The 203,053-nt window shown below is 33.3% G+C and overlaps 7 protein-coding genes and 1 pseudogene across 8 annotated transcripts; 7 read left to right on the forward strand and 1 right to left on the reverse strand.

Annotated features, from left to right (window-relative positions):
- The first annotated feature begins 4,881 nt into the window (after window positions 1–4,881).
- On the forward strand, window positions 4,882–6,522 carry LOC145332488 (uncharacterized). Its single transcript, XM_080177489.1, has 4 exons — window positions 4,882–5,291; window positions 5,517–5,645; window positions 5,845–6,038; window positions 6,320–6,522. Exons 1-4 carry the CDS (start codon window positions 4,895–4,897, stop codon window positions 6,509–6,511), a joined length of 912 nt encoding a protein of 303 aa, XP_080033615.1. The 5' UTR covers window positions 4,882–4,894; the 3' UTR covers window positions 6,512–6,522.
- Window positions 6,523–8,219: 1,697 nt separating this feature from the next.
- On the forward strand, window positions 8,220–11,889 carry LOC145331139 (uncharacterized). Its single transcript, XM_080175766.1, has 4 exons — window positions 8,220–10,313; window positions 10,599–10,765; window positions 11,148–11,318; window positions 11,682–11,889. The coding sequence occupies exons 1-4, from the start codon at window positions 9,771–9,773 to the stop codon at window positions 11,887–11,889; spliced, it is 1,089 nt and encodes a 362-aa protein (XP_080031892.1). The 5' UTR covers window positions 8,220–9,770.
- A 12,070-nt stretch (window positions 11,890–23,959) lies between these two features.
- Window positions 23,960–148,483, forward strand: LOC145332482 (kinesin-like protein KIF13A). Its single transcript, XM_080177484.1, has 46 exons — window positions 23,960–24,186; window positions 56,284–56,432; window positions 57,035–57,097; window positions 84,649–84,719; window positions 99,433–99,516; window positions 108,164–108,227; window positions 109,359–109,425; window positions 111,532–111,578; window positions 112,089–112,176; window positions 113,349–113,440; window positions 113,912–114,004; window positions 114,429–114,493; window positions 123,625–123,725; window positions 124,116–124,245; window positions 124,877–124,960; window positions 125,709–125,768; window positions 126,209–126,289; window positions 128,915–128,972; window positions 129,290–129,361; window positions 129,739–129,832; window positions 130,131–130,278; window positions 130,425–130,503; window positions 130,756–130,820; window positions 131,427–131,488; window positions 134,800–134,845; window positions 135,313–135,410; window positions 135,699–135,740; window positions 136,136–136,217; window positions 136,590–136,644; window positions 137,214–137,353; window positions 137,842–137,979; window positions 138,319–138,382; window positions 139,118–139,208; window positions 139,462–139,541; window positions 140,065–140,121; window positions 140,581–140,720; window positions 141,237–141,341; window positions 141,614–141,902; window positions 142,245–142,327; window positions 143,288–143,409; window positions 143,834–143,939; window positions 144,375–144,533; window positions 144,837–145,012; window positions 145,641–145,732; window positions 145,933–146,573; window positions 147,000–148,483. Exons 1-46 carry the CDS (start codon window positions 24,110–24,112, stop codon window positions 147,051–147,053), a joined length of 4,854 nt encoding a protein of 1,617 aa, XP_080033610.1. The 5' UTR covers window positions 23,960–24,109; the 3' UTR covers window positions 147,054–148,483.
- LOC145332988 (small nucleolar RNA U3) lies at window positions 99,269–99,340 on the forward strand (annotated as a pseudogene).
- A 2,026-nt stretch (window positions 148,484–150,509) lies between the features above and the next one.
- On the forward strand, window positions 150,510–154,488 carry LOC145331140 (uncharacterized). Its single transcript, XM_080175767.1, has 6 exons — window positions 150,510–151,387; window positions 151,947–152,229; window positions 152,873–153,137; window positions 153,267–153,415; window positions 153,914–154,169; window positions 154,435–154,488. Exons 1-6 carry the CDS (start codon window positions 150,526–150,528, stop codon window positions 154,486–154,488), a joined length of 1,869 nt encoding a protein of 622 aa, XP_080031893.1. The 5' UTR covers window positions 150,510–150,525.
- A 7,921-nt stretch (window positions 154,489–162,409) lies between these two features.
- On the forward strand, window positions 162,410–167,262 carry LOC145332353 (uncharacterized). The gene is made up of 8 exons (XM_080177354.1): window positions 162,410–162,461; window positions 162,926–162,989; window positions 164,022–164,060; window positions 165,400–165,491; window positions 165,710–165,782; window positions 166,149–166,213; window positions 166,767–166,815; window positions 167,118–167,262. Exons 1-8 carry the CDS (start codon window positions 162,433–162,435, stop codon window positions 167,205–167,207), a joined length of 501 nt encoding a protein of 166 aa, XP_080033480.1. The 5' UTR covers window positions 162,410–162,432; the 3' UTR covers window positions 167,208–167,262.
- A 195-nt stretch (window positions 167,263–167,457) lies between these two features.
- Window positions 167,458–171,534, forward strand: LOC145331390 (uncharacterized). The gene is made up of 6 exons (XM_080176018.1): window positions 167,458–167,578; window positions 168,018–168,069; window positions 168,624–168,673; window positions 169,022–169,093; window positions 169,568–169,662; window positions 170,484–171,534. Exons 1-6 carry the CDS (start codon window positions 167,525–167,527, stop codon window positions 170,602–170,604), a joined length of 444 nt encoding a protein of 147 aa, XP_080032144.1. The 5' UTR covers window positions 167,458–167,524; the 3' UTR covers window positions 170,605–171,534.
- LOC145331389 (uncharacterized) lies at window positions 171,346–195,750 on the reverse strand. Of its 2 annotated transcripts, XM_080176017.1 has the most exons (13): window positions 195,703–195,750; window positions 194,963–195,063; window positions 194,359–194,479; window positions 193,887–193,981; window positions 185,612–185,733; window positions 184,722–184,785; window positions 177,698–177,826; window positions 177,500–177,542; window positions 176,982–177,058; window positions 176,215–176,299; window positions 175,520–175,546; window positions 175,212–175,249; window positions 171,346–174,656 (listed from the first exon to the last, which is right to left on the reverse strand). In XM_080176017.1, exons 1-13 carry the CDS (start codon window positions 195,736–195,738, stop codon window positions 174,578–174,580), a joined length of 1,017 nt encoding a protein of 338 aa, XP_080032143.1. In that variant the 5' UTR covers window positions 195,739–195,750; the 3' UTR covers window positions 171,346–174,577. The 2 variants fall into 2 exon arrangements, with proteins under 2 accessions (XP_080032143.1, XP_080032141.1); XM_080176015.1 differs by lacking the exon at window positions 175,212–175,249 and having other exon boundaries at window positions 175,482–175,546.
- Between the last annotated feature and the right edge of the window lie 7,303 nt (window positions 195,751–203,053).

Genomic DNA, 203,053 nt, shown 5'->3' on the forward strand with positions numbered 1-203,053 from the left:
TACAGGATAATGTTTATGGACATACTTACATTTTCAGGACTTGATTATAGAGTTGCTTTGCTTATAACATTATACTTTGTTGTCCCAGGAATTAATATACCAAAAATCAGATCAATCGGATGAATAGATCACATGAAAATTTGTTGTTAAAAATGTAGAAAAATCCACATGTTTAAAATGGACGTACGGAGATTCTTGTAATGATAATAGAGTTGCTACGCTTTCTTAATCGTACTTGACTACTAAAGGAATCACCGTGCAAAGTTTGAAATCGATAGGACAATTCTAACATGCCTAAATTAACGAAAAAAGCTATCCGTTACGGACGGACCGACCCTAATTATAGAAAAGCTTCGCTTTTAAAAACAGTATGAAGCTCTTCTTTTATAATTACCTGTGGCTGCGCCCCTAGCACCTAGATAAATATTATTAGATAATTGTAAAAGAAGAGATTTTGAGTCACCTACTCAACTAGAAAATATTATGTATCCAAAAATATACAAGCTAATCCATTTTTCTAATCATATTTATATTATGATAATATTTTTATAAAATGAAACTATTTAAGTTAAACTATTTATTAAAAGAAATATTTTATTTTTATGTAGTATTAATAGAAATGATAATTTCTGAAATTTTGTTCAATTGTATATTAAAACTGTGTAAAATGTCGGATTATTGAAAGGAAACGAAGTAGCGGGTTTCGTCGTATTTGAACTGTAACTTTTCTCCTATTTCTAGTCACTGCGTGGGGCTCTAACCCTGCGGGGCAATCATAACTTTAAATAACTTATCGAAAGCTACTGTAAAAAAAACTACGAAACCCGCTACTTCGTTTTCTTTCCATGATCCAAAATGTGTGTTAGCTTTGTGTTGTAGTTTTTATGTTTATTTATTCTTTTGCAAAATGTCGGATCAGTTGCAGTTCATGGTAAAATGATCCTGGGACCTTTTATTTTCAGAAATGTATGTATAAGCTTTAAAAAGCTGCTACCAGCCAAACGCGCAAAATTTTAACAAATAACCTGGAAAAGCCATTATTCAATATTCACAGTAGAAAAAAGTGTTTTCCTCAGAAAAACCTTCCCTTAACTTTATTTTATATAAGGTATTATTCAAAAGCCTTCTTATGCTGCTTACAGCTGACTGGGAGCATAACATGCACGTTTTTGTAGTTAATCGTTCCTAGGTTTATTTTGCAGTGAACTGTAACGGATCCTAAATGTCAATAGTTAGTGAGAAAAAAAATTGGGGTTATAAAATTAATTTCTATTTTTATATAATAGGTATCATTTTTTGCATTTTTAAATCTTACTAAGATTTTCGGGTATAGTCCCTTTCGTGGCAACGCACCTTAAGGGGCGATTCTTCGGGTTTTTTTTACAGTAGCTTTTTTAATAGTTCTAGCCCCTGCGGGGCTAATTGCCTTACCCTGTGGGGCAATCACCTAACCCGATAAAACCTAACCCGATAAAACCTAACCTAACCTTTATAACCCATCAAAAGCTATTTTTAAAATACGACGAATCGCCCATTAAGGGTCGTTGCCACGAAAGGGACTATTCTCAGATTTTCATATTTTTAAGCTTTTGTAACTTTTTACTTAAATAAAAGCTAGTGGCAACACCCCCAGAGGACTCAAGGGGCATTTGAGGGATTTACGCCCTCCAATTTAAATTTGAACTCTAAAATATAATTTGTAGGATAATTTAGTATTTTGGCAACGAAACTATTCTACAAGCATATTACCGTACGTCTGTCGGTTGTACAAATCTTATCTTTCCCCAACCAGTCATTGCACACAAAATACTTTATTTTTGTAGTATTTTTATCTTTAAATTAGCTAATTTGCATTTTTTTTAAACAATAAAACAACAATATAAAACTTGGTAAATAATTTTATAAAAAATTTACTTTCTTTTTAAAAATGTATATTTAGTATATTGTGATTTTGATGTTATTTGTATGTTAAATATAAACAAATAAATGTTATTTTCTCATAAATGTTTTCATAATATTATTTAATAATCTCTTATTGGAGAACACTTTATTTTACCCTTCTTATGAAAAAAATAAGATAGGGGAGGGGAGGGGGGGGGGTAAAGTTTTCCTTAGCTTGTATACTTTAGGTTAAGTTATATTTAGTAGTGGATAGTCCCTCAGGGCACATATCATTTTCGGAAAGTAAATACTTTCCGGAAGCCAATCTTTATGAGGAAGGTATTTTTAGAAAGGGGAAAATGTGTAGAAAACACCCATGTAAATTAGAAAATCCGCAGAAATCATTTTTAAAAGTTATTGGCAAACATTTGCAATGTTAATTTGCAAAATTAATTTTATGCCCTAAATGACATATTCTGAAATAAATCTTTTATGAAAGTTTATTATCTTTGAGTTTAGGACATGCTTAAGACGTAAAAAATATTTTCAGTGTTACTTTTTTCGCCCTACATGTGAAAAAAGGCATTTCTCACATTTTATTATAGAAAATTGCATATAAACAAAATAATTATTTTTTTCTACAGTCAACACAAAAATTGGCATAAAATCTTTCATTTTAAATGTAAAAGCCAGATAAAGAATCCTTTTTAGAGCAAATATAGTGCAAAAAGTAACCAAGACGTTTTAGCAAAGTATGAATATCTAATGAAATAGATGCTTTTAAATTTTGATATACATATCAGATAAAAATATATAAAAAAAAGAGATCAAAAACTATAAAACAAGGTATATATTTTTTTCACTCTGTCACTGAATAAAGAGCACTTTTAGGTTTGATTTTAACCAATGCAGCACGTAAACACTCATTTTTCAAGGCAAATAAACAAAATAAATGCAATTATACAATTAAGTCAGTTTAATAATACAGTAAGCCTTTTTGTAGCAATTTTTTTTGTTGAAATTATTCTTTATTTCTATAATAAATTGTATTAAAATCTAATGATTTGAAAATAATTAAGAACTTCATTTTTGACATATAAATTACAAAGAAAAAGATTAAATCCTTTAAGTTTGAATAATACTTTATATATTTACATAATAAAAACATTAAAATTGTTAAAGATTAAAAAAAAAGATAAAAATAAGTAATTTTTAAAATCATTTTGTGTCGTCTTCATAAACTATTTCCACTTTTATATTTTAGTCTGGTAGAATTCATAACTATAAATAACCTTTCTTGAGCATATATATGTTTTATTGAAATTAATTATAAGAATGTAAAACATTTTTTGATTGATTTAATATTAACAATTCACCTAACATTTTGTTATTTTACTTTTTTTTGAAACTCTTTTATTCTTATTAATAATTCTATTTAACACAAAAAGCTCATAGGGAGTTGATAACCTTTATTTCTTGCTTTGTATTCTAATCAGGTATTTTGGCCATTTTTTGTTGAATTAAGAGGAATATTGATATTATTTTATTGATCGATTGCTGAAATACATCACGGAGCATTCTCGAAAATTGCGCGTCACACGTTTTTATAGCCTGCCGGCACACGAGTTGAAATCTCCTAAAACTTACTTTAAAACAAAACGTTTTTTATATTCTCATTCGTTTTCATTCCACCGATAGAGATAGTACTCTCTCTTACATCGCTTTTTAATACGTTTTCAACAGTAAGTTTTAGTTTTTTAGTGTATTATATATGTTTTTTCAACGTATTATTTCATTTACTATTTTCAGTTGGGGATTTTATTTGCATTTGGGGATTATTCAGGAGAATTTCAATAGTAAATGGAGATTGGTTCCTAAATACTTATCGAATTCTTCGAATTTTCCCAATATTTAAACTCTTTTAGCTTATTTTCGACGGATTCTTTAGTGATTTATGGAATATCGATCGATAAAAAATATTAATTGTAGCATAAGGAAACGAAATAAGACGTTTTTAATGGAATAACATGAAGTTACAAAATGGCCATTTTTTGTTGAATTAAGAGGAATATTGATATTATTTTATTGATCGATTGCTGAAATACATCACGGAGCATTCTCGAAAATTGCGCGTCACACGTTTTTATAGCCTGCCGGCACACGAGTTGAAATCTCCTAAAACTTACTTTAAAACAAAACGTTTTTTATATTCTCATTCGTTTTCATTCCACCGATAGAGATAGTACTCTCTCTTACATCGCTTTTTAATACGTTTTCACCCACCCTCCCTAACCCTTTATTTTATTATTAGAAATTTTCTATTTTTTTGCTTTTCTAATTCCTGTATTTTTATATTGATATTGTTCTTTCTAATTTGACATACTTAACTATTCATGTCTCTACATTTTTTTCAGATCAACGTTTTTTAAATCCTCTGTGATCATGACACCTTTCGAGTACTATAAACTCAGGAATGTTAAGTCATTCCATGCTCACAATATCGTTGCCTATAAGCAGATTTTAGGTTTAAACCTGCATTATTTTGTCGTTTATCAAAGTAAAACTGATAAACATTTAGTAGTCAGAGAGCTGATTAATCGTGCATCTCGTTTTAAAGATCAATTAGAACAAATTAATCATACTTTAGATGACAGTTTTTTATCCGCCAAATCTGTTTATGATAATTTTGGCCAGTCTTTCAAAGATTTTGAAGCAGAATGTCGCAACACCTTGTCACTTCTTGATTGATTTAACTTACTAAATTTTTTCTTTTTCTTTCTTATCCAAAAAAATTCTTATTTTTCTTCATTTAATGTTCAGACACTATTTTTCTTGAATTAATTTCAATTTTTTCCTCTTTAGATTTTCTTCTTAAAAAAATACTGATTGTTTAATTACAGCATGTCTTATTTTGTTAATATTTTTGCATGAATTTTTTCGTGAATGTTTTTAATTTTACATTTTGTTTGTTAAATTTTTCTTTTAAATTTGAATTTCCTCTTCAGACCTAAAAATGCCTGTTCCTACAGGACATTCGCACAACTCCTCAGATGAGGATAATTCCCCCCCCCCCGCATCTTCCACAGTGGTTCCTACCACAAATTTGTCTAGATCCTATTCGGCTCCAGTCAATACCTCAGCTCCCTCGTCGGTTGTAGCTCCAGGTCCGTCATCGGTCGCACAAACGATTATTCCCCAGGATCCTAAAGATCCATTGGGGTTAAATAACCTTCCCCCAGCCGGCTCATATTTGCCGGGGATAGGTTTTGTGCCACAAATTAATCAGCCGCCGAAAATGACAGCGCGACTTCAAGAGTCTGCAGCTCCAGCGCGACCACCAGTGTCAGCAGCTCCCCACATTGAATCTGAGAAAGTTAAGATGCCTGTCAGACATGCTTCAGTGTCTTCAGGTAAAATTCATACTTAGTACTCATGATTTTGATTCAATGATTTAGAAATTGAAGTTCATATGAATTTTGTCTTCTTGGCAGTTTTTTACCCTTACAAAAATTTTTCTCCTTTCTCAACTTTAAATTTTTTCCCCCCCTTTTTTATTCTTTCCTTTTTTACAGCTATAAACCTTTTTTACGCTTTATTTTCTTTTAAATCTTTTCTATTTTTTTTTTTTTTTTTAGACGATTTTTCCCCTAAACGCAAGAAGTCAAAAAAGAAGAAACGCTACTCTAGTAGTTCCTCTTCTTCCAGTTCTTTCTCTTCATCTTCGAGTTCTACGGAATCAGATGAACCTAAAAGGAAAAGAAAAGGTACTTTTTTAAATACTTAGACAAAAAATCCTTTCTTTCTCCCATTTATGAACTTTTTTAAAAAATTTCTACGATATTTATTACAGAAATTTATTTTGGTTCAATTATTTGAAATATAAATTTCTTGTTTCTATGAACACCGACTGAATATTTGACGTTATTCTTCGGATTATCATGTCTTCATACATTCTTTCTTTAGGAAAGAAGAAGAAAAAGAAGAAGAGCAAGAAGCACTCTTCCGATTCTGACAGTAGCAGCCAACTAGTAGGCGGCCGAAAAGCTAGACGTCGCCTCCGGCGAACAGCTGAAATACTGTCAGACCCACCTGCTTGGATAGGTATGACGTCAGCAGACATACATGCCGAACGGGAACGCCTCTTCGAACATCTAAACGTAAGAAAAACATTTTAACAAAAATTTTTTGATCAAACATATATTTTTTAATATATGTAGGGGTTATTTAGTCTATTTAAATAAAAAAGGGCAGTTATTTTGGGTCAAGGGCATTTTCTTTTTCTAAATTCCTTAAAATTTTTTCTCTTTTCAACATTTTGAATATTTTTGTTATTTCAACTATTAATTTTTTTTTTTTGTTCATTTCTTTATCCATGTTTATCTTTTTTCAAATTTGAATTTCTTTTCTTGGAAATCTCACAATAGTTTTTTCTATTAAGTCTTTGGATGAAAAGAATGACGTCTCTCTCACATTTTTAAAATGCGTCTTAAGAGACACCTGCCGTTCGAAGAATTATGTTGAGGATGCTGCGAAGCGTCTTGTGGCGTTGAAGGCCCCCAAGAACTTGTTATATGACCTACAGCAGTCGTTGCAAGCCTGCTATCAAGCAATAAAGGCAAGAAATTCATAAATTTTTTCTTCTTTTTCGTAACTAAACCTATGCCATTTTTTAGTTTTCTTATTTTACGTGCAAATTCGATCAATAGAAACCGTTTCTTGTCTATGAAATCTATTTAGTTTTTTCAAATTTGTTTTTTAAAGAAGACGTGCAAATATTTGATTAACACCAGTTTTATTAGCTCCCGCACCACAGAAAAGATTTTTATAATATTATTCCGTGACATTTACATTATTTTTCATTTCATTTAAGTTTCATTATTTGTCATGTAAAGGAAAGATAATTCCTACGATACTTTTCTTTTCATAGAGCTAGACATCAACATATTTTATTCAAAATTATCAAAATTTTCATTTTATCTAGATAGCTGAAAGCTCCATCGGGTACATCGAATTGGCTTTTTCGAAAAACATCGGCCACGCCAACCGGGTGGCTCTAGCAGGTAACAGACGCTACCTTACCACCCAGCAGCAGCGTATCTCGGATTCCCTGCCTGACTTTCGAGGGGACTATAGCAGAGGAGCACGCGGCGGCTTCTCTAACGGCCGGTTTAACTCAAATGGAGGCTCAAACCCTAGGGGCAGAGGATCCCGAGGACGAGGTCGAGGATCTCTTCGCTGTCACGGATGTAACGGCGAAGGACATAAAGTCGACGACTGTCCTTCCGCCAACCCTAAATAATAATTCTACCCCGCTTTACGCTATTCAAGATTTAAACCTACCGATACCTACCTCAGATATTCCAAATTTTCATATCGCTTCTCTAAAAAATTTTTGTTTCACAGAAGATTATGAACATTATAAACGTTTATATGATATCCAATCGGACTTTTTATCTAGTTATTCTCCAGCTTATTCTATTCATTCACTTACAGCAATTAATTTCTATAAAAATATTCTTAATGCACCATCTTTTGTTTTGCAAACCCTTACTTTTGGATATCAACCAGGTAGATTATTGAGAATAATTTTTTCCACATTTTATTTATTATATGATTTTTGTTCCACAAAAATTTTTTTTTTTACATATTATTCTCCATAATCTATCTTTTTTAAGTTTTTACATCTCCAGTGTTACCGTATTTCGAGAAGAACAACAATAGCGCTGTCCGCAATCCAGAATTTGTTCGTCAAGAAATTCAATCTTTGCTAGACAAAGGTATTATCGCTCAAATCGATCATCAGCCTTATTGTTGTTCACCTCTTACGGTAGCTAGTAGAACTTGTAGTTTAACTAACACAACTAAACTCAGGAAATTTTTCGACACATAAACATTATTCCAAATTCTTCCTTCAATTCTTTTTTTGATTCCCCTCTTTTTTCTACCTTTTTTATATAATATTCTTTTCTTTTTTCAATTCTTTTCACTACCTCTCAAATATTTTTGTTTGAATTCATTTTTCAAAAAATTTTTTCATATTTACCCCCCCTTTTAAATTTTTTCGAAATATTTCCTGCTTTTAGATTGTGCATCGACTTATCCCGCCACATTAATCTACTTCTCCAGCCGGAGAACGTCTCTTTAAATGACATTAAGACAGTGCTGCCTCCCATTTCTCAGGATGTATTTTTTACGTCCTGGGATTTGCGGGGCATGTACCATCAAGTACATCTACATCCTGCCGTTACTGAACTTTTTGGTTTTTGTTATAAAAATGCTGATAATTCCTACTCTTTTTACAAATATTTAAGGCTTCCCTTCAGGGGTTGCCTCAGCCGTATTTCTAGTTGATGCCTTGATACGCCCAGTTAAACATTTTTGTCACCGTCACAATATAGACGTGAGTGTCTATATTGATGACGGCCTGACTGTCGAATTAAATTATTTTAAATGTCTTCTTAGTACTCACTTTGTCCTATCAGTTTTACTATGTGCAGGTTGGCATTTTCAACTTTCTAAATGTCAACTAGAACCTGTTCGTCGTATACAATATTTAGGTTTTATTCTTGATAGTAGTAAAATGATAATTTCCCTGCCCATAGTTAAAATTCAGAAAGTTTTATTTCTTCTTGACAAAATTTTAGCTGCTTTTGATTCTAATGATCCTGTAGATGTTACTATGTTAGCCTCCTTTTTAGGCAAACTATGTCATGCATATTTTAGTCATGGAGATTTTATTCGTGTTGTGGCTAGAAACTCTAATCATGCTCTTGGTGTTTACACCTCACAGTATGGTTGGAAAGGAGCTTTGTTTGTCAATGCAGATATGTTTCAAGAGTTGTCCCTCTGTAAAGAACATTTTGTTTCTTTAAACGGACAACCCATTCGTACTGAATCCAAAACAATAGAAGTTTTTTCCCCCCATCAAACATCTTTTTTAATTGACAACATTGATCCTAATGATTTAAACAAACATTGTAATATTTTTGTGTCAGACGCCTCTGACCACTCAGCCTTTTCATTCAAAGCTGGAGACTGTAAGATTATTTCTGATTATTTATTTACTCCACAAGAGGCTGAATTATCTTCAGGCCATAGAGAACTTTTAAGTATTGTTAAAGCTTTTGAACATTATAGCAATTATTTCGCCACCCTTAAAGGACAGTTGGTTATTTGGATAACAGATAGCATGTGCCTTTACTCTTTTTTGCGTATTGGAAGCCGTAATTTAGTTATTCAAAAATTATTAATTCAATTAAAAATCCTAGAGTTCCAATACGCAATCCGTATTATACCTAAATGGATGCCCCGAGACAGCTCACTCATCACTTTAGCAGATTTAGGTTCTAAGCTTTTTAAATCCTCTAATGAATTTGGGATTAGTTCTAACGATTTTCAATTTCTTCAAAGTTATTTTTCTATCAAATTTTCACTTGACTGTTTCGCAACATCTAAAAATTGTAAAGTAGAGAAATTTATTTCCCCTTTCCCCCAACTAAATTGTTTCGATATTGATTTTTTCACAGTTTCCCTGACCAGTTCAGAATGCTACTACATCCACCCCCCAATTTCTCTCCTTTCTCGTGTTTTTAATAAATTAAAATTATATGAGGATATAACAGCAGTGGTAGTTTTGCCCTTATGGCCGACATACCCTTTCTGGAATTGTATTGTTAAAGGATCTTATTTTAATTCTTTTGTAAAAAATTTTCTGCTCTGGGATCCTTACTACATTGCTTCTACACCAAATAATTTTTTCAACGGTCATAAGACGTTTAAAACTCTCGCCTTATTGATTCATACCGGTAAAGACTATGCAATTCCTTTACCACAATTTTAATCAATATGTTTTTTAATGAATTGTACAAAATTTTTTCAGCATCCTTACAATGAGAACGTCTTTCAAACATTCAACTGTAAATTATCATAAGTTTAATGCTCAGTTACAAACTTTTAAAGACAATAGACCTCTAGAAAAGAGAGGCCCTCTTTATTTTCCGTCAGTTTTAGAGAAATACAACCTTACAGAAAAAAGGAAACGCCATATAAAATTGACAGCGTCTTCAAGAACTAAGTCCACGCAACTACTCCACAACCGTACTTTACGCCGTTTTGAAATTTTTTGCGAAAACAGAAATAAAACTCTGTTAAATTTTTCAAAAAAGGATTTAGCCGCCTACATAGAATACTTAGAGGACTCCGCAGCTAAAAAATCCGCCGTAGTCGGTTTGGCAGGCGCGATAGATTTTCTCGCCAGTGCTTTAGATATGAAATCCCCCTGGACCCCCCAAATTGAAAGAATGTATCAGGGTATCACGAGAAGAGCCTCTGCAGAACAGCCTTTGACCAAGAAAGCGCCTAAACTGCCCATAAAATACCTGACTTTGGCCATCGATAAGCACGTGACACCTTTTCTAAAGAATCCAGATCAGGTAATCTTGTTTCATATGAATCATAAATCCTTTTTTTCGAATAAATTTTGATTAATACTTATTACTTAACTATGTTTAAGTTTTTCGGACCAAACTACATTAATATACGGAGTTTTTTACATTTTCTTTCTTTTGTCTAGCATTCATATTGATCTCTAATAGAAATCTTATTTCTTAAAAATTCAAATTTAGTTTTTCGGACCTACTATTTTAAGATATGGAGTTTTCTACACTTTTGTAATTTCCATTAATATTGTTTTCTAATAGAAACCTTGTTTTCTTAAGATTCCAATTGTGACCCTCCGAGCAATCGTGGCTCAGCACCTTCAGTACAGCTTGTGCGCGCGCATATCTGACCTGTTAAGATTGAGAGCTTGTGATCTAGCGGTTACCACACTAGGAGACACGCCAGCAATGAGCATAACCTTCAGATCTTCTAAGACTGACCCTAGGTACTTATTTTAACAAGAAAATCTTTCTTAAATTCTTCTTTTCTCAAAAATTTTTTTCCTGAAGTTTTCAAATATCATACGACATTCTTTTCTACCTATTTTTTACTTTCTATTAAATTGGAAATTACAGTATAATTGCAAAATAATTTCTAATTATCTTAAAACAAAGTTTTTCAAAGTTTTTTAATGTCTTAATTTGAAATGTTTATAATTACAAACGATTTCTTAACTATTACCTATTTTCCTCTACCGTAAAATTGTTAAAGAAAATTCCAGAAAAATCTTTTTTCAAAATTCCAAATTTTTTATACATTCTTCAACTCTGTATTTCATTTAGAATATCATTGTTTTTTACACAAAAACATAAACATTATTTTTCTAGATTCGAGGGCTCCACCAGTTACGTGATCTTCAATGGATCAGAGTATTGTCTTTATTCACTGCTGGTCCTGTATTACAATAGGCTCCGGTTATATTCATCAGATACTTCCTGTTTGGATACGAGTTATTTGCTGCCCCGTACAGGGAATGGTACCACTTCGAAATCTTCTAGGCGAGTTTTTAAGCATAATACATTCATACATTTCTTATTCCTTTTTTAAGTTTTCACAAATTTTATTGGTAATTATATTTTTTAGAATCCTAGTCGCAGATGGACGTTACGCCATTTCAGCTTCCACCTTAATGAAGGATGTAAACTTAATTTATAGTAACTTAGGACTTAAGCATAAAATTACATCTAAATCTGCTAAAAGCTTAGGAGTGTCATCTGCCTTTAGATTAGGTATGAGCGATGATCATATCCGAGTCTTAGGCAGATGGCGCTCCATAGCTACAGCTCAACATTATCGAGCTATTGATGATACAACGCTCATTGAAATTTTTTCCAAGATTATGCTAAAATCCTCGAGCACAGCAGTCCCCAGGTCTTTAGCAGCCCTTACAGACCAAGCCTCCAATTCCATCGCTTCACGGACGACTCCCTCTTGGTCCTCAGCCCATTCAGCGCCTCTGAACCGCGCTCTTATCTTCCAGATTTTGTTAGCTTCGGGCTATCTAGACCCCCAAGGATGCCCTCTCAACACCGAAGGTTATCCCCTCCCTCAAGACGTTCCGGAGGTTAGAGCCAACGGCGAGGAACTCCTAGCCATCGAGTCTTCTCAAACCTTCATAGTAACTCTGCCGAACTAAGTTATTATACACTTTGTATTATTTTTATTTATGCTTTTCATTTTAAAAATGCTTAAATAAAACAGAAATTTTTTAAATTGCATATTAGTTCTTTTCTCAGTATTTTTTCAGATTACTTACAATGTTTCTTTTTTAAGAAAAAAGAATTTTTTAATAACTACCTACCATAAAATTTTTTCGATTTCGAACTGGTTTTATTTATCCGATTATTCTCGCGAATTTCTTCGTTTTCATTTCGATTGGTTCCTAAATACTTATCGAATTCTTCGAATTTTCCCAATATTTAAACTCTTTTAGCTTATTTTCGACGGATTCTTTAGTGATTTATGGAATATCGATCGATAAAAAATATTAATTGTAGCATAAGGAAACGAAATAAGACGTTTTTAATGGAATAACATGAAGTTACAAAATATTTGACTAATTTTTTAAAAACTATACAGCATGCATGTTTGTGTCAATAATGAAGACATTACGGGTTTTTATGTACAAAAAGTTGTTTTAAAGCAAGAAAAAAATATAATCTTTCTAGTAACTAATATACAATTTCGTAGTTTTATATATATCTGTATTTTGGTTTCTAAAAAAAGTACTATACCAACAAACATGCATGCCTGAAAATTAGTTTCAATATTCGTATTAAACAGGAAAAAGAAACTAAGTCGTCGTTATAATTATTGTTTGTCATTTTTGGTGTAAGGTTTTTTTTAATGAAACTTTTTTGGATCTCGTGAATTCGATTTCTGCGGATTTTCTGGTTGCCAGAAATGAAATCTACGCATCTTTTTTAGCAAGATTGCATTTGTCTGGTTAAGATTGGATAAAAAATTCTTTGGTTGGTTAAATTTAATAAGTGTGAGGGCTAGTGCCCGCATGGGTTAGAAATAGGATACGACACACGTTTTATTACATACAACAAGTGAAGCTCTAAGCCTCAGAAAATCGACTTTTAACAATTTTAAAAATCAGCCAGAAGTTTAATTCCCTGTTTTAAAGGATTTAAATTTGAGGCTGCCAAGCCCTGGTTTCAATCCAAGAATTATAATGTTTAATATTTCCTTCACGTAGAATCATGATGCTTTTTTTACTGCAATTTAGGAAATTACATTTCTAAACAAGCAAATTTACGTTAATGATTAGCGGAGCTTTCGTATTTTTCCTATAATTTTTCCTTTTAATGTCCCCGGAAAGCTGTCTATAATAAAAACCAAAAAAATAACGATACAAACTAATAATCACGAAACCTTATCTATTTTCTAGATTTAGTAATTTATTATCAGATTTTATAATTGATATGGTTTTAGGCTATTATTCTGCCTTTTCAAATACCTTCTATTAAAGAGCATATCCTTGATGTTAGGCCCCTAGCTGCTAGTTTCAATGATATTTGAATAAGTCAATATTATGAATTTGTTTAATTTTGAATGAAACAAGCCTCCTTTTCAATATTTTGATATTAAATAAAATATCACAAAATCAAAATCAAAACTTAGACCCTAGTGATACTGCTATTTCAGTAATCTTAAGGGATAAGACACTAGGCGATAAATCCATGTACATTCATACAATAAAGATGATCTCTATGTAAATCACCTATTAATTACCTCATACAGGCTAGGATGGTGTCCATGACATTCTAACGTCATGTTTAACAGCCCAGAGCTGGATCTTTAAATCATTTTAGTGGTGAGCCAGATCGGGGTGAGCCAACTTTCCACCAATGCAATGAGAGCACAGCATTTTATAAAATGTCGCGCTGTGATTGGCTTAAATTCGGCGCACCCCGATCTGGCTCACCACTAAAATGATTTATCATTTAAAGATCCAGCTCAAGATAACTAAGGGGAGACAAATCTCTTCTTTTTCTGTCCAAACACTCGGGTTAAACACCATTCAGACAACCAACTCTTTAATTGCAGGACTCTAGTCTGAAAGTTCTAACTGTGCATGATAAAATGTTGCGCCTGTTTTATGCTAAGACATTACCCCTACTCCAACTATCAATGTCGCGCACCTGACATAGCAGCAGTAAGAACAATGTTTTACGTCTTAAGTTATGACTTTTTTTTATTATCTTTAGCAGGAACACATTTACTTGTAGATGATAAAAAACGTACCCCTTCTGTAAATTAAAATATAACTTTTTTGACCAAACAATCATAGTTCAATAAAAGTACCAATAGTTTTGTAACAAAGTTGTTACATAACTTTGGGTACCAGTGTAATAAACAATCCAATGTCCCTCCCGCTAATAAGGAAGTTGGACCATGCAGCCAGACAGACGGGTGGGATGACCCCATATTTAAAGGTGTGCAATCAATTCCGTATTTTATCACGTCTGCACAGTGTTGTTTTAAACCCGCAAAATACAACCAATACTTTTAAAGCATGATCTTTGTCAATTAGTTCTAGCTGTGCATTCTAATGAGTTGTGCATTTTATTTTTTATGACGTGGTTGATTTGTGCTGACATAACCCATAACCTTCCCCCCCCCCCCCCCAATCTGCGAGCTACGTGTTACGCTACAGTCGCGGGTCCTTTTAATCGTAAAACTTTAAAATACAAAATAAGAAGGAGATGCTTTTGATTATCATAGAGGTTATTAAGCTAAAGGGAATAATAAGGGGTGCGGTAATAATATGTAGTTCTGACGATTTGATAGTATGTTTTACATATGTATGTGAATGGATATACGTGGATATATTGACAGGGAATTTTTTTTGTAAATTTAGCTTGCTTATATAGACCCCATTTATTGGTTAATTCGCTCATCTAGTGGAGTGGAGTGGATAGTATGTGGTAAAGGGGGTATATGGGTGATTTCATTATTCTGCAAGCTGCAGGCATCAATTTATCAGAGTAAATGAAAATCTGGTGCAACATCCAAGTAATAATATATCGATGCATATGTGTGGAAATGGATGAACACAAATGGCCTAAGTGAAGAATCAAGGTTTTACGGATAGTTCTATTGAAGATAAATTATCCCCCCCCCCCAATATTATGTATGACATTCTACTTTATCTAAATTGGGAGAAGAAATGTATATCCTATTATGAAAAATTAGTAATTAAGGTTTTTTCGGTCTGAAGCCAATGATCTTTAAAAATTTTGGTTGGAATAGGTTGTACTTTTCAGGGAAGACTCATATATATACTGGGTTGGTTTTAGGCTATTTTTACTTTCCTGTCATTACCTAGAGGCTAGGGAAGAAGCAACTAGTAAAAACATAATCATTTTGCAGTTGTTCCCTCCCTCCCTGAAAAAGGACAGTACATTTTACATCACTCAAAATTATATTTTCACGAACCAGTGAAACTTTATTCAGCAAAATTATAATTACTTCTTTCTATTGCCAAGATGGGGAGAGGGGGATCATTATTTTAACCAGCTAAAAATTCCAATTTATTATAGTACATGATAATCTGGGTTAAATTCCAAGTAATAATAAATCTATTGTTATTATTAATCAATCATAAAAGTAAACTATCTTTTTTTTTACTTTTTATTACTCATTTAAGCAAAAATCGTCTAAATTTTTACAAAATCTTCAAAAAATATACTTAAGCAAAATTATTCATTTGATGTTTGATGGAAACGTCCTAGAGAACTGAAACACGAAGATTGAAGGATAACTCAACCTAAATGCCACTGAGTTTAACCAAAAAATGATGTTTCAAGCGTTTATGCTAATTTATAAATAGCAAAAAATAATAAATTTCAAGAATTATTCTACGAGAATTTAATAGCTTATACACCAATGTAGCAGTTTGTCCGTCCAATAAGATCTTACAATTTTACTGGTTGATTACGAACCATATAAATGTTACTGCTTGTCTAGTCAGGTTTCAGGCTATTTTTTAGGGTGGGAGCTATATAAAACACCAGTAAAAATATCTTTATATTTTCAATTGCAGCCTTAATATAATAAAAAAAAATCTGTTTTTTTTTAATCTTGATTTATTAAATTAAATTTACTCCAATCCAATAAAATACTAAACATTTTTCTGTTAATGCTAGACAAAGCCCATTTAAAATTCTTCTGTTTTCCCTAAAAATTTTTGTGACCTTTACGTATTTTATTTGCGGTTATAATGACCTCAGAGGCCTCTAGGGGAACGAGGGGAAAAAAGTAAATAAAAACAATGTTTTAGAGACTGTCTTTTTTTTCCAGGAGCGATTTCTTTTGGGATGGTAGAAACTAGTTATAAACCGTCCAAGGACCTATGAGAAGCTACACTGTAAAGGGGAACCTTATCGGTCCAGCGATTAGTCAGATGCTTAGGTACACAAAGTTATTCTTATACAAGGGTCATTTAATAAGAAAGCATAAACAAATAAATACAAAAAATTGCGAAAATATTTTCTTAGTCATAGTTATGAAGGAACATATTTCCTAGAAGTCATGGTCAAATTTAAATTTGGGGAGGGTGAGAGGGAGGGGAGGATAGCGCGTAATAGGAAAGGGTGAAGAAAGAAAGAAAGAAAGGAGGGTACATTTAAAAATTTTCTTCCCTATTCTCATAAACTGTTGTTTCTACGCGCAGCTATCTCTCTTTCTCACTTTCCCTTTTTCTCTCTCTTTCTCTCTCTCTTTCTCTCTCTCTCTCTTTCTCTCTCTCTCTCTCTTTCTCTCTCTCTATCTTTCTATCTCTATCTTTCCCTCTCTCTCTCGCTCGCTCTCATATGTGTCTAAGGATAAATTCGGGTATGAGTTACCAACAAATCGCTTATTGACGCGCGCAAGAAATTATGGGAAAATTAATTATCCATTCAGGTTGCTAATATCGACCTCATTTACTGGTTAGTTCGATCATCCAGTAGGAGGGTAGGGGATGGGTAGAGGGGGTGGATGGGGGGTATCTTTATGTAAGCCAGCTGCGAGCATCAAATTATCAGAGTAAATGAAAATCTAGTGCAAGATCCACGTAATGATATATCAAACTTTTAATGGACGCCTGCATGAAATACCACGCTTAAACTGCTGAAAGACTGCCACAAGTAGACCCAATACCCCAAATTTAAAACCTTCAGCTTTAATAAAAAAAAGTTCTAGGCATTTCAAAAAAGCATTTTATATACAATGGAAATTTTGAAAGATTTCTGATGCTCATAAAAGAAAAAAACAATATTAAATTACGTCCCTAGACACAAAATTATAACCTTATCTTTGTCAGAAATTTAGATTGCCGGTAACTTATTACATTTTTACAATAAAAACACCACATTTCTTTGTCAAAATCTATGAAAAAAATTCAATTTAAATTGCATTTTAAACAAAAATCATAGCGGAAACAAAGGGGCAAACTTCTGCAAGCTCAGCTGTGATTGGTTGCTAAGCTGATTCATTCTTCTGATTGGCTACAGTACACTCGGTACAACACAAGTTAAACTTAATTTTTTTTAATGATTTTGACTATAAAAATGGGTATTTTTATTGTAAATATATAATTAGTTACTGGCAATCTAAATTTTCATTGTACATAAAATGTCATTTTAAAATGCCTAGAACTTTTTGTTATAGAAGCTAAAGGCTTCAAATTTTGGGTATTGGGTCCTTTAAGGAGAGAGCCATTACACCCCCAAGATTGGAAATTTTTTTATGATTGAAGTAAAATCTTTTTTTTGAAATGGAGGGGGGGGATACTATCTATGTAACATAAAAGTTCCTAGCAAACTTTTAGTTCTCATATTTCTCATGTTATCTATTATTTTTTTATCATTTCTTCTTATCTGCAAAGGCTACTTGATATTACCTCGAGAGAGATTATTTAGTCCTTTGACACAAATTTTGAATGTGAATAATATTATCTTTATTATTAGACTGTTAGTAACCATGATCAATTTTATTGTTTGTTTGTGATTATTCCATGTTATGTATATATATTTTTTTGTATGTGTCATAAAATAAATATTTCATTTCATTTCATTTCTCATTTTCTTATAACTATAATATGTCTCATGAACATTTTAACTAATAATTTGTAAAATAAATCTTAAGGAAACCAAAATATAGAAATAACTTTAAAAAGCTTTAATTTGTTTATCATATGTTTACTCTTAATAGAAAAATATACACATACAAACACACACACACAACTACGTACACACCCACACACATATAAATACGTAGACTCAGCGTAAGCCAACTACGGCTGACTCATCATCTCTACGTTGTTCTAAGAGCGATGCAAGAGCAGGGGGGATAAAGGGGGTGAAATCAAAGAGAAGTGGGGTAAAAAAAAAGTAGTAGTGGGAGATTAAATGAAAGGGAATGGAGAGAGGGGAAAGGGAAGGTAGAGAATAATCGGGGTAGCACCAAAAGGGAAGAAATTTTTTCTGAATCAGTCGAATTTTAACAAGAGCCGTGGTGTATGATAAGTAGTTACTACATTAACAAATATATTTATAATATATTTACCTTATTTCTCTCCAGTGGCGTGCGAACCGAAGGGGGCATTTGGGGCAATCGCCCCCCCCTAGCGACCAAAACGCCCCACCCTGCCCCCCCCTAGCAACCGCCCCCCCTGCCCCCCCCTAAATGTTAAAAAATGCCCCATTTTGCCCCCCCCTGGTCAACAAAAATGCCCCTTTTTGCCCCCTACCCTACAAAAAGCAAAACTATCCCAGTTTCCAAAAAAAAAGATCAAGAAATACTCCAAAAAAAATTTTTGGCGCTTCGCGCCAAACAGACAGTTGTTATTCATTTAACCTTACCAAATTTTTTAATTAGTGTAGAAATTAGGTTATAATCTTTTTTCACTGAACATAACAAACCAGGTTATAGGAAGTATTTTATTTTGTATAATATAAACTTTTTACCAAAGAAATTTTGTACATCCCCAATGATGATACACAAAATTACCTTATATAGATTACAATTAGTGGATGAAATGTATGGAAATTCGACTTAATTAACCAACCAATCAAAATTCCATTAAAGTCCCCAAAGTAGTTGAGCCAATGAATAAGAAAATTTCATATGAAATATTGGGGACTAGTGTAATAAATAGCCCAAAAACCCCTCCCTCCCTGCATATTTGAAGAAAAAAATTTGCGCTTCGCTCCCTTCCAAATGGTTTCTGCTATGAAATATTGGGGACTAGTGTAATAAATAGCCCAAAAACCCCTCCCTCCCTGCATATTTGAAGAAAAAAATTTGTGCTTCGCGCCCTTCCAAATGGTTTCTGCTATGAAATATTGGGGACTAGTGTAATAAATAGCCCAAAAACCCCTCCCCCCCTGCATATTTGAAGAAAAAAATTTGCGCTTCGCGCCCTTCCAAATGGTTTCTGCTATGAAATATAGGGGACTTGGTAATAAATAGCCCAAAAACCCCTCCCTCCCTGCATATTTGAAGAAAAAAATTTGCGCTTCACGCCCTTCCAAATTGATTCTGCTTTTTATCACAATGAAAGGACAAGTAATTTTTTTAAATTTTTTACACAGTTCATTATATCTTTGGTTTTTATGGTACAATAGATTTTTTTGTGGATTATAATATTAAAAAAATAAAATTTCTCGCTGTTTCGAGCATCCAGTATGTAATTTACTTTGACTGTCATCACACAACATACAGGAAAAAGGATTTGTGACTTTTTCTACCTAAAATATATATTTATTTCAACAGATGCTATTTAAATCTACTTGTCTGTATTCTTATTAATGATTTTTTGTGCTTTGCTACTTAAAGATGTTGTCATCCTTGTTGTCAAACAATAAAGAAATATTTAATATCATTTTCTCATATTAGGTTAATTTTTGGTAAATTATTTCCAAAATGAGTGTTTTTATCTCCCCCCCCCCCAATTTTTTTTAATGGGGTTATTCACCCTTCCTGTTATTTAGATTTTATAACATCCCCTTCCACCCATTAAAAATGTTTTGTGGTAGAGGGGGGGGGGGGGAAGGTTAATTTATCTTTTGTACTATTTTTTCAAAGATGCTTTCTAGCTCCCTTTCCTTCGGTCATTGCAGGGTGGGGAGAAGGGATGGGGGAGAAGAGATGGGTGGGGGGGGGGGAAGAGATGAGGGGAGGAAGAGATGGGAGGGGGGAAGAGGTGGGGGATATAAATGGGAAATAGGGATGGGGGAAGGGATGGGGAAGAAGGGATAAGGACTAGGAAACCCATAATCAAATAATCCCACCCCTTAAAACGCCTTTATTTAAAATTAGTATATATAATCAAAATGCCCCCCCCTAAAGCAAAGTGCCCCCCCGGGGCACTTTGTTTTAGGGGGGGGCAAAATTTTACAAAATCTTCAAAATGCCCCCCCCTAGACAAAGTGCTTCGCACGCCACTGTTTCTCTCTCTCCCTATGTATATTTTACACAAATATAACAATTTATATAGCATATACTCCCCTCTTTATGTGTTTTTATTTAAAGTAAATATTATAATATGTGACAAACGCTAAAATAAACTATGTTATCAATATAATAACTAACATATGAAGTGACTAAGAAAATAGTGAATAATTGAATCATTTTAGTGAACACATTTTTTAAAGTGATTATATTATTTAATTAGAGTGATGATAATAAAAAAATCTTATATTTATTTTAACACGGATGAAAACATCTTTAACCAGCGAAGTTTATTATTATAAAAATAGCCAAACAGATGTATAAACTTATCCAAGTAGATGAATTATAGTTAAGAGAATCTTTAGACATCTATCTTTAAAATCAGCTGTGAAAATCATATTTTTCGCATCACAAGAAATATCTTTTATATCCTTAAGCCGAGAAAATGACTTTTTCCATGTAATATAACTGACGGATGGACAGACGGTCGGACAAATGGACTAAAAGAGTAGCTTCACAGCTAAGCAAGAAAGAAAAAAAAACAATAAGTAGCGAAGCACAAAAGGCATGGAAGGTGTATGTATGTAGAATCTTCGCTAAAAATCAGTCACCTATCCTCAACAACGACTAAGAAAATTACTATCCTATTTGACATGACATATCAGACGAAAGGACATACGACGGACTTGTGGAATAGCTTTACACCTAAAAAAAATATGAAGTAAATAAATAAATCTAAAGAAAGCTGAAAGAATTGTTAAGCAAATGTGTTAGCATGTCCATGTGAATTTTTATGGCTCATAACATTAAATTTAATCCCTATGTACACAGGGAGGGAGGGGACATTGGACTGTAAATTATACTAGTGTCCAAAGTTTATTAACTAAGTTATCCCATATTGGTTGGCTTGGAAACTTTTAAAACTTTTTAACTAATAAGTTTAATCTTCAGAAGGGGTAATTTTGTTTATTATCATTATGGGTGTACAAGAATATCAATTTATCGTCCATTGTCTTATCCCTTAATATCCCTGATAGTTTTAATCTTTACAAACAAGGAGTTTTCTTTCTTTAACTTTGTAAACAAGTTTATGCAGGGATCTTAAGGGATAAGACAATGGACGTATAATTGATGTACATTCCCAATGATGATAAACAAAATTATCGATTCTGTAGATTAAAATTATTGGTTGGAAAATATTAAAACACTATTAGTTTGGAACCTACCAATGAAAATTCTACAAAAGTACCCCTCTTTTCCTGATTTCATGCTATGGGTGTTTTATAAAAAAAAACTTTTTGGAACAAAAATGAAAGTATTTCCTTTTTATTATTAAATTATTGCACAGGGTGTCTCAAGAATTTAAGAAAAAGATATGAAGACATATTAAATTGAATTTCAAATTCCACCATTTTCATAGGTGAAATAAAATACTACTTTATTTTAAAGCAAACATCATTTTATTAATTCTTGAATTTATTATTTCTAAATTCAAAAAATAAAATATTTTAAAATACACAGAAACCTAAGCCTTTGGTGTATACCCTAAGGTTTAAGGCTATTTTTAAGTACAGTATGAGCAACTACAAAGTGTTTTCAATTGTCATAATAGTAAATCATAGTATATATTTTTTAATTTTTAAAGATTTTATTTCGAAATATTTTGAGTCCTTAAGCATTGATCTTTTAATTCATTTTAAAATTTATACGAGTTTTAGTTTTAAATTGTCTGAAATATTTTTTTGGATCATACGGTAGTATTTTCTTATTAAATTTGGTGACACCCGTTAAGCAGTTTTAGAGAATGTCTTGGGGTGGGGTAAAAATTTGTCCAAGCATGAAAGCTAAAATAAACTCAGAGGAAATAGATAAATAGTAAAATAGATAGATAAGAAGATAAATAGATAGATAGAGGGAATATTTGAAATAAAAGTGTGACAATCTACTTAATGTATACATTTCACTTTCTTGACGGACAGAAATTGTTATTTAATCTAGTGCAGAAAAACTATACATTGATAGAAAGGTTCTATAAATCAAATGATTGTTGATATGACTTATTTCTATTATTATTCTTCACTTGCGGCTACGCCCCTAGAGACCTCTAGGGGCACTTGAAGGAAGGGGGGGGGGGGGAAGAACTTACACTTTTTATTTTAAAGAACAAAATTTCTTAATGTCGATTTTTTCTTGGGTGGGTCGAGGTGCTCTCCTTCCTTGGACCTAGGAGAAGCTTCCCTTTAAGGGAGAACCATATCGGTTCATTGTGTAGCAAGATTCTTTAGTAGGTACACAAAGACAATCTGTACTTCTGGTAAGGATTTTTTTTTGTATATCCAAAGTTCATCAAAAATTACTGCTATAATCTTATAAGCTAAGTAAATAGCAACAAAAAGTAAATAAATCCTTTTTTAGAGAGATTTACATTTTTATTTGATTATTAAAAACAGATAAAAATCTACATGATTCATAAAAAATAACTTTAAGCAGTTAAAGCACTTTTATTAAAGAGAACAGTAAATTTAGTAACAGTTATTTAAATGGCATTTAAATAACATAATAAATCCATCTTTTGTTTTGTTTTGTCACACAAGGGTTTTGATTTGAGGCTCATACGCGGCTAAGGTGCGGCTGCCGAGCCTTGGTTAAATTTAGGTTTTTCAGAGAAAAATAAGATATCAAATAGAAACTTTTGATTTGTGCAGCTTTCCATTTGACATAAACATAACATAACAATATCATAGAATGGAATAAATATTCTGAAAAATAGAAAAAAGTATGTAACATATTGTATTACAAGAAAACTGTTCTTAAAATTCAGTTCTATAGGACAGTTGCATAAATAGTAACAGCAAATTTCTTTTAAGAATTTTTTTTATTTTATAAAAATTGCAGACAGATTAATTTCTCCTTGGATGAGCTATTTTTCCAGTAATATTCCATTTTTAAATTGACTCATTTTGTTCTCAATTTAAAAGAACTGCCATTATCTTTATTTTCATTTTAGCTATCCCTATCACTAAAAAACACTAGGTGTGCCATTGGATCTATTTTTACTTGGATGTTACAACAGATTTTTGTGTTCTCTAATAAAGTGAAACTCGCAGCGGGCTAAAATAACGATACCCAGTATCCACTCCTTTACCCCATCCACTCCCCTCCTACTGGATGAACAAACCAACCAATAAATAAGTATATATTAGCAACTTAAATTTACGACAACTTTTTCCGCTGTCATAATATCCACCTGTATTATATATCCAATTGTGTGCTTATGTTATCCTTTATTATGTCAAAGGTGAATTTTTCATTTGTCAACAATATGAATTTCACATCTGTAACAATTCTACCTACAGGTTGTAGAAAAAAATAATTAAAATAATTGATAAAAAAAATGTTCCAATGTTTTCTACCTATTTAGAAAATCGTCCAACATCTTACGTTTTCATGGATTTTTTATTGGATTAGTAGTAGTAAAGCTAATCAATACTTCGAAATGTCCGTCTGTAAGAATCGGTTAGGGGAAAACGGCTGCTAATCAATATAGACGACTGATTTTTAAAAAAGATTCCTTATCCAGTATTTAATTTACTTGGTCCGTCGGTCTATCGACAAAAAATATCAATTTACAATTTTTTGTGCTTCACTACTTATGTATTATGTTATCCTTGTTTTATTGTTAAAATAAAATTTCAGGTTAAAGAGAAGCAATAAAAAATGGAGTGATTTAAACAAAAATTGAAAAACAGTGATTTCTAGTTATAAAAAAAAGTCAATAAAAAAGTGGTGATTTTGACCAACAAGTGATTAAGTGACAACTAGTCAACAAAAAAGAGCGGTCACCATGACCGTTGACAAGATCAAAGTGGCCGTCAGGGTCAGGCCTTTCAATCGGCGCGAGATAGAACTCAAGACTCAAAGGTTCATTGAGAAATATTAAAACAAAAATACATATATATATACAATTATTTTTAGAGAATTGTGATTTACTCAGCCCCTGTTTAAGGTAGACGGCTGAAATTTTAAGTATGATTTCCTTTATCAATGAATATTTGGTACACATCTTATTTGGTCCGTTGGTTTGTCGGTTGTGTGTTTTCAGAGATTTTTTTTGTCAAATTTGCTGACCAAATGGCGTCTACTCATATTTTTATTTTGGCTGTATGTTTGTTGATAACGCTTTCATTTTAGTAAATTTATTAGCTTTTTCTACTTATGGATGTTGTCATCCTTGTTTATGATTTTTAAAGTGAAATGATAAGGAAAACATACATGTGCTTGAAAGTGCAATTGAAAATACAATTTATATTACATAATTTTGACACTAGTTCATAATAAATGAAAAATTACTTCATTCATACTGAATTTAGAAAGTAAGAAAAATATACATTTAAGTGTTGCTATATTCAGTAAATATACATTTTAAATATATATTCCCACCCACCTCCAATATTTTTTTTATTAAAAAGAAATTTTAACTGCGGTTTTTGGCGTTTTCGCCGCAGTTTCTCTAACGTTCCTAGTTGTACTTCATCAAAGCAACTGCATATCAAAATCTCATCTTATATAAGCTATTATATAGCTATTAAAAGTCTTTTTTAGTTCGTTACAAGACGTTTTCATTATTTTTTCTTGTTCAGTTATTAAGTTAAAAAGTAATGAACTCGGAATTTTAATTATGAGTTACAAGCATAGTTTTCAATTAGCATATAGGGAATCTTTTTCTCATCTCTACAGGGAGTGGACATTGGATGATAAATTAATTTTAGCATTTAGAATATTTTTCTCAGCCTTAGGAGAAAGAATGTTTACAATTATTTTAATATTCGTGGAAAATTGTCTGTAACACGATGCTTTACATGGTGTTTTAGTTTGGCTGAAAATCGGTTCTGATCCAGCGGATATTAATCGGGTTGGAAGCCTTACTGGAAAGAATATTATACTACAGCAGTGCTTATTGGAGAGAAATTGAAATTTATAATTTTTGACAAAAAGACATTGTTGACCAAGAAAATAAAAAAAAAAATTAATAAATTTAGAATTAAAGATATATATTATTTTTTTCAAAGTGGAAAATGGAATAAAGAAATATTGAAATGTTAAATCTTCAGATATCATGTTTTCTGAGAGGTTGGTAGAGAAATATCTTTCCATCTTACAAACCATTCAGACGATATAGTTCAATTTTTTTTTTACAGGTTTTAATCTATTTTGGAAGAGGGAAAGATTCTCAGAGTTAAAAAATAAACGCAACTGTACGGACAATTATACTTATTTCTTATACCTCTATAATGTGGCAACTTGGGGGGGGGGGGGGTAGAAATTCTCCTCCAATCCATTTTTTGGTGTTTCCCAACATTCCTGATTTCATGTGAAATATTGAATAATTCATCTTAATCATAGAAAAATTTAATTACGCCAGCTGAAAAATTATTCTATAATTAAGTTACCACTACATGGTGATATAAAGTTATTTATTGACATTGCTTATCAAGATCTGAAATAACTTCTCTTTTGTATACCCAATCGTTCTCTGGAATATTAAAAAAGCTGCCCGACATTTTTTCTACAGTGTTATTCTATGTTATTCCCTGACCTTCAACTTAAGGATAAGGTCAATATTGAGTTGTTAGAATATTTATGATATTATAATAGATATAGGACATCTAGATGGTTAAACTGAACAGATAATCCGTCGAAACTAAATAAAAATTATAGCAGACAAACCACTTTATTTTGTGACTAGCGGCTACGCCTCTAGAGGCCTCTACGGACACGTAAAATTGTTTCTTTTTAATCTATTTTAAATACCTAAAGCTATTTCCCAAATATTTTTTTTCGCCGATAGATGGTGTTAGTTATGTTTTTAGCTAGTTGCAAAAATGTCCGCAGGGCGGCGTTTTTTTATTTAATCTATTTTTGTCGATTTCTCTGGTACCCTCCCCAAAATAGTTGTAAACCTTCCCGGGACCTATGAGAAGCTACCCTGTCAAGGAGACCCCGATTAATTCAGCGTTTAGCGAGATCCTTCGGTACAAACAGACAAAATCCAGTTTCTATATTATAAGGATTCATTTAAATAATAAGAGCAGCGATTTTTTGAAATAAATCTAACTTTATCTGAAGAAATTTAACTATTCATTGCTGAATTGTTATTTAAGTTTTTTTCATATGCTTTAAATAATGCGAGGGAAGAAATTTTACACTATACAATTTACCCATAAAAAGCTTAACCATAACGAGCACGATTATTTATAGCTGATGCATTATGCAAACAAAATGAAAATTGCTCTTTCGTTACAAAATTTGTACACTGTCTTTGTTATGATATGGCCGGAATGTTTTTCAATTTGTTGATTCAAAGATTATGTATCTGGTTTATATCTATTGATATTATGTATGCACATTTTTGAATAATTTTTCAGTTACAATATTTTTGAGTAAAATTGGCTAGACTTACCATTATATTGTAAGGACTTTTGATCCTTTATAAAATAGGTACTATTTCTAGATACTCTATATTCGAAGATTGACAAATAGCCTAAAACCATACCAAGACTTCCCCCAAAAAATAATAGATTATGTCTAACTCTACATCAATATACTCTTGACCCTAAGTGCACTCTAATAGCAGTATACAACTTTTCTGTTAGAAGGATTGAGGGAGTGAGTCTGTCAGGCAGTGAGGGAAGCGAATACTTATGGAGATTCTACGCAATAAAAAATATATCTTACGTACTTGACTATACAATGAGAAGTGGTACTTGAACATTGAGTAAGATTGGGGACAGTAATTTTTTTTGTAAAAGTAAAGTAGAAAAGGACAGTCTGGTATCTTAAGGGATAAGACAAAGGACGATAAATTGATGTTAAACAAAATTAACTCAAAATTATTTGTTGAAAAGATTGGTTATTATCAGTATATAATCAACCAATCAAAATTCAATAAAAGTACCCACTCAACGTGTTTGAGCATCTAATAAGCAAACAGGGCCAATTTACTTCCCTTACTGCTAAACAAAGTAAACTAGAATAGGACGGACAAAGAGTTCAGAAAGGAATTGGTTGAAATAAATTCAGGGAAGATACAAGTAACAAACATGCGTTGTAAATTATCAAGGAGGAAGGCAGGGATCTTAAGGCTTAATGCAATGAACAATAAATTTGTTTACTTATTAAAGAAGGGTAAACAAAAACTTCTATAACTAAATGTTATTAGGTCAATCAAGATTTTTTTTATAAAGTTATAAGCTCTTATGTAAACACTTTTTTTTAAATTTTTTAATAGCTTTATCTGTCCCTCCATACCCCCCCCCCCCCCCCTCCTACCATTATAAACACCATAAACTTGAGACATTATTCAGACAGATAAACTGTATGAGGGTTTGGGCATACACAATTAACAAGAATGTCTATTTGCCTAGCTGGGGCGTTTCCACTAAGAATTTTTCTGAGGATATTAACTTTAGGGAATGAGGGGTAATTGGACTGAAAATTACACTGGTACCAAAAGTTTTATAACCCCATTTGCTAAAAAAAAACGTTGGGTACGTTGATTGCATTGTCATTGGTTGGTCAAAGTTTTCTAGCAATAATTTTATTTCACAGAGTTATCAACCAAACAATTTGAAACAACCAAACAAAGTTCAATAAAATTTATTTGAGCTATCGAATAAGTAAACGTGGTTATAAAACTTTGGGTACAGATGTGATTTACAGTCAACTAGTTTTATCAAGTACCTTTAATTGAAATACATCGTGTACTATGTTACTTATTTTTATCAATTTTGTCATAATTCAACTATAAGAAATTTTAATGTTTTATTGCGGTTTATAAACGTAATCATTTATAATTGTTTTTTTGGTTAAAATATAATATTTGTCAATTGTATAATAAAACAAGGATGACAACATCCATAAAGCGAAGCTGTAGCTCACGTTGTCCGTTTGTCTGTCAGTCGTAACAATTTCGTCGGCTATTGTCAGAGATAGACTTCCAATTTTTATGAGAGAAATATCTATATCTCGGTTGATATTAAAGACAAACGGCTGATAATTATGGAGATCTTTGATTTTCTATCTGCTATTAAAGATAAATGAACAACCAAGCTTTTACTCATTATCTGACTATGTCTTTTTTATCCTTTTAGTGAATTATTGTATTTATGAGTTGCATTACTAATGATGTTGTCATCCTTGTTCTTATTCTTGTGAGCTATGTAAGATAATAAATGATAAATGTGACTATTATGTATTATATGTTAATGAAGAAAAAGCTATGTAAATGTTGCTAGAGTTGGGTGGCTGATATACTTCCTTCTTAAGAAGATGATTTTTATTATAACATCATATAAAGATTAAAATTCTTGAAAAGACATACCTACGAACAAGCTTAGTTTTATAGTAGATTTTCATGTGCTAGGGAATCTTCAAACAATAAAAAAGCAGCCCATCCCCAATGATAAAACACAAAATTACTCTTTTTGTAGATTTCAATTTGTGATTGATAAGTTTTGACACTCTAATTAATGAACCAGCCAATTAAAATTCAATGAAAGTCCTCAAAGTTGTAAAGCCAATTAAATAATAAGAAAACGTTTTTTATAAAACTTTTGGGAATAGTGTAATGAACAGCCAAATGTCTCCATCCTTCCTGGGAAATCCCAGTATATCATTGTATGCGGATTTTTGAGGATCCGCCCTAACTAAGAATATAATGCAGATGCGCGCTAATAATTGATGGGAAATACATATAAATAGTGTGCTATTACATCCCCTAAATGTATAATTCATTAGATCATCAGAATTGCTAATTATGCTGTCATCAAACACCTAATATATAAAGTAGTAGTATTTTTTTGTCTAATGCTTAAAATTTCAATAACTACTATACCTTTTGATTTCTCCTTTGCAGGAAAGCTTCACATAAGTCCCAGGAAAGTTTATGGCTATTTTGTTTTCAGATTGAAGTCTAAGGATGTTTTTTGGCTATTTTCTGACCTATTAGTATCCTTTAGAAAACAAAGTCCCAAGATGCTAGAAGCGCGACCGCTAGTTTATAAATGAAGGGACTTTTAAGATCTTTCTATTTAAGAATACGAATATGAAACAATTTATAATTGTCAATATACGGAAGTTATTTCACACCCAAACAAATAATACATGTAGAAGAAATTGAGGGATATTTTATAATATTTCTATAAGCAAGACCTACATTGCAGGGATCTAAAGGGATAAGACAATGACCTATAAATTGATGTGCATCCCCAATGATGATATTAAAAATTCTCCCCTCTGTGGATTAAAATCAGTGGCTGAAACGTTTAGACCCTCATCTTTCTAAAAACAACCAATCAAAGTCCCCAAAGTTGTTGAGCTAATTAATAACAAAGCGTTATTATAAAACTGTGAGGACTAGTGTAATAAACAGCCCATATTCCCCTCTCTGCTTAAATTGTCATCACTCTGAAGGATTTATTACAGAGATCTTAATAGGCGATAAATTGGAATACATTCCCAATGATGATAATCAAAATTTCCCCTATATTCTTTAGATTTGAATTTTTGGTTTGAAAGGTTTAAATATTATCAGTTTTCATTTTTTTGATAAAAGTGCTATCCTGATTTATATTATTTAGCAATAATAAGATTATTGATTTTCATGAAGGCGATATGTCAAACATTCTTTCTTCAACAATGAGAATAATCTATTATTGATTTGTATTTGTTGACTTACTATTGGATATTTGTTTCCTTGTTTCTTAATTAGTTATTATGATACTAGAGAATACGCCCCTAGAGGCACCTATCCAATCCCTTTTTCTCATTTGCTGGCTTAAAACTTTCGGTATTTTAACTAATTTTGATTGATTGGTCAAACCAGGGTCTGTGATTCAGTCAATTAATTCCATCTGAAATTGCCGAAAATTAGATATTTTGTTGCCGTTGAACTTGTTTTTTACGTGGCTGGTTTTCTTCCTTTTTCTCATGCCATAAATACATTCAACAATGGCAAAAATACATCCAATATTTTGATAAATATGTCAAAAATACATCTGACACTGGCATTTACACATCCATACTTTTTCAATTATATGTCATAAATACATCCAACACTGGCAAGTATACATACACGAATAATTTACATCAATTCTAAACAAATACAAAACTTCAATCTTGATAATTGGTAAGGAGATTATTTTATCCGATAGTGTCCTTTCCCTGGTAATATTGCCAATTAACTTGTAACAAAGGTGTGACCTGCTAATAACTGAATTGCACGATTTCGGCCAGAATTCATTAAAATAAAATTAAGAGAAGCAACCACTAGGCGTTTAATCTTTATTTATAGGCCAATGGAAGATAAATAGTAATTAAATTTATCCCTTCTGTAAGAGAAACAGTTGGGGTATTTCTATTTTGGACCAAACAATTAAGGATTATTTAAAGTATACAAACTTTTTAAGCTAATGAAAGAAAGAACTTGGTTGTAAAACTTTTGTTACCAGGAATGTTTAAATGTACTCTCCCTCCCTAACTTTGAACAAGGATGACCACATTTGTAAAAGTATTAATGTTTTTTTTTTTAAATTTGCTTTAATGTTTTGCTTGTAATATAGTGGTTGATTAAAAAGGAAAATTCTAAAAAATGGTAGAAAATTATTTTCTATTCCATTTCAAAAATAAAGTTATTAAAGAAAAAGCTACTAAAATTGTATTTTATTCTTTAACTCATTGCTTCAAACAATAGATTTGGGAATCTTAGAAATTTTAAAGATGATATTAAAGGCAGAAAGATGAAACATTAAACTTAAAATATTAGGTAGTCTTAGGGTCATAGTTTTTCACGTTTTGTGTCAAATCTGTCGTTTAATATATGCAAAATTTATTTACAGAGAAGCTTTGCTCTGAATAAACATGCACAAATATGTAGTATGTAACCAATAACTCAATTAAACTGCGAACCAAAAAAATAGGCAAATCTGAATTTGCATAATAGCAGCTTTAATATTCATTTAGGATGATTTTACTGTAAATATAAAATGTAGATGCATCTTTTGGTTACAAGTTTCAACCGTTCATTTTTTATTAGTCAGCACCAATGAAGCACAAGATCTCAAATACAGCATTTTGGGTAAAAACTGGTGAACCAAAAAGATATGCAAATCTAAAACAAATCAATGGAAAAACGATTTTTTTGCACTTTTCTTCTGTTTCAAAAATTGATTCTGATAAATTAACAATTTTTTAAGGGATTTATGCATTAGCTATTATGAAATGTAGTATAAGATAGAAATTAATGATTTTTTAAAACAAGAAATATTAGAAAAAAAGAAATTCGACCACTATCACTTTAGAGGACAGTTCTTAACCTCCAGTCTTATGGATGAAGCTAAATACATATTAAAAATAATAATTTCTCCCAAAAGTATACAAAAATGATTTTTAATGTGTTAAAAAATCAATTTTAAAATCTTGATTTTGAGGATGATGGCCTTTAAGATGCTCCTATAGGTAGTGATGGTGAGCCAAATGTTATCAAAGTGCATGACCATGATGACAACTTATATATTGAACTTATGGTCCAATTTTTGTATTCATAGCAGCCTCCAGCCAAGCAGTATTAAAAAAACAAAAAAATGTAATTTTAATTACTTCAATGCATAAGGTAAATACTGTCGTATTTAGAAGATGTTTATATTTCTTGTCTTGAGGCTCCATTGGAGATTGCTATGACTACAAAAAATGGTACATAGGTTGATTGACAAGTTGTTGTAATTGGCATGTACTTAGATAACATTTGGCTCACCATCATAACCAATAGGAGCATCTGAAGGACATCATCCTCAAAATCAAGATTTTAAAATGATTTTTTTTTACACATTAAAAAGCATTTTTGTAAACTTTTCAGGGTAATTTCTATCTTTATAATGTATTAGGCTACATACATTAAACTGGAGGTCAGCCGCTGACCTCTAAAGTGATAGGGGTTGAGTTTCTTTTTTTCTAATATTTCTTATTTTAAAAATCAATAATTTCTACCTTATACTACATTTCATTATAATTAATGCATAAATCCCTTAAAAAATTGTTAATTTATCAGAATCAATCTTTAAAACAGAAGAAAAGTGCAAAAAAATCGATTTTCCATTGATTTGTTTTGGATTTGCATATCTTTTTGGTTCACCAGTTTTTACCCAAAATGCTGTTTTTAAGATCTTGTGCTTCATTGGTGATGATTAATAAAAAATCAACGGTAGAAACTTGTAACAAAAAGATACATCTACATATCATATTTACAGTAAATTCGTCTAAATGAATAATGAAGCTGCCATTCTGAAAATTCGGATTTGCCTATTTTTTTGGTTCGCAGTTTATTAGTTGTTGCCTGTATATGGGTGCAACAATTTCATACTATTTAAACTCTCAGATGTACAGGAAGGAAGGGGACAATGGGATGTTTATTACACTAGTCCCTAAAGTTTTTCTTTCCCGTTGCCTTAAAAACTTTGAGGACTTAATTTAATTAGTTTATTTATTAAGATGAGTGTCTAAACGTTTCAACAAATAATTGTAATCTATAGAAGAGGGAATTTTGTGTATTAACACTGGAGTTTTATATGAATTTATCGGCCATTGAAATATATATATATATAGTTTGTATATTTACAATAACTGCTCATGGCTTTGTATTTTAGAAAAATAGCCTTAAACCATCTCCTGTCATAAATGAAGATTTCATTAAAAGCCCAGTTTATGAGATATTTTGATTCTAACAAAAAACCTCACCTTTGTACCAAAAAGAATGTTATTGATAAGTCGACTGTATTTTAGTAATTTTGCAACTTATTCTTTATATTTATTTTATTTATGCTTCTTTTAGTATTAATGTTCGTTTGTCCGACTGTCAGATTTGTTGAGCTTCCCTTGTATGCATGGTGTCATCCTTGTTTTACAGCTTTTAACCTAAAATTATCTCCCGTCGTGTTCAGATATGTGTTAGACCAAATGTCATTTTATTGATCCAATTTTTATGTATTCTCTTTTACTTTAAATTCCCCGGATCATGTCAGGAAGACAGCTGTGTCCCAACAACTGATAATTTTTTATAAAAAAAAAAACTAGTTGCTCAACCCCTAGACTTCAGGTAAGAGTGGTGGATTTCAGAAAAATAGCCTAACACAACCCCAAGATATTCACAAATCTCCCCTGAAAAGTATAACCAATTCATAAGAGTATTTTCTGATATCTAAAGCCACAAACATAAAATACTCTTTATATAATGAGATAGGATATTAGTAAAGGAGTCATAATTATAGCTGGTTTTTTTCGGAGGGGGGAGAGTCTATTTAGTATTGGCGACCTCTTTTTCTAACTCTAAAATTCATTTTAATTTTTTACATAAGCAGATATCAAAATTATTACACGGATGGAGCTTCCAGCGCACGTAAATGAAAGAAAAACGCCGTTTTAGACAACTTTTCTCCTAATGCGCGTAAACGATGTGTTCATAGAATTTACATTATGATGTACGAAAGTAGCCGTAATGTGTTCATCCATTAGGCTAGCAGCCTTTAAATTCGTTGTAAAATAACTTTATTCGTATATCTTACTTGATCCAACTTCCCCTCCCTCTAAAACCTATTTATTAATCCCCCCCCCCCCCTGCTACCTAACAATACCCCCATTCCCCATGTCCAAATGTAAAAGCCCATAAAAGTACAATTATTTCCCCATTCTTCTTATAGTTTCCCTTTTTCTCTTCCAAACCCTCTGTTAATGTATATTTCTCTTTATAATAATACAGCTAATCTTTAACTATAGAAATTCGTAAGTTCTTTCAGTATGGCTTCGAAATCAACTATTAGCCGCTGGATTAGAACCGGTTCTAAGCCATAGTGAAAAATCATGTATAACATTGTATTACAGACAATTTTTCATTTTAATACTCGCGGAAAGCTGCCTATTGTACAAAGGGATAAACAATCATCTTCTACTTTCATACTTGCGTTTATTATCAATATTGCAGAAAAAAAGTATTTTATTAAAATGAATAACACAGTCTAATTTATACAAAATAATGTTTCTGTTGCTGCTTTGCTACTTATGAATGTTTCATCCTTGTTTTTTTCTCTGATTTTTGTCTTCCTTGCTCTCTCGGTATTTATTACATAGGTATTTAATCATTGATGGGGATTTTATTTATGATTCTAATCTGCCCCAAATTTTGTGAATTTAAATTTGTGCCTTTGGTAATTTTTTTCTTAATTATGGGTAGTAAATGATATTAATTAAGTTAATTTTATTCATTTTTTCGGTGCCAAGCTTATCCTATCATGTTAAGTATTAAGGGCTTTTGCCTTAAGCTTAAGATTTAAAAAACTAATAAACTGATTGAGTTTTCTTTTTAAGAAGCTTCACATAGGTCCTTGGATTGTTGGAGGCTATTTCATTTTTAGAGTTCAGCCTTGTCTTGGTTTTTTGCTATTTTTTCTGTCCATTTCTTACTTCTTTAAATGCAAAGCTCTTTCCCTAGTCTTTAATAAAAATATTACTTTTTTACTAATTATATTTAAGAATATTTGGCCCTATTTCCAACTACATAATTAATGAAAAACAGATGAGATATGTATTTATTTACTCCTATAAGTTACTCTTAGCCTATATGTTTATAAATATCTATTCAAGAGAGGGAGAGTACAATGGACTATAAATTACAATTTTACTTAAAGTTTTATAACACGTATCTTATTCGTTTCCTCAAAAACTTTAATTAATGGATGGGAACCGGTTCTCATCCATACGAAAAAACTATGTCTAGCATCGTATTATATCCAGCTTTCTACGAATATAGAAATGTACAATCATAAGATTAAAACCAGTTTTTTTAGCCGTTTTTAGCAGTTTTTAATTTTATAATTGTACATTCTATATCCGCGGAAAGCTGTTTATAATACAATGCGAGAAATAACTATTCTCGTATTCATTCGAATCCGGTGGATAGGAACCGGTTCTCATCCATACGAAAAACTATGTCTAGCACCGAATTATATCCAGCTTTCTACGAATATAAAATTGTACAATCATAAGATTAAAACCAGTTTTTTTAGCCGGTGCCTTCGGCTTTTTAGTAACGATTATTTGGTTGATACGCTTCCTAAATCATACTTTATTGTTATAGGAATCATCTTGCAAAGCTTGAAATCGATATGACAATTCTCACATGTTTAAATTAACAAAATAGCTAACTGTTCCGGTAGGACGGACGGACGGACCGACCCTCATTATAGAAAAGATTGGCCCTTAAAATGGGATAAAAATAGTCCATCTAAAATTGAAATGAAAATGCTTACTTTTTCTCCATGTAAATAAATAAATAAACAAAATTTTCCAGCAATAGATTTAAGTGAAAACACAAACGCAAATAAACCATAAAAATACTATCTGTACATTTCATTCATTTTTTAAGGGCTCGGCAGCCGCCCGTCAGCCGCGATACTTTAAAAATGATAAAATATTAAAAGAAACCAGCCTAAAAATATGTATGTAAAAAAAATCTCAAGGTATGCAGTCAGTTTTCTAGAAATTAATCATTGTTACAGACCAACAGACAAACATAAACACTTGTAGAACAGCTTCGCTACTAAAAAAACACAAGCATTTTTCAAAACTTTGTTTGTATAGCAGTTTAAAATTCTAATGATTTTTAAAAGGAAATTAAAAAGAATACGATGACATCCTTTATTATTATTATTATGAGATTTCTTTGTTTTAAAAGAGCACTGCTTTTCTATATCATGGGTATGTTTGTCTGTTTAGTAAAAGCGTGATAACGGTTAGTTTTATCATGTATATCAATCATTTAAATAAATCGGTTATTTTTCTCGAATATTTTTGTGATTTTTTGGATGGTATGTTTTACTACGTAGCATTAGTTTATTATCTTTAATTTGTCACTTATCCCATAGAATTATTCTGGATGGGTTTCGCTCTTATGGGTTTTGCCATCCTTGTTTGAAAGATAAATGATGAATTTTATTGTTTGATTTTGGAAGACTTTTTAACAGTTATTTAAGCTGTAAGAAAAGGTTATTAAGGGTAAGTAGGTATTTAAAATGATGATATTTTAGGTATCTCACATTCTTTTTAAAAACGAAGATTTTTTATAATCATAGTCGGTCCGTACATCCGTCCGTAACTGTTGGATTTTTTAGTTTATTTACGATTTTGAAAGCACAGCAACTTTCAGTATTTGATTCCTAGGACAACATGGTACAATATTACAACCGAAGCATCTCCATAATCAATTCCTAAAAATGTTAGCATGTCCTCAAACAGTATCCTGTTATTAAATATTAATATTCTTCTTATTTAGCTTGACACTCTACAAGTGTTTATGTTCATTTATCATAGCGACTAATTTTATAGCTTCGCTCTTACGAATATTTTCATCCTTATCATGTGTAAATGGTATAAAATTACGAAACAAGTGCACTACTGTTAGTATTTTATACTTAAGTTGCAATTTAGAAAAATCTAATAAATGAAAAAAATACTTCACAATGTATTGTGTTAAAAAATCCTATTTTATTTTAATCATAAAAGAAATTATTAAACAAAGATGTTATTGTTTTATTCATTTCTTTAATGAAGGTGTAATAAATGTCGAAATTTCCAGTCGTTTAAAGAAAACAACTATGACGGTCAGACTGCCTTTAAGCAGGTTTTAGGCTATTTTTGTATTTTTTACATTTTTCTCCATATCTTTGGTGTTTATGGTCCGATTTTCAAAATATTTTTAGTAATAGATATCAAAATTAAATTTCCTGTCCTTTAAAGAAAACAACTATGACGGTCAGACTGCCTTTCAGCAGGTTTTAGGCTATTTTTGTATTTTTCTCCATATCTTTGGTGTTTATGGTACGATTTCCAAAATTTTTTCAGTTATACATATCAAAATTAGATTTTCCCTTGTTTAAAGAAAACAACCATGACGTTCAGACTTCCTTTTTGCAGGTTTTTGGCTATTTTTATATTTTTTACATTTCCCCCCATATCTTTGGTGTTTTTGGTCCAATATTAAAACTTTTTGGGATATCAGTATAAAAATAATTTTTCCCATTGTTATGAGCATCTTTTATGTAATTTATTTTGACCGTCATCATTATACAAAATATTTTCTCAAATATATCAATTAATAAATACACTTTAAATTTACTTCTACGTATTAACATCCATGAATTTTTTTTGTGCTTCGCTACTTATGGATGTTGTCATCCTTGTTTTGATTATCAATAATAATGTATAAACAGTTTAACTTTTAAATACCAATTTTTTGTCAATATTATGGATATAGTAAATGATAGCTAATAGCAATTTAAAATTTTTTTATCTTTACAAGACCTAAACTTATAAACAAAAACTATTTATTATCATAATTATGTATAAACAGTTACTTCTTTAAAAATCTTTGGAGTACTCTAATAGATATAGTAAATGATAGCTCACTCCCATATAAAATTTTTTTCAAAATAACCTTCTAAAAATTGTTTTTTAACCATCAATAATAATGTATAAACAACTTGACCTCTAAATACTAATTTTATTCTACAGTATCTATGCAGCATAACCTAATTCTAAATACTTTATCAATAAAAGTAAACTTTAATTTTGAATGATAATTTAATAAAAAAGAAAAGAGTTTTTTTCATATAAAAATGTTAAATAATAAAATTTATGTATATTAATGTATTTTTTAAACACCCCCCCCCCCCTGCTGATTATTTTCTCCTGCTAAAAAAATTCCTTTCAGTTTACTTTTAACATCCAACTAAACTCAAGGTTGATCATATTATTTTCTTCTTTTTTTAGCAACATTTTCTGCCTTTATATTTCTACAAATTTCTTTATTTTTACCTATCTTTTAATATGTAAATTAAATTAATATGATTTATGTCATTTAGACTGAAGAGGGTGCAATGTCCACCGAAATATATTTCAATAAATAGCTGGGAAGTATCAAAGACTTTTTCACTCAGTGAATTTATCATATATTTTTTCTATAGCTAAAATCATATGTTATTAAAAGCGAAGCTTTTCTATAATTAGGGTCGGTCCGTCCGTACGTCCGTCCGTCCGTAACGGATAGCTTTTTTCGTTAATTTAGGCATGTTAGAATTGTCCTATCGATTTCAAACTTTGCTTGGTGTTTTTTTAAGTAGTTAGGTACGATTTAGAAAGCGTAGCAACTCTATAATCATTACTATTTAGAATGTCCGTACGTCCATTTTAAACATGTCGATTTTTTTTACTTTTTTAACAACAAATTTTCATGTTATCTAATCATCCGATTGATCTGATTTTTGGTAAATTAGTTCCGGACAACAAAGTATAATGTTTTAAGCGAAGCAACTCTATAATCAAGGCCAAAAAAATGTAGGTAAATTCATAAACATTATCCTGTATACAGCAGTTTTTCAACAAATTTACTTAAAATTTTGGTTCGACTCTTATACATTTATATTTTGTTTTTTCAGTTCTGACACTATACAAATGTTAATGTCCGTTTGTCATACCGTTTCAGTGCTTCGCTTTTATGGATGTTGTCATCCTTGTTTACTTAACATATTGTAAACAAACATACTGAGAAAGAGTTTTTTTTCAATTTTATACTTATTTTGAGTTATTTAGTCGCTTGATAATATTAGTTTCTTAATTCCTTCAAGTGCTTAAATGCTTCAATTAATAATATATAATCATTTTAAAACAAATTTATTGCTATTGTGTCCGTTTGTCATACCGTTTCAGCGCTTCGCTTTTATGGATGTTGTCATCCTTGTTCAACATATGATTAACATCATACAAGGATAAAAATGTAATTAATAGTATAGCAATAAATAATCTATAATTATTAGTTATTATAGGTCAAAATCTATTTTTTTTTTTTTGGGGGGGGGGGGGATGGTTGCGGGGAGTTAAAAGCTTGTCAAAAAATCACCTCAGGGGTTAAATTGACTTGGGGGAGGGGGGGGGGGGGGGGCGGTAATTTCTTCTTTTTATTAATGAAAAGGAAAACTGACATAAAATCAAAAATTTGTCAGTACCACTGACGAGCATTAAGATTTATGAAGTAGCTACGTTGCTGAAAAAAGGCAACATTTTTACAATAAAATGCAAACAATAGGTAATAAATCAAAACCAAAAGTTTCAAGTATTTTTAAAAACAAATCTTTTCTATAATTAAGTGTATGTATGTCTGTACTACAATGTAATATTATAAAAAGGTGTGTTTTATGTTAAGTACCTACTGTATTTTTTCATCAAAAAATGCTTTGAAGAACCTCCAAGAACGGTGTGTCTTTAAAGGTTCTTTAATTAGAGAGGGAGGAGACATTTGACTTTTGACTACACTAGTACCCAAAGTTTTATAACCACTTTGTCTAATTCATTGGCTCAGAAACTTTGGGTACTTTACAGAATTTTGATTGGTTAGTTCAAAATTAGCAATGTTTAAACATTTAAACCATTAATTCTATATTTCAGAAGGGAAAATTTTGTTTATTATCATTTAGGATGTATATCAATTTACTGATCATTGTCTTATCCCTTTAGATCCCTGTACTTAAATCCATATTTAATCATTATGAAAAATCATATTCTTTAGTGTGTTAGAACTTCGCTGCTATGAATGTTGCGATGCTTGTAATAGTATTGCATTAATGTGTGTATGATACTTAGTAGACGTGTGTGAAGGCCAAAAACGGTATAAATAACATTTTTAACAAATAAAGATAATGATTTTTAATAATAAGGAAAAATAAGAAAATTTTGCCTTCTCAGATTTTTACTTTTTTTTATCGCATTTTATTACTGACAATTTTCAGCGAATATTAAAGTAAGATTATAAGATTAATATTAGTTTTGTTAGCCCAGGCCTTCGGCCTTTCGGGAATTACAAAACTGGTTTTAATTTTAAAATTTTTCCTATTAATATCCGTAGAAAGCTGTCTATAATACGAGGATATAAATAAGAAATTAGTTATCATTACAAATATGATTGGCGACTATAACCATTCCGGGACTTATTCGAATTTTCCCTATAATCGAGAACTCCTAAGGGGTTAGCGAGATTTTAACGTACAAACCAAATATTCTTTATTTTACTTAATAGGATGATAAGTTTATATTCAAATAAATTTATTTTTTAGACCAAAAAATATTTATAAACTTTTTGTATTGAAAAACTTCACTTACGTAAGGATTACATAACTTTATAATAATGATACCACATTTTTAAAAGAACATCATAAAATGGTTTAACAGCAGCCTTACTAAAAATTAATATAAAAAAATCAAGATGTTTCTCTGTACTTTTGTATTGCGAACTTCTGTCTAATTGTCTGTGTTTTGTGGAAAAAGATCGCAGCTATTTCTGAACCTAATATATTATACTCATCTTATGATTATATCCAAGTAGTTGAACAGCCCTATCTCTTAAAAAAAAAAAAAACAATATTAGAAAACGATCTTAAGGAAGTAGGGGGGAGCAGGGGGGGATTCACAATTTTATTATGAGAGGTTGAATTCGAGTTAACACTAGGGTTGGGTCGGATATCCGGTGTGGCCGGATATCCGGCTATTTTCAATATCCGGCCTGAAAATGCAGCTTGTCACCTAACTTTGGAGGACAATAAAAAAAGGTGCCTAAAACGGGTGCCGAGCCTTAATAAAATTAACATCAATGTAACCCCACTAAGAAATACTAGCTAATCATACTTAATCTTAATATACAACAATTTTTTACACACTTTTTGCAAAGGACATTTGAACAATATGATAATACAGATTAATTTTACAAGGATGAAAACATCCACTATAAGAAAAAAGCTGAAGTTAATCCTCTAAAATGTTTATGCTATTTTTATATCAACCCATAAGGAGAAGGCCTGATGTCATTATCGGAATAGTATTATATGATCGACATTTTTCAATAAAAGTATGCATAATATGTCAACGTAATTGTAACGCCAAATTACTTTTATACTTTTTATATTATAATTTGTATTCAACAATAAATATATAAGTATAATTGAATAACCCAGACAACTAGGTACCTGGTTTCAGTAGTGGAGACTATTTTTGTCTGCTAGTAAATTGCTTACTGCTCTATTGTGGCGACTTGGCTGTGTTAAATGTGTTCCGACGCCAATGGCTGATATTCAAAGACTCAATTGAAAGTCGGCACAGGGTCCACACCCCGTTACATACAATTATTTAACCCTTGCTTCCTCTATACTTTTACTTTTATATCAACCATATTTCGCGACAAAGGTGGGTTTAAATAAAATAGAATGTGATATTTGTCAGACAGGCAAATACAATAAATAATTGTAGAGCAGTCTCGCAACTAAAGTGCATAATCTGAAAGGAAGTGTTTAATCTAGAAATAAAATGAAAATACAAGTATCTAAACGTATAGCATATAAAATTATCAAAGTTTAATTAACAAACTCTCAAATTCGCTAGCCTAAAAAGTTTGTGGATTTTAATTGATAGTTTTGAATAAAATCAATAATTTCAATTAACACAGGGAGTAATTTTTAATCATATTTCAGGGTTTAGTATTTTTGTATTGTATTGTCTTATCCCTTAAGATCCAAGTTTAGACTGCAGATTATTAAAACAGCTCTAACTGTTCTATAAATGCGGAAGTAAAGGCACACTATTTAAAAAATTCCTATATATCCATGGAGGTAGTAGACATTGGTTTGTAAACAATACTGGTACCCAAAGAATATACACACGTTTTCTCATTTGTTGGCAGATTAACTATCAGGGTTTATTTCATATCTTGATTAAGTTGTACAGACCAGTTATTGTCCATTGTATTATCCTTTGAAATCCCTTTATATATATCCCAAATGCAATATAGGCATAGTTTTAATGAAAAGCTAGATTCCCAATTTTAAACGCTAGATTCTTCGAAAGAAATTGACATACACTTTAGAATATATGAAATGAAATAAGATATTGATGATTTACAAAAGTGAAAACTTTATAGCTAGGATAGGTCCGTCCGTCCGTCTAAACGTACGTCTGTAACAGATAAATATAGGCAGGTTAGAATTGTCCTTTCGATTTTGAATTTTGAATGATTATTCCTGTAGCAGTAAGGTATGATAAAACTCTATAAAGAAAGTCCGTACCTATCAATTTATAACAAATTTGTTTAGACTTATAAATTAATATTCAGCTTATTATGTTCTATCACTATACAAGATTTAATGTTCGTTTGTCCTACCATCTGAATTTACAATTTCGCTTTTATGGATGTTGTCATCCTTGTTTAATTATAAAAATTATTATTTTGGCCTATGGTATTACATACTATTGTTTAAGGAAACATATTAAAAGCAAAATGATTTATTAAAAATTTATCTCATTTATGCAAAAAAGGACATAAAAACATTACAATCATAGCTACAGGTATGGTTTTGTGGTTGATACTATTCTAGTTAAAATATGTCTAAAATATATAACAATACTTATACAAAAGACAAATGCCAAAAAGTATTTTTAAAAATCAGCTAATAACATTTTAATTGTTTATTTAGTATTCCAATTGTTAAAAAATGTTTAATTGACTAAATATAACATACTCATTGTAAAGCTAATTGAAGTTTAACCATATTTAAAAATATACTAGGTAATATAGATAAGAACCGCAGTTACCTTCTAGAGCGGAGTGACGTATAAACAGACAATATTTATATTATAGCTGCACTGTTAAAAATTAGCAGTATCGAAAGAACATCTCAAATCCTAGACTATATGTATTAAATAGATATAATATACGTGGATATATTATCTGAGGAAAATTTGTTGTTAATTTAGGTGCTAATTTGCACCTTATTCATGGGTCAGTTCGTTCATTTAGGAAGGGGATGTGGTTTAGGGTGTGGATGGAGGCTATTACTGTTTTAGCCAGCTGAGAGTATCACTTTATAAGAGTACATGAAATTCTGGTGCAACATCCAAGTAATAATATATCGATTATGTCTTAGGAAGGCTCCAATTTACTAAAATAACCGTATTTACTATTAAATATCATATTTTTTTTAACAATGAGACCAATTTTTTAAGCGTAGCTTCTCTATAACTTGGGTAAGTCCGTCATATTATTTTATAATACAAAATCAATCTATACAATTTTAATATTTCTATGATAATCCTTACATAAGAGTAATAGGATGTCTAAGTGTAACTACTTAACTGATATGGTTCTCCTTTAGTTACTCATAGGTCCTGGGAAGGTCTACCACTTTTTTTTTTTGGGGGGGGGGGGGGATACCGCTACTTCCCAAGGGAACATTAGAAAAAAGGATCCCTACCCCAATTATTTTAATAACTAAAATTGAATATGGGCTGAAGGTCGAATTCCCCCCTCAAAGTGTCCCTAGAGGCCTCTAGAACGTACCCGCTAGTTTGACATAAAGCCATGACGTAGCAACTTAGTTTTTTGTTGACCGATTTTTTAATTCGTTTTTATGAATGTTGTCATCCTTGTAAGATAAACAATGAGAGTAATTTTAACAGTAATTTGACTGCATTTTAGTCAGGGATCTTAAGGGATAAGACAATTGGTTGAAAAGTTTAGACATTACTAGTTTTAAACAACAAATTTCAGTAAAAGTACCCAAAGTTATAGAGTCAACGAATAGGAAAACGTGATTATAAAACTTTGGGCACCAGTGTGATTCCCAGTCCAATGTCCCCTACCTCCCAGATTTTAGTAATATTTTAAACAATTTAGATTTAACCCAACCCTACTCTGTCTGTGGTTTAATGATTACTGATTACAAAAAGGAAGAAAGTCTGGAAATGTTTGTACCATTAGATCTCTCTGACCACTAAGAATAATAGAATTGTTCATTAGGTTAAAACTTATGTGCGAAGATTTATTTAAGAAATTAATATGAAATTAAGTATTTTTTCTATATGCATATTTATAATTCAAACGCAGTAAAAGACGTCCAGGGGGGTGTTAAAAGGTCCCCCCCCCCCCAAAAAAAAAAAAAATTATTTTTCCCCCAGAAATATCTAAAGTTTAACCCTTCCCCCCCATAAAAAAACGCACCACAAAAGTTTTGAGGGTGGTGTTAACTAGGGTTGGGCCGGATATTTTTTTGGCCGGATACCGGATATCTGGCTGATTTCAAATGCCGGATATCCGGTATCCGGCCGGATAACCGGCAAAATTATTACATATTAAAGTATCAAAAAAGGATATAGTCCCTTTCATGGCAACGCACCTTAAGGGGCGATTCGTTGTATTTTAAAAATTGCTTTTAATAGGTTATTTTAGGTTAGGTTATGTTTGGTTAGGTGATTGCCCCGCAGGGTTAGGCAATTGGCCCCGCAAGGAGTCCCCCACGAGGGGCTAGAAATAGGAGGAAAGCTACTGTGAAAATACGAATAATCGCTCCTTTAGGGGCGTTGCCACAAAAGGGAATATACCCACAAAAAAAAATTTCTTCAAAAACTGGTGTTTTATATTATACTAGCAGCTGCGTACCTAGTATCTAGGGATATTAAAAGGGACATGAAAGTGCAGAAAAAATAACTTAAAACCTTACAACGGCTTTTTTTTATAAAATTAAACAGCCTAAAACCACCCTGGGACCTACAAAAAGCTTCACTCTAAAGGAGAACCATATCGGTTAAGCGGTTGCGAGATCCTTCACTACAGACAAGAAAAGCTTACTAAGCAAATTAACTAATTAACTATCACTACCCTCAATATCAATTCCTAACGGTTGGAGGATGGGCCGGGAGGTGGCGTTAAATGCCTGCCCCCCCCCCCCCCCTTTGTTTTTTTCTATCCTATTTTCTGTGTATAAAAGGTAGAGGGCTATAACTGAGTGACTTTCGAAATATGGGTATGACACATAACTGAGAATTGAAATTTTTTAATACCTCCATCCTGGCGGGCACAGGATGCCAGCAAATCTGGTAAGGTCATTCAGGTAAAAAGTAAAAGTATTTTTTTACTTAAACAAAGCATTTCATGTTATCTAATACTAAAATATCCTATAGTCGTACACCCTCATATGCTATATAGGTGTTCAAGTCGATTTTAGGTTCCAGGTATAATCCTGCAAGTCTTCAACCTCCAGGTCTCCAGAAATCTTTAAATGGTTCCTGTGACCGCAAATTTTTACTTGAAGATTTCAAATTTAAACTTAGGCTTTTTTATATATCTTCATGAAATATTACAATTTCATAAATCTTTTGCCGTTTACCTGCCAACCGTTGGTTTGCGGCTGGCAGCTGCCAAGTATTGCTGCCACCGCCAAAATTTATGTTTTAAGATTAAAAAAACAGAGATTTTTGTTGTAAAATATAAAAGATTATATTGCCGGATATCCGGCCGGATATTGAAACTATCCGGCCGGATATCCGGCAATATAATCTTTTATATTTTACAACAAAAATCTCTGTTTTTTTAATCTTAAAACATAAATTTTGGCGGTGGCAGCAATACTTGGCAGCTGCCAGCCGCAAACCAACGGTTGGCAGGTAAACGGCAAAAGATTTATGAAATTGTAATATTTCATGAAGATATATAAAAAAGCCTAAGTTTAAATTTGAAATCTTCAAGTAAAAATTTGCGGTCACAGGAACCATTTAAAGATTTCTGGAGACCTGGAGGTTGAAGACTTGCAGGATTATACCTGGAACCTAAAATCGACTTGAACACCTATATAGCATATGAGGGTGTACGACTATAGGATATTTTAGTATTAGATAACATGAAATGCTTTGTTTAAGTAAAAAAATACTTTTACTTTTTACCTGAATGACCTTACCAGATTTGCTGGCATCCTGTGCCCGCCAGGATGGAGGTATTAAAAAATTTCAATTCTCAGTTATGTGTCATACCCATATTTCGAAAGTCACTCAGTTATAGCCCTCTACCTTTTATACACAGAAAATAGGATAGAAAAAAACAAAGGGGGGGGGGGGGCAGGCATTTAACGCCACCTCCCGGCCCATCCTCCAACCGTTAGGAATTGATATTGAGGGTAGTGATAGTTAATTAGTTAATTTGCTTAGTAAGCTTTTCTTGTCTGTAGTGAAGGATCTCGCAACCGCTTAACCGATATGGTTCTCCTTTAGAGTGAAGCTTTTTGTAGGTCCCAGGGTGGTTTTAGGCTGTTTAATTTTATAAAAAAAAGCCGTTGTAAGGTTTTAAGTTATTTTTTCTGCACTTTCATGTCCCTTTTAATATCCCTAGATACTAGGTACGCAGCTGCTAGTATAATATAAAACACCAGTTTTTGAAGAAATTTTTTTTTGTGGGTATATTCCCTTTTGTGGCAACGCCCCTAAAGGAGCGATTATTCGTATTTTCACAGTAGCTTTCCTCCTATTTCTAGCCCCTCGTGGGGGACTCCTTGCGGGGCCAATTGCCTAACCCTGCGGGGCAATCACCTAACCAAACATAACCTAACCTAAAATAACCTATTAAAAGCAATTTTTAAAATACAACGAATCGCCCCTTAAGGTGCGTTGCCATGAAAGGGACTATATCCTTTTTTGATACTTTAATATGTAATAATTTTGCCGGTTATCCGGCCGGATACCGGATATCCGGCATTTGAAATCAGCCGGATATCCGGTATCCGGTATCCGGCCAAAAAAATATCCGGCCCAACCCTAGTTAACACCACCCTCAAAACTTTTGTGGTGCGTTTTTTTATGGGGGGGAAGGGTTAAACTTTAGATATTTCTGGGGGAAAAATAATTTTTTTTTTTTTGGGGGGGGGGGACCTTTTAACACCCCCCTGGACGTCTTTTACTGCGTTTGAATTATAAATATGCATATAGAAAAAATACTTAATTTCATATTAATTTCTTAAATAAATCTTCGCACATAAGTTTTAACCTAATGAACAATTCTATTATTCTTAGTGGTCAGAGAGATCTAATGGTACAAACATTTCCAGACTTTCTTCCTTTTTGTAATCAGTAATCATTAAACCACAGACAGAGTAGGGTTGGGTTAAATCTAAATTGTTTAAAATATTACTAAAATCTGGGAGGTAGGGGACATTGGACTGGGAATCACACTGGTGCCCAAAGTTTTATAATCACGTTTTCCTATTCGTTGACTCTATAACTTTGGGTACTTTTACTGAAATTTGTTGTTTAAAACTAGTAATGTCTAAACTTTTCAACCAATTGTCTTATCCCTTAAGATCCCTGACTAAAATGCAGTCAAATTACTGTTAAAATTACTCTCATTGTTTATCTTACAAGGATGACAACATTCATAAAAACGAATTAAAAAATCGGTCAACAAAAAACTAAGTTGCTACGTCATGGCTTTATGTCAAACTAGCGGGTACGTTCTAGAGGCCTCTAGGGACACTTTGAGGGGGGAATTCGACCTTCAGCCCATATTCAATTTTAGTTATTAAAATAATTGGGGTAGGGATCCTTTTTTCTAATGTTCCCTTGGGAAGTAGCGGTATCCCCCCCCCCCAAAAAAAAAAAAGTGGTAGACCTTCCCAGGACCTATGAGTAACTAAAGGAGAACCATATCAGTTAAGTAGTTACACTTAGACATCCTATTACTCTTATGTAAGGATTATCATAGAAATATTAAAATTGTATAGATTGATTTTGTATTATAAAATAATATGACGGACTTACCCAAGTTATAGAGAAGCTACGCTTAAAAAATTGGTCTCATTGTTAAAAAAAATATGATATTTAATAGTAAATACGGTTATTTTAGTAAATTGGAGCCTTCCTAAGACATAATCGATATATTATTACTTGGATGTTGCACCAGAATTTCATGTACTCTTATAAAGTGATACTCTCAGCTGGCTAAAACAGTAATAGCCTCCATCCACACCCTAAACCACATCCCCTTCCTAAATGAACGAACTGACCCATGAATAAGGTGCAAATTAGCACCTAAATTAACAACAAATTTTCCTCAGATAATATATCCACGTATATTATATCTATTTAATACATATAGTCTAGGATTTGAGATGTTCTTTCGATACTGCTAATTTTTAACAGTGCAGCTATAATATAAATATTGTCTGTTTATACGTCACTCCGCTCTAGAAGGTAACTGCGGTTCTTATCTATATTACCTAGTATATTTTTAAATATGGTTAAACTTCAATTAGCTTTACAATGAGTATGTTATATTTAGTCAATTAAACATTTTTTAACAATTGGAATACTAAATAAACAATTAAAATGTTATTAGCTGATTTTTAAAAATACTTTTTGGCATTTGTCTTTTGTATAAGTATTGTTATATATTTTAGACATATTTTAACTAGAATAGTATCAACCACAAAACCATACCTGTAGCTATGATTGTAATGTTTTTATGTCCTTTTTTGCATAAATGAGATAAATTTTTAATAAATCATTTTGCTTTTAATATGTTTCCTTAAACAATAGTATGTAATACCATAGGCCAAAATAATAATTTTTATAATTAAACAAGGATGACAACATCCATAAAAGCGAAATTGTAAATTCAGATGGTAGGACAAACGAACATTAAATCTTGTATAGTGATAGAACATAATAAGCTGAATATTAATTTATAAGTCTAAACAAATTTGTTATAAATTGATAGGTACGGACTTTCTTTATAGAATTAGTCCGCTTTTTTATTATACCTTACTGCTACAGGAATAATCATGCAAAGTTCGAAATCGATAGGACTATTTAAGCCCAATTAAATCTATCTATTCTGTTAGAATGCACGGACGGATTGACCCCAATTATAAAAATCTATAAAAATCATCGACTTCAATTTCATATATTTAAAATGTCTATCAATTTTTTTCGAAGAATCTAGCGTATAAAATTGGGAATCTAGCTTTTCATTAAAACTATGCCTATATTGCATTAGGGATACATATACATGGATTTTAAGGGATAAGACAATGGACTATAAATTTACACTGTCTCTACAACCTAATAAAGATATGAAATAAACCCTGATAGTTAATTAGCTAACAAATGAGAGAACGTGTCTATATTCGGGTACCAGCTGTAGTATAATTTACACTCCAAGATCTCCTCACTTACTAGATATGTAGGAATTATATTTAATGGTGTGCATTAACTTCCGCGTATTAGAGACAGTTTGAGCTGTTTTAATAATCTGCTTTTTTAACAGGGATCTGAAGGGATAAGACAATACAATAGAAATATATGTTCATCCATCAAAAATGATAATCAAATTATTGATTTGTTCAGCAAAATCATGAATTAAAGTTCAAAAAACTTTTTAAGCCAACGAATTTGAGAGTGTGTTAATTAAACTTTGATAATTTTATATGCTATACGTTTAGATACTTTGATATGTATTTTCATTTTATTTCTAGATTAAACACTTCCTTTCAGATTATGCACTTTAGTTGCGAGGCTGCCTGTCTGACAAATATCACAATCTATTTTTTTTTAAAACCCACCTTTGTCGCGAAATATGGTTAATATAAAAGTAAAAGAATAGAGGAAGCAGGGGTTAAATAATTGTATGTTCACGGGGTGTGGACCCTGTGCCGACTTTTAATTGAGTCTTTGAATATCAGCCATTGGCGTCGGAACACATTTAACACAGCCAAGTTGCTACAATAGAGCAGAAAGCAATTTACTAGCAGACGTTGACATATTATGCATACTTTTATTGAAAACTGTCGATCATATAATACTATTCCGATAATGACATCAGGCCTTCTCCTTATGGGTTGATATAAAAATAGCATAAACATTTTAAAGGATTAACTTCAGCTTTTTTCTTATTGTGGATGTTTTCATCCTTGTAAAAATTAATCTGTATTATCATATTGTTCAAATGTCCTTTGCAAAAGTGTGTAAAAAATTGTTGTATATTAAGATTAAGTATGATTATCTTGTATTTCTTAGTGGGGTTACATTGATGTTAATTTTTTCAAGGCTCGGCAGCCGTTTTAGGCACCTTTTTTTGTTGTCCTCCAAAGTTAGCTGCATTTTTCAGTAAAAAAATGCAGAGGCAGACGCCTGAAGAGGTGCTTTCAAGATCACAGAACCGGTCCCTATTATTATTTAGGAACTAAAAAAATTACAATCTAATTCAAAATAGGGAGGGGGTTCTGTGGTCCCTTAAAAATTTGAGGTAAACCAACCAGAAATAACTTAGGCTATCCAGTGCAAAGTTAGCTACCTTATCCTTTATTTATAGTTAATGATACTCGTATATCACACAAACAGATAAATGAAGTCAGAATGCTAAAATTAACTTTGCCCTAAGGCCTTTCCTTATTACAAATTTTATACAAAATACTTGAAAAATATATATACCAATTATGTTTTTTGTTTAATTTATCATGCGTGTATTTTTAAAGGCAAAGTTTTTCTATGATTAGGGTTGTTCCGTCCGTACATACGTCCGTCCGAAACGGATAGCTCGTTGACTAATGCATGTTAGAATTTTCCTTTCGATTTCAAACTTTGCATGATGATTACTATAATGAAAGTTTGTCCTTATGCAGTATCATTATTTCCGCAAATTCATGTACAATGTTTGCTTCAAAACTTTTGAAACTTTTAAATTAAATCTTAAACTTGCGTAAATTGGTTTAAATGTTTAAGTCAATACTGTTAATTTTGTTTATCATCATTGGGAATTTCACTAACTTATCTTCTATTGTCTTATCCCCCAAAATCTGTGATTGAACCGTGTTATTAATCTGTTTACAATTAGATAATAAGTTATTTTAAAACAATAGATTGTATTTTAGTAGGAAAATACATAATACATGCATTTACTTGTATCTTAGGGCTAAATTAATAACAATTTGTTCCATTATATGTAAAAGGCATAGATATTATTTAAGTTTTTAAGTCACAAAATGAATTAAACAAATGGGTAAATTGATTTACACTCTAAATTATAATAAACAAAATTGCCCCTTTTATAAATAAAATTAGGTTTGGACACTGATTACTTGTGCCAACATATGAGGGAACGTTTTGATAAACCTTTGTGTAACAGTATAATTTACATTCCAATGTCCCCTTCCTTCCTGCTAACAATTACTTTATTTTACTGGATAATACTTTACTGTTTATTCACCAACAAAGATATATACATATTATTTCTAATTATTGCAGGGATCTGAAGGGATAAGACAATGGCCGATAAATTTATGTACAATTACAACCCCAATGATGATACACTAAATTTCTCCTTCTTTAGATTACTAATAGTGGTTAAAACGTTTTACTTTCAACATAATGAACCAACCCATCAAAATTCAATAAATGTCTCCAAAAATTGTTAAGCCAACGAATAAAAACGTTATAATAAAACTTTGGGTACTAGTGTAATAAACAGTCCAATGTCCCCTTCCACATTGTAATTATTTCCATAGTTGAATATTTGAAACTAAAATTTAGGTATAAAAATATTTGACAATGTAAAAACACATTTCCTCTTAATCCCTAAACATCAGGGAGGGAGGGGACAATTTTATTAAAATAAACTGATACTCAAAGTTCATAGCTGTATTATATTATCCTTTAGCATAAAAACTTTGGCACTTGAAGTTAATTATTGATATTTAATTGGTAGTTTACAAATAGTTTACAAACTAGAACCGTTTCAACCAATAATTTTAATCCATAAAAGGGGTGATTTTGTTTGAGAATGTATATCAATTTATCACCCATTGTCTTATCCCTTAAGATCCCTGCTAAACATAGCCTTGAAATTTGCATTGAATGGAAGTATATAAAAAGTATAAAAGCCTATTCATAAAATCATAAAATTCAAAATTGTGCTACTATTTCTTAGTATTATATTCTATTAGTTGGGAAGCTACTCTTATGATTAACAGTTTCTGTCCGCCTGTCTGTATATCTGTAATGCGAAATTATCCTTATGTTTCCTTTCCTTTCTCTCACTCACCCCTCTCTCTCTCTCTCGTTTTTCTCACTTTCTCTTCATCTCTCTCTCGCTCTTGCTCTATCTTTCTCCCCCTTCTTTCTATCACTTTCTCTCTTGCCCTTATAGCCTATATTCTAAAAAAGCTTTGCTTCTATTGGATATATTAATCCTATTTCTTTTTAAAAGAGAGGAGGAAATTGGTTGATCTTTGAAAAACTAAAATATTTCATTCAAAAACCCTTTATTAGTTTATTGGTACTTCGCTACTTCCCTTCAGTTATTTTATTGAAAAGAAACTTTACATTATTTTTTAATTTTGGGGTAATTTTTTCCAGGGCACATTTCTTGGGAGGGTTAAGGTACCCATCCCCAAAAATAGAAATAAACCTTCCCAGGACCTATGAGAAGCTCCGCTGTGAAAAAGAGCTATATTGGCCCAGTGGTTTGCGATCCTACTTGTACATAAGTATTTGTTGTTGTATATAGTAGCTCTGCATCTAAAAAATACATTAAATCAATGCAAATGGACAAGAACTATTTAAGGCAAGCATTTGCACAAATTGCAGGGATAGGACATCCTTGTAAAAATCAATTTCAATCCAAAATTTTTCGGTGCAAAAAATCGCAAAAAAAATCTTTGAACCAAAAATCATGACTCACTCATGATCTTTATGATGTTTGAATGGTCTGCATATACTCGTTATAATGATGTTGTTTTTTTGTCAAAGTTTAGTTTAAAAGACAATTAATAGCATTATTTAATAAATAGACAAAAATATTATAATTATAAAATTATATTTTTGTTGATGCAAAATTCCTAAAGCCATGAAGAATTCTACTAATCCGCTTTTTCAGCTTGCACTAAATTCTTTCTAAATTTCCATTTTAAGTTTTTACTTTTTCACTTTTTACCGGGCAAAATGATCAAGCCTTGCTAAAATGTCTTTTTAACGTACATACGGACGTACGTCGTACATGCATACCTAATGATAGAAAAGATTCGCTTACATAAACGCGGTAAATGATATTTTAAAAATATAATTTTGACAATTAAAATATTGCTAACTGTTTTAAAACAAGGATGACAACATCCATAAAAGCGAAGCACTGAAACGGTAGGACAAACGGACATTACACTTGTATAGTGTCAGAACTAAATAATCAGAATATAAATGTATATGAGTCTATATTAATTGTAAGTAAATTTGTTGAAAAATTGCTTGATGCAGGATAATGATTAAGGACATACTTACATTTTTAGGACTTGATTTTGAAGTTGCTTCGCTTATAATATTGTACTTTGTTGTCCATGGAATCAGTATACCAAAAATCAGATCAATCGGAAAATTAGATCACATAAAAATTTGTTGATAAAAAAAGTAAAAAATCAACATGTTGAAAATGGACGAACGGACATTCTGGTAACGATTATAGAGTTGTTACGCTTTCTAAATTGTGCCTAACTACTACAGGGATCACCATAAAAAATTTGAAATCGATACTACAATTCTAACATGCCTAAATTAACGAAAAAAGCTATCCGTTACGGACGTACGGACGGACCGACCCTAATTATAGAAAAAAGTCTCTGTGGATCAGCTGAAATAAATTTCCTATTCGAGCCCTAGTTTCCTAAAGATAGCCTGATATCTAGTTGCCGAATGTGTACGCAGTTTCCTGAGTGTTTCCTCATCCTAGCTCAATATTTACTACTAGCTAAAAAAGCTTCAAACTTCAAAAAAAAAAAAATCAAAATTTAAAAAATTCAAATTTATAATGTATATTGTATAAATCGTTTACACATTCAAATTTTGATTTTTTTAAGGGAAGTTTGAAGATTTGTAGCTAGTAGTAAATATTGAGCGAGGATGAGGAAACACCCAGGAAACTGCGTACACATTCGGCAACTAGATATCAGGCTATCTTCCTAAAGTGTACAGCAGATAACCCAATTATTGCAGACCCTATTTTCAGCGACTCCGGTCAAATGGAAAAGCGATTTAATGTATAAACGATTTATACATTATACATTCAAAAATTTTAATTTGTCAAATTTTGATTTTTTTTGAAGTTTGAAGCTTTTTTAGCTTGTAGCAAATATTGAGATAGGACGCGGAAGCTACGCACACTTTCGGAAACTAAATTTAGTTCATCTATCTGTGCACAAAGTACCAGGGATCTTAAGGGATAAGACAATGACCGATAAATTGATTAAAATCCCAAATTATAATTAACAAAATCACCCACTGCACTGATAGGAATCAATGTCATAATAGAAGAGTTTAAACACTACTAATTTTGACCAACTAATCAAGATTCAAGTACCCAATTTTTAAGAGGTTTTAAAAATTTTGGGTACTAGTACCCTTCGTCCTTGACAAATACTAGCAATTACTTTTATGGCCATGTTTTATCAAATATTTGAAAACAAGGATAATTATGTTCTTGGCATGGAGAGAGGGGACATTGGATTGGAAATAAATCTCGTACCCAAAGTTTTAATATACCAAAGTTTTCTCATAATTGATGAACAATAATTTATCATTCATTGTCTTATCCCTTAAGATCCCTAATTACAACTCTTTTCTAACCATAAACAATAGTCATATGTTGATAGAATAACTGCACAGCTAAATTATTCGAACAAAAAAGCACAAATAATTGGACGTTTGTATTTTACATTTATGATTAAAGAGTTGTTACGGCTCTTGAAAAGCATCTAGAGTCCTAAAATGCAATTTTGTATTTAGAATTTGTTATAGTCGAAGGTATTCTACGATCACAGCCGCCCCGTCCGTCCAAACGTTCATACGTTCGTAAAATATAGCTCTGATCGTTGATTTAGACATATAAGAATCATCTTATCGACTTGAAAATCAGTGAAGAATCTCAATAAATCTAATAAGTTGGTAAAAATGTCATGTATTTTTAAACATATAAAAAACAAATATAGTTATCATCCTTGTTTCAAGTTAAGCCAGAAAGAGGGAGGTAGGTTGTGCTAAAATTTCGTAAAGGTGTTAGTTTTAAGGCTTAAAAACAGTAGTAGAACGATAACATTTATGTTAACTTTAATAAAAAACATTGTCTATACTTCTTTTTAATAAGGAATGCACGTAGGTATACAGTGAATATTATCGTTCTACTACTGTTTTTAAGTCTTAAAACTCACACATTTACTGGATTTTAGCACATCCTACCTCCCTCTTTATAAATTGTAGGTCGACAAAGATAAGTTTATTAGAAGCAAAGCTATTCTGTAAGTCTATGTCTGTCCGTTTGTCTGTAAGCTACTAGGGATCTAAAGGGATAAGACAATGACTGATAAATTGATGTGCATTCCAAATAATAATACACAAAATTACCTTTCAGGAGATTAAAATTAGTGGTTCAAATGTTTGAACACTCAAATTAATGATCCAACCAATCAAAATTCACTAACAAAAAGTCCCCAAACGCCAACGAATAAGAAATCGTTATTATAAAACTTTGGGGACTAGTTCAATAAACAGCCCATTGACCCCTCACTTCCTGGTAAGCTACGTTAATGTACTCAGTTTGTTTGTCTATTCTTAATATTTTTAAAGTGGTCGTTTTATTCATATACTCGCTAAAAATGGATGTTGTTACTTGAAAATTTTTATCTATTTTATTTGTTTATGAATTTGATTTAATAATTTATTGATACAATGCAAATATAATTAACAAAATAGTAATTTATAATTTTGACTACCTAAATATTTTAATTTTCAAATCGTCCAACCGACTTTTAAACCTTTAACGAGAATGCAGCTTTTATCTGCGTAGCAACTCTATATTTGTTACCAGAAAGTCAATACATCCTTCTTTTATATATGGATTTTTAAATTTCTACATGTAATAAGAGTTTTATCTAATAAAAATTGAAAATGGCGATAGAGAATAATATTATGACGGGTTAGCATTACATGATAGTTATTATTGCATCATATAAACGGTTTGGAAGCCATACTGGGAATAATATTCTGTTTCACTTTCCATATATCTCAATGTGTCCTTCTCAGTGTGATAGAAATGGAGCAGAACTCAACCATCCTGCGGACACCTCCGCAGGGGAACAACCAACCAACCGACCAGACAGACAACGCCAGAGGAAAATCCGCGAAAAGTTTCAGCTTTGACCACTGCTTTGATTCTATGGATAAGGCCACAGGTATGAGTTAACCCGCTATTTTGGCACATCCGCTCGTTGTCGGGAAGGTGATAGGTTCGAATCTTGAACAAATATTGCGGCATAACTAAAGATAATGTTGCTTTGTCGGATGCACGACATTAATAGTTAGAATAGGGGGAATACCTCGAACCAATAACAGGCGCGATTCTGTACCATACACAGTTAAGACCCAGGGACATTATGAATTTGTGATTTTTTTATTGGAATTTGTTTATTTTGGTTGCTAATTTCTAAATTTTCTGCTAACCTCCATTCTCTTTAATACAGCTTAAAACCACCCGAGAACCTATGAGAAGCTTTTCTAAAATGGAGAACTTAATTGGTTGAATAATTATCGATATCTTAAGCTACAAACAAAATAATCTTACTACTTAATATTACAAGCGGCTACGCCCCTAGAACCTCTAGGGGCAATTATTGTGAGATATCATCTCCCTAAATAGTTAAAAACCTTCAATGGACCCATAAGAAGCTTCATTGTAAAGGATAACCATATCGGTTGAATGTTTATCGATATCTTAAGCTACAAACAAACAAAAAAACCTTACTGCTTTATATCATAGGATGTATTTCTGTTTTAGGTGCTTCCCAGGAGCAAGTGTTTGATTCTCTTGGCGCTGATATTCTTGACTATGCTTTCAAAGGTTACAAATAACATCATTATCAGAATATGGTTAATTTATTGGTTCGATCAAATTCAAAACATTATTAAGGACAGCGCATCAATAAATTTTTTTTAAGATTTAAAAAAGAAATTGAGGATTAAATTTTCCCCATAACCTTTATGCTCTAATCCTGCGGGGCTATACAGTGCCCAATACAACCTAACCTGATCTATTGTTATAAACAAAAAATACCTTTCCTCCTCTCCTTATATTTTTTTTTACAAAAATAAGGGGGTTGGGGCATCGTTGTTCAACAGGGTACTTTGTTTAAAAGCGCAAAATAATCTTTCCTTTTTTCATTTGAAATCTTAAAATTTGATATTTAAAAGCAGGAAATACTTATTATTTACTTAAATATCATTATTTACGGGTAAATTTTTTCCACTATAAGATATTTAAGTATTTAATATATAATTATTATATAGTTTATACTTGAAAACAGACAAAATAAATATAAATTGAAATATTCCAATAATAAATTGGTGTTTTCTGAATAAAAAACTATGAATTATTCTTCAAGTACCATATCCCTTATATGGTTAGCTTCGCTTGCAATCTCTGAGACATTTATGATGAATTATCATAATCTATGTACAATGGATATGATATACGTGGATTTTAAGACAGGGGAAAATTTGTGGACCTCATTTATTGATCAGTTCTTTCATACAGTAGTAGGGGATAGGGTAAATGGGGTGGTTGTGGGGTATTGTTATTTTAGCCAGCTACAAGCATTACTTTACCAGAGTACATAAAAAACTGGTGCAACATCCAAGTAATAATATATCTATTATCATTACATTGGTCATGGGAGTAACGGATGAAGAGACATAGATTTTTTTACGATTTTTAAATTTTTCATATATTAAATTTCTGCAGTAAAAAAACTGACCCGAAGATAGTTAATAACCATATTGTATATCTTGGATTCGTGATTTGAAAGAAATTGTCCTTAGAAACGTAAATAAAAATTCTTAGCAGAGGAACAAGAAAGGACATTATCTTGTTTTATTTCAATAAACTAATCCATCGACCATTGCCTACAAAATTATTCTATAAAGTAGTAAGGTTTTTTATCTGTAATTAAGGTTTGATAACTTCTGAACCGATTAAGCTCTTCATACTAGGGAAGCTTTAAATAGGTCAGTGGGATGCTTTAAAGCTTCTTTATTGTCCACTTTGAAAACATATCTCCACTAGATGCTAGGGGCGCAGCTGCTAGAACATGTATAAACATGTAGTTTTTTTCTTTAAGTGACCGATCCCTTTTACCTAAGTATGGGAACATTTTTGATATTATTTATGTTTAATCAGTCATGAACCATAAGTTAAAATGCTAAAAAATATATATTTTTATATAAAATAGTGAGTTTTTTTTGGCTGAGCTAAAGATTTCAATTAGCACTGAACTTAGATCACCTTTTTTAGGGAAGCTTCATATAGGTCTTGTGATTGTTTTAGCCTATTTTAATTAAAGATCTTAACCTTAAAATAGAGATCCCCTGATACTTGGGACGCGGCCGCTATTCACAAAGTAGTAAGAAAACAATTTTTATGAGGGAAATATTTTTTTGTAAAATCAATGGAATAAAGAAATATTAGTTTCGTATTACTCCCTCCCCCATTCCTCTTGTTTTAATTTAAGGACGGGGTTGCTTGGTCCAGTATAGTTTAGAAGGAAAGTCCCTTATTAACTTTGTTTTAATAAGCAAGAGTTTAATTACAAAACAATCATCTTGGATTTCATTATTTAATAAATTTGCTCTAAATATAAAATGTGAAACAATATCTAACGATTTTTAACTAAACAGCTACTCTATAACTCGACCATTATTAAGATCAAAATATTTAAGATTTAAAAAGATAAAGAGATGGGGACCACTTTTATTTGAGAAAGCCCAATCTTTCCCGCTTTTGTATTACTTTTGAGGAGTACGATTCCAGTTACGTCATATACGTTTCGGAAAAGAAAAAGGGAAGGGGGGAAGAAAATCTCTTCAAAAGAGATGGGAAAAAAGGGAAGAGATTTTCTTACCCCCTTCCCTTTTTATATGACGTCACAGGAATCGTACTCCTCAAAAATTATACAAAAACGGGAAAGATTGGGCTTTCTCTTTTATTTTATGTTGACATTATGCTACCTATTTTGCTTACTTCTCTATTGGCTGTGTATTCTATGAATATACATATATGTTTGTAATGTAATGCTATTAGGCAAATGTGATTTTCTCGGCTGTTATTGAAGATAGAAAGCTGAAATTTTCAGTAAAGATTCCTATGACATGCCCTCTCTTTTCCTTATTATGACAACTGAACATATGCTCACATTATTGTTTGTTGTATGTTGTAGCCATGATTCTCTGAAGTTAGGACTCAATTGCACACAGAGACTGGAAGCTGTTTGTATTCTATGTATGTTACATTACAAGCTGACCCGCAATTCTCGTGGAAGCTTCTCCATTATTACATCACCCTGGCCTAGAGTTTTGGCAGGGGTTTTATATTAAGCCACCCTAATTAATGACACTCTCATACGAGGAGCATGGATTAGGGAAAGCATGGTTAGAGCTGCTTGATTTGTAGAATCCTAACTTCCTACAAATCTCCCCCCTTACAACCCTAGGGCATCTTTGAGAAGGTTGCGTGATCATAGTCTGACAAATTGCGACAACATTTGTCAACCAAGTACAAAGTCTATGTGGGGACTTGAACTCGGTTTCTCCCAACCACAGCATAGTGCGCTAACCACTACACTATGGGACACCCTATGCTCACATTATCCGCCTGTTCATCGCATGATTAGTATCTGCTTCGCTAGTTAAAAATGCTATCACCCTTGTTTTATTGACATAAAATAAAAAATTTTAAGTATCTTTAAAATCCAATTATCTCTAATTTTACAACCAGAAATTATCAGGTAGGAAGGGAACAATGGAATGTAATTCATGCTGTTACCCAACGTTCCAGCATTAGTTGACTTCAAAACTATTATAAAATCTTTAAGAATTGTTCATAATTTTCAACCAATAATTTTAATCTAAAGAATTGGTATATTTGTTTATCGTCATTGGGAATGTATACCAATTTTTCTTCCATTGTCCATTCCTTAAAATCCTTGGAAATTATTGAGGATAAGGGATAATGCATCTCAAAACAATTATACTTAACTCTATCTAAACTGGTCATACAGTAATATGCAATTGACCTATCTCCAATAATTTTTGTATAAACTTGTTGCTTCGCCCTTGCCTCTAGGAGCGGGCGGGCGAGGTCATGGAAATAGACTCTAACCTTTTCAAAATGTTTAAAAATCACCCCTGAAATAAAATATTTAAACCAACAATGTAAATTTTATATTGCTTGCCTATGCTATATCTTTATTTATTTTATTTTAATATGCGTCAGTAAAATGTTTTTTACTGCTGCTATGTCTGGAGAGTGTCATCAATAAAAAAAAGTAGTGAAGAGATGAAGCCTAATGATATTACTTAAAAATTTAGAAAGTTTAAATTTGTTGGAAAGGTCAAAAATGGTTTCTTTGCTTCCAAATTTATATTGCCCTCAAATAAAACAGCTTATAAATAAAAAGGAAATTTTTGATAATCTTTACCTTATTCAAATACTTTTAGGAAGAGGTGTTATCCTCCCCCCTACCCCTACATTATATTATAACTGAGAAAGTCCTATTTCTTAACCCCTCCATTGCTGGCCCGGGACTAATACTAAACTTGCTTTACAACTCTCATTGGTTGAACTGAAGACTTTTTAAATCTTGATTGGGTTGAACATAAATTCAGTGTTCACACTTTTCCACTTATAATCTTAATTAACAGAAGGGGAAATTTCGGTGATCTATAATACAAAGTAGAACGATGTCTGTCTGTCTGTCCGTCCGTCTGTCCCTTAAGATCTCGGTAATCACAGAACCGATTGGATTCACACTCTTCAGTGAATATACCTACTGGTCGTGTGGCGGTTTTAAGCTATTTTTTCTTGGGGGTGGGACACCCCCCCCCCCATTTTCGAAATGGAAGCGGGCACATCAAATTTTTTATATTTTTTTAAAATTGACTAATGGGCCCCTTGAGTCTAGGGCAAAGCCGCTAGCTAGAGATATAAAATAAGTTTAACTTTGAATTAAATTATCTTCATTTTTCTTTGCTGGTTTTCAAGGCTCATTTTTTTGCAGTTTCTGAGAAACTTGAAATTTTGCAAATGGTTTTCTTTAGAATGTAAAGAGTAGTTGTGCAAAATATTGATATCTTCAAATGCAAAACCACGTATCGATAAATAAAACAAGAATTGTTTGGGAGCAAAGAAGTGTAGCTAGCAATATACTTTAAACAAGAATAGCAAATGTATGTGATAGGAAACATAAAGAAAATATGTTAATTAGATCTATTATTGATAACCGTACGGGCAGGCAGATATTTTAAATTATAAGTCAGCTGAAATGTTAACTTAAAGTTAGGACATACTAACAGAAATCTAAATAAGTTCTGTAGAGTAGCTTAACAACTTTAAAAGTATAAAGCCTAACTATTTTTGTTAAAAAATATTTCATGATGCTTTTTCTTATATCTTTGTAAGGTTTAGTTTTAAAGATGTTTCATAAGACTTCCAAAAAAGAAGAATTCTAGCAGCCTTTTTTTATGGTCACATATGCTACAATTCCATAAAGACCTTTAACAAAAAATAAATAGATAAGAGTTCATTTGGGAAAGTACAAAAGAGTTATAAGCAAGATATTGCAGAAAAGCTATCTGGACTTTTATGTTAAGTTGTACAATAAGCAAAGTAACAATTTTTCTATAATCGAGTCTTCTATACATATGGATTTATGATAAATGGATAATGATATTGTGAGAGATTCTTGCATACACTGATAAAATGTTTCTCACAGCTGGCTAATATAACAATATACCCTACCCCTCCCTAACCATAGAGGAGCGTATTGATTGATAAATATCTGGTGATTATATTAGCAACATAAATTAACGAAAATAAATACCATGTAACATTATCCACGAATTCTATAACCATTACTACACACGTATTGGTCAAGTTACTAAGCATGGTGTTCCCACAAACCAACAGAGGCAATTTTAGATAGGTACTTCAAACTTGTTGTATTTTCTTTATGAAGCTTAGGTTATTTAATTTTTCTTTCATTTATAGTATAAAATGAAAATTTAGGCTCTTTTGGGTTAGATAGGGTTAGGGGGAAGGTCCTAACAGGCTAGAGCTTAAGAAATAACTGTCTTTTCGTATCAAGTTTGTACATTTACTAACCAATAAAATAGCCGGATTCTTCATTCAATGTTTTTATATTTTATTGATTTACTGAGTATGAATCTATTCATTCCAAACTAACGATTTTTACTTTATTTTACTTAACACAAGCACAAATCCATCTGCAACAAATCTCAATTAACCGGTTTTATTATCGGGATCAAGGGGACACCAATAACCGCGTATATATTGTTATCTCATCCTATGCTGCGGTCAAAAGGTTTTCTAAAAGCAATCAGGTGTTTGCAAAATATGTACTATTGGCCGTTAGCGGATTTTTGTGTGCAAAAAAATTAGAAGATTTTTTTGGACCTAAGTTTAAAATAGCAGATTTTAGCAACTTTTTAGGTATTCTGAATTTTCAAAGTTATAAAAGTTTTTTCAATAATTAATGGTATAAAGTAGTAAGAGATTTGTTCTCTAAATAAAGTAAGCGTCACACAGGTCCTGTGATGGTTTTAGGCTAATCTATTTTCAGAATTAATCTTTGGGATGGTTTTCAGCTACTTTTCTAGCCCCTCTGCTTCATCGAATACAGAGCCTCTAGTTATAAAATGTAATAATCTATATAACAATATTTTTTTCCTAAAGTAGTGCGGCAATAAATATTTTCATACAATATTCATTGAGATTTTTTAGACAAAATGTAAAAGTAAACAGTAACAAAAAACTTTGTAAAGAAAATCATAATTATTCAGTTTACACTTGAATTTCGTAGAGTTTTTGATAGAGTTTTTGATAGCTTAATTTTTGTCCATTTTAAATCAGTGTGGCCCTGGGAAAGTATTGGAAGAAAACAGTTAACTTTTTCTTTTGATGCAATTCATTTTATACAAGAGTTACAGAGGGGATACGACAATGGATGGTAAATTATTCATCTTTTCCCTATCCATTCTTTTTGTGTATTAAATAATTGCTTTGCTAAGAGTTGATTTAATCCTAAGTAGCAAAGCCATGAATCAGAAAAGCAAAAAGTATAAAGTTTTTACCCATTTCAATAATTAAATTTTTATTGCTTACTCGTCATTTATTTGGCTTAAGGATCTCTAAAATAATAGTCTCCATATTTAAAAGCAACATTAATAAAAATTTTAATTACAAAATACAAAGTAGAACGATGTCTGTCTGTCTGACCGTCAGAAACGATGGGGTTTCTCTGTTCAGGGAATAAATCTGCTAGTCCTGAGGAGGTTTTAATCTATTTTCTTTGGGGGTGCGACAACTACATCTTTCAAAAAAAATTATACTCCCCAGTGGCGAAACCACTAAGACTCGTGGCAAAGCGTAGTTTTATATAGTAGCAACGATAGAAAAAAAAAGATATTAATAATGTATTAAGTGACATCTGTGGTAATCATTATTTGATAATTTCTTTTAATTTCTAAAATTTTTAAAGCTAGCCAAATGATATAAATTTATAAAAGGGCCAGAATGTCTGTTTGTGTGTCTTGCTGTCTGTATAGAAAGATCTCGATAACCGTTGGACTGATAAGATTCTCCTTTACACGGTTAGGGGTTTATCTATTTAAGGGGAACGTCCATATTGAAAGAGAAGTTTTTATAATTCAGGTTATATAAATATTGCATTTAAAATACATTAAACAAAACGGCAATATCCCTTTTTATCGATTTGTGGACCAATTAGACCTCCCCCCCCCCTCATCACTCATCCCACTTTTAAAATAAATTATTGAAGTAGTTGAAATAAAATTGCGGGAAGGGGCAGTGATCTTAAGGGATAATACAATGAATGATGAATTGATATACATCCCATGATAATCATAATTATTTCTTTTTTTGTTTAAAGTAATTGGTTGAAAAGTCTGCACACTACTAGCCAACGAATAAGCTAACGTGTTTATTATACTTTAGGGTACCCGTGTAATTTATTGTTCAATGTCCCCTCTCTCCCTGAGGAAAGGGGGGGGATTTCAGTTTAACTAACAATAAGGGGGTATTGCCAACAAATCAAAAACTTACGCACTACAAAGATAAGAAAATTTCACATAAAGTAAATCTTCAACTCTTTGTCTTCTAGTTTATTTTCATAAGGTCAAAAAATAATTAAGAATACAAGATACCGAGCACAGCAAGGGTACTTTTGTACCAGGAAATCTCAGGAAGGGATGGGACCTTAGACCGTAAATTATACTCGTACCCAAAGTTCTTTAAGCACGTTTTCACATTCAATAATTTTGCTACTTTAATTAAAACTTGGTTGGTTGGTTGAAACTAGTTGTAATCTATAATTTTAACCCTGGCTGACCCTGCCAGGTTTGCTGGCATCTTGTGCCTGCCAGGAAAGAGATTTTCAAAAAATTCTAACTCTCAATTATGTGTCATACCCATACTTAAAAAGTCAATCAGTTTGGGCTCTTTATCTTTCACACACAGAAAATGAGATAGAAAAAAACGGAGGGGGGGGGGGGGGGGCGATGAACGCCCCCCCCCCTCACTACCGTTAAGGGTTAATGATTTTGTTTATCATCGTTAGTGATGTATATTAATGTAATAAGTAGTAAGTCTTTTCCCAAACCTTACTTACATTTTCCATGTGGTTTTGTGCAAAAAAAAGTTTAAAAGCCTTTTTTCTTTATCTCGAACTTTCAAACTCGCAATCAATCACTCCTATGTTTATGCAACGATTCACAAGTACGATAAGGTACAATTGTAAAAATATTTCTCTTGCGTTTTAAAAGCAAAGCTTTTCTTTGATAGGGTTGGTCCCGAACGTTCTTATGTCTGTCTGTAACGGTCAGTAAAAAATGGAAAATTTTTATTCTGGATGTTGTCATCCTTGTTTTCTTTAGAAATTAGTTTGCCTCTTGTGTTGTATGATTGTTTCAGCCGTTTGTGAGATTGTACATCTGACTTCTTTATGAAATAAAATTTTACAATACTATCTGTCCTCTTCTTTAAAACCTATCTTCGTTATTTAACCTTTTGTGCAAAGAAATATACTTGTTAAAAGTCTAAAATAATTTTGTAAGTGTATAGCTACTAATTTTATAAACAATAGCTCTGTAATAATAATTTATTTCAATGAGAAATAGTTTATTGCTCTGTTAATAGCGTAGCTACTCTGCTTCACGTTTTTTGTCTGTTTGTCTAATCTTTAGTTATGCTAGAACGTTTTGAGATTAGTCTTGTTATATCAAAACTATTGAAGGAATTTTTTTTAAAATCTACTGTTAGATTTTCAATATTTCTCATAGCTGCGCTATTTTTTATCAATATTGTCCCAGCTACTTGAAATTTATTGTTACAATTTAGTTAAAGAACCATATTGAGAAAAAAAATAATGCCGCTCGTCAGCCGCACATAAGCAGCTAATTCAAACTTTTTTTGGTAATTAAATTTTATTGATAGATTTTTGCATGCAAATAATTTCAAGTTCTAAAACTTCGTTTTTTACTGCAATTTACAGGTGACTTTGCGCGGCTGCCGAGCCCGGGAAAAATGAAAATAATTAATTGTAATGATTAAATTGGACACATTTTATAATCAATATAATTTTGTAAAGCAAAGGTTTTCTATGTTAAATGTTAGTCTGTTCATTCCGGATAGGTTGGTTGTTAATAGGAACGAATAATCTATTTCTTTACTCAATTGTAAAATAAAGCCCCTAGCCTCTAGGTCCAATTTCAATAATAAATTTACGTGGCTGTGTTAATATTCCCGACACTATTGGTTGATTTTTAAAGACCTAATTAAGAGTCGGCACAAGGTCCTTGGGATTGGGACATACTTTAACCCCTTCAAGCTCTAATGTTTTACTCTGATTCTTCAATAACGAAATGAAATATTTGTAATTTTATTACTGCGCTAGATACTAAAGGAAATAATCCTTGTTTTGATATAATGTTTTTGAATATTTATACATTTTAATTTAGTATATCTAATTTTTTTGTAATTTAATAATGTTTACACCCAAAAAAGTACAACAAATACCTAAAAAAAAACACAAATATAAAAATTATGAAAAGTGTTTTTCTTTTGCAAAACCCCCACATCGAGAATTTTTTTTGCATTTTCACGAGAAAGAGGGAGGTGTAATTTTTTACACGAAGGGACATCAATAGACATATTTTTTTTTTTTTAAGTACTTTGAACCAGCGATTCACTAGGGGGGTGTGAAACCATTAGGAAATAAAGGAAGAGGCAGGCCTTCTGAAAAATCATACATAGCATCGTATTACAGACAATTTTTCACAAATATTAAAATAAAAAATATCAGATCAATACTATTTTTGTTAGTCCGGGCCTTCGACCTCTTGGTGCTATTTGATATATAAGTTTTCCTACAATGAAAAAAAACCCAAAAAATTTTTGTTTTTTGGTTGACTTAGAAGAGTATATTTTTAACACTCTCCGCCTTTTCTTCAAATCCCACCTATTTGTTATTTTCTCTTTTAGTCTCTCTCTCTCCCTCTCTCTCTCTCTCTCTCTTTACTCTCTCTCTTTTAAGTGCACATATTTATCTATGAAGGAAGTAAAAAATTGTAGCAATTAATAGTTGAATTAACACCCAAATACACATACTTCCACTTATTTTCTCTTTTTTATACTTTATCTGCAAGCAAAACTTTTCTATAATACCTACATAATTGTATACTATAACGGCTGCGCTCTGATAGGCTTTTAAGTGGTGATTCAAGTTTAATTAACAGCCTACTCTTTGTCTAAATTTTGTGTAGTAATTAAATCATTTTGTCATGATGTCATTTGATTATCACTAAGTCGATAATATGAATGGATATATTATTACTTGGATCTTAAACCAGATTTTCATTTTCTCTAATATAGTGAAAAACGCAGCGGGCTAAACTAACGAATCCCCCTGTTCACCCCCTTTACCTCCCCTTTACCTCCCCTTTACCCCCAACCATTTCCTTCCTACTGAATAAACGAACTGACTAACAAAGCTAAATTGACGTCAATTTTCCCCTCGTCATAATATCCACGTATATTCGACTATGACGAATTTCATATAATGCTATGTAGTTGACATAAATGTCATATCGATAGATAGTCACTAGTTTATATACGGTACTTAAAGCCTTAAAGAAAGCTGCAAGAAATACACCGCTTTAATTGCTGAAAGACTTCCACAAATAGGCCAATTTTTGTGTGTGTATTTTTGGTGATTTTGCTTGGGAGGGTGGTAGTACCCTCCCCACAAATTGATTCAACGGTTAGCGAAATTCTTCTGAAGAGACAGACACACTCACACACACAAACATCCTGTTTCTTTATTACAAGGATGATAAGACATAAAGTCTGTATTATAGAAAATAATTGCATCCACAGACCTTAATTAACGTCCTACACGATGTCTAATTGTATGTCTTCTAATGAGTTATAATTAATGAGTTTTTTCTCTCGGAACGCAGCTACTCTGTGTGTCTTTATGTTGGTTGGAAGATTTAAACTGTATCACCCAAAAAGAAAATTTTTTTTTTTTGGAAGGGGGAGGGAATGTTTGTCCATAGATTTTAATAGTTCCCAAAGTTTTTTAAAAACGATATCTCTTTGTTTGACTTTAAAACCATAGTGATTAATTAAAGCTTGATTCGGTTTTACAAACCTTTAGTGTTTTATCATTTCAACCATTATTTTCAACCTACAGAAGGGGTAAGTCATGGTCCATATTAAAAGCAAAGCTTTTCTATAATTTCGGTCGGACAGTCCGTCAGTCAGTCCGTCCGGAACGGATAGCTTTTTTCGCTAATTTGCGCATGTTAGAATTGTCCTATCGATTTCAAACTTTGCATGGTGATTCCTGTAGTAGTTAGGTACGATTTAAAAATGTTTATTTGTTTTAATATATAATTTGTTCAATAAAAGCTACACATCTTATTAAAATTATCGCACTTGTTTAGCTTGAGACAACATTTGATGTATTAATTAAAAGGTTTTAGTAGCGAAGCTACTCTACTATTAACTTTATCTGTTCGTCAGTCAATCCGTCAATCTCGGCTGCTATTAAAGATAAACAGCTGATGTTTTCAGTAAAGATTTCTAGGACACATAATATTTTAGGTTCGTCCGTCTGTCGTTCACGCTTCAAAAGATATAAATCTTATTTAATATAGGTATCGTGACTTTCTTTGAGTTTTTGCATATACTCTCTCTTTCTTTTCTTTGTTATTACAACTTAACTTATTATAACTTACGTTGTCCGTATGATCATTCTATGACTTTTGTGCTCCGCTACATATGAATGTTGTCACCCTTGATTTTTTTTATTTTTAGCTCTACCACACCTGGCGAATAAAATAAACAATCTTAAAATAAATATCATATCTAAGTGTACTTAGACAGTTAGGGAGTTGAATCCATTTTTATAGAAGCAGAAATATAATCTATGATTATGGTTTGGACCCTCTAAAACTGTAATCTACCTTTCCACTTTCCCCTCTCTTGGTGAAGATATCTTCAACGGCGATACGATTTTTGAAATGTAAGATTCTACTTTCCCTTCTCTTGGTGAAGATATCTTCAACGCCGATACGATTTTTGAAATGTAAGATTCCACTTTCCCCTCTCTTGGTGAAGATATCTTCAACGCCGATACGATTTTTGAAATTTAAGATTCCACTTTTGCTTCTCTTGGTGAAGATATCTTCAACAAGAGAGACAAAAGTGGAATCTTATATTTCAAAAATCGTATCGGCGTTGAAGATATCTTCACCAAGAGAGGGGAAAGTGGAAGGGTAGATTACAGTTTTAGAGGGTCCAAACCATAATCATAGATTATATTTCTGCTTCTATAAAAATGGATTCAACTCCCTAACTGTTAGAGCATGTACTTAAAATTATTTTGGACAAGAATGTTACTTTTTATTGATGCAAAGCTTTTTAAAATTTCTTATACAGGGTAATGCTCTAATTTAAAAGTTATAATAGTAATTAAGAGCACTTTACAGATGAGGGGGGTGGAGGTTGGAGGACCTACATAAATTTAATTTTAAAAAGATGAATTGAGTTGGGGCATTTTTTAGGGGCGATATATTATCCAAGAAAAATATAGTGTAACCTTCCCAGGACTTAAAACAAACTTCACCTTAAAGAGGAGTTAGAAAATTTTAATTCTTTTAATAACCAGAGTATTACTTTTTAAAATACTAGCGGCTACGCCCCTACAGGCCTTTAGTGACACTTTAAATGTTTGGTGTTTTAAAGAATAATAAGATACCTTGCAATGTTACGTAGGAGTCTCTATTCGAGGGGAAATTTTTTTTTTAAATTTCTCTTAGGAGGGTGGTGGTAACCTCCCCCAAAATAGTCATAAACCTTCCCGGGACCTATGAGAAGCTACCCTGTTAAGTAGAACCTGATCGGTTCAGCGGTTAGCGAAATCCTTCGGTACAGACAAACATCCTGTTACTTTATTATAAGGACTAGCGGCTTCGCCCCTAGCCTCTAGGGGCTTTGCCCAAAGAGGTGATAAAAAAAATTATTGCGAAAATCGTAAAGGACCATGGAAATCTCCTTCAAAAAAAAAAAAAAAAAAAAAAAAAAAAATGGGGGGGGATTTTTTGGTTTTTGGGGGGGTTGGGGGTGTCCCACCCCCCGAGAAAATAGCTTAAAACCACCACAGGACCAATAGGTAGATACCCTGAAGAGTAGAATCCGATCGGTTCAGTGGTTACCGAGATCTTAAGGGACAGACAGACAGACGGACAGACGGTCAGACGGACAGATGGTCAGACGGACAGACGTACAGACAGACATCGTTCTACTTTGTATTATAGATAGTTCTCTTAAATCCAACCTTTCTCTCTGTACTCCTTAAAATGAATGAACATAATTCTCCTTGTTAAATTAAATTAATTTCAAATAATCAAATTATTGGGCCAAGTAGGCCTTGATCTTTAAATATTAGGCAATTAACAAAATTAGGGAAATAGAAAAACTTTCAAAAGAAAAGAAATAATTGAGGAGCTTGCAAGCTACATGCAGCTGTTATAAAATTAGCAGTCGCAGCTAAAATTCATTAATCACTCCAACTCTTAATTGCCAGCCGCAACTGCTTGGAGAAATCGTAAGCTGACAAGTTAAAGTTAAGTTAGAGCGTTAGCTGCTATATTAGAAAACTAGCGGCTACGCCCCTAGAGGCCTCTAGTGGCACTTTAAATGTTTTTGTTTGTTAAAGTTAATTTTTATGTACGATACCACCTTATTTGACGCTGAAGACTCCCAGATTTTCAGAAAATTTTCAATTTTTTGTCATTTCTTTTGGGAGGGTGGTAGTACCCTCCCCCAAAACCTTCCCAGGACATATGAGAATCTACCCTGTTAAGGAGAACCCGATCGGTTCAGTGGTTAGCGAGATCCTTCGGTACAGACACACAGACAGACAGACAAACATCCTGTTACTTTAGTATAAGGATTTGCTGTATCATAAATTTAGAGAAAGACTAAACTACTTAACTTTTGTGTCACTTTTGAGGAAGATGATTCCTGTGACGTCATATGTTTCGGAAAAGAAAAAGGGAAGGGAGGAAAAAATTTCTTCAAAAGAGATGGGAGAAAAGGGAATCGTCTTCCTCAAAAGTGACACAAAAGTTATGTGGTTTAATCTTTCTCATAAATTTAATATTACACATATTTAATGGCTTAGATTGATTAAAATATCTGATTGTCATTCCCTTTCCCTAGCTTCCTGGGGAAATAAATGGATGTAAAATACAAGGATATATTGACAGGGGGAAATTTGTTGTCAATTTAGGTTGCTAATATAATATTGGTCAGTTTCATCATCGAGTTTGAGGGGAGGAGAGGGGTTAAATTGGGTGAATTTAAGTTTTTGTTATTAGCCTGCTGCGAGTATTACTTTATTAGAGTACATGAAAATCTGATGCAACATTCAAGTAATAATATGTCGACTGTTGAATCAAATTTTTCAAGTTAATTTACCCAACCTTCAACATTCAAAAAATCAATTAAAAGAAGAGTTTTGAAGGAAAAATTATAGGGGGGTTTACACAAGGATGCTGACATTCATTGAAAAGACAAAGTATTTAGTGTTTAGTTCAGAGCGTGGAGCGAACAACATCTCTCTCTCTCTAGCCCATGTGTATGTACTAGTCTGTACAGCACACCCCCCGCTCTTTACTGATTCCCCTTTACCCCACGTCCGTGGTCCCTCCGCGTGTTGGTACTGGGAAGATATGGTAGCCATTGGCAAACTCGTATATAGTTTTGGCACCATATTTTACACCGCCGTCTAGGCAAAATCGCCGGTGTAAAACCGTTAATACTATCCTTGTGAAAAATCGCCTAATCAAGTGAAATAAAAATCCGCAATATTTTTATCTATTTCTATTTTTAAAACTTGGCCACATCACACGAGGGCCAAACCAGTGTCGCTCTCTCATTGGCTAGTAAGCAAGTAGCGTCCACAACAAACCACGCTATTAGCTGTTATCAATTTTTCCTCGCTTCCTATTGGCTAGTTGAACTCGAAATCACCGCCATCTTAGCCACACGGCTTCACTCGCTTGAAAATGTTGCCGGAACAATCATCTCCCGCATTTTGGGAAAGAATGGAAGTGATTTTCGACAAAAAATTTGAGGAATACGATAACAAAAAAGCCAAGGTAAGACATGAAGAAGTTTTTAATACTATCTCTAGCCATAAAAAAGAAATAGATGCGGTAAAAAAACAATTCTCCGAACTTAGTGATAAAATCTCTGTTCTTGAACAAATTGACAATTTTAAGGATGCCCAAATATCGGCAGAAACTTTAAAAGCGATAAAGGATAGTATTGCGGTCCTCCAGAGTAAGTTCGAATGTCAAGCAAAAAACGATGACAATTTTAAACGCTATTCGTTTTTTCAGAACTCCTGCCGCGAGCAGCGTAGTAGGGCGTGGTCCCTGAGGGTGACGAATTTCCAGTCGCCCCACAGCCGTGAGAAGATCACCATGCTGATGATATACAACACACTCATTCTGCCCTCACTGAAAATAGCCCACCGTAACGGCCTACTCGATTTCGTCCCCCAGTACTGGGGGGACGTCATCGAGTACGCGCATCACTTGCCGTTCAACCCCAAGAAGAAGGAAGTCCCACAGGCCATCTTCAGGTTTCATTCCCGCGTCCACCTCCAAGCGGTAATGATATCCAAGCGCCCTGTCCTCGAGGAATACACAGCTAAGTTGAACCAGTACAAGGCAGCCAGCCAGAGTGTGTCCCCTGCACCCTATTTTCCAGGTAGAATGATAAAAATGCAATACGATACAACGCGTTTGAATAAAAACGTCCAGACATTTTTGCATTCAACGAAGCTGATCTCCCGTACCAAAATAATGGGGGAAACTGTGGGTTTTCAGATCAAGTCAGGATCCAGATGGCAAAAAGTTCTGAATCCATTTGCCGACACATTAATTGGTATGACAAGACCAATACCTGGCACCGAGAAGCTGTTCAGCACATCAATGGAGCCCCCCCTGATCAAATACAACAGCGTGCCCTATGCAGACAGAGGATCATTCTTCCCCAACTCAAAGTTCTGCAATCCCCTCATCACAGAGGATGATTTTGAGGATAACTTTGAACCTCCTCCCAACGCTGCCAACATGGACGAGTTCCCTCCCTTGGAGTCCGCAACCACCTCTGACACGGCAGCCGCCGATGTCCCTGAGGCCGAGGATGAGAACGCAGCCGAGCCGATGCCAGCTCCAACAACTGCACCCAGCGTAGCAGCAGCTCCAGCCCCTGCCACAACAGCAGCCCGCCCAGCAGCCAGAGAGCCAGAAGCGGAACCACCTAAACTGCAGCTGCTACCACAGCTGAAATCTATGCCTCCAAGAACTGCAAAGAAAACCAACGACAGTAAGATAAAATGATTAGATAGTACTTTCTAGCAGTTAACAAATACTTACTGTCCTTATTATTAATGATTATTGATTAATTACTAAATTAATCCGTTTATTTTTTCTTGTCATATAATGTTATGTCATCGTCTGTCAAAGATTAAAAAAAAACGTAAAGAATTTAACTCTATTTTACCTACCTACCCCCTATGCCAACTTTTAGATAAAAAAATACTGATTAAAAGATTTTTTGTATCTAGCTAATACCACGGTGGGGGGGGGAAAGAGTAAAGAGCGGAGGCACATCACCTCCTAACTAAATGTTTTATCTATCTCACTATTATTACTATTGTAAATATATTCATGTTTTATGTATGCTGATATATATTGTTTTTCAGTCGTTCCCACTGGTTGATATACGTGCTAATCCTCCTGCGATAAACTTAGACTCCACACCAGTACCCTACAAGCCTCCCTAATGGATTAAATGAACAGGTACCTGCTAATTTAAATCTTAACCCTACACTAGACCTCCTAAACCCTATATATGGCCAACATTTTGATGGACTTAACGAAGAATTTGGTATTAATTGTCAATACATGTCAGAAAATGAAGCAATAACAAAATTAAAATCTTTTAGAGAACAACTGATAATTTTATTTTCTTTAAACTGCCAATCGATAAATTCTAAATTTGATGAATTGGTGGCGTGTATAGATAAATTTAATTGCAAAGGAATACGGCCCAGCGTTCTTGCGTGTCAAGAACTCTGGGCAAATTCCAATGCAAATTTTGACGTGTATAATATTGAAGGCTATAACTGGCATGTCAACCTTAGGAAAACACAAAGGGGGGGAGGGGTGGGATTACTCGTGCAAAAACATTATAAAGTAGTAAGAATGTTTGACAATATCTCCTTCAAAGAACGTATATGTGAATCTATCTGTCTCAAATGTTCGTTTAATGGATTTAAATTCTTAGTGTTGAATACCTATAGACCCCCTAATCAAAGTAGTGCTGAACTTGATGAATTTTTTGAAATTTACCTTGAATTATTGGATAGGATTATGTCACTCAACCTACCGTTTTTTATTGTTGGAGACATTAATCTTGACTTGTTCAGGATTAATGAAAACAACAGCCCTAGTATGCGTCTGCTAGAGTCGCTAAATTTCAACGGCATTTTGAATACAATTACCAAGGCCACCAGGATCACAAAAAACACTTCAACACTGATTGACATTTTCGGCGTTGGTAATTTTATTCCAAATCTTATGTTGTCTTGTGTCCTAACATCACAAATAAGTGACCACTTGTTGCTGATAAATGCGTATAGAATTAATGCTAACAAAAAACCAAAAAAACCTGATACATATGAAAAAAGATTGCTAGGCGATGATAACATTAATTCACTAAATGACGCACTTTTCAGTACCGATTGGTCAAATGTACTTAACCAAAATGACGTCAACGTTGCCTATAGTAATTTCATAGCTAAGTTTCTTGAGTTATATAACATCTCATGCCCCATTGTAAAAGTCAAAAAAAATTCTAGGGTCCAACCCCAGCAGCCCTTCATGAACGAGTACCTCTTGAGAATGAGGGAACACAAACATACCCTCCACGACAATTTTCTTAGGGAAAGAACAAGGGAAAGTGAGCTGTTGTATAACTCTTATAGAAACTCTTATAATAGGAATGTACGTCGTGCAAAACTAGAATACTATAGGTCAAGTATAAGAAATTGCGGCAGAGATAGTAAAAAATTATGGCGTTGTTTAAAAGATATGCTAGGATTTGATCAAAAGAGTGCTGAGTGTTCATATTTAGAGGTCGGGGATAGGAAAGTTGAGGGTGACCAAGCTATCGCTAACGAATTCAATTCCTATTTTAGTCAGATTGGAACCTCCCTTAAACCTGAGATCCCAACAACAGAAAAAAACTTTGCAGAATTTTTACCCCCCCCCCATTCAAGACTCAATCTTTTTTGAACCCCTTTACCCTTTCAAAGTAATAAATTTGATTAGGAACATCAGGCCCAAAAGGTCCACAGACATCAATGATGTCAGCATGTTTTTGATTTCCCGTTGTGCGGATGTTATCGCACACCCCCTTTGCCACGTCTATAACCTTTCCCTCCATTCTGGCGTCTTTCCTGACGGTATGAAAGTAAGCAAAATTCTTGTCCTCCACAAATCAGGTTCACTCAATCAAATGGATAACCACCGTGGTATTTCATTAATTGATAACCTAAGCAAGCCCCTGGAAAAGTACGTATGCGATAGCTTGGTAAATTTTTTGGATGAAAAAAACTTTTTTAACTGCAGACAGTTTGGATTTAGGAAAAATATCTCAACTTACCATAATGTCCTTGACCTCTCAAATATGATCACTCAGTGTCTAGGTCGAAACAATTCCTGTATGTCCATATTTTTGGACATACGGAAGTGTTTCGACATGATCCCTAGGAATCTGTTGTTTGAAAAGTTAAGGAATGCAGGGATAAGGGGATTACCATTACAATGGTTCCGTTCTTATTATAGCAATAGACGTCAAAAGGTGTATTTTAAGGGGCTGTTTTCATCTACGTTGGAAGAGATTATCATAGGCGTATTACAGGGGTCAGTCCTTGGCCCAATATTGTTTTTGATTTTCATAAATGACCTTGCAAATTGCAGCCCAGAAGTTTTTATTAATCTTTTTGCTGATGATGCCCTAACCTTCATGGAAAGAAACTCATTAGCAGAATTGATTGAACTCGCAAAACTAACCATCCCCAAACTGACCGCCTGGTATAACGCAAATGAACTCTTAATCCATCCCCTCAAGACCAAAGTTATGGTCTTTACTTCCCCCAGAGAAAATCTTACCCCTGAAGAAATTCAATTAAAAACGGAATTTAATGTCTTCATAGACATGAACAACGTAGGTGAAAGCATCCCTGAAAAGATCACAAAGTTAAACCTTGTAGATGATAATAATGAGGGTTTTGTAAAGCACTTAGGAATCAGCTTGGATACAAAATTAAAGTTTTCTTATCACCTTAAAAAAGTACATGCAAAAATTTCAAAGATTATTTACTCTATGCGCGTCATGCGCCACTTGCTCGATAAGAAACACTTAAAGATTTTATATACAAGCTATATTAAATCTAGTGTGGAATACTGCTGCCTTCTGTTCACAGCCTGTCCAGCCTATCTTTTAGATCCCATTTTGAAGATACAGAAGGCGGCAGTAAGAATTATAGAAAACTTACCTAGCAGAGCACACACAGCAGAATATTTTAAAAGTAATGGGATATTGCCCATTAATTTATTAATTAAATTCAACGTCTGTAAATTTATGTATAGGTACCTACATGGCTTACAGCCAGAAATTTTTAATAATACCTGGGAAATCTCCCGTGATCGCCACAGGTATAATACAAGAAATGTAAATAACTTTGCATATGCAAATGGAGTAAATAGAACTTTTTTACTAAATTCACCCCTTCATTCTTTCCCCACAATTTTTAACAGTCTCCCCAATAATATAAAGCAAATAGTAAATGAAAAAGAATTCAATAGAAAATGTTTTACTCACTTTCTTAACCAAATTGATTTTACATAGGTACCTATAACTAACAAACTAAAAAATGGTAAGTGTTCTAGTAATATTTTATTCATCCATGTCTTATACTCAAAAATCCAAAAATAGGATCTGTAAGATCCGAACTCTCACCCGGGTAGCTAAGGAGGGGGGGGAGGGGGGTATATAGTGCTTCCTACAAAACTTCACCAAATTCTTGCATTCTGACATTCTAACTTCAAATTTAATTATGTTTTCATACTCATTATATTCATCAAACATCATTAAATTCACCAAAAATCTTTTTTCCATTAACCATAATTTCACCAATTCCATTGTCATCCATTCTACAATTTATAGTTTTTTGTTGAGGCCGGAAAGTCTTATATTTGAACGCACGGAAACATCCAATTATAGAGCAGCGTTGGCGTTATTAGGCGTTAGGCGTTATTAAGTTATTAAGTCGTTGAGCATTAAGCTTAGGCGTGTAGTTGGGACACAGCGATACAGGTTACTGACAACTGCAACAACAGTAAGGTTGTTGACATGAAAATTAATCCATTAAATTGGAGAAATTATTTATTTCAACAATTATTACAAACAAATCTAACTCAAGCAATTTTTATTTTTATTTATTTTTATTTTATTTTATATGTTGCTGCAGTTACAGGTTAATAAGCGTTGGAGCTGGGTGGCTCTAGCAGACTCATCTAAATATATAAACGATAGGTTGATACATACTTTTTCACGTATACATTCATCACTACAAAATTAGGCGTCAATATTATAGGGTTCAACCAAAATTAAATCCATCACTCATTCTTATAGTCTTTAGTCTGTAGCCCACTCTTCTCACACTCCTCTCTATCTCTATTCACAATCAGCCATACCGTCGGTCAGTTCCTCCCCAAATCAGATCACTCAGTCATTCAATCCTCATTAGCGTCAACAATCTCTGGCAGGTAAGGTGACCGACGCCGCCCACTAAGAGTCTGAGCGCATCTTTCCGCGCACGCCATGAGCCGTTCCTCGATGATAGGAACGGCGGCTTGTGTGCGCCGCAAAGAGCGCAACCCGGACAGGCAGCCTGCCAAGCTACGGGGTTGTCTGACAAAGATAAATGAGCGCAGCTCATTAATCTCGTCATAAATCCCAAACATTTCGAGGTAAACAGCGTCCTCAATTGAAACCTCCCAGAGGTAGAACTCTGCCAACAAGGAAGCGTTTGTTAAACGCTCAGATAAGTTATTCCAGGGACCGGTCGCCGCGGTCAGTACTCTGGTGCGCAGCCACTCGGTCACCAAACCTGCCATCTCTTCCTTTAATTCTTCTTCCTTTAATTCTTCTTTATCTCTAGTCCAGTCCTTGTCGCCAAATCCTCACCTCAGTCAAAACTTTTTCTCCTTAAGTCTTAACGTCTTAGCGTCTTAACGTCTTAACGTCTTATAAATCTTTACAAAAAGAACCTTCACTTGAAGAACAATGCTAGTAAACTGATGTGTTTCTAAAAATGATTTTTAGCCTTCTTAAATTGAATCTAGCAAAAACAATTTCTTAATATCAAACTTAACAAGATTTTAATTTCAAAGCTGCAAAGCCACTCTACAACTAGCTTAGCCGATATTGAATACACGATCAACTTAGGATACCTAAGTACATCGCCACCTGAAACGCCTGACAAAAATTCAAATAAAATCAGTTTTTCTCTAAAATACTCATAAAATCTTCAAATTTTTATATCTTGTTTAGTTTTATTTTGGTTTTATTTAAGTTTTACTTAACGTACTAGGTACATATGCGCGCCTACCACGCATATGTATTCCTTGTTATTGCAATGTTCAATGTTAAATGTTTAAATGTGGCTAAAATCCATCAAGCCCTCTAGTTTTTACTCAACAAAAAACTCAAATATGTAAATTTATTCTTATTTAATAAACGCCATCAGGGATGTGGGAATGTAGTGATGGGTTAGGAAATAAATTGCAGGTATCAAAGAAGTGTGGGATTGAAATCCCACAGGATTTTAAATTACTCAGTTCTTATAATCTTTTAATCCGGGAACGATAGGGCGGTGGGAGTCGCGGTTTATAACGGGAAAAAAAACATGGCTAACTTCCATGGCACCGATAACATAATTGTATTGGTCTTATTTTTGGAAACCCCGTATGGATTCTAGTGGAATGATTGTTAGATGGTATATTCAGCATACCGTAGTATAGTAGTCTTATATATGTTTTATATATGTCAATATGTAACTAAAACAAATTGTTACAACTATTTTCTAAAAGCTATGAAACGATTTGGTAAGCGCCGCGAAGAACTGCGGTTCAACAACCCCGGCCGGGGTTAAGCCATCCACTCGCTTCACAGCTTGCTCAGTGTTCAGTTATAAAATAATAATTGTATAGTAAAATGTAAAATGTAGGTGAACGGGGAAGGAGAAGTTCACTACAACCCTGAGCTAGGTACATAAATAGTAAATGTACTACAGGATCTTAAAATTGCTAATAAATTACAATTTAATTGATTATTTATTCACTGTAAAATGTAATAATTTATTTATTATCTTACCTGCAATCTCTTTCAGGAAGAAACCTAGTATCTTAATTAACATGCAATCTTTTTCAGGAAGAAACCTATAGTTAAAAAATTGTAAACTTTTATTAGTAACTCGCCCTAATTATATGCACCTTAGAGGAAATAAAATCTTATCTTATCTTATCTTATTTCATATATGCGCAGATTTTATGTTATAAACAGATGAATTGATAGAAGCTCGATTTTAAGGGAACCTTAATATAAGTAGAGGGAATATTTTTTTTTATTTTTTTTAATAAATAGAAAAGATAAAACACCTTCGTTGAACTTTTTAATAGGTAATATTTAATTGTCTTAATTTGGATGGTTATCCCACCCCATCCCAAGAAAAACTGATTTTTTTCTTATGGCTCAAAACCAGAAGTTTACAGAAATTAGATCCTTGGGGTTCAATTGACATGAGGATATCAACCTCTCCTACATTGTTAAAGAGAGGGGGGTGGGGGGATCTAGAATAAACATTTTTTTATGTGAATAATAAAAACATTATCTGATCTATAATTAGGGACATATTTTTTTTTCTTTGGGGGAGGAGGGGTTGGGCAGTTTATTACACATACACTTACTTGGATGTCCCTGCCGTCCGTGCTAGAACTTTTTAATATGAAAACAAGAGTATTAAGTAGCTACGCTCCCCAATGAAAGGAAGTGAGGGAAGAATGAGAGTGAAAAACTGAAGGAATAATTAAAATGTGCTTCCTAAGAAATTTTGCATCATGCTTAGAAAAAAAAGAAGTGACTCTACTCTACAATAAGATATATAAGTTTTCCGGAATTTTAAAGTTAGGGGGAGATTTGAAATCTGCATCAAATTTTGAGGATTTTTTATAAAATTTGTTTTTTCTATAATTCTTTATCTAAAAGCGGAAATGCAATTTAAGTTAATTGATTTTGGCATCTGTGATTGGTGGATTTAAAAAATCTGCGCTCTGATTGGATGGCGTACATCATTCAACTAATTAGAGCGCAGGTAGTTTAAAATCCACCTATCCTATTGGTCAAAATTAATTAACTTAAAATGTATTTCCGCTTTTAAATAAAGAATTATACAAAAAACGAATTTTATAAAAAATCCTTGAAATTTGATGCAGATTTCAAATCTCCCCCTAACATTAAAATTCCGGAAAACTTATATATCTTACTCTACAATCTTGCATTGCTAATAGGTTTCTTATAACATAGACCTCCAAGGTTGTTTGTTTACCCCCCTTAAGCATTTTAACCCCTCATTTTACGTCCTCAAAAGAAAAAAAGCTTGGATGTCCCTGGGTAACCTTTTGATGGCCAAAAGAATGCTTTGTAAAAACAAAAGTCATTCAAACAAAATTTTAAATCTTTACGTTTAATTTATACATTAAGAAGCTAGGATTTTAGTTAATTAAGGAAAGAATACAAGGTTAAGCCAATAAAAGATAGATACATACAAAATTTTATAATTTGTCAAGTCCATCACATACTTACAAAATTATAAAATAGAAGATATTGTTGTTATGTTAGCTTCCTTATTTTGAGTGCCAAATTGTTTAACCTTTTAACGGGGCATGGCAGCCGCGCTTCAGCAAACTTTTAGCCGCAGATGTTTTATAAACTTATTAAGATTTTTATTTTTTGAAACTTCAGATTTCAATAACTAATTAACCTTTTAGGTCCAGGGAAAGTTTATGGCCATTTCGGGGGAGGGTAACACCACACTCTTCCAAATATTTGTCCCTGGAAAAATGCCACCTCACCCAAAAAAAAAAAAAACTATTTACGCGCGGCTAACGATACCTGCTCTTATCTGTATTTCCTTTTACAGATCTTTAAATATTTAATAAGGTTTTTATGATCAGAAATATATAGATTACTAGCGGCTACGCCCCTAGAAGCCTCTAGTGGCACTTAGGTAGGAAGGGGAAAAGTCGACCTCATTTTAAATTTGAGTTTCAAAAGAGTAAAAAAATATTTTTTTGCGGGGGGGGGGGGGGAGGGGTGAAGACATCCTCCCCAAAAATAGTTTAAAACCTTCCCAGGACCTATAAGAAGCTTTGCTGTAAAGGATAACAATATCGGTTCAGCGGTTAGCGAGATCCTTCGGGACAGACAAAAACGCTTACTGCTTTATATAATAGGATAGCTGAAGAAATAAAATACTTTTAGACAGCTATCAAGTATCTTAAGGGATAAGACATTGGACGATAAATTTCTGTACATCCATTCCCCAATTATGATTGGTAGATACAAGCTCGCAGTGTTCAAATTTTTACCAATATATTAGGTGTGTACACTGTGCATGGATGAACGAACTGACTAATAAATGATGTACATATCAGCAACCTGAATCAAAGACAAACTTTTCCCTGTCAATAGATCCACGTATAACCTCTATCCATTATTTATTGGTCCCATAATTTTGACTTGTAAACCAATCAAAATTAGCTACCTAACCATGTCAAACTTTAGACATAGTGATGACACACAATTTCAATAGTTTTTGTCGACTGAATTGTAGTATATCCTAGTCATATTATCAAAATAAAAAATTAATGTCTTTTTAAACTAAATGGATTATAAAATATACGTGAATATTATAACAGGTTAAAAATTGATATAGGTTGCTGTTTCCCCTCTCATTTATTGGTCAGTTCGTTCATCTGGTTGGAGGGGAAGGAATTGGGTAAAGAGAGGATGGGCGGTGGGGAGTACGTTATATTAGCCAGCTACAAGTTTCACTTTATTACAGTATATTATAATCTGGTGTAAGATCAAAGTAATAATAAATCCATTTTCGACTCATTGATTCTAATGAAAAGTGATAATATCTGTCATTATAACGACATGACAAAATCATTGTTGATCTAATACCAACACAAAAGTTTAACAGTGGTGTTTATTTTATTTAGAAGGATTTATAAAATGTAAATATTATAATCTTATTTCAATCATCGTATTAGTCTGTCAGAATCTGGGTTTATGTGCGCTTTTGAAGTGTGTGTGCGTGTTTGTATGTGTGTGCAGGGGGGGAGGGGACATAGAGCAGTTTGTTTTAGTTTAAAGTTTAATCATCAAATTTTCTTATTCGTTGGCTAAATAACTTTGGTGACTTTTATTGAATTTTGGTTGGTTGCTTTATTAGGTTCAGTGTCAAAATGTTTCAGCTTATAATTATGATCTACAGAATGGGGAATTGAGTATGTACATTAATTTATCGGTCATTGCCTTATCCCTAAGATCACTGATGTGTGTGTGTGCGTGAGGGTAAAGGAAGTAAGGGGAAGGTCAGATTTTAAGTGTTTCTATTTACAACCTTAAAAAATTGCGCTGTGATAGTTATTTCTCGCATCGAATTATAAACGGCTTTCCGCGGATATAGAATGTACAAAACTGGTTTTAATCTTATGATTGTACATTTTTATATTCGTAGAAAGCTGGATATAATACGATGCTAGACATAGTGTTTTCGTATGGATGAGAACCGGTATCTATCCACCGGATTCGAATGAATACGAGAATAGTTATTTCTTTCATCGTATTATAAATCACTTTCCGCGGATATAGAATGTTTTTAGCCCCGAGGTGCCGAAGGCACGGGCTAAAAAAATGGTTTTAATCTTATGATTGTACATTTCTATATTCGTAGAAAGCGGTTTATAATACGATGCTAGACATAGTTTTTTCGTATTGATGAGAACCGGTTCCTGTCCACCGGATTCGAATGAATACGAGAATAGTTATTTCTCGCATCGTATTATAGACGGTTTTCCGCGGATATAGAATGTACAATTAAAAGATTAAAACTAGTTTTTTTAGCCCCGAGGTGCCGGAGGCACCGGCTAAAAAAACTGGTTTTAATCTTTTGATTGTACATTTTTATATTCGTAGAAAGTTGTATATAATACGATGATAGACATGGTTTTTTCGTATGGATGAGAACCGGTTCCTATCCACCGGATTCGAATGAATACGAGAAAAGATATTATAATTCACCTTATATGGAAGTAAGTACCCCTAGTGCCCCTAGAAGCCTCTAGAGGGTGTCTCTGCCTCTTGTAAATATAGATTGCACCAATTAGAAACTTCTTTCAACCATATATCCATTAGAAAGCTAGGAAATGGTTAGGTTGGGTTAGTTTAGGTAGGCCCTCCTCTTACGCATTAAATAAAGTATTTGGGTGCCATCCATCCTATTTATTCCAGCGTTGGAATTGGTTCATTTTAGCGGCAAATAAAAAAGAATTAGGAATTAAAAAATTTATCATATTACAGGCCGTTTTGCTAAAATAAATCTATCAAATATTTTGTAAAAACACCCAGACAAGCAAAGATATGGATTATATCAAGATTTAAGATAAAATCAAATTATCAATCATTTATTTTAATATCAACATCAATAAAAAAAAATATACTTAATATACTATCGCATTTTTATCTCTTTTGGCGTAGCTACTATATAATACATGTCTTTTCAGTCAGCTGGTTGTCAACTAAACGTCCGTTGACTGGTAAATTGTAGGGAGAGATGGGGATTGTCTGTTTATTACACTCATCCATCAAGTTTAATTATTTAGGTTGATGTGTCAAAGGGGGGGGGGGGGTGTAGAAGGTGGACACCATGGAGGCTTTGTCCACCAAATATAATGGAGGTTGGTTACAAACCCCTACAGTTACAACCCCACTGGTGTAACAGTTATTTCTTAGAAAGAGAAAGGATACCAAATAAATAAGATATTTTAATGGTTGAAAAAAAATATTGTATTTATTTTACCTAATTAAGTTTTTAATGGTCTTGAAGCTTTGGGGTGTATTGATCCTTGTTATACTCATATATTATTTTAAAAGATAATAATAAATAGATGGGAGATTAGGGAAGGTACTTTTCAATCATTAGGGCAATTCTTTCACGTCTATTCTAACAAAGAAAATTATAAAGTTATTGTTGTAATTGTTGTTATTACCTAAAGTTGTATAACTACGTTATCTTTTTCGTTGGCTCGAGAACTTTAGGTACTTTATAGAATTAGGATTTGTTTGTCCATAATTTTAAACTAACAATTCTAATCTCTAAAAAGGGCCTTCTCTAAAAAAAAACTCAATCACTCCAGTAGTTATTGAAATCTTAAGCTTCAGACAAAAAAAAACTTACTAATTTATTTAAGAATCCAAATTTTTAGGTAATTAATAAATAATTTTCAGTTAAATTTTTAACCAGAAGCGTAATATTTTTTTTGTAATAAAATATGATGATGTTATTTAACTGTACAAACTGTCAGGTTACAACGCATGTATCTTTGCCTACGGACAAACAGGCTCTGGCAAGTCCTACACAATGATGGGTAGTCAGGTAAGATTTTTTTTCCAGTATGACTTTGAAACCGATTAATATCCGCTGGATTAAAACCGGTTCTCAGCCACACTGATATTAAAATAGTTTTGTTAGCCAGTGCCTTCGGCAACTTGGGGCTAACAAAACTAGTTTTAATCTTTAATAATTGTACATTTTTATATCCGCGGAAAGCTGTTTATAGTACGATGCGATAAAGGACTATTTTTATAATTTAAAGTAGCTTCGCCCCTAATGAATTCAAGGGGGGATGTGGACATTATCAGGGTGGGAGGTGACTTCGAGCTGTGTATTACACTAGTCCCCAAAGTTTTATGATAATGTTTTCTCATTCGTTGGCTTAACAACTTTCATTAACTAAGATATTGTTTGTTATATTTCAAGCTTATTAAAAAATGAAGTATCACATAATTATCCCTTTTTTGTTAATCTATAAAAAAAAGTATGTTGATATTACAAAACAATTAAGATTATGTAAAAAGTTTAAAATTAAAATGTATCCCACCCAGTAGTAGCCACTACCCAGTACTAGCCACTACCCGCCCCTTGGCAACTAAAATGACATTTCCTGGGTATATTAAAAAGCTCACGGATTTACTGGATTAAGAATCTTCAGCAATTTTATTATTTTATATAGTAGCGAAACAACTCTTTAATTTACTTTGTCAATCTGTCCATCCGTAAGTTAGTTTGTAATACTATGGGAGAAATCTAATTTTCTTATTGATGTTGTCATCCTCATCAAGCTATGATTGTTAGAAAAATTAAAGAAATCTAGAAGCCTAAAATGGAATTTAATGTAAGGGTAAGGGGGGGGGGGGATTATCAGCACTCCATTTTTCACTTTAGTTTTTTAAAAATATGGGGTTACTTTTAATAGCTATTACTTCTGGCAATAGTTTTAAACCTTTCCTGTACCTATCAGTGGCTCCAGCTTATTTGAGAACCATATTGGATTAGAACGCAGAAAGACATCCTGTTTCTTTTTTTATAAGGATTAATGACAAACACTAAACATCCCTGAACAACAAAACACTATTTTATAATCATGCAATGATAGAAATTGCATTTTTTCAACTTTTGGCCAAAAACACCAAGTTATATATTATACAATGAATATTTCAAATTATTACTGATTTGTGTTAGGTTTGTATTTTAACGATAACAAATATCAGTAATTTAGCCTGGGCGGCGCCCCATACCTTTAAGAGGGATTGGGTTTAGTTTATTATTTAAAAAATGAAAGTAAGGGGAAAATTTCGTGTGGGGATAGGTATTCGTTTAAATGGGCCTATAAGAAACCTCCATGTTAAGTAAAGCCATATGTGTCTTATCAGGCGTTGGTGAGAAATTTGCAAACATATAGGACAAGCTAAAGTAAAATAGCTATAAATACAAAGAAATCTAAAATTGATCATTTTTATAAACTTTGGCTGATAACCGAATTGGACAGTTTAGTAGTAGTTTTGATAATAAAATTTGGGAAAGAACGGAAATACAATATGATTTTAAAATTTGATTTTATACAGAACATTAATTTGTAAGTCTTAAAAAATTGTACATAGATTTGTTGCAAAATTAATAAATAAGGACATACTTTCATTTTTAGGATTTAATTATAGAGCTATCCGAAACCGTTAGAACAATTCCAACATGTTTAAATTAACGAAAAGAACTAACCGCTACGGACGGATGGACGTATGGAACGATCCTAATTATAGAAAAGCTTTGTTTTATTAAGCGTTATCTATAATACAAAGTAGAACGATGTCTGTCTGTCCGTCTGTCCGTCTGTCTGTCTGTCTGTCCCTTAAGATCTCGGTAACCACTGAACCGATCGCATTCTACTCTTCAGGGTATATACCTATTGGTCCTGTGGTGGTTTTAAGCTATTTTCTTGGGGGGTGGGACACCCCCAACCCCCCAAAAACAAAAAATCCCCCCCATTTTTTTTTTTTTTTTTTTTTTTGCTTAAGATTTCCTTGGTCCTTTAACGAATTTTGCCTTAATTTTTTTTATCACCTCTTGGGGCAAAGCCCCTAGAGGCTAGGGGCGAAGCCGCTAGTGTATCTATAATATACAAACCTCATTTTCTTGAAAAACGTATTAAGTATGATGAGTCATTTTTAGCAATTATGTTAACCTTCCTACTCCTTTCCTCTCTTAGCAAAAAGTGTTGGGCTTATTAAACAATTTTCTCTTAGGTTAATTTGGTCCAAGAAAACCCAAAGTAGTAGTGAGTTTTTACAGAGAGGTAGAGGACTTTGGGCTTTTTATTACACCAGTCCCCAAAGTTTTATAATACCGTGTCCTTGTTTGTTGGCACAACAACTTTAGTTACTTTTATTGAATTTTTATTGGTTGGTTCATTAGGCTGAGTGACCAAATGTTTCTACCTTTAATTGAAATATAAAGTAGGGGTAAATTTGTGTATCATCATTTGGGATGTACATCAATTTAAAGGACTTTAAATGGCAAATTCTTAATTTATTTGCTTATGAAAGTAGCGTAGCTGCTCTTTAAATCCGTCATTACTTTGAGATTTAATATCATCCTTTCAAGAATATAATCCAATAAAAAAATGAAGTAGTTTAAACCCTTGCCGTATTTAAGAAATACACTTTTTTTATAATTTCATAGATTTTTATTGCTGTTATAATTAAGTTCATAATTATACTTATCATGAATGTAAAGAAGGGGGTAATATTATGTGTCAAATCAAAATATCTGAGAAAATGTATTCGTTTGAACGCCTTTGTTATTAAGGTATCATATTTCAAGTTAAAGGTTATTCTGAAACACTCTAACACACATTCATAGATAATATTTTCATCACTTCATATTTAACTAGTGGCTACGCCCCTAGATGTCTCTAGGGGCACTTGAGATTAAGGTGGGGGGTCGACCTTCAACTTTAGATCTTGTTATTAAAAATAAGATAAAAAATTATTTTTTTTTGGTTGGGGTATTTTTTTCTAAGGGAGATTTATCTTGAAAGGGTGGTACCCTCCAATAAAATAGCTATTTACCTTTCCAGGACCTATAAGAAGCTAAACTGTAAAGGTGAACCATATCAGTTCAGTGGTAAGCGAGATCCTTCGCTAAAGACAAAAAAGCTCTCTACTTTATTTCATGGGATGAATGATAAACTAAAATTTTTAATAGAATATAGAAGAATAGCATAAATATACACTGTTTTCAATATGTGCTAAAAATTAGCATTTTCTCGTGTACAAACAAATAACAACCCCCCTTTTTTTGCATAAATTACCGAACATGATAGTTCATAGTTACAATGTTTTTTCATAGTTTTTGCTCATATCATATTTGTCTAAATTACTAAGGGCGCGTTTGCCACATAATTTAAGGGTGTCATATCAGACGTTATGACTAACACGTTTATATATATTTTAAATCGTGCATAACTGTTTCAAGAATTATCATGCAAAGCTTGAAATCGATAGGAAAATTATAACCTGCCTAAATTAATTATAAGAGCTATCCATTACGTACGAACGTACGTATGTACAGATGAACTTAACTATAAAAGCTTTGCTTTTTTTATAAAACTGTGTACATATTTTAAAAGGGTGTTTTACAACAAAAAATGAACAATTTTAATTTCTTACTTTTTGCTGATTTTATAAATTTTAGCAAAAATGTTATGATTGAAAGATTTAAAGTGAAAGGTTATTAAAAGACGTGTAAGTAAACAAGGATGACAACATCCATAAGTAGTAAATCACAAAACAAATCATAGAATGACAAACGTACAAAATGAGTTTAGTTGTCATAAAAAAAATTAGAAAGATGGAGAAAATCACAAAACCTTTAAACAATTAGATTAATGTCTTTTTTAACATGACCGAAAGACAAATGGACAAAACAATGTATAAACTATATGCGCCTATGTCATATGAATCTTCACTGAAAACTTTAGCTAATTATCTTCAATAGCAGCCGAGAAGATCACATTTCCCCCATAGCGTTACAGACTGATTGACTGATGGACAGAGAAAGTAAATTACAGAGTAGCTTCGCTTTTAACAAGTGGCAAAAAACTTAACTAAGATTACTTATTGATTGATTGATATAAAGTAAAAGTAAACCTTAATCTTCATTTTTAAAATAATATCCTTATACTAAAGTAACAGGATGTCTGTTTGTCTGTGTGTTTGTACCGAAGGATCTCGCTAACCACTGAACCGATCGGGTTCTCCTTAGCAGGGTAGCTTCTCATAGGTCCCGGGTACCACCACCCTCCCAAGAGAAATCGCCCCTAGAAAAAATCCCCCCCCCACAATTTGTTTTTTACTTTTTCTTATACGACTCTCCTCAAGTGCCCCTAGAGGCTTCTAGGGGCGTAGCCGCTAGTTTTTATGAAAAAAATAATCTTTAGGGATGAGACAATGAATGATAAATTCATGTACATCCCTAATTACAATAAACAAAATTAAAATCTTTAGTGAAAAAGTTAGGACACTCAAGGTTTGTATAAACGAAACAAGATTTTTTATATAATTACCCAAAGTTTTTCTTACCCAACAAGAGAGAAATCGTGTATATGGGACTTTGGGTATCTGTATATTTTACTGTCCAATAACTCGACTCCATCTCTGAATAAAATTATTATAGAGAAATAGTCATTTGACTCTAAATCACACTGGTACCCAAAGTTTTATTTGGGTACTTTTATTGAACATTCATTTGTTTGTTAAATTTGAATTGTCCAATCTTTTCAATCAATGAATTTAATCTTCAGATGAAATAGTCTTGGGTGCCTACTTCGAGTTGTCGTCCATTGTCTTATCCCTTAAGATCCCTAATAATTATTAATTGAATGTAGAATAGAGTAGTTTCGCTACTAAACTGTGAGTAAGTGTTAAAAAATATTTTATGCAAACGCGTTAATTGACTATCAAGTTACATTCAGTAGATTATGAGGCACTATCACACAAAGTAGCCTCTTGAGCACCAATAACAACCCCCCCCCCCCCTACAATTAAAAAAAATGAAAATGAAAGGCGAAGAAAGTTATGAGGCACTATTACACAAAGTAGCCTCTTGAGCACTAATAACACTCCCCCCCCCCCTACAATTAAAAAAAATGAAAATGAGAGGCGAAGAAAGTTATTTGTTTAATGTTTTTAAAAGCGAAGCTTTTCTATAATTAGGGTCGGTCCGTCCGTCCGTCCGTCCGTCCGTCCGTCCGTACGTCCGTCCGTCCGTCCGTCCGAGATAGTTAGCTTTTATTCGTTAATTTAAGCATGTTAGAATTGTCCTATCGATTTCAAACTTTGCATGGTGATTTCTGTAGTAGTTAGGTACGATTTAGAAAGCGTAGCAACTCTATAATCATTACCAAAATGTCCGTACGTCCATTTTAAACATGTTGATTTTTTTACTTTTTTAAATAGCTTTTTTTGTTAATTTAGGCATATTATAATTGTCCTATCGATTTCAAATTTTGCATGGTAATTCCTGTAATAGTTAGGTACGATTTAGAAAGCGTAGCAACTCTATAATCATTACCAGAATGTCCGTACGTCCATTTTAAACATGTTGATTTTTCTACTTTTTTAACAAAAATTTTTTATATGATCTAATTATCCGTTTGATCTGATATTTGGTATATTGATTCCTGGGACAACAAAGAACAATATTTTAAGTGAAGCAACTCTATAATCAAGCCCTAAAGATGTAAGTATGTCCATAAGCATTATCCTGTATCAAGCAGTTTTTCAACAAATTTACTTACATTTTTGCTTCGAATCTTATACTTTTATATTCTGATTATTCAGTTCAGACTATACAAGTATTAATGTCCGTTTGTCCTACCGTTTCAGTGCTTCGCTTTTATGGATGTTGTAATCCTTGTTTACTTTAGATCAAGTTAGGTTAGGCTATATTGGGTATCCTCCCAGAGTTTGTGCCTCCACAGGGCTCAGGCAAAAATTGGAAACTGGGAGGGGGGGAGGGGGGTTCAACTGGCACTTTTTGGGAATCCACAGATTATGAAAAATACAGAATTACTGAGAAGCGTGAATCATAATATGAAAGAGTAGCAAAGTCTTTTTAAAAGTTTTTTGGATGGCGGGTTACCGCTTTTTGGATAAAACTTATAACACTGGACCAAAAAAGCACTAGGATTTGACATAGTCAAATATAGAAAAATTAAGAAACGGTGAAGAAAATCGCAAAAACAATACTTCGTTTTTGAATTTGAAATCAAGCTAGTCTTAAATGACAACCAGAACAACTGAAATAGATTTCATCTGTATATACATTTTAGTAAAAAACTTCAATGAAAATTCAAACCCTGACACATAAAAAATGGTATTAATCTTTAATTTTTTAACTTCATCTAAAGAAATAAAAGTTGGTTTCATGACGTTCAAAGAACTTTAGCTTTCATAGTCTTGGCGTTTTACAGTAACAATTATGTTCAATAGTATTGCAGCATAAATTTATTACCCAGTTAGAGAGAGAGAGAGAGAGAGAGAGAGAGAGAGAGAGAGAGAGAGAGAGAGAGAGAGAGAGAGAGAGAGAGAGAGAGAGAGAGAGAGAGAGAGAGAGAGAGAGAGAGAGAGAGAGAGAGAGAGAGAGAGAGAGGATACAATGGGATGCCTATTACACTAGTCCCCAAAGTTTTATATTTCGTTGGGGGACTTTAGTGAATTTTGATTGGTTGGATAATTGCACAGATTAAAAAAGATTTTCAAGCAGACGAAGATTATTATTTACATTTAGTCAATCACATGATATAAGCAACGAAATTTTTGGAATTTTGTTCCCAAAGAAATTTAACATTTATTTTACATGGATGAAAAATAAGTAAATGCTTTTCCGTGCCAAATGTTTTGGTTGTCCTCTAAAAAATCTCGTAAATCAATGAATACACTCATATTAGAGTCGGTCTCCGGGTGGTTTAAAGCTATTTTTGGGCAGATTTTGGCAAGATGATAGGGATGTAACCGCTAGTAAGATATAAAAATTGATTTTAATTAGAAAAGTTAGAGCTGGAGTAACATCAAGTAAAAAAATAACAAAACACACTAAAAAAACTATAGAGGAGATTCGCTATTTTAAACAGAAAAAATATTGAAATAAATTTGCAATTGATTTCAGTGCAAAAATTGTTTCTATGCAAATTATGAAATTGTTGTGTTGCACCGCTTTCTACACAATTTTTGGAAGCAAAGCAACTCGGAAATTTTTACCCGCCTTTCTACTTAAACCACAGAGAGGGAGGGGACAATGGACTGTTTAATATACTAGTCCCCAAAGTTTTTAATAACGTTTTCTTATTCATTGGCTTAACAATTTTGGAGACTTTTTGTGAATTCAGATTGGTTGGATCAATAAGTTAAGTGTTCAAACGTTTCAACAATTAACTGTAATCTACAGAAGGGGTATTTTTTATGTATTATCATTGGGGATTTACATCAATTTATTGGCCATTGTCTTATCCCTATAGACCTCTGTCAACACTCCTCAGAAATAAGATAATAAAAAGAACTGCCTTTCCTTTTTTGCTATGCACGCCACTGCACAGGTAGAAATTAAAATTAATGCTTTAATTTTGATCATTGTAATGCCTATTTGAATCAAGTCAAATAATCTTAAACTGAAAGCATACACATAAGTAGCAGAATTTTAACGTCTTTAGTATGTTCAAATAGAAGTTCTTAATAGTTTCAAGTAAACTTCCCTTATTAAGAATGTTGTCATCCTTGTCCTTCTTCGTTTGTCAAGTTAATTCTAGTTATTCGATGATTTTTTGCCATATTTTTCCCATTTTTCTGCATAATAGCGAAACAATGAAAGCGGAAAATTCTGATTTTTAAAAAAGATCAAGGATGACAACATCCCTTAAAGCAAAGCTCAAAGGTCTTGATTATAGATATGCGTCGTCTAATATATTGTACCTTATTGTCCTATGAATTATAGTTCAAAAAATCAAATGAATAGTAAACTTATAATCATACAAAAAAGTTCTCAAAAAAAAAAAAAAAACTGACAAGTTTAAGAAGGATATATAGACTTTGATTGTAGAGTTGCATAGCTTTTTTAATCGTACTCAATTGTTACAGGAATCTTCATGCATAGTTTGAATCTATAGAACAATTTTATCATGCCTAAATCAACAAAAAGAGCTAACTATGACGGACGGACGAACAGACCCTAATTATAGAAAGTTTTTAAATATTTAGTTTTATAAGCGATATTGTGTCATTAACCCTGCCAAATAATCCGCAAAAGCAATAGCGTAAAGTGTATCGCATCCGTGCTTTGATTTCATGTCTTTAAATCACCGTCTCGTACAAAAAACGTTCAAATTAAAAATTCTTCAAAAATTGAATATTTGAAGCAAAATCAAAGCTCCTTACATAAATGACTTTAAGATAGGCTAGCAAATGTTTTTTATCTGTAGTTGCGTGCACAGAGTTTTGTAGGAGGATTTAAGCCTTGAGTGTATGAATAAAGGGGAAGGTGGCCCTACAGAATAAAGGGGGTGTTGAGACCCAGGGGCGTCCAAGCTTTTTATTTTGGGGGGGGTAATTTAAATTTTATCAAAAATTTAGTATTAAAAATGCGCACAAAGCGCGCAAAAATTTTTTTTGTTACAGATTTTTTCTATTTTGGGGGGGGTATTTACCCCCCCAAAATTGTTTGGGGGGGGTAAATACCCCCTCCTAAATGGTTGGGGGTGCCTATGGCACCCCAAGGGTAGGGGTAAATTTTAAATGGGGGGTGTAAAATGAAAAAAAATTTGGGGGTGCCTACGGCACCCCCAAATTCGTTTGGAAGGGGGTAATCGCCCCATTACCCCCCCCCCTTGGACGTCTATGTTGAGACCCCCCTACAATCCCTTTCTTTACGCAGACATAATATGGTAAAATATATCTATTTCCTTTAAACTCTTCGCCACTTATGAAAGTAAAAGTCCTTGTTTTTTTTCCACAGATTGAATAACTGATGTGTTTTTCATCATATCAATTTGTGCTTTTATTTATGTTTTCTTTGCTGATAAAATTCATAATAAATCATTTTTTTGATGTTTTTAATTGGGTTTTTTTTATTTTGTGTATCTTTTACTGCGAATCTTTTCTATAATTATGGTGAGGTGAAAAGGACATTTTAATCTTAAGGGATAAGACAATGAATTATTAACTGTTATCTATCACCAATTATGATCAATAAAATTACCGAATCTAAAAAATTAAAATATTAGTTGTAAAATTTTAGTTTCGAACTAATCAATCAAAATTCAGTAAAAGTGCCCAAAGTTTTTAAGCCAACGAATGAGATAATGTCAAAAATTAGCGGTGCATTTTGAGGATTTTAATCGCTTGATAATCATAGTGTTTAAAAGTTACAATTTTAAATATAATAATTTTGAAATTAAATTAATTGATTAATTGACTGTTGCAAGCTTCTTCTAAAGTAGATGCAAAAAAAACAAGGATGACAACATCCAGAAAATCATAGCTCAACAATTCAAACAGCTGGACAAACGGAAAGTAAGATAAAGAGATTGGCTTTGCTTTAAACAATGAAGAAAAATCCCCCAATAGCCTTATATATTAAATTTTTGTTTACCATCTTGGACTGACGGAATGACCGACCCTAGTTATAGAGTAGCTTGCGCTACTAAAAAGTTTAAAACTAATTGATACTCAACGGGTGGAGAGGGCAATTATATTATGCAACAGGGTAAAGATTTTAAAAAAGATCATGGAATGAAATACAGTAAATTGTAACACTGTAATGCATTTATAGACATTTCGGAGGAGCTATAAAGATTTTTAAAAAAAGATCATGGAATGAAAGACAGTAAATTGTAACACAGTTGAAATATCTAAAGAATGGAAAAGCATTTATAGTCATTTCGGGTGAGCTAGCGCACAGATGGATGGACATACTTACTTCGCTGATCATTGTTATAGTGTAGATGCACTGAACTAACTTTTTAAAATCATATTTACTAGTGGCTGCTCCCCTTGCATCTAGGGGCTCTGCATTCAAAGGGCCAAGAAGAGAGTCAGAAAGATAGATAAAAACTATTCTGGGACCTATGTGAAGCCTTCTTATAAAGGAGAACTAAATCAGTTCAGTAGTTAATGTTATCTTAAGCCTCAGACAAAAACAACCTTTCTACTTTATGTAGTAGGACTAGCGGATGCGCCCTTAGAATCTAGGAAATCTGTATTCGAAAGGGCAGAGAAGGGTAGAAAAAAAACCTTACTACTTTATTTGTAGGATACCAAGTTAAAAATCCAGGAATATCTGTTTTAAAAATTTTACACAATGTTTACAAACTTGGTAAAGTGCACAAGTAACACTAAAATTTCAAAAATTTGGTTTCTAAGATTATTTTGATACAATAAAATCACACAAGACTAGCAAACTAAATAAAAGGCTCTGAAAGGATTGTTTTATGAAGTGCATTTGATAAGTTTTCCAGCATGGCTTCAAAACTGATTAATATATGCTGGATTAAGACTGGTTCTCAGCTATACTGAACCTAGCTGTTACAGGGAAACATCGTGCCAAGGTTTGAATCGATAGGACGATTCTAACATACCTTTACGGACTATTTCCCTCTAATGATAGAAAAGCTTCGTGTAACTGTATTTTATTGTAAAATGTTTGTTTTAAGTAACCGCAGAAACCATTGTTAATCTAGAATTATGATCTAACTCTTGTCTTCTGTGAAGTTACCTTTTTACCATGAATTTTAAGGGATAACACAATGATGTACATCCCCTATTATGATATACAAAATTACCCCTGAAGTAGATTAAAGTTATCGATTAAAAGTTTTGAAACTGCTAGTTTGAACCAAACAATCAAGAATTAATTAAAGTACTGAACATTTTTAAGTCATGAGAAGGCATGTTTTGAAACTTTAGGTGCCAGTGTAATTTACAGTTCAATGTCCCCCCTTCCTCCCTGTCATCTACAGTTTCATTTATGATTAAAGTTAAGTCACCAATATCACGCTAACTTAAAGTTCTTATAACCTCTAAACCGATATGGGTCTCCTTTAAAATCTAGCTTCTTATAGGTACAGAAAATTCATAACTTTTTGGGGGAAAGTACCACCACCCTTTAAAAGGGAAATCATCCATAGAAAAAAATAACACCCCCTACAAAAAAAATCTAGTAACTTCAAGGAGGGAGGATACATTGGAAATTAAATTACACTTGGACCAAGAAATTTACAACCACACTTTCTTATTCTTGACTTTAAAACTTTGGGTACCTATATTGAATTATGATTGGCAAGTTCCAAATTTATGGTGTCCAAACTTTTTAACCAATAATTTAGATAAGGGGTAATTTTGTTCATCATTATTGTACATTAATTGACTGTCCATTGTCTTATCCCTCAGTAACTGGAACTAATTCTAATATTTTTGTTATATCAAGTTTGGCCTAACACCTGATTTCTTCATTTTATGCAACAAATGTTTTAGTTTTGATAAGCGGGGTTTTTCTATTGAAGAAATATGTAGGTATATCTGAATTTAAAAAACTCAAGAAACAAGCCATTAGAAAAAAACAACAATTTTTTTGTCTGTCCGTCTGTCTGTATGGCTAAAAGAAAGAATGATTTCTCAGTCTCAGTTCAAGTTCAAGATAAAATTTTTATTTTAGGTTCGTGTCTCTCAGTAAGATATTTTATTGTTACGGGTGATATGTGATTTTACGATTACTTGTAAAGATAGATGACTGATTTTTGTAAAGATTACTTTTGCTATTGAACACAGGGGTAAGGAGGGGACATGGGACTGTCATTTTCTTATTCGTTGGCTTAACAACTTTGGGTGACTGCTATTGAATTTTGATTGGATGGTTAATTATTTGAATGTCCACACTTATAAACACTAACTATATTTTACAGAAGGAGTAATTTTGTGTATTATCATTGGGGATGTACATAAGTTTTTTTGATGGTATTATGGTTATTGTTATATTATGTTAGACATGGTTAATATATTAATTTTAATTAACATGTTTTATTAATTATCTAGTTATAATTATTACACAGTACATTTTGTTAAACAAGAATGACAAATCTTTAAAAGCTAAGTACGAAAATCATACAGTTGGACAAACGTACATTAACGTAGAATATAAATGTAAAAGTATATCCTAAAGTGCATGTAAATTTGTAGTAAGATTGTTTAAATACAGGATGCTGTTTAAGGGCATATGTACTTACTTTTTTAGGACTTGATTATAGAGATGCTTTAATTAGAAAATTGTGGCATGTTGTCCTGGGAATCATTTCTCTAAAAATCAGAATAATAGGATACTTAAATCACACAAAATTTGTTGTCTAGAAAGTAATAATCAACATAAAGTTGCTAAGCTTTCTAAATCTAAATTAACGATGAGAGCTATTCGTAAAAGGACCTGCCCTAATTATAGAAGAGTATCAATTTAAGCAAGGATGATTAAATCCATAGGTGGTGGAGTACATAAATAAGGAACAGTAAAACTACAATCATAGTAAGTTTTACTTATTGACAAAGGGAATATTGACAAAGAAAATCTTAGGCCTGTCTCGTATTTGATGGACGGAAAGATGGACGAACTCTTATAATCAAAGCATAGCTTTATTTCTAAAAAACTAATAATAAATTATGTTTTTACATGAATATTTAATATAAACAAATTATTATCTTAATGTCTATCATATGTTTAATTAAAATTTGATGATTTTATATAAACGTCCTTCCTATTTTTATTTTATCATCATTTTTCCAGTAAAGATTTGAATCCGTTGGATTAGAACCGGTTTTCAAAAGCAATAGTTACCATTTAAAAGATATAATCAGGTATCTAAAGGAATAAGACAATGGCCGATAAATTTGATGTACATCCTCAATAAGGATCACAAAACTACCCCTTCTGCAGATTACTATTAGTAGTTGAAACGTTTGGACGACTTATCAAATCAACTAAACAAAATTTGAATTTGTTAAGGCAACGAGAAAAAACTTTATTACAAAACCTTGGGGACTAGTGTAATAAACATGTCCCCTCCCTCAATAGATCTAATATTGATCAAATCTGAGCTGAAGTATAAAAAAAACTTTAAAATATCAGCTTTTTTTTTAAATTGCCAATGTAGGAACTTTGATCTTTGAAATGCAGTTTTCTAGACGTTCACTGCACATCTTTAAACAAACTAAACGAGTTCAAGTTTTGCCCTATGTAGCGCAGCAAATTGCATTTTTTAATTTGTTAATTGGTTAATTTCAATGAAGGGGAGTAAGAAAGAACAATGGGCTGTTTATCACACTAGTACCCAAACTTCATCATAACGTTTTCGTTTACGTTGGCTGAACAACTTTGGGGACAATTTTGATTCATTCATTAATTAAGTTGAGTGTCCAAACGTTTCAATTAATGATTATAATCCATAAAATTAAATAAATATTTTAAAAATTTTAATTGTCTTATCCCTTTAGATCTCTGGAAAGGACGAAGATCAGACAAAGTTTATATTTTTTTGTAAAAGATGGTTCAGTATGATATCATATAATTTTTAGTTACATTTCATATAAATACACTTTCTATGTGCAAAACAAATCCGAAATAATGGATTGTCTTTTTAGAAACAGGTATAGACATCCAGCTAAATTTTAGAGTCATGAAATGACGATTTTACTGAGACTGGCGAAAAAAGATTATAGAGTAGCCTTTATTTTGACAAATATAAACAATGACAAAATACAGAAATTTTATGCGTCATACAAGTTTTCTACAAATATTGGGTAACATAAAATTTTGACAATTTTTATAAAAAATTTACATGGAAAAGCATTGCATAAAATGTAAGCTTTAAAAGTTGGTTAAAATAACAGTGTCTTAACTTTTTGACTTATTCTACAGAAGGTATAATTTTGTTTATCATCATTAAGGATGTGCACCAATTTAAGAATTAGAGAAAAGCCTTTCTTTTAAAATCGATCTAAAACAGATGATTCTAGTTATAAAGTAGCTGTGCTCTATTAATAATATTTATTTTGACGAAAATATTATAAAATTTGTTTTGACTAACGAAGAAAAATTTATATTTGTAATGGGTTAATTTTTTCCAATAAATCATTCTTTAGATAAATAAACTTAGCTGTAGATATTCATTTGATATTCGATATTTTCACTAAGGTACTCTGACTGAGTTTGAAGGGTGGCGGGGAGAGGGGAGTGTGAATCAGAAAACAGCCTAAAACCAACTCAAGAACTTTTCTGAAGCTTAAATCGTACATTTACTTGTCTTATTTAAAAATTTCTCTTTTTATGGTGGTGGACAAGGTGGTATCTTTCCCCAAAATTGTTATAACCTTTTTAAGACCTATGATAAGCTACATTGTAAAGGCGAACCATATTGGTCCAGTGGTTAGCGAGATTCTTTCACCACACACAGACTTCCTGTTACTTTTATTTGAGGATTAGGCATATGCGCAATATTAGAATGAAAAGCGTTGCGTTGTTACTATTCATTTGTTAATGTTATTACTTTTATTTCTAAGATTATACTTCACAGAATCATTTCTATAGTATACATCCTTTGTTTCTTTTCAAAACTTAACAATAGTAAGTTTATTTCTTTAATCTGTTGAACTTTGTTTTTATGTATGTTGTCATCCTTGTTTTGTGATATCTAGTGAAATTTTATTTTTTTTATTTTTAGGATGAACCTGGGTTGATACCACGCCTGAGTGTTGAATTATTTCAAAGAATAGTCAAGTCAAATGATCAAACTAATGAAACCAAGGTAAGCTTTAATTATATTTTGATATCGTCTACAAAGGGTTAAATCTATTTTTCATTTTTTTAGTTTAAAACTTTACCGCTAGGGAGTCAAATGTCAAGATTATAAACTTTTCATTAACCGTCCTGACATAAAATGAGAATGTAATTGTTTCATTCTATATTAAATTTAATTAATGTTATAATATAAATATTTTTTTAAAAATACTAACATTGTTGTAAAAAATTACCAGAAAGGTAATTTTTACACAATCGCTATAATGATTGCAAATTGTTATTTTTATTTTTATTGTTATCAATAATTTTGTCTACTGCGCTATTGATGGATATTTTCATCCTAGTTAATTGATAAAGCTATATTGTATTATTTCTTATGAAATATATAAAGACATTGCTCTGATTTTTAAAACATTTAAATGTAGGCCAAATAAATTTTTAACAAAGATGAAAAAATTAGATATTTATCGCATCGTAATGTAGACTGCTTTCCGCGGATAAAAAAAAAATGGTGAATTATAAGATTTAAACCAGGTGTTTTTAGACCGGGCTCACAAAACTGGTATTTTTTTAGGTTTTTTTAATACCTATTTGTAAATATGATATTAGAGGGCAGAAAAACTATCAGGGGTCATACATGGAGCTTCCCTAAAATGAAGAACTCAATCGGTACAGTGTTTCATATAAAAGAAAAGCGAGTACGCCCTAGAGGCCTCTGAGAGAAAAGGGGTGGGGATTTTAGTTTTTAAAAGAAATTAACCAAAAATTTGTCGTTACTGCTGGTTGTGAGATCCTTTGTTGAAAAGATGATTTCCCCCCACAAAAAGTGTCCTCTTTTCTAAAGCGCCCCTAGAGGCCTTAACTGCTAGTAATAATATATTTCACATATTTCACTATTTGCCCCCATGCAAAGTAAATTATAGTGTAGCAGTTTCTGTAAAAACTAAATGATACATGTATGACATTAAGCCTTTAATTTGATGCATATGTATATAAATGTAGTATATGTAGAATTTTCGCAAATTATTTAGTGGACGGCTACGTATCTCCAGCTTTCCGCGATTATTAAAATGAAAAATTATAAAATTGAAAGCAGTTCAGCTATCCGAGGTGATTTCTTTTGGGAGTGGGGAAAACCAAAAAAATAGGGGGGGATTTCAGGGTCGACTTGGAGGTACCCTCCCCAGAATAGTTATAAACCAGCCCAGGACCTTCACTGCAAAGGAGAACCATATTGGTTCAGCGGTTAACTAGATCCTAAGCTAAACACATAGACATCCTGTCGTTATCATATTAGGATATAAAGGGGGAGGGGGGGGGGGCTTTTGGATTTAATGTATCACTTTCCATAAAAAGAGGCATTACCATATAAATTGTATATATTTTGCATGTTTTTAACTCAACAATACGTCAAGGAAACTATTCAGCTTAATTTGACTCACGCCAGGCCTAACAAGTTTTTTAAAGCCTTTGTTTCTTCTTTATATAAAAGTAACAGGATATCGGTTTGTCTGTCTGTCCATACTGAAGGATCTGGCTAACCGCTGAACCGATATGGGTCTCCTTTACAGTAAAGCTTCTAATAAGTCCAGGGAAGTTTTAAAGAGAGGGGGGGAGGGTAAAAAGGTGCGCGAAACGCGCCACAAATTTTATTTACCCCCTCCAAAATTTTTACCCCGGGGGTAAAATTTGCTTTGGGGGCGGGGGTAATTCCCCCCCTGAAATCTGTTGGCAGGGGTAAATTTGTGTTACTCCCCCCCCCCCCAAATATACCCCCGGGGTAAAATTTTTGGGTGGGGTAATTTAAATTTTATTAATTATTTAGTATTAAAAATTGTTTGGGTAAATACCCCCTCCTTAATGGTTAGGGGTGCCTATGGCACACCCAGGGTAGGGGTAAATTTTAAATTGGGGGGATTAAATGAAAAATTTTTGGGGGTGCCTACGGTAGTCCCCACTTTACCCCCCCCCCCCCCCTTGGACGTCTATGGTACCGACATCCACACAAGATAAATCGCCCCTGAAAAAAAAACTCTAAAATTTAAATTAGGTCGGATTAAGGCTATTTTTTCGCTCCCTTTCATCCATTAGACTATATTTACCTTAAGAGTAGTGCCAAATCGGTTCAGTGGTTACCGAGATCTTAAGCTTTAATTTGACAGACAGACAGTTCCACTATATATGTAGACGTTATGGCATTAATAAAATGTGGTTATTAGTAAACACTGTATATTAACTGAAAAGTAGATGCGCGTTTAAAGAAATGATATCCACAAACGACTCCTTTATAAAAAGAATATATTAAAGGATTTATTTTTCATGATGACAACCCCTTTCAAAAAAAGAGTTTCTACAAATTATCAAAAAAGTCTATAATCAAATAGTTGATGCAAATAATTTAATGCTTTTTTTGTCCTTATTTTGTTTTTATTAGAAAAGTATTTTTTCTAGTAGGGCTTCGAAACCAAATAATATCCAATGGTTTTGAACCGGTTCTTAGCCATACTGAAAAATGTATTGCAGAAAATTTTTACCGAAAATTAAAATAAAGATCTTAAAATTAATACCAGTTTTCTTAGTCTGGGCCTTTGATCTCTCGGGTCTAACAAAACTGGTTTTGATTTTTCGCTTTTATGTGTGTGTCATAAGTCATGTAAATCTTGCGACAAATGCAAATTGTAGCACCTTTCTGGCAATTTTCAAGACAAAAAGACTAAATAATTATGTATCTAAAGATTAATGTAAAAAATTACAACTATTTTTTACAGAATTACTTGTGTTTTCTTTTTAAAAGCTAAGCTTTTTCTATTATTTAGTTTTATCCGTCCGTAAATTGTGTCGTTAATTTATGCATTTTAGAAAATCCATGTAGTTATGTACGTGCAGTTTATAAAGCGTAGCAACTGTATAATCTTTACATATAAGTTCGTTTGTCCATTTAAAACATAATATTTTTTTGTGGTTTAAAAGCAATATTTTATGTGATATAATCAACCAATGTTATGAGCGAAGCATCTATACAGTTAACTAAAATGTAAGCATGTCCACATCCTGTGTTTTATTTATTAAATTTTCTTTGACTGACCGCTTATATTATTGATCTGTGCTTTAATGGTTATTGTCATCCTTGTTTTTAAAAGGGAAGTCTTCTATATATATTTAATTAGGGCCTTAGACCATGCTTTTATTCTTGACTTGTTTGAGAGAAAAAATATGATATAATTATACTATTCATCTGATTTTTTGTAATAATGATTCCTAAGACAATAAGGTTTAATATTTTAACCAAAGCCTCTCTATAAAATTGTGTTGTCATCCTTGTTATAAACACTGCTACTATCCAAACGACATGAAACAACCCAAATAAGACAAATATGTTTTCGGTCGATCAACATGCAAAAGTCACGAGTTTTTAAAAGGACGTCAACGCTTTTTATTTTAATGGGGGTGTAGATTATCTTAATTTGATGTAATTTATTTTGTCGTTGGGAGTGTCATCTTCCCCTAAAATAATTGGGTTTTTTTTGGGGGGGGAGGGGGGGGTAGGCGGAATTAGAAGGGGAAAAAGTTTTTAAAATTGTTAATTGTATAATATGAATGATAATTATTTATCGCATTGTATCATAGACAGCTTTACGCGGATATTAAGATGAAAAAAATAAAAGATTAAAACAAGTTTTGCTAACCCCGACCAACAAAACTGGTATTAATTTTATGATTTTATTTTAATTTTCGTAGAAAACTGTCAGTAATACGATTAGGTACATTATTTTTCTACATGGCATAGAACCAGTTCTAATCCAGCGGATATTAATCGTTTTCGAAGCCCTAAGGCTACTGGAAAAATTTTTTTAATTCTAAAGATCTTAAAGACAAAATACACATTAAATTGTCATAATAACAAATATGATAAATAATTGCTCCAATTTAACTGTGGGCCTTATTTGTTTTTAGCTGAGAGAGTGCCTAGAAGGTTATAATAACATTTATTCGGATTGGGAAAAATAATAGAAAAAGATTTTCTCAATATAAAAAAGGCTTGAAAATAAGATGGAGCTTTCTTTTCTGTTTTACTGTTTGATTTTAAAATGTCCTTATTGGTGAACCAGTAAGGACTTAAAAGGATAAGTCAATGGATGATGATAATAAATTTAACTCTTTTAAGTTTGGACACTACTAGTTTGGAAACCACCAACCAAAGATTAAAATAAACCCAAAGTTTTTATATAGATTTTTTTGGGAACTTTGGGAACCAGTGTAATTTACAGTCCGCTCCAACCTGTTTTTTTTTAGCTAAATTGTATTAAATGTTAGGGTGGGAGGGGACATTGGGCAGTTTTATAATGACGTTTTATTATTCCTCGAAACTTTGAAAATTTTATTTGAATTTTTATTGGTTGGTTCGTTGAGTTGAGTGTCCAAACGTTTCAGCCACTAATTGTAATCAACAGAAGGGGTAATTTTGTGTATCATAATTGGGAATGTATATCAGTTTATCGGCCATTGTCTTATCCCTTTAGATCCCTGATTAGATTTTTCTGTATTCATCTATATTTTTTTTATAAAGAATAATTATCCCAAACAGTGAAGATAACACTACAATGTTAATCAAATCTCAGTTATTTATTTAACCTAATATCTTTGTCTATTGTTAAGAGCAACGCTTTTCTATGATTTGGTAATTTTATTTTAAATTTAAAGGATTAATTTGTAAATAGTTCTTTATCGTATTATATACATCTTTCCACGAATATTAAATAAAAAAGCTAGTTTTTTATTAAAAGGGAAAATCAATTTAATTATGGCGCTATACATGATTTTTCTGGTTCTAATCCAGTTGATATTATTAGGTTTTGAAGCCATACTAGCGAATGTGTCCCTGGCATCTAGGGGCTCTGTAAACATAAGGGCACAGAAACATAGACTGAAACCTGCACAATTCTTTTTAATGAAATAGTTACTGAGAAAATTTACTACTTTATAAAAAGCATTTGATTTTTTTACTAGCGACTGCCTTCCTAACATCTATGAAAGAGGGTACAGTAAAATAGCCGAAGACCATCCCAGGACCTAAAATAGAGAACTAAATCATTTCATTGGTTATTATAATCACTAAGGACAAACAAAAAACTTACTTCTTATTGTAAAGAGATTTCATATTATTACTAGCGACAGCTCCCCTATAGAAGAAAGGTCAATAAATTGCCTATAATCATTCAGGACCTATGTAAAGATTCCTCAAAATAAAAAAAATCAATCAGTTTATTGATCAGTGAGATCTTAAAGGACAAATAAAAAACCTTTACTACACTCTATTCTATTTAGAAGAGAGGACAGTAAACTAGCTTAAAACACCCAGTTTTTAATCTCCAGAACATACTGTACAAATATTGTTTATAAACACTGCCTACCTAATTTTTATTTCTCTTTGAGTGCATTTAAAAAGACTGACAACTCAAATTTCTTTTTCAGTCACTCAAATATAAAGCCCAGGAATTTTAGGTATTTTTCATCCAAAGATATTATTTTTTTAATAATATAATTAAATATTAAATTTAAAAAAAACAATACAATTCGTTTAAGAATGATCAGTTTGGCAGAAACAAATATTTTTAAAGATACCCCCAATCTCTGATAAAACTTAAAGCTGCTTTATTGTACTTTTGAAAAGGATAGGGGTCAAAAAAAGCTTTAACAATACAAAAATCCGTCAAATAAGTTTTAGAAAATCTTTGAAGTTATTTATAACAAAAAATACTTCCTTCAGAATTAACCATAAAGAGGATTTTATTTTAAAAACAAACATTGCATTACTTTTGGCTATTAGAAACTTTTGTTATTTTGTATCCCTAAACGTATATGTTCTAAAAGGATACTAAGATTTAAAATTTCATCTTAACCCCTAGGGCAAAGAAATTTCATCTTTTTTTCTATTCATAAAAATGTGTATGTATGTATTACGGCTAGGCAGATAAAAGAGCATTAAATAAATTAAAACCATGTTTGTCTACTCCCTTTCACTATTAGAAAAAGAAAAGAAAAACATTTTTTTTTTTTGGGGGGGGCATATTTTTCTAGATATTTTTTTTTTTTTGGGGGGGGGTGATTTATATTTAGAGTTGTACCCACCCCGAAATATCTATAAAACTTTCCAGAACTTATGAGAAGCTACACTGAAAATGAAAACCCCTAGTCTCTAGGAGCATAACTTCAAGAAGTTTGGGGTTTTCTATACGGGTAATCTTTATGGCTATTTTTTGCCAAAAAAAGATAAAAAATTAAACATCCTGACCTGTTAGAAACTTCCCTCAGTGTCTCTATAATTTTAGCTGATAATTTTATATATATATATATAAATATATTCATGTCTTAGAATAGTGTATTTTTTTTAAAATAGGTTGAAAAACATACCAACTTTAAAATAAAAAGATAATTTTAAAACCAAGAATTTTGTCTACCTTAAAATGACTTTTAAGTAAGGCGAATCTTTAAATCTGCCCAACTGCATGACTGCTTTAAAAGGAAGGGTAATTTGACGGACGTTCTGTATTTTTTAAAGCCTAAAGTTTACAAAAATGGTAAACACATGTAGTAAATTCAAAAACAGCGAAACACGTATTATTCTCTAAATGCATCTTGATCCCTATAGGATATATAAATATAGAATGTGTGTGTTTAAGTTCTCTACTAATTGTTCAACCGATATGGTTCTCCTTTAAATTGAAGCTATATACCTATTTTTAGGAAGGATATCTTCAACCTCCAAAGAAAAAGCGGAAAGGTTATTTTTTCTAGGGGCGACAATTTCTCTTGGGAGGGTGTGGTACCCTCCCCAAAATAGATAAAAAGCTACCCAGGAACTATAAAAAGCTACATTGACAAGGAGAAACATATCAGTTCAGCAATCAGCGATATCTTTCGGTACACACAGACATACAGACACAGATCCCATTACTTTTATATAAGAATAGACACCTTTATTACACATCTAAATTAAATTGTTTGACTCAAACTTAAAAATCATTTATGTACACTAAAATGACTAAGTTAAAAACTGAATCATTCAGCTGAGAGATTAATTCATTTACTACATACTGTGACACGTTAGGACTACATTCTTATTTGTTTGGAAATAGTAATCTGGGTTGCCTTATCAAAACTCATCTCATGCGGTATTTTGTGTTTTTTAGGGCGGCAATGAAAGCAAGGATAAATCACATAAAGAATTTTTCTGCCATTTAAAGTTTACAACATTTTCTTTTTATTTAATCTTCAGTTATAGTTTGCAATTATTACTGTCCTTTTACCTTTAAAGAAATAAGAAATAAGTTGTTATTTTATTGCCACGCTACTTATTAACGTGATTGTCCTTATTTTGTAACATTTCAGTAAATATTTCTTTGTGACATGTATGTAATTGAAAAGTCAACATCAATGCAATTTTAGGGTGTCCCCTCACTCCCGCATAATTTATCACATTAACAAATTATCAGAATCAAAACTATTATTAAAGCACAAGCTATATAGGCGGGTTATAGCACAATAACCCAAACCCCCATATTTTGAATTGAAAATAAAAAGGGGGAGGGTTATTTTTTCGTGTATTGGTGTATTTTAGCGCCACCACCTTATCCATTATTTTCAATAAATTTAAAATAAGGACCCTTTGCAAATTACCCTTTACCTTTCTCGTATAGGTTAACAGCCCCTATAATACATTTCAATTGAGCTTCTGATAATGTGAAACATTTTGCGAATCTGACAATATGTAGAAGTGAAGGTTCATAGAATTTAAACAACAACAATTACATAGAATGAAACATTGATTTATAGTGGTTAGGCTACTCTTCAATCAGCCTTTGTTGGTCTGTCAATTAAGTCAATAGTTTCTTAAATGTTTCTTGTCCGTACTGGAAACACATGTATTGTTTCAAATTATAGAATTTAATTGTCTGAGAAAAAGAACCACCCCCCTTAAATTTTTTTGAAAGACCTGCCTTTTGCTTCATTACGCACCGTAATGGTTTCACATTTATCCCCCTAATAAATCGCTGTGCATGCCTATTAGTTATTTTCTTTTTCGCGAAAATCTTTTTATAATATTTGCGATAAATATTCGTTCGCCATACTCGGCGAGGGTGAGGTAATAATGAGTAACTCTAATGAGATAGCGGGTCAAGTCATAATGGGCTTGAACGTGGAGCTTGATAGCCCTAGTGGCTATACAAAAGTGTCTCAGCCTACTCCATGACTACTTGGGTCCAAACCCTAAGAGACTATGGCTAATCAATCAATAAATATTCGTTCTCAAAACCAGGGCTCGGCAGCCGAGTGTATAAACGCAGGGAAATCACCGTTTTATGACTTCGGATATACGGTCACTGCTCAAGAAAATAATAAACTATTTATGACACTTTTTATATCAAAACTAAAAGTCAAAGGGTATTGATTAAAAAAAAAGAGTTACAGCACTGAAATTTTTCATAGCAGCTGCTTTAAAGAGCTTTTTTATTTGTCATCCTTTTTCAATATGTTATCAAAGTGACCAGACCATGACTGACAAATTGACGATCGACATGCTGTTTCAGAGTCCATTTCTGTTGATAATTTTTAAAACTGATCTTGATGTAAATTAATGTTTTTTTTGTTTTCAGGCTGAAGTTAGCTACATGGAAATTTACAATGAAAAAGTTCATGATCTGTTGGACCCTTTATCAGGTACTATTTAGTAGCGAAGCTACTCTTTAATTAACTGTGTCTGTACAATTACATCCGTCATTCAGACAGTCTTTAACTCAAGGGAAAAGTGATTTTCTCAGCTGCTATTGAAGATTGACAGCTGAAATTTATAGTGAATATTCTTATGAAATTTGCTAATTCAATCTATACATTGTTTTGTCCACCTGTCTGTCGGTTATGCTTCAAAAGACATAAACCTTTTTATAAAGGTTTTGTGATTTTCTTTGGATTTGTCATCTTTCGCCTTGTTTAATTCTAACGTTATTAGCTTCAGACATGTAGTGAAGCTTTGCTTTTAGACTAAACATATTGCTTTAAACAAATGTCGAATTTTAATTGCATATTTAATTTAAAAATTAGATTAATCTACAGTTTTTTATTTCATTTTAGTTGGTAATTAGCCAGGGAGGGAGGGGACATTTGGCTGTTCAATCCACTAGTCCCCAAAGTTTTATAATAATGTTTTCTTATTCGGTGGCTGAACAATTGTTGGGAATTTTAATTTAATTGGTTGTTTCATAGGTTTAGTGTTTAAACGTTTCAATCAATAATAATAATCTACAAATGGGGTAACTATGTGTGTCACCATTGCATTGGGGATTTACTTCAATTTAATGGCCATTGTATTATCCCTGATAATTAACTCTCTCCACAAATTCATTTTCATTATATTGCACTATTAAGCAGGGATATTAAGGGATAAGGCAATGCAAGATAAATTGAAGCGAATCCCCAATTACTCCTTCTGAAGTTTAAAATTATTGGTTGAAACATTAAGACACTAAAGATAATGAACCAGCCAATCAAAGTATAATAAAAGCACTTAAAGTTTTTAGTCGGCATAAAAGAAAGCGGTATTATTACAAGTTAAATAAACAGTTCAATGTCTCTTCCCTCCCTGAATATTAAGCAATAATAATTGGTATTATGGTAACAGCGAAGCCTTTCTTGAATGAAAATTGATTTATTGTTTGTCTAAAATTAATCGCGGTCACAATATTAAATGAAAACACTTTACGCTTCTTGGGACGATTAAACTTCAGTAAATGGTGCAACTCTAAAAGCATGATTAAAATAAAACATTTCTTATAATTTGCATATTTTTTTTAGGCAAAAAAGGAGGCCTACGAGTGCGAGAACACAGTGTCCTTGGACCTTATGTGGATGGTCTCTCTCAATTAGGAAATTTTATATCATCAAAATAATTCTAATTAAATATGAATAAATTTACCTAGTTTTAGCTGTATCAATGGAAGTTATGGGGCATACATATTCCTTCCTTTGGTAGCTAAAAAATGTTCGAGAGAAATATTGAAGTAAGGCAATAGACAAGGACAAGGAACCATGAATCTGACAAACAGTTCAAATTTATCTGATTATCATGAAAAAATGATAAACTATAAATGATTTAAAACGGACAAACTAATATTAGAGTTGCTCTAATGCATTTTATTAACAATTAAATGTACTAAATTAGAAAATAAAGTTTAGATTTCAATATTAATCATCCCTTTATCCTGCAAAATATTTATATAAACTTTATTTTTTATGTATACTAATTATGGGAATCTATGTACGTGAGAACTAATTGCTATGTTTTCAGCTAGGGAAAGGGATAGATAAGTTTAAAAAATAATTATATTCTAGTCCTTATAATAAAGTAACAGAATGTGTGTTTATGTGTGTTTGTATGTTTGTACCGAAGGATCTCGCTAACCGCTGAACCGATAGGGTTCTCCTTAACAGGGTAGGTCCCGGGAAGGTTTATAACTATTTTCTTTGGGGTTGGGACACCCCCCCCAAAAAAAAATGAAAAATCCCCCCCTCAAAAAATCTTTTAAATCTAAAATAAGAAATCGAATTATTAAATTCGACTTTCTCTTCCTCAAGTGACCCTAGAGGCCTCTAGGGGCGTAGCCGCTAGTATAATTATAAAGTGGTAAGGTTTTTTTGGTCTGTAGATAAAGATTCCGATAACTACTGAACTGATCATGGACTAGTTTTATGCTATTCTATTTCTAGGTTTAAATATACAGAGCCCCTAGATTAAGTCGAACCTCCACTTTAAATTTTAGGATTTTAAAAGAAAGAGTATAAACTTTTCTTTTGACCAATACGAATCTTCACTGTAAAGAAGAACAATTGGTCCAGCAGTTAGCAATATCCTATGGTACAGACACACAATAACACTTACAGACAAACATCCTGTTACTTATATGAAAGGATTAAAACGAAATGTTTTTATTTTAATATTTGTGAATGCCCGGAAATTTTTAAAGTCAGGCATAATTACGTACGCAATAAACAACTATTTTGCGTACATGAATTATGATCATGTAATAGATAAGCAAAATGGTTTATTTTTGATAATATTTCTTTGGTTATTTTTTACAAAATGCAGTCAAAATTTTTTATTTGACCATGAACTATAGCGCCCTCCAACCCCTTACAGAACCTATCATATTTTTTTAGACTTCCACGGAGAGGGGAGGCGGTTGACTTGCATTATAAGGGACTAGACAATGGACGATAAAACTATGTGTATTGATGATAAACGTAATTTTTATATAGTTTGGACAATTCTAATTTATCAAGATTTAATGAAAGTATCCAATTGTTATAGCCAACGAATGAGATAACGTGATGATAAAACTTTGGATACCAGTGTAAAGTCCCCTTTTTCCCTGATTTTTTTTCACCTTTCCCATGCATAAGTTATCTCATGACAGGAAATGTAAGTCTTGACGCATGCGACCAATTTAAGACATGGATAATTGTTCTAAAAAAACATTTACAAAATCTAGGGGTATTTTTCTTTGTGTTACCCTCCCCCTCAAAAAAGTTAAAACCTTTCCAGGAACTATGAGAACTTACATTGTAAAGATTCACCAGTTAGCGAGATCCTTTGGTACAAACTGACTGACTCACAAACATTGTGTTACTTATATATAACGTTAATTATCATTTCATATCACATGTACAATAATGCACTTCCTATACCTAACTTATACTAGTAGACATGTACTTTTGTTATTCCTAAGGATTTAATTAGAATCAATTTGTCCAAAAGATTGAAAGCAACCAACGACTTTGTGGGAAACATCTCCACTTATGATATACACAATTACCCTTTCTGCAGATTTAAATTGTTTGTGAAAAAGTTTAGACACTCAAGAAATAAAAGTTTTAAAACTTAAACACAGCTATTTTGCCTCAAGATTTTCTGTCAGTCTAAAATGATAATTTCTATATTTCTATGATTTGATGTTATAATATTTCTTTTATTAGTTGTAAGTTCCTACAAGGATATAGAAGCATTGATGGAAGAAGGTAATATTAATTTTTTTTTAAATTTAAATTTGAAGGGTTGATCTTCCTGTAAAGTACTTTAAAGCTAATAATTCATCGGTTTCTCTCAAGTGCCTAGTCGAGCAAAGAACTCCCCCCCCCCCCCACTTTTTTTGAAATAATTTCCCATACCAATTTCAAAATAAATTAAAAATTAAGGGTTGGGTGGGCGGTAATTTTTTTTCTCCATATGACTATCCCATACGGAGGGCTCTTCCTGCGAGGTCTATACTTGCGGTAGACTCAACCCTACGGGGCTACTCATTACCCATTATAACCTAACGTAACATTGCCTTAAGTAATAAACAAGCAAACGCAATACTCCCCCCCCCCCCACCTCTACAATTTATTGTATATTAAGGGAAAAGTGTCTGTGCTCTACATGGAAACTGCCAAACATCGAATGCTTTTATTAAGTTAAAAGAACACAAATATCTTGATGATTCATCGCATAAATCACATGAAAATCAAAATGTAAATATTATATTTTAGGAAATAAATCTCGAACAGTGGCAGCCACGAATATGAACAACGAGTCAAGTAGATCACACGCAGTATTCACCATAATTTTAACATCCAGGTATGCAGATAATTTACAGGCTAGTGGCATCGCAGCTCTTTATGGGCCAAGGCATAAATGCTTAAGTATAGATGTATAGATAGACAACTACCTGGCCCATGTGGTGGGGACCTTTTTTGTCCGCTAGCAAATTGCTTTCTGCTCTTTTGTAGCGAGTAGGCTGTGTGAATATTTTTCCGATGCTATAGGCTAATATGTAAAAACCAAATTAGAATTACATGTAGCTTGTTCAACGTTTGATATTTATTATTGTACCTACTTTAGAGATTATGAATATATTTGAATATATTTAATGCTGCAGTTATGTCTCGAACCCGATAACCCTCTCTTACAGTAAGCCGACACAATGTACATGCATGGTCTTACGTGTTTTTTTTACCTGTGTTCAGATTATAGCCTAGTTACATATGATTTTATTTTTGGTAGCTAAGCTACTCTATAACTCACTCTGTATGTATGTCCGTTAGTGCGTCCATCAATAATTAACGATATCGGGAAAAAATGATTTTCGTGGCTGCTTTTTTAGAGGGTATTCCCTTATCAATAATCCACCAGTGTGTAATTTACTTACTCTGTGTAATTAATCGCATATTCTGTGTATTTTTAAACATATATAACTTAATTTGTCTGTTTGTCCAATCATTTTTTTGCTTCGTTACTTATGATGTAGTCATCCTTGTTTTATATCCTGGTTCAGAATTTTAATAGTTTACTTTTAATTGAAAATTTAAGAAATCAATTAATCTTCATGGAAAAGAAATTTTCTTTCTTAATTTACAATGATTATTGATTATTTTAATTTCTATAGAATATAAGCTACATTACAGTTAACTTCTTCTGTAGATCAGTCATATTGTGTGACCCTTCTCGAATAAATTACTTTTCCGCAACTCTTTTTTTATTCCTTAAAACTTTTAAAAGGTGTCTCTATGCAGGGAGAAGGGGACTATGTATTTAAAATAAAAATCGTGCCGTGCCCCCACCCCCAAACATGTCGTGTCTGTGGGATGCGGACATTAATTTTTATTGTGCTATACAAAGAAATAGTGCCCAAACTTTTCACCAAAAATTGTAATTTTCAAAAGGGGTAAGGTTATTTATCTTAATTGAAGAGGGGAAGGGGATTCATACATCGTCCATTTCCATAATTAAGTACAATTATTTTCTTCCAGGCTGACTGATCTGGCGAGTGGTGTGACCGGTGAACGAGTGTCCAGAATTTCATTGGTCGACCTGGCAGGCTCTGAACGGGCACTTAAAACAGGTACACATATAACATCCAAGGATTCAAGATCATAAAAAAAGAAAAATTTCCTTCTTTTATTAGCAAAATACTTTTCTACTTTTATTGTAAGTCCGACGTTTGACCGACTGGAAGATCAGAAAAATATTTCATTAATATCAAAACAGATATGAAGATTACTATAACAATAAAGTATAATCTAGGAAAGATAACCTTACTTAGTAAATTCCAAAAACTCTAAAACCTTAAAGAATGGTAATGTAAAGACATTTGCTTTGGTCGTATCATTTAAGTTTGAGAATTAATGTTTTTCCAGGGATCTAAAGGGATTAGACGATGGCCGATAAATTGATGTACATCCAAAATAATAATGCACAAAATTCGCCCCTTTGTAACTTACTATTGGTGTTTGAAACGTTTGGACACTCAACATAATATATAAACTATGAAAATATTGTGCAACATCCAAGTAATAATAAATCGAATGTCAAGGTGCTGTTGGTCAACGTCTGAAAGAAGGCTCGAACATCAACAAATCTCTGACAACCCTGGGCTTGGTCATTTCAAAACTTGCAGACAGCGGACAGGAAATTTTACACAATTGATACATCCTATTAAATGAAGTAGTATGGTTTTTTTTTATCTAAATCTTAAGATTTATATAACTACTGAACCAATTGAGTTCTACAATTCAAGGAAGCTTCACATAGGTCCCATAAGGGCTTTATATTGTTTTATTTAAAGATTAAAGTCTTGGGATGGATTTAGGCTCTTTTATTCAATCTTTGAATATAGAGCCCATAGATGCATTAGTTTGTTTTTCGCAACCCAAATGAAACCTAACTTTTGTCCTAATTGTGAAGGGCCACTCTATAAAAAGGAGTGAACCACCAAACACCACCCTCCTTCAAAGGAAGGGTCACCCCCTAGAAAGGAGGAGAGGGGCCACCTAGCGCCACTTTTAGCTTACAATTAATATAAAAAAAAGTGTAAAATTGGTGGGAATTTTAGAGCAACAAGAACAAGGATAAATTTATTCCCTACAGAGACAGCGCACTTACATGGCTTTTAAAGGTAATTAGAATTAGAATTGTACAGTAGTAAAATAGAAATAATCTTTAACAACACTGATAATTAAATGTTTGTGATTTTTTTTCTGTGAGATTAAATCATTAAGCTAACTGCAAAAGAGGAAACTATCTATTCAAAAATATCTATTTAAAACTTGTGTCTACGCCCCTAGGAGCTTCCAAGGACAATTTAGGGGGGCTGTGAGAGGGAATTTACCCTACACTTTCAATTTTTTAAATTTTTCTTTAGACATTTGTTTTTGTAGAGTAGAGGTGCCCTCAACCAAAATAGTTATAAACCCTAGATCATAAGTGAAGCTTCTCTGTAAAGGAGAACCATATCGGTTCAGCGGTCAGCGTGATCCTTCTCTACAGCAGACAGAAAGATATCCTGTTATTTTATTTTAGTTTCGCCCCTAGCCTCTAGGGGCTTTGCCCCAAGAGGTAATTAAAAAATAAAATTGGAGCTGCCCCACTATCAATTTTAAAATTTTCGGGGGAAAAAAATTGGAACTGCCCTGGGGGGGGGGGGGTTGTTTTTGGGAGAAAATAGCTTAAAACCACCACAGGACCAATAGGTATATTCCCTGAAGAGTAGAATCCAATCGGTTTAGTGGGGACCGAGATATTAAGCTTCAGAAGGACGGACGGACAGACAGACGGACAGACATCATTCTACTTTGTATTATAGATAAAATCTGGTAAGCCGAGCGTACTCGGCCCACGGGGTAACGAGTTCGGATTCAACGAGCCCTAGCCTTTAAGTATTCTACCAAACAAACAAGCAGGATTCAATCATACAGAAATTATATATTTAAACTGAATAATATTTACAAGTTATGTTTACTATATATATACAACAAAATATAACAATGGTTAGGTTTGAAGGGGGTGTGGGGCGCTAGGGCTTAGCGCCCGACGGTAGACAGGCTGTGGGGGCAACGGTGGTAAAAGGGGAGGCAGTGCCTCCCGATTATATAAGCGCATGAGGGACTCGTGATCGTTGCATGTTCAAGTCCCCTCCCCACATTTAGGCAGGCTAGTTTGACCGCTGGGTGCGGGGTTAACAGCGGTCATGAGATGGATAGTGATATAATAGGATTAGTGCGGGGGGTTTGTTATCATAAGTCACAGCGAAGCAACTCTGTAAACGGCCTGTCCGTCTGGGCGTCGTATTACCACAACCTCCCCTTCAAGGGTTGCGTGGCTCCTGAGCCACCAGGCCTTGAACCTGGGGATACGACAGCCGGCTCATGCGCCGGACAGGCAGTTCTTGGGGCACAGCTCGATGGAGGACAGCTCGGGCTACACAGGCTCCCCGGGACACTCGTTGCTCGGTCTGACTGTGGTTGGTGATCAGCATTGTCAGCTCCTGGTTGGCTTCTAGGCGTGGGTTGGCAACGGCCAGGCCTCGCCGCTGGAAATTTTGCCTCGTCTGCAGGATCAGTTCTGTCGCGGCTGGTAACTGGACACGGAGGCCTAGGCAGACTCTGGTGGTTCCTAAGGGTGGAATGGTGATGGCAAAGGGCGCATAGAATTCCATGGGGGCGCCTGCTTGATTCAGGTTGCTTGGCCTCCTAGCTCCTACCCGGATGGGGATGGCTGTCATCAGCAGGGGGCACATGGCTTCTTCTTCTTCTTCTGGGGCGGCCTCTTCCATCGCAGTGGCTGGCTCTCCTCCTACAGGCTCGCTGCTGGCTGGCAGGTTCTCCATGTCTGCGTCAGGGTTCCAGATGGCATCTCTGAGTGGCTCTGGAGCGGGCGGCGGCGGCGGTGGTTCGTTGGGCTGCTCCTGCAGGTTTTCCTCCACTGGGTCACGATCTTGGCCGCTAGGCTGTGGGGCGGCTGCGGCTGGCTGGTGCACTGGGAACTCTCCTGGGTTGCTAGCTGCGGGCGCCGCCGCTCCAACTGGCAGCTCGGTGGCATCCTCGTCGCCGTCCACGTCAACTTGGATGTCCTCTGGGATCTGGTGGGCAGTCACATCTCCAGTGTATTTGCGCAGTCGGCCTACATGCGCGGTAACTTCTGAGATCCTGGCTACTGGAGAGGCAGGTTTAATGACATAATGGACTTCTGTAGCTTTCCTCACTACTTTCCAGGGGCCAGTCCATCTCTTGGTAATCTTGGCTGCCTTCCCTGGCACCAGGCGGGGGGCCAGGTACCAGACCAAGTCTCCAACCTCATACTTGGCCGTGCCTTCGTAAGCTGCCGCGCTCCTCCTGATGGCTCCCTCCTCCTTCTGCTGGATGGCATCATAAACTGCATAGTAGCGCTGCAACAGAGCTTGGACGTTGGCTGGCACTGAAGCATATTCGGTCTCTGGCAGCCGTAGCACCATGTCCACCGGAAGTTTGGCCTCTCTCCCAAAGAAGGCCAGGAACGGGGTCACACCAGTGGATCTGCAGGCCTTGGTGTTGTAGGCAAAGGCGATGGCAGGCAGGTGTGGCTCCCAGTTGTTATCGTCTCTGTCTAGGAACAGGCGCATGCCTGTGTTGAGCGTCCTATGAAACCTCTCCACTCGGTTGGACTGCGGGTTGTAGGGTGGTGGATGTGTCAGGCCAATCTCGAGCCGGGAGGCCAGTTCCTGGAATACCTGGCCGGTAAATTCCATTCCATTGTCGGAATGGATCTTCAGGGGGCATCCGAACGTGGCCAGGTGGCGGTGCAACAGGGCTTCAGCCACCGTGAGGGTGCGCTTGTTGGGGATGGCGTAGAGGCTGACAAACCGGCTGAATCCATCTTGGCAGGTGAGGATGTAGCGGTTCCCAGCTGGGGTCTCTGGCAGTGGCCCCACCAGGTCGATGAATAGGACTTGCTGTGGATACCCCTGGCGGGAGGGCACGTGGATCCCCTGCTTCAGCCTCTCCTTGGTAACTTTCTGGACACACTCAGGGCAGGTTTGTACCATCAGACGGACGTCACGGGCCAGGTTGGGCCACCAGAAGTGCATGGCAACGCGGGCGATAGTTGCGTCCATCCCAAAGTGCCCAGCCATGGGGGTCCCATGGGCTAGAAAGAACGCGTCCTGCTGGAGGGCCGAAGGCAGCAGGTATCTTGTCCTCTCTCCTGTCAGAGTCTGGTCAGTGGTGGTGAGGCAGCCGTGCTCGTCAAGCCCCAGGGCTGGGAAGCGGCTGGCGTACTGCTGCTCGTCTCGTTCCTTGCCACGCAGCTCAGCCTTGGTTGGGGCCTTGCCATCAGCCACCCATTGGCGGACACGGAGCAGGAGGGGGTCTTGTGTCTGGGCTTCCAATACTCTAGCTGAATCCAGTCGGGCGGCAGGAGGCCGGCTAGCTGCGGCCTCCCCTAGTTGGCCAAGGTTGTGGATATACTCAGCCTGCTCCGCTAATTCTTCGGCGCTAGCCGTTGGCATGTTGGCATCTTCCCGGCGGCTGAGGGCGTCGGCGTTGGTATTCTGGGTGCCAGGCCTGTGGCAGACGGTAAAGTCTAGGGCCGCTAGCTCCTCCTGCCAGCGGGCCACCATCCCTGTGGATGTGTTCAGTGATTTCATCTGTAGCAGGGCAGAGGAATCAGTGTTGATCTGGAAGCTGCGGTAGGACAAGATGCCGTGGAATTTTCGGATCCCATAGATAATGGCGGCCATCTCTCCCTTCCAGGACGGGTAGCGCGTCTCAGGGTCGGTTGTCTTGCGCCCCACGGCGGCAATCAGCCTCTCCTTGCCCTCCTGGCATTGACTCAGTATGGCAGAGATGGCGCGGCTGCTGAAATCTGTGGTGAGCTGGAACACTGCTGGTAAATCAAACCTGGGCGGCGCTCGGATGGGGGCCTGGCGGAACTTGTCCTTGAGTTGCAGCAGCTGGGCTTCCATCTCAGGCGTCCAGGTTAGGGCCTTGGCCGTTTTCTGCCGATTCATCTCGTAGGTGAGGTCTGCATACTCTGGGATGAACAGGCGGTAGTATCCAAAGAAGCCCAGCAACGCCAGCAAATCCTTGGGGGTGCTAGGGGCTGGCCAGTCCAAGATGCGGTCAATATAGTCCTCTTGCATGGCTATCCCCTCACGGCTGAGGGTGTGGCCCAGATAATCCACCTTGGACCGGAACAACTTGGTCTTGGCTGGCTTGAGGCGGATCCCTCCCCTGCGGTGGGCTTCCAAGACCTCTCGGAGCCTGGCCAGGTGGGCCCAGGTATCCTGATGGAAGGTCAGGACGTCGTCAAGGTATGACTGGAGGTTGGCTGTGCCTAGTGGGTTTAGGACCCCTGCAATAAACCTGGAAAAGACAGACGGTGCCGTAGCTAGGCCAAAGGGCATCCTTTTCCATTGATACAAGCCCCTGGGGGTGGTGAAGGCGGTGCAGGGCCGGCTATCCTCAGACACACGGATGGTGTAGTATGCGGCCACCGCGTCTAAAGCACTGTAGACACGGTGCCCGCCAGCTCGTTCCACCAATTGCTGGATCCTAGGCAGGGGGTAGCTGTCCAGCTCCAGACACTTGTTGAGGGCTCTGTAGTCGACGGCCCAGCGGGTGCTCCCGTCCTTCTTCTTGATGGGCACCAGGGGGCTGCTCCAGGCGGAGTCCGACGGCTCTATAACTCCTTCCTGTAGCCAGGTGTCCAGTTGTTTCTCCAGTTCAGCCTCTTGCCGCGGGTTCAGATCCCTAAATCTCTGGCGGATCGGCTGGGTCCCTGGCTTGAGGCGCAGCTGCAACTCAACCACATCTGTGCAGCCGGGGGTAGAATTGGAGAAGACGTCCCTGTACTCTGACAACGTAGTCCAGACCTCCTTCTTGAGCAAGGGGTCCTTGCGTAGGAACTCATTGTCTTCCATCTCCAGGGCCTCCCACAACTCTTGCATGTCTATAGGCTCAGCAGGTTCTTGGAACGAGTGGAGACGCGGGGGAGGCGTATCAGAGACCTCTAAAATGTCAGGTTTGACCAGCTCCCCTGCCACTGGGAGGCCAGCATCCAGCAAGAGGGGCACCTCCCCCTCATTGACCACCAGTACTCTAAACACAGTGGCAGAGCCAGGCCTGTGGGCATACAGGCCCTCTGGAATAACAAGGTCCTCCCCAAACCTCTGTTCTGGGGCAGCTAGTTGAATGGCATCCTTGGTGCGATGGCCTACTAGCTCAACAGGGACCGCCATAACCCAGCGGCCAGGCAGGACCACCCGCTTGGCTGTGCGGAGCTGGGGTGGTTGCCCGTCAGTTGGAGTGACAGCGCTTAGCCTATACGTGGCTGGTGAGGGGTCAGCCTTGGCTCCGGGACCCACCGGCCGCGACTTGACGGGCTCGGCTTCTGGAGGGGCTGACGTGTCGGAGCCAGGCGTGGCTCCGGGGGCGTCCGGCCACGATTTGACGGGCTCGGCGCTGGGAGAGGCCAAAGTGCTGGATCCAGCTTTGGCTCCGTGGGCGTCCGGCCGCGACTTGACGGGCACGGCGCCGGGAGAGGCTGGGGCCTGAGAGTTGAGTGTGGCTCCGGGTACATCAGACCGCGACTTGACGGGTCTGGACTCGGGCTTGGCTGGTGGACTGGCTGGAGGTCCCAGGTAGAGGGGGCCAGGTGGACACGGCTGGCCGTTGATAAAAATGTCGGCGGAGAAGATTGGTTCTGGAGGGCTGGCAATCTCAGGAAATGTTGTTGGCAGGCTCTCCCTTGGCACCTTGGGCACTGGGGGCAACCCCATGGCTAGCAGGTTAGCTCCCTTGTGTGCGTTGAGCTCAGCGTCCACCCAGTGTGTGCCTTTCTCAACCACACGCGGCTGCTCAGGCAGGGGGCCTGGCAGAGGCCCCTCATAGCTTAGCTCTCTCTCGGCTGTCTCCCGGTCAATGGGGACGCCACGGAGTGGGATAAACTCCCCACGCACCCACAAGCAAGGTGGTTGCATGTCGAAACAGAGCCTAGTTCCGAACTCCTTGAGAAAATACCCTCCTAGGTTCAGAGGGTGTGAGAGATTCCGGACCACAGTCACGTGGTATAGATGGAGTATAAGAGTGTGTGAAACTGCCATATATAACTCTTTTAATTTTCCGATTACCTGGAGGGGCTGGCCTTCCTCATTAGCAGTCAGGATCTGGGTGTTGTCCGGAATCAACATGCGTTGCACGCCCATCGCGTGCATGAGGTGCTCAGAAATTACAGCAGACCCTGGTACACGGTTGCCAGAATCAATCATGGCATCAACCTGTACATGCTGGGCAGGGTCAGGAGTAGGAAACCTCACCCTGACATGGCAGGGGAAGTGGAGGTCCTGCCCTTGAGACAAGGGGGCCTCTCGTTCGGCTGGGGTTGGCAGAAACTTTGGTGGTGGCCGCACCGCAGCTATGGTGGTATCGCTTACCATGGTGGCTTAGACTGTAGCTTCGAATCACTAGAGCTTATTAATTATCACTTGGTCAACAATTTTATATTTATTTTTATCACTTGGTTGACATTTATACACAATGATGTGTTGTTATCACTAGGAGCTCTAGGTGTGATTCTGGAAGCACTGGCAGCAGGGAATGTCCGTCCTGCAAGGTTCAGAGGGGTGACGGCGGTAGGGAATGACCCGTCCTACAGCGCCGCTGGTTCGAATCCCGAAAATGGCGGCAGGGAATGGCCCGTCCTGCAGCGCCTCGGGTTCGAATCCTGGGAGGCAGCGGCAGGGAATGTCCCGTCCTGCCGTGCCTGTGGCTCAAAATCTGCTATCCGTCGCAGTGGTAGGGCTTACTTGTGTGCTGAGGCTTCGCAGCCACACATTGCCTTCTTAGGGAGACCAGCACACAGCTGTCTGTCTCGTAGGTTTGGCCTGGGTGTCCTGGGGCTTGTCCCAGCTACACTTGCCAATTTAGACTCAGTTTTGTAGCCGTCTGAGCTAAATTATCCGATTGCCGTGGCTGCGCACCTAGCGCTACTCCTACACGACACGGAAAAAGCGTCTTAACTGGCGCTTTTAGCAGGCTAAATCTGCTTGCCGTAGGCCAGAGGCCCACATATTGCGTTCAAAATGATGGAAATTCGACCTAAAAAGGCCGTCTCACGGGTCAGTTGGCGGCTGATTGTCCCCTTACTTGCCAAAGGGTCCAATCAGAGGTAGAATAGGCTAGTTTCTGTAAGGCTCGATTGAAACACGCTGACACCAAGTTCTGGTAAGCCGAGCGTACTCGGCCCACGGGGTAACGAGTTCGGATTCAACGAGCCCTAGCCTTTAAGTATTCTACCAAACAAACAAGCAGGATTCAATCATACAGAAATTATATATTTAAACTGAATAATATTTACAAGTTATGTTTACTATATATATACAACAAAATATAACAATGGTTAGGTTTGAAGGGGGTGTGGGGCGCTAGGGCTTAGCGCCCGACGGTAGACAGGCTGTGGGGGCAACGGTGGTAAAAGGGGAGGCAGTGCCTCCCGATTATATAAGCGCATGAGGGACTCGTGATCGTTGCATGTTCAAGTCCCCTCCCCACATTTAGGCAGGCTAGTTTGACCGCTGGGTGCGGGGTTAACAGCGGTCATGAGATGGATAGTGATATAATAGGATTAGTGCGGGGGGTTTGTTATCATAAGTCACAGCGAAGCAACTCTGTAAACGGCCTGTCCGTCTGGGCGTCGTATTACCACAAAAAGATGCATTCTTCCGAACAACATACGAGCTGTTTCTTTAGTTCCTCCAGTGCTTTTTAGTCATTACTAGACATAACCTAATATAAGCATAGAAAGCTAACATGGTACTCATATATTGGTCAATACGTTCCTGTATATTCAGGGAAGATAAAGGGGTAAAGCTATCAGGGGTATGGATGGGAAGTATCATTATATTAGCCAGATGGCAGAAACATTTAATTTGAGTATGCGAGAATCTCTCACAATATCCATGTATTCTATATCCATTGGGCTAATACTACAAAGTACACATATCTTATTTTTTTTTTTAATTTAAAATATGGAGTGTCCGTTTAGACTTTTTCTTTCAAGATTATGATAAAATGTCACACATCTGTTAACATAATTGTTTCAAATCATTCTAATTCATTTTTACAAAGTTTAGTTTTCTTAAAGTTTAAAAGTAAAGGGTATATTTATCTTAAGAATAGAATTTATACTTTTGTTGACTATTGAAAGTGTGTTGGCCCGAAATAATCCCAGCATAGTAATTATAGTAATAATCTTCTTTACGTTTCTGTAGACTATTTCTATTAAACCATGGAGGATTTTGATCCAGTTTATTCCGCAATAAAATAAGTGTGATAAAGCTATTATAAAATTAGCTTAAGTATCTGTTTTTTAATTATTAGATCAATAGTATAGATGTATATACAGATAACTTTCTCCCTCCCTTTTCACTGACCTTTTTCGTCTACGTTTAAATTGTTTTCTGCTACTTGGCTGTGTAAATATTCGCAACACCATTGGTCAATTTTCCATGAACCAATTGAGAGTCGGCACAAGGACACTGTGATGAGGAGATACAGTTATTTAACACTTTCTCCCTCTAGTGTTTTAATCTAATTTTGAATAAAATGAATTGTTATTTCTAAACCTTTATTTATAGAACCTTAATTTTATAGCTTAACAAGTTAACTGTTTTGAAAATTAAATTATAGTTCTCATTTATCACTTTACCCATCTCTCTTTTTATAGATCATTATTTAAAGCAATCCTCATGAAGAAGTAACAGGATCTGTGTGTGTCTGTCTGTTCCGAAGGATCGCTAATCGCTGAATCGATATAGTTATCCTTTACAGTTTCGTTTTTCAAGGTCCTGTGTAGGTTTATAGCCATTATGGTATCACTCTTGCCCCCAGAAAAAAATCCCCCGCCCAATCCTCTAGGGACGAAGGCGTTAGTGTTGTAATAAATTGATATTTATCGATTATTTAAATCGCCGCATTATATTATTTTATCCTGTTATAAAAAGAACTAAGCTTTTTTGTCTGTAGCGAAGGATCTCGCTAACCACTGACCCGATATGGTTCTCCGTTAGAGGGAAGCTTTGTATAGGCCTTGAGATGGTTTTAGGATATTTTATTTTTATGAAAAGTCTTGGTATGGTTTTAGGCTATTCTTATGTCCTTCCATATCCTTTCGAATATATAGCCCCTATTTGATAGCGGCGCAGCCGCTTGTATGTTGTATTATATATATTCTTTGTCATAGAAATATTTTTTAAAACTTTTTTGTGTGTTTTAGGACAGCCTTGGCGGTAACAGCCGGACGGTTATGATAGCCACGGTATCGCCAGCCGCTGATAATTATCAAGAAACATTGTCAACTTTAAGATACGCGGACAGGTAGCTTTTTTATATTTGAATGCTATAATTAATTAAATTATGTACAAAGTTGGTCCTTTAATAAGTAAAAATACGAAGATACGCCCCTTAAGAAGCGTTGCCACGAAAGGGACTATACCCGTAAATTTAACTTTATTACTTTATTACAGGAATTATAAGGGATAAGACAATAGATGATAAATTGATATACATCCACAATGAAGTTAAACAATGTTACCCATTCTGTGTATTTAAGTATTGGTGAAGAATTATAATCACCGGCCCTCTTTAACTCATCCCTTCCCCTCCTACTGGATGAACGAACTGACCAATAAATGATGCATATGTTAACAAACTAATTTTCTCCATGTCATAATATCCATGTATATAATATTCTATATCCATTTTCAGAGCCAAGAGAATAGTAAACAACGCCGTGGTAAACGAAGATCCCAATGCCAAGATTATTAGAGAACTTAGATCGGAGATAGAAGCTTTAAAGGAGATGCTTATCCATTCAGCCGATCCCAGGCTACTTAAGGTAGGAGACAAATTAAGGCATTTTTACTTTTTTATTGCATTCTCTTTAAAATTGTTGATTAGGTAATTGAAAAACTGCTTTAATTTTACGATAATATGCTTAAAATGAATTTTTGTCAGTGTGACTAAAAATAGCAATTGACAAAATTTGGCGTTTTTCAGGTATCGTTAATTATTTTCATAAATATTCTTGTCAATAGTTCTTTTCAATACGGAAGGAAGCGTGGATTTGAGCGTTTTACTCCTGTTTTAACGCAAAATCCGCGCAAAAAATGTTCCCCTTAATAATGTGATCGGGTTGTTCTTACACTGTGATATTATTGTTCCAATTTAATTAAGGAATTGTTCATTCATATTTCCATCTTTTCTTAGTTTTTCTTGCCTGTTTTTTAATTCTATGTACTTGCAGATGCGCACCTAGAGAACTCTTGGTGGGAAGGGAGTCGACCCTCCCCCACTTTTAATTCTAGTTTTACTACGAATAAAAATTTAAATAGTTATAAAAACCTTCCCAGGACCTATGAGAAGCTATACTGTAAAGGGAAACATATCGGTAATGCGTTTAGTGAAGTCCTTTAAAACAGACAGACAGACAATCAGTTACTTTAGATTTTAAAAATATTTAATTTTAGGAAAAATTAGGTGAAAATGAAAAGCTGATGAAAGAAGTTTCTTTGACCTGGCAAGAAAAGATGGATAAAACAGAACAAATACAGGTTAAAATAGTTTTTTTCATAGCATCGTATTATAAACAGCTTTCTGCGAAAAGTAAAATGAAAAAGTATAACTAAGCTAGTATTCATTTTGTTCGTAGATAATTTTTATGCTTAGAACTTACACCCATGTTAGAATTAGTTGGAAAATTTAGAACACTGCTAGTTTGCACTAACCAATCAAGATTAAATAAAGTTTTTAAGCAAATAAATTATAGAAAAGTTTCATCAATGAATGTAGAATATAAGTGGATATTATGACAGTGGAAAATTGTCAATTTAGCTTTCTTGGTCAGTCACTTACTGGTCAGTTCGTTCACCCAGTAGGAGGGGAAGGGATAGGGTAAAGTGGGCGTAACGGGGGGAATCATTTACTTATCCCGCTGCATGTTGTACTTCAGAGAACATGAAAATCTGATGTAATATCCAAGTAATGACATTTTCATTAACGACAATTGCAAATTTAATTTGTTCTTGTTATTCATAGGAGGATAGACTACAAGCAATGGAGAAATTTAATTTGTTCTTGTTATTCATAGGAGGACAGAAGACAAGCAATGGAGAAAATTTAATTTGTTCTTGTTATTCATAGGAGGATAGACGACAAGCAATGGAGAAAATTTAATTTGTTCTTGTTATTCATAGGAGGATAGAAGACAAGCAATGGAGAAAATTTAATTTGTTCTTGTTATTCATAGGAGGATAGAAGACATGCAATGGAGAAAATTTAATTTGTTCTTGTTATTCATAGGAGGATAGACGACAAGCAATGGAGAAAATGGGTATTTCTATACAGTCCAGTGGAATTAAGGTAACTTGGTTTCAAATTTTCAGCGTAACTGCTCTGTAACTAACTATGGTATGTACAACATATGTACGTATAAATAAAGATGTTAAAGTGGTGGAGACCGTTTTGTCTGCTAGCAAATTGCTTTCTGTTCTTTTGTAGGAACTCGGCTGTGTTTATATTTCATGTATTTCCATAGCGTTTTTCAGTCCGTAACACTATGCTATTTATGATAGACGTCTGAAAATTATTTTTTGTCTGACGTAAATACTTCAAAAGAAAAAATTACTTCATTTTGAAAGGTTTCGTGATTTTCTAGATTTTTTGAATATTCTCTAGTTTTTTAAAAAGACGACTTAACATCTGCTATTTACATCACTTTGTTCATTAGTTCATACATATTTATTGTGCTTTGCTACATATGTTGTTGTCATCCTTGTAAACATTTGTTTTTATTAATTTAGGTTGAGAAGGACCGATACTTTCTAGTTAATTTGAATTCAGATCCTAGTATGAATGAACTTCTAGTCTACTATCTAAACCCGGTAAGAACATTTATTGAAAAAGAATTTTGAAATTATAGGTGCATTCTTCTTATCAATAAATGGGACTTTTAAAGATATCTAAATGATTGAACTTAGGTTCTTGGATAGCGTTATATGCCCTTTAATTTTTAAAAACTACCAAGCTTACCTTGTTTTCTCTTTCAAATACAAATCCCCTAAATTTATTTCTTTTTATCCCTTTACCATTCTGTTTCTCTCACTTGTTAACTATAACATTTTAAAAGAAATTGGATGTAATCTTTCTTTTATAAATGGATTTTGAGATTTTAATTTTAGTGGTTGTCCATAGAATTATATTTTTGGTCCAGATTCTAGTTTATTATATTGTTTAGAATATAAAATTTATTTAGTTTACACAGAGAACCTAATATAGCATAAAATTGAGTTATAAAACTACAACATAACCTTATTATGCATTATGTAAAGTATATCAGTTATCTGAAGGGATAAGACAATTGACGATATATTGATGTACACCAATATTAATAATAAATAACCCCTTGATTAACATTATTAGGTGGATTGAAAGGTTTGAACACATATAGAATACGTGAATATATTGACATAGGAAAATTTGTCGTAAAGAGGACTATCCACGAACAAGAGCAAATGATTCTAAGCATCTTCCAGCATTGACCCATAGTATTTTTTAGTAAATATACTAGGTTTATGTTTAACATTTTCTTTATCGACTAAAAAGTTAGGTTTCACCATGGTTTTATATGAAAAAAAACTTTGAAATGTTAAGCATTATTTGGTGCAATATCATCAAATGTTTTGATGAGTTCAAACTGTTATTTAAAAGCTTTGACACAAAAGTATATTATTGTGATTAAAAATGTATATAGGGTAAGGGGGGGGAAGTTTCGGTAAGGGGCTATTCTCGGTAATTTCGACCTACCTTCATTAAATGACCTTTTTCTCCATGTTCCTTTCAAATGACAGAAAAAAACATAAAAGCAAATTTGTTCCTTATTAAATTGCCTACAAAAAAGTATAAAATGAATTTTTTGTGAGATGAATATTAAGGGTACTTATTGTGTCTCAAAGTCGGACGAAAAATTTTTTTTTTCCAAAAATTTTTTAGTAGGTGTGTAAAGATCAACCTACACAAAAATTGGTAAGACCTAGAGCTGATCTGAAAAACTTTTTGAACTAGAAATTGCCCGCTTTTTCCAAATCCGTTGAGAGCTTTAAAATCGGGTTAATATTTTTTTCAAAAATGACCAAAGTTGGCGCCGGGGGAAAAATCGGTAATTTCAAAAGAAATTAAAATTCAACTTTTAAGGTCATGTTTTCATGTTTTCTTTTGTCAAATCTATTATTCCATATGGACTTTTTAAGAATTAGGCCTAAAAATGAATAGAACAGATAAAAAACAAAAAAAAAATTTATTTTATTTTTTGAATCAAAAATTTGCAAGGAAAAAATCAAAATTTCTGGTCCTTTGAAAAAAAAATATTTTTGACATAGGAGGAATAGTCCGATCTTTATGAATTTTTTTGTGGTTAATCCCAATCACCTATACTAATTATGATTTATTACGCTTGTTTGGTCGTTTGGCCTTTTTTCATCGATTTTTTTAAGGTTAAAATGTAGTCAAGATTTTTTGCAAAGATGACACTTTTGCTTCAAATTCAATTTTTGAGGTCAATTTTTAATCAATTTTCATGTTTTTTGGGCTAAATCTATAGTTCAATGTGAGCTTTTTTAGGATCAGGCCTAAAAAGTAATAAAATACGTTTTTTTCTTATATTAATTTTAAGTTTTTTAAAAAAAAATTTTCGAAAAAAAAAATCGAAAATTCGCGTCTTTCAAAAAAATTCATTTTTAACATAGAAGGAATAGTCCGATCATTATGCAACTTTTTGTGGATAATCCCTATAACCTATACTAACTATGATTATTTATGTTCGACTGGCCGTTTGGCCGTTTTTCATCGATTTTTTTTAGGTTGAAAAAAATTACCGATATTTCCCCCGGTGGTGGGGAAATATCGGTAACTTTTTTGCGGTCAATTTCGGCCAACTTCTAAAAGTCCTAGGATAATGTCCTTTTGGGACCTGATAGTCCTTTCCGTAAGCTTTCTACTGGTCTTGGTTTCATTTGAAAATATTAATATTTACCCCATTTTTTTTCAAAAAAAACCGAAAAAAAACCGAAATTTCCCCCCCCTTACCCTATAGAAAAAGGGTTGGTAACTTGTAAACAGTTTAATTAATGTACTTTTGCATTTTACAACATTTGATGCTTTTCTGCAGTGTTATTTTATTTTGTCCTTTGAACTTAACAAAGCATTTGATGATATTGCTTTAAAAATTAATTTACATTTCAAAGTTTTTTCATATAAAACCATGGTGAAACCTAACTTTTTAGTCGATAAAGCAAATATTAAACATAAACCTAGTATATTCACTAAAAAAATACTATGGGTCAATGCTGGAAGATGCTTAGAATCACTTGCTCTGGTTCGTGGATAGTCCTCTTTAGGCTGCTAATAAGATGGGGTAATGGGTATGAATGGGGGGTATCGTTATTAGAGTACATGAAAATATGATTTAACATACAATTGTATTTGTACAAACCAATCAATATCGAATTTAGGATGTAACATTAGTTGGAAGAGAAGATGCTCAAGTAACTCAAAACATACAACTTTCTGGTAAGTAATTGACATCTAGCGGATAGTTTTTGAGTTAAAAAGTTTCTATGGCGCCTTTTTAATATCTGTTGTTTTAGCAGAAAAGCTATTTTCTGCTTGCCCGTTACTACCTACGGGATATCAAGCCGTGAAAATATATGTTTTTTTTTTATATATTAGTAGTTTTATAATTATGAAAAACAAATTATTAGCTCCAATTTTGGGCATTGTCACTTTGATTTTTATAGTAAATTTTTAGATTTATTTTTCCTCCTCTGTCTTTTAAGTGTCTGTATGTATGTAACTTAATATTGTTTGACATAATTAATATTTTGTAGGCCTTGGTATTGCCTCTGAACATTGTAAGATATCAGTTGAGGATGGTATACCTTACATTGATCCTTTTCCAGGTAAAATTACAGGGGAAACATCACAAAAAAATATACAAACTAAGAAATATTGAAAATTAAAATGAAACCAGTTTAAAGCAGCAATTTATCGTTCTGACGTTAAAAATGTTTTAAAATACTTCGTAGTTTTGTGATATCAACATAAAATTTCAGACTCCTATCTTTTCCAGCAGCATAGACAATTTTACGGATAGACCCTTTCAAGCCAATAAATACTCATTAAGTTAATTTTATTTTGATTTTGTTTAAGCAATTATCATTTTTTACCATATAGCTTACTTAATCCTGTAGTCTATGGAAGGTTAAGGAAACTCTAACTACCAGGCTATCCTATGAAATTTTCTAGGGTTTGGCCCATTCTTATTTTAATATTTCAGATGCAAAGACCTGTATAAATGGACGAGAAATTCAGGGGAAAAGTATCCTTAGAGATGGGGATAGAATTTTGTGGGGATGTAATCATCTTTTTAGGTTTGTTCATTTATAGAAATATTCATACTTATATAAAAGTAACAGTATGTCTGTCTGTGCCGAAGGATCTCACTAACCACTCAACCGATATGGTTCTACTTTACAATGTAGCCTTTTATTAGGCCGTGCGAAGGTTTATAACTATTTTATGGGAAGTTACCACCATCACCCATAGAGAAATCACCCCTAGAAAAAATGGCTCTCCATAAAACAAATATTCTACTTTTTCTTTTTAACCACTCATGTTCCTAGATCTTTTTAATGATAGGTTTTCTCAACGATATTACTTTAACTTTAGGTTAAATTGTCCAAAGCTGAGAAAAAATGGAGAAAATGGTGAAATAGTCGGTAACCCTGGTGTGGGAGATGTTGATAATCCTGATTTAGAAAATGGCGCCAACTATTCATCAGCTGATCATGGCGATGTTGACTGGATGATGGCTCAGGTAAGAAAAATGACTACTTTCCCCAAATAACAGATGAAAACCTGCCATGGGCCTCTGGAAAGGAGAAATCAATTGCTCTAGCCTCTAAGCTATAAAATTGAAAATTTGTATATCATTTTTTTCAAATATTTTTCTTTACTTTTCAGGAAGAAGTATTGATGCGAGGCTCCGGCAACCATGTTGATATTGTGAAACGCTTTGAGTCGGAAAAAGAAGCAGCATTAGGTACATCCTTTAGTTAATTCTTAATAGAATCGTTTTTTTGATTTAAAACTTCGCATTCAACATATTTAAGTTTGTTTTTTTTAAAGATAGGGAAGTGGTTTTTTTCTAATGGTAATTTCTCTTGGGAAAATAGTTAGAAACCTCCCCAGGACTTATAAGAAGCTACATTTTAAGAAGAATCATATCGGTTCAGCGGTTAGCGAGATTCTTTGGCACAGACACACTTCCTGTTACTATTTATTATTATTTCAGAGGAGCAGAGAAAAGATTATGAGAATAAGATAGAGAATCTAAAGCAAGCCCTTGCAATGCAACAGGTACAATCATATATTTAAAAATACGCCATACCAAAGACTTTAAAACGGTACCTACAAAGTTCGATGGCTCATAACAATTATTATTGTATAGCTTTATTTCTAACAAAAATCGTACAAGTTAAGAATTGGTTGCAATGATTTTAAGGATGTCATTTAAATTGTGATATTGTTACAGGGGGATTTTATCGTTGCTAATAAGTTGTCAGATATTCTTCCTTGGTCAGAGAAGGGGATGGGGGTAAAGTAATCAGGGAGGGGGGGGGGGTTGTATTGTTTTATTAGCCAGCTGGGAGAAACATTTTATCGGGGTATGCCCATTGTTATAGACTGTGAAATTTTATTTGGAAGTAGTCAAATGCGTTTGTAAAGTCAAAAATGCACAAATAAATAGAACGGTATAACGGAAGATGATATTGGACTCTAAATTACACTGGTACCCAATGTTTTAAAGTTCTGGGTATTTTATAGCATTTCCACTAATAATTCTAATGTACAGAAGGGGTAATTTTGTTTATCATCAATGGGGAACTATATCAATTTAACCTCGATGTCCTATCCGTTAAGATTCCTGGAAATAATATGAACCTTAGTTATTTTTTTATTTAGGATTTTGAGCTCCAAGGTGGAGATAATGGATCACCTGCTCTCATGTCGTCTTCGTTTATTGAAGGAATTTATAATCATAAAAAACAAACTATGAAAATTTGTTCTGAATTATTAATTATTAGCGGCTATTAAAGGCCTCTTTAGGCTCTTGGAATAGATTTTAAAAGAATAATGGGGGGGGGGGGGAATTTCTATTAAAGTGCGTTTTCTTGGAAGAGATGAACCTAAATAAGATTGTGTTGTATAATAATGGATATGTTATTACTTGGATCTTACACCAATTTTCATATACGCCGATAAAATAATGCTCAAAGCTGGCAAAAAAAACGGTACTCTTCATCCTCCCAATTTATCCCATCCCCACCTCTCCTACGAGATGAACGAACTGACCAATAAATGAGTTACGTGTTAGCAAGCTAAAAAGACGACACTTTTCCCTTGTCAATATATCCACGCATATTTTATATCCATTATTGAGCCTAAATAAGAGTGTATTGTATAATGTATGTCCATCTAAAGTTGACTTGGAGATAATTAGGTTAGCCTACAAAACTTTTATCTACTACATTACTTTTTTCTTACATTATACTATTTAACTAGCAGTTACGCCTTTAGCATCTAGGGGCTCTGTATTCGATTAAGCAGAGAGGAGCTAAAAAAATAAATAGATTAAAACCATCTAAATCTTAAATCTGAAAATGAAAGCCTGAAACCATCACAGGACCTCTCTACAGCTTACCTGAAATAGAGAACCTCTTCGGTCTTGTAGGTATATAGCTGGAAAATGTGTTTTAATTTGAAATTAAAACTAATTAACTACAAATTATTATCCCCCCCCCCCCCCTTTAAAAATACTAACACCTATTAGGTAAATTTGTTGGTGGGGGGGGGGGGGGGGAGTTGTAAGAGGAATGGTCGTATCAACCACTCACTCTTTTATTGCAGTAGTATAATGACATTAAATAATGTATCAAAGATATTTTGAAATGTCTCAATTTCAAGAAAGGAAATAAGTAAGCTAGTTAACTCTCTCCCCTATTTATCTCTTACATCTAACTTTGCTCTTTTATTAGGTTTTGTAGAGCGAGGTATCTTTTTAAGTGTTTCCTTTTCCTTTTGGTATTTGTACTTTTTTTAACTAGCGGCTTCGCCCATAGCCTTAAGAGTGAATTTTAAAAAATTAAGTACTACTGGAGCTGCCACCACTAATTTCAAAAAATTAACAATAAAAATTAGGGGGAGGATTTTTTTATTTTTTGAGGGGTAGGGGGTATCCCACCCTCAAGAAAATAGCCTAAAATCACCACAGGACCAGAAAGTATATTCCCTGAAGAGTAAAATTCGATCGGTTCAGTGGTTACCGAGATCCGGACAGACAGACGGACGGACAGACAGACAGACAGACGGACGGACAGACATCAAGATACTTTGTATCATAGATTACAAATCAATTATATAAACACTCCTTTTCTTTATATACTTTGTCCCGTACACAAACATTTTCATAATTCACTTTGTCTGTCTGTTCAGTGAAGTGTGATTTTTTTTACTGTTATACCAAAAAGCATATTACTTACTTGGTCTGTCGGTCATGCTACAAAAGCCTTGAATATTTGTTTTTTGATAGGTTTTGTGATTTTCCATATTTGATAATCACATAATATAGGTATTCTCCCTCTTTTTTTCATGACAACTGAAAATTTTCTCCATATGTTCATCTAAGATTTTTATTGGTTGCTACCCTATTTATAGATGTTGTGATCCTTGTTTGCTGCGCACATATTATCATTTTCATTCTTGTTGTCCTGTATCTCAGGGAGGGAGGGGACATTGGGCTTTATATTACACTTGTCCCCAAAGTTTTTCTCATTTGTTGACAACTTTAGGGACTTTTATTGAATTTTAATGGTTGCTTCATTATATTGAGTGTCCACACATTTTAACCTTTAATTGTAATCTACAGAAGGGGTATTTTTGTGTAGAATCATTTGGGGTGTACACCAATTTATCGGTCATTGTCTTATCCCTTTAGATCCCTGCATGTACCTATAGCTTTAGTATATATGTTGTGCCAAGGAAGTTTTAATAGAGCACATTTATTTGGTGTAAAAAGCAAGGATGGTATAGTCCATTTGTCTTCGATTGGGGCTATAATAATCCAACCCTGCAGAAGATTTTAGAGCGTTACCTAACTTAACCCAACTAGCAAAGGACATTATAATTATCTTTTAAATTATTAATTAGTTTTGGGGGATAAAAAATTAATAGAGGGCGAGGGGGTGGATATTAGTATTTAATGGCAAAATTGGAGATTTTGTGGGGAGAAGAAATTAATTTCTTGTCCAAGACTGAGAGTGGTAAAGTTTGGAAATCTAATTAGTATCATTCTTCCAATCTTACCAGCGCAAAATAGATCTGCAGTCGTAGCAAACCTTTTCTATTATTAGGTTCCGTACTTCTGTAACGGATAGCGCTGATCGTTAATTTAGGCATTTGTTAGAATTGTCTGATAACTATAACCTTCACCAAAACGTCCATTAAAAAAAAATATTTTTGACATAAATTTTTTGTGATGTAGATTTCCTTTCTTTATAATTTTGAAATATTGATAATTCCTGGGACGATTAGGCTATATATTAGAATCGAAAAACCTCAATAAACAAGTCTACGCACGTTAGTACGTCGGTATCATGTAACATCTATATTTAAGTGTATGAACGACATGTTTACGTCGAATTTTAAAGCTTTTAATTTTAAGGAGAATATTTTTATATGCTTTTTTTTCCAAACAATAGTACGTATAATAGGAATGCATAGGTATTATTTCATTTGTTTCCTAAGTTTAAATGACTTTTTAGGAAAATTTCTTGTATTATCTTCTCCTTGTTTATTTTCCAACTAGGACAAAGTAGTTCTTTTTTCTAACTCATTCAAATGCCATTAGGATATTGAAATAAATCTTTTCAAGAGAAATCCTATTAATTAAAAAATAAAGATTAGTTCTTGTGCATTTACTAATGTAAAATCTCAAAAATAACTAACAGATAGCTTTAGTTATAAAGTAGTAAGGATGTTTTGTTTTAAGCTAAAGATTAAAGAAATTGCGGATCCAAATGGGTTCTTCTTTTCAGGAAAAATTCATAAATGTCTGAATGGTTTTAGGCTGTTTTTGGTAGATTTTAGAAAAATCATAATTAATACAAATGCTTTTGTAGAAAATCAAAATATTTAGTTTAACACAAAGTTAATTAAATTGTTTTAATATATAGTTTTTAATAAGTTAAGAGTAGGTTTTTAATTTTTGCATATACATGGGTTGATTTATATACAATGCCTGTTTTAAAGGATATTATGATTATAAATTGTCATCATTAGATTATACAGAAGAAGATCTACAACAAACAGAAAATTGGGCCATGGTAAGATCTTTAAAATCAAATATTTTTATAAAATCTTATACAACCTATAAAATATCAAAGCACTCCTCCTTCTTTCCTTTGAAAAGTTCCCTACTATAGTACTATCAATAATCAATAGGGGGGGGGGGGGGGGACATTGGGCTGTTTATTACAAGTCCCCAAAGTTTTTAAATAACGTTTTCTTACTCAATGGCCTTACAACTTTTGGGACTTTTTTGAATTTCGATTGGTTGGTTGGTTTAATAAGATGAGTATCGAAAGAATTCAACCACTAATTGTAATCTAATGAAAGGATAATTTTGTGTATAATCATTGGGGAATGTACATTAATTTATCGGCTATTGTCTTATCCCTTTAGATCCATAATAATCAAGCTATACAACTTACTAATTAAAACTAAAAATAAATTGATTTTAGGGTTTTTCAAACCTTATTAATCAAGCTAATTAATGTATTATTTATTTAAGGGTCTATCAAAGTTAAGAGAAGATATTGTATTAGCCAATATGCTTATTAGAGAAGCTAACCTTCTGGCGGCTGAATTGGGAAAATCTACAACTTTTAGGTATACACGTTGAAATATTTTTATATTTTGAGGAATTTTTGATGGTAGAATAGTTATTTATTGTATCGCGACAGCCTTCCACAAAAAGTAAAATGGAAAGATTATTACCATTTTTGTCAGCCCCAATTATTCGTAGGAAATGGTCTATAATACCTACGATACATGATTTTTCAGAAATATTTGATTTTTAAGACATATTGGAAAAGCTTTTTAATCAGTATTTATAAAAAGCCTTTTTAATCTGTTTCTAAGTAATACATGAAATTAACAAAAATAATTTCATTTTAGTTCAACACTGCGAATTCCACCTCAAAATCTGACACCAAATAGGTAAGTTTTTAAAATCTAATAGTTCCTTAATTTTTCTGGCATTAAGACTAATATAAGACAACAAAAAAATAGTCCATCTGAATGGTCTAATAGAGATATCTTTTTTCAATTTTTTAAATATCTCGAGTAATAGATGTATAATACGTGGATATTGTGACGTTATTTTTTGTTGTTAATATAGTCCTCTGATATTGGTCACAATTCGTTTCTCTAGGTCAGGGGAGATGAAGGGGTAGAATTAACAGGAATGGTGGGGGGGGGGGGGGCTGATGGATGGGGTTATCTATTAGCCAGAAACAAATCATCAGAGTATGCAAGAACCTCTCATAATATTCACGTAGTCTGTGGTTTAGTCGTTAGAATATTTATAAATTTGTAGAAATGAATTATTTTAGATACCATGGTGGTTTCTTGGCAGAACCTGCCATCCTGGTCAGACAAGGGGAATCTGGACAGATGGCCACCTGGAGCTTACAGGTATTACCTGGAACTATAAGATTAAATATATCTAGATTTCATATGTAGTTTCACTGGTTTAGGCCTAATAACCTCCCATCCCCAACCCCACATTTTAAAAATAAATTGAAATAAGATGTAAATAATTTTTTCTTATGCCCAACCCCTAAAGTGGACTTTACCATGCGTGGCTACCATTACCCAAAACAAACTAACCTAACCTGGAAAAAAGGAAAAAATTAACAAACGAAATTTTGAAAAAGTGGAAATTTTATGTACTTATACTTTAATCTACTTGTTAAAATCTACTTACTTTATAACGGTAAATAATTGTGTTAGGCATATATATATATCACCCTAACAATAAATAAATTTAATTTTATTTTGTTTCAGAAAATGGATTCCAAAATTATCCTCATGAGAGATATGTATAAAAGAAAAATTTCGGGTAATATTTTTCTTTTAATATTAATACTTAAGAGAAGCTATTCCAAACTTTAGTTTAGGTCGATTGGTAAGTCTGTATTTAACCTGTAACTAGCACAACACTAAATAGGAATTTCCCTACTAGCCTCTATGAGGGGTGAAATGAAGATACACCACATAGTTTTTATACAAAAAAAACATAGGGGGATGTGGTATTTTATTTCTTTTATTATCAATTTATTGCTAGTTTGACTTTCTCGAGGCCTTTGATAATCATTTGATGGTTCTTCTTGGTTATCTAAACAAGAGAACATTTGATTACTGATTAGCTATACATTTATTAATTTTGCTGCGAAACCGATTGATATCCGGTGGATTAGAACCGGGTCTCAGAAAACTGAAAAATCATGTATAGCATTGAATTACGAATATTAAAATAAATATCATAAAATTAATACCCATTTTGTTAGCCTGGCCCTTCGTCCCCTCGGGACTAACAAAAATGGTTTTAATCTTATAAAATTTTCATTTTAATATTCACGGAAAGTTGGCTATAATACAATGCGATTAATAAATATTCTTTAATTTTAGGAATGACGCGATCAGATGACGATATAAACAGCGAAGAAGATTATATTGACGAAGGACTAGAGGATCCTTTCCATGAAGTTGCACAAAATCATGATCTTATTGGAGTTGCCAATCTATATCTTGAACCTTTGTTTCATAAGGTTTTTATACATTGAATTAATGGATTTTAGGGAATAATAAATAATATACTTCCCCAATTATGATAAACAAAACTACACTTTCTGTTGTTTAACATTGTTGGTTGAAATGTTTAGATACTGCTTCTAATCATTCAAGATTTATTAATAGTTCCCAAAGTTTGTAAAGCCAACCTTGATGTAAAACTTTGGGAACAAGTTTCCTGATGACATTAGTAATGTAAAAGGGGGAGATCTAATCATAGAATATAATTTTCATGATATACGATGAATATTTCAACATTTAATCATACTCGCATTATCTTGTATGTCTCCAATCCTATTCACATAGATCTTTGGATGGTTTTTGGCTATTTCTTCTTTAGATTTAGGCCTTGGGATGGTTTTTGGTCTTTTCTGTTCCCATTTTACCCCTATGAAGATAAGAGTCCCTATCATTAGCATAAGCTAGTAATCTATTAAATTATCTAATTATCTTTTTACTCTTCTAGGTAAAATATGAGTACTGTATCCCCCTGATAAGCGCCCAGGGCGAGGTATCTGGCCGTCTGAAGGTTGAGCTGTCCAAGCTGGAGGGAAGTTTACCTGAAGACAGGTTTGCTGGAGGTCATGATGACTCATCCTCAGAGGTACGTTATAATATATCTGGGGGGTGGAGTTTATTTTCTGCTCATTTTAATATTTAAACTTATATGAAATGATGAAAAATGAGATCATTTAATTTTTGGGAGGTTGGGGACATTGGGCTGTTTATTACGATAGTCCCCTTTCTTGTTCGTTGGCTTTACAGATTTGGAGACTTTTATTGAATTTTAATTAATTTATTCTAAACATTTAACCACAAATTGTAATCTATAGAAGAGGTAATTTTGTGTATTATCAATGGGGATATATTGTTCATCAATTTATCAGTGATCGTCTTATCCCTTGAAATCCCTGCTTTGTTTACATTTTCTTTTTTGTTTTAGGAGCTGAGTCATTTGTCAGGGGATAGCGGCCATAGTTCTACAACTACTGATATGCGGGGTCAAGGTTTGTCTCAATTATTACGCAACGAATGTTCTTTTATGCTTAGACTCTCCCATCATTTTTATTTGATTTGTCATGGAATAATGAAAATGGTCCAAAGTTTGTTGTTATTGTTTATATATACAGTTTGTTCTATAAAAAAAAACCATTCCTAGGACAAAAGGCACAATTTATAAGCATAGGTGGTAGATTAGATATTCTATAATTAGAATCAGATTAATATATCTGAAGTTTTAGTTTACTTTAATACTCAATTGCTATATATTATCCAATAAAGTTGAATTACTTAAAAGTATTCTTATCTACTAGCAGCTTTGGTTCTTGAGGTCTCTAAGGGCACTTGAATGAATAGGGGACGGATCAACCCCCTCCCGGCTTTTCAATTTTAATTTTCAAAAGAGAAAGATATATTTTTGGAGTTGAATTTTTCTAGGGAATGTTTCTCTTATGAACCTTCCCTGGACCTGGAGACCAATATCGGATCAATGGCGGTGAACGAGATACTTACAGAGTCTATCGATTAGTCCTTCCAATCTAAAGGCACTTCCAAGCTAGATCCGTCTACCTTAACCTTCAGAGCCATTCTTTCTCCCAAAGTTACAGAACCATTTTGCCGACTTCCCTTACCTATATTATTTTATTGGTCAGAGGTTCTTAACCTTGTAGACCTGCTCCGGATATGACACACACCTACATACAGACATCCTATTATTTATTGATTGATTGTTATTACTTCAGGTTCCTGTAGCACTCACCTACATACAGGAAGAAATCATCACCACCATAACCATGAAGAAAATAATAACATCAAATTCAGCTTAAAAATCAGGCACATATTATCATTTTACATGAAATAATATTTAAAGGTAAAAGTTGTAATATTTTTTTGTATGTCCATTTAAATCTCGAAAACTTCTTATTTTATAGAATCTTTTTATAGTACCTTGGATGTTTTAGGATAGTTTTTGAATCTAAATTCTTTGGATGGTTTTAGGCTACCTCCACATCGAACCAACTGACCAACAATCTAACTAAACTGAAAAAGTTAGTTTTTAAAGAAAATGATAATATGAAATATTTAGTGAACTCCGGGGTATTGCGCCTGTATTTTCTGATTTTGTCTTCTGTGAATTCTCTATTGATGGAGGAGAAAGTCATTTAGGTAAGTTTTTAGTCTCAGAAATAAGTAGATTAAGTCTAAAGATGATAGAAATCACCATGAACGATATATTTATGTTGAAGGGGTGGCAACTATCTCGTTATCAGTGCGCAAATGACACTTTCCAAATTTCATGATGAAATTTAGCATAAGTAATCCTTGGTAGGTTTTTATCTCTTAGTTTCATGATGGATTTGCCCTGAAAACTGTCTAAAAACGGTAGAGTTGTCATCTGTTAGCCGATACTTTTCCAACGTTTTGTTCGTTTTAGGGAAAATAGCCTACCAAGAATTACGTATTACTTATTTGCGCACCGAGATGGATGCAGTAACAAAGGAAATACAAATTATCCTTTCTGTAATTTAAAATTGTTTGTAGAAAAATTTTGACTACCCAATCAACATTTAATAAATGTGTCAAGCCAACAAATGAAATATTAATACATTGTTGCCCTCCATAAAAACGTCATTTTCGGGAAGTTTTGAAAATCCATTTTAGATGTTACTTACTATTATATTTGTTTTAGTGCTGCCTAAAATGTCTCCACAAGTAAACGGTGCAAATGGTGCTGCTAGCATACCTAAGGAACATATTTGATAAATATTTAATTTTGGAAACATCTACAAATCGTTGAATGAGAGATAAAAGGATTTGATAAGTATATAGATGTCTTTGTATTATGACCTTATCAAAGCATTTGATATGAACTATACTTTAATAATGTTTGGTTTATTATTTTAAAGAAGAAAAGTAATAAATCTACATTAGAAATTAGTAGAAAAATATAATTAATAATTAAATCAAAACCTTAAAGAAAATTTTTAATTGAGGGTATATAATTATTTTAGGGTCGATTTCTCTTTGTGGAGTAGAGGTACTCTCCCCAAAAATAGTTATAAACCTTCCCTGGACCTAAAAGTAAAAAAGAATCAAATTGGTTTATCGGTTAGCTACACACATATAGACATCATGTTACTTTACATAAGGATAATATAAGGAACATCAAAATTGATCTTTAATCTAATATGTTTTAACTTAAAACAGAGCACAATGAGTGGTACAGTTCAATTTCAATATGAGAATATTTTCTCTGTACCTATCACTGAAGAATTTGTTGATTTGTGTTCTGATGGAGCTATTGCCATTCATGTGTACAGCAAACGGATGGATAGCTATACCCAGGTATAAAATAGAAAGATAGACAGATATCAGGGATCTAAAGGGATAAGACAGTGGCTGATAAATTGATGTACTCCGTAATGATTAAACACAAAATCACCCCTTCTGTCGATTAGAATTATTAATGAAAACATTAAGACACTCAACTTAATAATCAAACCAATCAATATACAACGAAAGTCCCCAAAGTTGTGAAGCCAACGAATTAGGAAACGTCATTTTATGACTTTGAGGACTAGTGCAATAAACAGTCCATTGTCCCCTTTCTCTCTGGACAAATAGATAGAAATATAAGATGGATTGAAGGGTGGAAAGATAGGTTACTAGACCGCAAAAATTTATTTAGATAGACACATGGGATATATACAGTGACCATGCAGGGTTAGTTAGACTAACTAAAATGTATTTATATCTAGGATGGATCTAGCCTGGATAGAAAAGTTACCTCTCTAGAGGATACATGGGATATGGTGACCCTGCAGGGTTAGTTAGGCTAACTATAAATATAATTATATCTAGGATGGATCCAGCTTGGATAGAACAGTCACCTCTCTAGAGGATACATGGGACATGGTGACTCGGAGGGTTCAAATGGACATGCAGGTCCTAGAGCTTAATGATCAGGTATAGTTATTGAAAGACATTTTATTTATGTTCATTTTTTGGGAAGCAGGTGACAATTATGTGTATCTATTATACGTTCTAAAGATTACCAGCTTATAACAATCAGGGAGAAAATTTATGTATAGTCCTTCGCCGAATCAATTTTATTTATTAGAATAAAGCCTGTAATTGATGTGCTAAATATGAGAGACAAAAATTAAGTGTGTTTTGTATTTTAAAAACTTTTTTTATTCTGTATAATATTACAAGCAAAATAAATCTATATTTTTCAGGGAGAGTATTTTCCAGTTGAAATCCAGCCCGAGGAAGGAGAGACTAATCAAAAGGGAAAATCCGCCAACCAACAAGGAAAAGACGTGTTACCGCGCGGTGGAACCGGCGGTACCTTTCAAATCCGTCAGGGCCAGCAGAAGCGTATCAAGTTTAGGGTGTCGGTGTTGCGCAACCCTGGCAGCGGCTCCTTACCACTGGACATAGCCGGCGTCAGCTCTGTAGCGGTTGGTGGAGAGGTTCTCCGGGGTAAAACGGCGGCTAACGGCTCAACGCCTCTAGATTCTTATCAGGGATGGTTGGATACTAAAAATTTAACAAAACAAATACCGCTTCTTGGAGTGTATTGTTTTTTTCTTCTAAAAACTTTTTAAAAATCTGTCATTGACAAGTACATATAACCAGCTTTGAGGCCGTACTTAGTAGTATATACCAAGGTAGTCCCCAAAAGCAGCTGAAATCTTGATTTTTTTCTCTCTTCAAGTTAGTTCAGTTGTTAATCATACCTATACCTTTTAGTAAATCTTATAATTTAACTCAACCTTCATAACGATTTTAACATTATTAACTTACAAAAAATGCATAAACAAAACATTTTTTGCTTTTATTCAAATATCCATTCTTTGCATTGTTAGGAGGATGATTTAAATTTCCTACGGGAAGCCTGGTCACAAGCCCTACACCAGAGAAAACTTCACCTTCAAACTCAAATTCAAGTAAGTTAAACAAAGATTGATGCTAGATTTGGTTAGCTTACTCACACTTCATGGCTTAACACATAGAGCCTATAACCGCGTCATGACTAATGGCATTAAAAAGGCGTTGCTACCAAAGACCAACTATACAAAAGACCAACACCTACAAAAGACCAACTCTTCAGAAGACCAACACCTACAAAAGACCAACTCTACAAAAGACCAACACTACAAAAGACCAACACCTACAAAAGACCAACACCTACATAAGACCAACAACTACAAAAGGGTCGATTTTTTAAAAGCAAGGTTGTATCGGGTTCGAAACTATTCCGTTACGTAGCCAACACAGACTTTGGACAAACTGACGGACGGAATTTTAAAATTCAGCCTGTGGACAAAGTTATTCAAGAAAGAAATTTCGGTTTTGAATTTTGTCCTTGTGTTTTTATCGCCATATTGAATATCATTAAAATTTGAAGATTTTTTCTTTAAAATTTAGAAGATTTTTATACAACTATTTCATTACATTGATACAAAAAAAAATTTCTGTTTATTCTCTTAATTGTGTCGTTTATAATCTATTTATAGCATTCATGTTATGAATTTGATAAATACAGATATAATGGTAGACCATTTGCAGCTTTAGACCTTCCATCATCACGATTTTTTGTAGGTGTTCGTGTTATTGAAGGGTTGGTTGTATAAAAGGCGGTTGACCAAATAACAATATATACGAACATCATTAAGCAAGATTTTGTGGAGTATCCCGTCCTCTTTAGGCTATCTTCATGAACTTTTTTGACCATAGTATTAGTATTTCTACCTTTAGAAGTATTTTTTCGTCAGTAGACCAACAAAAATTAAAATCCTTAAAGAACAAAACACGCAGACTGGCAGATTTAATGTTAGAATTTATGTTACTCTTCAAAAAAAACTTATTACATTATAAATGTGCTTTAAACTTGAAACTTAATTCAGGCATTTATGGATCTAGAGGAGAAAAATGAGGAAGAAAAAAGTCGAGAGGACAGTCTTATAGATCAACTTGTACAACTAATGGAGGAACAAAATGCAACCTATTCTCCTCCTGATAATACAAGGTAACTAAAAAGACATTTGTTAACATATTTTTGTAGGGGCACTTTCTTGAGGGGAGGGAGGGGTCGACTCTCCACTTTACATTTTAGTTGTAAAAAAATGGGAAGGTTGGAGTTTTAGGGAGTTTTAGTTGGAGTTTTAGGGAGTCTTTTGGAAAAGTTAAGGTACCTTTCCCTAATATAGTTATAAACCTTCCCTGGACCTGTAAGAAGCTCCACTGTAAAGGAGAAACATACCAGGTCCCTGGGTAGCGAGCTCAGTGTACATTTGACAATATTTGTATAATTAACGTTTTGGCTAGTTTGACTTTCTAAAGATATTTGATAGTTGACGGATTTCAAGACCAATTTTAATATTTTATGTTTCCTTTGGAGCTTGAATTATTTTGCACATTCATGAATTTACATATTATCCTATAAATTTTAGTATACCTGGGTCTATGATTGCTGGAGGCCTGGAACCTGGATTAGAGAAGTATCATCCTGTTCTCTATTTTAACTCAGAACAAATTAGAAATCAAATTAAAGTCCAGGTAATATAATATTTTTTTCATTTTTCCCACTAGGTATTTTGTTCAACATTATAATGCTAATTTATCGGCTGCTGTATGAGATAAGCACCTGAAATCATTAGATTTACAACTCCATTTTATCGTCTATCTGTTTTACTTTTCTTAAATGATCAAAATGGAGGGGACATTTGACTGTAAATCATACTTCAACAAAAAGTTTTGTGAACATGGGTGTCTTATTTGTTGGGTCAAAAAGTTTGGGAACTTTTATTGAATTGTGACTGTTAAGTTCCAAACTTTTCAACCAATATTTCTAATTTTCAGAATTGTTTTTCATCCTTGTGGATGTACACTAATTTTTATTTATTGCCATATCCCTTAAGATTCCTGCTAAATTTTAAATTCCCATGTGATAAAAAAGTTATCATCCTTGTTTGATTAAAAATTGTATTCCAGGATGAGTTGTACATACCCCTAGTTGGGGAGGACTCTGTCATAGCTAAAGAACTTGGCTCTGAATTTATTGAGCTGCCCCTGGTGAATCAGTCAATAGAAGCAGGCCTCTGTGAGGCTAGCTGGGATACTTCTCTACATTCTTCGGATTTATTAAATAAGGTAATTTAATATATGATAATTTCTAAAGTCTATACCCCTAACATACTTTTAGGTACTGTTCTTTTTAAAGGACACCTGCCATATCCGACCAATAATTGTTAATTATTAAGGTATTGTAAGTAAAGGTGGGGGGAGGGGGGGTTGATCTGACATTAGGATTTGTAGCATTTACTTTTTAAGTTGGGTCTGAAATTGACTTGTTTATTGGCCTTGCTTGTTAGATCTTTCATTAATATAATGATACAATTAATAACTGATTTTAATACAATACTTGTTAATTATAACTTTTAATTTTTTTTATAGGTTACAGAAGCAAACCAGCGAGTGTTTATGATAGCCAGAATAACAATACGCCTGGCCCAACCTTTCCCCATGGACGTTGTCTTGAGGAAAAGATTTAGTGTGACTGTTTTGCCTAACAGGCAGTCATTGACTAACAGAATTTGGAAGAAGTTGGCTACTTCCAGCAGTATTGTTAGGTAAAAGATTTCGATTATTCGGTAAAATTATTGGGTACCTAGTTTAAGAATTATAAGGGAAAGTTGCATGAAGTGCATTTCAGAGAACTGATTTGAAGCATAAGTTACAAGTATACCATCAAATTATTTATAATTTTGTATTGTAATGAAATTGAATAATCAATTAGACATCACTAAATTGGCCGTAATGCTGTTTTTGTGGAAAATGCATATATTATAAGAATGCTATTGTCAAGTCTTGATATTTTTAAAACTACATGGTAGAAAATTGGAATTTTTCAAATTTATGCCCTATAATGTAGTTTAAACCATAAAAACTATGCGGTTCATTAAATTCAAGTTTAAATGCATTTCGTGCGACTACCCCTTTATAATCATTTTGTCAATCAAATAAAAAGAAAATGTTTTATTTGAAGAATTTATTATCAATAGGTAAACAAAAAAAATTAAAAATTGTTATTACCATTTAATTGTTTTGTTCATTTTATTGAGTGTCCAAAAATTTCAACCAATAGTTTTAATCTACAGCAGGGTTAATTTTGTTAATCTTAATTATGATGTACATCAATTTATAGTTAATTTTCTTATCCCTTAAGACCCCTGGCTCATGACTATATTTATATTTCAGTGTTGGAGTGATTTATCAGTTAGTGGACAGATTACCAACTACAAGTGCTGAACTTGAAAATAGAGAAAGTCTTGCTACTGTTGCTGCTTCAGGTTCAGATATATCTATTATTAAAAAAAATTAATTAAAGTATTATTAATATTAAGTAAGTATTAGTTTAGTACCATCCAACCTTCTTTGGGTCTACATCAAACTTCTTTTAAAAGTGGATAATTTAGCAAATTTCTTCATGGTACAAGATTTAAATTCCAACTTTTATGCATTTTTTTTTATAATAAAAAATAATTTGAAGGTCGTGAAATCTTGGCGCAAGATGGCGAATCCTTGATAGAGAAGTACAGCAAAGGTATCAGCAGTGTGAACGAAATACTTCGCACAGACCGAATCAGCCAACAGATAGTGCTGCGGGACATGCTAACCAAAATAATGCGCAAACCCTCCCATCCACTGTTTAGTCCAACCGCCGGACGGACCAACTGCCAGCTGCCACCGCCAATTATTGGCGGTGGAGGTATGAGAAAAACAATTAGTGTGCCAAATATGAAATATTTTCGTACCTCGCTCTCCAGTGATAATCTAGCAAATGCAGCAGCCGGTGGCCATTTAGCGGCTGGCGGCCATACTATGATGAGAATGTCTGACAGCTTCCACGAAGGCTGCACAATCAGTGGAAGTAATAATCAGCTGTTGATGACAGCCAGTGGTGGTGGTAGAAAAATGCGCCAAAGTTTTGGTGAGGAGCCAATGCGCGGTATTCCTGCGCGTGGCGCTAGAGGGATGACTACATCCAAAACAATGACGACATTACACGAAGAATGTTCTGGAAACAACCCTACAAGCCATACTGCTGCCAACCATTCTTTTGAAAATGGCGACACTAATGAGAGTCCTGTGATAACAAACAGATGTGATAATTCTAATCCTATTGACGAGGTTTGATTTTTTATGTTTTCATTATTTCTAAAATCAAGACATGTGTCCTAATTATTTACCTATTGTTACCCTAATTTTAACATTAAGGCACAGTGTGGTGATGAGTTCAAAAACTAACAACGTTAAAGTTGTACCTATTGCTGTTATGTGCATTAATAGCCTCATACAGGCGCAACTCATTACCATGAACAGTCGTGCAATTAAAGTGTTGGTTGTCTGCAATAGTTGTGATCTTAGTGCCTTGGGACCTAATATAAAGGTCTGACATACGTTGATTTCAACAAATGGTCCCCAGAGGTATTAAATAGCTGTACTGTTAACATTAAACAAAATAATAAGGTGGTTCTAATACGTGAATTATAAAGTCAAGTAATAAAAGTCATAACTTTTTAAAATTTTATTTAACTAATTATAATTTTATTTTAGGTTGTGCCAAGCCACTCAAGTATAGAAGCCCCAAGTCAAATTATAGATCCTTAAATATTAGATGAATATTGTTAAAATTTTGTGATTTTTTATTTGTAGTTTTTTATGTCTACATCATAACTAGTGTAATTTCTTTATATTTAAACTACTTGCTGCGCTACTAATGAATTCTGTTATTTTTTGTTTATATAAATTTTGTCCATGTATAGTCGACTTCTACAATTTACATGCATTTTTAATATTTAATTAGGTACAATTTAAGGATTTCAAGGCTATAAAAACTTTAAATCAGGGATATTAAAGCTATAATTTACATAAATGCTAAAAAGGGGGGAGGCGGATGTGCCACTTTTTGAAACCAAAACCAAAAGTCAACAAAGGAACTCATCTAAAAAAAGAGTTACAGGTCTGAGATTTTGCATGGCAATTGCTTTATAGGGGTACAATATGGAACTGTGAAGAAACGGCGGCGCAACCGCCGAAAACCGGCGTTTCCCACCGAATTTTTTTTTGCCTTTTCTCGGCGGTTTTCGGCGGTTGTGCCGCCGTTTCTTCACAGTTCCATATTGTACCCATATTAAGCAACTACCATGCAAAATCTCAGACCTGTAACTCATTTTTTTTAGTTGAGTTCCTTTGACTTTTAGTTTTGGTTTCAAAAAGTGGCACATCCGCCTCCCCCCTTTTTGTTGAATGCTATGATTAGCCTGATTCTAAACTCTTTTATACTCTTGTAAACTCTGACTGAGGTTTGACACCTAAAGTAAATTAAAAAATAAACATCATTTTGAATAAGAATAATTGGATCATGGAAAGAAAACAAAGTAGCGGGTTCGTTGTCCTTTACAGTAGTTTTTTCTCATATTTTTTTCTCCTCATTGATAAAACATTCTTTAACCCCACCTAAAATAATCTATCAAAAGCTACTGTGAAAATACTTCGAAACCCGCTACTTCGTTTTCTTTACGCGATCCGAATAATTTTCTTCAATTGTCAAATCCCCTTGAAATAAATAAATCTTTAGCTACTGTTAATTTTACTGTCCTAGTCTTTCAATTCTGACCAATTTACAATGCATAGCACAATTTTTTATTTATACACTAAACTATTATTTGAAGAATATATAGTTAAAAATATTTAAACAGGATTGACAAAGAAAAAATTACTTTTTGTATATAACATTGTGTTTCCCTATAAATCTTTGATAACCCTGTTCTTAAAAAAAAGTCGGTAATTTTATTTCTGTAGATCTTTTCCTATTTTCGAAAGATTTTGTGAAAATCTTAAAATTGTTTTTATTGAAGAAAAACATCACTAATTAGAATATAAATTGTAGGTATGAAATATTAGTTAAAATTTATATGAAAGCTTATACATTATTATTCCTTATATTGACAATAGATAAATACTAACGAAACATTACATTATTTGTTATATTATGTTATTTAAATGAAAATTAATGAATAAACAATTATTACATTGAAGTTATTATGTGATAAATGAGCTAATTATAACTAAGTATTGTAGTATTTTTTTTTTAATTTGCGATGTTTTTAAAGTCATAATTAGGGATTGTTTAAAGGGGGGGGGGGGGGGAATTTGGTGACTCGTCACACGATATACCAGCAATTTTATTTTGGGTGCTACTCCCTTAGTTTTAGAGATAATTGAATGAAATCTTTTTGATTGTGTCACTAATTACCCCAAGTTTTGGTATCTTAAAAAAAAAAAACGGCAGCAGCACCGTCGCTCCCGCCGTCCGCCGCCACCAAAAAAGTTTTTTATTGCATTTCTCGCCGAATTAGGCAATTTTGAATCATTTGAGACCATGTTATTTTTTTCAAAAAATTCTCCCCTTACATCGTAACATGCACCCCTGCGGGGGGACTGTGCTTTTAAAGATATTGAAACAAAATCTTTTTAGGTAGGTCAGTAAAAAAATATTTGAAAATATTTGAATAGAAAATGGCGGCGGGACCGCCGCTCCCGCCGTTTTCCGCCGCCACCAAAAAATAATTTTTTATTGCATTTCTCGCCGAATTAGGCAATTTGGAATCATTTGAGACCATGTTATTTTTTAAAAAAATTTTCCCCTTTTCGCCGCCGCCGTTTTCCGCCACCGCCCCCAAAAAAATTTTAAAAAATAACATGGTCCATATGATTCAAAATTGCCTAATTCGGCGAGAAATGCAATAAAAAACTTTTTTTGGTGGCGGCGGACGGCGGGAGCGACGGTGCTGCTGCCGTTTTTTTTTTTTTTAAGATACCAAAACTTGGGGTAATTAGTGACACAATCAAAAAGATTTCATCCAATTATCTCCCCCCGCAGGGTTGCTTGTAAAGGGAAAAATTTTTGAAAAAAATAACATGGTCTCAAATGATTCCAAATTGCCTAATTCGGCGAGAAATGCAATAAAACAATTTTTTTTGGTGGCTGCGGAAAACGGCGTTGGACGGCGGGAGCGACGGTGCTGCTGCCGTTTTTTTTTTGAAAGATACCAAAACTTGGGGTAATTAGTGACACAATCAAAAAGATTTCATCCAATTATCTCTAAAACTAAGGGAGTAGCACTCAAAATAAAATTGCTGGTATATCGTGTGACGAGTCACCACATTTCCCCCCCCCCCCTTTAGCAAAACGTTCGACCAGCGAATAAAAGACTTTGTCTTGTAGAACAATATTCGGATCTAGTGCAGTTAAAGGTAAAAATGTTTCTGGTATCGATTATATAAAAAAATCTATGAACTTTAAAGGCTGCTAGCTGCCAACGGCTGAACGTACACGCCATACCAATGATGTACAGGGAAAGCTTCACTTGAGAAAAAACGCGTAAATAAATCTTTTTTCGTGCATTTATGTGCACTGTGCATTGTTGATCAGTTAAAATTCCACATTATTTGTAGGTCTTCTTTTGGCGGTTAAAATTTTGTGCGAGCATAATCTTATATTCCTACGTTCCGCCGTTAGCATCCTTTAAAAGTCGTAGATTTTTTTGAGATTATCGTTACCAGGAACATTTTACCTTCACATGAACCAAATATTCTTCTCGCGTGAAAAATTACTGTTATAATTATTGCTTACTTTACTTTAAAATAATTTCAGATTACTTACAATAGAAAGCAGTATACTGCGATTAAATTTAAAATTAAGATTAGGTCAGATAATGACTCCTAAAATTAATTATGATATTTTGTGTTTTTCAATGTATTAATTCGTTCAGGACAGACATTTAGAGGATATTGAACTAAAATATTCTTGGACTTAATTTTTACTATGTTCTTTTATTTGTTGGTTTGAAAATATTGAGTTAGTTGGTTCAAGTTAGAAGTGTCTTAAAGTTTAACTAATAATCTTAATTCACAGAACCATTAATATCCTGAAAATCATTTTGTTTAAGTCAAATAACGTGAATACAAGCTTTTAAATTTCCTTAGTCCCTAGCCGTAAAAATGTGTTAATGCAAATCATTCATATGTATTACATTTTCTATGTTTAGGAATACTTTTTTAGAAATAATGCTTAAATATGGCTAAAGATAAGAGAAAGAAAAGTCACTCTTGTGATTATTGTGATAAAAGGTTTACTTGCAAAAGTAAATTGATTAGTCATACAAGAGTACATACAGGAGAGAAACCATATAGTTGCAAAGACTGTAGATTGTCATTTGCCTCAAATGGAAGCTTATCAAGACACTCTAGAGTACATACTGGTGAGAAACCATTTAGCTGCGAAGACTGTGGAAAATCATTCACTTCAAGAGAAAACTTAATCAGACACACTAAAAATCACCTTGGAGCTAAACCATACTCGTGTAATTATTGCGATGAAGCATTTTTACAAAAAGTTGACTGGATTGAACATAAAAAAGTGCATAAACTAGAGAAATTATTTAGTTGTGAATATTGTGGAAAATCATTCAATGAAAATGGAAACTTAACTACTCATATAAGAGTACATACTGGAGAGAAACCATATTCATGTAATTATTGTGAGAAGGCATTTGCACACAAAACTAACTTGACTGTTCACACAAGAGTACATACAGGAGAAAAACCATACTCCTGTGATTATTGTAAAGAAACATTTGCAAATTTTAATGGACTAAAATGTCACCAAAGTGTCCATACTGGTGAGAAACCATATTCATGTAACTATTGCGACAAAGCATTTATTCAGAAGAGTCAATTAATCTCACATAAAAAGTATATTCATATTCAGGAAAGAGAATTTATCTGCAGTCAGTGTGACAAATCATTTGTTACAAAGATGGATTTAAAGAGACATATGAGAGTCCATGAAGAATCGAGCAAGGTACAAGCAAAGAAGAAAAAGTCTAAAGAAAACACCGGAAACTTTACAATGAAAAATTGTAGTGACCGAGCTTCAGGCAGGCTCAAAATTCTTATTTCTTTCTTTTATGTTGACAAAATATTTAATGCACTGTTTTGGTCGATTTTACCATGTGTAATAAAATAATAATTATAGCGTAGCACCTACATAGTTAGAGTATGTGCATCTAGTACTTAACAGACAAGAGTTTTTTTAGAACTAAAGTTAGTCGTATTATCCAGTCTATCTGTATGCTCAGCATTTGTTTAGTCATTTCTTATTTTTTCTTCTTACTTTTATCATTCTTTATTAACTCAAGGCTACCAATAAAGAAAGAGGAGACAATGGTCTGTTTTTTTACACTAAAGTCCTCAAGTCTTAATATTAACGTTTTCTTATTCGTTGGCTCAACAACTTTGGGGACTTTTATCAATTTTGATTGGTTAGTTTATTAAGGTGTGTGTTCAACCGTTTCAGCCACTAATTGTAATCTATAGAAGGGATATTTTTGTGTATAATCATTGGGGATTTACACTCATTTACTGGCCGTTGTCCTTTAGATTCCTGGCTAACATGCATTCTTGTTTAATATATAAATAAATTTAAGCTCGCTATAGAATCAGTGAATGATAATGATATAGAGAAGAACTCAGTACAACTACCTGAAGAAGATTTACATGAAAAAATGACTGAAACTAATTTTGAAGAACAAATGAATGAAGGCAATGATAATGTTTCAACTTCAATTGAAAATAGGCTTTCTTACATTAATGAAAATACTATGGATGAGACCTCTAACAATAAAAACGATATCATAACAGAAGATTCTAATACAATCAACAATGAAAATACTATGGATGCAAATGGTTGTAGTTTAGCCTCAAGTGATAACAAGCACAGGTACTAATGATTCCTGTTTCTCCCTCTACTTTTTCTTAATTGTTTGCTTTTTTTCATTTCTGTATAGTTTTGATTGTCTTTGTAAGGTCTTAAAAATCATCAACAACCAATAATTTTGAGAATATCAAAGCTTTAAATTATAAAAATGTAGGCCATCAATAAAGAATTTGACATAAAATATATAATTAAAAAATTATTTATTCAAGTTTATAAAATTGTTTTAAGCTTTTAAAATACACTAGCGACTTCGCCCCCAGCCTCTAGGGGCTTTGCCCAAAGTGGTGATCAAAAAAAAATTTTGGCAAAATTTGTAAAAGGACCAAGGAACGCTTCAGCAAAAAAAAAAGGGGGAGGGAATTTTTTGTTTTTGGGGGGGTTGGGGGTGTTCCACCCCCCAAGAAAATAGCCTAAAACCACAACAGGACCAGTAGTTATATTCTCTGAAGAGTAGAATCCGATCGTTTCACTGGTTACCGAGATCTTAATGGAGAGACGGACGGACAGACGGACGGACAGACATCATTCTACTTTGTATTATAGATGAACAAACTAGGTATTGAACTTACATCTTGATTTTATTGTATTTTATGCAGCTTAAAATTATTGGAAAAAGTCCTCTGTAATAAATTATTTGTTGTTATAGAATAGAAGACCTGAAATTTCGAGTTGCTATTTACAAAGAGAATCTAGCAAAGACCAAGGAAGAAAATGACCAAATAAAGAAACAATTTTTACAAACTAAAAAGATGCTTGAGAAAGAAATATTTGAACTAAAGGATAAGCTAAAGGAAATTGAGGAAAGTATTATGGATCTATTGAAAGAAACTGCCCATGAAATAGATAATGATGATCAAATACAAACATTGAGAAATCAACTTGAATATTATAAAGAAAAGCTCAACTCAAAGGTATATTTTTTTATCTCATTTTACCCCCCCATCTTTTGATAACTAATGGTAAAGCAGGTCAAAAGATTTGATGTTATAAAATTAGTTTATAGGTATAATCTGATATTATAAGAGTTTAATGTTTTCTAGATTGAAAAGCTTGAAGAATTGAAATCAAATCCTATCAATGAAGAAGAAGAGAAGGAAGTTGTTACACCTTTAAATGAAGATATACATGTATCTGATGAAATTGATTCTGATGAAAACATCTATGAGGATGATATTCCTATTCTTGAAAGGTAAATATTTGTAATGTGGGTTAAAGTGAGATGTTTAAACTCATAATAAATCTATTATCAATTTTAAAACTTTATTGCTTATGTATTCCCTAATAACAATACTATAAACCTTAGCTTAAACATTTCATTGCAGCTAGGAACTTTGCTTTCCAACTTTTCTTATTTTAGTATTCCAGCTTTTTAATACGGTAATCTGTCTGACTGTTTGTCAATATAACATCTTTACCTAAAAATTTTATAATAGTTATTTCCCGCATCGTATCATAAACGGCTTTCCGCGGATATAGAATGTTCGGCACCTCGGGGCTAAAAAAAACTGATTTTAATCTTATGATTGTACATTTTTATATTCGTTGATACGATGCTAGACATAGTTTTTTCGTATGGATGAGGACCGGTTCCTATCTACCGGATTTGAATGAATACAAGAAATATTTTAAAAATTGTTTTATGTTTAATCTTCCTTTCTAAAAGACCGTGCTTACATATTCCTTCTAGGAAACTTGAAACTGAGCTAAGAGGTTTAAAATCAGAACTACAAAAGGCAAAAGAAAACAAAGTTAAAATAAAACAAGAGGCTTTAGATGTTGAAACAGAATTACACATGAAAATAGCAGCACTCAAGTGTAAACTTGAGGATAAAAATAAAGAACATGAAAGATTAATAAACAAAGATGTTGAGCAACTAACCAAGTCCACCGTGGCAAGGCTAAAAAGAAAACTGTTGAATGTGAAAGAAAATATCAGGAAAAAGGTCAGTTTTATAGTCTCTCTAAAGAGCAGTTGTTGTAAAACATTTATAGGCCTTTTTCTAGATATTTTTAAAAAAATTTGCTTGGCTCAGAGTTGTCTAATCATACTCAGACATTAATAATAGGAAAAGTATATGTAGATCCTCCCCCCACCCCTTTGAAAGTTTCACAGCTTAACTGCATACAGTGAATCAAGAAAAGTTTAAAATTTGAATACATCTCCTATTTCGACTGGTAGACTACCAATTTAATTTTTGTAATTTTTAGAAGAAAAGAATTGCCACTCTGACTGGAAAAGCATTAATCACACAGGAAAGTTAAAATTTTTTTTATTTCTAAAATAAGTTTTTAAAATTTATGATGTAAAGTAAAAAGTTTTCTTGTCTGTGAAGTTTAAGATTTCAATTCCTTTTTGGGAAGATTCACATAGGTCAATAGATATTCAGTTCAGTTCAGGCGCGTCTCTCTTTTGGACTCTGTAGTCCAGAGAATACGGCCACCCTATTCCTCCATGATGTCCTGTCCTTGGCATGTTTTTTAGCTTCTCCCCATGTTAATTTTAAATTACTGAGGTCTTTTTCAGTGCTCTGCCTCCAGGTCATTTTTGGTCGTCCCTGTTTACGTTTACTAGTGGTGGGGTTCCATTTTAAGCAGGTCAATAGATGATTTATGCTAAATAATTGTTTTTAATTTAGGCTATCTTTCTTTCACCTCCTTACTAATTTGTAATGTAAAGACCGTAATGTAATTTAAGACCATAAACAATTAGATTTTGAATAGATTTTAACTTTATTAGAGAGCTGAATATAATTCGCATCAAGAAGACCAAGTTCAAGAAAGATTAGGTTTGTTAATTTCTATTTAGGTTATCTTATCCTATACTATAAAGCAGTAAGGCTTTTTTGTCTCTAGCGTAGGATTTAGCTAACCACAGAACCGACATGGTTCTCCTTTACAGTGAAGCTTCTCATAAGTTCTGGGAAGTTTTTTTTGCTATATTAGCGAAGGGTACCACCACCCTCCCCCTCCAATTTTTTCACCCATAAAATTTTTTTTACTTTTCTTTTTGACACTTAAATAAAAAGTGAAGGGTTTCCAATTTAACCCCCCATTATCATTATAATCATTATCAGTATAATCAACAAGCAAAATAAATCTAAAATAATATTTGGGGGGCAAACGGAGAGGTCGTCAATTTTACGATGTGTTTTCCGGATTAATTTCGTTATTTGTATAAGCTGCGTAGCCTCTACTACAGTATATAGAAGTCAATTGTTTGTCTGTATATAAAAATCTTTACAATACCTTTAGAAACATGTCTATGTAGTAGCTTATCTTTTACGAGAAAGGCTGCTGTCCATGACACTCTAGCGTTGGGTCCAACAACTAACAACTATTAATGTCGCGCACCTTACATAGCAGCAGTAGGAAATATTTTTAACGTCTTTAGTTATGACGCAGTGTTAAGTCAGAATTAGTACCTCCCCGAAGACGAGTAGATGTACTGTATGTTGAGCCACAGTCGAGGGTTTAGTTCAAGTTTGTTTAAAAGGATAAGAAAATTAGTGATTAAAACGTTTGAACATTCAACAGCCAACCAATCAAAATTCACTATAGTCCCCAAAATTTAAGTCAACGAATAAAAAAATGTTATTGTTAAACTTTGGAGACTAGTGTAATAAACAGCCAATTATTCCCTCTTTCTCTTTTTCTGAGTTAGCAACCTAATATTATGATTTAGATCTATCTGATACTGGCAATAGTTGCCCCGTAGTTGATGAACAACTCAATGAGAACACAAATATTAATACGAGAGAAATTCCTGTGAACAATTCAAATCAGAAAAGGTATTCTTCAGCTATTGTCTTAAAATCTTGATACATCCGCAAAGGGGGATGTTAAGGTAAAAATTTACACACCCATATTTTAAAGAGGGAGTGTGGTAAAAAAAAAATTACCCTTCACGAATAAAGGGGGGGGGGGAAATGTGGTGACTCGTGCCACGACATACCAGCAATTTTATTTTGGGTGCTACTTCCTTAGTTTTAGAGATAATTGGATGAAATCTTTTGGGCTGGGTCAGTAATTACCCCAACTAGAGGTATCTTTCAAAAAAAAACGGCGGCGGGACCACCGCTCCCGCCGCCGTTTTCGTCCAAGGATGCTTTATAACTTTTGAATATATTTATCATGCTTGGAATGGACGCCTAGGGGAGTGTATCCACCCCCTTAATAATAAATCTCTTAATTGGGGAAGGGGGGAGTATCAAAAATCGTAAGGAGGATGTCCAAAATATTGTCTTATTTGCAGGATATGATTTAAAATGATATGAATGAATTTTAGGAAAAATAGAAAGAAGAAAGATGTAGAGAAAAGAAAAGAGAAAGAGGCAGAAAAACAAATTACCAGACATTTAACTCTCTGGTTTTAAACTCCTTTGGATGCTTTGATTTTTTTATTGCCATATTTAGTCCAGTTTTAGACTTTAAGCTGATTTTAAAAATTGTAAAAGATGATTTCCCTAATGCTTACAGGCGGCAGAGCCCTGTTTTAATTCAAAAGTTTCTACAGTGTAGTTAATGATAGTCCAACGAAAGATAATTCTTTTGCCTCTAATATTTTCGCTCTATAAGTCACAACAAATTACAATTTTCATCATATTTCACTTAGAATGAAATAAAGATTTATGTAAAAATATATACTTGTACTAATATTCGTCCAATATTTTTTTTTGTTTAAAATAAATATTTTTTATATAAATATTTTTGCAATCTGTACCTTTAATTTAGATAACAATGATGACAACATCCATTAGTAGCGAATAGTATTTACTAAAATGTTAAAAATCCTAGAAATCATTGAACTTTTCAATGTTATATTTTAGTGTTTTTTTGCACTTATACTTTTAAGACTTGCGTATATTCGCGGTATGCTTGGTCTCTTAAATCTAACAAGAATAAAAACATCTATAAAAGCGAAGGAAAGACAAACGAACAATAACTTTAGTAGAGTGTCAGAACTTAAATAGGAAAACATTCATTTCTAAGTCTAAACGAAATTGTACATAAACCTGTTACAAAATTGCGTAAATGTAGATACAATAATAGTTATTTCTCGTATTGTATTATAAACAGCTTTCCGCGGATATAGAATGTACAATTATAAGATTAAAACCAGTTTTTTAGCCCCGAGGTGCCAAAGGCACGGGTTAAAAAAGCTGGTTTTAATCGTATGATTGTACATTTTTATATTCGTAGAAAACTGGATATAATACGATGCTAGACATAGTTTTTTCGTATGGACGATAACCGGTTCCTATCCACCGGATTCGAAAGAATACGAGAAAAGGTCATACTTTTATTTTCAGGATTTGACAATAGAGATGGCTCGTTTCTAATACTTTACATTGTTGTCCTAAGAAACAGTATTCCAAAAATCCGATAAATAAGATCATCAAATTATTCAAAAAAAAATTTCAAAATGTAAAAAAAATCAGCATGTTTTACATGGACGTACTTTTGAAAATGATTATAGAGTTGCTACGCTTTCTAATTCATACCTAATTGTTATAGAAATCATCATGCAAATAATTCTAACATGTTTAAATTAACGAAAGAGCAAACCGTTCAAGGCGGACGGACCAACCCTAATTATAGAAAAGCTTCGCTTCTAAAAATCAATGTGTAAGTCATTTTGAAAGTGACTCCTACGCACGAATAGAAAATATGCGTATATGTAGATTAGAGAAAAGAGTACGTAAGAGTCAAACCTAAACAAGGATGTCAACAATATTTTGTAGATTTAATCAGGTTTTTATGTTGAAAAGATTGGCTGGAAAAGATGTCATAATTGATATCATTAATGTTTACAATATGATAATAATGGATTTATTATTTCTTGGATCGAATACTAAATTATCATGTATTCTAATAAAGTGAAACTTGTAGCAGGATAAAATAACGACCCCATCCCACCCCAAACCCTACCTTTCTACTGGATGAACGAACTGACAAATAAGTGATGATTAATCTAGCAACCTAAATTGACGACAATATTCCCCTGTCATACTATCCACGTGTATTATATATCCATTATCATATTGGATAAAATGGTCGTGGATGACATATTATCGACATTATTTCATGACTTTATGGTTATATCATGGATATAGAATAGAATATACATGGTATTTTTATTGGTCAGTTCTTTCATCCAGTATGAGGGGAAGGGATGGAGGAAATCGTTTTTTTAGCCCGCTGCGAGTTTTACTTTATTGACCGAAACGAAAATCTGGTGTAACATCCAAGTAATAATATAACCATTGCTACAATATTGTTTTTATTAGATTTGTATCAAAGAATATTTGTAACTTGACAACCATGGTTTTAAAAATTTCGTTGCATCATTTGATTTTTTTTGTTTTTCATCATAATAATGATTCTCATTTTCTTGCATGGTGGGGCTATGATAATAGAAGATTTTTAAATATTATTTTCAAAGATTTTTTCTTCTTATGCATTGTAAATAAACATAAAAAATGATTTATTTTCCAACAGGTGTTAGTTAAAGAATTTGATAGATTCAGCGTTGAAATGTTTATACGCTTATATGAGGTCTTGGGGTAGGTAATTGACGTGGTAAAAATGCATGAGTGACGTCGAAACTTTAAATTTGTTAATTTTAACCTCTTTTGTTTATAAAAAATGTTTAAGCAATAGCAAACATTATGAGAAAAAATCTCTAAAAAAAAGGAATTTAATTAAATTTTTCAAAGTATTACATAACACTTATGTGGGTTTTTAAAAAGAGGTACATTAAAATTGAGTTTCTAACATTATTTTTATTTTTTTTAAAACATTTATTTTTATTGATTTATAACTATAATAACACCATATTATTAAACCAAAATAATACCCTTATGATCTAACATTTATAGTATCACTCTATAACATATTTTTACTTCCATTGCATGGCTTGAAAAATTTTGACTTGAGTAACCAGTATTATGTAAGCCTACGCTAAAGACATAGGCCCATTCAAACACACACACACGCACACACACATATACGAAATTTAGTTTATTATGGTGATTCATTAAGTGAAGTTTAGAATTTACGAAATTAAATTTCAATTTTGTGATTTTAAAAAAGTGATTTTATTTTTATAAAGCAGTTATAAACTGCTTTGAAATGAAGTGAATGACTCATGTGTAGTTATTTGTTTTATTCTTAGAAATTATTTCTTAATTATTTATTACAAGCGGCTGTGCCTTACCCATCTAGGAGCTATTTATTAGAAGTTTAAGGAAAAGAGACTAAAACCTTACTTAGATAAGAGAATTAAACACCCTAAAACCATCCAGGGATCTATGAGAAGCCTCTATGAAATGGAGAACTCATTTGGTTTAGTGGTTATCGAAATTTTGAGCTACAGACAAAAAAACCTACTATATAAGTGTCCAAACTTTTCAACAATTAATTTTGTCCTAATTAATTAATCTTGTTTATCATCATTTTTGTTGAATATCAATTTATTGTCCATTGTCTTTTCCCTGAATATATGCAAGAAATATTTCTTTGCATGACGTACAGGAGCCGACAGCCGCCAAAAAGCTGTCAATTAAACCAATTTGACTAATAATTTGATTATTTATGACAGACATATTGCTCAAAAAGTTACTGGCCTCATAGGTTTTTTGCGGTGGATGTCAAGAAACAATCCACCTCAAGACACTCTAAAGCTTCCATAAAAAGCACAGCCAATCATTTAAAATAATTTTGCTTCGGGCCAAAAATTGTATACTTTATATATAAGACATTTTTTAATCTTCCCTGAAAAGTACAATTAATTAGTATCAGCAATTTTAGATAACCTTACTACTTTATAATATGTGATAGGATAAACATCTAGCAAATGAACATCGATTTTTCTGCGGCTCACAGATAATTGTCACGCGGCTGCCGATCCCTGATGACGCATATTGTACGCAAATATGCATATAAGGCATAAAATATGACTTTATGTTGATTGTATATATGACTAGGCTCAGCATAAATTTATACGTACCTACAGGGTGAACGCCCAAAATGTTAGTTTTTACTCAAACAATTTTACTCAAACAAAAGAAATGACAACCTTCATAAAGCGTAAATGTTTTTTTAATACATGATGCTTAAAAAGGACACAATTAAATTTTAATGCTTCTTTTAAAAATTACTACTATTTTAAAAATAATTGTTTTAAAAGTGGATATCTTTTTTAATTATAATTCAAAGTTACAATAGGACTTAAAATTATGGGATGATTCTTTCAGCATTTAAAGAATTGACAAGCAGACTATTTAAAATTGATAATCTCGTTGCAACAATTGTTAAGTTACTTTTATAGTTATCTTCATTCAAAGTTTAAAATTAATCGGACAGGTTTAACATGTTTAAATTAGAATTTATGACACATTTTTTTCAACATTTGACCAAAACTAAGTATTGTAAAATTTTTGGGACAAGCTGTATCAAATTTTACTTTTAAACCAAATATACAGCTTCAAATACTTTTTTTTTGTACATTATACAAAGTCAAAAATACAAGCTATTTCCAAAGCAGAATAAGAGCTAATGTTTCATCTATATTTTAATTTATGAAAAACGATTAAAACTTTTCTTTTTATACTTGAAAGTCTTCTTTGAAAATATCTAAGTTGAGAAATAATATGTCTATATTATTAAGATCATTCATGTTTATACGCTATTGGGGCCGCCTAGCGACCCTTTGAAATATTTATTTTACTTGGGAGGGTGGTGGTACCCTCCCCAAAAATAGTTGTAACCTTTCTAGGACCTATGAGAAGCTACAATGTAAAGGAGAACCATATTGGTTCAGCGGATAACTGTTACTGGGAGATAAGATTAACAAATGTTGCTTGTAGAGTAGTTTCACTTGAAGAAACTAAATTTGTAGAAGGCACTAAAGAAACACACCTAAACACGCACCATGTCAAACTAAAGAACGGGGATACAAATTAAAAACAGTAAAATATGCTTCGAAATCAAAAGTCTTTTTGTGTTGTAAAATTGATATAAATTTTTATTAATTCGACTTTATTAGTAAGGCATCTACTCCCCCAAACGTACATCCCCCCCTCCCCCCGCGCCCAATGGGAAGAAAACAGTAAAATAGCCTAAAACCCCTCAGAGACCCAAGTAAAGACTCCTTAAAATGAAGAACTCAATCTTAACAGCCAAACAAAAATATATTTGACTGTTTAATGTGTTGTCATTTTACTCTATAATAGTTTACTGTTCTGTTTTCATTGAGATATTGTAATCTTATTGTTGTTGCGTCACTTATGAAAATTATTGTTCTTGCTTAAAATACTTTTTAGGACAATCATCCCTTTTCATATCACACAACGAAAAACTGCAGCCTTTATATTTGGGCATGAGAGTGAGGCACTCAAAAAGATCCCGTTAAATTTATTTGCTTTTTTAAAACTTAATTTTGACATTAAAACAAGAATGACAAAGTCCAATAGTCAAGAGGATTTTTCAAAAAGTAAATTACGAAAAATAGAAGAGATAAAATAGATCAAGTAAGATAAAAGTTGAAAGCTAAATTTTTTATACAATCAATTCTTAAACATTCAAAGAAAACCAAAAGGGACATCCAAGCTAGCTTTTTATTTTTAAAGGAATAAAATAAGGGGTTTCAAAGGTTTAAGGGGGTTAATCTAATTTATTTTTTAATTTGTGTGGTAAAACAAGAGGTTTTAAAGTTTGAGGGGGGGGGGGGCAGATAACAGTGCAATTGTAAGTATGACGGACAGGCATAACTTACACAATAGCTTCGCTACCTAAAATTGGCAAAAGCTTAAGAAACTAAATAGAAATGTAAAGGTCAAATAAACTGAATGGTTTTTAAAAGCAAAGCTTTTCTATAATAAGGGTCGGTCTGTCCGTAACGGATAGCTCTTTCCGTTAATTAATGCATGTTAGAACTGTCACATTGATTTTAAACAGATTTAAGAAAGCAACTTTATAATTGTTACATTTAAAACATGCTAATTTTTAACTTCTTTGACAATAACTTTTTGTATGAAATAATTATTCTATTATATAATTTTTGGAATGGAAGAGTTATTGTTTGTTCTTTTTCTGATTTTAGAGCTCTGTTTTCATAGATGATGTCTTCCTAGTTATTTGAAATCTTTTAATTGTTTTTTTTATTTCAATATTTGTTATTTTCAGATCAAGAAATAATCTTATAAAATGGGAGGAACTAGTCAGTCAAAACTCGTGTAAGTATTTTATCGTAACTCCGCTATTGTGTATATGTATCATCCATGTTAACCCTAATTACTGGTGGCTTATTGCTGTTTTTTTAATAGTATAACAGATGAGGGGTGACATATGTCTCCTACTCCCCAGAATACCGATTTCCTTTACGCTGAAATGCAAAAAATATAATTATTGCCAGGATTTTATTTGTAGATGATTTGGAAAGTAAGAAATGAAAAATATTCAATTACGAAATATTCCTTTTAATTAGTATCGCCAAGGCTTAGGGGGAGGTTTGAAAATTGCTTAAAATTATCCAAAGACATTTAAAAGCTTCCTTAAAAATACAATCAATTTTGACAAGCAACTTCCGTGATCATTAGCTTAAGACAAAAAGAAAACCTCATTACTTTATAATATAGGATTATGTCCTTGCTCAGGTTGATATTATTCCTTATTTATTGACTAAATTGATTATTTTTAGTGACTCCCAAATGGTGACTGGCCTATCATTTATGGAGGAAGGAGAATTTTCTAAATTATACAAAGTAAGTTACGTGTTTTCAGGGATAAGACAATGGCCGGCTATTTTTTCCAATGTTGCTTCGAATCCGATTGATATTTCCTGGATTAGAACTAATTCTCAGTCATACTGAAAAATCATGTACAGCATCGAATTACAGATAATTTTTTTTACGAAAATTAAAATAAAAATCATAAAATTAAAACAAGGTCCTTCTGCCCCATCAGGCTAACAAAGAGGTTTAGGCCTTTTCCATTATTAAAGCTGTTCATAATACGATGCGATAAATATTTACTATTCTTACATTTTTTCTTCAAATTTCAAATTATAATTACAGAAATGAGAAAATTACCCCATTTTTTGTTCTGATTAAAAAAAAACAAGTTTACAATATTTTATATTGCAACGTTTACTTCTTTTTAAAAGTTTTTGCTACAATTATGGTCGGTCCGTCAGTGCGGTTAGCTCTTTTTGTTAAATTAGACATTTTCACATCGATTTAAAACTTTGCATGATAATTCCTGCAACAATTATTTAGGACGATCTAAGAAGCATAGCAACTGTTTAGTATATGAAATAAGCATTGTATTCATCTATTTTTTTTTATTAATGACCCTAAAGGCAACAAGGTACAATATTATGAGCGAAGTCCTAAAATGAGAGTATGTCCTTTAAACCTATCCTATATTTTAGAAATTTTGCAACAAGTTTATATACAATTTTAGTAAAACTTAAGTTCCGACTCCCTGCCACGTTCGTTTGTTACTCCGTCTGATTTTTAGTGCTTCGCTTTTATGTATGTTAAAAGAATAGTTAAGTAATAGAATGTAGGAGGCATGCGCTATTTGTAACTCTGCCTACATGGCGGAGCCCTGTCCCGATTTTGTATTTGAAATCAACTAATAGCGTCATAAATATAAATACAGCCGAGTCCCTACAAAAGCACAGAAATCAATTTGCTAGCAAAACTAAATGGGTCTCCGCAACTTGAGACAAATAGTTTTCTAGATTATACATCTATACTTATACATTTATTGTTGTCATTTTCTTTTGTCAGGGATATTTTGCAGCAACAAAGAAGCCAGTGTCAATAAAGGTAAAATAATGGATATATAATTACTTGGATAGTGCACCAGATTTTCATGTACGTTGATAAAGTGATGCTCGTCGATGGCTAAAATAATAATACACCCATCCACCCCTTTACCACTTCCCCTCCCCTCATACTGGATGAACGAATTTACCCATAAATGAGGTACATATTAGCAACAAAATTTCCCCTGTCAATATATCCACATATATATATCCATTATTAAAACAAGTATATTTTTAACAACCGAAACCCCCCTAATTCTATATAGGATAATAATGATAATAATAATAATAATAGAACTTTTATTCAATAACTCTTCAATCCTGTTATGAGTAAATCACATAGACAATTAATTATTATATTGAAATTACATGTTAATATTTCATACTATATCGATAATAATTATATGTTGTTATTATGTATACTAACCCTGTGGAACTCTTTTTCTTTAATTAACCCAACCCAGACTAAAATACATAATAGAATTAAAGTTTGCTTGTAGAGGGAACCAATTAAAAGTAAAATTATTGAAATGCGCTGGTTGCGTGATTTATTTTTCTTGTTGTACTAAGATAAAAATTTTGGTCATACATATAAGAAAAGATAAAGAGGAAACATTGTTCTGGAAAATTGATGATAATAGTGTGTGGGATTTAAAACTTGATTTTTTTAGCGAGATTTCCTGTACGCAATTCTAGGCATAATAATAGTTTGATTAAGTCATAATTAGTTCTTAGTATCTCTAAGAAGAATTATTTAGTTCAAATAAGAGGATGTAATCATTATATACTAGAGTAACAGGATGTCTGACTGTCTGCACCGAATAATTTTGCTAACCGCCTAACAGATATGGTTTTACTTTACAGTGTAGCTTCAGGTCTAAATAGAGAAGGTTTATAGCTGTTTTTCTTTCTATCTATTTATGTGTATATCTATCTATATGTCTCTTAATCAATTAATATATCCATCTATCTATTTATCTATCTTTCTAACTATCTATCTATCTATCTATCTATCTATCTATCTATCTATCTATCTATCTATCTATCTATCTATCTATCTATCTATCTATCTATCTATCTATCTATCTATCTATCTATCTATCTATCTATCTATCTATCTATCTATCTATCTATCTATCTATCTATCTATCTATCTATCTATCTATCTATCTATCTATCTATCTATCTATCTATCTATCTATCTATCTATCTATCTATCTATCTATCTATCTATCTATCTATCTATCTATCTATCTATCTATCTATCTATCTATCTATCTATCTATCTATCTATCTATCTATCTATCTATCTATCTATCTATCTATCTATCTATGTGTAGGTGCCCAAAGTACCAGATTACATAAGGAAAGAAAAGAAAGCTGTAAAAGTACAAATTGAGGAAGCTAAAAAGTTACTCAACACAAATATAAGGTAAAAAGCTAAAAGTATAAAGGCTAGAGGAGGGAGGGGACATTATGTTGTAAAAAGCACAGGTACCCAAAGTTTTTGACTATGTAAATTTAATAGTTTCATTATGGGTACTTTTAATAAATTTAGATTGATTACCCCACACAAACCCTTGAAAGCCTTAATTTACCCACCTCAAAATTAAAACCTTGGACGTCCCTGTCAGAAATATTTTTTTTTAGGAAACCAATTGGAGATAGAGTAGTAAGAGTTTTGAATATTGGATATGATGATTTTAGAAAAGAAATTTGGATAGTAAGTTTTCATTAATAAATCTAGTCTACATTTGTAATTTATTAGTTGTTAGTCTTGTTTCTTGTTTATTGCAAACGTTTTAAATGATAAATTTCTAAAAATTATAAATTCTAATTAGAGAAGAGTTTATTTATATTACATTATCCTATTCATCCCTATATCCAACATAGTGGGGCCGCTTTTTTATTTGAGTAAAGAAGACAAAAAATAGCGAATCCAAATGTTATAAATTTATAGTCTCTAAGTAATAAATGCGCTCACAGGAGCCATTTAACGTTTGCTGGAGACTTGGAGGATCAAGAACTTGAGAATCATACCTGGAACCTAAAACTTGTATTCTTACTAATTCTGAATTATTCTATCTAGATAAAAGATTACGTTGATGGAACAGATTTAGAATCAATTATGAAGAACCCTAGCTTATGTCCAAGGTTTGTCTTTAATAGCGAAGTTACTATTTAAGTTTGATGTGTTGTTTGGTCTGTCATATTATGCAATAGGCAATAAAGATAATACTATAAAATATTTCTTAGGGTTTCCTAAGTTTTACATATTCCTTAATATCTATCTAAGGAAACTCTTAGGTTAGCCTATGAGATTAGCATACCTACAGGAAAACAAAAAAGATATTTATTGAACCATAAATTGTAAAGAAGAAAAATACGTTAGAATAGTATGTAATACTTGTATAGTTTATAACACAGGATTTATAAAGCTTAGCATTAAAATTGGACAACGAAATCAGTGATAATAAGGGCACATTGCCCCCCCCCCCCTCCCTCTCAATTTTAGATTTAACCAGGGGCGATTTCTCTTGTTCTCGTGGTTTAACTCTCACCCAAAATGGTTCTACAACTTACCATAACCTATAAAAAGATACAATGTAAAGGAGAACGATATTGGTTTAGCGGTTCAGATAAACAGACAAACACCCACACACAAACATCATATTACTTTTATATAAGGATATATTTTATTTCTTAGTTTGGCAAGTCCTGAAGAAAGAATGCGCGTTGCCGTTGGAATCGCTCAGGTATTGTAAAACTTTTTCCAGTTTGGCTTTGAAACCGATTAATGTCCGCCGGATTAGAACTGGTTAGAGCCATACTGAAAAATCATAAATATTATCGTATTTCATATCCTAAAATGTAAAGTAGTAATGTTTTTTTTTTCTGAAGCCTAAGAATTCATTAACTACTGAACTACCTTGGGATAGTTTTGTGCTATTTTTCTGCTTCTTCTTGTACTTTTAAATGCAGAGCCACTAGAAACTAGGGGCGAAAACCGCTAGTTTATTGTTAAAATAAATCTGAATATACCATTTTTATATTTTAGGGTATTACGTATCTACACAGTCTACGCAGTCCTGTAGTTCACGGAGATTTAAAACCTACAGACATCATTCTTACAGCAGAGGAAATTTAATGCATTTTTATGAAATCTTTTTTTAACATGAATTATTTGGCAAACAAGAATGACAACATCTAATATTAGCTCACTACAAAAAAAAATCATGGATGGACAAACGAAAAGATGTTAGTTTAACATTTGAGTGTCTTCCCCCAATGAACATTTTCCAGTGGGGCTTCGAAACCGATTAATATCCGCAAGATTAAAACTGGTTCTCAGTCACTAAAAACATAATACGATAATTAGATAAATACATATTCTAAAAATGTGTTGAACAGGCAAAAATTCCAAAAATAACTGATTTTGGACTGTGGGACTTTAAGAACTTTTTTATGGAGGAGACAGGACAACCTCTGGTATATTTTAATCCATATCAAGCACCAGAAGTAAGTTTTAGTAGCGTAGCTCCTCTATGATTAGGGTATTCCGTCTGTACGTTCTTATAATGTAAAAGTATTTTATGTTGTTTTTTTATAAACACGATTGTAATTCAAATTTATTTTAGATAGACAGATAAACAGACTTTAGTTGTAGTGTCGTTGGTAAAATTAACTCACCAAAAAAACGAATTATAGAGCACAACCCCCCCCCCCTCCCTTTATTTAAAAAGAATTTAAAGTAAGGAAAAAGGGGTAGTGCCGTTTTTTGTTGTTTATTTATTACTTTATGTCAGATTAGGTTAGGTTATTTGAGCACATGGTAGCCCCGTAAAGTTAGTGCAACCCACAGAGACATGATTAATTCTCCATGGGCATATAAAGGAAAGAACAGTTTTATCTTATATAACTATTTAAATTATTAATACTGTTTTTTTTTATATTTTAGGTAGTTCTTGGAGAAGATAGACCTACTCTATGCTCTGATATTTGGAGTTTAGGTAAGATATAGACATTAATATGTATGTATGGTAAAACATACAATACAGATAAAATGAAGAAGAGATAGAATGTAACAAGGATGACAACATCCATAACTAGAGAAGCTTAAAGAATCTAAAGAGCATTTGTTAAATTCAAGAATATAAATATTCCAGACAAAATCACGAAACTTTCGAAATTTTTTTTATATTTTTTAACATTGATATTTTGAAGCATGACTAACAGACCTACGGACTTTATAAGATACATACTGGATGCTTATTCGTAGAGAATCTTTACATAAAAATAAGCCGTCTATATTGCATAGCAGCTGAGAAAATCATCTTTCCCACATAACGTTACTGACTGACTAACGCACGGACATACAAAAAATATAGATGGTGAGACTAATTTAATCAAAATGTTTATATTAATGGACAATTAAGATAGGTAGATTAACAAATACTATGGATAAAAAAATATGGACAATGGACAACGACATTAGATATATTGAACTGACAAATTGATGGATAATATAATTTTTAGATTTTCATGATTATTTTTTTAAATTCAGGTTGCGTTCTTTTACAGTGGATGTATGAAAGGCCTCCATGGGATATTCAGGTTGCTTTATTAATTTGTATTCAAAATGGTACAAAAAGTTTTTTTTGGAGTTAAATTAAAATCTTACCCCTGAAGCAATGACGTTCAAACTTTATTTTTTTGGGGGTGTAAAATGATTTCTTTCAAAGGTCCTCCATCCCCTTCTACTGAACCTACTGAGCAATAAATGAGGTCAATATTAGCAAGCTAAATTGACGACAAATTTTCCAGGGTCACCATGTCCACGTATGTATATAACATATCCATCTTGCTCTCATTCTTACCTTTTCAATTACACTAAAATTTAATTACCAATTGATTAATCAATTAACTTATGAAAGAAATTAATTAAAAAATATATAATTTAAGGATCTCTGCACAAGATATTCGTACAGATTAAACAAACAGGATATGGCCCTTGCTGATGCTATGGAGAAAAAGGTATTAAGGCATAGTAGAATTAATTTTATCAAATATAAAACTGATAAAACTTTTACATATACCTACATATACCAACCAAAATTCTTTTATATACTTACCTCCAGACATTACAATTGACAGTTTTTTAGGGGGGGTTTCAATTAAATTTTTCCAATTTGTTCAAAACCTTGTCATGATAGACAGGCAGACAGTATTTCTTTTACTTTATGTAAACATAGACGTCCAAGGGTGGGGTAAAGGGGTGTTTTCCCCCTTAAACTTTGAATGCCCTCATCTAAATCTCAAAATAAAAAAGAATACATTAGACTACCCCCTCAAACCTTCAAAACCCCTCATTTTAACCCCCTCAAAATTATAAAAAAAAATACATTAGATTACCTCCCTCAAACATTTGAAACCCCTAATTTTACCCCACATAAAATAAAAAGCTTAGACGTCCCTGATGCCTATTATAATCCTGAATGTTTTTTACAGGAGAATCCAAGTATTTTATCCGCGATGACCGATAATTCTCTGAATGCTCTGGCCGACTGCTTCCTATATTCACCTATGGAAAGACCGAAAGCCAGGTATACGAATTCAGAATTCAGACAAAACTGAGTGGGAGTCTAATTCTTTTAAGTAACAGGATCTGTGTTTGTATCTGTCTTTACTAAAGGATATCCCTAACCGCTGGACAAATAAGGGTCTCATTTACAATGTAGCTTCACATAGGTCTCGGGAAGGTTTGTAACTATTTTAGGAAGGGTACCAATACCCTCCCAATAAAAAACGCATATCCTCCCAATATATAAAGTAGTAAACTTTTTTGTCTGTAGCGAAGGATTTCGCTAACCACTGAATCGATATTGTCCTCCTTTACAGTGCAGCTTCTTATAGGTCTCGGGATGGTTTTAGGCTATTTCATTTTTTTTTAAAGTTAGGCTATTTTTCTTCAGTTCCATATTCCTTCGACAAAGAGCCCCTAGATGCTAGGGGGAAGCCGCTAGTATCCTAATAAAATAGTAGTTCCACCTTGCTTATATGAGATTCCCCTGTTACTCTATCCACTGCCTTCCTAATGAGGTCTATAGTAGCAACCTAAAATGAAGACAAAATTTCCTCTGTCATAATATCCACTTATATTATATTTATCCTATGGGGGTAATGTATCACATTCACCCTAGATATACTTTCAGTCAACTGCTTATTGTACGAAATAATGCTGCTAGGTTTTTGATTAGTAAAGAATTGCGGATTAATTCGGATTCCCCTGCTAAGTCAAGAAAAATAAAACTGAAAATAAATTTACATGTTGGCTATGTAGGACTGCCTATCCATTATCGCCTAAAGGTTCACACATACCCTCGGCAAATTCCAGTGCACGCCACTAAATGTATCCTTTTTTTAGTGAAGTTGAGAATGTTCTGATATCTGCAAGCAGCAAACCCACGTGGACAAACATTGCCTATCATAAATATTACACCAAACAACCGGCCATCACTAATCAACATAGAATCCATGCTAGATAAACTAAACATGGATGACAACCAGCTTCAGTGGCTCTACATGTAGCATATCCGCTCGTCGTCGGGGAGATGATAGGTTCGAATCTAAGCTTAACACCGCGTCATAACTGAAGACGTTTAAAATTGTTCCTACTGCTGCTATGTCAGGTGCGCGACATTAATAGTTAGAGTAGGGGGAATGCCTTGGCCTAAAACAGGCGTAACTCATTACCATGCACAGTTAGGACTTCTCAGACAAAAGTCGTTCAATCAAAGGGTTGGTTGTCTGATGGATACCCTAGGCGAGCGATTGAGCGCGTTACATTGCAATATAAAATACAGATTATGTTCAAAGGTAACGTCGAGAGGACTTGTACTCGAAAAGTCACAACTCACAACGCCCCTAGAGTCAATAATAGTCAATAAACAACAATGGATTTATTATTACTTGGATCTTACACCAGATTATCATGAACTTTAACCAAATGAACCTTGTAGCGGAATAAAATAACGATTCCTACATCCATTTTACCCCATATCCACTCCTTCTATTGGACAAACGAACTGACCAATAAACGACAGGGGAAATAGCAACCTAAATTGATGATAATTTTTCCCCTGTCTTAATATCCACATATATTTGACATCCATTATGACAACATACATACAGATAACCTGTATTTTATTTTAACAAGGATAACATCATACAAAAGTGTAGCTTCTAATTTTCCAAATTAGATCATAGAATAGAAGTTTAAAAAATGATTGTTTTATAGAAAGTTTATTTTTCTAAATAAAATAATAATACATGATAAGTTTTTACACATTGGTGTTAATTACAATTTTCTATATACAACTTGTTAAGATGTCAGTCAATTAACAAATTAAATACAATTAAGAAGTAGCTGCGCTCCTCTTTAAATTATTGAGTATTTTAAAAAGCTGCATTTGTTTGGTTGTTAAATTTATCAAAAAATATCAAACTAGGTGTGTTTTAATGGCAATTTTTTTTTGGATTTCCAGTATAGGTTCGAAACCGGTTATCATCCGGTGGTTTAGAACCGGTTCTCAGCCACACTGAAAATCATGTATAGCATCGAATTACATACATTTTTACGATTATTAAAAAAAATCATAAAATTAATAATAGTTTCGGCCTCTCAGGTCTAAAAAAGCTGGTTTTATCTTGTAATTTTCATTTTAATATTCACGGAAAGCTGTCTGTAATACGATGCTATTAAAGTTTATAGTATTGCTTGTATCAAAAACATATATTTTATTAGTAAAAATATCTATTTACAAAAAAATCAAATATTATTGTAACAGAAATTAACTTTTTGTGATCTTTTCATAGTATGTAAATATATAACTAAATACATACATTTTTAAAGGGCTTAGCATCTGTCATTTAGCCGCTTTTTGGCGGCTTACTGGCGGCTGCTTTGTCCTTTTTTGATAACAGAGATCTTTTGGAAGAAAAATAAATATTAATAAAAAATTGAGTTATTTCTTAAATAATTAAAAATTATTATAACTTAGAATAATAATAATTAACAATACAAAAAGGCATAGAAAGACAGATTATAATGAATTGTCCACTATGGCTTCAAAATTGATTAATATCCGCTGGATTTGAACCAGTTATCAGCCATACTGAAAAATCATGTATAGCATCGGATTACAGACAATTTTCTACTAATATAAAAGTAAAAAAACATTAAATTGATACCAGTTTTGTAAGCCAGCCTACAAAAACTGGTTTTAATCTTTTTTCATTTTAATATCTGCGGAAAGCTGTCGATATGATGCGATAAATAGCTATTATTCAGATTCTTTTTAGCTGTTGAGATTAAAAACTACAAACTTAAAGAGACTTTTTATCAAAGATATTCGAACAGTATTAATAAGTGGCGTGCTGAAGGGGTGGGGGGGGGGTCAACACTATCTTAACCTTTTTTACCCCCTAAAAGTTTGTTACCTCCTTTGTAAATCGCTGTGCACGCCACTAGTATTACTATAAATTCTACAGCAAATAAATGAACACAGTAATAGTGTCTGACTGATTATGACGTAACAAAAAAAATTAGCCAATGAGAGGCCACTGTAAATTTTACCATTGGTCAATAACGGCCTCTCATTGGCTAATTTTTTTTTGTTACGTCATAATCAGTCAGACACTATTACTGTGTTCCAAATAAATTATTGTAAAGGGTATTATTTGAAAATCATAAAAAAAATCTTTTCACATAAATTACAAGAGATTGGTTATTGTGCAGTAGAATCAAAACTTACAAATATCTTTCATAAAAACAATTCTTTAGTTCATAGCCAGCTGCGTTTTTTATGAAATCTATTGGATATAAAATACGTGGATATTGAGACAGGGAAATTTTTGACTAGGGTTGGGCCGAATATCCGGTCTGGCCGGTTATCCGGCCGGATATCCGGTCATTTTCAATATTCGGCCGGATATTAAAACTATCCGGTTACATAATATCCGGCTGATTTATGACGCCGTGTTTTCCGGCCGGATATCCGGTAATTTGCCGGATATCGAACGTTGGCCAGATATCCGGCTGGAACCGGATATCCGGCACTAAAAATCAGCCGGATATCCGGTATCCGGCCAAAAAATTATCCGGCCCAACCCTATTTTTGACGTTGCTAATATAGCCCAAAGATATTGGTCAATACGTTCCTCCATTGAGATGGGATAATGTCATAAGCGGGAAGGGGATATTGTTATTTTAGCCAGCTGGTAGAAACATTTTATTGGGGTATGCTAGAATATCATCTGACAATATCCACGTATTCTATATACATTTAAATATAGAGAAAATTGGGGAGCATCTGAAATGTGCCTGATAAAAAAATAGTCTTAGATATGGCATGATATTTGCGTCACACTAATCAGATCAAGGGCAGTGTAAAGATTATCTCAGCTCCGAAAATCTATGAACTGTAAAGGATGCTAGCTGCCAAACGACAGAATCGATTTAAGAGGCATAAAAGACAGGGAGTAAGGGAGGGGACAATGGATCGAATATTCAATCTTTAGGAGTCTCAGACTTTGGGGACTGGCTTAAAGGGAATGTGCAAGAATTTAGCAGTTTCTGACTGAGTTTGGGGACTTGCGCAAGAAATGCCGTTACTCGCTATGTTAGTTTTGAATATATATAGTTTTGCAGACAGAGAGTAGTTCAAATATAAATACACGGCCCCCCTCCCATACTATATTTCACTCCCTTCATCCCCACCTCCTTTTTAAAAGTAGACGAAAAGGGAAATGGAGAAGGGAGGTGGGGGAAATAAACAGGATAAAAAGGGGCAGGAAGGCGTGCGGGTCATATACTTGCCCATCCAGCTACACGCCTGCCTGCCCCTTTTTTCCGTGTTCACATCACTTGCCCCCAAATCTCTTTTCTCTTTCCCTGTCATCTGAGGAGATCCAGGGAGATATTTCTAGTAATTAATTACAGAATGGTTATGTCAGTCTGTAATACTGGTAATCTTATTTTCAAATGATTGCTTTTTTTCTTGGAACTTTTTTCTTAGTTTATGGTTTTCTAGATTTAATCAACAATCACTTTACAATTTCCACCATATTTTCGGGATTATTCTGGTTTTCATGGCCTGTCTTCAAAAACTCTTAAATTGAATTAATTGCCCATTGTCCCCTCCCTTACTCCCTGCATAAAAGACGCCCATAATCGTTACCAAGGAACATTTCACCGTGAACTGAACTAGATCCCACTATTTCTATTATTAATATTGGCCAGTGAAATGAAATTTTCATTTTTTTACAGGCAAATTTCAGTTACCTCATATTGGCACTAAATAACTAGTACATCAAGGAAATATAGGTTGTTTTTGGAACAAAAAAATACAAAAATAATTTAAATTGAGAGATTATTTGAGATTAAATCTTTGAAATTTACAAATAGAATAAGTTAACTGATATATATCCATGTGGACATGAGTTACAATTTTAATATATTTACAATGAGGACACGCGCTCGACTACCGGTTGTAGGGCAACACCTTCCTCCTCCTCGTGGAGATTCACAGATTCATGTCTGAAAAAAAAACAATAATATAGGCAGCTTTCCGCGGATATTAAAATGAAAAATTATAAGATCAAAACCAGTTTTGTCTGTCTCTAAAGGACCAAGGCCCGGGCTAACAAAACTGGTATTAATATTGGGATTTTTGTTTTAATATTCATGGAAAATGGAAAAACTCGTACACATTGAATAAAGTAGAAAGTATTATTTTGTGTTAGGTGTCTAATCCACAACATGTCAAAATATGTCATGGTAAAATATTTATCCCTAGCTGTTTAATTTTTAAAAAATTGGGGAACTCAGTAGAAATAAAGAAAATGTTGTAGCACCCTCATGTTTGTGGAATAATTCAGTGAGGGATGAGACATTGGGATGTAAATTACACTGGTATCTCATGCTTTATAACACATAATAAAATAAAAGTCATAAAACTAATACCAGTTTTGTTTGCCCTGGACTTCGGCCCCTATGGGCCAACAAAACTAGAAACTTATGATATTACAATTTATTATCTGCGGAAAGCGCTCCGGAGATAGATAACTATTAGAAATATTGGGTAATATTTACCTGGAACAAGTACAAAGAGATACAACGCCGTCCCAAACCTTTTTGGACACCCAACAGCAATATAATAATGTTTGGACACCCTGTATTTTTAAAATAATTACCTGGAACAAGTACATATAAAAAAACGCTATCATTAACCTTTTTGGACACCCAGTTGCAATAGAGTAATGTTTGGACACCCTGTATTTTAAAAATAATTACCTGGAACAAGTACAAAGAAAAAAACGCTATCATTAACCTTTTGGACACCCTGCATTTAAAAATATTTACCTGGAACAAGTACAAAGAGATACAACGCCATCCCAAACTCCTGGATTACACAAGAAACAGATAACCTAAAAAAAACATATAAATGAAATGATTATTCTTAAGCTTTCAAAAGATATTCCAATCCAAAATTAAGATTAATAAAACCCCATTTAAAATTAAACTGTTTATGTAGGTTTTATCATTATCTGAAAAAAAATGTAGCTTCTCTTTAATTAAAGTCTGAAGGTCCTTGAGGTAGGTTGTATACCCCTTTCCATTTTAAATTTTAGTAATAAAAGTAAAAGTTCAGCGGATCATTTTTGTCTAAACGATTTCTCTTGGGAGCATATATATTAGGAGCAATATTTATACAATTTTAATCAACAAAGGATAATAAATATATTTTGTATCTTTAGCATATAAATATTTTTCAATTATTAGAGTATAATAAGAAGTTATATCCATATTACAAGCGAACTGAGATAAATAAAGTGCAACTGAACTATTAAAATGGAAATAGAAAAAGTGGATGTTGTGAAAGATCCTCATATACTCTTATAAAATGTTTCTCCCAGCTGGCTAATATAACAATACCCCAACCCTGCTTATGACTTACACCAATCTCTCTCTCTCTCTCACAATTTTGAGAAACGCCAATATCTGAGGACTATATAAACAAACTAAATTGACGTCATAAAATTCCCCTGTCACAATATCCACATATTGTATATCCATTGCTACTATGAATACTGACCGGCCTAGCCACAGCATTGGCAAGTTCCCATAGAGTAGGTGCTGATTCCAACTCAATTTCATCCAGTCCAATCTTAGAGTCCAGCCTAAAAAAAATTAATTTGTTTATCATATGGTCATTTTTATCGGGATTAGAAGGAACATTGAGCTGTTAATTTCAGTAGTCCCTAGATTTTTATAATAAAGTTTCTTATTCTTTGGCTTGAGAACTTTGGTTCATGAAGTTGATTGTCCAAACGTTTCAACCACTAATAGTAATCTATAGAAGGGGTAAGTTTGTGTATCATCATTACAGATATACATCAACCATTGTCATATCCCTTTAGATCTCTGAATTGCATTTTCAAACAATTAAACTTGGTAATTTGTTCCTGGTTTAGAAATAGAATAGTGTGCTTTTTGATACGGCGAAGAATGGATGTATCATTACTTGGATATAACACCAGAATTTCAAGTTTCCTCAAAAAGTGAAACTTGCAGCAGACTAAAATAAGAATTACCCCCTATACAACATCCCTTTCCCTGCTACTTGATGAAGAAACTAATGTCAACTTATATTCAACATCCATTGACAAATGAAAAGTTATTATAAACAGGGAGTTTTTGTTAAGATAAAAAGTATTTTGATATGCCAAATATTTTTGATATGCCAAACGATTGCACCAAGCTACCAAACAGCTCATAGCACAGTCCAAGGACGTCCAGGAAAATGAGTGAGTGGTTTTTACCCAACCCTCAGCAAATTTTAACTATTTCATAAAAATGTACCTTGGCAAAACGACGGCTACAACAGTACCAAGATAGAAGAAAACAATAAACAGGACGCACAGCAACTCTCCAGCATTCTAAAATAATTTTTTTTTTACAAATTCTTCAATTAAAAAATCGATAATGGCATATTTTAAAACCCTAGTTTAGCTTTTTGGTCAATACGTCATTATTAACCCCTTCAAATACAGCATTTTCACCTCTTAAAAGAAATATACATAAAATAAACTTGTAGGTATTTGAAATATTTCCAATGTTCGCTATGATCTCGTAAACGGTGGACGGATCGTTTCACAATTTTTAATTATTGATTCAAGACTTGTTTTGGACTATTATTTGAGAGAGGATGTGCATTTTCTATTGTAAAGATATAACCTAAATACCCCCCCCCCCCAAGTAGGAAAAAACATCAAATGTTTAGGGTGATGTTACTAAACAACAAAAAAAATAGGAAAGTTAAATTGATTATTAATTTAAGTTATGTGTTTGCAAATGATTGGAATTTTAATTATTTTTACCTGCTTATACTTTACGTGGCAGCATTGTCCTTTCATACAAGATCTAAATAATATAACAGCAATAACAAGATGAAAACATATCTGATAATGAAGAAAGGTCTATAAAGTAATAATAAATTTAATTTTAGAAAACTTTTTCGCATCTGACTAAAGTAAGAAAATTTATTAAACTAAAATTAATGAAAATTACAAATTTACCTTACAGCAGCAACCAGAATGGTGGGCGGGGCAAGGAGGAGGGGTAGAACCACGCCCACAATGAAGACCAGTGTCTGGTACAGGTCAGGTATAAACTTGTCATTGTTCTCATTCGTCACTGATAGAACCCTAAATATATATTATTAATTCTTTTAAAACCACGAAACCTTTCAATAATATATTTTCTAAGATTTTTAAAAGTCTCATTATAGATGGAGCATGATGCTTTCCCTCAAAGTGCCTATAGAGCACTGAACCTTCAATCCTTATTTTAATTACAGTACCCGATATAACCTAACCTAACCTGACCTAAAGTAATATACAACAAAGGAAGGGGAGGGGTCAGTTCTTAACTAGGCAATGTGAGGGAAAGCACCATGCTCATTCATGTTAAAGCAATCTTTTTCCGTTTATTATTTTGACTGTTGTTGAAGTCTCCGTATTTAGCAAGCATATTTGTTTAAAAATATAAGATTTGCAGATAATTCATGTTTTGAAAGCTTGATAGAATTAAATGGCGACTAAACCGCAGCTAAGCTCCTAAGATCGGCTGCAAAAATTATCATTTATTATAAAAACAAAAACAAAATTCATTTGCATACATTTTTGGCTGTTAAAAAGAGTGAAATGTGCATTAATTTTAATATTTAGAAAATTAAAATTCATGCAATCTGTCAGAAGCTTCCCTTTGATCAGGAAAATAGATAAATAATCAATGATTTTATCAGGGATCTTAAAGGATAAGACAATGAACGATAAAATGATATGTACTTCCCTAATGATGATACACAAAATTAACCTGTCTGTAGATTATAATTAGTGGCTGAAACGTTGGGCATTCAATTTAATGAACCAACCAATCAAAATTCAATAAAAGTCTCAAAAGTTGTGAAGCCAACGAATAAGAAAACATTATTATTAAACCTTATGACTATTGTTATAAACAGCCCATTATACACTTGGTACTAAAAAAAACTTATTATATTGATATAAAATAATAAAAAAAACTGTGTTCATAATTCTATGTCTATAAATGTAGTGGGACAAGGTGTTTAAAAAAACAGCCATTTGACGTCATAAAAATGAGGGAGATGAGATGAGAAGTTAAAAAGAAAACCCCTAAAAAGAGATAGATAACCCTCATTTTTATGACGTCACATGGGTGATTTTTTAGACAGTTTGTCCCACTACCCATATTTACATATCTTAAATTTACCGAAACCCTGTTCTTTTCCTAGCTTTTGATTTTGAAGCTATACTGGAAATTTTGACTTTTTGTTTGGTAACTGTAAAAGGACAAATAATCAAAAGAGTATCTACTCTACAATTTATTAGTGGATTTACCCATAACCTCAAGGGGTTTTGGCCCAAGAGAGGCTTAGATTCCCTCCATTTCCAAAAGAGGTTTTTGTAATCATTTGTAAAAATGTTCTCTTTTATTTTGGGGGTGGAGAGAGGAGGTTTTTTTTCTCGGGTTGTTTCTTTGTCTAGTTACTGAACCCTTAAAATAGACTAAAACCAACTTAAATTTCCATGAAGCGTATATACCGACAGAGAGACATCTTATTATTTTAGTTTATATTGGCTACTAGCCTAGAAGTTAGGGTTTTCTAAGCCTTAAATCTTCTATATATCCATGCAAGGCTTAGAAAACTGGAAACCATCATAAGCTAGCTAGGAAACTTATAAGAATTTTGCCAAATGAATCAAAAGCATTAATTTTTGCTCATTTTTCCTTGAATAATTTTACAGAATATAATTTCCAGTATAGCGTCAAAACTGATTAAAAAACCGGTGGATTATAAACATAAACATATTTATTTGGGCATAATAATTAAACATAGTCATAAAATCAAAAAAATATATAGAATACAATTAAAATTACTATAACATTAAACAACCTAAATCCTAATCAGTTCTGCCCGGGTAACCATGAATAGATCACTATGGATCTGTCTGCTTTGCCCAAAATATATTAAATAACTGGTTCTCAGCCATACGGAAAATCATTTATAGCATTGTATTACAGACAATTTTCGACAAATATCATAGAAATCATTAATCAATACTATTGTTGTAATTTTTCATTTTAATATCCGCGGAAAGCTGTCTATAATAAATAACTAAATTCCTCCGTTGCGGAAATTACTGTCCCCTTAATATACCTATCATATTTTTATAGTTTTCTAATAACTTCCTGCTATTAAAATAACATTATCTTGTTTATTGAAAAAGAAAAGAAAAAACAAGGATGGCAACATTCATAAAAGCGAAGCGTAGTAAATGAGACGGACAGACAAAAAAACAAATAAAGAATAACAGCCCTTTTAATATTAAAGGATTTGTTTTAGATATGATCATAAGTATGCTGCTCTGCTCCTTTAATATAGATAGGACAATTTTAACATGCCTAAATACACCATTAAAGGGAGTGTGAACGTAAAAATTTCTCATCTGATTATCAAATCTTAACATTTACTAAGCACATTTCACTACACTGATCAACCAAAAATGTCCTAATCACAAAAATATCCAGAAATAATGCCTTGATTTTATGGTATTTTGAGAGGGAAAAAGGAAAAAACAGGGAAAATCTGAACGTTTTTGTTTCTTATAATGTTTGTAGGGATATTTAACTTGTCATATATAGTTGAAACAATTTACTTACTGTTAAGGATTTATTTTATGCTATAAAATTGCCAATTCGTTTTTTTATAACGTAGTAATTAGGTAATAAAGACATATTTTAAATTCGTATTATTGACAAAAAATACCTTACTGTCTACAAAGGGTTGAATCTCATAGGTTATATAAAATAATAATATCCTTTTTTATTGTGTTGAACAATAAATAACCCACTTTGGAGAATTAGTTTACACTTTTATCAGACTGTTTATAAAGAAATATTGCGTCTTTATTATTTACAAATTTGTAATTAAAGGTGGGCGAGAGATGGGCCATTTAAAGTTAATTGGATACTAATAAAAAACCTGTTTCTGGCTTTGTTATTGTATTTGGTTTTCAATAAAAAAATATTGCTTATTTTATCAATTTCTAAGTAACTATACATTGGATTAAAGCAAGGATTATGTTAAAAGTCAGCTTAACTGTTAGGAAAAATCTAGAACTATGTGAAAAAGTTTAATTCTAGCTACAATGGGAGAAAAAAGCAATTTAATGCACATTTTATATAATACGGAAAATTTCTTCCTTTCCCCGTACCTTATAAAAATCGTCGGAAAAAGCCGTTTTTTAAGCAAACAAAAGCGCGTTTTGCTCTATCTGTGAGATATTAGGAATAAGATAATGTTAACATTTGATATTAAGATGAGAAAAATTTACGTTCACAGTCCCTTTAAAGCTATCCTTTACTGAAAGAGGGGCCCTAATTGTAGAAAAGCTTTGCTTTTGACAATTTAAAGAAAACATTTACAGCACTAAATTTAAATCATTAGGCAAAATACAAATAATAAGAGCAGGGTTTGTATCAGGGATGTGTGAAAGCCCCCCCCCCCCCCCCCCTCCATACCTACTTCCTCCAATACATTTAATAGCATTTATAGCGAATTTATACGACTAAGGCAAATTAAAGTGTTAGTATAATGCAATCCAAAATACTCATTGACTGATTTTTTAATATTTCATTCGTATCATTTGCCTAAATTTTAGGGACAAAGGCAAAGGTTTTCAATTTTTGGAGGTTTATAGGTGTTAATAGTTATTTATCGTATAATAGACAGCTTTCAGAGAATAGTACAATAAAAATTCAGTGCTATGCTAACAAAACTGGTATCAATTTAATGATTTTTTTTATTATTCATAGAAAATCTTTGTAATACGGTGCTATACATGATTTTTTATTATGGCTGAGAACCGGTAAACAAAAAAAAGTTAGAACTGGGTATGAATAGAAGCAATCAATTAACTTCTATAAAACAAATCCATGTTTCTTGAATGAAAAATGGTTTCACGAGAAAGTTAGTCATATATCATCTATTTCCTGTCATAATACCTAAATTTATACATTCATACGCATTCATATATAATAAGGTATCTTAAGGGATAAGACAATGAACGAAAAATTAAATTACACCATTAATTGCGATTTACAAAAATATCTGTAGATTAAAATTGGTTAGTGAATAAGTTAAATACTAGTTTGTGGAGATACCCAAAGTGTCATGTGTGACGTCATAAAATTTTTTCTAAATCCATCTCTTTTATAGAGGTTTCCTTTCCCACTTCTCCTCTCATCCATTCTCTTTAGACGTATTTTTATAACGTCACACATGACACTTTCCGTATCTCCCTTGTTTGTTTACATTTAATAAAAGTACCCGAAGTTTTTTCAGCAATGAATTGGATAACTGGATCAAAATTTTTGAGCCAGTTTTTTCCACAGACCAATGTCCCATCCCTGCCAGGAATACAAATACATTGGTTTGGGGTTATATCTTTTATTAAGGAGGGAGGGTTAAATAGCATTAACTAACCGAGGACCAATATAAAGAATTACTGAAAATTGTAAAGCATTCAATTCACACACACAAACATACATCCAGATACTTTAGTTTAGTTTATAAAATCGACTACAAAATTGAAGAAAAAACTTAGTGATTTAAACGAATCATAAACAAAAAGCTTAGAAGACAGGATATTGTAAATTACCCCATAGATCAGGGATCTTAGGGGATAAGACAATGAACGATTAATTCATATACACCCCCAATGATAACAAATAAAACAATCCCTTCTTGTTTTTGGACACTGATTAGGGAACCAACCATTTAAAATTCAATTGAGAGTACCCAAAGTTTTAGAATTAAAGAATAAGATAACGTGATTTTAAAACTTTGGGTACCAGTGTAATTAACAGTCCCATGTCCCCCATTTCATGTCCATAGATAGATTGAAAATTTACTACATTTTAATCGTAGCATGTTAAGAAGCATACCAACTCTACATACAGGAAATTTCTGTTGTACATCAGTAAGTCTTAAAATGCAGTCTCTATGCAGCCTTTTATTGCTCTTTTTGCATGAAGACGACACAATTGCAGTAACCTAACTAATCTTTGAATGACTATCGTTCAATATTTTTTCCAGTCGCGAAACCAATTAATATCCGCTGGATTAGAACCGGTTCTTAGCCATACTGTAAAATCATGAATATCGTATCATACTATGGATTTATTGATTTATAACAGTTTTATTGGCCGGAGCACTGTCAGTCCCTCGGGACCAACAAAACTGGAATTTGTCTTAACTTAAGTTTTTTTTTGTACATTATTATCTTTGTATAAATATAAGAAAATGGCTACAAGCACAAAAATTGAAATTTCTTTTCACACGCAATTACTCTATTCAACATGGACAAATTATTTTAACAAGGATGTCAACATCCATAAGTAGAGCAGTAGGAATCAGACAGCAATTAAGATAAATAAAACCATATGAATAAAGTAAATCTTTTAGTAAAGATAATATACTATATAACTAAATTTTTGAACATATACAAGCTTTAACTGCAATTTTTTGGGGAGTGTACTTGCCTATTTTATATTGACGGACAATTATAAAATCTTACTGACTTACTGACATATAATCTTTTATTATGCAGAAGCTTCGCTCTAAAAGAAAGAAAAAAACATGAAAGTGACGAAGGGAGGCAAAATACATAGTATTTTAGAAGTATAAATAAAAAACTGTTGAAAATCATAATTTTTATAATTATAATCTTTAAAAGGCCAGTAAAAATTATATTATCTAAGATTTCGAGACTCTACAGTATCTATGCGGTCTAAACTCTACAATTGGGCCTGTCCTATATGTAAAGTAGCTGCGCTACTTTAAAAAAAAATCATGAAAACTTAATTTACAAAATACAAGTCACAAAATTGTACAAATAAAACCACAATAGGCCAGAATCACTTGCAATGGGTAAAAAAAAATTAAATTATTTAATTTTCATGAACATAGGTATAAATAATCCTAATAATTTCGTCAATTTTTTTTGGTTTGTTATACACCTAGCTAGCTGTTAAATTATTCACAAAATTTCGCGATTTTGGACAAAATAGTCCTTACTTAATTTGCTAAAACAAATTCATCATAATTTCATACTTGAAAAATTTTATTACACTTATTTTGACATAAATAGATTTTATACATACATATAAAAAGTATGTAATTTTACTTAACTTTTATTTTTATGTACATCACGATTTAGAGTTTCTAGGTAAACTCTTTTCTCTAAAGTCGTTCTTACAAGGATGATTACATTCAGACCCAGAACAAAAACAATTGGGAAAGTCTGTATGTGATGATAACAGGGGCGTCCAAGCTTTTTATTTTGGGGGGGGTAAAATTTTTTTAAGGGGGGGGTAATTTGGTTTTGGGGGGGGTAAAATGGCGCGCGAAGCGCGCCGCAAATTTTTTTTACCCCCCCCAAAATTTTTACCCCGGGGGTAAAATTTGCTTGGGGGGGGTAATTACCCCCCCTGAAATCTGTTGGCAGGGGTAAAATTTGTTTACCCCCCCCAAAATTTACCCCCGGGGTAAAATTTTTGGGGGGGGTAATTTAAATTTTCTAAAAAATTTAGTATTAAAAATGCGCGCGAAGCGCGCAAAAATTTTTTTTGTTAAAGATTTTCTATTTTGGGGGGAGTATTTACCCCCCCAAAATGGTTTGGGGGGGGTAAATACCCCCCCCCAAAATCGTTGGGGGTGCCTACGGCACCCCCAAGGTAGGGGTAATTTTTTTTTGGGGGGGGTATTGTTCACAAAATTTTGGGGGTGCCAAATGGCCCATTACCCCCCCCCTTGGACGCCTATGGATGATAACCTCTTTTGGGGGGAGGGAACTGATAAAAGAGTTTTGTAGTAGGTGCTAACTGTTTCACAATAAAGACGTTAAAAATTCTATATCGGTTACTCGACATAAAAATTGGAGTATTGGGAATATCTTGGCTTTTAAATTTCTATTAAAGCATAGGTAGCTACTCTACAATTAAGAAAAACCCTACCTAGTGTAATCCATGCAAGAGTGGGGGACCATTCCATTTTCATCAGTTATTTCCTCTGTCAATTCTAAACATTAATTATCTACAGGTTTTATTGGGTACTGGTTAGCCCTGCAGGGTTAAAGCAACGAATTTATGGGCTCTGCAGAGCTAGGGTCCCTTGCAGGGATTAAGCATAGGAAAGATATTACCCACTCCCCTTATTTTTAATTTATTATAAGAAATAAGGTAGAAGTGTTTTAATGCTTAATAGACACTATGAGGAAAAACACACAAAATATTCAGCATACCTCTTCAATATCAATAGGTAGGTTGATTGGGTAAGAATAATTTATTACAATTGATGTAAATCTCCAATGAGGACAAAGAAAAATAGAAAAATTACTCTTTTTGTAGCTTAAAATCATAAGTTAAAAAGTTTGGCTACTTTTATTTTGGAACAACTAATAAAATTCAATAAAAGTATCCAAAGATTTTAAGTTAGTGGTTTTAAAACTATGGGGACATTGGGCTGTTTATTGCACTGGTCCCCAAAGTCTTATAATGACGTGTTCTTTTTCTTTAGCTAAGGTTTTATTGAATTTTGATTGGTTCGTGCATTTAGTTGAGTAAACAGATCTATAGTATAGATCTATATACAGACAACTACCTCCCTTCCTTTTTCAAATACCTCTTTCATATGCTTCTAAATTATTTTCTGCTACTTGGATGTGTTGATATAAGCGACACCATTGGTTGATTTTCAATGACCCAATAGATAGGTTGCGCAAGGCGGTTAAGTTGAAGAGATACAGTTATTTAACCCTTTCTCCTTCTTTTACACTAATGTTGAGAATGTACATTAATTTATTGGCCATTGTCTTATCCCTTTAGATCCCTATTAAAATGTGTACCTGGAACCAGGTAGATGACAGCTGCAGCTCCTCCAGAGATGGCAATGATCAGTGGCAGCAGGATTTTCTGTGGCAAGGACCCGGAGCATGGGGTGGCGGGGTAGTACAATGGAGGAGAATCCCTGAAAATTTTACAGAGTTTAATAGACCTGCAATGTTTGAGATTGATAGAACAATTCCATCTGTAAAAGTTAGGTACAATTTATAAAGTGTACCTAGCAACTCTACAAAGATGTTTTAACTTCTTTGTTTAAAATTTGTTCTGGCACTATACAAGTATTAACCAATAACTAAGGACTATATCAGCAAACTATATTGACGACAAAATTTCCCTCTGTCACAATATCCACGTATCCTATATCTATTTTTACAGTACAATTTAGAGTGCAGTATGTTTTGAGTATGGCATCACTTCCACTATGTGTAGCAAAAATTGAATCAGCAGAACTGCATATCCGTATATAAAATATGTGTGTCTGTCTGTACCGAAGGATCTCGCAAACTGCTGGACCGATATGATTTTCCTTTACAGAGAATCTTCATATAGGTCCAGAAAAAGGATTATAACTACTTTGGCTACTTGAGGACAATAAAGGAACTAAGAAAGAGAGGGAATGTCTGATTGAGCCAATAGGAGAATCGCATCGGTACATACATTTAATTTCATTGGTTAAAATTTTGTACACATCTTGTTACGAATGCATGTTTTTTTTTCATTTCATACATAGATAAAAGTCAGCTGTAAACAGTATATTTTCTTAGTAGAAAGCTTTGCGGAATCAGAGTTAATTGCCCAAAAATTTCGTTTAAATTTGAAAGCTTTGAAACGAGGTGGATTCTTAAAAAAAAAGTTAGGCTGGCTACTCGCTGGTGAGGCAAAATTATTTTTGTGAAAATCCTCCAAAATGAAATAAAAAAAAATGTACAAAAATTAAATAAAATCTTAAAAGGGTTATTAACATATGATTTTGTTTAATTTTTGTAGATTTTTAATGTGCTTTTGGATGATTTTTCACAAAAATAATTTTGCCTCACTATCGAGTAGCGAGTCTATAATTTTTTAAGAATCCACATCAGCTTGAGTCGAAAGTAAACAATACTTTTGTCTGCTAGAAATGTTCCTTATTAGATTTGACGAAAAAAGTGTTCAGAATATGCTTCTATTCTTCTATTTCTATTTTGAGGACTCAATCGGTTCAATAGTTAGTGAAATATCAAACTTGAGACAAAAAAGCCTAACTATTTTCAATTTTTTTTAGTCCTTTTTAATTTTTGTTAACTTACTGTGTCAGACTGAAGGACGGACCAACCCTAGTTAAAATTATAGCAGTCTGTGTTGCTAAAAAAATATGCGGTTGCGTATTTGACAACATGCGGACATGGTGGCACACCCGCATGAAATGAAATTGTCGTGACCATGACAAACGTGTGGACTTAATGAAACTAAGAATTAAAACAGGGAGAACAAGAATAGGTAAGATTAAAGATTACATATCCAGAAGTTGTCATAGTATTAAAGTAAAAGAATAGAGGGGCAGAGTAACATAACTGTATGTTCACGGGATGGGGACCACGGGCAATTTCCCAGTTGAGGAGTGAGATTCTACCCCATCTGAAAAAATAAACCCCCCCCCCCCGCCATCTATCAAAATAAACCCCCCCCCCCCGGCATCATGAAATTTATACCCCATCGTGTGATTTTGTCCCCATCTTGTAATTTGATCCCCATCTTCATATTTTGTTCCTCTCCAAGAGAAACAAAATAATGTTAGAGAAGGGATAAATTATTGAACAGGGGACAAAAATGAAGGATGGGGTCTAAATTTGAAGATGAGGCCAGAATTGGAAGGTGGGGTCTGATTTGATAGATGGGGGCATGTTTGGCAGAAGGGGAAATAAAATCTGGGTGGGGGGGGGGAGAGTCTAGAGGGGTTTGCGAGGTGTGCCTCGCGCGAAAGAATTTATATTAGGGTAGCATAAGCTACCATGCTCCACTGTAGTGAAGCTATGCCTTTCACTCTTCTATATTTTCCTATATTTTGAATAAAATTTAAAAATGCCTCTATTTATTTTTTTTATTTCTCTTTTAAGACTTTTTTTATACTAAATCACCAACATATTCTAATACTTTACTTTACCTAATATTTTAAGATAAAAATTTGGCTCCATTGAAGAAAAAAAAACAATAGTTTGTTTGAAATAGGAACATCTAGTGGCAGATTATTGAACTACATAATATACATTTTTCTGGATGTCATCAAACATAATTAGTGGTTGAGAAACACAGATGGGGTAGCAAACAATGCTATGATATTAACATTGAAGCAAGGGGTTAAAACTCACACATGGAGGTCAAAAAATTAATATGGGGTCATTTTTTCATGATGGGGTAGCTTCAAGTGCTTATATCTGGAGAACCGTAAGAGATAGAGGCCTAGTTGCTTGACTGTGGTAACTCAGATTTACACAAGGAAGCCATTTATGCACATGGGGTGTCAAAATTTGATATGGGGTATTTTTTTCATGATGGGGTGTCAAAATTTCATATGGGGTATTTTTTTTCATGATGGGGTAGTTTCAAGTGCTTATATCTGGAGAACCGTAAGAGATAGAGGCCTAGTTGCTTGACTGTGGTAACTCAGATTTACATAAGGAAGCCATTTATGCACATGGGGGACCAAAATTTGATATGGGGTATTTTTTTCATGATGGGGGTAGTTTTAAGTGCTTATATCTGGAGAACCGTAAGAGATAGAGGCCTAGTTGCTTGACTGTAGTAACTCAGATTTACATAAGGAAGCCATTTATGCACATGGGGGACCAAAATTTGCTATGGGGTATTTTTTTCATGATGGGGGTAGTTTCAAGTGCTTATATCTTGAGAACCGTAAGAGATAGAGGCCTAGTTGCTTGACTGTGGTAACACAGATTTACAAAAGGAAGCCATTTATGCACATGGGGGACCAAAATTTGATATGGGGTATTTTTTTCATGATGGGGGTAGTTTTAAGTGCTTATATCTGGAGAACCGTAAGAGATAGAGGCCTAGTTGCTTGACTGTGGTAACTCAGATTTACATAAGGAAGCCATTTATGCACATGGGGGACCAAAATTTGCTATGGGGTATTTTTTTCATGATGGGGGTAGTTTCAAGTGCTTATATCTTGAGAACCGTAAGAGATAGAGGCCTAGTTGCTTGACTGTGGTAACACAGATTTACAAAAGGAAGCCATTTATGCACATGGGGGACCAAAATTTGATATGGGGTATTTTTTTCATGATGGGGGTAGTTTCAAGTGCTTATATCTTGAGAACCGTAAGAGATAGAGGCCTAGTTGCTTGAATGTGGTAACTCAGATTTACACAAGGAAGCCATTTATGCACATGGGGGACCAAAATTTGATATGGGGTATTTTTTTCATGATGGGGGTAGTTTCAAGTGCTTATATCTGGAGAACCGTAAGAGATAGAGGCCTAGTTGCTTGACTGTGGTAACTCAGATTTACATAAGGAGGCCATTTATGCACATGGGGGACCAAAATTTGATATGGGGTATTTTTTTCATGATGGGGGTAGTTTCAAGTGCTTATATCTTGAGAACCGTAAGAGATAGAGGCCTAGTTGCTTGACTGTGGTAACTCAGATTTACATAAGGAAGCCATTTATGCACATGGGGGACCAAAATTTGATATGGGGTATTTTTTTCATGATGGGGGTAGTTTCAAGTGCTTATATCTTGAGAACCATAAGAGATAGAGGCCTAGTTGCTTGACTGTGGTAACTCAGATTTACACAAGGAAGCCATTTATGCACATGGGGGACCAAAATTCGATATGGGGTATTTTTTTCATGATGGGGGTAGTTTCAAGTGCTTATATCTGGAGAACCGTAAGAGATAGAGCCCTAGTTGCTTGACTGTGGTAACTCAGATTTACATATGGAAGCCATTTATGCACATGGGGGACCAAAATTTGATATGGGTTATTTTTTTCATGATGGGGGTAATTTCAAGTGCTTATATCTTGAGAACCGTAAGAGATAGAGGCCTAGTTGCTTGACTGTGGTAACACAGATTTACACAAGGAGGCCATTTATGCACATGGGGGACCAAAATTTGATAAGGGGTATTTTTTTCATGGTGGGGGTAGTTTCAAGTGCTTATATCTGGAGAACCGTGAGAGATAGAGGCCTAGTTGCTTGACTGTGGTAACTCAGATTTACATAAGGAAGCCATTTATGCACATGGGGTATTGAAATTTAATAGGGCTACTCAATCTTAAACTAACCTAACTTGATCTAACCTAACCTAACCGAACCAAACCCAACCTAGGTAATTAGGTTAGGTTAGGTAATATTGAGTAGCCCTGCAGGGCTACTCAATCTTAAACTAACCTAACTTAACCTAACCTAACCCAACCAAACCTAACCTAACCAATTTTAAACTAACCTAAACCAACAAAACCTAACCTAACCCATTTTAACCTAACCTAACCTAACTTAACCTAACCTAACCCATCTTAACCTAACCTAACCCATCTTAACCTAACCTAACCCATCTTAACCTAACCTAACCCATTTTAACCTAACCTAACCTAACTTAACCTAACCTGACCCATTTCAACCTAACCCAACCCCTGCAAGGGGGCCTTTCCCTTTCCCTTAATATTACTTTACCTAACATGACCTGATCTGACCTAACCTAACCTGATTTCACCCCCCAACTGCATCATAAAAAATTGGCCCCTATATTCAATTTTTACCCACCATCAGAGAAAAATGACCCCATATTAATTTATGTATTCCCATGTGCATAAATGGCTTCCTTAATTTAATCTGAGTTACCACAGTCAAGCAACTAGGCCTCTATCTCTTACGGTTCTCCAGATAAAAGCACTTGAAACTACCTCCATCATGAAAAAAATACCCCATATCAAATTTTGGTCCCCCATGTGCATAAATGGCTTCCTTATGTAAATCTGAGTTACCACAGTCAAGCAACTAGGCCTCTATCTCTTATAGTTCTCAAGATATAAGCACTTGAAACTACCCCCATTATGAAAAAAATACCCCATATCAAATTTTGGTCCCTCATGTGCATAAATGGCTTCCATATGTAAATCTGAGTTACCACAGTCAAGCAACTAGGCCTCTATCTCTTATGGTCCTCCAGATATAAGCACTTGAAACTACCCCCATCATGAAAAAAATACCCCATATCAAATTTTGGTCCCCCATGTGCATAAATGGCTTCCTAGTGTAAATCTGAGTTACCAGTCAAGCAACTAGGCCTCTATCTCTTACGGTTCTCAAGATATAAGCACTTGAAACTACCCCCATCATGAAAAAAATACCCCATATCAAATTTTGGTCCCCCATGTGCATAAATGGCCTCCTTGTGTAAATCTGTGTTACCACAGTCAAGCAACTAGGCCTCTATCTCTTACGGTTCTCAAGATATAAGCACTTGAAACTACCCCCATCATGAAAAAAATACCCCATATCAAATTTTGGTCCCCCATGTGCATAAATGGCTTCCATATGTAAATCTGAGTTACCACAGTCAAGCAACTAGGCCTCTATCTCTTACAGTTCTCCAGATATAAGCACTTGAAACTACCCCCATCATGAAAAAAATACCCCATATCGAATTTTGGTCCCCCATGTGCATAAATGGCTTCCTTATGTAAATCTGAGTTACCACAGTCAAGCAACTAGGCCTCTATCTCTTACGGTTCTCAAGATATAAGCACTTGAAACTACCCCCATCATGAAAAAAATACCCCATATCAAATTTTGGTCCCCCATGTGCATAAATGGCTTCCTTGTGTAAATCTGAGTTACCACAGTCAAGCAACTAGGCCTCTATCTCTTACGGTTCTCAAGATATAAGCACTTGAAACTACCCCCATCATGAAAAAAATACCCCATAGCAAATTTTGGTCCCCCATGTGCATAAATGGCTTCCTTATGTAAATCTGAGTTACCACAGTCAAGCAACTAGGCCTCTATCTCTTACGGTTCTCCAGATATAAGCACTTAAAACTACCCCCATCATGAAAAAAATACCCCATATCAAATTTTGGTCCCCCATGTGCATAAATGGCTTCCTTATGTAAATCTGAGTTACCACAGTCAAGCAACTAGGCCTCTATCTCTTACGGTTCTCCAGATATAAGCACTTGAAACTACCCCATCATGAAAAAAAATACCCCATATGAAATTTTGACACCCCATCATGAAAAAAATACCCCATATCAAATTTTGACACCCCATGTGCATAAATGGCTTCCTTGTGTAAATCTGAGTTACCACAGTCAAGCAACTAGGCCTCTATCTCTTACGGTTCTCCAGATATAAGCACTTGAAGCTACCCCATCATGAAAAAATGACCCCATATTAATTTTTGGACCTCCATGTGTGATTTTTGTTCCCCATATTTTATATACTTACCCCATATGTAATATTTTATCCCTATAACTCATAGTTTATTACCACCAAGCTTTGTTTTATACATTGAAAATTACAGGGACCAAAATTTAAGATGGGGTACAAATCACATGATGCCGGGGGGGGGGGGGTTTATTTTGACAGATGGCGGGGGGGGGGGGTTTATTTTTTCACATGGGGTAGAATCTCACTCCTCAACTGGGATGGTGCCGGGACCACGTGCCGTCTTCCAATTTGGTCTTTGAATATCAGCCAAAAACGCCATCATCTATACTTATACATTTATTGTCATGTCTAACATATAATTTAACTTATTTAAACGTCGTTTAAAAGGCCAAGATCTCGATCATTTTGACCACAGCTTTATTTTAATACTAGCGAATACGCCCCTAGAGTCCTACTATTTTTTTCCAGGAGTGATTTCCTTTCGTAGGTTGGTAGTACCCTTTTACAAAATGGTTTAAAACCTTACGTAGACCTATAAGAAACTTTACTATACAGGAGCATCATATAGGTCCATCAGTTAGACGGACACAAATACATTCTGTTACTTTAATATAAGGATAATTACATAAAAAAATGTTCCTTTATCCTAAAAGAAACTACATTTGATTTGACAAAAGAAAGTTAAGATCTAAAGAACGGTTCTAAAAACAATATATTACGCTATGATAACAGTACGTTAGTGAATACTTTTATGACAGAAACAGTTTTGTGATTTTATATTATCAGATGTCTCTAGAAATAATTGTTAATCTCTTTTTTAGAAATGAAGTAATTAAAGTTTAAGCTTCAGTTATTTTTAACTGATTCAGAGTAATATACATATAAGGAAAAAGTAATTTTGTATATAATCAAATGTCTGTCTGTTTGTCATTCTGTTTGTCAGTCTGTATGTCTGTCTGTGTGTTACTCTTTCCATCAATTCATTATTCTATCTAACTTTCCATTATCTATCTATCTACCTACCTGAAAGGGAAAACCAGGTAGAGTGTGGACAATGATAGAATGAGGGCTACACCAACAGTATGGAACACTATCTATCTATCTATATATCTATCTATCTATCTATCTACCTGCAAAGGAAAACCAGGTAGAGTGTGGACAATGATAGAATGAGGGCTACACCAACAGTATGGAACACTATCTATCTATCTATATATCTATCTATCTATATATCTATCTATCTATCTACCTACCTGCAAGGAAAAACCAGGTAGAGTGAGGACAATGATAGAATGAGGGCTACACCAACAGTGTGGAACACTATCTATCCATCTACCTATCTATCTGACTATCTATCTATCTAACTAAGGGGCGTCGTAGCTCAGTGGTAACGCACTGAGTAACGGTGATGAGAGTTCGAGTTCTAGTCCCCATGTGGCAACTCGAACTTCTCAGTTGAATACATTCACGCAACTTCCCCTGGTTGTGTAAGAAGGGGATTATTGAGTAAGTTTGGATACTTAATAGTTATATACATAATAACAGTACTACCCTTATCCCAAGCTCCTCTGCGGAGAGCGTCATTCATTACGGTGACTTAATTTGGGACACCTGCCATACTCGGCTATAGTGAGGTAATAATGAGTAGCTCTCATGAGATAGCGGGTCAAGGCATAATGTGCTTGAACGTGGAGCTTGATAGCCCTAGTGGCTATACAAAAGTGTCTCCATGACTACTTAGGTCCAAACTCTAAGAGACTATTGCTAATCAATCAATCAAAAAAAAACTACTTGCAAAGGAAAACCAGGTAGAGTGTGGACAATGATAGAATGAGGGCTACACCAACAGTGTGGAACACTATCTATCTATATATCTATCTACCTGCAAGGGAAAACCAGGTATAGTGTGGACAATGATAGAATGAGGGCTACACCAACCGTATGGAACACTCCCAAACTGCAGAACGTTATTTTGTACTGAAATAAAAAATATATTGTAAGGAGCGAAACAGCCATTTTGTTAAATTTTAAAGCATTAGGTTTATAAACAATTTATCATTATTTTCTATTTGTGTATTTTAAAATTAAACAATAAACAAAGTTCTCGGTAACCGCTTAACCGATGTGGTTCTTTTGTCGGTATTGCTTATCATAGGTCTTAGAAAGGTGTATCACTATTTTTAGGGAGGGTACCGACACCTTTCCAAGAGAAATCGCCTGACGCCTCTAGAAAAAAATGACCCCCCAAAATTTTGTATTTGCTTTTTCTTTTAAAAAACTAAAAGGTAAATTGTGTGTCGAATCCTACCCCCCCCCCCTTTTTTTCCAGTTGCCCTTCAAATGTTATTGTTTACCTCCTGAAATGTGTGAACATTGACTATGATGGAACTGGCCACCCTCAGAATGTCAAGAACATCCAGAACAGCCAAGGTAATCAGGGCGGCTGTTAGCAAACTTCTCAGGTCTCGACTTTTTCTAAATAACAAAATATGTATAAGATTATCCTTGAATGAAAGTAATATGATGTCTATGTATTCGTCTGTGCGTCCGTTTTTACCGAAAGATATAGATCGACGTTGAACTGATACGACTCTTCTTTACAATGTAACTTCTCATAGGTCCTGGGAAGGTTTTATAACTACTTTGGGGCAGGTTGCCACCACCCTCACAAGAGAAATTGCCTCTAAGATATTCCCCCCTACAAATTTTTTTTTATTTAAAAAAAACAAATTGGAAGTAGGGAGTTATTTAACCCCCAATCTCAAGAACCCTTTAAGAACACAGTCGCTAGCATTATATAAAATATAAAAAAAACCATTCACAAAGTATTTTTGAATGAAAATTTTTTTATTTGATAATATTTTAGTTAGTTAACTCCATTTTAGGTTTCTTAAGGGGCATTTAAAAGAAAAGATAAAATGGACCTGACCCTAACTAATTTTAAATTTTTTTGTCTACCTTTGTTTAACAGCCACAATAATGAAAAGAATATTGAGGAAGAGGGCAGCCACCGACAGGATGGCCCAACTGGCCCACCACCAGTCAACTCCAGGTATAACCTAGATAGATAGATAGATGTTGAAATTGTTAGGCATAGGTAAATAGAAAGATAGGTATAAAAAAAGATTCAAATCATAAATAGTAATTTTGATTGGTAAATCTTTAAAAAAGAAAAATATTGATAAATATTATCAATTTTGAATAATGTCTGTACAATATTATAGGGTTGATTGTTATGTTACTAAAATTATGACAATGTGCATGATTTCAAAATTGTGACATGTCACGCCATCATAAATATAAATCAGTCCAACTTTATTTGTCAAAAAATATTCATTCATAAATTACAAATTAACAGCGAAGTTTTTCTACATTAAATCCATTCGTCGTTAGGGAGGTGATGAGTTTGAAATTCGGCTCAACCAAAGGCGTTTAAAATGGTACCTACTTCTGCTACAAATCTGTACAACTTTAATAGTTAGGAGTGCCTTGGCCCATAACATTACCATGAATGGTTAGGACTTGAAGACGAAGGTTTACAATCAAAGAGCTAGTTGTCTGGTTTTTGGACCTAACGTTAAAGTGTTATTAACAGCAACCTCGTCATTTCGAGGTATCTATTGAAATGTAAAAAGGTATCAATAAATTGAAGCTCAAATTACGTTGGACGATTCTACCAATAATCATGAAATTCTTACCTGAATTTCTTCGGTTTGTGATGTTTCAACCTCCATTTTATTTTGTCTGAAACTGATTCAGAGATATTCATAATTTTCATATAATATTATAAAAAAATTAAAAGATTTCATTTATATTTAGAGATCTGTTATACTAGAGATGGGAAGGGCGTCCATTTGAAGGTTGTTAAATAAGAGGTTTAATTTTTTTAGAAGAGGAGGGGGGTAAAACCCTTTTAATACTAAATTTTAAACGTGGCGCGGGTCGACTTCTCTCCCCTCAACTGCTCACCTCAAATAATCTCAGAGGCCTCTAGGGGCATAGCTGATAGTTGATAATAATGTAACTTTTACATAATTTTACTAATTTGTATAAACATCTAATCTAAATTTGCATAAAATCATATTTTGCTAACAAACCCAGTCTTTAAAGAAAATATATCTTTTTTTAGCAATCTCATCATAAACAAGAAATGGAAGGCACTTTACATAATGAGGGGGTGGGGATCGAACCATAACCTTAAATTAAAGTTTTACAAAGAATTTGAAAAAAATATGAGGGTGGGGAGTTGTGGCAGTCTCCCTTAAAATAGTTCAAAACCTTCCTGGGACCTGTAAAAATCATCACTGTAGTAAAGGAGAGACATATCGGTCCAGGGGTTAGATAGAGCATTATGTATAGTCACACAACTAGACATCCTGTTACTGTTATGGTAAGAGCTATCCGTTACTTACGGACGTACGCACAGTCTGACGCTAATTATTGAAAGGCTTTGCTTAAAGTTATTTTAAAAACCTGACCTAACAGAAGAATGTGAAATTTGTCTGAGTGGGATTTAGACAAATTTAGGCCAAAATACCTATTCTACATTGTACTAGTATAATAAGTCAGGAAAAATGGGATAATTAAATAAATTATCATATATCTTTTTTAATATAGAGTCTTAAACAATATAGTTAGAATTTAATTATATGTGACATAAAATTAGATTTTAAATTCAGGCTTTTATTGATTTTAAAAGGCTTGATAAAGAAAAAGAAAACTATAAAATAATATGATTCAAATCAAATAAACTTTAGTCACGATATATTCCTTTATCCTTACTTTATCTAATATAATGTATGTACATATTAAATGGCTGTTTCATGCCTTGGTGTTCCTCCGTTTCTGCAAAAAAATATCAGTGTTTCATATCCATAAAAAGAAGCGTTGGAAAGTGTCATGTGTGACGTAATACTGTAATAAGTATACTATTATTATCTTTTTTTGGGGAAGTGGGAGGTGGGGGGTTCCTTTATCCTTCCTTTTTAAAAGTATTTTTATGACATCATGACACTTTCTAGCGATTCTTGCAATGGCGTTGAATATGAAAATAAATATTTTTGTTGCAGTGATGAAACACTTCATGCCTATGCTTTACTCTGCCTACGTAGGTATTGTCCTATATTTAAAGGTATGCTATGGATTTAGGGAATAGAAATAATCCTTATAAAAAAATAAGGATGTCTGTCTGTCTGTACCTAAGGATCATGCTGGACCGATATGGTTCTCCTTTACAAAGTAGCTTCAAACATGCATCCTTGCAAAACTAAATTAGATCCCTCACACTCTTACAAAATATCTTCTATTTGTCATTTACTGAATATGCAATAAGATTATCTATACTAATACTGTATTACATTTTATTGTTTTTTTTCTGCTTTGTGTTGTAAATAAAAATATCAACTGTATTATTGTTAACTGCTATTTTTCACTCAAACTTAATATATTTTTTGTGTATTTTCCCTTTTCCTTTATCTCTGAATATTGCAAGCATATATTAAATATTCACGAATAGTATAGTGAAAATTGATACTAATTAGGCAACGAATAGGTATAGATATTCCACATTATAGTGTACTAGCGGCTACGCCCCTAGAGGCCTCTATGAATGTTGATATTAATCAGAGAGGGAGGGGGCATTGGAACGTATATTACACTGGCACCCAAAGTTTTTTTTAACTACATTATCTTATTCTTTAGCTCAAAAACTTTCGATGATTTAGTTCATTTCTGATTGGTTGGTTCCAATCTAGAAGTGTCCAAACTTTTCAACCAATAAAGGTGAATTTTTTTTTCGGAATTGGGGATGTTTATTAATTGATCGGCCATTGTCCTATCCCCTGAGAGCCCTGATATTAATTGACCTTGTTATATGCAAAATTTATCATCCTTCCCTATGTGGAAATTTGAGCCTGTTGTATTTATTAATGGCCCCCATACAATTAAGCAAAAACTAGCATTGTTGGTTATTTAGCATTAGTGTTTGATAACTCAAATAAGCAGCTGCGCCCCTAGCATCTAGAGGCTCTGAATTTTAAAAGGAGTTGGGAGGGTGCATACAAATAGCCTAAATCAATCCTTTGACCTATGTAAAATTTCTTTAAAATGGAGAACTCAATTGGTTCAGTTAACTTAAGCTCCAGATAAAGAAAAACTAATAGGAAGATTCAGATGGTTGACCCCCAACTTTCTACTAAACCTATAAGAAACTTCACTGTAAAGGAGAACCATATATGTTCAACGGTAAGCAGGATCCTACGCAACATACAGGCAAGCATTCTGTTACTTTTTCTTAACTTTATAAACAATGTTAATCTGTTATCTAATTTTTAATACAATTGGGGAGAAGATTATGAATTGATGTGATACACTTTACGTACATGATAATATCTAAAAAATTTGCAAGTTTGAATTCACTCTCCTATGAATAGAAGACCCAATTTTGATATTCTGATAATAAAAATATTAGATATAAATACCTAATCAGTAAATTAGACCAATAAGAACACAGTGTAGGGTAGGAACTATCTACCCATATTATTTGTTACAAATGGGCAGTTATTTTTATATTTCTCTCGTATTATTGGAATTAATCATATGTTATTAAATATAAATTTGTTTTAAAGATTGACGGATTTTTATTTCTGACAGTACATCTATAGTAATAAATCTGTTATTGTGATCTAATTTTGAAAACAGGATGGCTCCTGAATTCTATCAAGGACACGAGTGATAGTAGGGATTTATAGTGATAAGACAATAGCCAATAAATTGATAAACATTCCTAATGATGATTGATGATACACAAAATTATCCCTTCTGTAGAATACAATTATTTGTTCAGACGTTTGAACACTTAGCTTAATGAACACACAAATCAAAATTCAATAAAAGTCCCCAAAGTTGTTTAGCCAACGAATAAGAAAACGTTATTATAAAACTTTAGGGAATAGGTTATAAACAGCCCAATATTCCCTCCCTTACTGTGCTATTGATAAAGAATCAGGTGGGGTTAAATTATTCCTGAAAGCAATTAGTAAAAGGTAAAATAAAAGGTAACTTCGCCCCTAGCCTGTAGGGGCTCTGTCCATACGGGAAACTCATGACCGATATTTGATAAACATAAAATATTTTATACAACTGTATTTACACACTAAACTAAGCCTATGGCCATTCAAAAGGACAAGAACTGTAAAAAACAAATAGTTTGCTGGACAGAAATATTAAATAAAATCTGGTCCTAGGAATCATCATAAAATAATAAAGACATCTATTTAATGTTTGCCAAGATAATCAAAAAAATGTATCCTACATAAAGATTGAAAATTTATTTTTGAAAATAGATGTTCCCATATATAATTTTACTAAGCCTAGGGGCACTTTAATTTTCCATAATTTTGTCCTTCTATTCGCTTCTTACATACAATTTCTATAAAATCTAATATTGAACCACCCATAACATTACACAGAAAATATGCTATTAGAATCTTGTATATTTAAGAAGTTTGTCCATAAAAATCTTGTAAATCACAATTGATTTAGAAGATTAGTATTATTTTAGTATAGGTTATAGACTTCTTGGTATGGTTTTTTTTAAATTTTTTTTTTTTGGGGGGGGGGGAGGGAGGGTGCGGGCGGAAGGTGATAAAAACTTACAATTCTTTAAAATTCAAAGTCAATACTATATTACAGATTTTACAAGAGCACCATGTTTAGTGCAGATTTGAAGAAAAAAAATTATATAGGAGATAATTATTTTTCACTTTGATAAAACAATTTTGGATAATTATTATCATAAATCTAAGATATTTCTAGCAGAGGGGTGTTTTTCATTGAGGGTAGTTTTAAATTGATGTTTTTTTTTAGTAGCGAAGCTACTCTATAATTCACTTTGTCCGTCCGTCAGTCAGTCCGTCAGTCCGTAACGCTATGGGGAAAATGGGATTTACTCAGCTCTTATAAAAGATAGAATGCTGAAATTTTTTGACAACTTTCCCATCATTAAGGAGCACAATTGACTAAAAAACATCATTGGCGTTCGGACCGATTTTTAGCAGGTTTTAGGCTATTTTTATATTTTTCACATTTTTCTCCATATCTTCAGTGTTTATGGTCCTATTTTCAAAATTTTTTCAGTTACAGATATCAAAATTAAATTTCCCGTCGTTTAAAGGAACAACCATGAAGGCCAGACTGCCTTTTCAGCAGGTTTTAGGCTATTTTTATATTTTTCACATTTTTCTCCATATCTTCAGTGTTTATGGTCCGATTTTCAAAATTTTTTCAGTTATAGATATCAAAATTAAATTTCCCGTCTTTTAAACAAAATAACCATGACAGCCAGACTGCCTTTTTAGCAGGTTTTATGCTATTTTTATATATTTAACACTATCCATATCTTCAGTGTATATGGTCCGATTTTCCAAATTTTTTAAGTTATGGATTTAAAAATTAATTTTTTGTCGTTTTAATAAAACAACCATGACGGCCAGACTGCCTTTTATCAGGGTTTTGGCTATTTTTATATGTTTTACATATTTCCCCATATCTTTGTATATTTTGATGCAATTTCCAAACTTTTATGAGATATCTGTATCAAAATAATTTTTCCCATTGTTATGAGCATCTTTAATATAATTTACTTTGACCATCGTCATCATGCAAAAAAACAAGGTTTCATGTTTATTTTATCCAATAAATCTATTCTTGATTTTAGTAGAAACCTTTTAAATCTACGTATTCCAATCGACGATTTTTTGTGCTTCGCTACTTATGGATGTTGTCATCCTTGTTTTTTAAACTGTTCCATCACGTTCACATAGAATCACATCTTTATAATGTTACATAATCGCAAAAAAGACCTTACAGCTTTTCAATATAAGATAGTTTTTATCCATACATAAAAGTAACAAAATGTCTTTCTGTACCTCAAGATCTTGCTATTCGATGAACCGACATGGTTTTTCTTTACAGTAAAGCTTCTAGGGAAGGTTCATTACTATTTTAAGGGAGAGTAATTTCAACCTTCTTTGAGAAACAGCCCCTAGAAAAAATTTACCCCACAACCCCTTGAAGTGATGAAGCTAGTGATAAAATAAAGGGACGGGACTATTGTAAAAATATACGGTTTTATTCTATGATGATTTTGGTCCATGTGCGGAATTGAGAGCACACTGGTGTTTCAAAATTATGATTACAGGGTTGGAAAAGGAAAAACAAAAGTGTAACAGTTTCAATTTTCTCTGACGTCATTTCACATTCTTAAGGAAAATAGTGAATTTTACAGTTTATTTCTACAGTTGAAATATTTATGTGGAGTACTTCATACACTGCATTATTTATACAGGAACGGGGGAGAGGAGTCACAACCATAAATAGTTGGAAACCTGCCCTGAACCTTATGATAGCTTTACAACCGAATCGGTGAGCGAGATCGTTTGCTAAGCATAGACAAACATTCATCCTGTTACTTTAATATATTGATTATTGATAGAGATTTTTTCACCTTTGATACTTTTTAAGGGATGGAGATGTCAACAAACCTCTGAAAATTTAAATTGGCTGCCTTCTCCTTTTTAAAATCCAAAATGATTTCAACCCCCCCTCCTGATGAATCGCTGTGCACGCCACTGGTTTTCACACCGGCATCTGGTTAATATTAGCATAAAATCCTATTTCACATAATGACGATTTTCTAGAAGCGCAGCCTCTCTACTTATTAGTCTGTACGTCCGTAGGCAACAAAGCCAGAGTAAGCTAAGAATTGCCTGTTTATTATCAGATTTTAAATATTTAAAAACGTATATTGCCTAAATTTAGCAGTTATGTACATTTATTTATTTACAATTTTTACAAAAGTTGAAAATTTCTACTTTTAATGTATAACTGTATCAGTGTATACTGTACTTTTCTTTTTATCTATAAATCATTGTTGAGTTGCTGCACTACTTATGGTTACAATGGTCCTTATTAAACTTATTTTAGATGACTCTGATATTTTTATGGGAGGTTTCTTTTGTTGAAAACTCAGTGACGATTTTAACCATTAAATTAATTTAGTTAATTATCATCGGTTTAATTTTAAATTTATTGTTTGAAGCTTAAATTTTATATCATTTAGACTTATTCCATTTGTTTTGAATTAGCTATTGTATAACCAGTACTAGCTGCTAAGACCCTAACTTCTAGAGGCTCTGGATTTGAAGAGGCAGAGAGGGGCTAAAAAATAGCTTAAAACCATCCCAAGATTTAAACCTGTAGGTAATCAGACCAATCATCAAAGGACCAATGTAATACTTCCTCAAAAAGATAACTCGATCGGTTCAGTAGTCAGATCTTTTATCTTGAGACAAAAACCCTTACTACTTTATATTATAGTAGGATAGGATAGGATAACTAGTCTAAAACCAGAATATGTTTATTTGTCTTTCCGACCGTCATTTTTTTTTGTATGAGAATAAAAATTAATGTTTCTTATTAAGATTTTATGAAGTACCTAAACTATAAAATGCACATGGAAAAATTTATTATCTAATATTTCAGAATTATTACAATTATGTACTGTATTAAGGAAATAAGTAGCGCAGCAATAATAAAACTGTTGGTGAAATAGAACATTTAAAAAAGAACAAATATTTTAGAAATATGTAATAAAAGAAAAAAAGTATCTATTTGCATTTGTGTTTATTATAAAACACTGCAAATTACATTTTCGTCAGAGAAGCTTATTTCATTTTTAGTATATTATGCCATACATGTAGACAGGGACGTCCAAGCTTTTTATTTTGAGTAAGTGAATGAATGGTTTCAAAGGATTGAGGGGTGTAAACACCCCTTTAGCCCTACTCTTGGACGTCTATGGATAGGTTTATATACAGAAATTAATTTAAGCCATAAGTAATAAAAATGTCATATTTAACGGAGTAAAAATCAAAATCAAAATTTTAAAATTATTTTCTTCATCATATTACCCCCTTCCAAATATTAAATAGTAATTATCAAAACTTTCATTTTAATTATGGGAATAATTTGGAAATGTATTTAATTACT

Source organism: Acartia tonsa, chromosome 11 (genome assembly GCF_053477335.1).
Source record: "Acartia tonsa isolate MP-2025a chromosome 11, ASM5347733v1, whole genome shotgun sequence".
NCBI lineage: Eukaryota > Metazoa > Arthropoda > Copepoda > Calanoida > Acartiidae > Acartia > Acartia tonsa.

Bases quoted from the DNA above. Each gene is read 5' to 3' on its own strand.
- LOC145332488 (XM_080177489.1), top strand. From the start codon at position 4,895: ATGCCTGTTCCTACAGGACATTCGCACAACTCCTCAGATGAGGATAAT. The intron at 5,292-5,516 runs GTAAAATTCATA...TTTTTTTTTTAG, and splicing joins ACATGCTTCAGTGTCTTCAG to ACGATTTTTCCCCTAAACGC. The intron at 5,646-5,844 runs GTACTTTTTTAA...TTCTTTCTTTAG, and splicing joins ACCTAAAAGGAAAAGAAAAG to GAAAGAAGAAGAAAAAGAAG.
- LOC145331139 (XM_080175766.1), top strand. From the start codon at position 9,771: ATGAGAACGTCTTTCAAACATTCAACTGTAAATTATCATAAGTTTAAT. The intron at 10,314-10,598 runs GTAATCTTGTTT...TGTTTTCTTAAG, and splicing joins TTCTAAAGAATCCAGATCAG to ATTCCAATTGTGACCCTCCG. The intron at 11,319-11,681 runs GCGAGTTTTTAA...CCTCGAGCACAG, and splicing joins ACCACTTCGAAATCTTCTAG to CAGTCCCCAGGTCTTTAGCA.
- LOC145332482 (XM_080177484.1), top strand. From the start codon at position 24,110: ATGACCGTTGACAAGATCAAAGTGGCCGTCAGGGTCAGGCCTTTCAAT. The intron at 125,769-126,208 runs GTAACTTGGTTT...TTATTAATTTAG, and splicing joins TACAGTCCAGTGGAATTAAG to GTTGAGAAGGACCGATACTT. The intron at 145,013-145,640 runs GTAAAAGATTTC...TTTATATTTCAG, and splicing joins ACTTCCAGCAGTATTGTTAG to TGTTGGAGTGATTTATCAGT.
- LOC145331140 (XM_080175767.1), top strand. From the start codon at position 150,526: ATGGCTAAAGATAAGAGAAAGAAAAGTCACTCTTGTGATTATTGTGAT. The intron at 153,138-153,266 runs GTATATTTTTTT...AATGTTTTCTAG, and splicing joins AAGAAAAGCTCAACTCAAAG to ATTGAAAAGCTTGAAGAATT. The intron at 153,416-153,913 runs GTAAATATTTGT...TATTCCTTCTAG, and splicing joins GATATTCCTATTCTTGAAAG to GAAACTTGAAACTGAGCTAA.
- LOC145332353 (XM_080177354.1), top strand. From the start codon at position 162,433: ATGGGAGGAACTAGTCAGTCAAAACTCGT. The intron at 165,492-165,709 runs GTAAAAAGCTAA...ATTTTTTTTTAG, and splicing joins TTACTCAACACAAATATAAG to GAAACCAATTGGAGATAGAG. The intron at 166,816-167,117 runs GTATTGTAAAAC...TTTATATTTTAG, and splicing joins TTGCCGTTGGAATCGCTCAG to GGTATTACGTATCTACACAG.
- LOC145331390 (XM_080176018.1), top strand. From the start codon at position 167,525: ATGGAGGAGACAGGACAACCTCTGGTATATTTTAATCCATATCAAGCA. The intron at 167,579-168,017 runs GTAAGTTTTAGT...TTTATATTTTAG, and splicing joins ATCCATATCAAGCACCAGAA to GTAGTTCTTGGAGAAGATAG. The intron at 169,663-170,483 runs GTATACGAATTC...TCCTTTTTTTAG, and splicing joins ATGGAAAGACCGAAAGCCAG to TGAAGTTGAGAATGTTCTGA.
- LOC145331389 (XM_080176017.1), bottom strand. From the start codon at position 195,738: ATGGAGGTTGAAACATCACAAACCGAAGAAATTCAG. The intron at 195,064-195,702 runs GTAAGAATTTCA...CTATCTATCTAG, and splicing joins CACAAACCGAAGAAATTCAG to GTTATACCTGGAGTTGACTG. The intron at 175,250-175,519 runs GTTTGGGATGGC...GTGTCCAAAAAG, and splicing joins GTTTCTTGTGTAATCCAGGA to GTTTGGGACGGCGTTGTATC.